The 288,358-nt window shown below is 40.4% G+C and overlaps 3 protein-coding genes across 4 annotated transcripts; 2 read left to right on the forward strand and 1 right to left on the reverse strand.

Annotated features, from left to right (window-relative positions):
• The first annotated feature begins 43,350 nt into the window (after positions 1-43,350).
• Positions 43,351-43,971, forward strand: LOC148097865 (uncharacterized). The gene has a single exon (XM_087830606.1). The coding sequence runs from the start codon at positions 43,351-43,353 to the stop codon at positions 43,969-43,971; it is 621 nt and encodes a 206-aa protein (XP_087686732.1).
• Positions 43,972-75,922: 31,951 nt separating this feature from the next.
• dock4b (dedicator of cytokinesis 4b) lies at positions 75,923-218,445 on the reverse strand. Its single transcript, XM_087830308.1, has 54 exons — positions 218,238-218,445; positions 179,193-179,276; positions 175,632-175,672; positions 173,916-173,971; positions 173,707-173,803; positions 172,979-173,127; positions 169,694-169,778; positions 161,526-161,677; positions 153,362-153,443; positions 153,121-153,181; positions 152,879-153,011; positions 150,500-150,588; positions 142,809-142,934; positions 139,810-139,934; positions 139,131-139,293; positions 136,681-136,787; positions 133,735-133,888; positions 132,746-132,843; positions 132,427-132,510; positions 131,635-131,735; positions 130,764-130,845; positions 128,791-128,961; positions 125,748-125,940; positions 125,191-125,327; positions 122,589-122,723; positions 122,132-122,230; positions 120,881-120,975; positions 120,272-120,347; positions 119,078-119,178; positions 118,773-118,831; positions 117,335-117,483; positions 116,418-116,503; positions 115,048-115,074; positions 114,544-114,639; positions 114,397-114,457; positions 112,999-113,092; positions 110,645-110,793; positions 109,153-109,239; positions 108,898-109,002; positions 108,470-108,611; positions 105,382-105,548; positions 102,413-102,499; positions 100,850-101,026; positions 97,479-97,562; positions 97,242-97,361; positions 96,714-96,835; positions 96,054-96,071; positions 95,693-95,804; positions 94,006-94,087; positions 92,660-92,769; positions 88,292-88,364; positions 84,833-84,949; positions 84,005-84,066; positions 75,923-78,361 (listed from the first exon to the last, which is right to left on the reverse strand). Exons 1-54 carry the CDS (start codon positions 218,272-218,274, stop codon positions 77,906-77,908), a joined length of 5,955 nt encoding a protein of 1,984 aa, XP_087686434.1. The 5' UTR covers positions 218,275-218,445; the 3' UTR covers positions 75,923-77,905.
• Positions 218,446-257,431: 38,986 nt separating this feature from the next.
• ifrd1 (interferon-related developmental regulator 1) lies at positions 257,432-263,867 on the forward strand. 2 transcript variants are annotated; one of them, XM_006780611.2, is made up of 12 exons: positions 257,432-257,632; positions 259,293-259,397; positions 259,511-259,592; positions 260,642-260,766; positions 260,890-261,047; positions 261,182-261,232; positions 261,455-261,633; positions 261,746-261,854; positions 262,469-262,603; positions 262,776-262,904; positions 263,012-263,107; positions 263,229-263,867. In XM_006780611.2, the coding sequence occupies exons 1-12, from the start codon at positions 257,602-257,604 to the stop codon at positions 263,313-263,315; spliced, it is 1,287 nt and encodes a 428-aa protein (XP_006780674.1). In that variant the 5' UTR covers positions 257,432-257,601; the 3' UTR covers positions 263,316-263,867. The 2 variants fall into 2 exon arrangements, with proteins under 2 accessions (XP_006780674.1, XP_087686847.1); XM_087830721.1 differs by lacking the exon at positions 257,432-257,632 and having other exon boundaries at positions 257,657-259,397.
• The last annotated feature ends 24,491 nt before the right edge of the window (positions 263,868-288,358 follow it).

Raw genomic sequence — 288,358 nt, forward strand, 5'->3', positions numbered from 1 at the left:
TTATGTGCTAAGTATCTAGCATTCATAGACATTCACACTCCGATGGATGCATCGGAGAGCAACATGGGGTTATAGTGTCTTGCCCAAAGATATTTGGCATGCAGCAGCCTGGGATCGAACCACCAACCTTTTGGCTGATCTGCTCTGCCACCTGAGCTACAGCCACCCCAGTGAAAAATGTGGGGCGGCTCAAAACTTTTGCACACTGCTGTATATATATATAACACTGCTAGACTAAGCTGACTGTGACTATCACATCTGGAACCTTCTTGCTGTGAGGCGATAGTCCTTACCACTACACTACCATGCCATCCAAGTAAATAACCCACCAGCGTAAATTCACATTTCTTATATCTTGAAGGGAAAGATGGTCAATGGTTTGATGCAATTACTGTAAATGTCAGTGAAAATTAAAACCCATAAAGAGTAACTGGGCTATTCTTTTTTGCATATTTTTGCATGTTGCCTTTTCAAAATAACAGTTTGGCTGTGCTATGGTGGTACAGATGTCCATGAAGTGGAACCTCAAGCCTAAAGAAGAAGTTACTCTGTTTGTGATGCCCTCAAAAACATCACAGTAGGTTGCTGCTAAAGGGTTGAACTCAAGCAGACTAACAAATATTCCTGCCATTTTAAAAGTGCCTGTGCACCTGACAGCTCTCAGGGTGGAAAATGTAAAATAAGGGGAGAAATGGGAAAGGCAGAGGGACTTGCAGAAAGATGCAAAAATGAAGTGGGAAATAGCAAAACAGATTCTGATAAACATTCTGACACATAACTTTGCCAGGATTGTTTTCCCACTAACCATTTGTGCCTGTGAATGCACTAGAAACAGAATGTGCCAAAGGCTTTTCAGCCAACCTCTCCAGGCTGGCAGGGATGAATGTAGCTGGTAGTATGAAATTGTCTTCATGCTAAATTGCACATGGTTTCTCAAACCTCCCAACTCATACTGCCTTTGAGAATGACATTCTCAGGGCTTAAGCAACCACATTCTTTAACAATTTCTCTGTTGTTTTGAGTTCATGTTTGGAATTCTTTGGATCATATTGAGATAACTTCTCAATATCAATAGCACACCAAAATTAAATTATATTGCTAAATAATAGAAAATAACTTAAAACCTAGGGCTTGACACGTCAAATAATGGCTTTTAGTAACACTGACCTCACCTTTGCACTTTAATAAAGTAGGAAATGCTCCAAATATTTTGTGCAGTTCCATTTTATATGAGTGAAGTTGAAGGAGCTTGTGTCCTACAGCAGCCAATAAAGCACTCAAGCAATTTATGGGATCATTCTCTGTGACCTCTGGAGGCAAAATACAAAACATGGGATAACTGACCTTGACAGTGACCTTCTTCGGCAGCTGATTTTTAGATGTAATATTTCAATGATACACACCAGTGGTGTTATGTTACCGCTTGCTAAAATTTCCCAGCCAACTTTATTTATTCAGAAGAAGAGATTAGATGACCTTGGCCAGCAGTAACACATGATTCTCATGATGTGCAAAATTACCAACTGAGAGAAACACTTACTATCTGTGGGTGTTGGTTTAGGTTGCTTTTTGTTGTTTTTGTCCTGTTTTTGTTTTGTTTTTAGCTAGTACATCTAATGTTATGAGTGTTATACTCAGGTATGAGTGTGCTACAATACCAGCAAAGGAAACTGCTGGGTTGTTTCCATCAGCTCAAACATTTCGGTTACTTTTCACTATTTCCACCTTGTTTTCAGTAGCAAATAAAATAACAAAATAGTGAATAACTGGAGATCTAAATTATCATTTATTTGGGGATAAATAGTCAGAGTGGGTGGAGGGTGGAAGGTGGACCCGGACATCCACTGAAATAATGAAAAGAGTTCAATCTTCTAAAATTTTTCCTCACTGCTTGACAGCTCATCTTGCCTCTGGAGGCATATAATTTATGTAACTGATGAACAACGGGTATGAATACCTATGCAATCATCACGCAAGGATTACCAAAGTAAAACAGGAAACCGAGACTAACACCATGACAACACTAAAATGTGGAACATGGGAACATGAAGCATAGAAATGGTATGACACAGAAACCATAATCCAACTACTAAGAATGTAACATAAGCAAAAAAAATCACAAATCATAATAATACTTAGAACTATCAGTTTAACGATAAACCCAAGTTCTCTGGGTCCATGACCCAGTACCATGACAATATAACCCTATTTGGAGTTAAGGCTGACTATTTTTTTTCTTTTACAATAACTGTTCAAATATAAATTTCAAAAGGAGTGTACTTGAAAAACTTAGCTTGATATGAATAAACAAAGACTTTAATACACTACACAATAGGCTGAAATTCCATTTAATTACAGGGGAATTACACCCATAGACACAGGCTGTATTATAAAGTATTACTGAAATCCCAAGAAGGTTTTTGATGCAGCACCCTGTTTATAATGGATTTCACCTAGCAACGTCAGCATCTACTTGCCAACCAATTGGGGAACGCACATTTTTCCTGTCTAATCTCTAGGCATGTGTGACTGAGGTCTTAGACACTGAAGTTAAAAAACCAAAAAAATCCAAACTTATTTTTCATACATGGAAACATAATTACATTACATTTATTTCCTTCTCCCTCTGTCACTGCTGCTGATTTAACAACATTAGTGAAGCAAGGCAAATGGACCTCTAGTTGACCTCAGTCTTACTGTTTAACACATTATTCACACTATTCAGAGATTTAACCATATAGTCTCTGAAACGTAAGTTGACATGTTTTAAATGGGGGTTGATGTAAACTAGAGGTTTTATTTTAAAGGACTAGGACACTACCACCTTATGTGGTGGACTAAACCCTGAATAATCTTCTTTGTCGTGTGAGAACTACGAGTGGGAAAATTCTTTTAAATCTTATTTGCCATAGTCCTGTGTTCTTGAAGCATAATATTGAGTACTTGGCGAAAAGTCAGCATGGGTGGGAAGAACATATTGTAATGATGTGTGCTCACAGCTCACCCACTCTGGGGAGTTGTGCATTTAAAGGAGGAGCAGGCCGAGACTTTGTTTTTGTTGTTCTTTTTGATCTTGCCCACTGTGATGCATGGTACCCCCAACAGACTTGGCTTTCACTTGTAGTCCTCTGTAAACTTCTACACTTGGCACGATGTTCACTAATTAAATAGATAAGCACAAACACTGGCTTGAAAACCGATGCTGAAAAGGAGCCCTCGGCACAGGAGTGCCCCTGATGCTCGTTTCAGTGTGTCTTCTGGGAGTTGCGTGAGAAACTCATACCAGTTAAGTAAACAACATTTGGAGTCAGAAGTGGTTGTCTTTGACATTAAGATATGGCTTATACTATAGTATGCCCCCTTAATCTTTAGGATATGACTCCTGTGTGCATGCTGCTGCTGAATGATATTTTAAAAAGAATTCATAGTATACCAACACGCTTGGGAAACAGATTCAGCATTACATGATTTACAGCACATAACAGCAAAAATAATTCCAGACACAACATGCAATGCTTGTCTTACTTTTATTTAAGCCAAACAAAACAGCTCTGAAACACTGAGGTGTGGACTTGACAAGACTTCTAAAGGTGTCATGGCATCAAGCACTAAGATGTTAGAAGCTGATCCTTCTGGGTATTTTTGTTTTTTAATACATCAACATAAGTCTCCGTCATCCTTTTGTTTCTGTTGTAGAGTGGCAGAGCACACCGTCTTGCTACGATCATGAGGAAATACCATGCAGTGGGAATGACCGTGGCAAGCGATTGCTGTTTCTTGGACCACTTTTGGTACCTATACCAGCCGCTGCATATACGTCCCACAAAAGTCAGTCATATTTTAGCTGAGACACCTGGAGAGTAGATTTACTGAAACAAATAATGGTTTTGTTAAAACCCCTCTTTGAAAAACATCAATCTTTTTTATATATTTTTAAATGTTTTTTGTATTTGGGGGCCTTTTTAGCCTTTGGTACTTTAGGGAGAAAAGATAAAAATGCTGGGAGAAAGTGGGAGAATATGCAATAAAAACTTGGGTCTCTTTATTAGCCTTTCAGCAACTGGGTTGCTACTCTTCCTGGTGAGCTAAATCAATGCCCCAACAGTTGGTTAATCTGATGGGTCAATTTTATCAGGCAGCGCAGTGGTGCAATGGACTTCCCAAAGCAAGACGTTCCTGGGTTTGAATCCAAAGTCTGACTGGGGTCTTTTTGTGATATCGAGTTTACATGTGCTCCCTGTTCCCTTGTGGTTCTCTCCAACTACTCCAACTTCCTCCTACATTATGAAGATATGCTTTTTAGGTTAATCTGTGATTCTAAAATTTTTATGTGATCATGAATATTTATCTCTTTTTGTTTTAGGGTTGTGAAAGACTGGCAGCGTATCCAGGGTATGTACACCATCTCTGATGAGTGTCCTATGACACTAGGATAGACATCCCAAGTTGGATAAGTGGAAGAACATGGATAAATAGTTGGATTGTTCTGTGGTCATGTTCCTATAAAAAGCACTTCACACTTTCTCCAGACAGGAGATTTTAGGATAGATAGATGGCTAGGATAAGACCTGAACATTGGAGCTTTTCCAACACGTCTGGACAAACTTCAGAGAAGGCACAAAATATACAGTTCGTGTGCCCTCAGATGCCAAAAGCACGTATTCAAACCATGCCAAAATCAAACTCCTCTCATGTATGTTTTCCTCCCATTTGTGTCAAGTTTCTTTCTTACCGATTGCAATTATTATTCAGTACAATTCCATCGATCTTCTTCTTCTATCCAACTTGCTGTGCCTTTTATCCGCCTCACTACCATGGGAAGCAGAGCTTTCAGCTGCTGTGCTCCCAGGCTGTGGAACTCTCTACCCCCAGATATAAGAAACATTGGTTCTCTCCCCCAGTTTAAATTTGAACTCAAAACCCATTCGTTCAAATCTGCATATTCACTGTGATCCCACTGTTTGTTAATTTTATCTTGTGCTTTTGTTTTTATTGTTATCCATTTTGTCATCTCTATTATGTGTTTTCTTCTATTGTTCAGTGTCCTTGAGTGTGTTGAAAGGCGCTTTTTAAATAAAATGTATTTATTATTATATATAGCTATTAGAAAAATTGCCCTCTGTAAAATCATACTAAATAACACTGACTGTAATTTTAAATATGCAAACCTGTAGTTATATTGACATATAACATTTATTGTTGAAATTATTACATTTATGAGTACATTACAAATATATATTCATAGAATATGCATTTCTGTTATCCATCATTCTATTATTACTAATCTAAGATACAGAAATACTGTGATATAGACCATGTGTGATCCTTTCATATTTGTAGCTGTCAATGTTGAAAAACTATATTTCGATTATTTTCTTATTTGCTTTGATTTAGATGTTACATACTTTTAAAAAAAAAACACAGTATTTAACCATTTTGTGATAAAAACTTTTATAATTAAACAACATATCTTTTTAAAAACAAACAAATCAATGTAAAATGATAGAAATTATACTTTTACTGATCAGTTGCACTCCTTGCATCAAGCTGTATGTACAGATTTAAACTATGACTCTACGTATTATCACTCAATATACTGTTAAATCTGATACAGTACAATGTTGGAATGTGGCTCATCCTGTCTATGTTATAGGAACATTTAATGTAAATTAAAAAAAAAAAAAGAGCCCTTGTCTGAATGGCATAATTTTAAAAAGAATGAAACCCGGTAGGTAGATTAGGCTTGTCCTGTTTTCTCCTCTACAGCGAGTTCTAAAAAAGTGACTTGCTACCTAATATATCACACAGTAGCTGACCTCAAACACATACACACACCTTCCCTGTTTTGCACACAACGCCATGCGCTAAACCCCATGGAAAATCATGACCTTAGGGGTCTTACCATTTATAGTTGATTCTCTAACCCTTCACTAACCCCCCTGCCATTTTTGGAAAGCACTGCTCCATGTTTGGCCCACTACTCTCCTCTCTCTTCCTCTAACGTTCCTCTCCCTCTATCTGCATGATGGAAACATATTTCTGGCAGTGAGCTCCTGAAACACAATTCCTCCCCTGTCGCTATCCTGCTGCCTCCTTCATACTCCATCCATCTGTCCCTTTGCTTCTCCCTGTCTATCTCCCTGCCTGCATCTTTTACCCATCTCCCCGTGCTACCTCTTGTGTCCTGTCCAACCTCTGTCCTCCTGACTGACTGTTCTGGGGCCAAGGTATTGTGCAGAGTGTAGTCCCTTCCCCATTCCTTTCCCTTAAGACCACTGTCACCACCTTAACCTTCTGCTCCATCTTCATTCTGGGCAATTTCCTTCACCCTCTGCTGGGAATGTCTCCTAATGCCGTTTGTAGTGTGAATTGTTCTCACCACACACTGCCCCCCCTCCCTCTCCTTGTTACCCATGTCCCAGTATGACCAAGCGTTCTTCCACTGTGCCTCTTGTCTTGCTTTTTGCCTCTGCATTCTGTGAGACAGGGACAATGCCTTCAAATCTCTTACAATGATGTTGTTTCCATTAGGTGTTAACACAGAACTCTAAACACAGTCACTCGTCCACACACATTCACTCACACGCGCCGTAAACTCTTGGGTGACACCACACAACACGCACCCAAAAGCTATTGACTGGTGACAATGACAATAATCACCTACACTAATCCATTTAGAGCCTTTGTCATTGGTGCTAGCATGGAAGGGGGATTGAGTGGGATTGCGCTGGCTCTCCTCAATGTGATAAATTCTCTGCAGAGCAGGCGAGATGTGTTAGAGTCAGCCTCAGAAACCTTGTTAAACAAAGATAATCTGGCTACGGATTGATCTGAAGCAAAGGAACACAAACCAAGATATAAACACAAACACCCTCTAAAACAGTAGCATGGCCCGATGATTTACTGCTAAACCAGCTGGATGTCAAGTATGACCTTCAGTTTTTCAGAAAATAAAATTGCCTAGCTTAACTGTTCAGGCTGATTTGAACAATACTGCAAGCTTCCAGGTAAATATATAGTAAATTGCAACAGTCTGCAAGAACATAATATGAATGTGGTTATTATGCAAAATTTGATGAGACCACAGTCGACCTTGTGCAGAAACAACTGTTCAGGAGATACCCGTGAATAACATGAAGCAGATATTCAAGTGTCATTAGTAAATCACTAATACTAATGATAAGACATGCTGTATGGTGACCTTGAGGACCTTAGCAGAGCCATCTCACAAACTACTGAAACCTCAGCAATCAGAGCCCAAAAAGTCCATTGCAGTGATCATGCAAAGATCCATTAAACTTGACTGTTTCGCCATGCAACTGTTAATCAGGTATAGTCACAATTCACTTGTTTTTGCAATTACTTTCTTTGAGGCTCAATTGAATTTTGAGGAGGGAAAAACTGCACATTCATGTTTCTTATCTATGTGTTTTATTTATGCTAGACACTGGAATCAGTCAGGGCCTTAATACAAGAGTGATTCTTACAGGAATAGCCTAGTATTTCGGGAAATATGCTTTGTTGTTTTTTTGTCAAATTTTAGGTGAAGAGCTCCAAACCAAATTCAGGTCCCGGTAAATACATAACTAGGGCGATCAAGAGTTGTGAGTTTACCTTGTAATCGGAAGGTTGCCGGTTTGAGCCCCGGCTTGGACAGTTTCGGTCGTTGTGTCCTTGTGCAACACACTTCACAAGTTGCCTACTGGTGGTGGTCAGAGGGCCCAGTGGCGCCAGTGTCCGGCAGCCTCCCCTCTGTCAGTGCGCCCCAGGGTGGCTGTGGCTACATGTAGCTTGCCATCACCAGTGTGAATGTGTGTGTGTGTGAATGGGTGGATGACTGGATGTGTAAAGCACTTTGGGGTCCTTAGGGACTAGTAAAGCGCTATACAAATACAGGCCATTTACCATTTTAGTTCCAGCACAAGACTCAAATACGACAGGTACAATATAATATATAATATATACAGGTAACCAGATATGTCTGTCAACACCTGTAAAGGTTGGTTAAAACGTCTTGATGCATTCTCAATCATCCAGGAAAGTAAATCTCCAAAAAGTTGATTCTGTTCATCTGGACGTAGCACAATTCACGGATCACATTAACTCGGTGGACCGACACATCAAATTCACCAGGGAGGATATGAAAAGTGGTAGGTTAGCCTTCTTAGACTGTGAGATTTCCATCAGGAATGGGGGACATCTAAAAGCTGATGTGTACCGTAAACCTACGCATACGGATCAGTATCTAAGGTTTAACTCTCATCATCCACTGGAGCACAAACTGGGTGTCATTAGGACGCTACAACACAGAGCGAACACCATTCCCACTGACACAGCGGCCAGGGAGGCAGAAGAACGGCACATCAAGAAGGCCCTGAGTAAATGTGGTTATCCCAGCTGGACTTTTGTCAAAGCTGGAAAGACACCTAAAGAAAGCTCCAGCCGATCAAGGAGAGAAGAACAACCGCTGCCCAAGCAAAAACCTGTAGTGATCCCATATGTGTCAGGAGTATCGGAGCAGTTGAGACGCATTTTTCTAAACACCGGGTCTCTGTGGCTTTTAAACCCCAAAACATGCTGCGCCAAAAACTGGTCCACCCCAAGGATCGGGTCCACCGACACAAACAGAATGACATAGTGTACGCTGTTAAGTGCCAGGAGGATTGCCAGGATTTATACATCGGGGAAACCATCAACCTCTGGCGAAGCGGATGGTACAACACAGAAGAGTTACCTCGTCAGGCCAGGACTCTGCAGTCTATTCACACCTACAGGCCAGTGGACACTCTTTCAAGGATGAGGATGTACACATCTTGGACAGGGAGGAACGCTGGTTTGAACATGGAGTTCAAGGAAGCCATTTACATGAAAAGGGAAAGACCATCTCTGAATCAAGGAGGGGGCCTAAGGGTACATCTTTCGCCATCTTACAATGCTAGCCATTCCCCAACTCTCTGTGAATGGTACTAATGGGCATTGATCAGTGGTCTTTGATCAGTGGTTGTTGATCAATGGTCATGAGAATTTGCATAATTAAGATTAAGGAACTGACCTCCCAGCCCATTGTCCCTTCAGTGGGCTGGTTTCAGTCATTATGCAAATGTACTGTTTTATAAGATTTGGGGGAACCTGCAGTCAGCTGAGGCTGAAGAAGTCACTTGGATGAGTGACAAAACGTTTCTCCCACAAAATGCTACGTCCAGATGAACAGAATCTACTTTTTGGAGACCTGTAAAGGTTGTTTTAACTCAATAGTTAAGATGATCAATCGTTCACAAATAAAGCTTCTGTGTAGGCTCAGTAAGGAACATCTGTATTCACTCATCTGTTTGCTTTCCCATGTGTTTAGCTGCTAGTCTAGTCATTACATCACTTCCAATTCACCTTCATGCAACCCACCTCCTCCCCAGCTCTATATCATACAAGTCACTACATCCAAGCCTCCATCTTATCTTCACCACCACCACCACCACCAGCTAGACTTCAGAGGGTCCTTCCCCAATTCCTATCATTGCTGGGATTTGATTCTGCGGTGATGGGTCATCAGAGTCAAACTTCCAAATAGCATAAGTGAAATCTGTATATCAGTAAATCATGTTCCTTCTAATGATCTCTCCTTACTGAAATGCTTGTCACTAGGCAACCAATCATTTTCTTTGTTTTGAAATGGAGTTTTTTTACTTATTTTTTTCTTATTTTGTTGTATTGTATTCTATTTTTATCTCTAATGTCAAGCACGTTGGTCACTTCTTGTTTTAAAGCACTTTATAAATAAAGTTGACTTGGCTTGGCAATCACTGCCACTTGCTGATTAAAGGTCCCACCTAAAACATTCCCTAAATCAACTTAATTTCAAAGTTATATTTATTTATTTATTTATTTATTTAAACAAGGAAGCAGAGGCAGAGCTGTCATTTCTATTTTTGGACAGAACCAGGTTAACTATTTTCCTGTGTTTCGAGTCTTTGTGCTCCGTTAGGCAATCTGGCTACTTGCTCTATTCACAGATATAATACACAGATTGCACTGGATCTTCTCAGCACTATGTGAAGCTATTCTTTTATGTAGCCAGTCTCTTTTTTAAAAAACAAAACAAAAAAAACATAACCATCAAATGTGCCCATTGTAAAAAATCTCTGCGCTCACAGCGTGCTTTCAGAAAAAGAAAGAAAAAAAAACACAAACAAACATACTTTTGAACTGACCTAAAATGAGATTTTGCAAAACACAATCCCATTTCACCGCTCTCGACAAGATAATGGTGAATGTTAACATAACCCAGAGCTACAAATATGATTATTATTCACTCACTTTCAGATAAGAAAATAAACAAAATGTATATAAATGACCGACTTCCTTTCATCCCATCCTTAACACCTTATGTATTACTAATGTGGATTTGTTGCAGTCTACATTTTGTATACAATAAATGTATTATGTATACAACACAAAGCCAACAGGCTTAAGACTGCATTAATATTGGTCTGCAACTTTAATTTTAGAGATTAATCCCCAACTTTCCTTTTGCCCATCTCTTCGCTATGCTGCCTCTGTAAGCTTGATCAATAGACTGCCACCGGCTTTGTATCCATCATCAAATAACTATGCAAATAAAAATCAATGGTCCAACAGCAGAGAATCACTGGCTCACCAATTAAAGCCTACCATGGCCCACAGGCAGCTTTGAAAGGATGCCATGGACTGCACTGAGAAGGGTGCCAAGTCCTGAGGAAATGATAGGTTTTGTCTTTTTGTTAGGCATATGATGACCTTTTTTTTGTATGTCAGTGTGTTAATCATAAGATCATGTTGGTTTCAAGAGATAACATATACCTGAGTAGCATGCATAAAGAAAAAAAAATCAAGCATGATTGTCCTCTGCAGGTAATTGTGAGGCAGACAGGCATCTTCGCTTCTTTCAGGAAGCTCTTATCTGTCAGCATGATCATTATCCTTATAATCCAAACACACACAGTGATCGACCTTCTTATTCAGTGGGTTTACTGTTTGAACAAATTATACTGCTCGTACCCTTTCAAGAGGTTTTGGGCCATAGGGAAACCCTCAAATAATCATGCAGTTACAGTCGTGAAGACAGGCAGTGGACAGCACTCACACACATGCACACACACAGACCGAGCACGTCTTTGATTCAACCAGTTACCCTAGCAACCACATGAAAAATGGCCACCAAGGCCTGTCATTTACAAAGCCCAGGGAAAGGTGTTATGACTGAAAGACTGTGGTGACAAGCAGTTGCTCAGATCTACAGAAGAATCCCAGAGACAAAATGCTGTGGGAAAATAAAAGTTCATACTTGGCCTCCATTCACGTATTTCAAAAACACAGACTATCTTTCCTCAGGCATGTTAAAATACATTAATATAATATACATGCCAAAGGATCCAAGTGACAAAATTAGGTAAATGGAGCACTGAACAAAGCAGTAAGAGAATTTACACCCTGCAAATTATTCACATATCTCATCATGCTTTTATTACCACTGAAAGCGCATCATAAATGAGCGCTTTGCAAGGTGGTATTTCAGTGAAGTTTTCCTGTCAAGGTATCATGGCATGCTTGCAGCTGTAGATTACTGCAACCCAGATGCAAAAAATAACAATAAAAAGACACCGAAATAGGAGATCCTTCCCTGAAGTTGAGCCCCACAGCAGGCTAGAGATTTAAAATGGCTCTCAATATGGGCTGGCAGCAGGGTCTCCTCCTCCCTCCTGCATTAATCACTGGAAGGATCGTCTCAGACAGGAGACCACAGGTTGAGACTGGGGATTGGGGGCTGAAGGTGAGGGCTGAAGGCCAAGATGATGGCAAAGAAGGTAGAATTTAGTCCCAGAAGTACCTGCTGATAAATAATGGGAAACGGGAGGATTTTTTTAAAGGGTTTGATGTGTTACCCAGAGTAGTTTTTAGGCATGGTTACAAGAAAAAAGGGAATGAAATGTGGATTTTTCTTGAAATACTTTCTCTGTGACCAACACACTGAAATGTTAGAATGTTAAATGCAAGTTTTTAATGGTCATTACTGTGTAAAAACCTAAAGTTTGTAAAATATATATATATATATATATATATATATATATATATATATATATATATATATATATATATATATATATATATATATATATATATATATATATATATTTGGGTAAATAGTGGCTCAGTGGGGGAAATGCATGCACTGGCACTTCATTCAGTACATCTGTTCAACTGCTGATTTGCGTAATATCAAATGAGCCAATTGTGTCATAGCAAGTCCATGCATTTAGACATGTTGACATGGTTAAGATGACCTGTTGAAGTCTAAAAGGTGAGCATCAGAATAGAGAAGAATAATAATTTGATTGGCTTTGACCGTGGCATGGTTGTTGGTGCTAAATGCGTTGGTCTATTTCAGAAACTGCTCATCTCCTGGAATTGGCACCACCCAAGCTTAGAATACACTGAAAACAGAATTAAAAAGAGACAGAATACCAGACTTCCATGTGCTATGTGTACAAGTCAGTACTAATTTTGCTTTGTGTCTACATGCTGCAAAAAAGAAATTCAAATGTTTGCCGAGTCCACCTTGATCCACTTTATATGGTGATAACACAGCAATGCTGTGATCACAGCTATGCTTCTGCTGCCTCTATTATTTATAGATAAAACAATTACACAGATGGTAACTTTTATCTGTTGTTTGAAAGTCTTGGTGCCATCAGGCTTAATTTATAACAGCACCATGTGGGATAATGCATATCTAATACAGCATCGTAGTGCGTAGAGCATAAGAAGACCAGGGAGAATCTACAGGGAGAAACATGATGAGCAAAACCCAAATCAAAGCTACAGGCAGTCAGAAGGAAACATATCCTGAAGGTATATATTTTTTTTTTCTTCCATATAACTTTATTTAATGCTTCCCCAAGATGATATGTTTGGGAATAGAAGCCTTCAGTTTCTGTTATTCCATTATGACCATTAAAAAGTAATGGCATGGAAATTTAACAGTTTTTTGAGCGCTTTCTTTTCATGTGAATTTTAGAAAACAAGCGGCACAGACAAGCAGGAAGAAATGCGCATAAACATGTCCGGCAAGTCTCAAAACTGATTATGAGTTCTCATTACTTCAAAAGCTCCGATGCAGATCTGCTGGGTTAGCCCTGTGGGCAAAACACACACACACAAACGCAAGCTTAGACACATGCCATGGGCCAGGTCGTATTTTATGGCATTAATGAATAGTCGCGACCGCTACTAACAATCCCCTCAGTGCAGGAAGAGAATAATAAGTTCTGCATAATAACTGTCCCTCATCAACGTTCACTCATCACAGCGCTGTATAGCACACTTGCTCCTTTCGCACGAGGTGGTTAGTAAAGCAGAGCGAGCCGAGCGCGACGAGGCTCCCGTGGGAGCTCGCTACATGGTAGAGCCATTATGAGGAAATAGGCTCGCACATTTCAGGGCCAAAAGGGGGCATGGTTAAGTAAAGAACTGCCACTATTCACTTTCAAAGTAGAGGTGCATTCATGAAGAGCCACAAAGCCTTAAACAATGTCTAGCAGCAAAAACAAAAAAAAAAACACACACTCATACGGTGAACCCACTGCTGTCATACTCTGCACAAATGTGGAAATTTACATGCACATCCACACGCGAACAGGACAAAATAGGACCGAAGTGCAAGTCTGTGTTTTACGGCTACCTTTATTCAAGGGCACATTTAAATTACCGTTAGGTATTCTACTACCGCCACACATTTCCCTGCTGTTTAAGGAATGAATGCATCTATTTGGTAACGGCATTTTTCATCATTTGATGCTGTTGCAGGTTTTGAAAGTGCTCCTGTGAGAATATTATAATGGCATCAGTGCCGCATTCTTGCTCACAAACTGCATCACTCTCAAGGCCTGTTGCCAACATGTAAGGTTTGTTGTATTTCAAAATGAGGATCAAGACTGAATAATTTATACAAATGCCTCAACAGCTCTTTACAACAAGCTCATATACAAGCCGCTGCAACACAGTCTCTCTATCTGGCTTTACTGTTCCACTCACTGGCTGCAATATGTGACACAAAATGAACCAAATTAATGCTCCTTTACAGTTCACTATGTTATATTGGAACCGCATATATCACGCATTTATTCTGACACGATGATCTGCAATAATAAAGTCATGATCTACTGTGAGTAATGAGGCGGTCTGAGGGTAGCAACAGTTCGCTGAGTTCATTACTAAATAACCTGATGATATGCATGCTACATTATAGTTGAAAACATGCAGAGTATTTAATGTGATTTTGTGTTGTGAATATTGTACACGGCACACATTACAGATTAGAATTGCCCTGCTCCATATCTGAGCCACTGTAGACCTTTTAATTGGTCCACTATATAAATAATTTACAGCCTGGTATGGTAGACCGGCAATGCCATAATCACAAATAAGTAAAGAGATAATCTAAGGCTACGTCAGACTTTTCTAAGCGTTTGCACCTTTCGTCCACACGTAAACAGCGTTTTTGGTCACTGAAAACTGAGATTTTTAACAACTCCGGCCAGGGTGGATATTTTCGAAAACTCCGTTTTTGCATTTATGTGTGGACTAGAAAAACGGAGAAAACGCAGAAAACGCAGCGTCAAAGGTGTGCGCGTTTATTTGACGTCACATTGTGCGCCACGTTATTGTTTTGGTGAAATGAATTTCTACAATACTATTACTGTTAATTGTACTCTCTGCAGTGTTTAAATGCTTACATATACACACAGAGTTACTGTCCCTCCACACATACAACTCGGTTCTGCTTCTATGCCCCAGCTTTGTTTACTTTTTCCCACTGAGGCTTCTAGACTTCTGATTGGCCAACATTTCTACACGGATAGGAATATAGCGCCACCAGCTGCTTTGGCATGTTCCTAGCAGCGTTTTCCTTCATTTTATGTGTGGACGGGATTATTTTTTAAAACGAAAACGGAAAATCTCTTCAAAAATACCCGTGTACGTGTGGACGTAGCCTAAATATATATGAAAGATTCCAGCATTGTAACACTCAGTGAAGAATATTGTATGAAAAAGAAATGCATGCATTTACTTTACTGTTTCATTTTCCATTTGATTTGTGAATTTTTAAAAGCCTATGCATTGATTTTTGTATTATTTTCTGTCACGGCCCTGGAGCTATGACACAGCATTTTCTAGTTTTGAATTTTCATTTTTGTTATTTAATGTTTCTGGTTCTTAGTTTCTGGTGTTCAGAAGTTCTCTGACATTATAGTTTTTTTAATATATTTCCTTGTTGGTTTCTTTTATTTTCTCAGACCATGTGTAAAGTTTAAAGTGGTTAGAGTTATTTCGGTTCGATTCACGGTCACAGGTTATTTCCATTCTATTTCTTCTTTTATTTTATTTTACATTTCCTGTGTTCTCCGTTTTGAGTCTGCACTTCTGTGTCCAGCGTTCAGTTACTTTGTGTTTTATTTTGTTAACCTATGATTAGTGTTTAATTTTACTTCTGCTATATCTCGTTATCAGATTCAGTTCAGCTGTATGTTTCTCCCCAGGTGTCTCCACTCTGCCCTAATCACCTCTGGTGATTTAAACCCTCAGTTTGCATCTGTTCTTGTGTCCTCTATCATGCGGTGTGCTTCCTCACATTCATTTCTTAATTTGTTTTTAATGTGACATTTGGTGCATTCAGTGGGTTTTAATATATTTATTGAGTTGTCTATTTTCTTTAAAAATCGTTTTCAATTACAACAGTAGATGTCCCCCATATTTTGAATCCTTTACAAAAATATTAACGAACAGCAAACTGTTGATTGCACAAACACCAGAATTAATAGAATTTCGAGCAGTCACAATTGGTACATAATACATTTTATGTTGGACAGCAGCAAAAAGAAAGAGCCTGTGGCATTCCCCCTCTTTGTAATACAAAGGTTTGTTGCAGTAGCAGCATAAACACCTGTACAGTGATAAGCCTTATCCCCCTTCCAAACCTCTTACATTTACATCCACGTGTATATCAAGCACAGTCTGTATACATAAAAGTGAGAGTGACATCTCACTGTCACACTCGACAAAATCTAGTACTGATCCGGCTGTAACCTATAGTGGTTTGGGGTGTACATTCATGCACATGGCATCGTGTGACCTAGACACAGACTTAGGCCATATTAATGCATGCTAGTATAGAAACAAGTTTTGAAGGACTAAATGCTCCCATCTACATAGAGTTTCTCATTTTCAGAGAAGGGCTTGTTTATTCTAACATTATCTCACTGGAATAACCAGGCCACAATCCACAGTCTGCATCTATTCCAACAACATAATTCTGCAGTAAAAACGTCTGTGTTAATTTGGCTTCCCTGCAGTCCGCAGTTGCCACCTATAAGCAATATTTGATCCTTTATGAAATCAAAAGCTCAATAAATGAAGCCCTGAACTATTGAGCAGCACAAATCCTATATGATTTAATTTATCAAATGTACTGCATGACAAATAAGGACTATTAAAAGAAGAGGTGATGGGAAAATGGTGATAAGCATTATTGGTTCAGTTTTATTTTTAATGTTTCAGGCGTTGCGTTCAAAGTAAATGGGACACTCTCGTGAGGTTTCCTTAGTTTTACTTGGAAAAATTACTACTGTATGCTGCAGAATAGCTGAATGGAGATCATAGCAAGAAAAAATGAGTTTTTATTAGCGTAATCCCCGTAGCTCGGATCATATTGATTTATAAGACAGAATTGTGCTCAGTTTCTCATGAGATTCAGGGTGTATAACAATAAATCCTCTGAGGTGCATATATGTATATAATGCTGCTTAAAATTTCAGTAGCTGGAATGTTTCGTTGAGGGCGTGAATGCATGTCTGCACTTCCACACTTGCCCCACAGTACTCAGAAACACCATCATTTTAACTGACCACAAATGGAGGTTGTTTTTTTTTTTTTTTTTTATGGGGTTTTTTTTCCCCAACCTGTATGATGGATTGTTTCCCTTATCCTCGAGTGGTTTTAGACCTTTATTTTTGGATCTGCTCTACAAAAGGGAATAGCCACCAGGGACAAAACTGCCTTCTCTAATCCACCAAGTTCTAAATCTCCAGTATGATTCCAGTCTTGAAGAACAATACACCCTGGAGCTTAGGGAAAACCAAGAGAGATATAGTAGGATGGGGATACGAGAAATGGGAATAGAGAACTACTGAAGGGAGTTGAGAAAGTGAACTAAATCCTCTGTGAGTGCAGAATACACTGTTAACAGATGGCATATTAGGGTTCAGTGGATGGGCCCTGCCCAGAAGAAGTATTTGACTATTGCAGTACTTGTATAAAACCCTTTTTATATTCTTGATGATCAGTTGCATCAGTCCTTTTTCTTCCAGCATATCTGGAGGCTTTAAGGTCCCTATCAATAAGGATCACAGCCTGGCGTTTGGGGGTTTGAAAATATTGCTTAATTCACCAAAGTTAAGTATTCTTCAAAAAGAAGACTAAATTGCACCCTTGTGCAAGGAAACCATAGATGGAGACACGAGAGCTGGAGAACAACAACAAAAAAGAAAGTAAAAGAGACGGAGCTTGAAGAAATAATTGGACAGAGTAGGGAAAAATGTGAGAGATGAGTATTTAGAGAACACATGGAGTTGGCATTTGGCTCCTCTGGAAAAGTACAGGAATCCCTTTAAACCCACCATCCTGCCTGGATCAGGGAAGAACTGTTAAACTCCCCTTGGGTTAATTGAGCAAGAAGGAAAGCTAAAAATAGGCTTCCTTTCTTCTGACATGGAAAAATGTCCTGGGTTCAGATGAACCTTCACTGAAAAGTCCTCCCTCCGGGCGAGATTGCTAGTGGGAAACTTGCTGGCTAAAAAATATGTCCTTGATTTTTTATTTATATCTATTCTTATCTCTGTCTCTGCCTCATTTGGAGAAATATAACCATTACATAGTATCATTTTATTGTTACTAGCTGACTTAAACTAGTTATATTAAGCACAATATCACACATATAAATCTGATTTAGTTTATATTTTCCTGCTAAACCATAATTGAGGGTACACGATTCGGATCTCATTTTACCACAGTGTAAAAATATGTGAAAAGTAGTATCTCACAGAGGATTAGCTCCAAAATCTGACATCCATCCTTCTCATCATCCTTGTTTCCAGCCTCATGAAGCAGCTGTTCTAGCTAAAAGTTCTGACAGGCCCACTGTATGCTAAATGGTCAGCATCAAAGAGAGAAAATTAACAGTCCTCTGAACATAATGGAGCATTTAGCAACTAAAGAGCCAGGGGCTATATTCACAAAGTGAGAATACATGGAGCTCTGAACTCAGTCGAAGAATTTGTAACAGGCTTCTGTCAAAGGAGTGATGTAGGAAAAATTCTCAGAGCAACTATGAACAAAGAATGGAAACTTTAACCTTAATAAGGAGGTAAGGTTAAACATATTGCTGGTTGTTGCTTAATCGAGAAATGCACGGTGATAATAGGAATATGATGATAACGGGAACCATAATAATTAATCTTGTCTCGCAAGGTCTATTCACATGCTGTTATTTTTACATAGTTGTCATATTTCTGTTGGCTTTTATGTTGCTATGCTGGTGATTTTAGTACTTAGTTTGATACTGATAGCAGGCAAATGGCTCAGTTCAGTCTCGAAACTGCCTTACAATGCAAGTCAGTGAAAACACTAATTGTTTGTGTGATCACTTTGCTAAAGCGAGGTTGTGACAGACCGTGTCATCTGCTCCACTCTTGGATTTGGAAAATATCTTCGCGCTGTGATCACTTTAATTTCTGGCATTATTCTTTTTGGTGGGAGAAGTGAGACCGTCTCCACTGAGAGCGACCACCAACAATATTGCTTTGTGATCTAATCTGAAGCATTTCATTAACTTACTGTAGTGTCATTCAAGCCTTTGGAGAATACGTCTTTGTCTTTGCTAGTGGGCTTAAAAACCTACCCATCGATTTTCTTCCACTTATCCAGTTGCTCCTGTCATAGGATACACCCTGAACACTCCTAGTGACAGTTCAGGACCACCATGCTTGTTTTTGGACTGTGGGAGGAAGCCGGAGTACATGGAGTAATCTCAGGGGAAGAACATGCAGATCTCACACCTCAGAAACCCTTATCCTTCTATAAAGTTATCCTCCTTATTCCAAACAGTTTTCGGGAATTCTCCTAAGGTCCATAGTGCTTTGTGAATATCTTTTATTTTACAAGTATTTCGTCAGTTATATTTCTAGGAATTTTCTTAGAATTTCATCACTAGGAACAAGTCTTTATACCAAGAAGCTTTATGAATTTGGCACTAGCTATTATTCTTAGAGGCAGAGCATCCGGCAGAGCTTAAAAGAATGAATGGATACTGGACATTGCCTGTTTTATTAATATTAGTTGTAGTAAGCACGTTTAGCAGAATGTTCACAAAGTCAACTTTAAACCTAAAGACAGAAAGGGTGATGGACGTAACTCTGACCTATCTTTGTGTAAACATAATCTATTCCTGGATTGAGTTATATTCAAAGCTTCAAGTTTTGCACTCAACAAAAAACAACCAAATTTAACAAAAAAAAAAAAAACTGCTTTAAAGTTGTTGTGTTGTGTTTTGTTTTTGTTTACTGGTACTTTTTAGTATAAATTGTTATAGATATGCTACATATAATGCTAGATTTATATTCAAATAAATGTTGTTTATGTAAATTTGTTTTCTGACAATTTTTAAAATCAGTTCGAAGTGACTTCTCTACTGTGATTCTACTGTAAGAATGGGCTTAGGTAGAAATGAAGGCTACAATGCTACAAGCCTGAGTGCTCATCACTGCTTCAGTTAGCTGCTAAACATCAGGCTCTGGCTGCTGGGCTGGGGTTTGCATACACTTCCTGAGAATCCTTTGTTACAAAGAGTCTACGTTTCTGCGCTGGTGCAGTTTGCACTTTACTATTGCACTCTTGTCCTTTAATCCAATAAAAATAAAATGAATATTCACATTACCACTCCTCAGAAGTTGTAGACTCCTCCTTTCGACCATTTCCCTCCTCCCTGAACACCAACCAAAATCAGCTGATTTTAGTGCACAGAAAGAAGACAGGTTAGATGGGTTTTGTTTTTGTTTTGTTTTTTAATTTCTATTCTCTGATCGTGCAGATAACTGGAGTACTTTTATAATGCAAGTAGCAACATAATTGTACATGTAAATATGATTTAAAAACTTGTTTTTGTATTACTGACATGCATCACTTACTGTAACACAGTAAGTAACCCTTTACAGTAAGAAGAAAACGCTACGTCCAGATGAACAGAATTGGGTTTTTAGGATTTACAGTAAGAACTTATTTACTGCAGCCCAACCAACCAGTGTCGGCATAACCAACTCAGTTTATAACGAGCTTTTTCTCACTGAGACATCATTTTCAAGTACTCGATCAAGTTTCGATCGGTGAGACTACACACCACTTTCTATCTTAAATGAACTTATGCCTAGAGAGAGACAAGCTCTGTTAGAAAATGGGTTATGTATGTTTTTATTGTTTATTTTGTATTTCTTGTGTTACAGTTTCTACATGCATTGTTGGATGTACCAACAGTTTCTTATGACATCCAATAATTTATTATTGTTGCCTACTTATGTTTGCTAGCAGCGTGTTAGTATTATTCACTAAAGAACTGTTTAAATTTTGAACACAGGGTGGCCTCGGGTTTTACACAATATTGCTACTTGGGTTATTTTCCTGTGTTTTGTTGCATTTTATTGTTTGAGACTGCATAAGCAAGGGAATTAAATAAAATCAAAATGTTATGGTTTGTTCTTTTCATAAAGTAATACTCTGCTGCTTGACTAAGTCACATTAGTTCCATAGATCGTGAAGACTTTGCAGATATAAAATGCTATTGTAACAATACAGAAAAATATACAGCACAGACTGAGAGTACAAGGGAGACATAAGGAGTCTGAAAATGGTTGCTAACTAATCAGTCTCTTCATAAAAAGTCTCTTAAGCATCAAATTTATGAATAAATATTTGTCATGACATACCACCATTTTTTTTTTCCATTTAGCACAACCAACAATCACCTTACATATGATTCATCATCACTTCATTTTTAAGTTTTTTTATTTAGGACTTCTGCTAAATACCCCAGGCTCTTTTCAACTCTGCTCAGCTGCAAATATTTAAACAGTTGCACACATCGCACCGCAAGGCTGCTTAGAGAAACCAGAGTCATCTCCTGTCTCCTGCAACTAAGCAGCTTTTCTGTAGCAGTCAGGGATTAAGCACCTTGCTTAAGGCCATTTCGACATATGATTTCTTTAGTTATTACTCAGTGAGCAGGGAGCGCATTAGTCATTTACTTTACTGACTGGTCTGAGAATTTGAACTGGCAACATTCCAGTCTCCTGCTAATTCCTCTAGGCTGTTGCCACTGAACAGCGTACACACTGGACAAGGGAGCTGTAGTGTAGGGTGTGAAAACTCAATTTTAGCCACGCTTTGGGTAACAGATGTTGGACCAGCACTGTCGGTCTGTCAGTTGATCAGTGAGACTGTCCCAACACTTAAGTCACTATTTGACTAACCTGACATGAGGCAGAATTGTCAGGTCGTTACAATTCATTTCCATCTCCAACCTAAAATTGCTTCCACTGTAACTCGGATTTGATTGTTCTCTAACCAGTGTGGCTTAATGTGTCATTTTAGATGTCTTTACATTCTGATTGGTTGGTGTGTGTGTGTGCGTGTGTGTGTATAAAAAGCTGATATTCCTCCATTTGCAGTTCAGTAGCCATCCCTCGGGAGTGCTAAAAACAAGCCAGCGCTGGCCGTTTAAAAGAAAAATATCACACTAGTAATACACATTTTGATGTGGTCTGCCGTGATGATTTTCTAATTGTTAGTGCCCCTAATGTGCTCAGTGGATTTTTAAACATGAAACTGCTGTTTCATGTTTAGCCAGATGAATTCATCAACTAATTGGAGCCAAAACAACAGGAGTCATTCGACTGTTGGACTGAACGGAGTCTCAGGTGGACTAAAATACATGGACTTTGGTAATTCCCTAATCCTTCCTCTCGTGGCTCCATGGCGTTGATTTAGACTACAGTGAAATATTTTGACGGCACACAAACAGACTGTAATGACATTTGATACAAGGTGCTCAAAGGATGAGTCTGATTCAGCCTTGGCGCCTGTTTGACAATCACGATACATTTACATGATGCTATTAGTAGGAGTTTGGGTACATTTCATGGTGCCACGACAGTGCTAGTTTTTAGCAGAAATCTATTAAACTATCATTGATCGAAACCACTGTACTAGCAGAAAAGAGGTATGAAACTTTAATTACAGGTTGCCGTCATCATGTCAAAATATCAATTTCTCCTTTTAATTTATCTTACTTTTTATTTTATTCAAACCTCAGTTACATAGGCCAAGATACCGGTTGCCAAACCCCTGCCAACCTCCAGTCACTAGGAAAAAATGCTCCATCACCTATAATCATGCAAGCATGAAAGATGGCGACATGTCTGCAAACACTCACCATTGACTCACTGAGCTGTAGTAAAAAAAAAGTAAAAACCTTACACTCGTTTGCGACCAGTTTCACGCTATAGACTAACAGCAACCTCCAGCAACCAGTCATAACTGTTTGGGACGCCTAACATCACTTAAGTAAATCAGATGGTAAGATAAATTAAAATATTAGAGAAATTGAAATTTTGTTTCCACACATGTAAAACTGTAACCCAACACGTAACCATACCCCTGTTCTACCAGTACACTGCAAGTGATGGATGTAAAACCAGATTATTGCATTTCTGCTAAAAGTTTTGTGACACAAGTCCACAAAACTGCAAGGTCCAAAGTTAGAACCACTGACATCAGTGGCTGTGGGAGGTTCTATTATGCTGTGTTATCTGATAGTAATACTACACAAATGTACCAAAAAGGGGCTTGATCCTTAAGCAGGCATCAAGGCCGACCTGGCTCTGCAACTTTTCATTTGAAGAAAGCCACTGGCAACCGTTCAGGGAGCACACATTTTTCCCTCGCTATCGGCGGTTGCCAGATGGTCACCGACAGGTGTCTAGGTCTGTGTGACTATTAGGCCTCAACAAAAGCTGCAGCCTCACACAGCCACAACCTTAGCTGTAGCTTCTTGTTTAGACATATTGCGAGAGAATAATTCTGCTGGGATTATTTGATGTCTAAGCACAAAAAAAAAGGGAAAGGCTGAATGGCCCATTTATGACACTCATTTTTAATGAACGAAGAAACACATGTCTCACACATTAAAATGCATTTTTTTTCCTGTTCGCCTCTTTTTATGTGCAGTAAATCCAACCTTTCTCTTAAAGTAAATATTCCAGTAAAACCACACAAACAAACACTCTCAGACATCATCGCAAACTGAGAGGAGCGCACAAACATGCAAACAAACACAGGCGAAAACCAACTCGAGGTGGCACGCACCGCACCACAGGAAACGCAAGCACCGTACGCAGGGGACAGTGTCATTCAAAACGGCATAAAGGAAACACAAATTCAAAGCGAACAAAGCTGCACCTCTGAAGATTCAAGCTACTCCACAGACATCCCCACACCCATGATTCTTGCCGACGCACACCCACGAGCACACAAGAAAATAACCAGCGGAAGGCAGCTGACAATTTGGTTTGTAGCAGCATGGGAATGAGTAATGCATGTTGAAGGCTGTCTTTGGAAGCCCTTGGAAGGATGGATATGTGGCATCTGGAGGCCCGGTGATCCGTCTTCCACTGCTGAAATTTATAAATACCTGAAACGTGACAAGGAGGGACAGCTACTGGATGTAGACAGTGGCCATGTATGACAGAACACGCATCTGAGCTCAGCAAAGAATGAATACACCTGTGCTCACACACGCACAAAAGCCCCCCAAAAACAGCAGAAGAAGTTTAAAAAGCACACAAAAGCACCTGCGCTCAAAGCCAGAGAGAGACAGACAGACACTGTGCTCGGGGGCTATTTTTATTTTAAGACCACATGCTTTGAGCCAATTTTTCAGAGGAGATAAGGTTCAGTCATTGCAAACTGACTGATCAATCTTCATAACTGCCCTTGGTACAAAAACAAATGTCCCCCCCCTCCCTCCTTTCCTCTTCACAAGGCAGCTTTTAAATGAGTTTTTCATTCTCTACACGGCACATTTAGAAAAATAAAACGTACAAAAAAAAAAAAAAAAAAAAAAACAGCACGTCCTCATTTCTGAATACAAGTTTAGGTCAGAACAGTCAAAGTCACCATAGTCTTTTCTAATGATACAAATGCGAATTTGTCAACCACCTAAACTAATGATAACTAATGATGTGGCACAAATTAAGAGAAATAATTACCCCCTCCCCCCCTCGTTCTTGCTCTCAATGTGTCAGAGCAGGGGCCTGGTGGTCTCATCAGTGTCGTTGTCAATGTCAGTGTGATGGAAGTTGTCCTTTAGAATTTAAGCGTGTACGTATGAGGAGGTTAGAGGGTAAGGATGTAAAAATAAGCCTTGAAAGTTTTATTTTATTTTTTTCTTTTCTTGTCAGCCCCTGGACAAATTTTTCCTCCCTAATATTCAGGATATGATTGAGCTGCTCTCAGGCTCCAGCTATGCAGAGAGCGATCAACATAATTGGCAGATACACTGGGGATTGACTGGGTTAGTGGTCAGATGAATGCTTTGAAAGCAAGCGAAAAGTGCTACGAAATTTATGGGGATCGACAGAACCCTTGATCGTTGTTTGTTTGTTTTTAAATATTGGCAATAAAACACAATAGACAACTAAACCTGGCCAGAATTTACAGAGGTTAATGATGGCACAGAATGCATCATTAACATGCACCTCTGTTTTGTCGCCACACATTTCCACAGGCAAGTGTTTATGGTGCTTCTGCCTCCCTCTTTGTAATATTTCTGCTAAAAGCTCTTTAAATTCAAGTTGCCACGCCGTCTCCGCTTGTACTGTTGTGTACATGTTTGTTCCTGTGTCCCCGAGCTGACCTCTATACTTCTGCTGGGGAAAAAAAGTTTAAAAAATGGAAAGGAAAATAAAGAAAAGGTCTTACCAGGCTGCCTCAACAAATTATCTTTTCATGCAATTAGCTTTGAAATGTGGACTACAGAAAGGTCAAGCTTCAGGTTACGTACCTGGAGGAAAGAAGAGTTGTTTTGTAAGCAGAAGATTAGAATGCATACCGCAAAAGAGGCAAATGTATTATTGGTTTACACCACCAACCCTCTTCTTCTTTTTTTTTGGCTAATTTGTTTACTAAAGCAGCACAGTGACTATTTTTAGTGATGAAAAGTTATCTTTTGCAGCTGGCCCTGTCGCATAGGAGCAATTACTGTAAATGTTTAATATATAATTAATTTTCTAAACATTTGTGGGAGGCAATAAACGTCCAAAAACCTAATTTCCACTTAACATTGTCATCACAGTTTCTGCTAGGGTAAGAGTTTCAAACAAACTGACAAAAACTAATATTGAGGTACTAATCGATACTAAAATTGCTATTGGATTAGATATTCATTTGCAACAGTATCAATAGCAGAGGTGCTGTCTTTGCCTATTGCCTCATTACCAGCTGAAAACATGAACAGCAGTTCATGCTCATGACAATGAACAACATTATTTTAGCAACATGACATAATAATAGGTTGATGGTGTTTCTCCAATCTCTTAAAAAAAGCAAAGTTAATTTAAAAATGCACGTATCACCCATTATAAATAGCATTAGCGATATATCATCAAATACCTAACATCAATATATCAATCAGGTCTAGTGCATCATTGATGTTGTTGTTTGTATTATTCTAAGCATTGAAATTACCTTAATTGTCGGGCTATAAGCCGCTACTTTTTGCACAAGCTTTGAACCCTGCGGCTTTTAGTCAGGTGCGGCTTTTCTATGGATTGTCCATGATTTTTGTGATATCGTAAGACGATTTGTTTTGTTTGTTCCGCTGTTGTACGGCACTACGTTGCCTGGCGGAAGGGCATGTGATCAGACACACAGTATCGGGGTTCAAGAGTGGTATGTTGGTCACATGTCCATCCGCCAGGCAACGTAGTGCCGTACAAGTAGCGCGAAAAACAAACTTCAAAGTAGCGCTACGTGTTCAGCGGGAGGCCTGGATGACGAGCGGCGATAAACTTGCGAAAAGCAAGTTATGCTCAACTCCACCGGTGGAATCTGACAGCGTGAAAAAGTGTGAAAACATCCATGATCACCAACGGATTTCGAAGGGCTGGACTGCTGCATGATGGAGACACCGCCACGGCCCTTCTGATGGTGTTCGACTCTGACACTGACAACGAGGATTTGTTTGGTTTTGAAAGTGACAACGAAGGAAAGAAGCGGAGAGTGGATGACGTAGCCATCCTGAGCCTGTTCATATCTGACACTGGAGAAGAGGACTTTGGTGGTTTTAGTGCGCAGGAAGATGGTGGTGAATGACTGACTTTTCTTCTTGTTAAAGCCGTGTCACTGCACCTGAGACTAAAAGGTAGTCCGAATCTATTTTTCTGGTGTGCTGTAGGTTATTATGTACTACATTTGTTACTCATTTATGAAGCACAGTACATGTTTCGTACTTGTAATTACCGCTGCTTGTACATATACCTAAAAAGTTATGCAAATACGTACCCATAACTTGTTTTTCAAAATATTAATAAAAGGGGTGTGTCTCCAAACAGCCATCTCTTTCCTGACAATTCCCTTTGTGCATATTCTCTTACATATGATAAGTCAACATTGAAACACCTGCGGCTTTTAGTCAGGTGCGGCTAATGTATGTACAAAACAGGATTTTCCCCTGATTTTAGCTTGTGCGGCTAATATTCAGGTGCGCTTTGTAGTCCTGGAAATACGGTAATGAATTTTCTGTCATTATTTTCCCTCTTGATGTCATTCACCTTGTTAAATATCAAGACGTAATTTTTCTAAACATCTGCATCAAGTTTGAAATTCTTTTTTTTCCATCTCAAGAATAGCTGTTAATGTGACTCTGACTGAGTTTGCTATATTAATGTTTAAAATGTCCAATTAAATCTAACTATTATGGTATTCTTGTGCTTATTAAAAGACATTTTGAATTTTTCTGTTTGTTCTCCCTTTCTGCTGTGTCAGATTCTTCTGTCTGATTTTAATAATACCTGCAACAACAAGTAATACGAGAAGAAAACTAATAGAGAAGTCCACTTTTGTGCACATTTGGCACTGCAACAGTAACTTTATTAACAAGACATCTCTGTGGATCTGATAAATAATGTTCCATGGTCTCCTAAACATCCTTCAGATCTCGGGATTTGTTTTTAATTAAGCGGCCCTACTCTGTATTAATCCTCAGCTCTCACTCACGGCTCCCACCACCTCCCAGTCCATTTGCAGTACCCGAGTCCCAGTCACACTGACCGTTTTTCCTGCCTCTATTTGGTCTGAATTGCTGCGCATATGAAAAACCTTCACCAAAACTGCACCATTTTTGGCAGATTCTCTGTATGCTAGCTTTTGTTGCTACATTAGATACTCCCACAGCAGTTCTGCTTGCTAAAGGTGAACTGTTTTTGCTTAATAGCGCTTGGCATTAGAGGTGGAGGTATCGATCCAAATATCCATAGTATTGATACCAATACTGGCTTTGGTATTAATACTATCAATATTCAACATTTGAAAAACACTAGAGAGATCAGACTGACATGTTGCTTCTATCCTGTAAGTTCTGTATGTAGCCCACTGAATTACATTAAATAAACGATTTCACTCGTTTGTGTTTTTATTAAAACATTTTTTAAATGCACACTAAGAAAAATGTCTATTTGTCTTGAAATGGTGATGAACTTTTGTTTAGAATTTGCAAACTGATGATTATTCATCTCATAAAAGATGACACACTGATCTCCTCTACAAAGTCTACCTTTGTAGGCTATAAGTAATAACCTAATATCAATTCAAAGTATGGGTCCAACACAGCATGCAGTATTGTGTTCAAATATCCAGCCAGAATCACACCACCAGCCTTGCTCAGCCTTCAATATTTTGGAGCTACAACTATAACACTGTGTTATTAGTTTTGTGCTGCAGCATCCTGGAGTTGTAAAGCAAGACAACAAACAGGGAAAAGTTCAATTTTATTATTTTCTTGCAAGTCTGGGGACATGGTCCAAACTTGTACTTCCACCGCTGATAGAGTAAATGCCTTTTGTCTGCAACAACCTGCCAGAGCTGTGAGTTTTGTGGCAAACCTGTTTAAAAAAAACAGTTTGGCTTATTCACCCTGTCCCCTCCACCATTTCGCTGGCTTGTAAGTGATCTTTCTCCTCCCACTCCAAATCTCTCCATATCACACTGTCCCCTGCAGTTTATTTTCCATTCCAGCTTAGTAGGTGGTCTTTCTGTCCATTATCATTTTCTTCAGCTTCTTTATAGACAGACTTGGCTTCCTAAAATGCCCGAGTTGCCCTATTTTCTGTTGAAGAAGCATTAAATGCTCTTTTTTTTTTCCATCCAGAGTTTAAGAGCATCTAAGGTGCAGAAATAATAATATATCCTAACAGTGCTGGCATCAGTCCATAACCTCAGAGATGGGTTGAAGAACCTCTTCAGGTTCCTTAAACAACACCACTACAACAATCAGGATAATTGGCTTTTTATACACCTCTATCCACCAGAAACAACTGTGGTGTGCAGTAAATTATAGTACTAAAAATGTAAAAGGTGCAGTATTCCAGATTTACAGTACACTATGATAAAATACTAAATGACTATAATTTTGTATATTTGAGGGCAGTGGTCCCCAACCCCCAGCCTCGGACCGGTACCGGTCCGTGAGTCGTTTGGTACCGGGCCGCGAGAGTTGAGGCTCAGGTGTGAAATGTATAGTTTTCAGGGTTTTTATCGGTTTTCAGCGTTATTTTGTTATCGTTTTTATAGTTTACTCAGTTTTCCTTGGTCTTTTCACGTGTGTTATGAATAAATTTTCTTTTTTTCGGTACCGGTACTAGTTTTATTTTGTTGTATTTATCCACGACACCTTAAAGGCCGGGCCATGAAAATATTGTCGGGCATAAACCGGTCCGTGGCGCAAAAAAGGTTGGGGACCGCTGTTTGAGGGTGTTTACTGAGGTTATTTTGATTGCTTCCGATTCCCTTATTATCCATTTTTCATCTTTCCTATCGTCTACTATTCAGACAGATCTGTGCAGTTATCATTCTGTTTTCTGCATTTTAGGCTTATCAGTCACTTTGGGGAAAAAAATTGTAGTCACTTTGTATAAAAATCATACAATCCACTCTATTTTTAGCTCAGGCACACACACATATAAGTTTGTATCCACAATTAACCTTTTATTTTAAGTTTAAAACTCTTGCCTTTGTAACCACTCAGACTGCAGTGCAACAGCACTTTAATTAAACTTGGCTACTAAATTGCTTTCTGTCTCCCTAGCCGTGCGTTCTCGTTATCCCTTGAATACTCTCCAATTTTTAATATGAAGCCTTGGTTACTCCCAAAGTATCAGATGCCGTCTCCTCAATTGAATGCTCATTTTTTCTCGAAGTTATCTAAAGTTCACATAATCCACAAGGGATAGGTGGATATATATGAATGGGTGCACAGATAAACAAACAAAAAATACAATCTACCATCAGTCTATACACGAACGAACATTTCTAACTTTACTGTGCCATACAAAAAAATAAAATAAAATAAAAAAAGAATGTGTTGTACAGCTCTCTCCATGCCCTTTAATTAGACATATTACTCTATATGTTGGTGCATTTTTTCCAAGGTCAACTTTGACCTTGGGTGCTAACAGTGAAAGTGAAGGTCAGACGCTTAGCCAAAGTAGGTTCTCATGTCCCCCAAGGTTTATACTGTTGTGAAGTTTGAAGATCCTTTAACATTTGCGAGTAATAAGTCTTTACTGATTTTCAGATGGTATGGCCTTGACCTTGACGTGATTTTCAGCAAAATTAAATTCTGGGTTTAACTGATTGTGCAAGATATATTTTTACTGATTTTAAAAAAAAACTGAACTTGGTGAACATGTTTGAATTTCTTTTGGCGTTTCTCTGATTCATGCAGGGTCAAAAGTATACATACAAGCTGAAATATATACATTCAACCCCATTATCTGGTCAAATATTGCTTTCCAAGTTGCACCTCAATAAGAGGCCATCAACAATTCCTGCCCTTAAGAACTACGAAAGAGATACAGCAAAGACCTAAGATTTCAACCAGTGGTGTTCGGGATTTTGTCAAAATTGATGGAATTATAAACAGAGAAAAAGTATCGTCAGACACCTGCGGGTGTGTTATTTACATGCAGACAGGGAGGAAAAGCGAACCACAGATAAACCTTGAGATGTAAGATGTTAACAGAATCATGGCAATGTCTTGGTTTTCAGCGTCCGTCATCTAAATCAGCATTGGCACACAGACACAACAGGGGCACACATATCATGCATTGTTTCAGGGTAAGAGGAAATCTGCAATCTGTGCACACAGGCCCTCGTGTACTAAATATTTAATTGACAATAAACAATGCTGTGAGTGATGTGAAGCTGGGTCAGCTGAAAAAGATGTGTGGAGGGGTGGGGGGGTGAATAAAAGTAAAGGGGTAAAGAGGTCAAGGAATAGAAAGACATGTACTGTAAACAAAGAGCAGCTCAAGTCAAGGAGCTGGATTCTCCTCATGTTGCTACAATAATAGAGGATAAGAGGTCAACGCATGCTTGAAGTACGAACACTTCTTTAATTTTACACATTAGGATCTGGCCTTGTTTGTAATGAGGGTCTATAATTCATAGCGCTTGTAGTGCTAAAGAGGGGGCGGACATGACTGTGCTGAAAGTAAAGCCGGCACTCTCACTCCTCCATAGGGCAATTTAATTTGCACAATCAGATCAAGAATTACTGAAAACGACTTCAGTTGCTCCAGAACACCACTCCACACATTAAGAAACATGACTCTGCAAAGCTTCAAGGATTCTTCTCCCCCAGTTATCATCTTAAAGCTTTTTTATATATATATTTTTGTGTCTTCGTCTTCATTTGCTCCAAAAATGCCAAGAGATCACAACTCCTCTGAGACTAAATGGCTCAGAGATGTGGGTTTTATCCCTTTCCTGTCATCATTCTCAATCCCCTCTCACTCAGCAGTACAGTAGGAGTCATGAAAAAAAAACACAAGGACCAACAAGAATGATAACACAAGAGGCACAGCTTATTAGCAGAACCTTCACATTCATCTGTAGCTCAGAGTTGTCCTCTTAAGATTGGCCCCAATTAAAGTTTAAATGAGTTCTTTCTGGAATAACCTCGTAGAAAACAGCCTCGGGGAAGAAACAAAAACTGGTATTAAAAAAAAAAAAAAAAAAAAAAAAACCCACCTAGCATGACAGATTAATATTTACTATATGTCAGAGAGAAGCACAATAAATGGTGCGAGAAAATAACTGGCTAGAGTTTGTACAAATTTGCTATGCCCTGAAGTTACTGGTACACAAAGACAGACAAATGAATGATGGATTTGGCCACCGTATTTGTGCAGGCCTATTTTGAAACCTTCATCATTACACCCGTTTTAAAGTGCAGCCTTTTCTGCTACATTAAGGTTTTTGTTCATGTGCATATGAAATTTAAAGCAATAACTGTTGAAGGTTATAGCAATTGTTAAATCAGTCAGTCACTGCCATGTGTAGCTAGCTAACACGTATCAGTGCTTACACTGTTTTGCAGAGTGGTACTGGTTAGTTCCTGTGTTTTAGTCCAGTTTTTTTTAATAAGATAACCTCTTGATTGTCAAGATACTTAGTCAGGCAACATCAAGTAACAGGCAACAAGTAATGTAATAGTTTCAATTGCTAAAGTAGTTTCCCAAAACCAAATAAAGAGCATGCAACTAACATGTTACTCTAAACTCTCTACTAGAATCTTTGCACTGATAGGGTAGATGTTAAATGTTGCTGCCATAACAGGTAGCCCCTCAAAATAATTTAGTTAGGTAATGATAGTCCCCTGGATGTTGGAAACGCTAGCTAATGCTACAGTCACACTACTGAAGACAGTAGACAACCAACTTGCAGTTACACTGAATTTCAAATGGTTGCTTTAAAAATGAGGACCGAGTCTGCAACTATCGATTGCTAATAGAATCATACCAACTATCTGTAGTCAGTCATCTGCCTTATGTAAACTTACTCCATTGCATTGAGGGGGGAAAAAAAGGGCAGTAGAACGCGTTACTGTAATCCGATTACTTTTTTCAATTAACGAGTATAGTAAGGGATTACTATTGCAAAAACGGTAATTAGATTACCGTTATTTTCCCGTAGGAACGCTGCGTTACTGCGTTACTAAAACCGCGATTTCTTTGCGAGAATGTCTCATGACAGTGACGTAAGCAAGTGCAACGTTTGTGACAACAGCTGTGTGCAGATCAACAATGGATAACATATTGAGTGCGGGAGAGAGTATGAGTGTGCAGCGTTTAAAGCGTGGAAGTACTGACCTTACTTTGAGTTTGATTCCATAAAAAGTGACAAAAACATTAGTGTCCGTTGTGCGTGGGAAGAAAACTTCTTTTTACAGCGAAAAAAACCCCCAAAACTCCAAAACTTCCAAGCAAGCACCGAGTGCGCAACGAGGTAATGGGAAACTCACAGAGAAACTCGCGGATTCTTCCACTGACTGCTGCGGCACATCTGCACCAAGGTAAACCTCCGCCCATCCTACTCCTGCTTTACAGGTGAAAATAGAGCAAAAGGACCGCTAGTCTTTGACTTTATTTATTTTCTGCTGTGTTTTACTTGCATCTATTTGAAAGAGTGAGTGTAAACACAAAAAAAATTATTTTATGTGCTGGAATGTGCAGAAAATAGGTTTAAATATTAAACAAATTTCTTCCAGTCAGAGAATGTTGCATATAATTACATTTTTGCTTGATGCATAAAGTTAAAAGGTTAAAACTAATAAAACAAGTTTTAAAAAGAGACTTTTACATTTGATTACATTTTGTATGATGGATTATGTAGAAAAAGTAGAATTGGGCTGAAAGATCTATCGCTTTATTACCTATTCAGGTTGTAAATCGTGTTTTTAAAAAGTAACTAAGTAACTAAGTAATTAATTACTTTTGAAAATAAGTTATCAGTAAAGGAATGGGATTACTTTTGGGGGGAAGTAATCAGTAATTAGTTACTGATTACTTCTTTCAAGTAACTTGACCAACACTGAGTAGAACAAAGTGAGATTGCAGTTGAGTAAGGTAAAGTTGGCCCTTACTCACTGTGATAAACTGGCTCAAACCTGTTGCTGTCCACATACACCGAAATTAATGTCAAACAGAATTTCACATCAACTACCTGCATTCAGAATCCAGCCAGAACCTCACAGATTTGGAACAGAAATTCCTTCACAAATAGGCATACAACTACTGCAGGACAGCAGTTTAACTCCATAAAATAACACAACATAGATACAATACAACATAGAATACAACCAATTGGCAACCAGCTGATTGAGTCCACTATTGGGGGAAAAAAAACATGCTGACCAACTGGGCTTACTAGTGCATACTGACTCATTTTAATACTTTGATAATTTGTCTGCATTTCTAAATTAAATGGCAATTGTTTGCTGATGATGATGACGCGATTGCTTAGAGACAGGTTGTCAGCAACCAGGTGGCCTGTGCAATTGCCTTGCAATTGGTTGGTATTGTAGAGCAACCACCAATTTTCCCTATTCTTAAGGAACTGAAGACCTTATTTTTATTTTAGTGTAACTGAGGCATTACATTCTCAAATAATAAACTATATAGACAGATATTTTAAATTTCTGTTTGGAGCAGATAGTGTCATGAGATGCAGGAGGGACTCCAAGGCAGTCGGGAGCTTCGGGAGGGAACCAAAATGCGCGGCCTTGGTAAAATGGTCAACAATTGTTAATATTACGGAGTTACATGAGAAGGGTGGTAGACCCTTGTGACACTCGACCCACAGACAGACACTTTGGCGTTGTCAGTTCAAGAGTGCTTTTATTTACAAGTGTGATTTCTCTGCTGTTTCTGGCTCCTGTCCCAGATGCCGCCACTCCGTCACTCCAGTTGTCTCTCGCTCCTTCTCACTGTAAGACATAAGAAGTCTCTCCTCATCAAACCAGTTCCATGCACCTGTTCCTCCCTGCCTCTGCGCCACCCTGTGAGCTCACTGCGTCACCCCTCCTCTGCAGCAGGCCCAAGACCACACCTCTACCACAACCTGTAATAAAGTCCAGGGCGATGTGAGACCATGGTCGGCCAGGCATTGGCAGCGTGGCTGACATGGGACGTGGTGCAGACAGTTACATACGCCCTAGAGCCCTTCTCCAAAGACGGCCACCAGAAGTAATGCTGCAAAAAGTAGATGGTGCAATGTACTCCTCGGTGGCAGGTGAACCGAGCGGTGTGTCCCCACTGAAGAACTTGAGCTCAGACGGACGAAGGAGAAACTGCTGGCCGGGTTGGCCTGTTCCGGGATCAGGATCCGTATCCTGCACCTTGCGGATTAAAGTTTCAATCTCCCATGTGACTGATCCAACCACACAGGTGGCGGGAGGACAGGTTTAGGGTCAGAGCTCCCCTCAGTGATGGTGAATTGTCGGCAGAGCATGTCAGGTTTGACAATGCGCGATCCTGGCCTGTAGTTAATAGAGAAATGGAATCTGGTGAAAAATAGAGCCCACATGGCTTGTCCGGAGTTTAGGCGCTTCCCAGACCAGATGTACTCCAGGTTTTTATGGTACGTCCAAACAATGAAGGGATGCTCTGCGCCCTCCAGCCAGTGCCTTCATTCCTCAAGGGCGAGCTTAACGGCCAGCAGCTCCCAATCCCTGATTTCATAATTCCATTCTGCCGGAGAGAGACGGCGGGAAAAGAAGGCACATGGATGAAGTTTACCTTCAAACTGCTGAGACAGGATTACCCAGACCCCGGTTTCTGATGCATCTACTTCCACCATAAATGGCTGGTTGAGGTTTGGTTGGCAGAGAATGGGACCTGAGGCAAATTTCTCCTTCAGCTGGGAAAATGCCTCCTGGGCAAGTGGGTCCCACTGAAAAGAAACTTAAGGAGAGGTGAGTCTCGTGAGCGGTAGTGCAATCCTGCTGAAATCTTTAACAAAGTGTCGGTAAAAGTTAGCAAAACCTAAAAAACACTGGAGTTGTTGACGATGGGGAGGCTGGCGCCAATCCAGGACTGCTTAAACCCTCTCCAGCTCAGGTTCCAAATCCCCTTGAGAAATAATGTAACGCAGAAAAGCCACTGAGTCTACATGGAACTCGCATTTCTACCCCTTTCACGAACAGCTTATTCTCCAGAAGGCGCTGAAGAATCTGTCTCATATGAGTCTCATGCTCTGCTTGGGACTTGGAAAAAATAATCTGAAAGGCATCACCAGATATTTGAAATGACCGAGGTGGGTTTTGAATGCGGTTTTCCACTCGTCCCCCTCCCGAATCCTCACTAAATGATAGGTGTTTCGTAGGTCGAGTTTACTGAACACTGTAGCCCCCTGAAGCAGTTCAAAAGCAGAGGTTAGGAGGGGTAGAGATGTTGGCCGGACAGGGCAGATACTCGGAGCGGGTGAGGAAGAGCCCTTTGGCTTAGCAAGTAGCGAAGCGTCAATAAAGTCTTGCTCTGCCCCTGAATATATCAGCACTGAAAGCGAATGAGGCTGGTCTGGATAGTGAGCTTGGCGGCCAACAGAAGGTGTGGAAGGGCGAGAGTCGCGAGTGTCCCGGCTGAGTGGGTGCCATGGGGGGTGAGTTCTCTGTCAACGGGGTCCATTGAGCAATGGCCTGGGTCAGCGTAGCCACCTCTCCACTGAGTCACACTAACATTTGGTGGCTTACTGGACTTAAGCCCGAGTTGTTGTTTCAGAAGCCTGGGGTCTGTAACTATTTGTTTCATAGTTAGATGCCTGACTGACAACTGTATTAAAAAAAAAAAACACACACACACAATATTCGAAGTATATAGCGCACAGTCGTAAATTCACCTTAATTTTGGTATGATCTGAGCTCAGGCACTAGGCGACTGAGCACAGCACTTACGCATGTGAGCGAGGGGGGAGAAGCTGCTGCCTGCGAATTTGCTGTAGGAGAAGCGCAGACAGGCAGACAAAGAAGAGCTTAAGTTTGACCACGTACCAAAGCAAATCATTTGTACTGTACAAATAATGTAAATATGACGGTGTATCACAAAAGATAGATATCAAACTGATCACTTGACCCATATTACGTTACTTGCACTTTGAGTGAATCAACAAATGGCAACATGAAAAGCCGAACAACAATGCTGTTGTTTTTTTTTTTTGAGAATCTATATGTGTGTTTATTTTGTATTTTCACTTGTTATCCTCCACGGCTAAATAAAGCACTCTAAATCGGTTTCAGTTATGTATCGATGTACACAGCAATGGACATAACGGGCTTCTTTCAAAGAAAAACTCGGGTAAATGTTATTTTATATATTATGCTTTGTATGTTGTTCAATATATTTCTATGCAAAACAAGAGGAATTTCATTACACAGCAGTATATTCACAGATGAAGCCAGATATTTACATACACTTTAGGGAGAAAACAAAAAAAAAATTTTACTGTTAAACATCAATTTAGAGTAAACTTTTTTGTTCTAGATAAATAAATATTGAAATTCTTTTGAATTAGTTAAATGTCAGAATAAAGAGAGCGAGAGCTGTCTATTTATTATCACTTTGATCAAATTTAGGAGTATATATACTAAGTTTATTCTGTCTTTAATTAATAAGAGAACTCCAGACGATTCCATTCTGAGCTTAAGAAGCTTCTGATAGGTTAGTAGAGTCCATTTGAGTAAATTGGTGGCACACCTTTGGATGCATATAAGTGTAGCCCTCATTTACTCAATACCATTAAATAAATGGGCTTTGGGTTCTTTTTCTAGTGTACTCTCGTACGATATTTTTAAATTACCTTCTCTTTTGTTTCTGGGATCAATGAAGCTTATTCCTTAACAGTAGCACTACACGCAAAAATGAACACTAGTGTCTATAGTGCAGTAAATCATGTCATATACCATATAAAGTAGAGCATTGCAACCCTCCTTTAATTTACCAAACAATGAAAACAAAATAATAAAATGGCAGATTTCAGTATTCAGGCAAACCAAAAAAAACACACACAGCAATTTACCCACTGTACACAGAATCTCCACATATACAGTGTAAACCACCAGTGATAAAACAATTATAGTCCCAAACTAAACCTAAAGCCGGCAGAGATAAACCCTACGTTGCAGGCCTGTATTGTTCCAGTATAAATCCAAAACGATCTCCCAACCGGAAGTTCTTCACTCAACGAGTGATAAATAAATAAATAAACTCAGTACCTTGTGAAACGTGCACTTCCCACCAGATTAATCCAGGCAACAAGTTGTCTTCAGCTCCTTCAGAAACACTCCGCTCTGAATGCAGTAGCACAAAGATGGGGAAGGTCTGTGATCTCCACGTGCTCCACAAGCTACCTGTTTTAGCTTCCCACGTTGCCAGAGGTACTCTGAGTGACGCGGGCACTCAGAATGACTATCTGGGGTCTGTCCGTTGTTATCCAGTTCGGTAACGATTCTCTGCAGCTTGTTACGTTCCACAACTTTAGCGAAACGGCAGTCTACAGTAGTCCTTATTAGCAAACGGCTGGGTTAGCCTCACTTTAACTTAATGCTTGCATGTCCGCAGTAAACAAAACACACAAACTTTACGTGTCATGTCACTAACCTACCGACACTGTGACTTATCTTTCCGAAAAGTCAAAACACACTTACTACTAGTACATAAAAACAAGCTAACTTCTCCGGATGCTCCTGTAACTCACGCACCACCGCCCTCTCTCCTCGCGCTCTCTTTTTTTTCTTTTTCCTTCTCCACCCTGTGTTACCTTCACAGACCATATCCCCGTAGGAAATTACACTTCTCACAAACAATTCACAATAAAAGAAAGATAACTTATTTTAAACAATGCAAACATGTTTTTAATCATTTTACATGAACTTTTACCTTTTTAATATACAAGAAAATTTAAATAAATGAACTCTTTGATATTTATATTCTTAGACTTTACTTATCTTTTACTATTTATGCATCTTTTTAACCCGGGTTACATAAGCCTTATGTAAATGCAACAAAATAAAACCAATACCCGTACCCAAAAAAGAAGATTTATTCATAACACAGGGGGAAAGACCCAGGGAAAACGATTAAAAAAAAATAACGGAAAAAAAAAACGATGAAAACCATAAATTTCACACCCCAGCCCCAACTCTAGCGGCCCGGTACCAAACGACTCACGCATCCAGTACCGGTCCGTGGCCCGGGGATTGGGGACAGCTGATATAAGGCACCCCCAAAACACAGAGCCTGTTTCTTTGACATGGGGAAAATCAAGAGATATCAACCAAGACACCAGGAAAAGAATTGAGGACCTCCATAAGTGTGGATCAATTTTGAAAAAATTTGGGTGCCATTTGCAATTAAGAAATACATAGAATTTCTCTCTTTACTCTTAAATTTAACAAATGTGTTTTTTATATTTATCAATCTAAAAAAAATAAACGTTTAATCTGATTTGATGTTTTACCATTAAAAAAGTGTGTGTGTTTTTATCTGAAGAGTATGTAAGTATCTGGTTTCAACTGTATATTTGATGATGTTGGTGTTTGGCTTGATTCGCAGCACAAAGAGGGAGAGAGAGGAACAGAGAGGGCGATGGAGAGGAGAATGAGGACAGAACAGAGATGGAACAAGAGGCAGGTGAGACAGACATGTTAGTCAAATGGTTGTTTGCCAAAACTCATTAGAACATGTATCTAGTGCCTAGTGTATCCTTTTAGGTTTGTTAACCCCCCCCCCCCCAAATCCCATATGCATACTACCCTTTAGGGCTAAGCCCCGGGTGTATAAAATGTCCGGCTCCACCTCTGATAGACTTCATGAACTTATGCTCTTAAGTTTTGAGGTTTTCCAAGTTACGTTATATGAAAGTGGTTCACAAGAAATACATGAAAATATCTTATTTTTTAATGGCTTTCTTAATGCAATGGCCATGAAATCCATACAAACATAATAATCTGTTTTTACTTGCTGTAACTATTTCTTAACTTGCTTTTATGGAAATGATGCAAGACAAAATCGTCAGTCCTCAGTCTTTGTCAGAATACATTCGTAGGTTTATCCACAGCTAATGAGGCTTCAGCTGCCTGAGGTTTCTCTTTTTTTTTTTCTTTTTTTTTTTTTTAAGTTTCTGTGTTTTCGAGACAAAATTTCCTCCTTTTGTTCCTGCACTCATTCTGCAGCTCAGCACATAAACACTGTTTGGGGAAAAGGGGAATTTTGTTTTAAAGTGGTCCTAAAGTTGGTGGAAATCCACTTGATCTGATTAATTCAGACACCCGGAGCCTCATTAAATTCAGATAAATCTGGGAAGTAGTTTTACACAGGAGTACTGTGATTTTTCTTTTTCTTTCTGTCTTTCTTTCTGTCTTTCTGTCTTTCTTTCTTTCTTTCTTTCTTTAATGAGTGTAAAGCGAAGGAACGATTACACTAAGGGAAAAAAACTGTTGCTTTAATTTAGACTTTAACAAGCATGAATCTAACTAAACAGTGGAAAGCTTCAAAGCTTTTTGCCACCAAGTAATGATGGGCCATTTTATAGTATCTTCAACTATGTTCAAGGTTAGCTGTGTCATCGGATCAAACAGCGTTTTAACCTTTCATTGAGCTAGTGCAGCACAGGAACGTACAAGCGCCTCCAGTTGAAACATATCGACTGTTCACTGCTCCCTAATGAAACCCGGTGTGGAACAGACTCCTCAAACCTTGAGGAGTGGGACTTGAATTTGGTAAAAGCTAGGAGCATCAAGTAAGCATAAAACATATTTAATACTATGACTGCATAATATATATTTGAGAAGGCTTGTCATGAATATTTTATGTTCCGCTTCAGCACAAATAAACAGATAAAACCGACGGGGATTTAACATAGCATTAGTTATTCATAAACTCATTTTGCCCACTTAAATCAAAGCCCTTTTCAAATAAGAACATATACCTGTTTTTATAAGGTTAGGTATGCAGACTTCATTGATGCTAGTCATGGATGAAGGTTAAGCAAATTATTCCAAGTACAGAAAGAAGCTGTGGTAGTTCACAAGAGCCAAGCGTATGATGGAAGATTAGGCTTGAATGTAAAGCCTAATAGTGGATCTTCTGCACCAGCATCCACCTCCATCTGTAGGAAAAATGACAAAACTAGTACAGGAGCAAAACTGGATGCGGCAATGGACTGCAGAGTACACAGATACCTTTGCTAAGCACAGTGTGTCACAGTTTGACGCTTTTTATGTTCGAGTGTATACCAGCGTGTGCAGGCAATCTTGATTTGTCCACAGGTAAGCCTGTGTTTTTCAGTGCGCGGCAAACACACACCTGACAGATGAGAAAGGCTCAGGGCCCACCGGGGACCAATTTCCCCAGTCTGTTCCGAAGGCCTGTTCATTACTGCGAGCAGGGGGGGAACAATACTCCGCAGCCCGCCAACTTCATTTGCTGCCATTTTCCCTCATTCTCTCCCTCTCTCCCCTCCCGAAACACAGCGCGCCGCCCGACTTCCCACAGTGCACCACCGCGCGCCTGTGAAGCCGAGATTGGTTGCAGCGGGCTCTCCAAGGTTTCAAAGCTGTCGCCACTGCCTAGAATGTTTTCTCTCTCCCTCTATTTTTCATCTGTCATGTTTCTGAGAGTGAAAATAAACCAGACATCTTGGTCTTAGTTTTTTTTTTTCTTTCTCCTTCTTCCTCGGTATTACATGTGGGCTGTGAGCTGGCACCGGGGGAGGAAAGATGGGGAGAGACAGAAGACAAAAGCCGAGATACAGCCTGCATTTGAAGGATGCTAATACACTAAGATAGCAGCGAATGGGACTTGAATGAAGAATCCTGTCTTAGTCTGGTCCTTTAAAGCTTGTTTGCTTGGTTCTCCGCTGCTCATGCATAGATATCTCCTCATACAACACGATGAATATTTTATTACAAAAGATGACACTAAACAAATAAAAAAGTATTGAAAATAGGTCTGCGGTTGGAAGTGAGACACCGACGCAATGAAGCAGAAGATGCAATTTGTATTTCGGTAGCGAGACGTAGCTAAAATTAGACGGCTGATGTACAATAACGATACTATATCATGCCAAGGCATGTAGCATATGATGGATCCATGAGGAAAATGAGATCTCATTTCACATTTCTTGCAACACTTATTCTTAGCGTGCAGGAATACAGACAAATAGAACCATCAAAAGGAAATTGATCCTTTGCATGAATCAGTTTTACAGTCAGCTCACAGATGGGTGTGCTCACAGCAGCATGCCGAATAAATCAGGTTTATAATGGCCCCTACTGCAGGCATGACAAAAAGTCTAGGGGAGGTGCTGAATCCCGTAAGAGGCGCACGGAGCAACCAGTGACAGGGTGTTTTTCTGAGTCATGATGCCGCCTCTTGGAATGAAGGGTATTCAGTAAGTAAGCCATTTCTCAGAGGGCCCAAACGTTTCCTTGAACTATTTGCTTTCAAGGGTGAATATCAATGATGTGTGGGAATTGGACTCTGCACTAGAAACAAACATGTTTGAGACTGAAACCTGAATAAGACACTTCTGCAGAGAGAAACGGGAAGAAAGAAAGATTCTCTTGTCTCAAGATTTTTGCATCTGTTTTTGTGACGAGACGATCAAATCCTCGAAGCTGTAGGTGCCGATACTCACTGTAAAACAAGTTGCAGGTTCATTTCATTAACTGCAAGCTGACGTTCAAGTATCTGGCAGCCTAAAACAAAGAGACAAGTTAGAAGCTACAACTAAGCACCAGGTGTTAAAGCTTTCCGATGTTTCTTTCTGTTTCGGTGTCTTGTTCTGATTACATACATGCTGCTTATGCTGCAGAGGTTTGGTTCTGGTCCCAAATCTCACCTAGCACAGAACCTGAGTTAAATATCAGTTTCTGTGCCGACTTGGTGTCAGCAATCAGGCTCAGACTTGTTTTCACCTTTCTCCCGAATTACTGTCATTGTGTTGAATGGCAGACACGGGGAGCTAATACACATCAGGCGAATTAGTATGCCCCTGAAGCGCTCGGTGCACTTTGTCAGGAGAGGTGATGTAAGAGGGGATAAATATTGCAGTTTCCCCTCCTGACCTGGTGCTCAACTTCCCCCCCGCACAGCGACACACTGCCCCCTCTGGGCTGGTAATGGAGATTATATACTTTCAGCTATTCAAACAACATGTTTCAAAGTGATTTATCTACTTTGCAAAGATGTGGGAGCATCAAAGCTCCTCGGGTCGTTTAATGAAGTGAACGCACCTTCCATACATTATCTTTTGTATGGATTTCTATGCTTGAGGCAAGAAAATGCAAATGAAAGAAATGAGAATTATACAGTTGTACTTTTAACTGCTGTAAGGATTAGTTAATCAATAAACGACAGAAAAATAAAACAGAAGAAATTGTCTTGAATTTGGGTTTGTGCAGTTTTAAGATTTCATGTTTTAGAGACTCAACGATTTAGCAGAAATAACTGCATCATTAATTGAACTATTTCTAGTTGTTCACTACATATCGGATCAGTGTTTGATGGTGTGCATCAGCAAAGTCCGCTTGGCAGTTAAACACAATTGGATTCTAAATATTTTAAATTAGCTTGGACACGGTAGGGTTTTATCAACATTCAGTACCAGAAATAAAGCTGAGCAGCCTGGTTACAACTGATAAAACTAATATGAAATATTTCACATTATCGGTATGTCAGTGCCGAGGGGTTAGGGGATTTATGCTTTTGTTAGTGGCAAGTACTTAGAAGGATCATTGTGGTCACATCCATTTTTTTTTAAATTAACAGTTTATCGTAAGGTTATACAAATGAAGTTCCGAATAAGTGCCCTAGATAACCTTAGACTCCATGAGGGGGAAAAAAACAAACCTAATATTACTTTCAAATTGTGCTAAATAAAACAAGGCAACATAACAGTTAAAAATGTTGGATGCGCTTCTCACGATCAGAATAAAAGATATTTATCCCCAAAATTCTTCTTCTTTGGCTCTCGGAGGAGGCGGATGCACTTTTTCTCCTCTCCCTTATCTTCTCTGCTTATGTCCTTGTCTAGTCTCGTGTTTTTTTGTATTACTTTCCCTGGAACACACTCTCAGTCTGTTTCTAAAACCTAAAGAGAATTATGGATTTGATCAACTGGTCTCTGAATGCTATTGACACCCTTTTCTCAACGAGAAGTCTGGGCTCGGGAGAGCCCGAGTGCCCTGGAGGGACTTTCCCTGCCGGATACACGATGGACGGGTGGCAGAAATGGAGGGTCGTGTGCCTGGCGGGACTGTCGATCGAGGACGCTGAAGATATCTACCTATTCAGAACCATGATAACAGGGATCTTGCTGATCGGAGCTGGCTTGGCCCTGGCTTATCGGAGAATTAAGACTGCGGAACCGGCTGTTCAAACACCTCCAAGGCTGCCCGCTGGGATTGAAACGATGGGACAAGGCGTGACTTCTCAGAACGGGCTCAAAAGCAGAATGGTTAAGACCTTGGAGATGCTTACAGCTGCCGTAAATACTAAGAATAACACCTCTGAACGTATATTGGGATGCATCAAGGAGAGGCTTGCTCAAAATAACACCCTTGAGCGAAAGTTGGATTGCATCGCGGACCAGCTAACTGCAGTCGTGAGTTCTCAGAATCGGCTGTTTGGGCAAAAGAATGAAAACACCAGCAAGTTTGATACCATCATCGGGAAGCTCGCGGTTCTCCAACGGGAGATTGAGAGACCAGTGTCGGAGTGTTAAAGAACAGCTTTGAAATTCTCATGAGTTGTCGCAAAGAAAAATTACCATCATAATCCGGCTACCCCTTCGGCGCCAGCTGTGGGCTCAAGGCTGGAGCTGAACAAAAACTCCCTGATAACGACTGTGTTGAGTCTGTTCCTTCCCATTCCATGCAAGGCCACCTGGGTTGGCTGGAAGCTGAACTATGGACACACACACACATACATATACTGATACTGATAAGCACTCACTGACGCATCACCCTCCCTACCCCGGATCCAACACCACCTCCAACATTTACCTCCCCTCTGATGTGGACATCGGGTCAGTTGGAGGCGCAGTCAAAGATTGCAGCGCTCCCAGATCAGATGTACACACTGGAACACTTTCCCGTGTTGCTTGTCTGTGTTTATTGTGTTATGGTGTGTTGATATCTGTGCATTCCTGTATTATCCTTTTGTGTTACACATTTCGATGTTTTTTTCCTCGCTACCTAGCCTGACCTGTCTCCCCAATGTGATGTTTGTGTATTGTATGTACGGTCGGCAAGGTCTGTCATCTCGGTTGTGGGCAAAAGACCTGCAACTGACAAATAAAGGCTATCTCATCTCATCTCTCTCATCAAAATGCTGACTTTATTTAATTTGACAAGTAAATTTTCCATGAAATTTATATTAAATTCAATGAAATCTGGTCAAATGAAATATACCTGATTGGAACAATTTAATTTACGCCAAACACATTTTCCTTAATGATTTAATTATTTGAATAAATACACATGTGATTTTATATATTTTTGTTTATAATGGGTATGAGGGCAAAAAATCAGTTTTTAGGAACAGATGCATTTTTTAAGCTTTTTTTTTTATAATTCAAAGGGTGTTATAATGGCAAAATGTCCTCTGTGTAGTCCATAAAACAGTGGGTGAAGATTATTCATTTTAACAGTTGGTAGTGTAAAGCCACTCAGGACTGCAACTGGATAATGTGCCAAAAAAATCAAATACCTGTCTAGCTTCAGGACATTTCTTACGCTCCTCACATTACGTGCCAAACACACTCTCCGCATTTGGTGGTCTGTTTAATAAGTTTCACAGTTTCCCACCTGTCCCTGCTGCTGTCCTACATCAGATATTGAACTTTCATATGTGCAGGGATTCATGAGCTCAGCGCCTCTATGCCAAACTCTATTATATATTAACTTAAGATAAAGAGATAAATTAATAATTTGTGATGTTTGATTAGCTTGGTCTTTAGGTTTTAAGGGATTTGTAAACCAGTATTAACCTAGTAGTTGCTAGCTAGTAGATCCCTATATATTACTCAGCACAGGTTCTTATAAATTACTGTTAATGTTTACTGATGATGTAATTAAAACATGTGCATGCATTTTGTCTAATAAAGATCAAATACCATCAATGATTCTGCGTTCTCTCCTCAAAAGACTAAAGAAAAACAGGACTCGGTGCTGAAGGATCAGTGTTGAGGGTAACTGATGAGACATCTTCCTTGCATTACTTTTGGATTCTTGCCAGAGCCTTTCTAACAGATATATGCAAGCAGGGAGACCAGAAAAACAGAAGGTTATAAAGACTAGAAGCATGTATTAGCTACACTTAAATGTATTCATAGATTGTTCTTAAGACATGAACTTTTTTTTGCCACTAAGTGCTTCTCAAAGAACAGAGGTCATGAATAAAGATGAACAGAATACTGAAAACAAGAAGAAAAAAAACAAGCATTTCACAAATGTTGTGATCTCGCTCAAAGCCTGCAATTGTGTACTCCAGTTTCTTAACATAACCTAATGTCAGTACATTTCCTAGTTTCTTTAACTTGCCAGATAATTACAGAAATGGAACAACAATACCCTTTAGTCTATATTGTAAACGTGAGAATTCGGGGCCATTCAGTGTATCAGCAGCTAATAAAGATTTCATTATTTGCCACATCAACAACTACTGGCTGTTGTGTTGAAACGCAAACTGTTCTAAATTATACAAATGAGTTTGTTCTCACACTACGTAGCAGCACAGTGGTTCGAAAGAAAATCCCGGGTTCTTCAGTCTCTTGCAATCCACCAGCGAGCTGTGTGGGCTTTCTGTGGAAGTATGGATTCTCTCCGGGTACTCAGGCTTCCTCCCACAGTCCAGACACATGCATGTTAGGTTAATTGGTAGGAGGAGTGGCAAAATCTAGAATCTCATACATTTTGAAAATGAAGTCATGCACTCTCAGCAACACCAAAATGTCTGAAAAGGCCCACGAACATGCAGTAACTGAAGGTGCCTGTTGTAAAGGCCGAGGAAAGCATCTCAAGGGTAGAAAACACAGTAGTAGTGATGCCAATTAGTTCTAGGCTTCAGCCAATCACAAATGATTTTCCTCCAAGAATTAAAAAAACAAAAACTTTGTATTTAGAACTGGTAGTTTGCCATGTTTGAGCCTTTGAAAATGGAAGTGTAATTGTTTTAAATGACTAAAAAAATTAAATAAAGTTAATCCAATAATTTGGTTCAATTAAAGTCACATTTAGATTTTTGCTTTGATCCACTGTTGTAGTGTACAGAGATAAAATTATAAAAACTTATGTATATGTAAGTTTCCGAACTAAAGTTACCCATCTTTTTATATAATAATGTACATGTGCTTACTTTTTTACTTACTAACTGTCAAATACTATCACCATCATGTTTCAGTTCTTGGGGCCAGTGGACCATTTTCGAACACTTCATTACTGTGAAAAGGCCAGGAATGTTTCAGCTTCAGGCGTATTCTCAGTTTCATACAGAAATAAGTTTTCTTTACCTTTTTTTCCCCTCGAGACTCCAGCACTCCGTTCAACACCTAATAGTTCCCACTGGTTTAAGAGTCAAGATTTGGAAATGTTGTGCCAGGTGAGGTTAGATTAACCATGGACTGCTGGTTTTAGCGAGCTTGGAGGTGAAGCAGGTCTCTGTGGTGCTGCAAAAAAAGGTGAAAACCCAATTTTTCAAGCACCTTAAAGAAATATAAAAAAATAAAATCACTTGGCCTGTGCACTGATGCATGATATGGTTTGGACAGTTTGACAGAGAGCGCTTAAGGTAATTCAACACCTTCTTGCATTCTGGCATCCATGGTATGTTAGGAACAGGTATTGGGAGTTTAGAGATGTGCCCTATATGAACATGCCCTGGGTTAACCTCATCTATAAATATATGGGAATTCTGAAAGTATCGGGTTGTGTGGACATTTTATGCTTGGAACAAGAAGAAAAAGGCTCATTGGATGGATGCTCCAGGGAGAGATTAAGCCTGTTGGATGGCATTCATTTGAACAGGGAAGAAAGGACAACCACTGGCTCCGTCTTGTCTGGATAGTGAAGTCCACCAGATACCTGGATAGACTGAATATCAACAGCTTTGATTCATTATTTAAATCTAGTTGGATTACAATCAGTCACTTTGTGTTTAGATGAAAGCCAAGTACGCATACGTACTGTACACTTGATGGAATGTTCAGCAGACATATGGAGTATCTCATAACTTAAATGAGAAAATGCATAATTCAAAGACTTCCTCTGTTATATTGAAATGTGTAAACTCTTAAGTAGTTGAAGCCAGTTGAAATGTATTAATTTAATGGATGAGTGAAAATAGTTTTTAATTTAATAACATACTCTACGCATCGTTGCATGTGAGTCTTTCATAAATACCAATGAATTTACACACCTTAACTTTACTGTTTCTTTTTTTCCCTCCTTCCTAAAAACTTAGTTTGGCAGCCTGCTCTCTCTGCATCTGTGTGTCCTTGTATTTCTTGGAACAGCTCACTCTACACTCGTCCCCCATTTGAACTAGTCCTAGCTCCATATATGTATGTCAGCCTAAGGGGGCTGTTTGTGAATATGCATGCAAGTGCACATGCACAAACTGTGTGCTTGTCCTACCTGGCACGGTGCTTCCAATCCCCGAGGACTATTGTTTGTGTAAGTGTGTGTATGTGTGTGTGCGTGCTTGAATCACTGCAGCTGTCTCATCATATCTATCTGTTCTGATGACTGAACATCAGTGCATCTCTCGGAGCTCCTACCCTTTAGGGCTCCACCCTGACAGACACATGTCAAACAATGCTTGACTGGAGTCTAATAACACAATGAAAAGCCGAACTTGCACACTATTGTGAGAAACACACTGGGGACGCCGTCTTAATTGAAACCAGAACTGGATGGACAGAGTTTATCACATTATCAAGCATAACTATCAAGTATGACTGGGAACTCGTTTTACCATCACGCTCTACGAATGAGGCCTCTGCCATGAGTTTGAAATAGACGACCCTCTCAGTCCTGTTTTTGAATGTTCAGTCTCTGCTAACAACTTAGCCCCATCCTTTCTCTTTTTACGTTTTGATGGGCTTCAGTAACATTCGGCAGCTTCCCCAGAGAGTTTTTCACTTTGTGGTTAGAAAGACAGTAACTCCACCGTGCTGTTTTAATTTTTTAATTTTTATTTTTTAGTCTTTATTTTTCTCTGGAGAGTTAGAACTAACTGGAGAGCCACTCTAAACGAAACCAAGCAAAGCTGCTGAGGAGAATAAAGACTTAAAGTTTATCCAGAGGATGAGAGACTCACTAGACAGTAGGGGGGGGGGGGGGAAATCGATACTGTGTAGTATCGTGATATTTTGTTTGCTAATAATGTATCGATACAGGGACAGCAGAAATCGATATTTTGTTACAAAAAAGGTTTTTGTGCTCTGACTTCAGAGCATGTTGATCCTTTATCTGAGCAAGAATCCTGACATTCCTTCACTGTCCAAACGTGACAGTTTACTTATTTTAATTTAAGACATGTTTTATTTTAATTAAGTTTAAAACTTTTTTATTTAATGTAAAATTATATTTTGTTTTAATTTACTTTCAAATTCTTCAGTTGCTGAAGGGGCTGCATAGTTTTCATAAATTGCATAGTTCAGAATAGCTATAATTGTACCAGATGGTTGCATTCAGTTAAGTTGGACTAGACTGTAATACAAACGTTCAGTTTGTCAACAATAAAACTGAAATGAGAGAAAGACTGAGTGTGAGACTTTGATATTAGATAAAATGAATATTGATAAAGTTTACCTTTATGTACAGAATCTGAATATCGCAAAATATTTTTAAAAATTGCAATAATATTGTATCGTGCGTTAAGTATTGTGATAATATCGTATCGTGGGATGTATGGTGATTCCCACCTCTACTAGACAGGCAGGTGATCATATTGCTCTTTTTCTTAAAGTATTAAAAACAGATCGTGTATGTGTCTTTGTTCGGGTGTGCATACATATCCATCACAAGTTCAGTCCAAAATCTGTGAGAAGGAGGAAAGACTGCAGTTAACAAGAGACAACAGTTTCTTATGTGCCATTGTTTCTCTTGTGCAGCATTTCTTGGCTTTTTCCAGAAGTGGTAGCTCCTTTTAATATCTGAAATGCTGTTCCCTACAGGTACAGACAGCACATATAGGCATAATTTATTTATAGACTTTCAACGGTCACACCGCTCCCACATATAAAAGCTCTTTGGCCATTATTAATTCCACCTTCCCCCACAAAGAACCAACATGCATTCTGGCTTGCACAAACTGAAGACACATGCTTTACTTTGCACAAACACAACTTAAAAAAATAAATAAAAATAAACTAAATAATTAACTAAAGAGATTAAAAAATATATATATATTTGCTGTCTATTGCACAATAAACATATTTACATTTAATGATATATATAAGCTGAATCTTCAAAACTTCAATATATTATTGTGAGTATGAGACAGTAATGCTTTTTGTTCCAAAAGAAAAATCTTGGGTGCTTAAAACATTCCCATTCAAGCGGGGATCGATCACAGAGTGAGAAGCAACAGCATGCAGGCTGAAGCAGCTTAAAATGCATGCCGCATATGACATTCACCCACAGGACAGAAAGGAGCATCAGCTGATCTGTCAGCTGATGTGGGCTGGCATCGAGATCAGCTGATCTGCCAGGACTGCTGAGCCTGATTTTGTGGCCTGCAAGAGCAATCACTGGGATCGGTTTCTGCTATCAAATCCTAATACCGATTTTAAAACTTAGAAATGCAACATTTGTAATGTATGCCCTGAAAGTTCTAACTCACCGTGCGTTCTGGTAGTGGGATTCCAACGTGACATCTTAAAAATGATAACTGAGCCATGAAATACAATCTTGTAGAAGATTGTCCACGTCAGCTACTGTATGAAAAATCTACTAATCGGCTGGTTTGTGTTGCGATCTTGGCTACTCCAGTCTGCAGGGCAAAGTATCGTGGAGCAAGATCCTGAGCTCCAATTTGCTCCTGATGCATTCATTGGAGTGTAAATGTTAGAAAGCACTTAGAAATTAAATGTAAAAGAAGTACAAAAAAACCCAAACTACTGCTCATTTTGAGGATAAGTTGAAATGTGGAGATTAAAGTTGTTGTTTCAAGCCAAACATTTGCTATGCATGCTATAAATTAGCGGTCCCCAACCTTTTTTGCGGCACGGACCGGTTTAATGTCAGACAATATTGTCATGGACCAGCCAAGACAAAAACTGTGGTATTTTGTAAATATAATAATAAACGCAAATTGACTGTGTAATTGTGTAACTTTATTAGCAGAATAAATGCGCCAACAATATTGGGAGTTGGCACATTTCAGGAGGAGCACTTCCTCTCTGCCCCTTAATGCTCTCTGGTCGCTATGATATCTCATAAACGGTATTCCTATTTATCTCTATTATATATTCTGTATTTATATATGTGTATATTTATGCTTATATCCTTACTCTCATTCCCCTTTATCTGTAACATGCAATATCTGTCGGTGCTGTGCTACTGGAAACGGAATTTCCCAGGGGAACCCACCCGAGGAATTAATAGTCTCATCTAATCTAAACATCTTTCAAAATAAGACACACAACTACAATACGGGAAAAGACCCAGGGAAACAGAGTTAATGATAAAAACCCTGAAAACCATAATTTTCACACCCAAGCCTCAACTCTCGCGGCCTGGTATCAAACAACTCACGGACCGGTACCAGTCCGTGACCCGGGGATTGGGGACCGCTGGTCTACATAATGCGTGTTTAAAAGTTAGTGTTTCCACTTGATCAACTTTATCTTATTGTGTCTAGTTGTATTAGGTGATACAACATCCAGTCTCTTTACTATACGAGGGTGTAATCATGGATGTTCTTGCATTCTCTACCAGGCATTTCACTTTGGACAAATCCAGCCAACTCTTCCAAGTTTGTGTGATTGTTTTTTTTCTTCTGACCAGATGCACCACCTCTTAAACATCCTAATACTTACTTAATACTTAAAATAGTATTTCGTGTTTAATCTTGAAATTATTTTTGACTTTATTCTTAATAGAACGCTAATATGCTGTATTATTCTTAATGTAAACCACTATAAGCGCTCATGAAGAGTAGAAAAGACTTATATATGAAGCAGTCCGTTTACCATTCAGCCACTAGAAGTCAAAGCCAACAGGATGCACACAAACGCCAATCAACTAAAGAATCCAGCGTGATTTCTGATTCTAAAGCAGGACCACAGTCACTTCTATCTTGTGCTCATGTAGCTGAGCAGGTGTGTTGGTGAAAAGGCGTTAAGTACAGTTGTTCCACTCACACACAAGTATGCATCTGCTCTACACACGAACACAAACGTGTGAACTCGCGACTTCCCAGACCGTTTAGATTATTCCTGTAAAGGAAGTGTTGACAGGGAGCTACAAGTGGGGGATCAGAAGCGAGTTAATTAGCAGCCACATTTTCAGCTTCCCAAAGGGAGGAAAAAAAATCTGCAGAGAGAAGATGGGGTGTGTGAATTTGACCTAACACTTTCCAAACTGGGGAAAGCTAACTGATAATGAGTATGAATCACAGTACAATGCATTGCAAATACCACTGACTGTCAACTAGTTCGCACATGTAGAACTTTCTTATGTAAAAAAAAATGCACATCACTTTCACATCACTTTTAATTTTTAACATATCTGGATCAGCGTTTGCCACAAGCATGCACTAAGGCACTTATTAACACTTAGTGTATTATATTTTGATGCCGTCACTGATTAATTAATTTCCTACAGTTTAACCAATTGTTGCAAAACTAACTTATTACAATGCAAATGACAAGCCCCACAATAAACAGCTGCTTCGGCAGCATCTTCGCCCTTAGACACAACCTATATTTATTTATCAAACAGCACCAGAAAGCAGTTCAAAGTCTGAGGGGTTTTTAGCAGATGCAAATAAATCTTTCCAGACATTTCTTTTCCCCATATTTAACTATTTACACGTTCACTGAAACTGTATTAGTATTAATGAATCTCACGGCGCGTAAGATACTGTGTGTTGCGTCTGATTAGAACAAACAATCTGTTTCTCTGATGGGGTCAGTGTGCTGTGGCCCTGCTAGCCTGATGTCTGAGCCAAGAAAAAAAACAAGTCTTTGGATGTGTGTTATGAACAAGAACAAGAACCGTTTCTATTTAATTGTGTTTCTCCTCAAGGCGTCAAATAATTTGACACCTAGAGGGGAGATGTGTGTTTGTATGAATATGAATTTTCTTTGACGCTGTTGCATTCTCTGTCTGAATGTGGACAATTTGTTTGAAAGCTTTCCACAGGCTGCATATAAATATATTTATTTAATATATTTATAGCCTTCCAGTCTGTTGAATTCATGTTTTGGAGGAATGGGGCAATACTAGCTCCCTCTGAAATTTGATCAGACCCCCTGGTGCACACCTACCAATGCGATTGGACTGCAGTGATGTTAACCTTACCCAACACCATCACTTATACACCATATGAGAACACTGACAAGACCAATGGTATATCAACTAAAGTGGTTTAATATTAACATATTTAAGCTGCATATTTATATAAAGTATAAATATGCAGCAATATTATACATTTATACATGTTTGTACATATTTTATATATTTATACCTAATCCATATTTATAAACATATAAATACTTGATTATAACATACTTAGACTTAATGTATAAATACAATAAAATATCATTCACGGTGAAGAAGCAGCAACTTTAAAGACTTGAATGTCTGGAGGTCTAGACAGCTGATTAATACTTGTGAGGAATTAGAGATATATTTTGCTGCTATTGTTAATCATAATCATCATTACCATTGCATTAATAATACAATCTGCAGTATTGATATTGTATTCAGATGTTTAAACATATTGGTACCCAATTAGCCTTTATTACGGGTGCAGTTATAACCACTCTAAACTGTTGAGTTGAATCTATAATCTTAAATGCTTTTGAATGCTTGTTATAATCTGAAATGTGTATGTGCTGGCCTTCTGTCTGGTGGAAAAGGTACTTTGTTTACCAGATAGTTGCTTTAGCTTGACTCTTACCAAAGCTTTGGTTCGGTGAGTATGTGACGATAACTAAAAACCATTTACATCCCATGCAGACATTGAATCAATCTTTATACTGAAACACAGTGATTAGTACAACTCAAGTCCACAGAACTCTGAGCGCTGATCTTCTTATAGTCTAAACCCTTTCATATATGTCATTTGTACAAGCTGTAAAAATCTTAACTATCTTGCTTGAAACAAGTGAAACAAGATATCTGCATGAAATGGGTGAAACAATCGTACTTGCCTGAGAGCTTTTAGGAAGGCATTTAGGACCCAATTATAGACAAAATCAATTTGATAAGACTGTAATTTTGTGTAGTGAATAGAACAGCGGCCAGAGTAGAATGGAGTGACTCACAGACTTGGATTTTACTGCGAGGAATATTGTCTCCCTTTGCCAACAAAGAGGGTTTATGAATGGGACGCGGTACAGGACGCTACATTCAAAGCAATCAGGCGCTTTTGATGCAGCCACCATGCTAAATGATTAAGTTTCATTCTTTCAGATTTCTGCTCTTCTGCCCAGAAAACGTGACTGGGGCAATGGCTTAAACAACAAAACCAGCACTGTAATTTATTTTCAATTTCTCTGTGATTTTGTCATTCATTCAAATCAAATAGAACATAACAAAACAAAGTATCACAATTCATCACACATGAGTGGTGTTTAAGCAGGGCGCACTGGCAAGTCTGCAGCTTCGAGAAATTACCCTGCTCCTCGTGAAGTCTGGCATACTGTGAAATCAACATCATTGACGTTAACTGCTCGCTGCATGACCCGGATACAAAGACAGATTTCATCTGATATTACCTCTAGATTGCAGCTCGCAGGTCTTTAAAAGGCACGATGAGAAAGACTGTGAATAAACCAAGGGAAATATTCATTTCTGAACCCCATGTGGAGTGTGGTATGGCTTTCATTTCTCTGCTGCAATCAAATTTGAGAGTGGAAATGGCAACAAGCATCCAAAGGCCTGCTGGTAGCAGTGTGGCTCAAAGACAAAGGCGCCACTGGTGGCCTGCAAACGGCAAGCCGCCTTCAGCGGTGCTATGATGCCTTCGCTGAGTAACAGGCATAATAAATCAACTGCCAGAGGAGAGATGAAGAAACAAAGTGTTGGGAGGAGCGCTGACGGCAGATGTGAGCATTTAGAGCAAGCCTGAAATAGGATTGAGAGGCGGAAGTGTAAAAATAAAAAGATTGAGAAGCTAAAGGTGTTTTTTTTTAACATTCATTTATTCTTTCTTCTAAGGGTTCATGCCCAATTTCAGACCTAAATGTTGCACTCTACAACTCTAAGGGCAGCAACTGAAAAACGGGTAACATACTTAATAAAGCCATCCACATCCTGTGGAGAAAACAAATAAATAATCATCTTTTTAAGATTATTTTTGTTACTAGTGAGCATTTCCACCAGTGTCTCTCTGCAACTTTTTTTGTTTAACACAAAGAAATAACAAAAACGAAACACTTGAGCCACCCCTTCATTGTGCCAAAGGCTTCCATTTGCAGTTCTATGGAAGGTCACAAGCGAAAACCAAGACTTGTTTGCTTTGTTGCACACTACACTATTGAGCTCTTCCTGGACAATTTTTACAACATCGCTGCCCTGAAAGTGTGCGTAGCATATTGGTGTTAGGACCCTGTGGGAAGCTGTCTTTCATGTCATCTTTATGCAACATATATTAGCCGTGTTTCACGTGAGTGAGCATGGACAGGAAGCATGGCTATATTTAGGAGTCTGGTTCTCTCCCATGATTAAACATGGAGCACAACAATTAACATTTTAAAGGTTAGCATCTTCGCAGAGAAAAATGCATGTTGTTCCTGCTGCGGTTCATGTGGCACAGTGTTTCTTCCACACTGCTGTCTGATGCCAGTGTTGTTTACTGCATATCATAAGAGTTTGACACAGTTAGGATGGAACCCAAGCTTAAGGTTCAGGCATAATCCGTCAGAGAGAGGGGGAGAGAGTAAGATTATGAGAAAATGATGAAAAACCGAGTAACATGGTGGAGGAAGACAGTGTTTCAACTCTGTTTCAACATAGGTAAAGGAGCTGACTTCAATCAAGATATGACTAGAGTGGGTCCAATAATGAGGTGGGGGAGTCGGTGCCTGATCCAGCTCTGATTGTGTGTAATTGCCCTCAAACAACGAGAAATAAAAATGGCTATCCAAACATTTAAAATGATATATTTTTAAAGGCAGAAAAATGGGGGGACCATGGAAATTCCTTGTCTGGATAGATTAACATAATTAGCCACTGTTGCTCACAGAAACGGAATGGAAACGGAGGTGGATTGAAGGGAAGTGAGTGAGAAAGAGACCCGAGGTAGAACTGTTCTTTTGTTCCATTGTAGGCAGAAAGCCAGCTATTCCCACATGACATCACCTCTCCATTGCTGTACACATTGCAGAATCTGCACAGATGATTGCACAGCCCAGTTTTCCCCCGCAGTTTTTCTTTACATCCCAAACATTGTTTTTTATTTGCATGTTCATGTGCCGATATAGACCAAGCTTGTCTAACAGTCAGAACAAATCCTACTTAAATATGCTGTTCACATATGTATATTTGTAAGACTTGACATTTAAGTATAGATGATGTGTCTAAAACATAAACATAGATTTAGCTTTGAAAATCCACAAGTGCCTCATGGACAGTGTAATGCTGAACACACACACACACACACACGTGCACACAATTTCTATGAGTCACAGAAGTCCCAGCAAATATATACAAATCAGCATGAGAATGCTAGGAATATTTCAATCACATTATGCTGTACCGCATAAGCTCCCACTCAGCCCAGCTCCTGGGATCATGTTGCCTCGCTACAGCATGAGCAGTGCCTGAGATGGTGGGCAGGACATTTTCTTTTATAAGCCTGCCAGGAGATGTCATTGTACTATCAGTATAAATTGGACCTCTGATGTTGTCACACATCGTGGTTTATTGTAGCACAACAATCAGCCCTTGAGTGCTTTACCCTAACCCATTGCTGCTGAAAACTGGAGTACAAGAGTAGAACAACAGAGTAGAAATTGAATGAATTCTGGCAGGTATATATATTTTTTTCACTTTAGCACCAAATCCATAGGTACTTGAAGTATCTCCATCTTTGCCAGGTAACTTAAAAAGTAAAATATTACATGTGAAGTAGTAATGACAGTATCCAGCTCACCAGAAGAGTGCATTGCAGTTGCTTTTACATAAAATTCCCCACGGGATTGCTAACCTTGATGACTTTTAGCACTTGTAATTGCTAACTATTGTGTTAGCATACAGGGCGCCGTTTGTAAAGTGAAACATGCTGAAATTAATGGCAACATTTTTCCAAATTTAGCTCAAAACCTTAATAAAACATGTTTTTTGAGTCATTTTTTACAACATTTAGTAAAATATTTGTAACTTTTCATATTTAAAAAAAACACAATTTCAAATGTTAAATCTAAATGTTACAGGAAACGAAATATTTAGCTAACATGCAAATTTATTGCTCAACGGAAATACCAAAATAAAAGCTTTAGCAAGCAAGCAAGCAATTTATTTATATAGCACTTTCAGATCATCCCCCAGCTGAACACAAAGTGCTGTACACTTGACATGCCAGAAATGATACATTGAACATGTTAAAAAATAAGAAATAAAATAATAATAATAATAATAATAATAATAATAATAATATAAAATAAATACAAAATATTTAAAAAATAAAAAATAAGATGATTATTAAAATGACATTTAAAATAATAAAATTAGCACAAATAGCAAAAACAATAATAAAATAGTATAAAAATGATGATGGGAATGACATTTAAAACAATAAAATCAGGGTCAGACTGTGTCATAAGCCAAGGAGTAAAAATGGGTTTTAAGACGTGTTTTAAAAGTGGACAGTGAAGGGACCTCTCTAATGTGCTGGGAAAGATTGTTCCACAGATTAGGAGCAGCAACAGAGAAGGCCCTGTCCCCTCTGAGCTTTCTCTTGGACCTGGGTACCTCCAGGAGCAGCTTGTCAGCTGACCTGAGAGACCTGGGAGGTGAGTAAGGATGCAGAAGCTCAGAGAGGTAAGTGGGGCAAGACCGTTTAAACATTTAAAAACAAACATGAGAATTTTAAAATGAACTCTAAGATATACAGGCAGCCAATGGAGTGATGGCAGGAAGGGAGTTATGTGCTCTCTTTTACGAGTTCTGATTAAAAGTCGTGCAGCAGGATTTTGGACCAGCTGCAGACGAGAGAGAAGATGCTGACGAACTCCAAAATAAAGTGCATTACAGTAATCTAAACGAGATGAAATAAAAGCATGGATTACCGTTTCAAGATGCGGCCTGGATAAAATAGGTTTTATCTTTGCCAAGTGCCTTAAATTTGCAATGCAATGCATTAAAATGTTTTGCTGTTTTTCACTTTGGATTAGAATAGTAGGCATGCTGAAGAACAGACCAGCACCGCTAACCCCCAAACCCCTGCTTGTGTAAAACAATAAAAAAAAAAAAAAAAAAGCTACCACGCTTTCAAGATAGATTATCACTAGATGACACATGGCAATACTGGAGGGTATCTAAATTGGAAAAGGGAGCTTGTATTTAGGTAGAAAGGAAATCAAAGAGTCAGATCAGTACTGTGCTAATCTCATTGCCATTTAGACCCAAATTGATTTCCATAGGAAGGACCAATGGCCCAGTGTTTCCCTAAAGCAGTCTCCTTGTTCAGAGCCCATGGCCTTATTCAATAGGAGCTAAAGGCCACCCTGGTGTTTATAAACAAGATAATTTGCTTAGTGTCTTACCATGTTTAGTAACAGCCCCATCAAAACATCCTTACAAGGTCACTCACCTCTGAGCTTTGCATTATTTCTATAAGCAAATAGTTATGTGGTTCTTGAAACTATTAGCAGTACTTTTAGTTCATTAATCCTGGCAGGCATTCGGATCTTGTATGGCTAGGTTCTTGAGTTTTTCTGTCTTATTCAGGCAACACTGCCAGAATTACCTTATTAAAACCTTTGAAAAGGGCTAAAAGGGCACATCATCAAATCAAATCAAAATGTATTTATATAGCACATATTAAAAACAACAAAGTTGACCATAGTGTTTCACAGTCAGTAAAAGCATGAGACAATTAAAACAAAACAATAAAAACAGGACAGGAAACAATAGGTGACAACACAACAAGCCAGATTACAGCCAACTAGTTAGAATCAAAAGCCAAAGTAAAAAGACGTGATTTAAAAGACCGGATAGATATGAACGTTTTCTGTTTTCATTTTAGACTGTGGGTGCTGAGAATTTGTCATCAAAATTCTGCAATTATGTGAAAGATCAAGTACCCTTTTAATAATGGAAAGAAAAATCAATTTTATACCAGGAAAATAGTGCAGTAGACTTTGGAGTCCTACATGTGTAAAACTGGCATACATTTTTTGTTCTTTTCCTGTAGTAACCTTTATCTATAATAATAATTTAGATGTACTGTTGGGAATACATTATGGAACCATATAATAGATGCTGCACAAGGCAGACTGACCCAAATAAATTTATATCTCACTAAAGCTATCGCAACAGAGATAATGGCTGGGGCGAGAACTGGAAATGAGCATCTGTTAGATATGTTAGATAAAATAAAATACCCAAACTACAGTATTAAAGGTTTGTGTCTTTGTTTAGGACAGACAATAAACTGACTTCCATCCTTTCATATCTACACATATGAGAGATGTGGATAGATGTAAATGGGCATGACAGATGAATTTAAAAGGTAGAGAAAGCACTGGCTGTGGAGACGTGGAAAATCTAAGAGCATAATAGGTAACCAGAATAAAGCCACATGAGAAAAAAATAATAATCCAGGCGCTAACAGCTGAAAGGTCCTCCAATCTTACCAGGCAGCTAGCTGTACTGTAAATATGTCCCACTTGGTGGGAATCAGTGTAAAAGGCAGCTAGCAGCTGGTGCTTAGCGGGGTCCTGCTGGCCCAAGCCCACAGCCGCCCCAGCTCACTGATGAAGACAGATGGATTGGGCCACAGCCCCGATGCAGGAAACACACCCCTGAGTCGGCAGATTAGAGCCAAGCTTCTGATGGAGGCCTGATAGACCACTGAGGGAGAGACAGCAGACTGGGAAGAGGAGAAATGCTAGGTACACAGGCGGCTCTTCACATGAACTTTTGAACCAAGGAATGATGCGGAATAAGGTCGGCTGAATGTTAATGTTTGAGTGAAACGGTGCACCGAGGAACTACAAAGGGTCAAATTTTCAGAAGCACTGCGAATAAATGACCAGAATAAAGTGTATTCAGCTCATTAACAAATGACATCAGTGGCAAGGTAAGTTTAAAAAAGAGCTCCATTACATTGATCGAGTGGGCCGGTAAGCTTTGTACTATTTTTATACCTGTATGGTAACAGACCCGCCAGGTAGTCCGCTGCTGTACAGCCATATGTGCCGTGCCCATAAATGCATCACTGAATAACCAGGAAAATGGCAATGCCCTTTATTTTATTTTATTTTTAATCTGAACACCTCTTCTTATTTAGGGATGCTATCCAAAAAATGCTAACTTCATGCTCCTAAAGGTGAGAAGAGGATTACAGTTGGGATAAAGAAACCATCACCTTTGCTTGTTATTTCTTTGCAGATAAGAATGGAAAGATGCATATATAAAAAGGTGTAAAACAATTAAAAAACTGTTTTTCCTTGTAAGATTTTGTCCCATTTGAGTTGCAGCTCAGAAACAGCATGCTCAAAAAATACAGTTTGTTTTGCCTGCAGTCTTATGGATATTAATGTTGAACTAAACCTTCACCTTTCTGAAATAACCTCGGGTTCATCTTTGTTAAATTTCACAATATAAGTAGCTTATTTTGCTGAAATAGACATCCCACATAGGTCACTGGATTTACTAACTTTTTTATGCCTACTAAGTTCACTCCTACCACTGCTCACTGTCAACATCTGTCTCCTCTGCCTTTCAGCAATGTTCAACATTGCTGTTATCAAACTAAAGGCCTCGGAAATTTCTCAACCACTTATACAAAACTGCACGAGAAGACCAGACTACATAGCACATCGCATTATGAAACTCCTGAACAAGCAGAGTATTCAAGGAAAAATTGCTTGCATGCATTTAGGGAGTGCGGTACACTGAGTAGTGGATCACTGACCACAAACCACTGAACTATCAGACGGCTTTACTGATCTGCATGAAAGGCTTGGAAGTAAGGCGTCAACATGCAGCAACACACAAAGTGCACATTTGGCTTTCAGATACAATGTGTACAAACATGCCTTTTAAAGCACCTCCAGCAAAAACATGGCAAGATTCCCAACCAATCTGCTGAGACTGACTGACTGAGACCCCCTGAGGTGGGAGCTACAGCAGTCCCGCGAGGATAGTTTATTGATTGGTAAAGGCCGTGCTAGGTGTGTTACAGTTGGCTCAGGCACACCTCTGATTGACTTAGTGTGATGAGGGCATAATTAAGACTGCAGCACATTAACAGATGGCTGAACTATCACACAGAGCAAGCGAGAGACTAGAAGCATGCCGTGCATATTATAGTGTGCTGAACTTCTCTATCAACATGTACGGCACCCGCAGATGGTAGTTGAAGTGGCTTGAGAAAAAGCAATGTCCACAACTTTTTGAAGATGGAGGTGCTATAATTATTTATGATATTTGACTCAAAGGGGTGTGGATATGGATGACTATGGAAAGTTTTACTTTATACTTCTAAAAACGTATTTTAAATCATATTTCCTTGTGTTTAAGTAATACTGGCTTGTCTATACAAATGTAAGAAAGAGTTTGATCCATGACATGCTATAATGCAACACAGTAATGGTAAATAAAGTTTATCTCTAGTTTCCAGCATAAAATTTTCAATTTGCTTGCATTAATGAATATTCATGCTGACTGTATAAAATTTGTGTACAATGGATGTGCATACAAAGGGTAGAGTATAGAAACTGAAGACTGGTCTATTTTTACATTAGGAGACCAGCTCTCCGTGCACATATTTTATTTATATATATATATATATATATATATATATATATATATATATATATATATATATATATATATATATATATATATATATATATATATATATATATATATATATATATATATATATATATATATATATATATATATACACACACACACACACATACCGCCTACACATTGCTCTCTCGTCTGGAGTAGCCAGTTTCATTGTTTAGAGTGGAGGCGTAGTGTTGAAGCAGCTGCACTGCAAACACCTAGCCCCCTGAGCAACAGTTTTTATTTTACATTGAATTTGGAAGCAATAAAGCAAACTGTGTGGTGTTTTGAACAGAGACCTGACTTTCTGAATACAGGTGAGACTTTCAGTAAGGCTTGTAATGGATAAAAAAAGAAATGCACAATCCATAATAACCAGTTCTTGAAAGGCCACTTGACACTTTCTACATAAGCAAGCAAATCTCCATAAATTCACTGGTTATACAGCAGAAATTAATCTTTAAAGCCCGATACTTCATGGTCCAGGGGTATTATGTATTGTTATCATTGTGTTCTTAGGGTTTTCTCCTTGAATAAATATATAAATAATTTCTTTGGGATTAATAAAGTATTCTGATTTAATGTTTTGTGCTGCAATATCTGGATTTGTATGCCATTGCATGGATTTCGGATCATCTGCAATTATATTGCTCACCTTTAGCATTAGCTGCTGTTAACCAGCATTAATTAAACTTTCTTTGAAATGGATCTAGCCACATACAGAGCCAATGCACCTATAAAATTTATAGTTACACCTTCTTAACCAAACTTACCACCCATCCATTTTCTTCCATTTATCCAATTCAGAGTCACAATGGGATTGGAGCCTATCTCAGCTGCCGTGAGCTGAGAGGTGCCATTCTGGCTAACGCACAGAGACAATCACTGACACCCGTAGCAATATATAGAATCATCAGTTAAGCTAATATGCATCTTGTAGACTGTGGGAGGAAGCCAAAGTACCAAGACCCTACATTGAAACACCACACAAAGGCCCAAATGACCAGTGGAATTGAACCCAGGCCCATTTTGCTATGAGACAATGGTGCTAACCACTGCATCACCAGGTAAACTGGTGATAACTTCCAAATTCAACCTTTATGGTCTGTGATAGTGTAATTTAAGAGGCCTGAAATGAATCTAGAATATTTTGCTTTGGGTTTAAAAGTAACTAGCTCATAATGACAGACTTTAGCTAATTACAGGTCTGCTCAGACCTTATCAGTAGGTTGGTATTAAATAATATAAATAACAAAAGAAAAAGTCTATAGAAAGTCAAAGGCAAAAGATTTTGACATGGAGGAGAGGTTTTCAATTTCTTTATGTGACCAAAACTCAACATTTATCTTTAATTGGCCCGCTACCATCAGGTGGGAGGAGTTTAGAAAGAGGGGAAGATACAAGAGAGGGAGATTTCTGTTCTAACTCTGGAATATTCTCATATTTTCTGCTTACTGTATCTTCAAAGAGTACAAAATAATTTCACTATTATACTTTTCATTTAGCATCCACTCACTTACACTAACTTGCATGTGCATGCAGAAAACTGCATCTCTTAAACAGCTACACCGAAGAGCCGCCATGCGGTGATTTTCTAGTCTAATGTTCACAACAATGGAAAAAAGAGGTTGAGGATCAACATTCACTGAATTTCCTGGAAGTTCATTTGCCAGTGACTTACACAGGAGGTCTGCTCATTATGTTTACTTCCATTTCCCAGTTTCAGCCCGGTGTTCACTCTGCTTGTCTTTTGTGTAGTTTTCCCCCAACCAAATAGGATAAAAAGTTAATAGAGGAGAAGAACCTCAGGGAGCAGATGAGAAAACGGTAGTCACGATTCAAGCCGCACACAGTTTGATGACATGACCAGAAAAAATCAATAGGAATTCATTGTGAGAAACCCCTCAGAGCTCCACTGACAGAACAAAAAGAACAACTCAGTGCTGCCGAGCTGACGTGGTAATAGTCCAGTAAAGTCATTCTCCCAGAGGAATCAAACCATGCCTGCTCAAGCAGTGCATTATCCTTTCCATGGTTTACCCCCTGCTGCCAGCCCGTGTTCATCACCAGGGGCACCAGATTTTGACAGTGTCGTTTTCTGAAACACCTCTGACAATTTTGGGGCAGTTGAAAACAAACAGCAGAATGAATAATTTGCAGAAAGATGCAGAAAAAAATCTGTCTGTGCTTTTCTTTGTGGCAGTCAAGTAGCTTTTTTTGTTGAAATTGCAAAGCAGTTGGAGCCACTTTGTAAATTTGAGAGCGCTTTAGCTATTGTTAGCGGATGATGCAAAACATTGATTCAAGTGTGTGCATGTTGGTGATGCAAGTTCATATAAAAGTTGAATGTTACTTTTACATGAAGACTGTATTTTAAACTACTGTTCTAATGGTTTATTAACGGTCTAGAGGCTTCTACAAAATGTGACTTGTGCTCTTAGGTCTCCTAATACTTTACAACACCTGAAATTACTGTGGCCCTGCTATCTTCCCCTTCTTTTAAAGCTCCACTTTGCTTATACGGACATAGTTTATATTAACACCATTCAAATATTCCTCTAATATGTAGGTTTAAGGGTTCTGTTGGCTTTTCCAAATATGACATGTGGTTTAGCTGCCATGGATGTAAAAGATGTTCTGTTTTTTATCCTTATTAGAAACAAATATTTTGTCAGCAACTAAAAACACTTCTCTGAAAGAAAAGTGTCTCCGTAACAGACACTTTAAAGACTTTTACCTCTGTACACCACCCCAGTGGATTTTTCATGAAATAATAAAGATGTGGCTGAAGTGCAGGCTTTCAGCATTAATTCAGGGGATGTAACCAAAATATTTCATTGACTATTTAGGAATTATACATTATTTTAATGGTTTCAGCATCAAAATCAATTGCAGTCAATGACTGCCTGAAGTCTAGATAATTATTTCTATGGAAATAATTCTGTCATCATGCATTTTAGTTGTCGTCTTTTGCGGTGTTGCTGAGCCTGTTCACTGGTGGTGTAAGCCAAAAGGCCATTACACAGGGCCATTGGGCTCTTGTTGGAAGAGGTAGGACCACATCTGAGGAAACAGGGAAACAATTTCAGTTAGCCGATGTGTGTTTGTGATAAAATAGTATTATTTTACAATTTTCATATGGTTGTGTATTCAGTACGGGTGCATGTTCGGAGCTAAAAGTGCTCTTGTTGCCAAATGCAGTTATCTGATTGGTCAGATCGGTTTATCGGGATCTAAAAATCGAGCTTTGATTGCCAAAAATGAATGCCACACATTTGTCCAGTGGAATTATGGTTGGTGTGAATAGCTGGATTAACAAGAGGTGAGTTTGAAATATTTGCACAGATTTTATGCGTCATGTGTGTAAAGGCCTTAACTGTAACGATGGATGGAGCCATCACTAATCGATTCTTGCACGACTGTTTTAATGGCTTAATGAGCATTTTTGCACTGCTGAATTGTTTTTTTTTGTTGTTGTTTTTTTAACTGAAAAATGAATGCGACTGTATATTGACAAGATTTCAGTGTTGATCAGCTAATACTAGCACTAGATTGGGTAGCAAGGTAGCATACTCTTCTATATTTTGTACAATACTGTAAATAGGACCTCATCGTGCTGTATAAAATAAAATGTCAAACTAGCAGCTAAGAAGAAAAAAATCATTAGAAAAATAGTGAGCTTGTAAATAAGTAGGATGATTTGACAAAAGCAAATTCAAGGCACTTGCATGGGAGAGTTAGTTCTGAGGCCCACGAGCTCTGTCAAACTTGAATAAATTAATCTCAGGGGCTACATGTTGCAGGTACAGTTATGTTTCTGTCTTCAGTATTACCAGCCTGCTCAGTGAACTCTGATTTTATTTCCGTATAGCTATGTAAAGAAGTGTCAGTTTGTGGTAAACAAAGCAGTGAAAGTAACTGAATACTGTTAAAAATGATTTTAACATAAATATAGGCAAAATGATTTGCCATTAAAGGAGTGGTTAGGTAGCTGTACAACAAGCAGCAGTAGCGGTGTGTGAGTTCTTTAGAGGCTTCAGCTTTGTTAGGGCCTGAAGCCTTGTTCCTATTACAAAACTTGTTCAATTAAGTATCTCTTCACTGGATTAACACAAGCAATCTTAATTAAGACATAATAAACCAATATGAAGAATCATCACCAGTAATCACTGGCAGGTATTTATTGTGCAATAAATCATGTAGATATTTTCATGATTAGGTCAACCTCAAGTCATGTTTCAAAACTGCATCCTAGACTTGAGCAGGGAGACTTACTTCTCACCTGTGTGCCATCCTTCCTGCCCTGATGTTAACCCCTGCGCTGGTTTTCAACTCCACAGCAAACCCTTGAGGAGTCGATGCTTCAAAATCTCACCTGACCTCATGTTTATTCATGTTTGTCAGAGAAACAAGAAAGGCCGCTTCACGGCCAAACTAGCCAGGCAGAACTAAGGCGATCACCCAAGAGATGGGAGAAGGAAAGAGCCTAACATTTAATTTAATATACGCCCCATGGAGAATGAGTGCAGGTGACAGTGAGAGGTTGGATAAGGGCAAAAGACTACCTTTTAAACATGGCTGGCCTGATGCTAGCTTTGATGCAGCTGCCCTCTGAACCCTCTTGACTACTGAACCGCGTGGGCTGGAGTGGAAGCAAGGATCGAGAACCCTTGGCACACACAAAAGCTCAGTAAACAGGGTCGCTATTTGCTCACCTTTGGAGGATGACTCATTGGAAAGGATTCAGCCGTATGCTAATGAGAAGAGTGGAGTTGTCTGGATAAAAGAGTCTCTAGAACTAGCAAGCATAGGGGTAAGGCGAGTTAAAAAAGCTGAATAATTTCAAATATTTTGGGATTAAATACTTTCACATCTCTCTCCCTTTAAACTTGAAATTTAAGGATTGCAGCTCTGCTTCTTTGTAAGGAGCAAAGGCTTCTGCTGGATCAAATACCTTTTTTTAGTGATTCATGTTTTCAAGTAGGTTTTAACCTCCGAACTTGGAAGGCCCTGCACTCTCGTTTTTCAAGCATCCTAAAGATTCCTGTGTTCATTTAACAGGAGCTGTTTCAACACACAACAACACAAATGCTGATTTAAGGCTTAAATAAACCACAGATACAATAAGCTTGCTGCATCAGATAGGGTAGTCACTTAAAAAATAAAATATGATGATGGCAGTGGGGGGCTAGATCACCATGGAAACTTATGCTGAAGACACAACCTGATATAAAGCACGTGTTCTGGGAGTGCCACTTTTTCACAAATTCTTCCATTTATAGTGTCCCGTAAGTATGATATAAATTTGCACCATAACATAAATATACTTATTTTAATGCTCAGTGTGCTTGTACTGACCAAATTAATTATTTTCTTCAGCATCTGGCCTACTTATTTGCAGCACACTGTTACACTTTTATGTTCTTTATAGATCTGCATCACCTGTTCCTCTGAAAAGTTCTCTGAATGAAGAAAGCAATGCTCAATTGATTCATTTTGTGCAGAAGAAGACTTGTCAGATGCCCCTTTTTATGTGAGCATGCACAGACCCTGAAGCAGAAAGGCCACGCTAACAAAGAAAGTAGAGATGGACCGATCCGATATTACGTATCGGTATCGGTCCGATACTGACCCAAATTACTGGATCGGATATCGGCGAGAAATAAAAAATGTAATCCGATCCATTAAATATCAAAAAAGCACCTCACAAAACTTGCTACATGGCGTAACTCGGCTCATAACCGTAGCACGTAGCAGCAGTATGCATCGTGATAGAGCGGCTGTGTGTATTTGTAGCCTAGCTAGCAAACCAGCATTTCATCTCCGAGGAAGTTTTCCCAGAGAGAAGTAAAGCAAGTGTGTAAGTTCATCTCTGAATGTTTGTAAAACATTCCCGCGTTAAGCTTAACAACAGATATATGGAGCGACTGCCTCTCTCTCTCTCTCCTGCTGCTACTTCAATCGTGAAACTGCTTAATGATCAGCTGATCGGCTTTTCTGTCGCAAGTCTGTCTCTCTTCTTTGTTTTTGCCCCACTTTGCACCAGAAAGAGGAAACCAGCGGCTGAACAACAGCAGCACTATTAAGCTTGATAAGCTGTTGTTAGAATTTATTTAATATTACTTTCTAGACCAGGATTGTTTTCTACGTAGCTGACGGCTGTAACTGTGCAGGGGCGGATCTAGCAAAGTTTAGCCAGGGGGGCCGATAGGGCATGAACAGGGAAAAGGGGGAACAAAGACATACTTTTCTTTCTTGTTCTCATTTAAAATGTCTAGCTTTTAATAAATAATTATCTGAATCTTACACCCAAAGTTTTAATCTGATGTAAAATACATAGAAGTCCATTACTGTATATAGTAACTGTTAAGTCTAATATACCCTAGTAAGCTAGTACTTTTTCCTTTGGGAAGGTACCATCTGTGCAGTCTGCAATTCTGTTGAAGAAAGATGTTGAATCTATTTAATTATTCTTGAAAAATAATTTATTTCTGTGCATTTTTCCCCCTGCATCAAATTAAATTTGATTACATCGATTAACCATCATGAGCTGGAGGGTGGTTCCCTGTTTTTTTTTTTGCTGGGAGTTTGCAACCCTATTAGTTAGGTTGCTTGATATTTCTGCTAAGTACTCTTTAAAATACCAGAATAGGGAGGATGGAGCAGGTTTATGTTTATTAGATTGATCAGTGTTGCTGAACTATGAAATATTTTGGGCGCAGTGTATTTTTTACATACAGGTATAACAGAATAGCTTTAGTGTTGTTATTTATTTAAACTTGAGTATAAACTTATACAAAATGCAGCAAGATATTAAAAAAACGTTTTATTGATTAAAAAACACACTATATCGGATTCATATCGGTATCGGCAGATATCCAAATTTATGATATCGGTATCGGTATCGGACATAAAAAAGTGGTATCGTGCCATCTCTAAAAGAAAGTTGTCACCAGCTGCTGTGATACCAGTTCCAGTACTGTGCAATGGTCTCGAGCCTCCCCTTGTTTCTCCATGTTTTACTGAGATAAAGATGCAGAGGTTTCTTGAAACATGTGCAAACATACATGGAAAACATTATATCAGGTAAAACATTTTATAATCTTTTTAAACAGTCTGCAGGAATTGTTCTCCTTCTTGAATGATATTCAAATATGATATTCCTTCATCAAAATTACACACAAAAACGTATAGAATATACTAAATTAAATCATGTAATGTGACCACATATTATGATGTGATAAGTAATTTCACCTTAAACCCATTTTAGCAAAGGCACTACACCACAGCGTTTGTTATGTTAGTTGCCAGATAATGATAAAATGCACCAAAAGGCAACCCTTATACATCCAGTATGTGTTTTATACCTGTGAGTTGCAGGCCAAAACCAACACGTTCTCGCTCCCAAAGCGTAAAATTTTACCAGGGTGACAAATCGTTAGTATATTATGCTTTCGGCCACCCAACACATCCTTATATTACGAGTTTGGAAAAATAAGGAAACATAAGAACCGTTTGGAATGAATCTACACATGTACATTTATTTTACTTAAATCGCTTTGGAAAACACTGTCTAACACAATTAAGGTGATGATTAAGGTGGTGGTTAATGTTAGGGATAAGGTTATGTTAGGGGTAAGGTTATGCTAGGGGTAAGGTTAGAGTTAGGGCTGGAATACACAGCTGGAACGTCTGTTACGAGAGTGTCATTCTGTTCAATTTCGTCCACAATCCGGCAGGTAGCATAGGAATGCAGAAGGTCACCTTTTGCGTTCCCGTGGAACGCCTTGGAATGTGACAAATCGTTGGTATATTACGCGTCGGGAGTGAGAACAGGCTCGCCAAAACATTTTTAGTGCTTTAAACAGGGTTCTCAGTGTTGATTTATGGGGTAATGACTCGCCATTAGAGCCAGCCCCAAGTGGCCGTGAGAGGAACTGCAGTTTATGGCATTTGCACATTAGCTTAAGTTTTCAATCCTGGAAGTTGCTTGTTGATACAACCAGACTTCTTTTTCCGACCACAGGTAATGCCCCCTTCTGTCCGTTAGGAATAATGCACATTTCTTTTCAGATCATTTTCTTTATACAGTCTGTGGTCTTTTTCTTTTTCATTTTCCCATCCTTTTATTTATTCAGTAGTGATTTATTTTAGATGTCACTGTGGCGGGGCATGGCCTGCGGTCCCGTGCAGAGGAGGTGGACGCACCAATCACGCCCCGCCGAATTAAATATTATTTAACCAAATAACCGGTGGTTGGGTTGTTGTTGTGATAATGTTGAGCGGGCAGCGGGAGAGCTGCAGCTCTGTGAGTATTGTGGACAGCAACCGTCAAAGCATTAATAAAAAGTATCAAAAGGCCACTGGGTCTGCCGTGTATGTTTACAGTCACCTTCAGATGTTAATTCATTGCTACTCACTAGAACTACTCGTATAAAGGTTTATGGAGTGGAATACTTCAATCAAGCTAAGTCATCTATTAAGTATCATAACTGAAGAGTATTTTGGCCATGTCCCTCTTTTATCACACATTTGAAACTCTGCACCAAACCTTCCTGCAGTAGTTTCAGAAAACCAATGCACAAATCTACTGAATATACTGTATACAGTGTGTCTTTTACAATAATACACAATCTCTCTTTCACATACACACACCTGCATTTCCCTGATCTCTTTTTTTTTGTCTCGCGCTACACTATAGTATTCAAAGCATTTGAAACTACCAGTCAACTCCCCCTTCAACTGAGGCAATAGTCTTCCGAGGAGGACAGCACAAGTTAAAAAAAAATTAACTTCACTCATCTTGCCATTAAAAACAACCTGGAGTATTTGAATCTGTCAGGTGAAAATCCCCCGTAAGCTGCCGAACACAACAGAGCAGATATAGGAGTGGAGCTGAAAGATAAAACACCCCATCTTTTCTTGCGAGCTTCTCTTTGAAACTTCCCTTCAGTGTTGCCTCTGAGATGGAGGTTCTTTGCTCCCTGCAGAGCTCCTCCAGCTTCCCCCCCTCTCCCTGGAGAGATTTGCAGAGCGAGACAAATACCTTGGCTTTCTCTGCGGCTGTGTGTTCTCCAAAACTCGCTCCAGGCAATTTTAAATTAATACCTAGCACTGCCTTTCCCCTGATAATTATGTATCATCACCCATGAATGCTATAAACGGAGGATGCTTAGTGCTTGTATAATAGGGCTAAACTGCAGCAAAAACCTCATTCTGGATATAATGAACGCTGCATCTCTTAGAAATGTGTTGAACATCTTTACAATTACAAGGAGCTCTGCGAGTTCACAATATTTACATGCTATTACAGCCCCGTGCCTTCCAGCTATGCTTCCTTTTGTTGTAAGGAAGATATCTATGCCCATGCAAAATGTCAGTGTCTTGGATCAGCAGAAATTTGTCGCCTACTTAACTCTCTCCTGTCCTTTAAGCCGGTATAGGCTTTGTTTGCCTCTTCTACAAGCAAAAGGCAGCTCTTTTCTCAATAATGAGCAGATCGACAAGCCTGCTGAGGTTTCTAACCGACTACAATTGTCCCAGGCTCGCTGAATGGCGAAGGCACATCTCTTCCAGTTTCTGTAATACTACCCGTGCTGCGATGAGACTCCGCGATTAGCTGGAAATTCACTCCTGACATAATAATTGTCAAATTAGAGCGAACCACCAACAATTATGATGAGTGTTGACAAGGTGAAAGTGTGAACATTTCCCAGTCACCACGCTGCACGCACAGTATCTTTATAGGCAAAAGAGAGAGGGGGTTTGCAAGTGTTCAAGGCCCCTCAGTCGGTTCTGTCAAGCAGCAACTGCTGTGCTGATTATTGGGTGAGAGCATTCCTCAACACCCTCTGAATGTGTCCCATGGCGGTGGGGGTCGTGTGGAGGGTCTCTATGTCAGTCTGAACCTCACATTTTAGAGGTCTAAAAAAAGGAATTTGTTCATCTCATCAAACCACAATTCTTAATCCAGTAATATTGGCTAATGTGGCACTGGTGCAAGAAACACCATATCTATGCAGACATCAGCAGTGTGCAGGAACTTTTCCATTCCATTCCATGGTCACAGATTCACACCTTCAACTAATTTAGAATCACCAATTAAACTAACATACATGTGTTTGGACTTTGGGAAAAGGGCAGACTGCCCCAGAAACAACCCTCCTCCACATAGAGGAAGCAGATTCGTGCCCAGGACCTTTTTGCTATAAGGCAATTATGCTAACCATGTCAAGACCACGTAAGAAGCAGACAAGTGTTAAGAATCTCTTGCACCCAACGGAAGGTAACATAGGTACATCTGATACCTCCTGGCTGTCATTGAAATCTATCAGTCAGTCCATTTGTATACATAGGATAGTTTACTGACTGTGTGGTCTGCTAGACTGCAGATAGTGTCTTCTGCCTTCTTCTTTCTTCTTGAAAAGTGAGCCAGAGTGTAGCAGTACAACTCCTTGGGGTATATATGGTTTTTGGACCTGTCATAGTGAATTCCACGTAGCTGCTTTGACTTAAGGGTGATGGTATTGCACATGCTGAGCAACACCTGTGCTGTTCAATGATGAGCCAAAGGGTTTGCTGAAAAAAAGGCCTGTTAAGTAATCATCAGGAACCTGCTTGTAACAACTAGTGAATTCCTTGTTCAAATAAAGCCTCATCATTTTGCGTTGAGCAACCCTAATCTGCTTTATTTTGTCCGCTTTGTCCTTTCATTTTAAATACCTCAAAATTCCATGCTACATGTTGCTGTAGTAAGGTTATTGAAAATAAAAGGCAAAGATACAAAATATTACTTCACAGCAGACTTACTCCTGTAGCATTATATAACGTGGAACTGACTCCAACCTCTTTTGGCAGCTGTCTTTCCTCACGGTTTCCCCTTTTGGGTTGCTATCCACTTCTTCTATTTACAGTTTGCGATTTCACACAAAAAGTGCACTGATGTGAACTGTTTACACTATCTGCCCAAAACCAAAGCTGTGTCCAGCGAATAGACTCTCCTAACCAGAAGCAACAACATGCTCCTAGGCTTGCCTCCCATCCACAACCACTGAAGAGGCAGATTAATCACTCACGGTAAATCAACTCAGTTCTTTGCAGAAGCAGAAGTGTTCTGCCTTGTGAATGTCCTGCACCCAACAAAATGAAACAGGCTTATAATACTGTGACTCAAGTCAAACCTTATTTCTTCATATTTTTCTTCCAAGAAGCCAGACTTTCTTAAAATTTTTAAAGTGGTCTTGAGTATCAATTCTCCTGGCTTTCTGAAGGTCTCTGAAAGTTTCTCTTTGGACATTGGCTGATTTCTCTTTCTTTTTCAGTCTACTCCTTGTACCGGACCATGTTCTCAGTTTGTTTAACACTGACCTTTGAATCATTCTGGCATTTAAAAGATGGCATCTAACTCAAAAGACGAATCAATTTTGTGTCTACACATGACAGACAGCTTTGCAAAGAACCAATATTAAATGGTATATTTAGACACTTTAATGTTCCCATTTCTTTAGTTAACTATACAAAAAATACTAAAGATAATAGAGTCTGACAGACATAAGATAATATTTTGCAGCGTAAAGTAGCAGGCCTAAAAACCTGAAAAGTATTGAAACTCTGTAATCTAATAAAGACCTTCCACAGGACCTGAGTGATGTGTCCTGACAGTTGATCCATTTGCAGTTTGCCAAAGCGTCATCAGAAAATAGTCTCAGTGGAAGCGTGGCTGTCAAGAAGCTATTCTTAACCCTTTATAGCCAAGTGTATCATATTTGGTACATGAGCTTTTGAGACTTCTACATCATCAGTGTGATTCCCAGATTAGACATTTCTGGTTTAAATAGTTTTGTTAAGTGTGTCAGGAGAGATATACAACAGTATATGTCTACAGCTATCTGTAAAACACAGTGGAGGTTTTGTCATAGTTTGTATTTCAGCCAGTGGTGTGGTTGATCCACCATGAAACACCATCTGTAAAGCATTTGATTGACAACGGTTTCATTTTTCAGACTAATGATGTTTCCAAACATACTGGCAATGTAATAAAAACATACCTAGATAGTGTTCTGTTGTTCTGTTGTGTTGGCTGGACCTATAAGGCAGGAGAATAAACCAGCTGTTCTCCACAGAACCAGCAAAGGTATACTCTCAGTGGCAAGGGAACAATAAGAGAACAGCACTACCAAGGCTGGAGACGGAGCAATACTGGAAGAGCATATGGGAGAAGGACGCAACACATAACGGCAATGCTCAGTGGCTAGTGGATCTGAGGGCAGACCATAGCAACCTCCCTGAACAGGGTCCAGTAACCATCATGGTGGCAGACATCCAAGCAAGGGTCTCTAGTATGAAGAGTTGGACAGCACCAGGCCCCGACATGGTTCACGCCTACTGGCTGAAGAAGCTGACTGCACTCCACGAGCGCCTGGCAGCACAAATGAACCAGCTGCTAGTTGACGAGAGACACCCGGAATGGCTAACCGAAGGGTGGACGGTCCTGATCCCCAAGGACCCCAAGAAGGGACCGGTCCCATCCAACTACCGACCAATAACCTGCCTCAGTACTACATGGAAGCTCCTGTCAGGCATCATATCGGCTAAGATGAACAGGCACATGGGTCAATACATGAGCGGGGCACAGAAAGGGATTGGCAAGAATACCAGAGGTGCAAAACACCAGCTACTGGTAGACAGAACAGTCAGCTGAGACTGCAAGACCAAGCTGACCAACCTGTGCACTGCCTGGATTGATTACAAGAAGGCCTATGACTCAATGCCCCACAGCTGGATACTGGAATGCCTAAAATTGTACAAGATCAACAGGACCCTAAGAGCCTTCATCAGGAACTCAATGGGGATGTGGCGTACAACACTAGAGGCCAACTCCAAGCCCATAGCACAAGTTACCATCAAGTGCGGGATCTACCAAGGAGATGCTCTGTCCCCACTGCTGTTCTGCATAGGCCTGAACCCCCTCAGTGAGATCATTGACAAGACTGGCTACGGATACCGACTACGGAACAGAGCAGTTGTCAGCCACCTCCTGTACATGGATGACATCAAGCTGTATGCCAAGAGTGAACGAGACATCGATTCACTGATCCACACTGCCAGGATATACAGCAATGACATCGGGATGTCATTCGGGCTGGAGAAGTGTAGTCGGATGGTAACAAAGAGAGGGAAGGTAGTCAGAACTGAGGGGATCGAGCTACCAGAAGGCAACACTGCAGACATAGAGGACAGTTACAAGTACCTGGGGATCCTGCAGGCGAATGGGAACCATGAAGAGGCAGCTAGGAAAGCTGCAACCACCTTACCATGCATGGAGGGTTTCACCCCAAGTCCAGCACCCTGAGGCTGTACGCTAAGCGGAAGGAAGGGGGCCGGGGACTGGTGAGTGTCAGCACCACAGTCCAGGATGAGACAACGAACATCCAAGAATACATTGGGAAGATAGCCCCAACCGACCGAGTGCTCAGTGAATACCTCTGGCAGCAGAAACCCAAGAAAGAGGAGGGAGACGAGGAACCATCATGGAAGGACAGGCCCCTGCACGGTATGTACCACCAGCAGATAGAGGAGGTGGCTGATATCCAGAAATCCTACCAGTGGCTGGACAAAGCTGGACTGAAAGACAGCACAGAGGCACTAATCATGGCAGCACAAGAACAAGCTCTGAGTACAAGATCCATAGAGGTTGGGGTCTATCACACCAGGCAAGACCCCAGGTGCAGGCTGTGTAAAGATGCCCCTGAGACAATCCAGCACATAACAGCAGGGTGCAAGATGCTAGCAGGCAGGGCATACATGGAACGCCATAACCAAGTGGCCGGCATAGTGTACAGGAACATCTGTGCCGAATATGGCCTGGAAGTTCTGAGGTCAAAATGGGAGACGCCCCCAAGGGTGATGGAGAATGACCGACCTAAGATCCTGTGGGACTTCCAGATACAGACGGACAAAATGGTGGTGGCTAACTAACCAGACATAGTGGTGGTAGACAAACAGAAGAAGACGGCCATAGTGATCGATGTAGCGGTTCCGAATGACAGCAACATCAGAAAGAAGGAACACGAGAAACTGGAGAAATACCAAGGGCTCAGAGAAGAGCTCGAGAGGATGTGGAGGGTGAAGGTAACGGTGGTCCCCGTGGTAATCGGAGCACTAGGTGCAGTGACTCCCAAGCTAGGCGAGTGGCTCCAGCAGATCCCGGGAACAACATTGGAGATCTCTGTCCAGAACAGCTAAGATACCGCGCAGGACCCTCAAGCTCCCAGGCCTCTGGTAGAGGACCCGAGCCTGAAGGATAAACTGCCCGCAGGGACGAGCTGGGTGTTATATGCATTTTTATATATGTACATGTTTTAGTAAACCCCTGCACCCATTTCCCATTTTGCTTGCAAAATATACAGAAATGATTGGTAGCTTTTGCACAGTGTTGTACACCCACAAGGTTTCATAATGTAGAAAACACTCAAATATATGACATAGGGCAGTTTATTGAACTTGTAAATGAGTTAGGAGTCATTATGCATGACCTCAGTTTTTCTACACTCACAAAACCATAAAAGTTTGAACATTTATAATAATAATTTGCTGCTTCAACATTACATTCAAAGCTGTAAATTGTTATAGCTACATTTTGTTAAAAACACAATATTTACATTAATTGTAATACACAAATTTTATATTTGGCATACTTACATTAATCTCATTTAATTTACAGGTTCTCAAGTGCTGATTAATGTGAATATTTAATCTCAAATAATTCACAACAAATCAAAAAGTAAATCAACCGTACAAAAAATGAAACATATCCAAACAATACCAAAGCTACCCACTCCCGCCCCCCAGCCAAAAACATTTTGCACAGGATTGAATTTATTAATATATTATGCCAAAAAAAATGTCTCCATTTTACAAAACAGTGTGAGATTTGCCTGCCACAGAACATTTACTTCACTGCAGCAATGCGATGTGGTTGTGCTGAGAAGTTAACTCACGTCCTCTTTTTAATTAAACAGAAAGTAGACGTCAACTGTACAAATATTTGTCAGTGATTAGCTTGTAAATATTTTCCCAACACAACATCATTCTTCATGTGTTTTAAGGTCACTGCTGACTGTGAAAATCTGCTCCAATTACTGCTTTGTCAAATAAAGACTTTAGAATAACAGTACAGGTCATAATGCGGACGACAAGCTATTGTTTGTGCTTTTCGAAAGTTTCGTCTTATCAGTAGGTTAAAGATTAATTTAGATTTTGGGGTAAATTTGATTATTTATTAGGAAAACAGGGAAAAAGAGACCCTTTTGCAGCTGAGCTTCTCCTATTTTCTTGATTCCAGGTCCCAGTTTAAAAAAAAGAAAAAAGAAAAAGGTTCTTGACAGCACATTGTTCAGTTTCCTTTGGCACATTACTCGATCCCCTCCCCCCCTCCCTGTTGTCATATACATCATGCAGGAGGAATAGGATGTGTTCACGTTAACGGCAATAGGCATTGTAAAAATTCCAGTTTGAGTTAGAAACTGCACCTACCTTTACCTATGTGTTTGGTCCAGACTCTTCTTGTCACTATGGGTAATTTTAGCAAGTCGCTGATTTAAAAATGTTCAAATTTCAGAAGAAAGAATGGCAGCAGAGGGGTTTCTTTAGATTTCAAATCACACTTAAAGTCTGCTGAGGTTTCAAATTGAATGTGACCACATGAAGTAAAACTGCTCTCATTATTGTGTCAAAGTTGCATTTGCCAGAGTTTCTGTATTACTGCATATTAATAACGAATATAAGGTCACAACTGTGGTCAAATTTGTAAAATCAACAACACAGGTATTAGATCTTTTAAATTCCATACATTTTTGTTAGTATCAGTTCAAAGTTTGAGGTTTTTGTACCATTGCTTATGTGGATATGAAAATAAGAACACACCGTTGTCTACTACACTTCAATGAAATGCATACTCGAGGTCTCTAGCACCTTTTTTTTTAGCCGTACAGTATACAAATATACTGAGCTGTTAAGGGGAAAAAAAACGTGCAAGACTCACAGATAAAAGACTCTGTTTCCAATACTTAAGGCAAAACAATTCTCATATATACCAATATACATATATTTGAGATTATTACATCTATCAAAACTGTGTTTTTCTAGAGTGTTCGGTAAACGTGTGGTGTTACAACTGACTGTGGTGAGCTATTGTATGTACTAGAGCTAAAAGTGCAGAACGACCAAGTCAAAGTCAATGCAATGTCCTCTAGTAAATACAAAAGAAACTTTATCTGCCAGCTTTTCAGTTTCTAGACTGCCTGTTAATGTGTAGGCTTGTGTCTTTTATTGGAGTGTAGGTCAGGAATGCCAAATTGAATGTCTCTAAAAAAAAGTGAGTGCCATGTAGAAAAGTGCAAAATATGCCAGTTTTTTTTTCTTCCCACCATCTCCTTTTGTGTGCTCTGTAACCAGCACCTATAGCTGAGACACCTTCCTGGGCAGAGGCCTCGGTCTGGGGACTCGAGGGTCGGCGGTTCCATCCAACTTCATGCTGCCTGTGCGGAGCTGGTGAGGTTTGGGCGGCAGGGCCGGGGGGTCCGTCTGTGGGGGAATGGAGAGACTGTGGGGAAGCGGCACGGGCCTGCGGGGGTTGTTCCTCTCGTACACGCTGTAGGGTGGCGGTGTCTTGTTCTCTCTGCGGATGGGCTCGTCCGAGCTACTGGAGACAGAGTTTGGCAAGGTGGTAGGTGGAGGCAGTTGGTGGGGCGGATGGTCACCTGTGGGGAGCTCGGTTCCTGAAGCTTCGGACACACTACAGCGACTGAGGGAGGATATGCCGCTGCTGTAGCTGCCGGACAGGACTGGGGAGTTGGAGACCAGACTGGCAGATTGGCACTCAGTGGGCGAAGGGGTGAAAGGTGGCACTGTGGTCTAGATTGAAGAATAGGAGACTTTATTTAAAAATACTGTAGTTCACTGCACAGAGAAAGAGCTTTTCCAGTACGGGACATGGATATCATCAACAACAGTGATACGACTACCAAATCAAATCAATCTTTAGTATCTGTGTTTTTGTACAAAAATAAAAATTGAAGTGGTGTAGAGATTATAGGGAAAATAGTATTACGAAAAATGCAATATGTCATTTGTTGCTATTCATCAAAAGTTTGCATTTGCCTGTCTTGATGCATACTCAATCATCCAAGTCCCAAAAAGTTCATTCTGTTCACCTGAAAACACTACACCCACATGCAAAGAATCAACTTTTTGGGATTTGTATGTACCTATTTTTAAGACCTTCTAAGGCCCAGAAGAGTTTTGAATTCTGACCCGACACATAAAACACAACTTCAGTAAGGCATACTTTCTTCTCCACATGACTGTATAAGCCCTATAATGGATCCTTGAGGTACACCATAGGCAATCTGGGGAGCAGATGGGAAGTTCCCATTCCTATAACTCCTAATAAACAGAAAATAATCTTAAATGTTTGCGTACACTAAACCCACAATGACTGACGTCAGAATAGCTACAGACAGAATAAGAGGTGAAGCTGTTGTGAAACTTGTAATCAGAGTGAAAACAAGCATTATTTTACTTTTACTAGACTTTTTTAATAAAGATATCAAAATATTAGCTGTTCGCCAGATTATTAATTACAAAGATTCGCTCTGTTTCTTTGTCTGGTGTGAAAGAACTTGGCATTTAAGCGGTTCCTAATTAAAAAACAAAACAAAAAAACAAACAAAAAACATCCCTTTGAAAGGAAAGTCACCTCTGGAAGAAAAAAGTCACACAAGAAAACTGATAAGATTTTGTGATATTGTGTGAAATTTCTTTTGGTAAACAATTAACGCGGCAACTAAAATATAATAACAGACAAACAGAAGATTTGTTTTTTATAAATAAAAAAACAAAAAACAAAAAACAAAACTGACCACCTTCAAGTTTTTTTTCTTTCTTCTTCTTTTTTTTAATTTCATTTGAATTACGGAGCCTGGAAGCAGAGTATTACTGAAGAGGAAATTAAAAAGTATAACAATAAAAAAAACAAAAAAGAATATATATAGTGATATTTTTGAGGATCTTCATCCCAAGTATAACTGATAATTCATCTAGTAACACTTTCTAATAACCAATATTAAATAACACAAAATAAGCACACTCAATGCTTTTTTTCCCCCCATGTCAATTACCATCACCGTGAAATAACCTCCATGCTGGGGTTATGTTTCCCTCCCAAATGAACAAAACCTTAAGTGCATGACAAAAATATTTTGTAAATTACATATGTCATATAAATTTTGTCTTAATTATCATGAGTCGCTTGTGATAACCACTTGACGACGGTTGACGCCCCCCCCTCCCCCTCCCAATTACGCTGGCTAAAACACGTGTGCTAACACAGCAGTGTGGCAACAATGAATAACCTTAAAAATGTAGTCAGTGAACAGAATGAGAGGACCAGGTTTTCTTCACTCCATCAACTGGGCCTGTGCACCGAGACGAAAAAACACAATATGCTGCACTTCCCTCCAACAAAAATCCGATCACTCATCAAAATGTTTTTCTAAGCAATTACACCACGCTGCCATTATATCTGCTGAAAATAATTGGATCTAGTGGAGTATACAGTTGATCAGTAAGGTTGCATTGTTCCTGCCACAGGGGCATGCACAAAGAGATGTATTTGACATGCACGACTGCACAAGCCTTTTCACATTTGTCCGAGCATGATAAAATCTGTATATTTAATACAATCCTGACAAGTACTTTAAACTCCTGACCCAGTTTTCCACCTCTGGAGATGAGTAAGTGCAGCCCTGTCAGACTTGCACCATGTGTTTTCTGCAGGTTCACTGCAGTCCTGGGGTTTGTGGTCTGGTAATAAGCCTCTGGCTGCACTGACTGATGTGTGCGTTTGGCATGGGTGCGCTCATGTGCCAGATAATGGGACCCGCTGGAGGTCCACAGAGGATCCATCTCAGGCTGTGCTGTGATGGGCACTCGGTACTTCGCTACAGGCTTCCTCTATCGCCACATCGAGCACGCACGCAAACAAACGTGCCAACACACTTTGACACACACAAATCTGATTGACAGAGCATGCTGAGCGCCAAGCTGTCACTCACACTTCGGTATCCAGTGTCTCGCTCTCTCTCTTTCTGTTTCATACACAAGTGGTGGGAAACGCACACAAACAGCCACATGCGTGGCAGTTGTCACATGTGAGGAGACATCACACCTGTGACGACGCTGGGAGCTCAGCACTCCCGCTTGTGACAAATAAGATAGCAGCTAGCAGAAGACTAGACAGCTTTTCAAAACAACTTTTTACCCTCATTAAGAGCTCCCTCACTGCTTAGTTAAACTTTCCCAGATTTCTTCTGCATTTGCAGACTGGTATTAAGATGATCATCAATAAATCCAAGCTTAAAAACAAAGAGAGGTTTATCTTTCTTTCAAAACATTCCAGTCAAGATGTTGAGGGGAACATTCACTGCAGCACAAAGAGGTCTCGTCACTTTAATAGTAAAGGAAAAACAGACACAACAAATAGGGTTCAGGCTTTGAAATTTAAAAGGAATCCCGGCTATTAAGACATGTTTGCGCTGAAATATGTACTGTGCTTTCAATAATAATGTGGTATTAAAATACGCCAAATGTTTTACTTTTAAGCACATTTTGAAAATAGTCAAGCAGTACTTAGTTTAGATTAGGATGAAAACAATCAGTCACACAAGGACGCGAAAGTGGGGGAAAACTACTGGTGTCTATGTGGCAACTGCTTGCCAGTGGCAACGGCGACGGTGACTGAGAGCGCTTGTTGTAAAGAGCTCAATTTTATAGCAGCAGCTATCCATGGTATCACATAACTGCATGCTAAAGACATTAATATAATTTTAATTTTTATTATGCAGTGAAATTACGATATCGTTATTTTTACATTCTCCATGATTCGCAGTGCACCAAAACTTTGAAGCTGTAGGTCTTAATCCAGATGTTCTTTGGTCCCTTGTTAGCCTCCATGAGCAGTATAGTTCGAGTTAATTAATACTATTGCTACACTGCACTAAAAACAAAACAGGTTAGCTGAACGAAAGCGCCAATACTGCTGACAACCAATACATGTCATCTTCCCAGAATGCATTGTGTGCGCAAAAACATGGCCGCTCCCACAGCTCCAAAATAGTTTTAAACAACAAAGATTTAATGAACAACGAAAAAATTGTAGTTATTCTCAAATATGTAGTATTTTTTATGTAGTGGAGATAATTTGATAATTTTAGAGTAACCTGTCATAATAGTCGGTGTTCCTTTTAAATTCACTGACAGATCACTCCATCTGGTTTTGCATATTTTTGACGAGCACGCAGAGTGACATCGTCCTAGAGCTTAAATTCTAACTCAGAGTATAACAGTTGGTTTCTACCAGGTGTAGAGTTACTTAATACACTGTATGCCCTCAAGCCAGTCCCATTTTTTTGGACACTTTGGGACATGTGTGACATGAAAGCTACAAAAACTTACATGAAACTACATGAAAACCATTAACAGTGCTGGAGCGGTTAATGGTTTCACTGAACAGTAATGCAAAGCTCCCCCAGTCTCATGGCTGACACAGAGTAGAATAAAGACCCTGCAGCTGGTTAGCTAGAGGATACCAGTACAGGAAAAAGATCCCGAGGCTGCTGCTAAACGTCTGTCAGGCTGATTATGAATAGGATTTCAACTTGCCGACAGATGAAGCTCAGTCGGACCGGGTCTTTCCCAGTTGGGCTCAGTCGGTGTTTACAGTGAGCAGATTAAGGGACAGCTTTACAAACAGTCTGTGCCAGCGGGGAAAAAATAATTTTTTAAAAAAACCTCTTGGTGTTAAAAAGCTACTGTTGGGATTTACTAAGTGTAAGCCTTGGGACTGAAAGGCATGGACACAGGTATTTTTGCAGCTAATGTTACTGCAATCGTACAGTTATGCCCCAAATGATCCGTCCACCTAAAAAAACAAAACAAAAACAGAACTAGTCTTTTTAAATTCTCTTGTATATAAAAACTCAGTTGGTGAGATTTTGCTTATGATAAAAGAATTATAGCTGAGATGGAACAATCCAGATACATTTTTATTTCACATCATTAGCATAACAATAAAAATACCAATACTTTCATTTTTACTTTTTTCTGTCCAAAATTATTCATGCCTCTCATTTCCTCAGTATCAAGGAAATTGTCGTTGACAGCACAGATATTTCCGCACACCCAGACTGTGCTCCGGATTTCTCTACAGGCAAAAAAACAAAGCTGTGTCGATTTCTAGAGCATTTCTGGGAGCTATAAACTGAAGGGAGTTGGTAGAAACACTGTCAGTTCATGGTCCCGTGGTTTTTCAACAAATGGGCCTGGAAACCTTGCAAAAGTGAGTAGAATCGTGAAACAGGACCAGTATATAAAGCTTCTCAACAAAAATACGAAGGAGTTTTCAGAAAAACCTGCTCTAGGGCAGCAAGAACGAACAACCAACAAACTCAAAAAAAACATTAAAGACCTGGAGAAGGTGGTTAAAGAGAAGCTGGCTAAAACCCCTGTGGTGACAGGAACAATGTGATCATCTACGAGAAGTATTTGGAGGAATAATCAGAACTGTATACTAAGGGTATGAATAATTCTGGAGTATCAAATACTAAAAGTTATTAAGTACAATGGTTAACAAATTTCTTAGACCTTCCCTGTGATAAAAACAAAACACAAATATTTTCAAAATCTGTCAAAAACATGTTTAAAATTAAAAATGACATTTTTATTTATTGGGCAAATAACAAACTGAATTCCTGTTTTTACAAATTTGAGCTATCCCACTCAAGTTCTCCGAGGAGTCAGATATTAATCAAGCGTAACATTCAACCATTAAACGTTTTTTTTTTTGGTTAAGGAATCTAAGTAAATAACTGAAATTTGGTATTCTAATCAAAAATTAATGCGCTTTCCTATTTTTTCTGCTTTTTGTTTTGGTAAAACGCTCCATTTAAAATTTGATGGATAAAAAATGTCATATTTTAGCATTCAAAGTATCATTTTGATTAAAAATGTGAATAGTGGTGGATTTAAAAAACATAAACTGGGGGTTGGTCTAATAAATTTGTTAAGCACTGAAAATTGATAATTCATTTGACTGCACTTCCTAAAACCTTATGTCACCTTCTTGTATTATTGTGCAAGAAAACATTCGTCAAAAAAATAAAAAATAGGAAGAAATAAAATCTAAAAAAAAAAAAACAAGATTGGTCTTTGTGGAAATTTCCCTTTCAGAGCATTTTTTCTTAAACCCTGGACAGGCATTAAGTGTTTTAGTCTGAATGGGTTGTTAAGTTTGTTGTTGTATAGCGGACTGCCTCTGTTAGGTTTGTGCTCCTCTCTGACCGTCGAATACTGTAATCCGGTGTTTAGGTGTGTCTTATCCTGCCCTATTGAGTTTAAGCTACAGTAGTTGTTAACACTATGACCAGCTTAAGCAGGGTCAGGCTGTCTCAGCAAAGTAAGTAGAAACGTAAAACAGAAAAGGAAAAAAAAGGAACTAACCTTTTGCGGTGATCTGGATGTGGGAACAGGAGACTGTGACCTCATGTTTTTAGCCGAGGAGCCTGGCAGATGAGAGAGAGAGAGAGGAAAGAGAGGTAAAATAAAAATTAGAGAAATGTTTTCTTCCATTCACAAGGATGACACAGCATGAGTCACGCAAACATACACACTTGGAGCAAAGAGGGGGCAGTGGCTTAAAGCGTCAATGAGTCAAAATAAGTGCTGATGTGCTGCAGGTCCTTTGGACTGCCTTAAGCTGTTTTTACATCCAACAGCTGTTACTGCACTATGCAGAGAGGGCAGAAAAAGAAAAACACTCCATCTGCTTATTATGCTGCTGGGCAGTGCAATACATCAGGAAACACCAGGGAATAAGTCAACACGGGTGCATCTTTAAATAAGTAAATAACTAAAAGAGAGTTTGAGCTGTTGGTGGGGGGAAAACTGTTGTTGAAATGTAATGACATGCATTTGTCAAGGGGATTGAAAGAAAAAAAACAACAAAAAAACAAAAACAAGAAACTCGGAATTGACTGGAATTTTAATTGGCATTAACTTCAGCCATCTAGAAATTCCACAGAGAGTTCCACACTTGTTCACACGTGAACCAAACATCTTACAGAGGCAAATATCAGCAACTGAAGACTGTTAGTGAAGAAAATGCTGCTGCCACTGTAAGAGCAGAAGGACAGGAAACAGTGCCTCAGATGGGAAATGCTTTAGTAAGAAAAAGCGGTGTAAGCACCGGGTGTCAAAAGTCAGACTGGAAAATTAGTACCATTCGTCACTGGAGCACTTTCTTGGATCAGCTTTTTTTTTTCCTTTTACCTGAGTACGGTGGCCTAGGAGGTACAGGAGGGCATAGCATTCTGCCACCAGAGTCAGAGGAGTGTGGCATACCCTCTTTGACACTGTCTAGGCTCCAACTACTGGGAGCGGGCCTCACTTTAGAGTACACAAAAACACGACATATCACATGACAAGGTATGGGTTACAAAGGATAACATGAGAACACAGTGAAATGTTGCACATTTTAAATGGATGGTATGATTGTTGACAACATATTGACTGCGATCTGATGGCTACCACAAGTTAAACTGCAAAGTGTTTGCTGAGTTTAGAGCACAGAGACAATTTCAACCATTTAAAGATCCTAAAAGAAGAAATTATCAGCTGCTTGTGATGAGCGATCAGATGCAACATGACTTCCATCTGCCAAAATAGAACAGTTTGGATTATTACACATGACAGAATTCACTCCTCATCATTTCTACGGGGGATGGAAAAATGTGATGCCACATACTTCAGGATTTAGCAAATCCTCCATGAGAGACTCGTGACATTTGCAAGGGTTGTTGCTCATAACAAGTCATGATTAGGCAATTTTTTTTCAGAGTTTTTGATTGGTCTAAAATTATCCAAAAATCTGTGTTTTGAGCTCTGATTGTTGTTTTTCTAGTGTTCTGTTTTAAGGAGCTTGTGGCCAACCAGCTTCAAAATGGCATTGCCACTTTTTTTGGGGTCTGGCCTTCTTTTGTTGCCACACTGAATTACCTCCAGCCTTTTGAAAGCTTCACTGTATTCAATTGACCAAATGCAATCTAGTGATAATTTCTGGTGCGTCCTGTACAATTGTGATTGTGCTGATTGCACAAGTTGGCATCAAAAATGTTTGAAATCTTATCCTAAAAAGCAAAAACCTTATCAGAATGAAATCTGCTTCAGTCACATCTTGACCGCTTGCAGGGCTCCTGTTATTTTTAGATCCTCTCCTGACCACTTGCACATGTCCATCTGTGATTTCACCATGCACCTCTAACTTGATACTTGCTGTATCAAACTGACTCAAACTTCATGTTGAAAAATCATGTCTTCAACCCAGACACCAAAGAGAACTCTTCTATGAAAGACAGACATAGCCCTAGTCTGAAAGCAGCTTGGGCAATGTTTAGAAACACAACTAGGAGCATGCTTGCTCAACATTTACTGAGTTGTGCACTCTGAATTTGTTATCTGGGGTCAGAATGCAAACAGAGAGTTCTTCTTTAATGTCTGGAGGCATTTGAGTTAGATCATTCACTAACTTTGCATTAAAGGGTAATCTTGGGGCAGATGTATTAAGGCATTTTGCCAGTACAAACTGTGTTTTTGCTGTCGGTATTGACAGCGCAGTGAGTGAGTACTTAGGTCACAGTTTCGAAAGTTGTGGTAGGCTTCAACTCAACTCTGGACTCAACTACTGAGCAGCCCTTTAACAAAAAAATAAAGCAAAACAATATTCGTCTATCATGTTTTACAGCGAATGTTATATTATAAACAACACTTTCCAGAGTCAGAAATAAAGGTTCATCGCAGATAATGCCACTTGTTCACTCGCAGGTTTCGTGTTAATTCTAACACCTTTTGCTAAGTTATGTGCCTGTAGGTGTCTCGACACCATATTGTGCATCTCTCGCTGCCTTATTTACAGATCACAGCTGAATCACATGGAAAGGTGTGCGTTTGTGTGCGAGTCACAAGGAAGCTACCGCATCCACGCTCTTTACTCTTTTTTTAAGGTGTCTTTTCCACAAATCCTCAATAATTATATAAACTGAGAGTTGTTCTTTTTTGTTTTGCTGCAAGAAACGGCAATAACTGTTTAAGTATTTTGAAATTATAATTGAGGCTGTTAACATTCTGCCTCAGATGGAAGGTATACAAAGAAAATACAAGACATGTGCATCTCCCTTTATCTGTGCTGAGCTAAATCACAACGGGTGGGCCGAACTAATCCATATGCACTCGTACAGGAATGTCACATTTGTCCATCAGTACTGTAGGGATAGTACCTGCTCTTTTTTTCCCCACTCTTTCAGAATGATGGATTAGAAAAAGCTATAATCTAGTCTGTGTGTATGTGAGTGTTTATGTGTGCGTTTGTATCCCGAGGCCAGAAGCAGTTGTGTGGAAACAAATAAAAATGCCTTCAGTCAATCTGTGGCCAAACTGTGACACACACATACCGCATGTCTGGACAGATAAAATGCTACTCTGTACAGTAGCATAAGCATCGATGAAGAGAGCTTTGTGTGTGTGTGTGTGTGTGTGTGTGTGTGTGTGTGTGTGTGTGTGTGTGTGTGTGTGTGTGTGTGTGTGTGATTGGGGTTTGTGCTTAATGGGCAAGCGCTGGGAACTGGATGTGGGAAATGTACGGTTGCGCTGGGGTGCAAACACAACAAGAACAAAAAAACACAACATTTTGTAAAATACAAGCACGATTTTTGAAATCACTAAATTTCAGACAGCACAGAGATGTTTCCAAAAATAAAAGGCGCGGAAACAGCGGGATCGTTTTTTGTTACCTCCGCCAAGATTTTCTGTTTGCTATTGTTTGTCTGTGTGCGATTCTGTCTGTCAACAAAATAGCACAAAAACTTTTTGAATAAATCCCGATAAAACTTTGTAGTGGGGAAGAGCGAGGTCACATTAACGATCCATTAAAATTTGGTTTACATCCACTGAGGTCTCTGAGGTCAATTTAATGGTTAATTGGTTGAAAATTGACAAAAATCTTATCAATTACATCACATTTGACCTCTGCCCTCTCCTTATATTATTATATATGACCTCCCATATTATTGATCTGAAGGTCAAAGTGATAATAATGCTATATAGAGCTATTTAAAGCTATGTTTCATACTGCCATTGTTTGTATTGACAGCATACAGGCGTATAGGGAATGATATATAGGGATTCTAAATATTACATTAGTTTGGAACTCTGACCTCGTCTTCGAGGTTAAATGATAGCGGTATATGAGAATTCTAAATGTCACATTATAGTTTGCATCCAAATATCATGTCACCTTTGACCTCTGACCTCACTTTCATATTTCATATCTGCCTTTCTTTCAAGTTGCCCCTAAAATCTGTCTCTTTAAAGAAGGTTTTGTTAAGAGAAAGAATGAGCTGCCTAGTTAGTTAGTTAATGGGTACATTACCCATTACCTGTTCCTGCATTATAATAAAGCTTAGTTTGAAAGGACAGAATCATAAAGTGAAGAACATTAAGCTCTTTTCAGCTGTCGTTGTGTTTTCTAAAATGCCCTGTTTTAATTTTTGTTGCGTTGCATCTCAGGGCCACCATAGCATCAGAAATAAACCATTTCTGAATCGACAATAAGAAACAGAGCGTCAAAAAATGTGTTTAATGCAAAAGAGCGACTACGTGAGATAGCATCGTTTCCCTGGAAGCAGAGGGAACACTTGAAGGACATAAGAAATATGTTAAACAAAGTGATTTTACCTTTATCTGGCGCTGAGAGGTTGGGGTCACTCCTCGGTAAAGTGGTATCACCTATCTGATGAGCAGGGGCTCTCTGCACAAGGAAGAAGTTGTCCAAATTATTGTCTAGCACATACTGCACAAAATTGTATTTGTAACAGAATCACTGACCTGAAAAGCAAAAAGCATTGAGACAAATTTAACAGAACGAGATAAAAGAAGAAGAGTAACAAAGAAAGGCTGCTGTGCGTGACCTTCATAGCAGAGATTTGGATTTTGCAGAAGTAGGTGATGCCTCTCCCCCCCAAAAAAGAAAACGTATAAATAAGGTACCTTATTCTTAGTCTCTTGCTCTAATTACAGTAAATGATACAAGCGATCAATGTCTCTAATAATCAATATTCCATTAGCAGCTAATAGCGAGTCTTTCATTGCTGTCAGGTTGGAAATAATTGTTCGCCTCCCTAACATCAATACCTCCAAACTTCAAATGACTCAACACAAACAGGGGGAAGAAAAACAGGTGAACAGTGACAGGCACTGACCGCAAGAGATGAATGGCCTTGAAAGGCAAACATTATTTTTCTCTTATCGTGGCTTTGTCACTGCAGATAGAGTGTGTGATTGTGTTACAGTCTGTCCTTCATCGAGAAAAGAAGCTGCAATATCATAGCGCTCGTGTCGGCTCTTGTTGTTGTTGTAGCATTAGTTGGCTGTAAAGGATTTTTATTTATTTCATCTTTCTTGCTAACAGGAAAAAAGTGAGCTGGACTGTTTGACTTTAATAAAACATGAGTAACATCAGCAGCTCTTGAAAAACTGCACTTCTATGCTACGAATAGCCTCACGGCGTGTGCCCTCATCCGGAAGCCTTTTTTTTTTTGACAGTCACTCATTGAAATATATTGTACATTGCAAAGGTGACCTTGTTTTCTGCCCCAGTATGCACCTTACGTGTGGCTGCAGAGCTGGACAAATATAGACCCTGCTTCTTCTTTGCCTTTTTTGTTAAAATCAGGCAGCCACACACTTGGATGACAGGTTGTGCCATGAGCAGGCCTAATAGCAAAAGAACCATCTGTAAGGGCCACAACTGAGAGAAAAATGACTATTCCTCCATTCATTACCCTCTTAAGAAAAAATAAATAAGTAGCACACTCCCTTCAGCCAAAACCACCAGTTTTGAGTGTGGCGTCTATTAAGTTAGGTAGCAGTGGTCGACCCTGCAGTGCTTCAGTGTTCGGGAATGAAAAACAGCACCATAGCTGCTGAATTCAACCAAAAAACTGGCCCAGAATTCAAGAGTGGAGTGATATAAGCTCCAGTAGATTATGTTATCGGTTTTCTCACCGCTGTAATCCTCAGCTTTTGCCCGCTGTTAGTGGCGCATGAAACGGGATTTCAAGCTCGGTGGCTGGATGCCTCTTGCCGAAACATTCCCCCATCGGCACTGCAGCCTAGTTGTCATGTAAGTACACAGTGGCGCCGTTGACTTTATGAACCTAAACTTATTTTTTCAGATAGTTCATGCTGGATGTTCATGTTTTTCAAGTTCACACTGTGAGGTTGGGAACCTTCACTTTCAGACACAAGCCTTAATCTCCTCCCCTGTAACTCTGTAGCTATCTCTCGCTTACTTTTATAAATATGCCAACCTCATTACTTGATACCTACTCCAAGTTTAATATAAGTATCTACCACTGTAATAGTATATACAACAATCTGGGATAACACTGTGATCACCTGCTCAATATTATGTTGGTCCCTGCCTTTGCCCTTACCTATTAAGGCATGGACTCCACTATACCCCTGAAGGTATGCTGTGGTATCTGCACCGAGATGTTACAAACAGATCTTTTAAGTCAGGGGTAGGCAACTCCAGGCCTCGAGGGCCAGTGTCCCTGCAGGTTTTAGATCGCACCCTGGGTTAACACACCTGAATCAAACGATTAGTTCATTACCAGGCCTCTGGAGAACTTCAAGAAATGCTAAGGAGTCATTTAGCCCTTTAAATCAGCTGTGATGGATCATGGACACATCTAAAACCTCCAGGACACCGGCACTCGAGGCCTGGAGTTGCCTACCCCTGTTTTAAGTAGTAAGTTGTGAGGTGGAGCCTCCATGGAACTGAATTGTTTGTCCAGCACATCACACAGATGCTTGATTGGACAACAAACTCGTTGTGCTCCTCAAACCAGCCCTCGAACATTTTTGCTTTGTGGCAATGTGCCTGAAAGAGGCCACAGCAATCAGGGAATACTGCTTCCATAAAATGATCTACAGCAGGGGTGGGCAATTCCAGGCCTCGAGGGCCGGTGTCCTGCGGGTTTTAGATCTCACCTTGGGCCAACACACCTGAATCACATGATTAGTTCGTTACCAGGCCTCTGGAGAACTTCAGGACGTTTAAATCAGCTGTGTTGGTTCAAGGACACATTTAAAACCTGCAGGGACACCGGCCCTCGAGGCCTGGAGTTGCCCACCCCTGATCTACACGGTCTGTGGCAATGCTTATGGAGGTGGTACATGTCAAAGTAACATCCCCATGGATGGCAGGACCCAAAGTTTCCCAGCAGAACGTTGACCAAAGCATCACACAGCCTCCACCACCTTGTCTTTTTCTCATAGTGCATCCTGGTGCCAGGTGTTCCCAAGATAAGTGACACACATGCAGGCAGCCATCCAACCAGACCACCTTCTTCCATTGTTCCGTGGTCCAGTTCTAATGCTCATGTGCGCCCACTGTTGTGTATTCTGACACCCTTCTATCAGCTTGTCTTTTAGATCAGACCACACAGGTTAGCCTTCACTCCCCATGTGCATCAGTGAAACTTGAGCACCCACGACCCTGTCGTGGGTTACCCACTGTTCTTTCCTTTACCATTTTTAATAGACACTCACCACTGCAGATCAGGAACACCCAACAAGAGCTACAGTTTAGGAGATGCTCTGACCCACTCATCTAACATCACAACATGGCCTCTGTTAACCCTTTAAGACCTACCATAGAACCAAGGCCGCCAGAGCTTACTTTATATTTTTACATGCTGTAGTGCCGTTTTTGGGAGCACTTCAAGTTGCTATACATCAATGCAACTGTTATAGCCCATATTTTGATAATATGTATGCATTAAGTCCATAGTAACTACATAAATTGCAAAAAAGTGCAATAAACTACAAAAAAATTGAAAATCGTTTTTGTTTTTCTTTTTTACATATATTTGTACTTGGAGAAATTTAAGAGGTTTATCCCTCAAAACTTTAAATACAAAAAAGTTGCAAAAAATAGTTTACAACAACAGGAAATTTATTTTGAGTGTCTTCATAGTTTTATTTTTGAGATACACCAATTTTTATATACTGCAGGAAAAACGAAAAACAATCCTATGATGCAAATTTGCAAAGAAAACAGCATGTGCATCAAAATTAACTATTTTAAGCAGTGCAATTTGAGTTCTAAGCATCCCAGCAACTATTCAGAAAAGCATAAAGTCAAACATGACTTATAAAAACACCAGTATAGGCTTTTAAGGACTACAAGTAAAAAAAACCTAAATTTTCCGCGAAAATGACGTCACTTGCGGTTTCGGGCAGGTAATGGCGGACATGGATCGTTCGTGCTGACGTCTATTTCAATGTGGGAAGTGTTACGAACAGCTGATCGGATCGGCAAAGCCTGTTTCTGGAATATTATGTTTTTGTTCCTGCAAGCGCTTTTTATGCAATTTTTGCAAAGCTATACGTGGAAGGAAACCGTGACCTAGGACAAGCTGATGGCATAAGATGTAAGTACAACTCCTCCGATTTCATATGCAAAAAAAATTATTGCGCTAGCTCACGTGGTTCCGGTTCTACAAGGATTTAAAAATAGTTACGCAAAACGGAGAGTACCCGCTCCGACCGGCTTTAAAGGGTTAAACTCACTCAAACTCCCTTACACTTGCCTATTTTCCTAACAGGTGCCATGATGAAGAGATAATCAGTGTTATTCACTTCACCTGCCAGTGATCAGAGCGTAACGCCCTATCAGTTGATACAAAGAAGTATGGAAAAGGATACAAAAGGCACTAAATACAAAACAATGCTTAGTTATGTACAAAGTTATGTAATGTATCTTCTTGTGTTACCATTTCTTTTTCTCTAAAACAACCTAATACACTGCTTATGAGAGCCAGACCCTTTGCAAAAAGGGATGGGATTAGTCATTTATTATTTTGTGCAAACAGGCTGAACTGACAAGTAGACACCTTCATGCAATACAAAGCAGAAAACATAACACTTGAAACGCATTCTAACAGGGAACACGAGGTATTATGACATATGCACTATAGCTATAAAAGGCATATTTGAATGCCGTCTTTATAAGTGCAAATAATTGTGTGTGCTGACCTGTGCAGGATCGAGGGGGTTGGGGAAGATGGCACTGACCGGTCTCTCTCGTGGAGACAGACAGGCATTTTCTCTGGAATGCTTGTGTTTCTCTGCCATCTGAGGGGATCCTGGAATGGATGGTATGAGACATTAGAGCGGTAACAGACACACAGACGCACACACACACAAGTAAATACACAAACGCATAAGGGACCAAACGACAGCAAGGTGTTAGGCTATTACCCGCAAACACTGGCAATCAGGAAAGGCCAATCTCTCTTTCTCCCCCCAAGCCTCTCCACCGTTCTTTCAGCCTCACTACTTCCACAACATGATAAATGGCTTGGCCACTCCTACACACACACTAACACATACACACCCTCCTCACTTCCTCACCTCCTCTGTTACACTGGACAATCACAACAGAGACATGTGCTAGAGTTTGACACTATAACATATGTAACACGCCAACGGAGACGAACACAAAAGCCCGCCCCCACACACATGTTGGTACGTTTCTGGGTTTTTTTCCGCAGCACTTCTCCTCAGCTGCTGGAGCCATTGTGTGGATGCTGATCCATTAGTGAATGTTACAGCACTTGGAAGGCTATCATATGAGCATGAAATGCCCATCGTTGGCTCTTATTCAGATAACACCACAGCAGCAATAATTCTCAACATGCGTTATGGGTAGACAGAGGGCACTTTTATAAGGGCGTCGGCCGCTGTCAGCACCTTGCCAAAGGGGAGTGTGTACGCTTCCATAAACGTCTTCATATATTCTTACTTTTTATGACGGGGATCAAGCAGGACACATTGAGATGAGAGCAAGGGAAGGCATTAGACATTCAAAATGCACCGCAGAGGAGGCTTGGATGACATCGGCCTGGACAGGAGATTGTGCTGAAGTCCAAGAGGGATACTCAGCTATAATGATCTCTTACTCTCTCTTGCATTTTCACTAGCTCCATGTTTCTTTCAACAGCATTTCTCTCAGCTCTTTTTTTTCTCTTTTCTTTCTTTCTTTCTCTCTTTCCTTTTTTTTTCTGGACTCATTTTGTATTCCTTCTATGTTTCAGTCTCGCACTATCCAATGCTCCCTCCTCATTGTTCTCTTTTCTTCCCCCTGTCAACCTCCTCCGCATTTATCCCTAGCCGTCATCTAACCTCTCGAACCTCACCAGACAGGATGCTGCGGTGGATTGAGAGAACATTGTGTCAGTGAAAGGTCAAAGGTTCAGACTGTCCAGCTGAACCTCTGTCTCCTTCCTCTGTGTGGATTGAAATATCAGCTAAAAGCCTATTGTGTATCGTTTTTATACAATAAGTGTTGTACAAAAGGTGTTGCTGAGTGCCAGACTCACCTCTGGCACTGGATGGGGCTGAGCTGGTGACGTTGGGCGAGGCAGAATGGTTGGAGCTGAGGCTCGAGGTAGATGGGCTGGGCTGCAGGTGGAAAAAACAAAAATAAAGAGTACATCAATACCACCATCAAACTGCAGAATAATTGAAAATGAAAATCATGAAAATTTATAATTAATACAATATACATCTACCAAAACAAAATCCCAGTTTGGTTGGCTTGTCCTGGACATGCTTGGTTTCTAATCTAGTTTGTGGCAAAAAAAAAAATTCTGGCACAACTTCACCTGCTTCCAAGGTGCATGGAGAGGATAAAAGAATTCACAAAGCAGGAACTCCAGCAACACTTGAGGAAGAAGAACAACTTTAATAATAGACCAACGCGTTTCGGCTTGTGGCCTTCATCAGGGTCTATTATTAAAGTTGTTCTTCTTCCTCAAGTGTTGCTGGAGTTCCTGCTTTGTGTAATCTAGTTTGTGCAAAGCTGAGCATCTATTATAAGTTTTGTCTGTAACATTTACCTTTTTCTCAGAAAGTAAAAAAAACAAAAAAAAAAAAACAGTACTAAGTAACAGCGGAATAAAGAAGTTATCATTAAAATGCACTTCCTCAACTGCCCACTTGAGGTGGCTTTCAAAAGACACTCAGTCCCATAGATGGCGATGTTAAAATGCCCAACTTCACTTGAAAAATGTGTATAGTTGCTGTCTAGCACAGAAAAGGCTGTGGCAGTTTTCCTAACTCATCTGTTTAAATTTTATTAAGGCTTAAAAGTATGCATTACTGAAGATGTGGCCACTTTGTTTACTCAGTATGTGATGACACAGGCTGCTTTACTGCTAGTTGTTTGCTTATCAGTAGGAAAAGCTGTAAAACTTATGAAGTCTAAAGTTTATGCCCTTTTTCCCCTTTTTCAAAGATGTCCAGTCGGTTGGATTGGAATCTCTGGCAGGTCAGCTCTGGCCCTTGGGCCTTATGTTTGAAAACCGTGCTCTAAGAACCTGTTCTTTTATTATTTATTGGTTTGTTACATAGCATTAATTTGCATTTACATGTGTGATGCTCTTTTGCAGTGTGTGGATACACCTTGCTAACTAAATATAGTAACATCTGACTGAAACAAGATAGTGATGGCCATTTTCAATCAATTAAAAAACTAAAACCATATATTTCTAAATTATGATTCGTCCAACTTTTACTAAATTCTACCTGCTCTGTAAACTTAAGAAAAAAAGAAGCACAAACTAACTCTTTGTAATAGCTTCAGTCACATCCCTGACAACCTTTTTTTTCCTCCCATGTTTTCCCCTCTTCCTGTTATTCCAAGCCTGCCAGGTGCGGGAGACAGCCTGCCAGGAGTTGTCGGCAGCTTTCTGAATTGGCCAAATCTAGTTTAGATTAGACTCCAGCGGGGCTCCCTGGACGGGCCCACACAAAGCACTATGTCCTTATTTGATATAATCATGACAATTTGCACGGACAGACTGCGTTTCACACGAGCAAGAGTGGAAGATAGAGAGAAAAAAGGGTCAGAGGAGAAATAGCAGTGAAATAGAGTGAGAGTGGATTAAAAAGCATTGCAAGTGAAATCTGAAGGGAGGAGGAGGGCAAATGCTGGGATATAGACTCAATCTACTAGGTTAAGTGCCTTTGCGTGGGCGTGTAGGCGTAGGCACAAAGGGAGACTACCTGCATGTTGAAGACTTCATCCGAGCTCTCCGATTGCCCTGTGATGTTACTGACTTCGTTGGAGGCTTGAGATGACAGAGAGGACGAGGAGTAACGGTTCACCGCAGGGTAGCTGAAGAGGCTAAAGGCGAAAGAGAGAGGGTTATGATGGTTTACAATATAAAGGGTGAAGTTTCATACTATTATACATGATTAGATTTAAAAGTGGTTCACTCACCAAAGATTCAGCAGCAGTAAGGCCAATAAAAGGAAAAAAAAAATAGACAAACAGAGAAACAGAAAATACCAGATTAGAAGGCAACTGATTCATCAATCACAGCATTCCATCATGCTGCCAAAAGGCACAAGAAAGAGATGTGACCTGGTTCTTCGTTGGAAACTGGAAAATAGAAAAAAAAGGAAAAAAGAAATCAGAACTCAACAAGCAAAAATACGAAATGTCACACGGAGATTGAGGTGATGTGTGCGTCTCCATCTTTCTTGTGTGTGGCTGTGCCCCGCGGGATCAGACTCTGGAGGCAGAATGTCGCAGGTAGACGAAGTGGCAGGGTCACTGAACACATCAAAACACACACGCATGCACGCACACACACAGAGTCTGCCTGCTGGCCCGACAGCAGCCACACAGAAAACATCCCTGTGGGTGCCAGCCAGCCACCCACACCTATTGTACTGAGCTGTGCCAGTAAAGAACTGAAAAAGGAAGAGAGAAAAGGCAGAGAGTGTGACGTTCGAGGTGAGATGGAGACACAAAAAGAAAAAGAAAGTAAGATGCGAACAAAGGTCTGCACTGAAGGGCAACACTTATAGACCGAGTAAAGGAAGGTGAGAGAATACGAAGGAGAAATTTTATGCACTCCAGAGATGGAAGTTAAAGATCTTTTTGGGTGACTTGGCATAATAAACCAGAGAAGTAATTGGCATTGAAAAGCAATACGTTTTCCTCACTTGTTAATTTAATTAGCTGAGAAAGACAGAGACATACGCGTAAAGCTACGGAAATTAAGAAAAGAGCCGTCACCTCCGCCTGGCAACTCCTCTGCCGCCATCTGGGCTAATGATGCTGGGCACGGAGTTCCTGCACGTCCGCGGGCTTCCGTTGGTGAAGTGCACCGGGCTCGCGCGCACATACGCTGGAAACTCCTGGGGGTTTTTTAAATTGGGAGGGGGAGAAAGTGCACATGATTAAATGCTTCTTTGTGCCAGCGTGAGGTATGTAAATAAAACACACAACATGTAGATGAGGGAAGTTTGTTTAATGAGGGGTGGTTTTCCCCTTTAGAAGAATAAAGGGATCATTTACTCAGAATTCTTAGCACAGCAGTCAGTTTCTATTGTCACATTCACTGTTTGTTTCCATTAAGGCTTAAAGACTCTGATAAGTAATTTGAAGAAAATAAAGGAACACATGTTAGACAGCTTTAATCATCCTTACACATGAATGACATTCATTAGGTAAATGAACCTCTGTTTAGCATGAAATCTGAATCTATCATTGAGTTACACATGTACAGCATTTTAAAAAGCTTTCTTTAAAGTCGATGCCTACCTGTATGCCTAGACTGGACTTCATGAGATGAAACTGGTCCACTAACTTCTTGTGCAGGGGTCTCATATCTTGAGGAACAAACTTCTCGTGCACCGCGAGGCCATACTCCAATATATGTGCCTGCAGGACAAACAGAAAAAAGTGCACAATAACTGAAAGTCAAATTTAGGTGATAAAAATGATTCATCTTGTCTTTGCATTTAAAAAGACATCATGAGCTCAAGTGATGTTTCCAACCTGTTCGAACATGAGCTCTCTCAGTCGCCCGATCTTCTCTCCGTCCTCGGGGTGATTCATAACGTAGTCCTTCACGAAAAAGGCCTGCACAGAGGCAAAAATGCAGAACATCTGTTATGTATGCCCTGGGAGCTGAAGCAGCGGGCTTTTTTTTTCTCTCCACAGCAGTGCTACCTGAATTGCAGCCTGTCTGACACAGCGAATTAGTGTCCACACAGCTATTTGTTGAGTTCTTTCCATTTAAAATGTTCACAAAAACTGAGAAAAATTTGAGTTAAAAAAAAAAAAATCTACATCCTACTAAAATGCAGGGTTGAAAAGTCCTGTCTGGCAAATTTGTGTTGCAATATTAATATCAGGTTCAGTGGGCAGAATTAAAGTACATAGTGGCTAAAAATAGAAGGCGAAAAATGCAGTGCCAAATGGATGTTAGTGAAATCAAAGCATTGATTTTGCTTTGATTTAAGAGCCAATTTGGTCTGCGATTTTAAAAGCCCCTTTTATATCACTTTCATTCGTGTCATTGTGCTCTGCTAGAGATCATGTCTCTTTAGAAACATCATCCTTCTTGATTTTGGCTTGCAGACTGTGCTTTCTATTCACTTTCCCAGACACTGCCTGAAAAAAAGAAAAAGAAAAAAAGACTCAAAGGAGAAACTGATAAGATGAAAATGTCCCGGTCCGCTTTGAATGATGAATACTGTTTTTTTTTTGGGTTTTTTTTGCTTTTTTCTTTGGAGGGGGGGGGGGTTGTCACTTTCATACATTAAATGCAAGATCTTTCCTGTTTACAATGCCATCAACACTTGCAGTCTCTCTACAGATTATGTTAAATCCCTTTCAATCTGCATTAGAGTACACAAAGCGAGGGAGAACCGATGAAAAGACCCACCTCACAATCTGCTTATGAATCTGCCGCACACACTCACACACACAAAAAAAAAACGAGACTGAAAGGTAAGGAGGAGTTCACTAAAAAGATCAGCACAGCTCCTCTCTCAAGGACACAGCTGTCTATCTCCAACGAGACACTTAAGAGAAGAGAAGCTGAAGGCTGCTTCAGACATATGCACTCCCAAACACACACATAGATGTCTATCAAAGGATGCACGCGGCTTGCAGACTATGAAACTTCAATAAAATAAGGAACCTTATTATTCCAGACAGGCATCCTCAGATCTTTATCAAGATGGCATAAATTAGTATGTGGTGGATATAATAATATATAATAAACTGTGAAACAGAAAAAAAAATCTTATTGCATAAACATTATTACTCTATGGTGAGGTGGGACGCTCAAAGAGAGAAGTACTGAGTTTCACCAGGAAATTCTATACAAGACCCCCAAAAACGGCATCAAAAAATAATCAATCATTTTCTACAAATGATGGAAATTTCTCGTCGGGCTGCAGGGAGTGAGACCTCACCGTGGAGTGGCTCAGTTAATCATTAGAAAAGTCCAATTAGAGACGGAATGCTGAGGGGAGGGGGGAATAAATCAGACAGCATTCCCCCTCAAGGGTTTCAACTCAAACTGCAGCAATAAATCTGAATATTAATAACGACAATTTCTCCTTCATTTGGAGCCGAGCAAACCTCCACAGCTGTCAATCGGCATTACGCGGGTAAATTAATAGATTTATAGATGCAGTCTGTGGAGCATCGCATGATATATTCTGCCAAGAAAAATGAGCTGCTGATATTGGTGCCAATGTGTCTGCTGCAGAAAAATTTTTTTTAAAAACAAAACAAAAAAGGTCAAATCTGTGTCAGGCTCATGTGGTATGATCACATTCTGTTATTTATGTGAAAATATAAATTACAAAAGATTTAAAGGAGACGCTGGTCAGTGTTTACCCAGAGAAACAACATCTCTATGCATGTCAATATTTACCTAACCTTGTAAACAATGTGTAAAACGGAGGAAATATTTTGGAAGTTGCAACATTTTATACAGATTTTTTTTGTTTTCAGCAAAATAGTGGCAGCAAAGATAAAAAGCACTTCTAAAATGCTTATTTTTGGGCTCTTATCGGCGTCCTACAACCCTTAATAGGGTACTTGTACCGAGGACATGCGCTTCACTCACAAGCACACACATACAGTGTATGAACACACATGCATTGTCACAGCGGTTGCTATGCGACACAGAGAAGGCAGCCGAGTCCACTCAATTTGTGGAGAACAAAAAAACCCCTTTATTTCTTCTTTTCTAGTCTTCTTTCTTTTGAATTGAGCTCCTAATGGTTAAAGTGTCTCCACTCAAGGAGCATTTAAAAAAGCAGCAGTAAATGGAGCTCTCGATGAGATTGCCCATATTTCAACTTTCCATACCAATCTGTTACCACTTCATCATATAAATACTATAAGTTTGTGTGATTGGAAGATATGACTAGGAAGATTTTTGCACTTTATTAATCTGGCGCTCTGCCTCCTTAAGAATTCGGCTTGCTATATAATTAGCTAAACTTGGTGGATGTCACCAAAAGGGTTAGGTACTAAGGTAAAGTTGCGAGTTGTACACCCACACTGATTGAGATTCTTATAATCTTTACTAATGACTGTAGCACTATAAAGAACTGGCATTATGTCTCTGCCAAATAAAGCATTGGTGCTGTAATCTCCATGGATTAGCTAATAAGCTGTTCCGGAGCCTATGCTAGCTAAACTAGCTGTGGTTGTTACTCATTTTTTTCACAGATATAGTGAATATAGTGGCAAAAATGCTAACATTAAGCTAAGTACACCACCAATTTGGTCCTCTGTTTGGTATTACATTGACAATGTTCCCATCTAGTTTTACTTAAACACATTTTAGCATTTGTTCTCTCTGGAACACATACTTGCTTCAAAATACACAAGCGGCATATTTATATATAATTTGTTAGAGAACATTGTGGAAATTATTTTTAGGGCATTAAAATTCAGTAATTTGTAAACATGGCAACTTCTTTCCAAGTTTTAAGACTACATTAGTCATCTAATCCCTGAAACTCCTTCCATTCTTCTATCTGACATTATTTGACCTCCCGTCTCTTTTCCCCCCACATCCACCTTATCATTCTATCTGACCAAAAAAATCTCCCCCACCGACCTATTCCTACACTACCCATCCATCTTGTTTTCCCACTTCCGCCCCCTCCAGCTCTCCACTCATCGATCTACTTGGTCAAGCCATCATCCAGCCATCAATGCATCCATCCATCCATCTGTTCATCCGCTCCACCTCTCCACAAAACACTTTCTGTCCATACATCTCTCCATTTTAAGCCACCTTCATGCATCATTAGGCAATCCATATGTCACTGCCTCTCATTCCTGCTTAGGTCTCTAAAATCCTCCAACCTTATCCTCCAGCAAGCCATTCATACCTCTTGGTAGCGGGCCAGTCCCCCGTTGACCGCGGCGTCGATGACCCCGTTGAGGCACATGGTGAGAGGGTTGATGTTCTGCATCTGCCGGCTCTGACACTGGGTGATCAATGTGCGCAACTGCAAGTTCTTGTTCTCGATCACCTCAATCGCATTCTCCAGTGGGCTTACCTCCACCTGTACACATGAAGGATGAAGAAACATTTTGTAGCTTTTTATATGAAGCTCTAAAGGGAGCTTTACAAATAATATCTGGAAGCTAAAATATCTATAAGGTATTTGAGTAATGTGGGAATTTTAGAGGGTCTGCTAAATAATAAATGCTACTGAGGTCCTTTATAGTGAAAGGTGCAGCAGTTTAAAACATATTAGGTTCTACAAATCAGAATATTTCAGCTTGTAATACTTTAGTTTTGACCACTTCTGTCCCAGAACAGAGCTGTTTTTTCTTCTTCTATAATACAGCAAGTTGAAAAGCAGCTTAAAATACAATATTGCCAAAATCATTAGGACCTTTTAAGTTGATATGGTAAAGGTTTTAGCGCAACTTATTTACACATTATGTGGTATACTTGACATCCAAAATGAGTATTTTTAGAGGTAAACACTCGATACCAGCTTGTTGCTAAATTTGTTGGAAATGCTTTAAAGAGCCTTTTTCAGTGAAAACTGTGCTCTGACTGAGGCAGCTGCAAAGTTGGGTCAGTATCTTTAATTATATTTGTGCTATTTACCAAAAACACCTACGTGTATCAATTTATTAACCATTATTATAAATAATTATTGTAGCAGCTTCATTTAAAACTAAGTACTATTTTTTTTTAAATATACATTAACATATGGACACTTAGTCACATACTCGTGAAGGCACAGTGAAATATTTTTTCCTTCATCCTGATTTCTTTTTCTGTATTTTTTCCTTCTCACACAAAGCTTAATCCTTTTGCTAATTGAGCTTTTGCCAGTCTCCATTTTAAATGCTACTGCACTCCACAGCCATCATAGAGTAACACTGGCTTTACAATCCATATTTCACACCACGCTCAGCAGCTGTGAAGTAAAGAATATGCGCTTAGACCATCACAGACAGACACTGTGTTGGACTGCACAGAGCAACATTTCAAAATCCGTGTAAATCTGACCCTTAGAAATCTGATTGAGAAGACAAAGCATTTACATGTAACAGTGTAGCAATTGTCCCGTGTCAAATTTGACAAGAATTTGCCAATTACAGGGGAAAGAAATCCCAATACAAAAATCAATTCTAAAAATTGGACACGTTGGCAATCAAAGTAAAGCAGTTTGGGTTTTAGCGTGACATCCAATCAAACCAATTGCGGAAACTGAGCATCCAATAGCCCCAAACCTATGACTTAGGTCATGATTGCTGCTCAGTCTAATGACTTGGATCAATACTTGTGTATTGGCTGTCATTACTCTAAATTCCAACCTGCAGAATAATAATAATAAAAAAAAGAAAGTATCACTGTGTCCCTTGTGTGAAATGGCTGTGTGTTGTGTTTATGCCTTCACTGCTATTTCATCAGACTGGGTCACACTCACCAGTTCTCTCTTTTCAACTTCAAACCAGCGGGAGATGCCTGGAAGACTCTGGATCAGAGTCAGAGTTGTCCTCTCCACCCACAGACTCTGCATTCACACAATACATTCATGAGCATTAGCTGATTGCTAAACATACAGAAAAAAAAATCCATAAATACTTAGGCTTGCTGTACACATATCTTAGTGGCAGCACTGTTCAGGATTTAATTGTTGATCCACAGTTAGAGGAAAATATAAAAATGCCTACTACCCAAAAACACACTTTTACTCATATGTCATATGTCTAATATCCTCTCCAAGAGTTATGCTCTCAGCCAGCATGCTTGTTATATTTCCAGCCTCTCAAAAGGTCATTAAGACAGCACGCAAGCTATGAAATTTTAATATTAACAGCAGGCTCTAAATATAATAGATTTATAATACAAGTGAAACAACACTATTTTATAGACATGTTACATATAGACGGCAAACAGTTGTTGTTGTTTTTTTTTTTTTTTGGGGGGGGGGGGGGGGGGGGTGTACTGTACTTAGCACTAGAAACTTCCCTCCTTGTCAAGATCTACAGGCTTGCTATTACTTAATAAGAACAACAGCATGTTTAAGCATCTACAGCCATGCTAGTTTTTAAAAGCAGCTAGCATGCTAGTTTTTCTCGTGAACTGTAACCTCAATGCCACAGTGATGTGTCATGCCAAATGCTAGTGTTCTAATTTAATCACAATGACAATCTGATGTGTAGTGGGCATGCTACCATGTTAGTTTAACATCTTGTTATGCTAATTGGGGCTAAAGGGCAATTGCAAAGAGTTATGGATATGTGATCCATGCATTTTTACTTTGGGCGACACGGTGGTTAGCACTGTTGCCCACAGCAAGAAGGTCCTGAGTTCAATTGTGGTTAACTGGTAACTCTAAATTTCCCATAGTTGTGAATGCAGGTGTGAATGGTTGTCTGTGTCTATGTGTTAGCCCTGGCAACCTGTCCAGGGTGTTCCCTGCCTCTTGCCCTAAGATAGCTGGGATCGGCTCCAGAACCCCCCCCCCAAAAAAAAAAAAATAGGATAGAAGGATAAAAGAGAATAGATGGATGGATGGTATTTTTACTTTATATTTTTGTGTCATTTGCGTATTTTTACCTTTAAACCTAAGTATTGGATATATCTGTTACCTTAACCCCCACATCTTCATTTTATCCTAATTTCTTTCAAAAATCTGTAATCCTTTCACAACTTTGGGGGTGTTTTTGTTCGGCTGATCCTTCTAAAGGCCTTCTAATGATCAAGATGCTAACACAGTATAGCATCATTTATTTAGAGACAGTATCTTGCTCAAGGACACTCCAGCAGAGCAGATGAGCGCTGACATGCACTATTGATCCAGTGTCCTCAGGTTGAAGAAAGGTCTTCCGACGCACTACACAACATTGCTGCCCTTTTATTGATTTTATGTTTTTTAAGGCCAAGAAATCCTCCTAAACATGTCTTGAGAAAAAAAAAACAAGATAGAAAAAAAACATGCACTGCAGTTTAAGAGCAGGAAGTTGAAAGCAGAATCTCACATAAAAAAGCAATTTCTGTCATGCAGATAGTGTAGAAATGTTTAGCTGATTTAGAGTTTAGAAATGTGTTAACATAGAATCTAGAATTATTGTAGAGACATTGACACTGCCCTCAATGTAATAAAGGCCTGATGGTGTCCTGAATTTAGGAGCAGAGTATAGGAGACCCTCCCCAGTTGAACTGTGAAACTAAAACAGAGAGGAGTTAATCCTGAGAGAAAATTCCCCAGAGAATGTTTGGGTGGGGGTCTCAACATTTGACCTGGATAACTGTGGTCTGGAAGGGAAATGGGTTTTTTATGACCTCTAGGGAGTCACCTACACCCACAGTGTTTTAACTGTCACGCACACTCACTTACGTGCACACACATACATACAGGTATGTGTACACAGTCACACACGAGCACTCACATAGACACAGACACAGAGTTTGCAGCACACCGTAGGGGGGTTTTATGATGGGGACACCTCTATAAAGCTGGCTGTAACTAACAAAGGGGTGAAGATTTTGCAGAGGGACACACCGGCCTCGTCTTCCCTTCTAGAAGTGCATGCTTAAATGAAGATGAATAAAGATGAATAAAAGTTTTGTGAAAATGACTACTGAGTTCCGGTGCCGTCTCTGGATGCCTCGACGAATAAAAGAACAGGGGTAAAACTGATTTCGCAACAATAGAAACTTCAAGAAAAGCTTTCTTTCCTACTTCCGTTTATTACCATATCCTTTCTGCGGCATACTCTTGTCACTATGTGAAAGTTTATTATAGATATTATTTCCATCTAAGGACCAGAAATATCCAGTCCTGATGGAAATATGATATCACGATTAAATTTGGCCAAATAGCCTTGATGGAAGTGAGATGAGAAGGCTGCATGAAGCGTGTGCATTAAAGCAGAATATTTATGACAATAATATCCGCGTCTGTGTGTCGGGTGTGCATATCTGTTTAGAGTGTGTGCATCTGCGTGACTGTTTGAGTGTGTGTAACTGCCTCACGCTGTACAGGCTTCATTTGCACCAAGCAGTACACTGCTCTGACTAGTATCCGAGTTCCTGTGTATAATTACTGATACCGGAGTCACAATGAATAAAACATGCACTATACACAAAGTAATACCTGAGCACTGGTTCAAACTATCACTCCCTACATGGCCCATGATGGATGAACCGGGCAGAGAAGGAAGTAAATGAAGCCGTTTCGTATCAGTGAAAAATGTTAATGTTCAGAAATGTATGATTTTAACTTTTGAAATATTCATTAAAAAAAGACCTGTTTTCATGGCACATAACATTTTGCAGTGACTCCACATCCAGACTCATTTTTTCCCCTTTTTTCCACTCAGCACTAATCCACAATCGATGGTTTGAAGAGAAGATAACCTTAGATAAATGCAGAGAAATTTTCTTTACCTTAAACTCATTCTCCTTGTCTTTGGTGCCCTTGTGAAAGGGCCGGTCATATCTGAACCTCCAGATGTGATTAAACTTGTAGAAGCTTTTGATGTTGTCAGGCACTCCATCTCTCTGTAGCACATCCTGACTGTCGGGGATGGGGGTTACAGCATAGATCTGCAGGTCTGAAAGCCCCTGAAGTTAAGGAAAGTGCAAGAGAGAGTGACAAGGGAAAGCACTGCAGACTTAAATGGAAAGAAATCTTCAATGACCCAAATGCATATCGGAACGTCAAACAGGACAAAGACACACATAGGCAAGAGCTTATGTGCATCTTTAATCAAGATATTGGCCACACATTTGCTTGCATAGACTAATGTAGGGGTAGGGAACGTTAGTCCTAGAGAGCCAGTGTCCTGCAGGTTTTAGATCTCATCCTGGGACACCATATCTGACTCAAATGATTAGGTCATTATCAGGCCTTTGGAGAACTTCAAGAAATGTTGAGGAGGTAATTTAGCCATTTAAAGCAGCTGTGTTGGATCAAGGACACACCTAAAACCTGCAGGACACCGGCTCTCGAGGCCTGGAGTTCCCTACCCCTTGACTAATGTATAGTCAAGCCAGACCAACGTATCAGCTAGTTAATATCATTGGACAATATCAGCGATTTGCTGATATGTGTATCAGCATTTGTAGCTGCTGATAAAGGAAATTTTTAAAAGATGAGACAGAAGAAACACCTTTCGACCATGTTGTAAGCGATGATGTTGCGTAGTTTGTCCACCAGAGGGCACTCTGCAACTTCCATGTTGACAACACGTTTTTGAAACCATAAAGTTTAGTTTTAAACTGCATTGTCAAATTATTTCTAGAACAGACTCACTAATATCTTCCCAAAATAACTGTGAGGAAAATCTTTTTATGTTTCAAAATCTGATATATATCGGTCTATATATGAGTATGAGAAATTACCAAATGTCGGTACGGCCTTAAAAATCCTATGTTAGTCAGGTTCTAATGCACAGCACATATCAAATTTTGCTCAAATTGTGTGTAATGCGTGTAATATATGTGTAAAACATGGTGAAGGTTCTGTCATTGTTTGGTAAACGTTTCAAAATTGATGTAATAAATGCAGAAAAGTACTGGGAGATTTTGAATCATCAATAACATAACAACACCTGCATGGCAATAATGTTTCAGCATGACAATGATCCCAAATACCCTGAAAATGCATTAAATGGATATCTGGATGGAAAAGTGCACAGTGGAGCACTATCAGTCATGGACTGGCCTCCCCAGATCAACATTATTAAAGCAGTGTGGGATCATCCTGACAGAATATGCAACAAAAAGCATCAAACATCCAAAGAAGATCTTTATATGTCCTTCGAGAAGCCTGGTGAACTATTCCTGAAGACTACTTAAAGAAATGACACTAAAATGTGCCTAAGGGAGTTGAGGCTATGTTGAAGAATAAACGTGATCATACCACATATTGACTTCCAAGCTTGTTAGGATTATACAAGCTGTTTTTTTGCTTAATATGTTGTATTGTCATGTATGTTTCCCCATGTTTCAATAAATTGCAGCACCTACTTCCCATTTTCCTGGCAGAATTAAAGGAAATGATGGGTGACTCAAAACTTTTGCCCAACACTGTAAAGCAAGAGGGAAAAATAAGTTTTTCTTTTGACTAGTATGAGAAAACATACAGTGAGACTTGACAACTTGAGCAGTGTAAAAAGGCAAGGAGTGAAAAGTGAGTTAAGTGTCTTTCAAAAATGCCCAGCCTCTCCTTTATTATGAGAAACCCTGCACTGATGAACAACTATATCAGAGACAGGGAGGAGAGCTGATGCACAGGAATTCATATGCATGAGTGTTTGTATCAAGGATTTACAGATGGGTGAGCAATCAGAGAGACTATTGATTGGCCTAATGTGAGAACAACACAGCCGCTACTTCATTCAGACGTCACTTTGAGTGGGGCATCTGTATAAAAGGCAGGCACATCGCACATAAACTATTCAAAAATGAAAAGTACATCTTAACTTGAGGCTATTTTCTAATCAGTTTACATTTTGATGTCACCCGCACACCGGGAATATTTCCTAACGGCAACTTTGAGGGCTGCAACACTACTGTGTTGACAAACTCTGCCAACCTCCAGACAGGAAGACATACGAACACCTGCCAAAATACTTTAAACCTTTTTGCGATTGTTCCTGCTACACTAAGACTGCAATTTGCCGCAGTGACAAACACACACACAGAAAGACAGACACCAGCCTCACTTTCATAGCTGGTAAACACGTCTCTCCATCTTCAGCCCTGTTCTCTCTTTTACTGTTGTTTCCTTCAGTCTTTGTGTCACTATGTCATCGAGTCTGCCTGTTTTCTTCCCTCTTCTATCTAGGCCAACAGTTGTCCCTTACATTGGTGTGAATAATTAAAAAGTCCCACATACTGTAGGAGTGAATCTGAACACTGCATGGAAATGAGAAAAATGAAGGGAGCTTGAGCTTAAGTTAGTTGATTTGTACCTGGTCCCTGGTAGGAACATGGCTTAGTTGTTGTGTTTAAGGAAATGCAACACCTTAGTGCAGGGGTCCCCAATCCCAGTCCACAAGGGCTGGTGTCCCTGCAGGTTTTAGATGTGTCCTTGATCCATCACAGCTGATTTACATGGATAAATTACCTTCTCAACATGTCTTGAAGTTCTCCAGAGGCCTGGTAATGAACTAATCATGTGATTCAGGTGTGTTGACCCAGGGTGAGATCTAAAACCTGCAGGGACACCGGCCCTCGTAAACTGGGATTGGGGACCCCTGCCTTAGTGTGTCTGATTGTGATTTGTATTACATTTTGCATACTGCATGCAATTTGCAGCACTGTATGTTTGTGTGATAGCATGTGCCTCATGTCGCCTGCAGGGCAATTGTGTACATGTATACACGAGGCTAGCTGAGCCTCCCTGGCAGCACAGTACACATGCATATGCAGTCGGTTTAGTCCCCACGTCCAAGACTGTATCTGCTTAGTTGGGGTTTCATGTTTGACCACAACTTTATTTCATGCCTCCATGTACACTGAAGGATACACTGTGCGTCTGCCTGGTATATGGTCTGGTCGGGCTGGTTTACGTGCTGCATGGCGATGGCGTGGGGGAACTCGTTGAGCATCCGCTGCTGGAACGCCTCCAGCCTCTCGTAGTCGTGGCCTCGGCACACAAACTCCTTATTCTGCAGTGGAGGGGGGTTAGGAAAGAAGCAGCGTGAGGTTAGCTTGACATCTAGTGGGCACAGACTGAAACTGCAGCACCATCTGCAAACTCCACCAAGGACAGGGCCTGTTACATCATTAAATGGCACAGAATAAGACTTGCTGAATGTCACCTTCCACTGGAAGAGTCTTATATAAGAAAAGTTAATTCTTTCAGAAGCGCCGTCTCTTTTTTGAAGAGGGTGAAAGTATTATTCCCTTCAACTAGCTGTTCAAGACAAAGAGGGAATATGGTGATTTACATACCCGTAAGAAGAAAGGAAACTTCTTCCCATAGAATCCGACTCTGAAGAATTCAGGTTCTAATCTTTGCTGATCCATGATCTTGTCATAGAGAGATGCTTCCATCATCTGACAATAAAAGACAAAACTGCTTATAAACCAACAGTGTCTAATCTGTTAGTTATATTGTGCATTTTTCTGACTAACCAGGGCATCATCAGGTTACAAAAAACAAAGGACTCCTCAAGCAGCATCCCCACAGCTTCTGGAACAACTTACCCTCATTTTACTCAAGTTCCTGTAGTCGTAGTACGACTCGTACTGGTCAGCAAGCTCTCTGCAAAGGATGATGCCATTCTCCCAACACTGAGGACACAAAAACACACACTTATTCCCTGTCACTTTCATCGTGCCCAGTCTGACAGTTACAGACTGACCCGAAACCTACTTAACGCTAAGACACTTGTTCTGCAGTGCTCACACAATCGGTCTCCACTGGATGGCACTGGCGAGTCAACAACGCCAGCAGACACAAACAACCTCTCGATGCAGGTACGTGCACCACCGACCATCTCACTAATTAAATGAAAAGCTTTCCTTTCCTGCTGCGTTCCACTCTGTGATCGGGAGCACTGGAAGATGGCATAATTCGTGAATGTAAAGGATATTTGCACTACGAGTAACGAGGGGTGGCATTTTTAACGATTCAAAGAGATCCCCCCCCCCCCAAACATCCGAGGTAGTGATGCGTTATTTTGAGAGGGTGAGCGTTGTTTTGTTTTGCCATTTCCCCCCTTCCCTTGAGAGTACAGAGAAACAGCAAAGGTAGTTAGGATAACGAGATAAAAGTGGAAAAGAGAAGTGAAGTTGGGATGATGAAAGAAAGCAGCCCCTGAGAGACGAAAACAAAACTACAGCCTGGGAACCGTTTATCAAGTGAGAAACGCTGCGTCCTGAATTAGCTGAGCTCTGTTTGCGCTCACATTTCTCACTGATGAGATTATTTTAGCTAAATGTGGCACCATCAGAGCGAATCATGCTTTAACAGTCGGCGTGGCCATCATCGCCATCTGAGAGGAATGGTGTGGAATACTGCGGGACAATATGGATCCCGCTCTAATTACAGCTACCTGCAATTTCCCTGATTAAGTGGAAGAGGTGCTGCTACCTCTAGTCAACGTCACAGTTCATAACAGAGAGAAATATCTGTGTACAAGGCTTTTGGCCTTTCTCTTTATTTAACGTGAATGATGTCGTATCTACTAAACAAGCAGGAAAAGAAGTTCTCTCATCTTTCACCCCGATGCGTCTGAGCCGACTATTAATGTTTCATGAAACTGTTGGTGCTTATTATTTTGAAATATACGTATTAATGGCCAGCATATATTTACTCTAGGAGAGCCATCATGTCTGCGCCTCTATTTCGTTGCCAGGTATGAAATAGAAATGCATTTAAATTCGAAGGCTCTTGAATATGCATGAGAAGCTGACGTGCTGCTGGGTATTAGCTTGGCACAAATTCCTCTGAATAAAACTAAACATGCTGTTGCTTTACACTGGCACAGTACATTCACTGGCATTTAGCGGTGATATAGGGAACCAGTTGTCCTGCTGGTGTTTGGGCTCAGCTTACTTCCTTCATTCTACCTTGCCAGTGTGCTAGAAATGTCACAGATTACATCACATGACAAATGTTCTGGTTTCTGTAAAGTCAAATGCAAATGCATTGGACGGATGACTGTGGAGGAAAAACTGGCGCTTTCCAGCTTACCTTCCCCCTGTCGAAGTTCTGGATGATAGTGAGATGCAAATATTCTTTCCTTTGCCACTCGCTCTGCATGGGGTAGTTGAGAAACTCTCTGAGCGGCCTGTCTGACCATTCCAGTAACTCGTCATAGAGCAGCAGGGTGTATGACGCCTCTGTGAGCATACACAGAGAAAAACAGCATATTAATTTACATTTAACAGCTTGTTTTTTTTCTTGTTTAAAGAACTTGTGAATGATTCAGTGTCTCAAATACTGATGAATACACTGAAGCAGAAGAACATGAACAGATGACAACATGAAAGCACATTTCAATAATCATCATACAGTATGTGTTCAGACCAGGGGTTAAAGTGGGACGGATCTATGTGGAACCGCAATCCCACACCTTTGATTAATGACCAATTAAATCTAATAGGCAGTGAGGTTGATTTTCATATGCTGCAGTCTGGCGATGCTTCCAACTGATGCCACAGAAACCATTAAATCACCCCGTGGTCACACCTGCATGCAGCATTTTTTACCCTCCTTCTCTCCCCTGTTGCAGCTGTGGTTAATGCTTACATGTCATATCCTGATTCACATGATTTATTTTTACATTTTTAATCCAAATGTGTGTAAAATCTATGATCTTCATCAGTCTAAATAATGCATATTATGCATGGGTTTTTCTTTTTTTAAACATCTGCGGATATTCTGGCCTATCTCATAAGAGAAACATAACACTTTTTTGTGTCTATCCCTTTCTTTATTGGGTGACCACACTGCTAAAAATGTAAAACATTAACATGGCCTCCAACACATTACCCATTTCTTCTTTTTATACTTTTTAGCCAATGTCTTTTTATTGAGTGTTTCTTTCATACATATAAACAAAAAGACGCTAAAAAAGAAAGAAAAGAAAAGAAGAAAGGGAAATAAAGAAAAAAAGAGAAGAATAAACATATGTTTAATATTTTCCCATATAACATAATCCCTGCAAAATAATTCATTCCCACCCAGGTCACTGCCCTAGACCTGTACACTGTATTTCCACACCTGACATAAGAGAGTTTGCTGAAAAATTGTTATAGATTTTGAAATGCATCAAGGAAAGGACCCTACATGCTTTGAAATTTCCCAGTGGAGTTCTGAGTGAATGTCTTATTTTCTCTTTTCTACACACAACATGAGGTCATATAACTACTGTTTGTGAGTGGGAGGGGCAGCGTTCCGCCACCTCAGTAGGATTGACCTCCTAGCCCACAGGGAACAGAATGGAGAGGAGAGTTGGTAGGAGGGAGAGGAAGACAAGGCTACTCTTCAGAATCAAGTGAGGAAAGCTTTGCCCTGTGCATGTCTGCATTTCTCTGTTGCACTTTGTTGCACGTGCCTTCTAACTCCTTATTTCTCCTCTGCGTTTCCTGAAGCGCACACTGCAGGTCTTCATGTCTTTTCTCTTGTTCTTGATTTTGCGCCTGCACTTCAGTATAAACTTCTCTGTATTTTTATCAGCATTTCATTGAACCTACACTCCATCTTTGAACATCTTTTTTCATTCTAGTTCAATGGTTTTATCCTTCATTTTTTAACATATACCTGCCGTTCTAGATTTCTCCTCTCAAAGTCATAGAGAGTAGAGAATCTGGAGAAATTCAGCTTCTTTCTGATTTTCTTGCACTTTATCTTGAAGTATTTGTGTGTAATTCTATTTCAAGCGACACTTGCAAGCCTTCATTGTATTTCTCGATGCTCTGTTCTGTTTAAACTGTTAAAATTTTAATTGGTGCCCAAGGCGGGTAAATTGTGTCCAAAATGTTGCCACCAGATGGTGCATCTTTGTGGAGAAAAGCCATGAATCTGTTCATCTAAACCTGATCTATTTGTTAACATTATTGGAATGAGATCACTGATACAAGATGTGGGTAAGGTGTTCCGGTCTAGCATGTCCTAACATGCGTAGACCCCAACATGTTGACAAGATTACATCTATTGGCTGGCCTAGGAAAGACTCCCCGGATAAGCTGGAGGAGGTGGCCAGAGGGAGGTCTGGGCTTCCCTGCTGGCCGACTAAGAAATTAGTGATGGCTCATGTAATATCTTCTTATTAATCGTAGAATGTAGTGGCTAAATCCACAAAGTTTAGTAAACCTCAGAACCAGCAGCAGCAAAAGCTGCACAAAGAAAAAAAATTTAAACCTACTGGACCTCACAATGGGAATTACGTAATGACTTATTTCTGTCCCCTTACAGCAGACCTTATGATTCCCTGCCAAATCCCAACTTAAAGCCCTGGTTATGACAAACAGTAAAACAGCAATAATGCATCACCCACGCTCAGTCACACTGTACTACAAGGCAGTATATTCCTTTCAATGTACCTGTGTAGTTTTGTGCTTTCAAATGCAGATCATACAGTTTGTGAATGTAGCGGATGTACATCTCCTCTTTGTTCAACTCTGTTTTGTAGAAGTTCTGGCAGGAGCCGATGATTCAATGAAAAAACATGAGAGAAAGACGGAAAACATTAGCAGAGAGACCATCATAACCATTAGAGAGGGAATTTAAACAAGTAATGAAGGCATTTAAAAGTGGTGCAACAATATAGTTCAGCTGCTGATTTGCAGGGGCCTTTTGATCCCTCTGCCTACACACTAGGGCTGCCACAAACAATTATTTTGATAGTCGACTAGTCACCGATTATTTTTGCGATTAGTCGACTAATCAGATCATGCATCCATTGGACGTACAGCGTACACCAGCATACATCTGCTCTTATATAACTATCATTAACTTACAGCTTTAAGTGTTTAAGGTATGTGCTAACTAAAAATAAAGACAAGATTATAGTTTATTAAATTTTAATGAAATTTGCAGATTGTTTCGGTGAAGTTTAATAAACTCCTTGCTATCTAAAATATAACGGGACACCGGAGTATATTCTCGAGCATCTCACACTTCTGATAATCAGTTGTCTGCTTGACGTTTATTCAGCTGTGTAAAAACTATAACTTTAATCTCAGCCAAACCGAAATACTAAAAAAAAGGCCAAACAATAACATTGTTAAGCTATCTAAGTGACTTATATATGTTTAACCTGAGTAGTGAAAGACGGCGGTGGGTGTTCTCACGGGCTCTAGTGAGCCTTGCCCCCGGCTAGCTATCGAGCTGGTGGGTAACAGACGTCTCCGAAAACGTCGGAGCACTTTTGAAAATATGTGGTGTCTTGATAAACTGAGCAGATATTTGAGGTTTACACAGCTACATTCTCGCCTGAAAATATGTTAAACGTTTATTTTGTGACCCAGAAAGAATAATAAGAGTAACATTAAAACTAACTAGCTGCCGCCATTGTTGGAAACTGAGCTGGGCTGCGCTATGAATTCTGGGACAGAGATACTTCTTCTTCGGAGTTTAACGGCAGCTGGCATCCTTGTACATGCAGTGCTGCCATCTTCTGTTTCAGTCCGTTATTACACTCTTAAACCCTACTACTTATTCCTGCGTCTTTTGTGATCTTACAAAGCTTCAAACGGCGCGACGATTTTGATAGTCGACGTAATCGTGACTAGTCGACTAATCGTGGCAGCCCTACTACACACTGAGGTCATCTTGCGCATAACTCCATTTAGATTAAAAAAAACCCCACAAGAATACTCAATTATCAACTATATATAACATATGTTTTACTTTTTTCATCATTTTGAAATAAAAAGGTAATAACTTCAGAGTGGAATAGCAACAGAAGATAAACATTGACATATTTGCCTGACACTCACCAGTAAACTGACAGTACATCCGATCTTTTTGCCATCCACTTCTCCCAACTTCATACAATCCCTGCAATAGAAACATTGAGAATTTGACTAAAAAGACCAAGCACGTGTGTCTCCGGAAGTATTTTGTGAACGTGTGCGCGCGCTCACCTGTAGTCTAGCAGTCTTTCCATTAAACGAGTGACGGTAGCGATCAGAGAGATCCCGCTCTCCCTCCAGGTCTCTCTCTCGATCTTCTTCAGCAGGCTGAAGGACAAATGAAGAGAGACAGAACAAGACAAAAATGTAAAGACCAAAAGAGACGGGGAGGGCAAATGAAGGGGGGGGGAGTAGATACGAAAGCATCGGCGATGGAAGAAACAACTAAGAAAGGAAAGGAGGCGAAGCAAAATTAATAGCAGTCATACTGGTGTCACCTATGCTTGTTGGCCTGCCTACAGGAGCTCAAGAAAGAAAAAACATAAAGGTGGCTAAAAATTTTTTTACAACACCTTATTTACTGTTATGCCACCAAAACAGGTTTTTATAGAATTAAGGGCAAACACACAACAGCCAAAATACTGAAGCTGTTTATTCTTCTTTTTTTTTGTGTAATTGCTCCACATTTCCCCTCACACAAACGACACTGAGAGAACAAAGAGGAGGGTGTCTTACCTAGGGTACGGACCAAACAGAGGAATTCTACTCCAGGCGGGAAGCATAGGCGGAATAAATTAATATTAATATTAGCACACACTCACACAGGTTAGTTTAGGGATTAGTGGAGTTAGTAGGAAAAAAAAAAAATTAGGAACTTAAAGTAGGCTTAAATCATGAAAAACAAAAGAAAATTGCAATTAAACATAAAAACTGTTAATAATAACTTATTATGCATGATTACAATATAGCGCACACTATAAGTACTGAACTTTAATAAAATGCAGAGGCACTGCGGTTCATATTTTGTAATGTTTCACGCGTACAAATGGTGGGAAAGAGAATGATCGACTATGGAAGACAAAGGGATATTAGAAGTGGATCCATACTCATAAAATAGATCACACTTTAATTTGCGGCTGTGTGACAGCAGAAGAGTGAATCGGAAATACGACTTCATTTAATGCAACGTGGTTTTCTTTTCCTTCTTCTTTTAAAGTTGAAATGCAAGATTTTTGCTTTGAAAGCTTCAAACACTAGCAGCCCAGGGAGAAGGGCGACATAAAAATATGAACAGAAAAGAAGCAGGGACCAACATACGCACACACTCAGGTGAACACACACACACATATATGAAAAGGTGTGCACAAACACTAAGCATGCAGGGGTACAAACCTGGAAACTCAAGGACAGACAAAAGGAGCTGACCAAAGAGGAGGTGTGAGTGAAGATGAAGGCGATTAAATGCCCATCACTTACCTCTCACTGCTTGAAAAATATGCTTTACATAAGCAATTTCAAATACAAAACTACCTATTGTATGTTTGTATAATAATGACATGTTTGTTAGTTTGAAAGTAAGCCTGCAGCTTTCTGTGTTGCTTCCCTCATTAGCTACATGCTCTGAAAGCAACCTAACCCATTTAATGGCTTTCTTTATTGTAGTAAAAGAGGCCTTTTCAGAGCTTTAATGCTGCTATCTGTGCTCTGGGTTTTCAGGGTTAAAGGCTAATTCTCAAAAGCAGAATACTTAGACACATCCACTTCCCGATAAAATGCCCATTTAGTGAGGCAAATGACCTGCAGATTGCAGCCCACGCAGATAATTTACCTGCCTTGTGTGGGTTGCATCATTTAGGTAATTAGACCTCCATAAACAGCTATTTTCACTGGAAGTGCCCAGGTCTCCTAAACTAGCCTTCATACACTTTCAAGTAGGTTTTTGCTGGGATTTTACTGTTTATTGTAAAAATTAATTAATTTTTAAAAATTGATTTAGCGGCCAAATTATTTAACAAATTTGCAGAAACCTTTCCTTCAAAAGTCTTTCTGGAAAATGTCTACTTTATTAGATTTTGTAACATTTTTTGATTCTTTTACCAACTCACATGCTGTTGAAGAGCTCCCTGTATGTCTCATCGCCTTTGCCTTCAGACATCAGGCTGTCCAGCTTGTCAATCAACTTGGCCTCCACCTGTGAGGAAAAGCATTTAAAGCTCAGAGGCTCGCAGTCTGAACAACACTGACATAACAAAGAAGAACGCAGAGCTTGATCTTAAAGTGTACAACATCAAAAAAGTAGCCTAAATTATCGGAATGAGAATGCATAATTCTCTTAAACTTGCAGTATTTGCAATGACCAGCAGAGGGACTCTGACTCTGACTGAGAAATATCTGACTGCTTATTGATCACTTGTTTTATTACCTGAATAGACATTTTACTAATGAGTTTTGAGTACTAGTTTATACAACGTGATACTTTTAGAGAATTGTTGATAATAAAGCAGGATATGCTTTAAAGAGTAAGTTTTGTGATTGACAAGACACCAATCGATCTCACCCCTCTGTCAATTTCTTTACAGTTAAATTGTTAGAATTTACAGTTATGTGAAAAACTAAAGACATGCCATGACCAAGTAGCCTGTAGAACCACCTTTAGCAACAAAAACGTAAGTAGTTGTTTTCTGTAATGCTCTGTCTGTCTCTCACGTTCACATGCTTCAGTTCACCCTAATTATTGTGGTTTCAGAAGTTTCAGAAAATGTAAATAATATTATTATTTAGCAATGAGAAACATAACCAGCTATAAATGAATGTAAATGTTTTGGAAGAAAATTAAACATCACACACACTGCAATTATTACAAGTTATATTTCCAATTATCCAGTTATATAGATGTGGCTTATTTTTGATTATGACAAGGATGAATTTAGCTTTCATTAACCTTTGCAACTAACAGTTAAAGCCAAGATTAAATAGTTCTGAGTTGGTGAATTGATTTCAGTGAAACAGCAGCATGCAATACCTGCTTAAAATTGCCACTGCGTCTTTGCTCCCAGTCCATCATGTCATGGAAAATGGGGATCATGACATTTCTCAGATCAGGTTGAGGCACCAGCGTCACCTCCAGGAACGGCCCAATCATTGCTGGGATGAAGTTCAACTTATGTTCACCTGGAGGAAAGATACAGATCGGCACAGAGGTCAGGCTTTCACTTTATCCCTGCACACAGCATATTGTTTATGTCAGAGACAATTTACCCCAACTCTGGAAAGGTGTCTTCCTTCAAAACCTTTGCAATAAATCCTGCTCTAGCAGTTCATGAAGTTCCCAAAAGCCCCAAAACTTTCTGTTTTGATTGTTTTCTGCTACTCCCCCATTCTAATCATTTAAACAAACATTACACCTTTAAAAAATAATGCCTCAGAAGTTTTGTTGTCTTTGGCTAACACAGCTCTGAAATCAAAAGGTCAAGTGGATTTCTCTCTGTCCTCCCTTTTAGACAGATTCTGATAAAGTGCACTTCACAAATTCCTTCCAATTTGGCTGAAGTGCTAAAACGAAACAACTTAGAGTGCACAGTTTATTCCATCATTTTCAGCAGAAAGATGTAATGTTATTATTATTATCAAATAAAAAAAAGAAAGGAGGGAGGGGGGTTCCAAAGTGTACTTGAAAATGAGAAAAACCACACTTGAACAGTACGTTGGAAATTACCATAAAACAAAATTGCATCCATCCATCACAGAGTCAGAACAAAAGCATCCAAATAAAGGAGACCAAGGCATCCAGTCGGTTGCCATGGTGACAAATGGTATAAAGAAGAAAAAAAGGGTTGTTTTTTTTTTTTTTTTTTAGATCCCATCAGCTCAAGTACAGAGAGTTGTTTGCTTTGTTGCATCACACAGATTCCAAGAGCTTTACTTTTGCACCAGAGGAGCAATAAATATGAATAAATAAAAACAGGATTTAGATAGTTTCAATATAACCACAGGACTTTAAGAGATCCAGCTATTGCTGAAATGGAAGACAGACAGTAGCACTTATAAGTACCTGCAAATATGCCATGTACGTCATTAGGTTAAAATCCCTTTCCAAACATTTAGGTGCTGCATCAGCAAATCTTTTACTTTTTTTTTTCTTTCTGCACACTCTCCAGCCTTTTTTTTTGGCCTCTTTTCCTTTATGAGCACTATGGAGGCTGTAGTGCCATTTATAAATGAAGATTTGGTCCGCATGATGGCCCACGTTGTTACACATCATGCAGATCCATCCATATAATGATCGAGACGGATCCCGTGCATGGAAACATTGAGTAAGTACTCAGTAAGTATCTCTTGTGAATATGCCACATGAAGGACGATGAGCTTAACAACTTTCTCCGTCATGGCTCTAGCCCATGTTGAGGAATAAGATGTGCACAGTGATGGGCACTGACACATTTTTCCCTCTATCACCTTACCTAAATTCTGCCACATGCTGAAGATCTCACAGCCCATCATCACCCTCATGTCTCCATATCTGCATGATAAAAAAAACAACAAGATGCAGTTAAAAATGTGTGCACATACTGATGGAAGCTGTAGAAGAGCATGTTAAGCAGTCATTAGAGTGAGTGTACACTGTGTGTGTCCAGCTGTGTTGAGGTTCTTGACAGACAGGAGGAGCAAGATAGAGCGGCTTGTTGAGTAGGCGTGTGGCTCATTACAGACTGCTCTAACGCATCCAGCAAAGAATACCAAGCATTTGCAAATAATCAGCACTTACTTTTCCAGTATTTTCTTTCTCTTGGAGGGAGAGAAGGATTCAAGTTGAAGACAGGGCTGGTTGATAAATATTACAGACAGGTAGAAATACGAATCCCACACCTGCAATAAAAAAACATCACTTTGTTAACGTGCACAACCTCCTGACTTTAACCTACAAAAGTGTCTACCTGCACGTGGGTACACAGTAACTTACTATGAGACATAATACTGATAGGACAAACAGCCTCGCAAATCTTCAGATTACATCATTTTCATTAAGCCAATAGCAGCAGCAATCCTACAAAATTCCGCTATTAAAGGAATTCAAACTGAAAAAACAGACCATAGGATAAGCCTATATGCTGATGATGTGTTACTTTACCTTGAGAACTCACATACCTCTCTTCTTAAGATGATCACACTTATAGATCACTTGTCTATATTAGACTATTCCATCAACTAGAGTAAATCAACAGTTTCGCCTCTGAATTGAATCTTTAAGAACATCTCCACCACTGCACTACAGTCAGGTAACATCAGATATTCGGGTGTAAAAATTTTCAGACTGAATCACATTCCGCTACTAATGTAGAGGGGATTATCTCAGAGTGCAATACTTCACCTATATCACTCATGGGGAGAGGTGCGACAATTAAAACGATGGCCTAAAATCAGCCATCAGTCTATTGATTGGTTTAAGACACTAGACTCAAACATCTCAAAATGTTTATGAAAACAACAAACCATCACAAATCAGTTTAAAAACGCTACAAAAGCCAAAATGCACTGGTGGTCTAGAATTACCCTTTTTTTTCTATATGTTTCCAAATGGATCAAATCAAGCCTGTTAGATAGTCCATGACTGTACCTGGTCAAGCACCATATAGAAAAAATACTAAAACCAGATTAAGTATTTGATGTTGGCGTAAAGTATATTTATTGTTCTTTCTTCTGTTTTTTAGCTTTCAGCTCACTACTGCACAGTCTGCCTTAAGCATCTAAATAATAGTATTAGCTTGATTTTATATCCATGTCTCAGTTTTTGTGATGTGTGATGAACTTCCATATTATATATGTGCCTGCCTGTGTGTCAGTAGTAAAGTAATGCAGCAGACTTTTTGAAGCTATTTTGACATTCAGACTTCTGAAGCACTGCAGCACTGTTCAGACAACATGCACACACACACACACAAAGCCTGCCAACTTTCCTTACCTTGTAGTCAAACTTGTCATTGAGGAAGTTTTTCCTCAGAGCGTCAGAAAGGTAGAGGACAGTTGTGATGATGACACTAAAAGAACAAAAAGGGACGGAGAAAGCAAGAGGTGGAGAAGATTACTACTGTGTCACCTTGGAGGGGAATCTGTCATTTCCATTCTGCACTGCTAAAGGAAAATACGAGCAGAGAGGCAAAACCATAAACAGCTAAGGCATAACATTTTTAAGTTACACTTTTCTGCCTGACAAAACTTTTTATTATGAAACTGTTACTTGTTTTTCCTGTATGATATCATCTCTGTGTCACTTGATAGTGACCTCCAGACAATAATATGGATGGATAAGCACTGCATTTACTCTCATATTAAATGAGCACACTACATTCAAATCTCTCCATCTTCTGAAGCTTTTTGTGCGATCAAACTCAAGTGTTAACCGAGAGAACCGAGGTTGAATATTTTAGCAGATGAAAGGACACAAACAGAATAAACGACCAGTTGTGAGTGAGATGCATACTGCATATCTGCATGAGCCTCTGATTTCCTGTCTGTCCTCATTCGTGTCCTCTTCCTGCTTTCCTTGATTTGTTTGCGTGTGTGTTCTTACTTGTTCGTGACCAGTCTCATGACAGTCCAGTCTTTAGGGAACATTTCTGGTCGGATTAGGATCCTGAAGACTGTGAAGATATGAAGGAGGAAATCCTGCAACACAAACACATGCAAAACAACACCAAGGCACATTAAGTTTGTTACTCAGTAAAGAGTTATTGCCGAAGAAAGATTCGGGATGGAGCTTATTTTTGACAACCATTTACTATCCTATTATATATTAGGTATAATTAAAAATATATAAAAGAAATGTCTGTGTTTCTGTTGGCCATTTTAATATTTTCTAGCTATAAGCTGCTTCTTGACTTCTCTTTATGTCTGCACGCTCTGTGGGAAAACAAACAACCTAAAACTTCACTGCAGGTCCTTTTTCCATTTGTACCTCCTCTGATAGACTTGGATCGACCGATTTTCCATTAACAAACAAGATGCTCTTATGACTCATCGAGTGACACCACTGACCAGCCAATTGGTGGCATGCAGTCTGACAACATCACATTTTAGAACCTGCGTGGATCGCTTTGGAACCCTGGCCGTACAGGTACTATGACCTAATGAAAAACCCTGAAACCTGTGGTGAGCTGTGGCGAGTTGATCCAAGTAGGTACTAATGGAAAAGGGGCTCTTTTCCAGTGTGAACCACATTAAATCTGCTCAGAGTTAGTATGAAGGTAGAACAACTTCCTCTGCATCTGTCCATGGTGCTGAATTGTTAATATCAGCTCTATTTAAGGACACTACACTGTACACAAATATCTGATCCTAACACTTCTCAAGTGTTAAGGCAAATGCAGATCTACTATGTAACTATGTAGTCTGTACATAGGATAGGATGTGCTGTGTTATCAACTGTAATAATATTATACACTCAAAGTCTGAGCCTCTAGAAAGATGTGCTGCACATGTGAAAGCAATAAATCTGGTTTCATCTGCATGTTTCACTTAGGTTTTACCACCAAACCCAGCATCAGGGTTCACTTAGTAAACTCTTTTGATTACACTTTAGATGCATGTATCAAAAATAGAACTCACAAAAAGTACATTACTTCAGTTAACATTAATTCCCAATAGAGTAAACCCATGAACTTAATATCTTTCTGTCTGTTATTTTTCTTGCTGCCCTATTCAAAACAATTTGTAGAAATTGTAGTAATGCCATCAACAGGCATTAATTATAATCTTTTACTTTTAGACTTGCAGACAGACAGATATGGATGGAGGGAAAGAGAGAAAGATCGAGTGCTCTTACCCTCAGGTCGTCTTTGCTGCTGAACGCCTGCAGCAGCTTCTGATAGTGCTTGTCACTCATCTGTCGCAGAAGTGCCAACAAACATGCCACAAATTCTCCCTGACAACACAACACATAATGAGAGGGAGAAGATGGAGCTTCAATGTTGTTGCATACTCAGAGCAAACTTTTCTTTTTCTATCCTTTTGGAGGAGAAATTAGTTCAAAAAATAAGATCTATTGTGCTTTGAAAATAATAGTGGAACTAGTAAGAATTGTACTTATGTTAACAGGATTTTTAAAAGAGTTTCCACCTTGACATTCCTTCATCAGACAACGATGATCTCATTGTCATCCACCTCACCATTTCCGTCATTCCAGAAACTCTGTTTATTAGTCTAATTACGCTTCTACATATTGTCAAGTCCTGGCATTTATAGCAGTAAGCTAGCTTACAAACACAGTAAAACACACATACAGTGACATCCTGGAACTGTAGTCTCATGGAGGTTCCAGCAGGCTGGGGCCGGTTGCTAATTTCCAAGATGGTCCTCAGTAAAACTCCCAGCAGACTTTCCACAATTAGCTCCACTTCCTCAGACACCACAAGCTCCTGGAGAGGGAAAAGAAAACACACCCATGTGAGAATGAATCACAGGTCAAAGTACCACATTACCTTGAGAGAGAGAATATTAGCATTTAGAATAGAAAGAAAAAAAATGTGAATCTTGAATGTAAGAGTCACTAAAATTCAAACAGACTCCATCTGTGCACTTATGTCCTCTTAACGTTACCTGGCATTGTTCTGCTAGCACAACACTCAACCGGATTCAACAACTGACACTTTTCTGCCTCCGAGCCAACGTCTACACCCCTCACCGCCCCGCCACCGCTACCCTGTAATTCTATTTTCATCAGTTTTAATGAGTCTTGCACCAGAATGTGGACTAATAAGAAGTTTCAGGGCCATGCAGAACATTTTGAGACTACAACTTAAAAAAGAACGAGGAGAATGGAAACGAATAGGAGAAGGTAGAATACAAAAGATGTAGAGGCAGTTAAAGATGAAAAGAAACTCAAATAGAGCGGTGAATAAACTGGTGGGTGTGTGTGTGTGTGTGTGTGTGTGTGTGTGTGTGTGTGTGTGTTTCTCTCTAGTCTCTACCCCTGACAAGACAGACAGGTCTTGGAAAGAGTGATAATGAGAAGGAGCCTCACTGGCACATTGACTGCCACTGCTGTCACTTCCCTTTAGATATGGTGCCAGTGGGTGCTCATGTGTGCACGCATTTGTGTATGTGTTTTTCTGGCTGCCTCTTCCACTAACTGCCTCCTTGGCAGTGACCGGTACAAGCCCGGCAACCTGAGCAGGTACACACAGACAGGCAAATCACACAAATACACACGCACAGCTCAAAGTGACTGCCGCTTTGACAGTGTCCATTGCTGAATTGATGGCTCTCATTACTGGATTACACTGCTGCCAGTGTCCCGGTTACCAAGACTAATTGACCATAAACACGCAACAAAGCAATCTGCTATTGCAGTGTACTGGCAACAAAACTGGTGTAGGACTGATTCCTGTGGTGTTGACTTTCTTTAATTATTTTGGGAGATATAATGGGAGGGATACTGCCATGCAGATTCTTGACAAACATCAGGAATTGATTGCAACTGCACAAGTTTCTATGAAGCGATTACACCATATTGTTTATGATTTCAAAAAGTTATTATTCTATGACTTGGAGGAGCCAGGGATAATTGCTAATACTTTATAATAAGACATGCAACTAAGGCAGTAATTCCCGAGTGATTAAATGGTGTATTTTATTGAAATTACAATGTCTTTAAATTTACCTACAAGCACTTAACAGTGTATGCACTAGAATAAGGGGGTGACAAGTCAGATGTTTACAGGAAACAAAAAACTTGGTATACTGCAAGAACATTTCGGTAGTCTGTAAGTCATTTTAAGTAACGCATAACTTCAGGTATTTTACACGAGAGGAAATAAAAGTTATACTGCAAGTAATTTTAAGCGCTGTATAAATAATCGTCATTATTACGTAACTTCTTCATAATTTTCATGGAAAAGCACAGGTCTGCAAATTTTGATGGTATTTTATTTTTTCTTGTTTGTCTTCAAAATGACCATGAAATTGTTATTATTTGCAGGTAAATATAATTTCATTGTAATTTCAAGTAATTAAAATTCCCTTTAATTTCCAATGAATCAGCCCTTAGTTGTAGGAATTACGCCTTTAGTTGTACACCACATTGTAAAGCGTAACCAGATCTTTATGCAACAGCACAATGATTTGATGAATGACTGCAATGACTGGTGAGTCAGGTGAGAAGAATAAGACTGTTGTGCGTCTTTGAGGTGTGACACAATCCATCAAAAGCAACAAATTGGCAGATATCACCTTTAAGTTCCTCCCCCTGAGCTCATGGGATCTCCTTCCCTCTAAGAGAAAGGCAACCTTTCATCTTGAATTTAAATTTGAGAAAGAGGATGAAATCACAAGGATCCCAATGTGGCAAACGGTGCCATCATTAGGCTCGGAAGGAGCGATCTTACACAGAGAGCCACTGTTCGATCTTTGAGTTTAATTGGACGTTTGCTCTCTGCATTACTGAAATCTACTGAAATAGTGGGATGCAGACAGGCGCAAATGGCCAGTGGGACCTCCAGCATCCAGGGATGTAAGTGCAAGGAGTTGACTGGCCAAATTTAAAAAACTAAAAGCAAAGGCTCTAGTCAGGCCAGGCCAGGGATTTTTTTAATAACATTTAATAAAAACCTGAAACTGTTTTTTTATTAATCAATAAAACAAAAAGAAAGAAATTCTAAAGACAGCCATAAGCTTTTAAGAGATTACACAAATTTGGGTTTTGAGCTTGAAATATGCTGTAGATGGATTTAATTACCTGAGCTTTCTAGTCTAAGCTCAGTTAACCAGCTGTCTCAGTTTCCTCATCAGTAAGAAAGCCAGTGTATTTCCCAAAACACTGCAGTGTTTCTTTAAGGAAGCAGGGGGGCCTGACTAATGGCTCTCAGTTATGAGCGTAATACTCACCGCAGTGCCATTTTCCTCCTTCTTGATTAGAGAAAGCATGCTGGAGAGGATCTGGGCACACATGACCAGGTCTCTCTGCTCCTGCATGTGGGCCTGTAGCACTCGAAGCACCACCGGCAACAGGATGCATCGTGAATCTACAGCACAAACACATCAAAGACTTAATGAAGTAGAAATAACAGAACGGGAACAACTAAGAAAAATTTCTACACTCATTTCTCCGCGGGGCCATAATGTCTTGCTCTGCTTTCATGCTCAGTTGAAACATTATTGACTGGAACTAATGAAAATCTTGTATGACATTCATATGATTTGCATGAGGGATGTTTTTTCCCTGCTACATGCAGCCTTTGGGAGCGTGTTGCAAATGAAAAACTGACACAGTAATTCGCTTCAGTGTAAACCCTTTATTAAGAACAGTTTAATAACTTGGAATTTGGCTCACTGCAGGGTAACAATTAGCTAAGGTGTGTTCTCAAATGGGACTGCAGAGCTAAAGAGTTGTGATCACGTTCCAAATGCTGTGAATAAATGCTTTTTGTCCTACTAGTATTTACCTGGGTTTATGTAAAGCTGGCTTTCCACAGTCTTGGCAATGCACTGCAGTTTGACGGCCTCCAGGGGGCAGTCAGGATGGACGGTGGTAGGCAGGCTGCCCAGAGTCTCCCTGACGAAACCGGCCACCTCGCGCACCGTGAAGATCTTCAACAGCTCGCCGTAAATTGCCGGAAATGTTCGGAGGAACACGGCCTGCGCATAAAGAGGGAATGTTCAATAACAGGTGCAGGTGCAACAGGTGGAGCTCATTCTTGTTTAAATGCTTTCTCCAGGCATGAAATCACTCTGCTGAAAACCATGATGAGAGTGTTCCTATATATGTATATGCAGTTAATATTTTACCATCCATCTTTCACTAACTTTAATGATGTAAGTAGCATAATAAAGAAGCTACATCCTAATGACACTGTGAAGATGCCCTGCAGCTCAGCTCAGCCGATAAGAACTGACTCAAGAAGAAGCGACTGTACTGCTCCATACTCTTCTTAATATTCATACTATGTTTCTAGACAGCTGTTTTATTTAGTAAACAGAGGTAAATATTTACTATTCTGCCCTGAATCACTGGCCCCACTTGGATTTAGTCAGAACTCTGGCAGGCACGGATTACGTGGATTAAGCTGAAGGACAGCTAGGATTGCTGCCCATCACTTGTTTGTAGCTGGCTGTCAGATTCTCCTTCTTCCTGTCAGGTTCTGTCAGTTTCTCATTGAATAGTTGAAAAAAAAAGACTAAATATCTCCCCTTTGAGTCTCTCTCTTTTTTTTTTAACACTAACGTTCTTCTTCTCTGGGACATTCTGGCAGAAGACAAATGCTGTTTTGTTTTCCAGCAACTGTCAAAGATGTTTTCTTTTTAAAAAAAAATCCATTTAAATAAGGCAACAGGGGCCGTAACTGCCCAACTGAAGTAGCTTTTCTGAGTAATCACAGTGTGTTTACTAATTTTAGAATGCAGCATATCTAATTTTTGCATTAAATAAGCATAATTATATCAAAAAATATGTTCAAATCATGTTTTGTTTTTTTGCATTTTTATTTAACAGTATAAAATCTAAAACAGGAGTGACAGTTAAATACCAAATTGCCAATCTCAAGTTGTTCGGCACATTACAAATTCCATATGTGCAGGAAACAGTTTGCCTATCTGTATATGGGTTTGCTGCTTATGTTTTTGAGTGTGTATGTATTTGTGTATGCTGGCGTGTGTGTGCTAGATGTTACAGATTAAGAGGGATTAGTATTAGCGCGACCTGCATTCTCCCACTGCTATTGTTGTGTTGAGAATACAGATCAGAAGTCAGTGGGGGACTAAAACAGAGGTTTTCAGACAGAGCATGGACAGAGCGCAGCTGGAATAGTTAAAGTTGCAACAGTACCGTAATTGTTGGGCTATAAGCCGCTACTTTTTGCACAAGCTTTGAACCCTGCGGCTTTTAGTCAGGTGCGGCTTTTCTAAGGATTGTCCATGATTTTTGTGATATCGTAAGACGATTTGTTTTGTTTGTTCCGCTGTTCTCCGGCACTACGTTGCCTGGCGGAAGGATCAGGGTTCAAGAGTGGTATGTTGGTCACATGTCCGTCCGCCAGGCAACGTAGTGCCGTACGAAGTAGCGCGAAAAACAAAATTCAAAGTAGCGCTACGTGTTCAGCGGGAGGCGTGGATGATGAGCAGCGATAAACTTGCGAAAAGCAAGTTATGCCTAACTCCACCAGTGGATTCTGACAGCGTGGAAAAGTGTGAAAACATCCATGATCACCAACGGATTTCGAAGGGCTGGACTGCTGCATGATGGAGACACCGCCACGGCCCTTCAGAGGGTGTTCGACTCTGACACTGACAACGAGGATTTGTTTGGTTTTGAAAGTGACAACGAAGGAGAGAAGTGGAGAGTGGATGACGTAGCCATCCTGAGCCTGTTCGTTTCCGACACTGGAGAAGAGGACTTTGGTGGTTTTAGTGCGCAGGAAGAAGAGAAAGATGGTGGTGAATGACTGACTTTTCTTCTTGTTAAAGCCGTGTCACTGCACCTGAGACTAAAAGGTAGTCCGAATCTATTTTTCTGGTGTGCTGTAGGTTATTGTTATGTGCTACATTTGTTACTCATTTATGAAGCACAGTACATGTTTCGTACTTGTAATTACCGCTGCTTGTACATATACCTAAAAAGTTATGCAAATATGTACCCATAACTTGTTTTTCAAAATATTAATAAAAGGGGTGTGTCTCCAAACAGCCATCTCTTTCCTGACAATTCCCTTTGTGCATATTCTCTTACATATGATAAGTCAACATTGAAACACCTGCGGCTTTTAGTCAGGTGCGGCTAATGTATGTACAAAACAGGATTTTCCCCTGATTTTAGCTTGTGCGGCAAATATTCAGGTGCGCTTTGTAGTCCGGGAAATACGGTAATCTGATTCTTGAAGATTCAAAGTGAGGTTTTTGCAAACATGTGTAGTTCGTTATGGCTGCTAAAAGAAAAGACATGTTTAGATTTTGTGTGGGTGAGGTGAACGCTAAAAAATATAGGAAAATATGAGAAATTTAAATGGATTATCCCGGATAAAGAAGACATAAGATCAGATGGACACCACAGCACCAACACATGTACCACAGGAAAGAAAACTGTTTTTTTTCTCCACAAAAAACCAAAAGAGTGCACAAACACACCTCTGCACAAACATCTGTTTCTGGTGTGTAATTAGGATTATCTTTGGGGTCTTTAGCTTGTTTTGTTTTGGTCTTCTTTGAAATCAGTGAAGGCAGCTGCCCTTCTGTGCAGACCTCCCACTGATTAAGGAAAACCTGCCACAGAAATCCCTGTTCTGCCTCCAAACCCTCTGGCAGCCTGAAATTCAATTACAGCCAATTTCTCACCTTTCACAACTGCATCAACAGGAGCCCCTGAGAAAGACAACATCAAGTGGCGCACATTTTCACATTCAGATTCACACAATCAGGCGCACGTATGACAAAGCTGCAAAGATCTCAAGATACGCTCATGCCTGTCACTGATTTTTCACACAAGCCCATACACACCTGTGTCTGTGCGACGGGCGTGGTGCCTTTGTTCTCCTGCGAGAGGAAGAAGCGGATGGACATGAACAACTCGTGAATGCAGACTCTGAACTCTTCCTCATTCTGGCCTCCTGTAGCGAGCGAAAAGAGCCGACGGGACTGGATGATGTACTTAAAAATGTACTCGCTGGCCTGAGAGGAAAGAGGAAAACAGGAAAAAAGAATTTGTCCTCTGCCGCCTGATGGAAAAAAGCACAAAAGTTCCTTCCATGGAAAGTTGTCAGATAATAGAGAATTCGTACATTTTGTCCTGATAAATTATATCCAATCTCTTATTATTTTATTTATCTCAAAGTCAAAAGTACCAGACTATTCAAATAAAATTGCCAGCAATTCTGATAATGGATTCATCATTTTGAGTTTTTGAGTCAAGCATGAAGAAATTAATTGAAACAAAACAAATAAGTCACTCTGGCATTGTGATCTCAAGGGCCACTTGAGGCTGTCCAGTACTCACAGATGTTAATGTGAGGGTGCCCAATTTAAAAACAGTAGTAGACAGATTTACAGTCAGGGTGGAGATTTATGCTTCAGTGGGAGATCTACACCATAACCACAAACCCCTCTGAAACCAAATGCCATAACATACGGTGCAAGCTAACGTGCACCTCCTTAGATATAACCGATGCAATAAAGTAACGTGGCTAACTGCGCATCGCATCGAACTATCGCCTACTTATTAAAAGCAATAATAATGATAGCATCAATATAGGGCTCACATATGTCAACAAATTCATGGAGGGAGATCACTAAAGCTACTTTGGATGCCAATTTGTTCTTTAATGGCACGTAGGAGCAAATTTTCACACACCTCAGCAGTTTAAATTGTATCTTTTGTATTGTATCCAACTGTAACTGTAAGAGCTTAAAGCTCTGGATAATTAATAGAGCGGCTGCTTTGAATAACAAGTTGGTGCCTTTAGCCATCTGCTCGGAGATCCCCTCAATTAATGTAAGTCACTGAACTGGATCTCTCCGACTGTATGTCTCGTGGAAGAGGTTTAATGCAATTACCTGACAAATAACATGGCTGCTTATTTAATTGTACCAACATACTGTCAAAGACGCCCATGCTCCAGTTTCTAAAGTGAGTGAAAGTTCTATTTTATTTATAAGTTGACTTACATGGCAGCAGGTATCTGTGTCTCTCTGGCAGCATAAATCATGCTAGCAGTTACATGATTTATTTTTCCAAATTAGGTCATTTGTGGGTACGAAACAAAAAACAACAACACTGAGTAAAATGCCCATCTTGAAGCTTCAAAACCAATAGCTGGCATTGATGTGACTACCAACGTCTTTAATATACAGTCTATGGCAAAGTCTTGAAATACATGAATTTAAATAAATAAAACAATTTTATTCATGATAACCTTTAATTTTATTTTTATTGAGCTCATTTATAATATAGCAGTTTTTTGACAGTGATCCGCTTTGCTTTTTATTAAAAAGGAATGTGCCTAAAGATAAGCACCTCGACATGTTAGATACGCAATTAAACCCGTCTAAAGAGATTCTCTTATCTGCTTCTACGTGGAAAAGCCTGCAAGCACATCTGCACTATACCGCTTATTCATTATTTACTGCACTACAGATTACCATTTTACTTCTGGTGCAGAATCTATTCTGTGAATGTTAAACGAGGAGCCACAGTTTGGCTGCCGCAATGTGCTCCACTGACAGTGTGTCTGCATGAGTCATTAGAAAAATGTGATGAGGATTCCCAACACTAGAGGCACCGTGCTTCTGCTCATTAAAATTGCATGCAGTGTAATAGACACAGGTGGGGGATAACGAACGGTAGAAGAACGTATGAATTAGCAGGAGTGGCAGTGGATGGTGTCATTGTGTGCACGGGTGTATTTGTGTATCGATAAAGGCAGCTGCATTTACAGTTTGAAATACTGGCCTGGCTGTCTTTGTGCGTGCCTCACCTTGAGCACCTGCTGTATGTGATCCTGATGCTCTGCATCAACAATGCGGTCCACGTACCACTTCAGCACTTTGATCAGGTCCCTGGAGGAGACACACACACACACACAGTACAACTAGTTACCACTAGCTGCATGCTTCTCTCACTGGATTTGGCAAATATAGATGAGACAGTGTCATGTTTTAAAATGTAACGCTCTATCATCCATTATTTAAATGAACTCTGGTCACATTAATTCATCAATACAATACTACAGCTGTCTGTAATAATCATGAAACTGCGGGCTGACAAGAGTAATAAAAGCTCCTTGCCACACACCCACTTGTAATCTGTTTCAGTTTTTTTACTGCTGCTTTAAATGGTCGAACTTAATTAAACTCTTCAACTCAAGAGATCATCTTCATCCAGCGGTGCGCTTCTGACACATATGGCATTGAGTACTTATGAGAGTACTCTTTAAGTATCTTGGTTTCCTGTTTAGAGCTTCTAGAAATGTGGCAGTGGTGTGTGCGCTTACGAAAGAAAGTTTAACAAAAATATCAGAAGACAGAAATGGGTACAGACTGAAAGAAACAACTGGTGAGGTGAGAACAGCAGGTGTGTGATGGAGGAGAAATGAAATCCAGGGAGGCAAAAGTGAGCACAATTTTCTAATTCACCTTTCATCCACCAGGGGGCACCATAAGCATTTCATTCAATCTTCTATCAAAGCACAGGACTGAGCAAAGCTGCCTCTCAGCATTGACGTAGGTTGGACTCTCTTGTCCTGCCTACCTCTTGTGATATCTTATTAGAATACAATGTGTGGTTCTGTGATGTAGCCTTGAAAATCTGCAGCATTTGTTACAAGTGAATGCTGGAGCATCACATACCTGTAGGACAAAGCTCCAGCAAAGTGGCTTTCGATGTAGGTGTCCATGACAGGTTTAAAGTGCTGGAATTTGCTGTCCTGGAGAAGGTTGATGATATGGACCTAGAGTAAACAGAGAAGACAACTTAAAAAAAAATCATGTTGGCATATCGCTTAAAAAACCCTAAAGAATTCTGTGTATTTTGATAAAGTTTTATCTAAGATGCATGAATTTAAAATTGCGCTTTTCTATGAGGCTACGAGACCAAAAAGAAACTAAAGGTAATTACATGCTGCACACAAATCTCTAGAAATATTTTTAAAAACCCATCACTTCATGTCTGCAGCTTGTTGTATAATCTGAGCTTGTCCAGCCACAGAGCACGAGTCCATTCGTCCAACCTGTTTGATTGATCTCGAGCAACATAAAGAAAACCTGATGGCTACAGCGGCCCACTAGACCTTTGCATCGCTGATAAGGCCACAGTGAGAGGAGAAAGTGTGCTTGTGTGTCAGTGTGAAACTGATTTGGAGAGAGAGAGAGACATGAGGAGACAGAGACAGAATGAAAGAGAGAAAGAGATCGATCTCCGGGCTCACACTATCAGCTCAGTGCAGCATGACCAGGTTGAGATTGCTTCAGCGAGCTCTGAAGCGTTACATCACTAGATCTTTCTCTTGGAGTTTGTGTATCTGCTCTTACTGTTGACTCAAACACTATCAGATGGCTCCTGATGTGAAGAAAAACTGAGAATGCGCACACACACACAAAAAAATCTGCGACACGACTGGGCCATTTGGACAACTGACTCACCAGTGAATCAAACACCTTAAGTCCATATCTCTGGGAGCTTTCATCCAAAATCCCGAAGAGGGTGTCCAAGGTGTCCTGGAGAAACTGTTAGAGAAATACAAAACAGGCTTTCATTTTCTCAACCTGAACTTTAAATACATTTTGATTGAAACAAAACAGTGACACTTCATTCTGAACAGTGAGCTTTACTGTACAATATAAAGCGCCTTGAGGCGACTGTTGTTGTGATTTGGCGCTATATAAATAAAACTGAATTGAATTGAACAAGGCAAGAAAAAGCAGGGCCAAATCATGGACGAGAGTCTGTCTGCTGGCCTACTTTGACAATCTCCGAGCCATCGATCTCCTTCAGCTTTGATAAGCTGTCGTTGATCCTCTCAGGGTGGGCTCGCCACTTCAACAGGTCCAGCATATCACCTGAAGGAAGACAACAAGGAGGGGTAAGATGCAAAAAGACACATGACTTACAAACAGTGACAAGATCAAGATGCTTCCCTTGGTTGCTTGGAAAAAAACAAAACAATAAACAACAACACAGGATTATGAGGATTATGAGAGCTGCGTGCACCTCACATCACAGGGCATCATCAGGCCCTTCAATTATAACCCCAAAGCCCCCAACGTATCCAAACAAATGATGACATTTTCAAGTGCAGCAGGATGAGGGAGATAAAAAGTCATTTTCCTGTGCAGGAATCCCCAGACATACGCATGAATAAAACATAAGCTTCAAGAAGAAAGTCTTTTAGCTGTCTCTGTTGAACCTGAAATGTCTTTTTGCAATTTTATACTCAATATTCTGTTTGTGTTGTTACATTACTAATTTTGGTTGTCTTAAAATGCATCTCAAAGGATAAATAAACAAAGAGTGTTGCAAGTGAATTATGCTTGTAATTTTAAAGTTTCTATTCAAACATTGACTTAGCCTTCTAGCCATGCTGAAATCCCAAACCCAAAAGCATAAGGACTTATTAGTTCATTAGTTAGTTTTGCAGATCGGAAGCCGTTCCTACCACCTTGCATATTCACTGGTTTGTTCGCGCACTAGGGAGGGGAACATCAGTTCAACACTTGCACAGAACCCATCTCTTTGACTTCCCTTAACATATGGCATTTCTACATTTTCTTCAGCCTCTTTTGAAGCCCTGATTGCATTCTTTGTAACACTCGCTGATCTATAGAAGCACACAGAACCAGCTAGTGAAGTGCTGCACAACTAAACTCCCAATTAAAATCTGTAAAAGTGTGGCGGCCAAAAACAGTTCAGCAGGCAAGCGACCCAAATGTCGAAGCCTGAGTCTTGTTTACCGTTCTGCGTGAGCTTGGTGGAGCAGAGGAAGCTGGTGATCCAGAAAGATTCCTTGGTGCCTTTCAGCGTCTGATTGTTAGACGGCAGGTTGGGCTTGGAGAACGGCTGCTTCAGGTAGCGTGAACAGTCAGCCAAGCTGGTGTTCTCCTCGCACTGCAAGGAAACAAAGCAAAAAAATAAATAAAGCTCAACTTTTTTGAGCTGCCACTGACATATGTTTTGGACAAGAGCAGAAGAATGCAAATGCCAGTTTGAACCCTCAGTGTGTCCGATTAAAAACAGAGAACGAGGGGAGATACAAGAAAAGGTGGATGATTTTTCTAATTACTTTTCAAAAAGGTAATATGTGGGCATACCACATCAAAGATCTTGTGTGGAATCTACATTAGTCATATTTAGCCTGAAAGGATGATTAAGGAGGATTCACACAGGCATCTTTTCAGGCTTTAATACTCCTTCTTTGCATTCATTTTGAATTAAGTAATGACCTGTATTGCCCAATAACTGACCAGCAGATCCATCGCTTTGCTTTACTTGCAATAGTAAATAGTTTACATTTTTGTCTATTCAAAAGCTTCAGTGCTCGTTTCTGCTAGCTAGCCTAATCATGTCTGTAAATATTTTGTGAGAGGTAGGTGGTTGCTCTGTAACTTGTCATCCAACTTCAAAATAAAGGAGAAGTTGATCCTCATGGTGGCTAATCATCCCGTCATATATTGAAGTTAGAAATAGGCTTGTTTCTGAACAAAGTGTTCTTAGCTTTCCTTGTAAATCTCTGAACCATCAGAAACCCCCAACTGTTGAAGCAATATGTGTGACTTCACCAACTGCCTCTGTAAGCTCCTTTGCAACCAACCTCTGAATCAGACCCTTCTTTTCATGTTGTGTCTAATTCCACTGTTATATCTGTTGTCATTAAGGCCTGGTCTGCTTGATACCAAGAATCTTGTTGCTGCTCTCCTTCCTCACCCTCTTATGTGGGGAAATTGCTTAAACAGAGGCATAGATAAATTACTGTTTATGAAGGTAAAAAAAAAACAAAAGAGTCTTCTTTTTACTGAAGAGGTCTTGACTGAAATTAGGCTACGTTCACACTGCAGGCGAAAGCGCATCAAATCCAATTTTTTTGACCCTATGCGATCCATATCCGATCATGGTATGACAGTGTGAACGGCACAAATCCGATATTTTCAAATCCAAACTGGGTCACTTTCTATGTGGTACTGAATCCGATACATATCCAATGTTTTAGAAAGCGACTGCTGTTTGAACGGTCATGTCGCAATAAATCCGTCTTTTACGTCACTGACACGAGACAAACGTTAATTATCAGCGCCGGAGAAGCGCCTGCGAAGACATCGTGAACGCTTCCTGGCCATCCAGTGTAGATGTCAGTGAAACTGTTGGCAAGACAACGTGAACATTTTATTTGTTCGGTATAATCTGCAGATTCTGACAGAAATCTGCAACTATCCTTTGAAGCACCGCTCCTCTAAAACAGCAATAGGGATAATTATTAGGTTATTTACATTATTATGTAAATAACAAAATAACTTAAAGCAAAAATTGGGAAACGTAAAGTCTGAAGTCTTTATATTAAGGGCCATCAGTCAAACAATATTGTTTGCTCTGAGTCTAAACAGAGCGCGTTGCGCGTGACGTCTTCTTTTGCGCATGCGGGCTGCTTTGAGGGTTCACACTAGAGCGCGTTTGCTGTCACATTTTATTTGTAGTGTGAACAAGCAGACAAAAAAAATCGGACTTGATCAAAATATCGGAATTGAGCATTAAGACCTGCAGTGTGAACGTAGCCTTAGATTGTCTTGTGTTATGGATTTAACACGCAGTCCTACATCTGAAGCTGTTTGAGCTCCAAAGCTACCAAAGAGTTTGGACTGCTCCTGTGTGTCTATTTTAGGCCCGAGGAGAAACTAGGCCATGCAGTTTCATTGAGCTTTTCAGCAACTTTCATCTGGCATTACAATGGGCCTTTACCCCCCCTCTATGGTGGAGACACACAGGAAAAAGAAAGCAGTCCACTAAAACCAGCAGGCTCAAAATTTGGGCTTTGGTAAGAGTAAATCTTGCAACCTGACATGAAAAAGTACAAAGAAAATAGCATTTTTCTTTGTGTTTATATACTGTTGAACTAAACCATAGATAATCATAGAATAAATACATCATATTTTTGGACCCCTTACTGCCAATAAAATGCATGAATGCACTCATGTTTCTTTTCCTTCCACAGAACTGGACACACCCTTCGCCTGCAGCTGAGGAAAAGCATCTAGTCTGCAATTATTCCGAATTACACCCAAGACAGCATTGCAGCAGCTTTTAACTGGGGATACTGGTCATTTTACTTGTTTCAGACCATTGATACGACAAAGCTGTGAGTCGCTTAAAACGTAGGGAGAAAAGGTGATTCTAAATAAAGAGATGCAGACTAACAAACAGAAATACAGCAACACTTACGCCTGGATAAATTCAACCTCACAGCTTGGCAATGTTATGTAAGCGGACTCACTGGCGTGCAACCCTGTAATTGAGTGATGCAAGCTGTTTGGTGGCCGGTGGCTCTTAACTGTATCATAAAAGACTCTCACAATTTGCCATTTAGAGACAATGATTCACGTAATCATATACAGGGCACAATCCCATCCAAATTATCCTTGACAGCACCTGTGAGATGCAAAACAATCAACAGGTTCAGTTAAGATCACGGCTAAGCTACAATCTACTGATGGACATGAGATGTTATCTTTTTTTAAAGCTATCACAATCTTAGATGAACCTACACAACACTGTGAAGGTTTCTGCAGTAAAAACTATATACACTATATATAAGCCAAAAATGAATATCCTGCCAAGAAGAGGTTAAAATTGATTTGGTACTCCCCCCCAGTCAAAGCCTACAGTAGATGGTGAGGGTATGCAGGTCTTACCTTATGGATAATGAGCTCATGGGTGCCATCTGGCAGAGTCCTTCCGTCCTCTTGCATCAGAGGAACAAAGGAGTAGCCAAACAGTTTCTTCTCTCCCTTGTCTTTAGCTGTCAAACAACAACACATGGACATGATATTGAGTCCAAAAATAGAACCGCCCAGACTGCGTCAAAACAAAAATGCTTTCTTTTTTAGACTTAACAGCAGCAAATTAATATGCTGAATTATTTGTATGTTTCCAGGGAGAAGAAAAGTATTTATTCAAAGGCTCTGTGAGTAACCTTTGACTGCTGAAGGTGCCAATCAGTGGGTATACAAGTGCAAAGATGTGCAAACGAAGTGCGTGCTCCTGCTCATTTTAGCAAAATCAAACATCAAGAGCATTGGTTGATATAGGGTAAACAACAGAGGTTTAAATATATAAAACCTGTAAGGCAATTAATTTTAATTTTGAAACATGATGTAATTTTTTTTTTTATTAACAGGAAAATCTAAAGGACACCTCTAATCTTTCCATCTGTACTCGGAAATTCACTACCCCTTTAATCACACTTGCATAACAGTAGGATGTGAGGTAACTAAGCAAAAAGTTGTTGTTGTTTTTGGGAGTTTTTTAAGTTGATTTACTCTTTTGAGGATTTGATTAATGTGGGAAGCTTTATCTGAAAGTTCTGGGCATAATTTGCAGTATGAACACATGTAATCTGATTTATCTGAAATGTTAATGCGTGCACAGCGGGAAGCAAAAGCAGAGCATGGAAAGTTTCTATTTCCTTTTATTGCAACACCAGTGATTTATTTAACAGTGTCTACTAGTCTTTTGTGAGTTTGTATGTTTGTGTGTGTTGTCTTTCCCAAGAGAAATACGTTTTTAATGCATCAAACTAGAAACTGTTGTCTCATTTCTCTGTGGCTTGTTATTCAGAATTTCTACTCACAAAGACCACTAATTACCATTGCAATCAAAATAACATTTTTAGTTCTATCTGCAGTTTGGATCATGGATAAGGGGAGTACAACAACAAAATTTAACAGATAGGCCATCAGTCCAGTCATATATGCCATGACAATGAGAAGTTAAAGTGGAGACGGGTTGTAAAGTGGCTTGCAGCTGTGCAGCAGTAATGGAGGCAGGCTAAACCACTGCCCAGGTACCCTATGCTAGGTGTAAGGGCATCAGCATCAGCTGATGTTGGACCTGAGCCTAACTTTGCATCCTGAATGATTGCTGGTACCATTATGCCACTGCAGTGCCACTTCATTGGGGCAATCAAGGCAAGTAAAGCAAAGTTAAAGCAGTCACTCTTGTTATATATAAAACAGTATTTATCCACTATAAGTTACTGCTTGTTTGCAACATCCTTTAAATTACAGCCTTCTTGTGGACGCAGTTTGTAATTATCTCAGGTTGCCTTTTTGTAAAGAGTCCAAACATGGCAGTTTTGAGGCTCTATAATGGAAGGAACTGCTTAATAATTCATATTATTAATAGAAAAATAAGCGCAAGACCCACACGCAGTAACATGCCGTTTTACTCATAAAGGTACAGCTTCTCTTGTAAATTGATTCAACTGGTTCAGAATCGTACTGTATAAACAACCAGTTAATAAAGCATTGCACAGCTTATACTGGCAGGTTCTTATTGTTCCTATTAGCCCCATTTAGAAGCAACACTGGATAATAATGAGTTCAAAAACAAATTAGCAGTTAAAGGCATAGTCAGAAAACCAAACCTTCCATTAAGCCTTAACTGAAAATGAGAGTGTGTGCTAATCAGAGTTTTGCAGGCAGGTTGCCCCCGAATTTGGAAGCCCTTATAACATGTGTAATATGGCCTCCTCAGTTTGGTGTCACCACAGGCTTAAATTGGGATCTTAATAGGGAGCCTTTAGGTGGGAATACTAGCACTGCCAGCAGTAATAAGGCTACTATATCTGCTGCACACAGCCACACAGCCTCACAGCTTGGCATAATAATATCGACTTGTTATGAGAGAAGAGACCCGGCCTTCTCCCCAAAGCACAGAAAGAATGTGAGAGGGAGTGAGGCATACTTTGATTATAATTAAAGTTTTGTCTCATTAGGAAATGAGAAGTTGGACAAACTAGTATCAGTACCAAAGTCGAAAAAAAGAGCTTAAACACTTGGACACCGTCTATGTGGAGTGGGCACAAGGCTGGAGGGCTGGTAGGTTGAAGCAAGCGAGGAAAATGAATACTTCTTTCAAAGGTTTATCAGTGATGTGCCTGGAATTGCAGGGCACAGTGGAGTCAGTGCAGAATGTCTGGTCTTTATCTTCAACTTCCCAAGGTATTCAGCTGTGAAGAATGCAACTCCTCACGCATTCACACCACAAGCCGACGGTGTATTAAAATGCGCGAAAACTTGCCAAAAATGTGTTCGCTTAACCTTTCCTGAATAAATAAACCGACAAACCTATTTTCACTTACTGGAGCAATGTCGAAACTCAAAGCGGACGTGCGACCCCCGAAACATGTCGACCGGAATAGGGAGCTTGATCTGGTCGCCCCAGCGGGGACTGTTGTTGTGATACAACACCAAGGAATGGTACTCATCCACACTTGGTTCACCTGAGCCAGCTGCCACATAACCCTGAAAGATATAAAGAATATTATATTATATTAACGTTTCCCAAACAACAACAAAACAGTCAGAAAAGAGAATGGCCTCAAGGGCGAGGCAGACCGAAAAGGACACTGTGAATTAATATGTCAGCTAGAAATGTGTTGTAAACCTTCCAGAGCCAACAAAAGGCAATAAAGTGAGGAAGACAAGGTTTACATTTGTGTTTATGTGTTTTGGATGGGGGTTGCGTGCCATGTAGTGGCAGCAGCAGTGACAGCAGGGTTATATTTGACTCTATTTTCTGTCCAAGGCCTAGGCTGTGCAGGAAACCACAGAGGCAGACTGTCACAGTGCTGCACCAGAAATGGGCAACACACTAGAGAGACACTTAGCCCTCATCTGGGTCAGCAATGTCCAAAAAAGACACTTTTTTTTCTTAATAGTGTGCAACTGGTTAGGGATTTAAATCTATCAGCCTTAGTTGTTGTGTCTAGCAACAAAACTGTTTATATTTGCCAAGTAAGACACAAAAGCAGTGTTCACCTTTAGGATCTGTCCATCAATATCCAGCACATACACGGTGATCTCTACATTCCTCGCCACGCTCTTCCCCCCCTTCTCAAACTCTCCTTTCTCCAGTGTGACGTAAAGGTCGTTTCTCATCTCTCCTGCAGGAAAGAGGCAACAAAGCATTGATTATGCACATGAGCTAGCATTATTAATGAGCGCGCTGCAGATTCTCTGCGTAATTCCTCCTGGCAGGGGTGGACAGCATTTACATTAGGTGGCATTTGATGATATATTTTCTGCTGACATGAAATATGACATCTGGCTGCCAGAATGTTCAACAATTAAAGACTGCTCTTTGTGTGGTGTGTGTGTGTGTGTGTGTGTGTGTGTGTGTGTGTGTGTGTGTGTGTGTGTGTGTGTGTGTGTGTGTGTGAGAGAGAGAGAGAGAGAGAGATGGGGGACACTGGCATTTTTAAGTAATCAAGAAAAGAAAATAGTAATTGTTATAACATTTTAACATGTCGAGTCAAACTGTCAGTGTAGTTGAGCCTGACAAAGGTCAAATCAGGGGGTAAAAGGGGGAGAATGTGGATTTTGTTTGTTAAAGCAAAGAAGTATCGACTCGTGAGGTTGAATACATGTACTGGGCTTTCAACCAGTTACACCATTTTCTTATTACTCTTATACGTCTGAACAGGTGAGCAGTATTTAATATTTTACTTGGGGGGGGAAGCCTGAAGGGGGGTTTTGTTCTTTTTTTAAAAGATATTTAATAATTGCTATTCTGTTTGCTTTTTAATGACTTCTGAGTTTTATTTATTTATTTTTTATCCTTCATGGGGGCCACAACCCCCAGGGCTCAGAAGCAAGGACAGCACATGAAGCGATTCACGAACACAAACCGCACAAATGAATAAATAATGTACGTGTATTCAAATTGCAACAGAACCCTCACTCTTTCCTATTAATCAATCTATCCCAGGACATAGGCTTACGGTAACTGTGCATATTCATACTGTTTGAGAGCATAATCATTGTTCAGTATCACTTCAAGCTAAAACATCTGACTTATAAACAACCCTGCAACAAATGCAGCCTTTTCTGGGCTTCTCATGTGCTGCAATCTGGGAAAATAATCTGAGGAAGAAATAATCTTTGTCTTTGTTATAACTGCAGCTGTTCAATGACTGCAGCCATTCATATACGGTTTCCTGTGGTGGGGGGGAGTATAAATGCAAAGTGTGCTGGGTAAGTAAGAAAAAAAAAAGTATGTGGTTTGACAAATAACTTCGGCAGGTTTCAGTGGTCGTGTCTATCGTTAGAGTTAGCACTTATTATCTACTCTTAATCAGACAGCTACACTCTTCTTCATGATGATTTCGACTATATACATTCACCCCAACTTTATACATACAAGTACATGTACACACTCATACACACAAAGAGCACAGGAAGGTCGACAGGGACACTTTTTTTTAATGTACAATGGGAAAAGGGGAAGTGGAGACGGTGGGGGGAGCAGCTGGACGGAGAAAAGAGTGTGTTTGTGTGTGACAAAGAAAATGAGAGGAAAGATCGCACACAATAGTGGAATGAGAAATAAGAGGAAAAAGGAGGAAAGGCAGTCTCCTTTGCTCCTTTGCCCATGGGCAGACTTACACAAGCAGAAAGGGTGAGAGCACTCAGCGTTAAGGGTTTGAAGCCAGAAAAAGACAAAGGAGATGGTGTACATAAATCTTTGTTAGTGAGGCGCTGGGGGGGCCCACAGTATGTGGTTCCTCTATATCTGTGTGACCAGACAGCATATCTAGCTTTTTTAAGACATCAGCTTTTCTGTTGAAAAAGTCCCCTTATGTTCAGCTGCCTCAGAGAGCTAATTCAGCCAGTAGTTTCCTTCCCTACTTTTCCCCGGGCGTGTGTACATATAAACATGTGGCTGTGTATTTGGTACCCAGGCGATAAGACCCAATTCAGCTAAGCCCGAGGTGCATTTACAGAAGCAGCCAAGTGTCATCTCTCTACCTTTAACAGCATGATTCATCTTTGTGAGGGTGGAATTCAAATATCTCTCGATTCATGCAGTAGGCAGAGATGTTGGGTGTAAACACGACAACTATAATAAGAATAACTATAATAATTTTGAGACAGGCCAACAAATACAATACAAAACAGAGTACCAAAACAAAAAAAAAATATACTGTTAACAGCCTCGAGTCTGTCAGCTAAAACTTTATGTAACAAACACTGACGTATGATAGGACGCATTAGGTCTACCCACACCTGCTGGCTGTGCAATAGTTATTGAAACCCCGTATTTACAGGCAATAAATGTGTTTTTACCAATAGCAGCAGCAGTTTATGGGTGACAGAAAAAAGCATTAGGAGGCGCAGGTGCTCAGTAAACACCCCTCTGTCATAATCAGGTGGGGGCACTGTTCAAATCATCCAGCTATGGCCTGGCTGTCTGCTAAACAGCCTAATACTGTCTCATGAATCGGACATTGGTGTGTATATGACAGTCTACATATGTGTGAGCTCTGCTCTCGCTGTAATAAACTCTCGACCCCTTGCTCAATGGTAGCTTTGAGGGATTACAGCCACTTGACGCAAAAATAAAGAGTGTATGAATGGAACGACAGACGGCACCTCTATCACCCATGATCAGAAACACCGCAATGAAATGAAAGAAGAATAAAAACACAATTCTAAGTTAGTTTTGACTCAGCCGATAAGCAAAGCTACACAACAAATGGTTCATTGCACCCTGAGGGAAATGAGCGATTAGATGAGAGACTGATGTGATGTGTCACATCACATAAGCGCTTCTACTGACCCAAAGACAACGTGAAGTGAGTAATGGACAGAGTTAGCTTGCTTTATTGAGGTAAATTGCCCCCAACTGTAGATGTGCACTTTTTAAATGACACAGCGCACTTATTTTTCCACAACACCATGACTATTAGTCCCCCGGCCCCACTTTGACAACAACTGCTTTGAGACCTACAAGGTAATGTTGGTTTGTGGTATCCTACCTGGCATGATGACATCAGAGAAGCCCAGTTTCCTGGTGATTGACACACCACGGGTGAAAAGGACCATGTACTCCCGTCTTAGTTGATCTATATCCCCATGGAGGAGCTGCAGAGCCACTGCCAGACCTAAAAATCAGAGTGATAACATTCATTAATGAAATATCATGTTCTCATCAATTTATCATCTCTTACCCCTCACCAAAGCTCAAAATATATAACAACCATATTCCAAACCATATACAGTTAGCAACTTTAAGGCTGGATGAAAATGTTCACAAGAGCACATCTCAAGTTTTATTCCAGCAGACTGGATTTGCAAACCATTACACCTGCCAGTGATGACACTTGCATGTATAGAAAGCAAGCAGACACCCACACATATATATAAACAAGTAATGCAAACAGTCTGCGAGTCACCCCGCAGCTCTTTTTTTATTAAGAGGAAATCCTACATGATGGCTGTCGTCTCAGTTCAATATCCTTATGCAATAACTCCAAATGTCAGCAGAGCTAAATTAAAGCGTCAGCTTGTATTTAGAGCTCAAAACGCATCGCCTTGATGTCTCTGCCTGTCCAGAGAAGCAGCTACATAAACAGCCTCACAGCAAGGGAATATGCAGGAGACGAGACGACAACGACAATTATTATTGTTGTGCGTGTTTCGGGGAAAGTTGGGAGGCAGTGGTGAAATGGTTCATTAGCTGTAAGAGGTTTCAGTCAATGAGAGTCAACAAAGAGACGTGACTTGTTTGCAAACTGGGTAGAGACACACTGGACTACACTACCTTACAGAAGCAGAGAAGAAGAAGGACAAGTACAAGAGATGAATAGCACATTGAAAGCATAAAATATGTATGTTGCGTCTGCGATAATGTTACCTGTAGAAAGTGCCTACGTGAAGCCTATTTAAACAGGTTCTAAAACAGTGTCTTCCGGGTAATTTTCAAAGGCCATATATGACAGTACAGCAAAAGCTTTTAGCGTGTAGCTGTTCTTTTGATATGTCAGTTCATCGTGCATTCTATTTTAACACAATTAAATTACTTACTATTTTCAAGTACTTTCAGCTCACTCTTACCTGAACAAACTTTAAATATTAGTGTTCACCAGATTAGCATGCCTAATGGTTCAGTCACGCTAGCGTAAAAATTGGATGATAACTTCCTTGTAACTAAGAACAATCAGCGGTTGCACCACAACTGCACTGAACTCTTTTTTTGCATTGGTAAACTGACTGTAGAGGCTGAGCATGCAACTCCTCTAACCTCCGTTGACCACTTTCAATCACAAGGTAAGTGTACAGGTCGCCTGGTGGGAAGCAACCTGCCTCCAAACAATTGCAGTCTGACGCAGATTGAGTGCAATCACTCTCAGACACACTGGAAATTACTGCCCTATAAATCATACATGCAGACAGGTTGTTCACACATTGCAATCAATCAGAGTCCCGGTGGATCTATGCTTTGGTGTTAAATCTGTGCTGCAGGTACACTATAACCACAAACCATTCTGAAACCCTCCAATGTAACATGCACGTGACACGCACCCTCCTAGAAATGTATCCAAATGTCACCATCAGTGCAGTCACAAGTGGTGTTTGCCACTTGCACAGGCTACGTCGCAGGATCTATGCAGATTCTCCTCAAAAGGTTAATTCAGGTGTCGGACTGTGTCGACGATTGCAACTCACTGCAATGTGTCTCTTTCCAACCTTGTACTTAGCTGGTTATATTCTGGTTATACTCATAGATAAAAAGCAAACTTGTCAAGCGACATTTTTATGTTAAACTGCCGCGCTGCTGCAACTACGTCACTATTTGTGGAGAAATTTCTCACTTTGTGTTTCAAATCTCAGAAGTTTGGGTTATATCTCAGATCTGAGTTTGGTTTTTAAACCCTTAGTTAAGCATCTGCATCTCACTTTTGCTCTATGTCACTGTGGACAAGCTGCAGAGCCGCTGTCAGGCCTATAAATAAGCTAATGATAGCATTCAATACAGGATTTCAGCATATTATAATATCATTGCATCATAATCCTGTTCCAAACAGTAAACAGTGAGCAATGTTGTATCGCTGAGATAACAGCGTAATCAAAAAGTGACAACCCATTTTATTACAGTAGACGAAACTTGTAAACCACATAACCAAAATGATACCAGAGATAAGTGACAGTTGCCTGTATGAAAACCAAACAGTCACATACACACACACACACACACACACACACACACACACACTTAAACAGGTCATCACTTGCATCCATTACTGTATCTTACTTTTGCTTTAGCTGTCTACCAAGTGTAACAGTGAGTTGGTGAATTTGTAGACAAAACCAGTCAGTGCTGTTACTACAGACGGGTATCAATACAAATATAGATTGCAGGAGTAATGCAACTTTTTCCCTTAAAATTCACAGCTAAGCTGTTTCACACATGAACTTCACACAACCTTATTCAAAGTTGTGTGAAGTTCATCTGTGGCGCACATCACGAAGAGTCTACTTCCGATGCATTCATGCGAGTGGAAATACGGGGTACGTTACAGGTGAAAGCACCAGAATATTAGCTGTGCTTTTTGCCCATCAGTGCAATCTACTGACTTTGTATCAGGAAGCAGTGAAATAGATAAATACTGCCTACTATTTCTGTTCCCACATGTTCCTCTGTTGACTGGCTTACTCGGGGCTGCAGAGCACATGTGAAAGGGGCTTTAGATTTTTCATTACAACTGAAAATTACTGTAATTGCTTTATTATTGTAAAACTGAACTGAAGTCAGTCTTAATTTCAATTCGACCAAGCATATTGTATTTTCCGCTTTGTATGTAACAACAACCCCCCCCCCCAAAAAAAAAAAAAAACATAGACCTATGCATAAATGCACAGCCTAGGGCACAATACAAAAGTTTGACGTAGACAGACCTTTTCATTTGCTGAATGGACAAATCCTAAAACCCCAGTCAGAGGTAACCACATATGGTCAGTCAGCTTTCTTTGTTAACCTGGGCTTTTATATTCAGGCATGTTCATAAAAAAGAGGTTGTTTGACTCTTCTTCAGCACAAAAAGAACCTACTCATTTCAAACAGAGGGAACAGGTTGGGGAGACATATGAAGGTTCTGGCAAATTACAGCACAGGTCCTGAGCAAATGTGATGAATGTAGTTCAAATATGAATCTATTGCTAATCTCTCACATTATAGCTGCACATTAGAGCTTCAAACTCGACATGTTTAAAAATTATGCTAAACAAGACCAATCAGTTTTCATAATGAAGTTAAAAAAAAAACAACAACAACAAAAATACTTGGCCAAGTGAAATTAACCAATCCATTAAAGATTTTTTGATATAAATATATATATACCAATCTGTATTAACTTGCTGTAGTGTCAGCGATGTGCAGTAAGTTCATTTTACTTAGTGCATGGAAATTCCTGACAGCATGTTATTGCAACTGCACAGCCTCATTCATGATCTTACTTACAACATAGTTATGGATACAGTCTGTGTTTATACACCACTTTCCATTATATCATTACTTATTGTTAATCTCTGGCTCTCTTCCACAGTGTATCTTTTGTCCTGTCGCCCTCCCCTCATTCACAATGGTCCTGCAGATGGCTGCCCCTGCGGCCATCTGAGGGACCGGTATTCTTCCTGTTAAAAGGGAGTTTTTCCTCCCCGCTGTCACCAAGTGCTCACTCATCGGTGGCTGTCTGATTGTTGGGGTTTTCTCTATATTATTGTAGTGTCTACGAGGACCTATGAGGCAACTGTTTTTGTGATTTGGCACTATATAAATAAAACCAGTTTGGTTTGAGAGGTCCGTATGCATAAACACACTACCCCAGAAAAGATTCTTTATAGCTAGTATATAGCTAGCTATTTTAGTTCCCATATTGTTACCGTGGTGATCTAGCCAGGTTGAAAGAGAGTGCCCTTCGTGACTTTGAATGCGCTGGCTTTAGGTTGTAAACCTCCCTGACCCATCAATCTCACTGCATAATACATTACTTTGTCTTCTAGTCAAAATACTAATAATACAGTCCATCAATAGTGTGTTCATTGGGGCACAATGGCTTAGTCAGAAATGAAAAGGAGAGTCCTCTTTAGTTCAGGGGAGACTTTTTTTTAATCTTTTTCTTTTTTATACCCTATTCTGCCAAATCTGATTCAGCCTTTCACACTTGGGCTCATATAAACGAACACACACAGTCAGGCTTTAAAGGCTATTGCGGGGCCACAATTAGGCAAACCGAGCCAAATTACTATTCCTGAATGGTACACGTTGCTGAGTATAACAAAAACACTCTCAACCTTTGCTGCCCTCAGCCCACCGGACCTGCCTCTTCACAAACTCGACAAAAAATTAAAAAATAAATAAATAAATAAATATAAAAAAGCTGCAAAAACAAAAACAGTTGAGTTGTCGCAGCCTCTTCTGTCGCTGCCTACGCTCGCAGTGTGGAGGTGGGAGCTGAATTATCTACCTGACCTGACTCACACAGAGCCAGATTCTTATGAAATCCCTCTTACAGGTTACTGGGTACACGCAAACAAAATCTTTGTTCATCAGTACCCTCTCTTGTCTTTTGAATTCAATTACCCAAAAAGCACGGCCGACCTTGAAACACACAGGTAAAAAAAATACTCATTAGGCTCTAGGAGAACAAAATAAGTCTCCAAGTCTTCCCGTCTCTCTTCCACTTTACTGCCTGGTGTTCTTTTTATTTTTCGGGGCAGTGTATTCATCTTCCCCCTTGCTAATTGGCTGCTAATAAGAGACTTCTGGCATACTGCCAGTTCAGTTTTAAAGGAGTAAAACACAGTGAGACACAAATCATGATCCACACACACACACAAGCAAGCAAACATGGAATCGTGCACAAACATATAAACATGCACACAAATCCACATTATGTGTATCTCACTCTGCAGCACACTTGTTTTAATTGCCCTCCTGACACTAAGTGTAATAAACTGTAGTTCTTAAAGGGGATCTATTATGCTCATTTTCAACTCCGTGTTTTTACTGTCGTGCTTTCTAGAACAGTAGCTTCGCATGATCCTTACACCTTAACTTACACAAGGTTCATCCTCAGTTCATCCACTGTCAGAAAAAAAGCTGTTTTCCATCCTCTGCCTTTATTAAATCCTTCTTTTGATTGGTTGCCCCACATAAACAAAGTGATTTTTACAGTATTAAAGGGATAAATGCTACTTGTAATAATGAGATTGTATTACTATTACTTTAAACGTTGAGCATGTTTGATATAGGCATTCATCAATGTAGCAGTATACATTTGACAGAAAATATTGAAAAGAACAACGGGTCCATGATAAATACAGCGTGACATCCCATAGCTCGTGTATGGATGCTTTTACAGGGACACACTAAGAAGATGAAACATTCCCTCCAGTTTTCACATTTGTTGACGCAGCCTGGCACGCAACTCTGTTCTGTTATCTATTCTGCAATGTCGCTCCGCGGCAGAATAATTGCCTTCTGGGAGGAATTGACTTTTTAGATGAGGATATGCCCCAGTGAAATCTGTTGTGAGTGATGCTCTGTATAATTCTTTGAATGTAGAAGGAGCCCAGAAAGAAAGAAATCACTGCAACTGGACTGCTTCCTGGAATATGTTGTGTTACATTCAAAGTTGTTGCTCCACACATTGATATACTAAGTATACACTCGCTGGCTACTTTATTAGGTATATCTTTTTAACTGCTGTTAAAACCTGTCACCAGAGCCATTAGTCTTAAGGGCAGGTGTGTGAGTGAAAGACATGCAATTACAGAGATAGTAGTTAAAAAGAGCACCATCTAAGTAAAGTAAATTAATAAATGACACTTAATATCCAGAGCTCATTATCTTTAATACTTTAATACTTAAATTATTACCTCTATGTTGTGATTAAAGGGTTTTTTTCCCCTCTTCTGTTTCATAAGATCAATGTCACAGTGAGTTAAGTGGCAGAAATGTAATTTTGGAACAAACAGACTTTAATTATGCATGCCAGCATTAAAAAAAAGGAAAAAAAACCCTGCAGCCCTCCTCTAATACCCTTTGAAAGAAAAAACACTGAGGCTAATCAGCCATTCAGCTCCATCAGTGTCTTCATCTGACAGCAATTCAACAGCTAATACTCAAGCATTTGTGATAAACTTTGCACTGCAGCCAAAACAGGCGACTGAACTCTAAAATCATTCACTTGCACGTGCTTGTGTGAGTGCGTCTGTGTGCTTTGCATATTGCTGTCAAAAGAAAGCCTCGAGCAAACACTTACATGACGGATATGTTTTGAGAGAACCCTGCAAAGTCAGGCAACACGCTGTCTTCTGCCAGTAACAATGTGTTTACCAATGAGTGCGAATAATTGCCTCTGATTACAGAAAAAAAGCGAAACGTAAAGATGAAAATGTCACATTTATCCAGCAGGCATCAAGAAGCTTGTGCCGCATCTGCAGCGATAACTGCCAAAAGGTTGTGGAAGTTGAACAGCAACAATACAGAACATTATCAGTGCGCATAATCTGTTATTAAATCTGATCTCTGTGCGTGGCTGGGAGTTATCTGTGATAATATGACCAGTCAGGAGAAGCAGAAGTAGTGAGTAGAAAATAAAAGCTGTTATAGAGATCAATATGAGATTAGAAAAGTAAGTAGCTAAAAGAATGAAATGCTTGCTCAATATTCATATTTTTGTACTAAGAGAAATTAAACAGTACTCGTTTTAGACGGACAACTTTTGTTGTTGGTGTTAAAAAATAAATAAAATTAAATAAAAACACGGCTCGGATCATGCAGAAGGTGTTAAGTGATTTCGTGTCACAGCATCCTCTTCTCGCCTGTACGGGATTATTCTCACCTCGAGCAATTATTGGTTCTCCGAGGGCAGGTGGAATGGGGTGCTGACTCAGCAGATCGGATCTCGTTTCCATATTTCCATATATAACGTATAAGCAGGCGTTAGGAGATGGAAACACGCATAGTGTTTATTTTCACTGAGAAAGTAGCGGCCTCCTGCAGCTTCTCGGCTACATAACGGAAACTTCTGATGAGCGGTCCGTGACTGCCAAGAGCTGTTTGTACACGCTGATGCAAGCAGCTGCAAATTAGCCAGCTCTGTTTAATTTGTGCTTATGCCCTCTTGCTTCACAGTTTGCACCCCTTTTCACGCTCCCCTCACTGTAATCATTCAACAAGTTTCTTCTTCAAACAAAATGTAACTAGCACCTTAATGACTGCATCAGTATTAATCTAGAGTCTACCAAAGTATTGATCTCATTGCAGAGCGATCATGTTTTTGAAAGACTCAACATTCTCATTCTCCACCAACTTGTTGCTATGGGAGACCGCTGATGCTGCTGATCAGCATGATGAAATTTGAGCTATTAATACAAACTATCTGAACACATAGATTCCCTGCAGACACAGAAATGTAACGACTAATCCACTCCCACAGAAAAGAACTTAACTCCCACATGATAGCTACTGAGAATAACCGGAAACTGAGTAATACACGGCAAGATGTGCAACTGCGCTGCTCATTTTGTCATCGGAACATGGTGAACTTCACATGCAGTGCTGAACCCCTCCCACCCCCGTTGTCTGATGGCTTAAACCACCTACATGATTGTGTAGGTGTGAGAAATTAAAAGCAATGATTTAAGCAAATGGGGTTCTCACCAGTGTTTGATCCAGACAAGTTGTACCTAGAATTGGCCTTTTTGATGATGTTCTCATGGATCTGGGACCATTCGCTCTCAGTGTTACACCTGGGACACACACACACACACAAAGAAAATTACTGCAGATTTGCACAAATGCTCCAGAAAGAGTCCGGTAAATATCCTTGAAAGTGAGTCAGGATTGATGGTGCTTAGGCCGAGCAAAACCAAAACTGCTGAATCCAGTTTTTGCATTAATTCTTCATTTGTGAAAAAGGCACACCTCTTTGAAACTCCATGAACCCACTCTGTAGAAAAAGCTTGCTGTTGGAAATTGAAAGCATCGTCGCTGCTCTTCCCATCCAAGCTACAATGTTTGAAGTAACAAGTGCTTTTACCTTTGAAAAGCAGCTGAGTTTCTGTTACGCTGACCAACCACTTTCTTGAAATTCACTGTATATGTGACATGTGACCAAAAGCTGCTTTTTGTTGAGTGTATTTAACACTTAACGGTGGCATGACAGAAAAAAAAAAATCAGCTTTTCAATGACGTCTTGTCTGGATTCAACTCACAAAACAATTAGGTCACAACTTTCATGCTAGTCCAACTAAAACCTGTTGTTGCCTCAGGTGTGAAGAAAGTGGCTGCATGTTCTTGTGAGCAAAGTACATTTGGCCGGTTACTCTGATGCTGCTATAATTTAGGTCAAACTACTGTGTCAACAGATGCCTTTTCATCCCTGAGAGAATCACAGACTTGACTCCAGTCAAGTGTAAAAGGAAAGGTGCATAATTTTGTTGGTCCAGATTAATGTTCGTGTACTCAGACTACTACTTACCTAAAGGATTACTTGAATACGTTTCCCTTTTGCATTTATGTCTCATATTACATAAAAAGAAAATATTTTCTTAAATCCAAAATTATATGAATACTCTCAAGTACAGTCATAGTTAAATAAAATAGGACAAATATGCAATCTAAACTCAGACATAAAAAAATGAATCTTTACTCTGTCTTCTTGGAAGGCTTTATGGGTTTTTGTTTTTGTTCTTTTGTGTTTTAAGTGTGCGCTTTCAATCTGAAAGTTGAACCTTAAAATAAATCTGGTCTAGTACGCCCCATGCCCCCCTTTAGTCTCACCCTTGTTCACCTGTATGTAAAACATGTCGGCTGCCGTCAGCCTTCATTAACCCCTATCATGTAAACATGCTATCAAACTAAGTTAACAGTTCATCTGAATATTTTAATACAACTTCTGGGGGCTTCAGCCTTGTTGATAAGGTGCTTTGATAAAGGACTCCCACTCGCTTTTTCCCAGTAAAGCTTTTAATCCCTTAGCTTAATAAATTACCCTTAAACACCACAGCTGGAGCTTCAGTGTTGCTGATTTTTTAAAAGGCTGAATGGCAACTTTGAGACTTCCATGTTGTTCATCTGCTATGGATTGATTTTCAGCCCTGCCACTCTTTATTTTGTCCTACACTTGTCCAGTTTCCATAAATTTCTTGAGGACACGGTGCATATCATGCAAAACCTTCAACTAATAGCTCTTAGGCAATCAACTTGTTGGAGCAAAAATACCTTTTTATGCTTTTCAAATTGTGTCATCTTTAGATTTTTTTGATTTAATTAAAGAAATGGGAGGAATTTTGTGTTTCTTTTTTTCTTTTAAAGTAACAGTGAATAACGATCTAATTTAAAATGTGCTAAATTTGTCTTCTATGCGTAGACAATACACTGATTCATCACTTGAATCAAGTGTTTGTTTTGTTTTTTAATGCCTGAATGATTCACAGGTAAGTATTATGTAGATTAACATACAAAAAAAACTTTGCTCTGAAAATGGTTAGGTAGAAGGACTGGACTAAAAATATGAAAAAGCAGCCAATGTCCAAAGAAAAACTTTGGAAGCCCCTCAGAAAGCCTCTCTAACAAACACTAAATTCAGTTCACTTAACTGGAAGTCTGAACCCTCTATGTAGTATTATGTGTTATTCTTTTGGAGATATTTTAAGCAGTTACCTGACAGACTACATGTCCTGCAGTTTTAACTAAAGTTAGTTCCAGAAGTCTGTGTTCCAGTTTTTCCTGTGACTGAAATGCTCGTGTTATTTAATTATATGCTAGCACTAATAAACAGCCATGTGGTGGTGTCTGTGCAATGCATCCATTCAGTCTATACATGTAGCTTGCTAACCAGTCTTGTGAGCAGTAAGTGAGAAATTAGCACTCCATCCTCACCTGCATATGTTATCACTTCTGCTTTCCAAAAACAAAAAAGTTTTGGAAAGAAAACGAATAAGGAAACGACACATCATGCTGAACAAAACTTTAGCACTGGTTCATTGTTTAGAAGAAAGAAGAATTCCTAAATAATAGTTCTTTACAGTCACTTACGTATAAACCTTTAGCAGGTGGTCATCCTTAGAGTCAGCAGTAAGTAGATCGGCAATGCTGACAACAGCACAGCCAAACGGCCGCCTGTACTGTACGTTGCACTGGTTCTTCTTCTCTCCTGCTCCCATCCTCCCTGCGCAGACACACAAAGGTATCCACGGTAAGAACAGTATGAAAATGAAAGATTTTTAAGAACGTGAGTAGTACTCAGGAGAATAAAGAAGAAACATCACAACTCCTACCTATTCTTATGATGTGCACAACGATGTAGACATCTTTTCGTAGATCACTGCTTCCCAAATCCTGACAAACGATGCAGGAAAACATATTTAAGCGTCCGATCCAATTACTGCGAACAAGCTGAAGAGCACTGACACTGCTTTTATTTTTCAGCATAACAGTGCACGAGTTAAGTTAGCTTTATATAGCCTTAAATTGCTCCCAGTGAATCTTTTTTAACAAAATTCTGTGTTAACTACTCACCACAAATAGCGTGCATTGTCTTTCTGTCTTCTCTGGTGACTTGGGCAGCCCACTCTTATTCAGCCTTACAAAGAACCTTTCACTGTACAAGTAAGTGGACAGACAGAGACAGGGAACACACACGGAGATAAATGTGGTCAGGAGTGATGGCTGAGTGTCACAGTAAACAACAGCATCCAAGTTTTTGCTAACATGAACAGACTAAAGATTAGACACTATGTCAAAAAATGTCAAGTGCAGAACAGTGGGCACTGGAGAAATCACTTCAAAGTTCAAACTTCACACTGAAGCTGCGTGAAACAGAATATGAGGCGGGAAAAGGGAAAAGAAAAACAGGCTTCAGAGGCAGAGGGATAGAGGTTTAGGAGAAAGATGCTGAAGAAAATCCCCAAAACAGAATGCCTGTAAAATATCTAACAAGAACATTCACATGTGGCTGAATGAAAGCGCTTTGCTGCATATTATGGATTATCTCTGACACATTTAAAGACAGTTACTAGGCTTTCATCAGAAAAATCATAACTCAATCATAACTGCCAGACTAGATGGCATAAAACTTCTGGCTGTCACAGGGCTGTGCTGAGGACCAAGAGAGAAAAAGAAAACTTTAGAATTTATACTATTTCAGGTTAAAAGACTCCTGCAATGCCCTTATCTCTTATGTGCATTTGTGGTGAGGAGCTCAGTCTTTTGTACAGGGCTCAGAGTAGAGACCTATTGAAAGGAGCCAGTTGATGTGGTTGGGACGCCTGAGCAGAATGCCTCCTATGTGCCTTATAGGTGAGGAGTCCAAGTCATGGCCCAGGATATGTTGGCGAGACAACCCCTCTAAGTGGGCTTGGGAGAGGGCAGCTCTGCTAGTCTGTTCCCATAACCTGATAGATAGAAGGATGATGTTGAAATCTGGCATACAGCCATGAACTAAGAGGTAAAAAAAGTGAAATTTGAAGGTCACTACGACCTTTCACGGAATTCTCATCACTGCCAAGTCTTGGGAACACCCACGGGGGATTTCATTACATCTGGCCACAAACTCAAACTCAAACTCAAGAATGAACTTTTTTGCGGTCAAATGTTTCTTGGTGACCTTATGTCTATGGACATTTATACGCCATTCATGATTAAATCAAACTTTCCCAACATCTTATCATTTCAACTTTTAATCAGAGCGAACCCTTGGGCCAAAGCTGAAGAAATCCCCTCAAGGAATCCGTGAGATATCTCTCACAGTGGAACACGAACTCTGCATAACCAAAAAATTGCCTCATAATCTGGAATGAACCGTCTCCGAGTCTTGCCTCAAATGCCCCTCACGCCCGTTTCTGTTCAGGCGGGAAATTAAGTGAATGTCGCGCAAAAAGACAGAAAGGACAGACACTGATCGCCTTTTCGTTCTCTTTGTACTTTGTCCTTTATATCTCGCATGCACTGTGTAAAAGAGGCAGCGGAGGCATCCTACTGGGCCCCTCTCATCCTGGCAGGCGAGCTGAGGGCTAATCCAGTTAGGTGACTTTCACAGTCCTCCGATAAGCAGAGAGAAAACCTTGTAATGCACCCACGCCTGACAATGAGCCAAGTCATTGGCACGGCTAGCAGAGCACGCTACAGTAGGCTCATTCAAACGAGAGCAGAACACACCACAAAAGATCACATATAGCTTGACCGCAGTGCATACAAATACGATCGATTGGGATGTTTTGTAACTGTCAGAGGTATTAAAAGCTCCTGCTACAAGCTCAAAATTGTTTGGGCTCTGCAGTGATGTAAATAAGAGGCAGCTTCTCTTACTGTGACTCTGTGTTTTGTATATGTAGGGCAGTGGGTGCTCATGTTTGAGTTAATTAGGCTTCTGATTATTAATTATACAAATGCTTATGATTTTTTATAAATGTATTCCTTCAGTAAAGTTCTTTTCTCAGCCATACTGGAAGGAACCAGTTGAGGCCCAATTTGATTTGCAGTTGTTCCTCATTAGCTGCCCTCTGTAACTTTCCAGGCCATTTATCCGGCCATATGGAGACAGATTCCTATGCATTAGACATGAGACTTTGCGCCCGCTTTTCCTAATTAGTGCTCTATTGTTGAAACCCCAAATGCCAATTAACAGCTACTCCTGCAAACACAGACTCAAACAAGGTCTCCCTTCTTTTCAACACCCTTCCCTCGCCACCAGCTCACAGCCTCGCAGCTGCAGCGTGTTGATCGCCCGAGCCGAGGGGACCAACATCCCCCAGTGGGACCTTATCTCCCTCTATCACCACTCGCATTAACATAACGTAAATGGCCGATTTCCCGCCCCTCTGGGCTCTTGCTGTTCCCCCTCCTAATATCGATGATGGCATTAGGAGCTGTGCGCTCTTCCAATGAGCGGACGGCTGGAGGGGGAGGGGGGTGTTCCAACTGAGGTGTTAACTGCTAAATAAATGAACTGTCACCACCTTGTAAGTTGGTACTAAATAAATAAATACATCAAAATATACATCTAAAAAGGCCCACAACAAAGCAGAAGAGGAAAGCTTAGACCTTAAGTAATCTAAACACTGAATAGCCAATGGCGCTGAGAGATCATGAAAGGGGGCATGGAGAACACTCAAGAGCAAATAATATTATTGCAATTTTTAGCATTTTGCGACATGCCGAATTAAAAAAATTGTGATTTATCGCGGATTAAACTTTGTCAGTATATGTTTTATCCAAAAGGATAAACCTATCTCACTTGATCATACCAGCACTGTCCCTAAAACCTGACATAAATGTTGCCATAAGACAGAGTCAGTCTGATATCAGTCTGCGATTAAATGAAGTCAACTTGGCAGTTGCATGCAGTCTGTTTCAGGCAATTAATTGTTGCCGCAAATAACTGTGAGAAATCTAAAAATCACATATCTGTTGCTTTTACATTACATTTGCATTCAACAACATCCTGTTCTATAGGAATATAACCAGAGTACAACCGGCCAGCTGAGTCAAGTCCCCTCATGATCATCCACAAAGAATCGTTCAGACTGATGGCAACATGTTGGCGATCTGTCATTTCTAAATTAGAGAGGAATCTCTCTGAGAGTGATTGCAATCAGACCAGGTCCAGATGACTGCTTACAGAAAGGCTGCCTCCGATCAGCTGACCTTTGCAACTGCTTTGTAATCAAAAGTGGTTGTAAGTGTGCAACATCCTCAAGCTCTGGGCAACCATTTAATCACCACAATTTAGAATTGGCCCTATTTTTACAGCAACTGAGCCACCAGCTTGCTCTGAATTAGGGGGTAGCGTTGTCAAGCTAAGTGTGTCCAGTGTCGGATGTTTTCAGCTGAGCTGATTTAATAAATTTTGTTCTGCTAACGTTGTCTCAGGCCGGGAACAACAACGGAGATCTCTGTCCAGAAGAGCGCAGTCCTAGGAACAGCTAAGATACTGCACAGGACCCTCAAGCTCCCAGACCTCTGGTAGAGGACCTGAGCTTGAAGGATTAGCGGGGAATTTTTATATATATATATATATATATATATATATATATTAGGGGTGCAACGATACACAAAATTCACGGTTCGGTTTGATACTTTGGTGTCACGGTTCGATATTTTTTCGATACAAAAAAAAAAATTAAAATTATAAATATATATTTTAACTCAAAAGTACAGTTTTTAAATTTAATGTTGCTGAAACAACAAAGTAATAAAAGAAATTAATATCTGATTGAGGAATCACTCATCTTTGGAAAAGAGAGTTTATTACAGAGAAATGGCTCTTTCCAAAATAAAAGCTATACTATACGCTTCTTCTGGGCTATATTCTCAGCAGCATATTAAACATATCAGGTCCCCATAAGGAGAATCATGTGCTAACGGCTGTCTAAATGACTCGGGTAAAGCTTGTAGCATGCGTGCTTGTTGTTTTTGTCTGCTTCCACTTGTCTTTGCACTATGATGATGTCGGTGTAAATGTGCAGTCATATTCGTTGTGTTCCCACTAGTGCTGTCAGCGTTAATCTGAAATGACGTTAACGCCACAACACGGCAAATCTCTGTTAACGAGCTACCGCGGATCGCCCTGTGCATGGGGCTGGACGGCCAACACGTTAATGAGCTAACTGCGCTAACGCACTAGTTCCCACCAATGTAATTGAGCATTGCCTGGCACATCCAACATACTGTTTTACTTTAATCCACGACGCGCTTACCTTCAGGGTCACACGTCACATGAAAACCAAAATAGTTCCAAACGCCACATCTGAATGAGCGTGGGGGAGGTTCAATTTGCCATGTTGCAACAAGCTTAACTTCTGTCTCGCTAGCTTGCCCTGCGCTCAGTGAATCTGCGTTCGACTACTCCGCCTAGGCTGCACTGTCGAGCGCAGATCCACTGAGCGCTCAACAGAGACAGCATCGTCAGAAGGAAAGTTGATAAAAATAAATTAAAAATTTTGTATTGTTCGATACATATGCGTACCGAACCGAAAGTACTGTATCGAACGGTTCAATATCCACACAAGTCAAGGACCTTTGCAAGAAGTAAAATTAAACCTCTGAGGAGGGAAATATGAGCGTGTAAGTCGGTTTGTGATGTGCGATCTTGGTGTCGAACAGCATCAGAACCCACAGCATGGGCCATGAGCGCAGTACAGCAGTGTGTGTGTGTGTGTGTGTCCTTCTGGAAAGCCTGACAAGGAGTCTGTACTGAACACAAAGAAGCTGCCATGGTGCACAGGGGATGATGGTGTTGGCGTGGTATTGAGACAACGGGTCAGACCCCCCATCTGGTCTCGCGTGCACACACACACACAGATAAACCACCAGCACAGAGGGAAGCAGCAAAATGGCTCTCTGCCAGCCAGATTGTGTAAATGAGTGCGTCTCTGTTTATGCATGTGACCAGACAGTGAGAGACACGTTGGCGAGCTGCCACTGCGAGATTTTCCTAAAAGACAACTGATGCAAGCAAACGCACTTGCAGACGCAGAAAATTAGAAGCATAAAGGCACTGTGGTTGAAGCCTCTGACTGCCTTTATCCCTCAAAATTGCAAGAAAACCCAAATTGTTGATTTAGGCAACAACATAAGTGGTTATGAGAAAAATATAGCTTTGTCTGTGTTCTCTCTTGCTGAATTGTGTTTGGATAAATTCACATTTCATTTGTGATGCATCATGAATTCCGAAGCTGCTGTTAAGTATATAATTTCAGCATTACTGAAGTGGACTTTACTCTACTCCAGAAAATGGATTTTTAATCCACTTCAAATATATATTTAAGCTTAGTGAGTATAATTACTCATGCTCAGCTAAGGCACTCAATCTTTCAAAGAAGCAAGAAGACTAAAAGAAAAGAGGGAAAAAATGATGACATAAAAAGAGTGACAGTTTAAAAGAAAGAACAAAAGGGCTTCAAGTGGAACATGATACGATGGCGCTGAAGACTAATTACCCACTTCACGACAAAAAAGTACCCACTTTCACTCTGAAAAAAAACCCCTTAATTATTACTAAGCCATATATTTTACAGGGACACTAAATTTTTAAGAAATACAAGCGGTAGTAAAGTAAAATTAATTTAAAGCTATATTTTACCTAGATACAGATTTTAAGCTGGACCCTTCCTGAACCAACCCTCACATTTATCCAGGCCCAGGACCAGCACTAGGAATGCGCTACCTTGTGAAACCCTGAGGGGGAATCGAACCAGGGATCTTTCACATGTAAGCTTAACATGTTAACCAGTACCAAAGCTTATATTTTGCAATAGTGAATTTTGATGTCCAGCAACCTGGAAAGAGGAGAACAAGAATGTGTTCTTCCATATTCATTTGAGGAACATTTCTTGGTAGTAATGGTCCTTATGCTTTCAGTGAGTAACATGTCTGGACTGCAGGCAGCCCACTTTAGCACACAGAGACATTTACCTTCTGTTGTAATACACAAGTGCAGAACGTGTCTTAGCATTATCTTACTGAAATAAGCAAGGGTTCACCCCTGAAAAACATGCCAACTGGAGCATATACACTGCTCCAAAACATGAATGTGTTTTTCAGCATTAATGTTGCCTTCACAGATGCACGCGTTACTTTGTTAAATCCCCCCTCATCTTGCTAAAATTGTTGACTTTAAAAGTGTGTGCTGATAACAAACCACATGACATTACAGCTGTTTAGCCCACTGGTCAGACCACAGCACAGGTTTTCACTTGTGCTGTGGCGAGGCTGCCGGACACTGGCACCACCGGGCCCTCTGACCACCACCAGTAGGCAACAGGTGAAGTGTCTTGCACAAGGACACAATGACCGAGACTGTCGGAGTCGGGGCTCAAACCGGCAACCTTCCGATTACAAGACAAACGCCCAACTCTTGAGCCACGATCGCCCCAATGGCTCTTCCCGATCTGATATTGGGTTTTGGCCTTGTCCCTTGCACACCGATTTCTCTGGATACTCTCTGGATACTGAACTGATGCAAGCTTGGTTTGTCCTTACCCAGTTATTATGAATCAAAGTTTCAGCCAGTATTTTTTTTTAAGAATTTAATTTGTCCATCCTTTTGTTGCTCCTGTCCACAACTTAGAAACTAGTTGAAAATGTGTATTCTCTATACAAACACAACAACATCTTTCAGTTCAAAATTTCAATGGTTTACTCAGCATCCCAGCCTGTGACAGACTGATGATCTGTCCAGGGTGTACCACGCGCTGTAACTCTATGACAGTTATAGCCCTATTTTTCTCTCAGATTAATAACATCATTGCAACCAAACAAAATGGCAAACTTGTAAAAAAGAAAAGATAGCGCCTTCCTTCTTTTGTGCTATAATTCTTCAGGAACGGTGGAAACCGCAGCTATTTTCATGTAAAGTTTAAAGAAAGTTGCCAGCAATATGGATGAATCATAAATTGGATTACAATAGAAACTGAAGTAGGGCTACTGGATAATAATAGAGAGTAATAATTTTTTTTTTTTAAAAAGAGTCCCATCAACACCATTCTAATTCCTCTGATGTGACCCTGTGGGGCGGAGAGTATTCTCACACAAGCACGTCTTATCAAAAGAAGTTTCAGTGCTGCTGTGCTCATTTTTCAACCCACTCGCTTTTCTTTTGCCTGACAAATTCGCTCCTTTGTGACATGAAACAAAATTTCTTCACTTTGAACTTTGAAACCAGGGAGTTTCAACACAGTCTTCCATTTGGGCAACACCCTGTCAGGAGAACAGTGTGGTATCTGCTGGTGTGTAAGCATGTATGCAAGTAACACATGCAACCTCCCAGGGCACCAGTACCAGCTTTCACATGGACATTTTTTTCCTAAAAATAAATAAAGAAATAAAATAACATGGCCTTGTCCAATTTTGTGTGTTCAAGTGCACTTTAATAACCTGCTTCATTTAATAAATCTTCATGAATATAATTAAGAGCAGTCTAAGGGGAGCCGTTTGGCACAGGGCGTTCACAATCAACAGAGCAGCTCATTTGCATTTCACTCTCCCACAGGATTTAATGCCATAAACCATACAACCTTATGAACAAGCAAGGAACTGTTTTCCTGCGGCCTACAATCCAAGAAAACAACATACAAGCTGATAAATCAAGCTGCTTGGTCTAAAAACACACTGTAAGGACCAAAAATAAATAAATCATAACATGTCACAGTGATGGAAACCATCACTTCATCACATCACTCAGAAAGTTTTGGTTTGAGTTCAAATGTACAAGTATCCAATTTCCACCGATACAATGGCGTTAAATGAAACTGCTATTCTAGTTCTCAACATGCTAAAACAACAAAAAAGAGAAAGAAAAAATGTTAAATAAATAAATTAAAATTAAATAATGTCTCTTTGTAGACTTGTGGTTAGGCAACAACCTAAATTTAGCTAATGAGCTAACAGTTTGGCTAATGGCAAGACGTACATCCTGTAATGCTGATGCTAGTATGGGCCTCTCATCATGGTAAGAATGACACTTTTCCCTTTACACTTAGTTCAGCCACTAAACAAGTGCCATTCAGTTCCACTATATTAAAGATAATGCAACCATCTCTGAACTTCATTGTTCCAAAACTGGGCAACTTGTACCAAAACAATCTAGCTACACAAACAGCACTACAGGCTAGATGGAAAAATATTTGATTTTTGAAAAGGCCCAATTAGAATCATAAAGGCATGTTGCCTATAAAGTCTCTACCTGAGTGGCCGGTTCTCCCGTCCATCATAAATGTGAAAGAAGACTTCCAGCTCCTCCCCCAGATTAGCGCTCATTAGACTCTTCACGTGGACAAACAGATGATGGGTGCTAGCAGGGGTGGATGTCTCCTTCTTACGATGTCGGTGTTCCATCTGCGGGCGAGAGAAGAAAATCAGCACAAGCAGATTTCTCTATATAAAGGAAAACGTTATATATTACGGTTTAGCTGTAATTATGCAAACTGGGAAAAAATCTAATAAACAAGAAAACAACTTGAAACAAGAACAGCCGCAATTGAAATACAGAGTTATAGAGGTGGATTCAAAGAAGGTTAAAAACTCATAACCTCTCAAATCGAAGCTGCTGTATTAGTGATGAATTCAATAACAGGTAAAATTCCCCTGAGGCTTCTCACTGTAGGCAGAAGGACTGATTTGAATTTGCATATATGTGAAGAGCAGAACGATATAGATGTTGATATACATCAGGCTAATATAAGATGTAATACTGCCGGCTGGCAGCTCAGAGGCTAAAATGTGGGAGTTGAAGCTGCACTGTCTGGCTCTTTCTTTGTTGCAGCCTTTCTGCCAATACATCAACTCAGACTGGTGTTTAAGCAGCACACTTGCCGAGCATTTAGAGTGATGTGCAAGACTTTTGAGCCACCCCTCATTACGTTACATTTTTCTTTTAAAGAACCACACTCATTTCTTGTGATGTTGTACTTTAGTTGATTCCTCTACTGTTCGCTGAAGCTTCATCAGGAATGACCTCTTGGCTTCTCAGTGGAAGGCTGGCTGTCAAGAAGCCATTCTTAAAGAAGGCAATATGTATGGAAAAGGTCAGGAGGGAGCCTCTACAGGCATCTGTAAAACACGGTAGAAGCTATGTCAAGGTTTGGGGCTGATTTTCAGCCAGTGCTGTTAGGTTTTTGTCAAAATTGATGGAATTATGATTGCAAAAAAGTACTCTCAGATTTAGTTCCACCATGCTGTATCATCTGGAAGGCATTTGAACTTTGTAATGTCCTCTCCAGGTAAGAAATCTTGAGAACTATACCTGAAGACTACTTTAATTACAAAAGCAGACTGAGAATTCAAAATATTGACTTTCAAGCTTGTTAAAGTCTATAAATTTGGATTTTCCCTTATATGTTGTGTTTCTATGCATGTCTGCCTGTTTCAATAAATGGCAACAACATGGGCAAGACATCCGCACAGGCATCTTTAAGGAGGCCAAATCGGGGGGTTTTGACCGAAAGAAGCAGAAAACAACATCTTAAACATTGCAATTCACACAAACGTTTAAAAAAATAAAAAGTCAAATAGTTCAGCACAATTACAGATCTCAGTGCTTTAGTGGTGGATGATATTACTTGCCCTATTACATCACTCTGTACCAAAAAGATCAATAAGGCCTCATACAGGATGGTGTGGTGTGTGTACACACATTAGAGCTCTGTTTATAAAAGGTTCATCATGATCTGCTGTCAACAGCCAAAAATACACACACGCACAACACACACATACACACAACTATACACAAAGCACCAGATGGCCACTAGAGCCACTGCCAAATTTGGCCTCGCATCCACTTCTGTTGTAAAACATGAGAAAATCGGAAGGAGGGGAGCAAGAGACGGGGATCAGGACAGAAGAAAGGGAAACGGATAAAGACAATGCAAGAACTGAGTGTAGTAAAGCTTCACCACAAAACAACACACACACACAGTATATTAATAGTGGATATAATATGTTTTACAGGATTATAATGATGGTTTGGTTGTAAAATTTGAATAGTGTTGCATTGTACAGCATAGGTGACTGAAATGCACTTGTCGGAAGCAGAGATGGGCAGTAACGCGTTACTTGTAACGCGTTACTGTAATCTGATTACTTTTTTCAAGTAACGAGTAAAGTAAGGGATTACTATTGCAAAAACGGTAATTAGATTACCGTTACTTTCCTATAGGAACGCTGCGTTACTGCGTTACTAAAACCGTGATTTTTTGCGAGAATGTCTCATGATAGTGACGTAAGCAAGTGCGATGTTCGTGACAACAGCTGTGTGCAGATCAACAACGGACTATATATCGAGTGCGGGAGAGAATGTGAGCGTGCAGCGTTTAAAGCGTGGAAGTACTGACCTTACTTTGAGTTTGATTCCATAAAAAGTGACAAAAACATTAGTGTCCGTTGTGCGTGGGAAGAAAACTTCTTTTTACAGTGAAAAAAAACCCTAAACTTCCAAGCAAGCACCGAGTGCGCTACCACGTAATGGGAAACTCACAGAGAAACTTGCGGATTCTTCCACTGACCGCTGCAGCACACCTGCACCAGGGTAAACCTCTGCCCACCCTACTCCTGCTTTACAGGTGAAAATAGAGCAAAAGGACCGCTAGTCTTTGATTTTATTTATTTTCTGCTGTGTTTCACTTGCATCTATTTGAAAGAGTGAGTGTAAACACACAAAAATAATTATTTTATGTGCTGGAATGTGCAGAAAATAGGTTTAAATATTAAACAAATTTCTTCCAGTCAGAGAATGTTGCATATAATTAAATTTTTGCTTGATGCATAAAGTTAAAAGATTAAAACTAATAAAACAAGTTTTAAAAAGGGACTTTTCCATTTGATTACATTTTGTATGATGGATTATGGATGGAGGCAGCACGGTGGCACGGTGGTTAGCACTGTTGCCGCACAGCAAGAAGGTCCTGAGTTCAATTCCAACATCAGGCCGGGGTCTTTCTGTGTGGAGTTTGGAAAAGGATAAGCGGAACCGAATGGATGGATGGATGATGGATTATGTAGAAAAAGTAGAATTGGGCTGAAAGATCTATCGCTTTATCACCTATTCAGGTTGTAAATCGTGTTTTTAAAAAGTAACTAAGTAATTAATTACTTTTGAAAATAAGTAATCAGTAAAGTAACTAGATTACTTTTTGGGAGAAGTAATCAGTAATTAGTTACTGATTACTTTTTTCAAGTAACTTGACCAACACTGGTCGGAAGCAACATTTCAAGCTCAAGGAATTATGAAGCTGCGTACCAGGCAACAAATAATCTTACTAAAACTAAAACACACTTGTCATGTCTTAATTCAAAGTATTAACGGATACTGTCACATTCACAGTTAGTTACCCTATGTGCAAATGTAGTCAGAAGTTCCATTTAAGGCTTCAGTCACCCACCCACACGAGTAATCATGCTCTCTCTGACCGAGAGACAGGTCAGTGACCTCCTGGCAACTCTGGTTGCTAGGGTAAAACGTGTGTTGCTCACAGTTGCTAGAGTGGGTGAGATTGGTCACAAAGAGGATGCTGTACCAAAAACCTCCTCATGATTGCTTCAGTTGCTAGCAGATTGCTAAAGTAGCCTTTAGTTTGCATGGAAGACACTGACTCGTCAGAACACCCTCCTCAGCTATTAGCAAAGCGGCTATGAAACTGAAAAAGTTCAAAAGCTAACAAACCAAAGTTAAAAAGAGAACGTGTCACTCCAGCCACCACGTGTCAAGATTCACTCAAGTTTCGCTACCACTTCGCATTACAGGTCACAAGACCTGTAATGTTTTTCCCTGCAGCCAGACAGATTAGCTCAACTTTACAAATCTGTCTGCGGAGATGATGATTTGCATACTAAAGTGAAAATTTGTGAGATTAAGAAACAAGTTCTTTAAATGTGCTCAAAAACCATGCTACAAATCCTTTTACCTTTGCAGTTTCTGTCAAAACTATAAAAACATGTTGTTTTTGTGTGAGATCCCCGAAAAGAATCAGAGAAACAGAATTATCTAACAGCAAGACTAACTACTCCCAGCAGGGCTGAACTCCTGGTTCTGACGTAAAATTACTAGGTCTGAGGAAGGCCTAATTTATACTGTGGGATTTTATTACGAGGTTATTTTCAGTGTGTCATTTCAGCCAGCAGCCCGGCGGGAACAATGTGTGGTTTTGTGACAGCTTCAGCATGACTAGACACAAAGCATAGACATGAGAGGCTGGCAGCCTGACTGGCAACACACAATGGTGTGGTCAACAAGGAGAGGCCGAGAGGTAGCTGAACAGAGAACGAGAACATGACCGTGTGTGTGCCAGCCAAACTGCCCCACAGACTGTCAAACGACAAGGAAATTCTAGAGGAGACAGGTCAAACTGAGGCCACAAATTTGTAGCTGTTCTTTCTGTCCCTTTCTACATTAATGTTTAAGCCTCCTTTCGTCCCTCTTTTAAACTTGAGGATTAAAGTCATGCAGGAAGTTAAAGATCTGTATGAGGGCTTGTCTCTCTTTAGTGATAAGCTGAACCATAAGAAGAAATATTACAGCCACATGTCCAGGGCAAAGAGCTGAGCTATGATCTATTACTACAGAGTGAGCTTCCACTGTTAATGAAGTCATCACTGGGGGATCTAAACCCGGGTCTTCTCTGCTCACGCTCTGAGCTCAGTCCCAGAGGAAAACAATGGAAAGCCTAAAGCTGATTAGTCTTTGCTCTACACATGACTCGCATGAGCTAATTAGACATAAAGGCTTTTTTCTCACTTTAAAGCTACAACCAAATATAATGCTTCAACAAGTGTCTGTTTAAAGGATTTAAGTCCAATAAAAATCTGGTCCTCCATCTCCACAAATATTTAGTTTTAATGCATTTTTGTCGTATGGTATTACAAAGTAGGGTTTTTTCTTTCCCCTAATCTGACAAAAAGAGAAAATTGTTGATTCACTATGCTGTTCTTCACTAATTCTTCAGGGAAGCATATGTTTTCAGGCTGCTTTTCCAGACAGTCACTAATACAGGGTTTCTCCTGGCACACACTAAAGTAGCTGTGAATGTACCCCAGAGGAAAATCATCGGGAAATTATTTAGTCAAGGATATAACGCTTTTGAATACTTTTTCAAATGGCCAGCAATAAGAAGAAAATGTATGTATTTCTGTTATGTGCAGTAACACAGACTGAAGTATCAAATAATGCTTATAGGCACAGCTACCCAACCCCAAAAGGCCCATTCTGAGCCAGGAAAACTACTACCTGAGGTACTGCTGCCTGTGAATAATCACTATTACCATATGTAGATGTTGTACCTTCTTTGTTCAAGGGAAAAATGGGAAAAAAGAATATTACATTTGGGGGTTTTTCCTTGTAGATGTATTATTTTATTATCAGAAAATACAGAGCTGGGGTTTTTCTCATAAATCCACAAGCTTGGAATTTTTGCTAGGAATACCACCACCTTCTATGACCCTGTAATTACTTTTCCTTTCTTTTCTTAAATAGACTTAAATTGGCATGCATATACCATGTTTACATTTACAGTGTTGTTTCTCATTATATAGAATGAGAAGGGTTTATGAGATAGCATTAAGGCATTTACAAGCGTACATAAAATCTCTTTTTAATCCAGTGTTGTTGCTTGTTTTCATTCTCACTCAGCAGATATCACACAATTCCTTGAAACAATGCAGCAGTTAAGCCACATTTTCCTACAGTAATACCGCACTGGCACTTCAGCACACACACACAGGCAAACACACACACAAGTACACACAGAGACACCGCATAATCCCCATGTCAATTTAATTAAGCCACGCCGCAGAAGCACCGACAGAAACAAAGACGCGGTTCTCACACACAAAGATCTCATGGGGAAATATTGATGTAATTTGGGCTCATTGAGATATTGCATCTTGGTGTGAGGGTTCCTTGCGTATTTTCGTAAGTGGATGGCGGCGGTGAATGCCTGCCCCTTTATCTCGACCCAGTATGGAGAAATGGTAGTCGCTTGTTTATTTTATACACCGTTTAATAGAGGTGGAGAAAGCTTTCTTTGTGCTTTTCCTGCTTTTGTTTTGACAACAACAAAAAAAATAACAGATGGATTAAGAGCTTCAATTACCCTTGCGAAGAAAGAGCCGACACAGAGTGTGTGCGTGTGTGTGTGATACAATTCCCCCCACACCATATGAGGGCAGAGAAGTGGTTGCCATGGTAGCAGCGATTGGGGCTTGGAGAAAGTGGGAAGGAGAGGCAGGGAGCAAACAGTAGGGAAAGGAAGGAGAGAAATACAGAAGCAGATGGATGAGGGGGAAAAGAAAAAAAAATCGGTCCATCAAGTGTACCTCATGCAAGGATGAGAGTGGTATCAGTAACTCGCTGAGCTTACTCTAAATTTGTTTTGCCAAATGCTGGTTCTAAGGGTCAAGCATGGACTTCCAATCCCAAAGCTTTAGCCAACACCGAGACGTGTTCAAGGTTCTGGGAGAAAGCGGATATGTTAACAGCTCAGTAAAATGCAGAGAAACATGTGGAAAAAAGCTCAAAAATGCTATGAGCGAAATCCTTCAGCATCCTTTACAGCAGTCCTATAACCGTTAGGGATCAGTGCCATAGATTTTTATATAAGCTGCTCTTCAATTTCAAACTGGACCATGGCCCTGTTGTGCCTTTCCTTCTTCTCTCTCACACACATACACTTTCCCAGCGGTGTATGCTCATATTAACTGTGCTAAAGTCAAAGAAATGTTGCTCTACTTCCAACCATTTATAACCTGCAGCATAGACATGATGGAGAGATCCAGCTCTGTGACTCCAATTAGCATCAATCTGCCTTTGTTGGGACACCTCTCAGTCAAAGCAGACATGAACCTAACTCCAGTACTCAGATGGAGTTATTAAGAGTGTTTAAAAAAAAAAAAAAAAAACTTCAGTAGAGCTGTTACAAAGGAAGAACTTACCCAGGGAGATAATTGCTGTTTTCTGTACCAGACTAAAAACATGTTTTTCAGTGTTGTAACATCACCCATTTTAACTCTCTAGTCGATGCTGACTGACTCGCTTATGGTGCAAACCTTGAGTGGCCACTGGGGGAATTGCAGACTTGTCACTTAAGCGTTTACTTAATTATTCAGCTCCGGATGTTGCCACTTAGTACCAGCTTGAGACTCCATAATCAGCTCCAGCAGTTGTATCATAGTCAGATGGTAATGCAGCCAACCCTGATGAGACTCTCCCTGTGCTACCTTTGGTATTTTATAGCAGCCAGAGTTTTCTACTTTTATCAATTTCTAGCACATTCCCGTCATGTATTTTGTACAGGTACAAATACGGGTTCACACAGACTGAAACACTAGTCCACTGTTGGGTCCCACGATGGTACTTTTAACAGATCATCCTGCATCTTCATCATTTTCTGCCAATTTCTGTCCCAAAAACTCAGACTCGGGCATCTACATGTACAAGGAGTGGTAGATTATGCTTCTCAGCCTGGTGTTTTCAGAAACTGCACATAAGTGAAGTGAGAAGCAGTACCCACGAGCACCAATTTCTGTTTGAGGAAGCTAGGCGAGCCAATCAGAACCCCATCATCCTTTTTTTTGAAGCGGGGGCTTAAAGAGACGGATGCGAAAGCAGCTACTTTTACACAATGAACTGAAAAGTTCCACAGAAAATTGAGGTGTCAATTTTGTAAAGTCAAAGAGTAAAAAAATATGAAACTGGAAGTGAGTATAGCAGGTCCATAATGTCTGCTGTGCCAAGGCAGCAAGGTATTATGCGGGCAGCTAGTTCATACACGGCCTCTGCTATCTATCTGACAACATCTGTCAGCTTTGAGAAAGAAGCTGACAGATGTTGTCAGTGATAGACAGTTCCTTAAATCCACTTAGAGGTTGGCAAGATCAAACCAAGTACAATATATTGAGAGGTCAGACATGTTTTGGTTGTTTGCCATCTGTTGTATAAAGTTACCCTTGGCATCAAATGACAGTTCCTATTAGAAAGTGGATAGATTGTGTACAATACAACAGTAACCCTAAATAGATCTGTATCATGGTCTACATCCTGTATCCAGCCTAAGCCACTGGCTCTAAATTGTAAATACACTGGACATTAAAAAGGAAAATAACACAGGAACTCTAAGGCCACCAATCCAAACTCCTGCCATCGATGTCACTGTCATTCAGTATCACTGTCCACTCTGCAGGGCAACAACCTCCCAGCAGAGCATTGCTTTCTTTACTTTGTGTGTGTCTTGTGAGCTGTGTTGAATATAGAGATTTTATTGTACTCTTTCCAAGATGAATCTAGAAGAGACCAGCTCCTTTACGCATCTGCACCCTGGATGGGATCTTAATCTGAGAACAGAGAAGAACTGTGAGGACGCTTACCAGTCTGTAAAGCTCTGTGACACTGATTTCATCGGGGTCCACCATACTAAACTCTCGCCTCGGGACCAGGTCCAAGCCAAGCTGTCTGAAACACAAAGTCACAGAGAGTATTAATACACTGAAGCTGCAAAATACATACAGATAACACAGCACATGGATTGCAATTGAGTGTTAATTAAGATGCTACTTTATAGCTGCACTGAGCATCAACAACAAAGCGAACAGACCCACAAACACTCAAAGCACAGCTGTCACATCACCCGTCAGTCGCCTAAATACATTTGACAGCTCCTCTGTGGAGCAGATGAGAGAAAGAATCCTCTCTCTTTAGCCCCCTGCTATGCCTACTGTCCTCTTTATCCTCTTTCCTGTCCTCCATCATTTAACCTTGCCTGTTCCTCTACATTCTTGTTGTACCATAAACACCAACTCTTACATGCTCCCATCCTCCTGGTCGGTGGTATTAGTGGACCAAAACAGCACACTTGAGTGTGTCTCCTTTTCGGCAATAAGAGAGACAGGCCAGGTCAACCATACAGCAGTGAGGGATGCTCATCGCTGGGGAGGGATGTGAAGCATGTGTGTGTGTTTGAAGAAGGCCCACAGCAGGGAAATGAAGGGGAGCGAAGGGTAAAGGACAGACAGAAAGAGAGAGGGACACGAGTTGTGAGGATTTCTTTTTTTGTCCCTCTCTCTCTCTCTCTCTCTCTCTCTCTCTATTGCACCCCCACAGCACAGAGAGGATGGAAAGAAGAAAGCAAAGTGAAAGGAAGGATGGAGAGAGTGCTGTCTGTGTGCGGGAAAGAGTACTGAGTGAAGAGTATGCCTACGGGGAGGGTAGGTGACAACAAAAGGCAGAAGAGAAAGGAAAGTTGAAAAGAAGAGTGAGAGGCTGAGGAAGAAGGAGGGACATTAGAAAGCTGCAAGAAGCTCCAGGAAAGAAGCAAAGAAAGAAATGAGAGATGAAACTCTTATTTCCAAATGCAGTTTCCTTCAAGTGTTAGATGAGTAGCACTGCTTATAATGGAAGAGCCAGCTTGTCATGGTGGCTTCACAGATTTTACTGTGTGTCAGTAACTAAAAATACTCCTCATAATTCTCAAAGTATAGTGAGGGTTTTTTTTAGACTGATTACACAACCTTGCCTGCAGTAAAAAAACAAAACAAAACAACAAAAAAACTGTCTTTAAAACTTTAAACTCTGCAGGTTCTCCCTCACAGTCCACATAAAGTTTGATTTATCTCATTCATTTATTTTGTGGAAGACTGTCATACTGCACTGCAGTTACGCAACCGAGAGCAGAGGTTGGAAAGAATTATATTCAAAGAAGTGCCAAGCTTTTCAAGTCATCTGCTAAAAAGGATTTCTGTGCTGATGGAACATCAAGCAAACTGAACTACGAATGCACTGACTGGATTTGCCAGATCTGTCTCATTACAATATTAAGTACTAGAATATTGGCCACTGCAAGAGCAATCCTCGTTAAAGTTAAAATTCAGTGTTTTTTCTATCAGTCTGAAAACTAACAGTTTTCGGCATCACAAGAATCAGTGGCAAGCTCAAAAAGAGAGAGAAAAAAAAATCATCTTCACTCTTGATAGGTGATTTACAGGAAATCTACGCTGCAACCTCTCATTTAACCTTTCTTCCTTTTGCTTTCCTGGGTCCCCACTCTTTGTTGTCATCAGTTTTGGATCTATTTTCTTTTATGTTTATTTCCATTTAAATATTCAATTATATGTCACTCAGGCTTTTCCACTTCTTCGTACATTCCCTCTGCCCATTTTGGTAGTTTCAGCCATCTCCCTTCAGGAATCGCTGACATTTGGGAATCCTTATATTTATCATATTGAAACAGGGATTGTTTATTGATTATTTAGAAACTGGCAAAAAAAAAAATTGCCAGAAAGGCACAGAAGTAGCAGTACTGAACTGGCCTGTGACAACAGTTGCAGTCCTTTTTTTTGCTTTTTACTACAGGATGGTATTGCATATGAAACATCAGGACACGACCACATGGTAATTAATGCCTCAATTACGCTAAGTATAATTATAATAATTATGCAGCTGGAAACACTGTAACCTTTCACATAACCTGACGTGCACCTCCAGTGAAACATATCTACACGCCAGGTCGACACAACACGACGCAACGGCTTGATTGGTGTGGAGGTTTGTGGTGTGGGATTCCTATTAAGTCGTAAGTTAGGATGTTAATTTCCCGTCTAACTCCGGTTTAAAACGTAACCAAACACAAGCATAAATGCGGGCTACGACCTAGGTTACGCCGTAGACTTCTAAGCTACCCTCAGAAGTTCAAATCAGGCACAAGGAGACAGCTGTTCATTCTTTATAGCAAGTTCATATAGTTTTTAGCCTGTTAAATCCAGTTTAAATGGGTGTCATATTTGATCTTTAATATCCTCACTTCATTGATGCACTTTGCTATCCAAGCTAACAGGCATTAGCTGAGTTTAAATATGGTCACATCCACCTTCAAGATAAGATAACAGCCAAAATGTCAAACTTAAGGCTTAAACTTAACTTAATTATTTTCTACTGTGGATCTAGTCATTTTACAAATGGGAAAAAGAACGCCCACTAATGCTGGATTTATATCAGTATTGAAATATATCCAGTGAGTTACTCATATCTGTATTGGATTAGGGCATCCTTACCAGAAAGTATGCCCAACAACCTCATTTAGGCCAAAAAAAACACCTTGCCATTTTTTTTGCTTCACATCCTTAACACAGATAAGGCTGCTGAGTTAATAAAATAAGCTCCCTGTTCCCTCTGTGGAAATTTGTACTTTGAACTATTAGAGAGGAGCTTTTTTCCTTTAATTCTGCTGATGCTTCTATTAAATGTGACCTATGCTATAGATAATGAGGTCATCATATGTATAAGTAACCCTGTAAACCAAAAAAATTCACTCTTGAATGTCAGAAGCCCCATCCATTTGCTCTCCAAACCTTCTGTTTGTGAGAGGCAGCCAATCAGGAGAAAGCTGGGTTTCAGGAAGGGCTAAAGGAGCTAAACTGGATTGTTTCAGACACAGAGTGACCCAGGGAGCAAAAGCCCACTATAAGATGAATAAGGATACAATAAGGTAAGTTGGAAATGAGCATAGCAAGCCCCTTTAAATCACCTAAAATCAAAATCATCAGTGGTAGAAGCAGTTTAAATAATAAATTACTGGTTCTTGAAAAGGAACAACGCAAACATGTCTAAAAGCCACATGTGGACATTGTAAACCTTCTCACTGCCCTTATTCTACTCACTCGTTGCCCCAATCCAATCTTGCTGTGATGTGCTGCTTGACGTCCCTCAAACGGTCATGAGTGAGGTGGCCAACCAGCACCTGCCTCCTCAGGTCCAAGATTTCATTCATCACATGCCAAAGCCGGTGGAACAAATCCCCCTCATTTTTCTGTAGGTTTGGAAAAGGGGAGAAAAGAAGAGGGGGGTGGAAAAGAAATGAGAAGAATAGCAGTCAAAGGCAACGAATAAAAGGAAAAATTCATAATCAGCTGAAGACAGAATGAGGATGACAGCAGGAAAGGCACAGATAAGGAGATCAAAATATACAGTTGTGCCAACGCTGCCACCCAAAAACATAAGTGAAAACATGAAAAGTGACGGAATGCACATTAGAGAACCAAATTGACACTGAGAAGAAGACAGCGACCCAGAGAGAGAAGACAAGAAGAGCTTAAAATGGATTTGTGCAAATTAGCTTCAGTGTCCTGCTGCTTTTTGCTGCAAATGCATGCACTTTGATCTAGACGTATTCATCAGCTCAATTTAATCAGCACCCCAGATAGTTTAATAGGCCACAAACACAATCAATCCGACTAATGAATGCATATAAAAAAAAAAGCTTTGACTGTTTGTGGCTTTCTGAATTACCCAGGGCCAAATGAACTCAAAAATTGCAGTTTCAGTTAAGCAGCAGTGACGACAAATCGATGCAAAGTGTGCACGTGCGGTTATGTGTAAGAGTTCTTACCACATAGAGCTGCTTCCACATGGCACCCCAGTCTCGCAGAGTTGATGTCATCTCTGTGATGACAGAGTCTTCATCAGGGATGACTGTCTCGAATTGCCTACAAACAAACATCAGCACAGGAACGAGAATTAAATAACGTAACCTTAAATATAAAACCACAATATGAACAAACAGGGAAAGAAAACCAAAGGAAAGACATGTAACATTACCCTTTGTTCTTGACGTGGGCATTCTTTAAGTGGATGTAGCTGGATGGAAAAATCCCCTTTAGTCAAGAAGATAAACAGGTTAATGAGAATGCTCCGAGAGTCATTTGCTTCCCGTTGTAATTAGCATTTAACGGCGGCGGATGGGAAAACGATGCACATAATCAATACAGGGTTAAGAGTGTTTGTGAAAACAGAGGAAAATGGAGGGAACAGAAGGATAAAGGCAAGCAGCAATGACATTTAGTAGACAAGCAAAGGTTTTAAAAAGCTGTTTGTGTGTGTGTTTGACGCTAATAAACTGCAAGATGTCCCCACTGACTTGGGGAAGATCAAAGTAGTATTGCAGTAAATGCAAAACACAAACACAGTTGGCTCTTATTATAATATATTATTCTGCACATGAGTTTTTAAAAGTTGTAAAAATATCAGACTGACTGCACGCACTACTCTTTTTTTGTTGGGAAGTTGGGATGTCATCGCCCCCAGTGATATAGTTTGAGTATATCTCAAGTTGGGTTTTGACTTTTTGGGAAGTGGTGGTAATAAAAAAATTAATCATTATGACTTATGAATCTAATTTCCACAATCTGCGCACAGGTGGTTTTATGGTAGATCATTCATGCGATTGGTGGTGGCTGAAAGTTATTTAACATCTTGTCAGATTTGGATTCATTTATATTCAATTGCACTTAATAATTTTAAAAAGTAGATTAAATTAAAATAGAGAAACAAAGTTCTGGGTTATCTTGATATCATCTCTTGGCATGTATTAAAAAAACTGACTTTCAGTTCTGTTCATCTGCTGTAGCCTTTTTTAGGCCTGTTACTTCTTCTTTTTTCCAGTTTCCTCAAATTCTTTAAGAACACCTGACCATGTCAAGAAATGCCAAGTATGCAGGTAACAGTTCTATAGTAATCACTTGGGCTTTTTCTTCAACTAAAGAAACAGCAACAACCTAGACAGGCTGTGTTTTTACTACAGCCTGTTAGCAACCAAGTGACTAAAGATAGTTTTGTTGCTAAGTTGTTTGTTATTTGCAGACTCAACACTGATTCATCCCTTGGGTTAGGTGCCTTTTTTATGTTTCAGTGATTCATAGATTAGTGACGAGTGGCTCAACAAAAAAACGATTCCTCTGAAAATGGTTAGGTACAAGGACTGGAAGGTGAAAATCAGTGAAAAAGCAGCACCTTCAGAAATCCTGGAGAACTATTGCTTAAGACGACCTTTAAAATTATTTTTATAGCTCAAGACTTTTGAACACTTCTAGACATTTCCTGGCTAACATCAGTGTGTACTTCTGTATCAGCAGCATGTCTGTTCATAGTGAAAGAGAAACCTCTCCTCCGCTGTTGTTTAAGTGTGCACACAAACAGGTGTTTCCACTTGTCTGAGTAGATCTGGCTGATTATAACTCTGACGTTGGGTGGAGCACTAGAGAAAATCACACAGTGTCACCAAACTATATGCAGGGCTGCTAAGAGCAATTTTCAAAGTAGGGAACCTGACAAGTCATACGACGAAAAGACAGGTGTTCCTGCTAACATCTGTCAACTCAGCTAGTGAACGTGCTAGTTTTCGCTAACAATGACAGTTCCAAGAGAGTCTTTCAATTCAATGCATGACACCAGCTAATACAGCGAGAGGGAATCAGGTTTACTGAGAGCATAAGTAGGCAAGATGAGAAAAAAAATATCATGGAAAGGTTTGTTCACCTTCACATTTGGGTTCTTCAGGATGAATCCTCTGTACCATCCTGTAGAGAGAGAGAGAGAGAGAGAGAGAGCGAGAGAGAGAGAGAGAGAGAGAGAGAGAGAGAGAGAGAGAGAGAGAGAGAGAGAGAGAGAGAGAGAGAGAGAGAGAGAAACACTACTTTAATTTTACAGCCGTTACTGTGAATATTACACATTTATATTTTTATGTCTTTCCTGGAGTGCAGCGTGAAAGTGGAAAAGAAAATGAATTACTGTATATCTATTAAGAGCAGAGCAAAGAGATGTATGTGCAAGAAGGAAGTTGTATAGTCCCCTTCCCTTTTACAATATCTCACAACAAAGCCATTAAGCCTGTGGTTTACTAAGTTTCATGTGAAAATGCATGCTTGGGTTATCAGTATAGTTCTGACAATATTATTGTCAATGGAACGACTTCCTCATAAACTTGTTATTATAGGCAAAGCAACAAAACTTCTCTTCTTCCTATTCTGTGACTGGAATCTAAAGCAACCAGAGCACCATTTGGTAAAATGTTTTGAATTCTCACACAGTGACTGGGGACAGAGCCCTGAATATTGAAACCATTTTTCTGTATCACTCCAGTACAAATAATGGGCTGAAGGTGAACTAGCATTTTCCATATACTTTGTTGGGCGCTGGATTCTTTGGTTCTATCTGGGCTCAAAGAGCTCTGCAACACCGCTTTTTCAATACTTATCAGACGCCCTCTTTTCTAATCTTTACCAAAACTGGCATGCATGATATTCATGTCTTATAAAAGCCAAATAAGCCCTTTAAAAGCCAGTCACCATCACTGCCAGTCAAAATTGAGAGTGACCACATTCTTAAGAAATTTCATCTATATTTCGCCACACAAAAAGCAAACATGTTTTTCCTATCAGCGCTTACGCTCGTGGTTTTGACGTTTCTGACTATGATCTGACACACTGCTCGGCTTCCTTGTTACTTTGCAGGTATAGATTTTGAGATTTTATGTGTTAAAGCACACCACTCAAAAGCAATGAGGTACAGAGGAATGTATTTCTTAGCAACCCGTGTTTGCAGTGACCACAGGTTAATGCACAGCCGAATACAGGAGGAAACCTGCAACACACAAAGCCGCTGAAAAGCACTATAAATATCAGTTTGCCTTGTCATAACAAAGGTTGAAGAAAAAAAAAAATACAAAGCAAAGACAGGAAAAAAAAAACTGTGGTTTAGCATTTACTCACACTCTTCTCTCAGCTCAAGCCAAATTAGTACATACTTGATGCTTTTGCAAATCCCAACACTGACAGAAACAATCTAATACATTCAAATTTGCAGAGGCTTTGAGCTGATGGTCTTTTCCAGACTGACAATTTAAGCTCATTCCAACCATTGTAAGTCCTGCCAGATAAGAGCATTAACTAAATAGTTCAAATGTAAATGTATTAGATTATTATAATCATATTATATTATTTGGTTTTGCCAAAGCATCTGTAACCTAGGCAGTATTTTCTACCTCATTTGTTACAGGAATTCATAGAGTTGTATTTATCTTTTTTTTATTAGCAAAGGTTAGGCTATGTTCTTTGCAAGGCTTAATATCAACAAATCAGGAAATACATCTGCAACAGATTAGTATGTATTAAGTGGTTAATGTTTTTAATCTGTAATACTAACATACAACATAGCATTATTTCAGGGTGGACACATAAAGACTAGGATTTAACCAAGCTAACATTTTTTTAAAAATTACAAATGCTACCACTCAGTAATTTTAGTAATTGCTTGTATCACAACAATTAATACTATAAGCAGACTGTACAGTGCTAATTCTGTAGCAGTGTTAAAACCACAACAACCATGTGTTGTTAACATCAGTGTTCCAGTCACCTATTTTGCTAAGTTAGCAAAAAGCTAAAAGAGTAAAAAGCTAAAAACAGCAGAGATTCAAGCAGGGGTGATTAAAATAATAGCTTAACATAAAGGTTAACCCTTTAAATAGATTGTCATAATAGCTATAGAAAAATGATATGTCTGAAGATAGAGGATAATGTTTACTGCACTTTAAAATAGTTTGTAATTAACAGTTAGCGCAAGAAAAAAATAGGATGAAAAATATAGCTAATGATAGCCCAACTAAAGCTAACCGAAATCTTATGCTAAACGGTTTCTATTTCCTATCTAAAAGTAACATTAAAAGCGGTAAAATAGACAAAAAAAGAAATTAACGACATTTCACATCAAGATTCACTTTTATTTGAACAGAGTAACAAAAAAATGTTCAAACTGAGCTGAAATGAAAAGCTAGGGACATGCTAAGTAGCAAAGTCTAGGAAGGTGCACTTGAGCTTATCTGACAAGGTTGTGGGGGAACGTCTGAAAGAGCAGTGTGGAAAACCATCATTTAAAATCATAGTTTATATAGTGTGCGCTCACTGCTGTCAGTAACTTACAAAATAAAGAACCATCGAAGGACAAAGTCAAAAATCAATTTACTGAGGCGGAGAATTTTCAGACAGGAGCCACATTTCAGTAAAGACACGTCCAGCGTGTAAGCTCCTGTGTTTTGAAGTGTCAACAGTATCACCATGAGGCAGGGCCATTAGTCTGCCTCCTCTGCTGTCAGCAGTCTGCCTCTCAGCCTCTGTGCTGCTGGCTGGATTTTGATTTAGTTCTTCCCTTCTGGGCCAAGCATTCCACTGGCTGTGCTATTGTCTACTTCCTTTGGGTCTCTTACCACAATATCACATCCCTCTGGCTGGCAAGTTTCAAGACAGACTGACTTGCTGTCTCTCAGTATGTGTGTGTGTGTTTGCGTGTGTGTCCACCAAACAGGAAGTGTGACAGTTTGTGTCAAGTGCACGCTCCGGAAGAAACATATTTGTGTACGGTTGCTTATTGGTGTTAATGAAAGCGTAGCATTGCTGTGAAATGACTCGACATTGTTCTGAGATTTGAAACGGGGATAGGACAGAAAGGAACGTGCTGAAAGAAAAAAAACCCCAACTAAAAACATATTAGCATCCACAGAAAGAGAGAGAGAGTACAAAAAAAATCATGTAGAGGAGAAAAGCAGACAGTGTGGGCAGGAAGGCAGGAAGAGCAGCCAGCTTGTGGTGCAGGAAACAGCAGCAAACATGAATTTCCACAGGTCCTCTTCACAGACAACTTGGTGCTCATTTTGTGCACATACCACATCACAACACCCCTCAAGAGGACATGCAACAAGTGTAATGTTGCCCCCATGGGAGCTTTCAGTGTAGGCACATACTGAAACACCCACATGCATGTAGGTTTTTATGCCAAACAATGTGCATGTATCTGGACAGCTTTGTGGTTGCATTTATAAATATTTTCGGATGACAGTCTGTGCGTGACTCTACTAACTGTTTCTGGTTGATTTGGTAAAGGGCTGCTTTTATTTATCTGTTGAATGAAAAAACAGAAGTGTTCCTAACGACTCAAGTTTCAAATTCAGGAAAGGAAATCCGTTTCCTTTCTAAATTTTCTCAGAGCGAGCAGCTAATTTGAATGTAGCCTCCACATAGGAAGTGTATAAAACGAGCACCATACCTTCACATTTCTCCAGGATTTGCACCGTGTCTCCAATTTCCAGCGGGAGGCCATGCTGGACGGTCCCTCTGAAACTGGCCAGCACTGCAGCAAAAGAGGCACAAACATCCACTTTAGTGTTTTTACATTTTTTTTTCCAATACTTAACTCTATTATGTAGAGTTAGAAAGAGAGTGTAGGAAACAAACAGACAAAAAAATAATGGGACAACTAAAAAAAAAATAAAAATGAAAATAACAGAGAGAGAGAAAGAAGATACGATCAATAATCTGTGTAGGTGAAATAAAATCAAAGCTTATGAAATACCTCTCCATTTCTGCACAAACTCATAACACAAACACTCAAAACAGAGTTACATAAATCCATTCTGTTCCACAGAGGACATCAGGCTGTTTTTTTATTTTTATTTTCAATGACTCGAATTTTAAGGAAAAAAACTTTCCACACACAATAGCAGAAACCGAAAAGACTTTTGTACAGAAATGCACCGTTCTTTCTAAGTGCATTTACACTTTTAGCACTTTAAATGGCGACGCCTTTGAGGAGAAAAGCCTTACTCTGTTTCTGCCAGTAGCTCATAAGATGAATGGAATGTCAACTAGACAAAGTGTTTTGGTGTTTTTCAAGTGGTTTCTGGATATTAACAATGATAACAGGCATTATACTGTAAAGCTTGCATTCTATGAAGCAATGTAATTTTTCAATAAGAAGCTGCTGTTGTATAATACTGTAGCTGTACTTGCCTTGTTTGGTATCATTATTTTCAGCACAACCTCATATCTGAAATTGGAGTTGTGTTTTTTCCTTTTGACATACTATATTAGCCCAGTTGATCTAAATTCAGACAAAAAACTTAAAATCTGAGTAGAAAAAAGTTAAATTTTTTTCTGTAAAAACCACAAACATGTTTAACGAATCATTTTCATGACTTGAAATGCAAACAGAAATTGTACATTTCTAAAAAAAAAATTATGCACGTTTTGCAAACAATAAAGTTATATGGTACTATTTACCTAAAAATACAGCCAAGGCCTCAGGTGTCTTTTTTATATAACCATTTAAAACTATTTACAAAACAATCCAGTATGTTTGCTAGCGCTGTCCGTAGAAAACACAGTTTTTACCGTTTCTTCCCGCTGTAACACGGTTTTGTTCAGAAAAAAAACGTTGCGTGTATTTTTTTTTTTCGTAACTCTGGTTTTACGTGGCCTATCCACACAATTTAAAAACTGGTATATAGCTTGAAGTCCGCACTTTCGACCCAAGTTGAAATGGAGACTCTGGGCTGCTGCATCTTGTTTCTGTGTCATTTTAAATTGGTCATGTGATTTTGATGGGTCCGTCGTCCCCAGAGACTTAACAAGGAAATGCTTCGTAAGAACAGGCAGAAGAATGTACAGACTGCGTCTTATTATTTAATCCTAAACAGTCGTGATTAATCCAACCTCTTGCCTTCCTTTTCAATCGGCACTGACTGCTAGCCAGCACACATACAGCACAGGTGCTAAAATAACCTACATTCAGGGTGACAGATGGCACTTTTCACCTTCTTTGGTATGTTTCTCTAGCAACTATATTCCATTTTTTGGGTGTTCTCACTAGCCCAAATTAGCATCACAACTGACAGTAAATGATGACAGCACCTTGCTAACCTAATAACATAGCAGGCACGAGCATTAGCTGATCTCTGCCTTTTCTAAATATGGTCTTGATAAAAATTTAACACATTATCTGCCAAAATGCCAAACTTGAGGGTTTAAACCCCCATGGCTCTGTCATGGGGGTTTAGATACAGTCTATGACAGACATGTCACCAGAACTGATGCTTACAATACCATTCGAGACCAAAATTCTAAAAATGCCACAGTACTTGGCCTCGTCTGTGCCAAAGCTACAATCCTTCTGGACCTGACTATAATTATTCTAGTCTATGCTTACATGCTGAAAAAGAAAGATCCCCACAAGCACAGTGAAAACTACAGATGGAAGGTGGTAACTAGTGCAGCTGCAGAATAGCTTCACCCTCTCTTGTTGACTGAACAGCAGGTTTCAGGCTTTTTCCCTCCCTTTTCTTTTGGTAAACGGTAGTATCAAACTACGCATCAACGATTGCATAATTCTGCTGTTTTTGGTACCAATAACTTAACTTCTGGTATGATGACATCCCTAGTCAATCATAGTTGAAGTAAAGTCAATTTAAGAGCCATATGACAAATTTTACACATGAAAGGCACAATCTGTCTACGCCCGTGTGCCTGCATGTAGGAAATAGGAATTACCCTTAAATTGGCAGCGTGTGGAAAATGACATTTCAACATCAAACACTGGAGAGATGTCTGATAGAGAGTGGATACAGCTTTGAGATTAATACAGGTTTTGAGAAAATGTCATGAGAAAGCCTGCCATCTAAAAGGATAGCAGGTTAAGTAGGTACGGACAGAGTGATGCTGAAGGTCTATTAGCACTAAGCGCTGCTTTGTAACTGTGAGTGTTTCAGCAAAATGTCTCAGCTGACAATACTGCAATCATCTCTTAAAAATAGCACAGAGTCCTGCTGACTCGCTCACTGAAACCAAACACACACACACACACGCACAATGAATTAACCCGCACTCTTAAACCTGCATGTACCCAAAACTATGTCAGCCGCTTCACACTGATATTCATGCAAACACAGACTTGCAAATGTTGCCAGATCCACCAGGGTGCAAGCTTAATGCTGCAAAGTCACAGCCAGCAAATTTACACAAGCGGCCTATTCAAACAGCAATGTATGCATGTAGACATAGGCTCACAGAGACGCCCATTCATACAAGGTCACGCACATGTAAAACTGGGATATCCAATGGAAACATAACAAGAGTCCTTGCCATGTAGAAAGGCTTCCGCCTTGAGCTCAAGCGAGGACGAGAATTTCATTTCTTCTGGCTGCAGGGCTCATTCGGTATACCTGAACGCAGCATCCAAACAGCGCAGAGAGAATTCCCTTAGTTGCAGAGGGATTATATTTAATCCAAGACAATTTAAAGAAACAAGCACTTGTACAGGAGTAAAAAGACGCAGTGGTCACAGTTCATGGACTGCAAACCACACAGGGATGCTGCAGCTAAGGATAAATTCAATTGCCGTTCAGTAAAATTCAAGCTGGCTTCCCGCTGGTTATGGCCCAATAATTTCATTTTACTTTTTCCCCCCAAGTAGTGCATTAATAAGCATGCAAAGCAAACCGACTGTGGTGTAACCGTTTATGATATTCTGATTTTTCTTTTTGAAAAGATGCACTAATAGCCCTCTTGCAGTTGGAGACAAAAATCTATTAAAGCCTCCTTATTCCTTGCAGCTGTAAGAATATTTTCATGATCAGAAAAAATGCATCATGAACTTTACTAATAATTAAGCTACAAATCAGAGGCTGACTGTCAGAGGTGTTATAATGTTTTGTTTTTTTTTCCTTTTTATGGGTGGAGTGTTTTTTTCCTCCTCTTTCTCTAGGAGAATAGCCCACTGCTGAAGAGAGGATTCAGCAGAATTACTCATCCACCCACTCTCTCACGTTGACACTGAAACCAAGTCTGCAGTCGAAATTAAAATTCTGGGCCGTCTGTAACTCTGTTCACGTGTGTGCTTCTGCGTGTCCTTCGTATTTTATGTTGAAGCATCGCCAACTCTTTGTTATTCCCCAAGCCGCAGAAAGGCTCTTTACATGGGATTTGTCACAAGTGCACATCTGACTTTGTTATTCGTTCAAAGCACACGAACACACACGCATGCACACACACACGTGAAGAGATGCCTGATAGTTTCTACTTTTTGTAATTCATTCAAAGCCCAATCACTCAGGCGCACACACACAAGCACACACAGACGAATCACAGCAAACACACTTACACTCACAAAGTGTGCCCAATGCATGAATTATCCAAGTGAATTTCCCAGCTGCATTAAGCTAAATTATTCAGTTTCAAGTCACCACTTTTTCTTTTTTTTCCGCTGTGAAATGAAAGCTTCCCACCTGCCGATCCACAAGCCAGCTGCTTGTCTGTCCGCAGTGTTGGGGAGTAACGGAATACATGTACCGCCGTTACGTATTTAAAATACAAAATATGAGTAACTGTATTCCGTTACAGTTACCGTTTAAAAAGGTGGTATTTAGAATACAGTTACTTTGTTGAAATAAATTGATTACACGGCGGTACTTCCCTGTTTCATATTGTCGCGGGTCAGGACTGTTTGGGTTTTGTTTGACAGCTACGTTCTGTTGTTCCAGGCGGCGTTACGATTGCCATGGTTACAGGGTGCCGCTCTCTCTCTGCGTGTTTCCTGGGTGAGAGAGCGCCTTTTGTTGTTGTTGTGCTAAGCTAATAGGCAGAATGCTACAGGTATAGCTCTAAAGAATGTAGCATCATAGGCAGTGTAGTCCGTGCTGCAGGGAGAATGGACTGCCATACCTGTTATGTGTCTGTGAGCGAGGGAGGGAGAAAGAGGAAAAGTACGAGCTGTCATCGAGCAGAAACGGGAGCTGGAAGCATGTAAATATAATAATAACCACTGCAGCCAAGAAGAGTGCCTGACGACCCCAGTTGTAAGTAAGCTATTAAAACTCGACTGTACACTGTGTTCGTGTTTTCCTCCGAAAACAATAAGTTCCGTTGGAGCAGCCTTTCAACGCCTCTCTCTGTCTGTCGCAAGCAAAGTTGACCCAGACAACCGACGTATTAGCCAGAGGTCCCTTTACTACGGTTCGGAGCCGCGGACCTTTAGTAATAATAATAAATCACAGCAATAGTACATTCACGTAGTTGTAAACAGCATGATAATATATTAAGTAATCCAAAGTATTCAGAATACGTTACTCTCATTGAGTAACGTAACGGAATACGTTACAGAATACATTTTGGGGCATGTATTCTGTAATCTGTAATGGAATACATTTTAAAAGTAACCTTCCCAACACTGTCTGTCCGTTCATCTCTAACTGCCTGCCATCAGTCCGACTACCTGTCTGTCAGCCGTCCAGGCTGGCTAACTGCCAAATGATGAGATGAGACAGGGAAGGTGTTCACTCTGGAGGGAATTGATTTTGTTGTTGTTTTTATCCCATGTGCTGGGATTGTGGGACATGTTCCGTTACGCCAGAGGAAGAGACAGTAAGTACAAATGGGGGAAAGATGCCATTCATGGCTGTTCCACCACACTGCTGCCACAAAGCACAAAAACACTCAAAGCAAGGGGAAAACTCTATAAACTGTCCAATGTACGCACACGCCACACAGGCGTCCAAGCGGATGCCACTGGTCCACGAATATCCTATTGCATAAACTGAACAAAAAACAGACCTGCAGATGCTCAGATTTGGCATCAACACACACACACACACACACACACACACACACACACACACTTTCTGTTAACTGAACCTGTTAGATCCAGTTTCCAGATGGCCTGCAATGACTAGCTTTTCAGCCACAAAAAGGCAAAGTCTTAAACTTTCTGACACACGCACACATACTCTGTTTGATTCTCTGTGACACCGGTCCACCAGGTCATGGTGGGGACACTGCTATTTTTGCAAAGACTGTCTTTCTTAAACCAGACATTACAATAGGATGGTAAGAGCCATTTACCCATGAAAAACAAGTTTATTGTCAGTTTACACCAGAGACAGAAAAAGACTGGCTGACAGACAGGTAGTCGTACTGATGGAGACACACAAGGGGAAAGAGAGCAGATATCGAAACTGAAGTAAGAGCAGCCAGTGTGTTATTTGGTCCTAACAGAGCTAGCATACAGCTAACAGTAATACTGTGTTAGCCTTCCTTTTGCTGCTAAAACAGCCCTGATCTGTTGAGGTGTAGACTCCACTAGACCCCTGTGGCCACTTTGATTGACAGGTGCACTAACATGAAAAACTATTGCCAGCAGCTGTCAACTATATCGCGCCCCTACGCCCCCAGTCACACAGGCCTAAAGAACAGTCGGCGACCTTGGCGGAGAGCAACTTTCAGCATTTTGCCCAAGGATGCTTTCCTATGCAGACTGGAGCAGCCAAGGATTGAAGCACCAATCACAAGGAAATTTTTGGTGCAGCACCGTGTAATCCTTTGGAATCAGTTTCACCTAGAGACAATAAGCCTCTAGGAACCACTCAGAGAATACTCTGACCAGTTAGAGTATTTTCCTTTGTGACTGACTGGTGGTTTCCAGGTCATTTGGATATAACCTTGGAACAAGGTCAAAGTCCAAGTTTGCTAAAGTCAAAACTTAGAAAGTGCTTTATAAAAGCAGAGTTTAAACAGGGGCAGCATGATGCTCAGCACCATCACCTTATATAACTGGTGGCCCTCTGCATGCTCTCCCTCTAGCTGCGTGGGTCCTCTCAGGCTACTCCGGCTTCCTCCCACAGTCCAAAACCATGTGTATGGTGATTCTAGATGTGTGAATGTGAGCATGAACAGCTGCTGTTTGTCTCTCGGTTAGCCCTAGTCAGAAAAAGGTGTAACCCACCTCCAACCGACCAAAGTCAAAACCTCATCTTTGATTTATTGAAATACCTTTGAGCCTTTTTAACTCTCCAAGTAATGTTTTTTTTTATTGTACGCTAATACAAGTTATCCTAGGGTGACAGTGATCCTGTCCATAGGGCAACAAGACTCACTAATAGATTTGAAGAGTAAGAAAATGAAGTGAGCTTTCGGACCAGGAAGGCAACGCTCTCCAACATCATCAAAATCCTAAATGAAGGAACTTCTGGTAGAATGATGCTTAATCCTGCAGGGACCAGCTGGATTCAGTGCCAGTGCACTTTGCAGCTGTTCTTGTCACACCTTTGTGAACTGTCACCTTGCCCTTTCATATCCGTTTCCATTTCTAGTTTGCAAGTGCATTCTGCTGAGTAAGTTGAGATCCCTGGAAAGCCTACTGACTTGGATTAAGCTTACACGTGTTTCAGGCTGCCACTTGGAGTCGAGGCCTGTCAAAGCACATTACATTTGGTTCTCCTGTCGCTCTGTTTAAGCTCCTTAGAAGAACAAATACCACCACGGGCCTCAAGCAGAAACTCCAGCACTCAAGTTACAAGTTACACAAGTTACAAGTTTGTTTGTTTTTTTAAAAAGCAACACTTTAATTAAAATGTATTCTGCCTGCAATAAAGTGTGATGCTCCATTACAGAGATTTTACCATTAAAGTAGAAAAACAGTTATTTCCTGTCTCGGAGCCCACAGCTTTTACGGGCTGTTTACACTAAATCTCATGGCAAATTTCACTCAAAGCACCCGTTAATGTGCTTTTTAACCTAATTAGCCTGACCCTTTCTTCTCTCTGACTGATCCGACAACGATTCACATGCATAATCCACTCCCACATGTTAATTATACAGCATTTATATCATTAATATGCTAATTTGACAACACACAAACTGGTGGCAGTCAATCGGTCTCCACCACTGCCAAATGTAATGTCATGAATATTTAATTTTTCGTGTGGGAATATATGTGAGTGTTGTGAATCCCGCACAGACACACATGCAACGGCATATTTGTGAGGAAATACTATGATTCTTTTTTTTTGTTTTGTTAATTAGGTTAATGGGTTGATGCTGAAGAAGGGGAGAAAAGCCTTATCACAAATGGGGAAGCGTTGCTTGTTTTCATCCTGTTCCTTACACGTCAAATACGTTTAGAAAAGCACAGAACTGAAAGCCAGCTGCATCAATAAACGCCTATAGTTCCTCATGATGCAAGCTCGCCATTTTGCATGTCCACTCTCCAACAATTTAAGACATCCAGAAGTGCGTTTGCCAAACCAAAAGTAATCTTTATTTCCAGCAATGTGACTAAAACATTCCAATTCAGACCAGAACCAGCTCAGCTATGTTTCGCCTTCGCCAAATCCTTGCACACTGCGTTCCAACTCATAGACCTCATGCATTTATCTTTCTATGTGGTCAATTAAAAAAACATCATTTTTCAAAAGCTACAAATGCATCCCCTTCTTGCTGTGCTTGTCCAACACATCAAGGATTAAAAGCAGCGTAAGAGAAACCATGGTTTGCAACGCTCAAGGAGACTCCAACACACGGCGACGGGATTATACGAAGTGTAGTCGCAGTCACAACTCGCACCGGTGTGACACTAAAAGTGGTGCCAGACAGGTTTAGTGGGAGACAGGGAGAAAAGGCAGTGGATGTGCACAGTCTGCAAAAAAAAAAAAAGATGTCTTCAAATTCTGAGAAGTGGCACTGTGCATTTTAAAGGAGGGGGAATCAACAACAGAAAGTATCAGCATTGAGAAGACCTTGAATGGGATTCAACTTGGCAGCTGTGCACCCACGGACAACACACACACACACACACACACACACACACACACACACACACACACACACACACACACACACACACACACGAATGCACGCAGACGTAGAGGTCTGATAGGCAGCACAGACAAAAACCAGGGCAGCAGAATCACCCAGGAGGAACGGCTTTCATTCAGCCTCACCTCATTGCCGGACGCCAGTTTCCTTTCGCTGCCATTGTGCATTTGGAGATAGCGACCTAACCGCTGTCACAATACTGCTCACTAGCAACAATAACCCTTTGCTCAGATCACGCTGCTGGAGCCAGAGCTTTCAAAGCGCACTCGTTTGAGGAATGCTATTACTTTTTGTGTTTTTTGTTGGGGTTTTTTAAAAGCCGGTGCAGCTCGGAGCTCGATGACGTGGAATAAATGCACAATGTTGCATTTACAGTATCTGATGCATGCAGGAAAGAACTCAAAAATAAAGCTGAGCAGAAAAGAGATACAGCCATTTCTTAAAAATAGAAGGTGTCTGTAAACTTGTAAGAGCTCCTGCTGCTTTGCTTCTGCATTGCTTCAAGCATGATTAGCAAAGAACAGCCTCGTGTAAACACACCATCACAGAGACACGCACACACATCGTTTGGCAATTTACACATATTAAACAGGCATATTTAACAAGGAAAAAGCTGAAAACACTTTTTTTGTGTGTTTTTCCCCCCATCAGTGTGATCATCACCTTAGGTAATGCCAGTTTTTGCCCCACACATGAAAGCAGGGAGCAACCATAGTGACATTCAATCTCTCCTAAGCAGGAGAAATCACAAATGACTCAGATTAAAATGAAATGGGTCAGTACGCTAAAACCTCACCTCATTCCCAGGCATTAATCTGACTCTGTGTGTGTGTCTGTGTCTCTGCATCTGTGTGTGAGGCTTCAAAGCTGGCTAAGAGCATGCATTGGATAGCCCACTGATGCCAAAGTGGAAATGAGATGATCATTAAAATCCTTTAGGAAAGCTTTATCTCAGCTGCACAAATGTGTGATTTCCCCTCATTTTTCTACCATTTACCATTGGATGATGACATAATTAGTCTTGTTTCTAGTCACTCTGATGCCTAAATATCACTTCTCTGTATACAGAACTGTGCAAAAAAATGCAATTTTGCTTGGAAGATGTGAAATAGAAACAGCAATTTATTGAAACATCCAAAAATACATAGAAATGCTAGATTTTTCTGAATACCAGTGAATATCACATCCTGCCTAATATTGTGTTGGTCTCCTTTTTGCTGCTAAAACAGCCCTGAGCCATCATGAACATCATTAGGCCAGTGAAGGTGTGCTGTGGCATCTGCACCGAGACATTAGCAACAGATCCATCAAATCCTGTAAGTTACAAGTTGGAGCCTTCATAGACTGGACATGTTTGTCCAGCACATCCCACAGATTCTCGACTAAACTGAGGTCTGGGGAATTTGGCGGTCAAGTCAACACCTCAAACTCGCTGTGATCCCGAAACCATCCTATACGATTTTTACTGTGTGGCATCCTGCTAATAGGGGCCACAGCCATCAGGGGATACAGATTCCATTAAAGGGTGTACAGGGTTTACAGCAGAGTGGGGGAACTCCAGGCCTCAAGGACTGGTGTCCTGCAGGTTTTAGATGTGTCCTTGAGCAAACACAGCTGATTTAAATGGCTAAATTACCTCCTTAACATGTCTTCACGTCCTCCAGAGGCCTGGTAATGAACTAATCATTTGATTCAAGTGTGTTGAACCAGGGTGATATTAAAACCTGCAGGACACCGGCCCTAGAGACCTAGAGTTCCCCACCCGTGGTCTATTGCAATGCTTAGGTATGTGGTACGTGTTATAGTATCATGCACATACAGTGGGGCAAAAAAGTATTTAGTCAGCCACCGATTGTGCAAGTTCCTCCACTTAAAATGATGACAGAGGTCAGTAATTTGCACCAGAGGTACACTTCAACTGTGAGAAACAGAATGTGAAAAAAAAATCCATGAATTCACATGGTAGGATTTGTAAAGAATTTATTCGTAAATCAGGGTGGAAAATAAGTATTTGGTCAATAACAAAAATACAACTCAATACTTTGTAACATAACCTTTGTTGGCAATAACAGAGGTCAAACGTTTACTATAGGTCTTTACCAGGTTTGCACACACAGTAGCTGGTATTTTGGCCCATTCCTCCATGCAGATCTTCTCAAGAGCAGTGATGTTTTGGGGCTGTCGCCGAGCAACACGGACTTTCAACTCCCGCCACAGATTTTCTATGGGGTTGAGGTCTGGAGACTGGCTAGGCCACTCCAGGACTTTCAAATGCTTCTTACGGAGCCACTCCTTTGTTGCCCGGGCGGTGTGTTTTGGATCATTGTCATGTTGGAAGACCCAGCCTCGTTTCATCTTCAAAGTTCTCACTGATGGAAGGAGGTTTTGGCTCAAAATCTCACGATACTTGGCCCCATTCATTCTGTCCTTAACACGGATCAGTCGTCCTGTCCCCTTGGCAGAAAAACAGCCCCATAGCATGATGTTTCCACCCCCATGCTTCACAGTAGGTATGGTGTTCTTGGGATGCAACTCAGTATTCTTCTTCCTCCAAACACGACGAGTTGAGTTTATACCAAAAAGTTCTACTTTGGTTTCATCTGACCACATGACATTCTCCCAATCCTCTGCTGTATCATCCATGTGCTCTCTGGCAAACTTCAGACGGGCCTGGACATGCACTGGCTTCAGCAGCGGAACACGTCTGGCACTGCGGGATTTGATTCCCTGCCGTTGTAGTGTGTTACTGATGGTGACCTTTGTTACTTTGGTCCCAGCTCTCTGCAGGTCATTCACCAGGTCCCCCCGTGTGGTTCTGGGATCTTTGCTCACCGTTCTCATGATCATTTTGACCCCACGGGATGAGATCTTGCGTGGAGCCCCAGATCGAGGGAGATTATCAGTGGTCTTGTATGTCTTCCATTTTCTGATGATTGCTCCCACAGTTGATTTTTTCACACCAAGCTGCTTGCCTATTGTAGATTCACTCTTCCCAGTCTGGTGCAGGTCTACAATTCTTTTCCTGGTGTCCTTCGAAAGCTCTTTGGTCTTGGCCATGGCGGAGTTTGGAGTCTGACTGGTTGAGGCTGTGGACAGGTGTCTTTTATACAGATGATGAGGTCAAACAGGTGCCATTCATACAGGTAACGAGTGGGGGACAGAAAAGCTTCTTACAGAAGACGTTACAGGTCTGTGAGAGCCAGGGATTTTCCTTGTTTGAGGTGACCAAATACTTATTTTCCACCCTGATTTACGAATAAATTCTTTACAAATCCTACCATGTGAATCCATGGATTTTTTTTTCACATTCTGTCTCTCACAGTTGAAGTGTACCTCTGGTGCAAATTACTGACCTCTGTCATCATTTTAAGTGGGGGAACTTGCACAATCGGTGGCTGACTAAATACTTTTTTGCCCCACTGTAGATGGCAGGACCCATGGTTTTCCAGTAGAGCATTGCTCAAAGCATCCCACTGCCTCACCTTTCTCCCCATATTCCATCCTGGTGCCATGTGTTCCCCAGATTGGCAACACAACACACCCGATCATCCATGATCCCCTTCTTCCATTGTTCCATGGTCCAGTTCTAATACTCAGCATGGGCACTGTGACTGGTCTGCGGCTATGCAACCCCAAATACAGACAAACTGTGATGCCCTGTGTTTTCTGACACCTTTGTATCAGAAGCAGCATTACATTTTTCAGCCCTTTGAGCTACAGAGGCTCATCTGTTAAATCGGAGGCCAGCTTTCGCTCCTCCAAGTCTACCAGCCTTGGCTGCCCACGAGCCTGTTGCTGGTTCACCATTGTTCCTTTCTTGGACCCTTTTGATAGATCCTGACCACTTCAGACCAGGAACACCCCACAAAAGCTGCAGCTTTGGAGATTCTCTGACCCAGTCGTCTAACATCACAATTTAGTCCTTGTCAAATGTAAGCTTGCCCACTTTTCTAGCTTTTCTAGGAGGACAAAATGTTCACTGCTATATCATATCCACTACAGGTGCCAAGATGAAGACATAATCAGCGTTATTTACTTCACCTTTCAGTGATCATAATACCATGCCTGATCAGTGTATATATAAGAGAGCTTTCCAGTTACTGCTGAGCAGCACACCAAAACCAAACCAGGTTATCACAAGGATATCTTGCTGCCACACTACAGTACTATACAACCAACATTTACTTTTGCTGTAGCGTCATACTATAGAATGAGCTTTCCAATTGGTCGACTAGCTAGTTGCTCACTTGGTCTGCAGCACATCAATGGCAGAAGATATTTTCTAGATTTCTTTAAGAACTTTTTCTGCTGCAGGGCTGTTAAAAATATTTAAAATATCTCCTTAAAGCTCAGAGGAAAAGTGTAGTTTGGCCATAATTATATGTGTACAAGCAACAGTCCTCGCAATATGCAGAGTAATTTCTTCCACTGTTAAAATAAATTTACTGAGCGTCACGACTTCGAAGAATTAGTCCGCTTAATTGCAACTTGGGTCACGGATTTGGCTACAGTTGGTGCCACTTAACATAACAAGTCCACAATTCAGCCTTATTATTTTAACCACACTGGGGAGCAGAATATTAGTTATCCCAAAGGAAAACTGGCAACGCAGCTCAGACGAGGACAGCGGGTTCAAAGCTTAACGACAAAGTTGTAAAATGTGATTCTTTACAACAGGCAGTAAAGTCATAACCTCTCTTTTCATTTGTCTTCAAGCTGTCTTTGTCACTAAATTGAAATAAAAAAAAACACCCTCTACAAATATAGAATTGCTAAATTATCAGTTAACCCACATGAAACCACACATGCAAATAAAAGCATCTACTCTCTCCAAACAGCCCGCGTGTAAATATGCATGAAGCCACAGCTTTAGAGGAGAATTTTCAGCAGCAGGTGAAGCCTCCCGACGCCACAGCCTACACGTCGATTCGCCCCGCAGAGAGAAAGATGGAAAAGGGGAAAGAAGAGCTAAAATGTGCTCGGGGATCACAGGGAAATTAAGTTTGTGCGGAAAGGCTGATGGGAGAAGTAAGATAAAAACGATGAAGCAAGACAAAGACACTGCGGGGGAACGACAGAGAGGAGGGATTGTGCGAGGAACAGAGATAGATGGGTGAAGTCTCTGCTGCAGCTACCACTAACAAAATTCAATTCAGCTTTATTTATATAGCCCCAATTCACAACAACATTACTAAAAGAGAGTCTGGACGGGGGCACTTCACATTGTAAGGTAATGCAGGGAGAACCCCAACAATTACCCGTGAGCAAGCACTCAGCAAGCAGACAGGGTAGGAAAAAGGAAGAGAGCAGCATCCGCTTTCTTTCTTCAGGTGTGACCGTTAAAAGTGGGAGTGCCAAATGAAACCTACTGCGTCAACCACCCTCTCCCTTTTTGACTCAACTGCAACCTCTCCACTTCCTTTCTGCCTCTCCCCACCTTCACTGCTCTCTTTCAAGGAAGAGGAGGCGTGGCTGACCTCTATCTGCATTTCAGGCTCTCTTGAATCAAATTACAGCAAATTATGCACTCCTGATGCAGTGGCAAACGCATGTTTAAACACACGTACACACACACACACACACACACACACACACACACACACACACACACACACACACAGGAAGGCAACGTGAGCATAAGAGTTGGCAGACCCTGCACAGCACGTGGCAGTTTTTGACCTTAACAGACAATCTTCACACAGGTACAAATGTAACATATTTGGCATGTTATGGGTTTAGCATCTGACATCACATCTTGATGACATGACATCAGCAAAAATACCCTCAGCCCACGCTCAGAAAATAAAATTTAAATTACAATAAAAATAAAAAACACACCGAACAGCCTGCTTTCGTTTGCTCTGGGCCATGGCAACCCAGAGAGCAGTCAGGTCCACACTGAGGATGATGAAACGATGATGAAAACGTGATGAAACAAAATCCATCCAAAACAGCATCTGTGGTGTTATCCTGCCGTGTGAGTGAGTTGTCCGCCCCCAAAAAACATCAACCAAAAAAACAAAAATGAAGGTGTGGCTTTTATAAAAAAAAAAAAAAAAAAGGAAAGTGCTGCCTCAAGGTGATTTGAAATCAAATTGATGTGAGAAGCGGAGCTGCTACAACCACCAGCTTGGCTTAGTTTAGATTTTTTGTGTGTGTGTGTTATCTGTCTGTCAAGAGATTTAAAATGAGAGAGAGTTGCCTGAAGCCACAGCCCTCAAGCCCGATGATGTGCAGACACTGGTGGGATTTGTGCTGACTGGGAAGCAAAAAAATAAAAAATAAAGATGCAGTTTCTGCAAAAGCAGACAGAAAGGGAGAGAAGGTGAAGGACGGCGAGGCTGACGAACAGAACGGCTTAAAGAGAAACAAAACAATGAAGAGACTGGATGAGAAGGAGAAACTAAAAGAGGGAGGGTGAGTGAATCGAAGAGGGAGGCTGAGGAGATAAGAAGCCAGTTAGACTTTATAGTGGATCTCACTTAGCATTGTTTGCCCGTGTGTCCGCTTGAGGGGAAAGGAGACCTTCCTGTCGCTTCTCAAACACTTACACGCTGACCATGGAGCCCGGGGAGGAAAGAAGGGGGAACTAAAGCAAGGTTAAATCAATCACAGAGAGGCAGAAAAAGAAAAAAAAGCACTTGAGAACTTTTAAGAATGTTTTCAGATTATATCTCACTACTATGCACATTTCTGCATTTGAGTGTGAAAACCAAATTAGCACAAAGAACCTGTCATAATGAATGAAACACACTAACAAAAAATGGATTCCAACATTATATATAATATTAGCCGTAATACGGAGATGGCGAGGACCCATACAGGTAGTGACTCTAAACTGACTGTAGAGTAGAAGAGTGAGGTTCTTTATATGTTACTCCTGTGATGGCCTGGTAACCCACTCCCTCATATCTCAGTTTCTTAATAAGACGCCTCTATGTTCTCTCCAAGCTTGATAAACCGATTGTGCAAATCCATTTAAAGGCAACTGTCACTTTTGTGGTCATTTTAAATATACCGTCAGGTAAGACGGGCATTTCTAGCACCTTCCCAGTCTTAAAGGGTTTTACTCTACAAACCACATTCATCCACTGGCACACAGATATTCATCCACAGATTCTTTATATGCAACACTTTGTTTATCAAATGCTGACAGATGTATTGAGAGCAGCTTAGGATTCAGTGTCTTGCTCAAGGACACATCAACATGCAGACTTAGCCACAGCTTAAGAACATGGAAAGCAAGGAGATCGTCAGACTGTAAAGTCAAAGTCAACTTTATAGTTAATTCCGCAATATGTACAGGAAAGACAGAATCGCAGTTCCCCCAACAGACAGTGTGCAACTGAAACAAAAACAGACCAAAGAAATGTAATAAAGTAAAAATAAAACAGAACAATATGGAAATATGAATATGAAAATAAACAACAGGCAACTGTAGAGATACAAATTATACAAGGTATATTAAAGCCTATATACAATTATTGGTGTGTATAAAAGTTGTGACTTATAACAAGGTTATTATCTTCCACAACTAGAACTTATGAACAAACGTAACTGTAGATAATTAATCATCCAGCACCTTGTTGCTAATTTGACCAAAAAGAAAAATTTGCCCTGCACACTAATGTACATCCATTTTTTCGTGAAGTTAGTGATTAAGGCTTTGACTATACTCCACTGCAGTCATGCACACCTGGAAACCTGTCAGGTCTCCAGGTGTGCACCGTTTTTTGTACATATCACACATCTTCTACAAACTTGTGAGGCACGGTTTGACTAATGCCTCCCATTTGTAGACTCAGCATGCATCAAAGTGTTAAAGTGCTGGTATCATACCATTTGATACTGCCTTTTCATAGTGGACAGCTGGTGCTTGTCACCTCATTAGAAAATATTTCCCCACACTGCCCTGATGAAAAGCATGTTGTTCTTAATACGCGTAACATCTCAGCATGTACACATGCATGAGATTGCACAGATAGGACTGGTGATAAGCACAACAATATGAGCATACGTATCCGCAAAGGCATGTTGTTAGCTTGGTGAGAGGGGATAACCCGGAGTCTTTGAATCTTTAGTGAGCCATGAGCAACCATATGGAGGTTTTCTTCTTAGTTAAACCTGCTGGTTTGTTTCACGACAGTAGCCCGGGAACAACTTTTTATTGCACGCAGATGCGTCTTGTTTTGAACTGCGATTTGTTGTTAAGGAAGCATGCCGCCACAACATCGCCACCAGCAAGACAAAATTGTAGGTTGAAAGCCATGACACAAAAGCTCTCAGACAACGAATGAACTTCCAGCTGCTCGACAACGCACACAAACACCACCTCTGAGCTAAAATTAAAGTTACTGTTATTGCTATTCCTCCCGGTAGTATGGCTCTATCCCTACGTCCCGGCACTAAATAGTGGCAGATTCCCACCAAATGACCTGATAACCTTTTCAAAGAATCACTGACCCAAAAACCCACTGCACTCTTGGAGTCACAGCTCTAATATTCAAAATGAAGATAAATAAAGCACTTTGTGAAGTGCATTCAGAACCACTCCAAGACAGTAACATTTTTCCTGCCACACCCATTCTAGACACTAAAATAACTCAAATCTAACACATGTACAGTATTGTGCAAAAGTCTTGAGCCACAGCTTTTCTTTATATTTTGATAGGAAAATGGGAAATACATGGAGCAATATTTAAACATGCAAACATACAGAGATATACAGTATATAAGGGGAAAACAGAGCAGTCTTCAGAAGTAGTTCTTCAGGCTTCTTGACGGCTGAGTTTAGTTCTGTTCTCTGTCAAGATTATCCCATACTACTTCAATAATGTGTGCCAGATGGCTGATAGTGTTCCATTGCGTTTTCCCATACAGGTATATTTTTACTCTATTTATGATCATGTTATAAAATGAAGCTGTTGCTAATCAGGTGTTTTCCAGATGGTGTTGCATGGTGAGTGTCTGTCAAACTGTTTGACAGACAGTATGTTCTGTGCTAGTAGCAAAGTGACTAAAAATACCTTTCGAAATTACCAGAAAGTCTGTGTCCTTGGTAGCTACCACTGTATATATAAGAGAGGCTGTAATCAATACTGTAATCACTGATAAATGTACTAAAAATGTGGGAAGAATATGAGCAAGTAATGTTCTCAAGTTCACTAGAGCTATAACAACAAGGGCAGCCAGGAACTAAAAACAGATTTCACTGTTTCATTTCTGTGAAAAACCACAGCCTGACCTTTTCACAGACATATACCCTTGTATATGTGTGGCATCTGAAATGCACCTAAAATGTGTATCTGTACAGATGGAGGCAGGTGTTAAAGTACGCTTAAGGTCAACAGAATCAAGAAATTACTATGGACAGGAAGGGTTCTCCTTCATCTGATTAACAAAGCTCAGCTCACACACACACAAACACGCACACACACACACATGCAGAGAAATCAAAGATTGAGAAGACTAGAATCAAAGGAAGGAGGACCCTGAAGACAAATGTCGGTGGGGTTAACTTTTGAAGCTATTTTTTTTATCTCATTACCGTTCGTAAGTTTCCCATTAGTGTTCAGGCTGGCCATGCACATCCTTTGGAAGCAGGATATCAGTCAGTCATGGAGAAATTACCCCATGCTGCTACCACTGAATGCTAAGCCTTCTAGAAGATGCACTAACTGGCATGCAAAAAAAAAGAGACAGACAAACGATGTTAGACGGAGGGAAAGATGAGAATGTTGATGATAGGGCTGCAGCTAATCATAGAGTTGGAGACAATTCAAGCAATTATGGTACTTGTTTCCATGTCTACCCAACCGCCAAGAGTTTTATTTAGTCTAGTTCACTGCAAACATGATTTTAAAAATGCGCACACACAAATAAAACAAAAAGAAAAACATAGAACAGAAATTTAGAGACAGACTAGCATTTCAATTCTGTGTAGTCATTACTCTATACGTTCACTTCACATCCTGGCCCAGCAGTCCTCATCCAGCTCTCCTCACGAGACATAAAACAAAGAGCTCAGTGACAAGTAGACACAGAGAAACTGTATAAGAGGGGGGAGAGAGGACTGAAGCATCAGTGAGAGATCTGAGTCAGTGGGGAGTGTGTGAAAAGCACGGGAGTGGATGAAAAGACCACAGTGTCGGTCTCATGCGTTAAAGTGATGGGGCCACAGGGTGCAGGTTTTGAAAGACGTGTGCTCAGATTCACTGCGTGCGGTCAAGACATGGGAAGAAGTGCTGACTGCGCGGTCACACGGGCAAAATGCGTGCGTGCGTGCATACGGCGTGCTGGCTCAAACGCACCCATGCAGTGACAGACGGTCATAGCCTCAGAACACAGCCAGGGCATTTGAAGACACTTCACAGGAAGTGGCAGCGTGGTATAACTCTGAAACACACACACACACGCGCGCTTGGAGGATCCACTCAAGGACACACAGATGGCAGGTGCTACACAAATACAAGCCACTGGAGCATGCCTTATTATCAGCTAAGCCAGCCAGCCAGCTATCCAGTCACTGCTTCTCAATAAGAGCTCTGAATATGTCAGCTTCCCTTAATACGGGCAAAAGAGGAGCTAAGCTAACAACTTTAAGGAAATCCTGTGAAGCAGGACGTGCAGCCAAATCAAATGGAGACGAGGGAAATGAAGGAAAAGCAGGGGATGCGTGAAGGATGGGTGGTTTAATGATAGGGGTGGTAGAAAGCAGGTATGAGCATGAACAATCAGTGTTCAGACTAGTGTGACACTGGACAGACAGCATGTCTCTGCCTTATGCCATTAAAAATATTGAGTTTTAGACTCTTACTTTGAATTTTAATTTTGAAGACGTGAACTACGATCACTAAAATTGTAATGTGAATTATATTACCCACCAAAACTATGCCTATGCAAATAGTGATTCCAGTGCTATAAAAAATGTGCTAATATCAAGTGTTTTTCCAACAAAAACGATGCTGCAGGTGAAGTAAGATGAAACCCACCCCCGTGATGTGTCATACCAATCCAGGCTTATCCCAGGATTAAAAAAAAAATGAGGAAGTGATGCTTATAAATAAACTTCTGATGCCTTCAACATAGTTGATCATATCCTTTATGCATACATCTAGACACAAAATTTTTTTTTTTTTTATTCAGCAGTGCAGCAATGTCAGATTCTTCGAAAAGATGGAAGTCAGGAAACATGATGGATGGATTTATTCTTTCTGGCTTCGATGTTGCACATTATTTACCAAGAAGTAAGAAAGAAAATAAAAAGGCTGAAAATGAAATATCCTATATATGCTTTAGGCCAGGTTGGGATTGCTTCTGTTTCTAAGGTGGGCAGGGTTGGAAAGGTTTAGACTTCTCTGCTTAGACTGCTGGCCCCATGACCTGGACTCAGATGAATGAATGGATGAAATGGATTAAAAATTGTGAAATCAAAAACCTTTCAAAAGGGGAGGGAAAAAATCCAATATGAAACTGGAAATCTCTTTAGATCTCTTTATAGAAACCACTTTGAACTAGCTGCTCCTCCCCCTAGACTTAAATTTTTCACGGGTTCACTGCTTCTTAAACTTTTCTTTTAACATATTTTACACAATAATTATGTATTTTTATGCAAATATTCATACAACCAAAACAAATCATCTGTGGCATTAGTTCATATATCAAACAAAAAGGATCAATCCAAAAGTTCATGTGACTGTAAGAGAACATACCATTTAACAGAGCAAAGCATGGCGATGTTTTGCCAACTACCTACACAGTAAGGGGAATACGCAACCTACGTTACTAATGGCTATCAAGTGTGCACGGGTCATGCTGGTAAAATGTGGACGAGACGAGGAAGGTTTATTAATGGCTAATGGTGGATTAGAAAGGGAGTGTGATCAGTCATAAGTAGAAAATGTCTCAGACTCAAGGCCACAGTAAATGGTGTGAGATTTGTGTAGTTCTTTTACTTCCTTTGGTTAACATCCTTCTCACTCACAGCACACAGTAATCACACTGTTTACACAATTATTCAAAATTTAGGAACTCTGTGGCTGGATTTAGACACTTTTAGAGCCTTTCAACACCCACTCCCCCAAAATAGAAACAACTACAGCTGCTAATTTGTGACCAGAACTCACATTTGTCCCTCTCGTTCCACCTGTACCATAGGCCAAGTTAGCGCCCAGGATATGTGTTGTGCGAAACCTAATTTCCTCCATCTGATCATTTTAATCATAAATATGGCCCAAAAAAAATCGCAACAGCCAGATGCCAGTGACCGAAGCCTTGAATATTCATTGCTGAAGGAGCTCCGGAGCACAAACCCTAATACACTTATTAATGTCAAAATATATCACATCCATGGACTCGCAGCAACACAGCACAAGCAATTTAAAACGATCAACAAATATTTCATTCGAAAGGGAACCACGAGGAACAATAGGGATTATGGGGAAGTCATAACTGCTGATCAAATAAAACAATATCTAATCTGCTGTATGGGAAGTATGTTACTGCCAAAAGTTGAGAACTATTTCTCTGACAGAGTAACAGTCTCCAAAAAGCTGTTACAGTTTACAACCCCAAAGGCCTCTACACAAAGAGGCATTCAACAGTTGCACTTGTAAGTACAGTGCGCTCTACGGGGAACTGCCAATTCCTAGCAGCAGCGAAAGTTTAGAAGCTTTGCCACAAGACCCCGTAAAGCTCAGCGGGGTAGAAAAAGAGCCGAGGCAGCCATTTGAGGTGGTGAGACTACAATGGAGCTGAACTAACAATGACAAGATAGCGACAGCGGTGAGGAGCAACTGAACCAAGAAATATGACGAGTGAGGAATCTGTCATCCAGCCCCGCGCATCAGAGTAAAAATAAAGCGTTTTCATGTGATGTGCATTCTGCTTTTCCGTGAGCCACACAATGCGGGGAATGAATGACTTGACTCTGTCCATTTCTATATTAGCCCCGACTGTCATTTTTTCCAACGAAGAGAGGCTCACGCTGAAAACTGCGAGATGAGGGCTGGATTCTGCAGCTTGCTGGGACGCCAGTCCTGACATCTGCAACAACTTAGATCGATAACACGCACGCACAAACGCGCGCACAAGCAAATAGACACGCCAGCAAAAAGAAATATGGGGCAGAGCGATAAATAGAAGATCTTATATGTTTACTATAACACTTTCTTGTGAGGAGAGTTTATAAAATTACAGAAGGGAACCTGTATGTATGTCAAATGGCCTTTTATAGGAAATGGGTTTCCTTCCCTTTTTTTTCTGCTTTAGTCGCCTCACATGGTGCTTTCAGGAAGTATAGACCTCATGAAAAACAAAAAAACAAAAAAACTCTAAGAGTAGTAACTAGTTCCTCAAATTTGTCTTCACCTTCATTCAGAGCTGAGAACCGAAAAAACAAAATTGCTATTAAAGATGGAGAGACGCTCTGTTTGGCTCTGCACTGTGATTCAACGTTGAATGTATGGCCTATGTGTATGGTGAGCTTATGTGTGTGTCTGTGTGGCCGCACGTGGTCAAACATTCCTGCGGGGCTAAGAGGTTCAGCTGTCGTCAGGACTATTTTCCTGTGCGCTGCATGCCAATGGTGGATCAAGGAGGATTATTCCTGGAGGTTGGGAAACTTTGGCCTCGGTTAGATTGGAAAGAAAGAAAGAAAGAAAAACACAGAGAAAAGGGACAAAACCGCCACAGTATGGAGTGATTTCTTTAATGAATCCAACTTGCAGTAATGAGACTGAATCGGTGCTGTTGTTTGTCAAAGCAAGCCACGTAGGAAATCACACAAGCCGAGAGCTACGGCGACTGAGAGGCACAGGAGGAGGGCTGCGGAGAGAGTCTCGAGCCACCTTGCGCTGTTCGAAATAATTAACCAATACTCAACTGTCACACAAGAAAATCCCTTGTGCCTGCTTTGAATTTTTTCGCTTTAACTCGAGGAGCCGCTTCACACTTTGCCCTAATCTTGTCCATTACTGCGACGACATCGGCGCGAACAAAAGAGGCCGCTCTCCAATTTCTCTCATCCTGTCAGGGACCCCAAAAATGGATGAGAATCCCAATTCCCCTACACATCCTCCAGAATAAATTGGTAGTAGAGGGAAGTCTGACCATGGAAGCCAGCTAATTCAGAAGCAGCGGTAAAGACAGAGACAAGCTGAGGGACAGAGAGAGTGAGGGTGTCAAACTGATGGCTGTGCTCAGCCAATTTGCTTGTGCATGCGGTCCACGCAGGCAAAAAAATCAATAGAGTAGAGTAAGAAAGTTGGAGGGGGCAATGGGGGAAAAATATGTCCCACTTTTCTGATTTAGGTCAACAGCAGTCGTGTGTGCCCTCCAAAGCTGTCGGTAATTAAATGAAACTAGTTAAAAAGTCGGCAGGAGCCCTGAAATGGAAGGCAGATGAGGGATGAGAGAACGGGGAGGGACGAGGCTACAGTGATTAATCTCATCTTTGTTTTTCTCCTCCCACAGTTGTGGTTGAACACAATTATACAAAGTAGAAAGGTAGCCTCATTTGTGCGCCCATTCGGCGCCTGGCACTCCTCAGGGGGAGAAAGTATAAAGATTCTAATGAGCTACAGAGAGAGTTCCTTAAACACAAAGGGGCAGATAGGGACACACTGGGACCGTGCTCCGCCAGCCTTGGCAGCTCAACTCTGAGGAAGAACTCCATGCGGACCGAAAACTGACAGCCCATCAACCATCGCATTCTCCGTCTTATTTTCTGTGCCTCACTCTCCACAGTTTACCCGTATCTGCCTTTCGCCTCGCATTCTCCTGGTGCCTGGTAAAGCCTGGCAGATCATACATGGGACATATAAAAAAAACAAACAGTTTAGCGCAGTAGTTTCCAAAACACGGATCATTCCCCATAGCCAAGAGTTATGCAAAGCAACTTACTATAAATTGTAAAACTGAGCTCTAATATCAAAAAGTACATGCACACAGACTTTTTTTTTTTTTTACAAGCTGCCTACTATCTGATCTACTGGACATTTACATTCTCACAAGCATATTTGTCTATGACATCTAGAAAAGTTCAGAGTTGTGGGCTGCATTTGAATATGTGGTTTATGATTTCCAACTCCACCCACTGCTGCATGCTCAAGCATGAAGAGCACCTGGTGTAAGGCCCGGGTGAGACTCAAGTGGTTATACGTAGTGTGATCAATGACAAAAGCTGACTAATCAATCTACAGTATAATCACATTACCACAGCTGAATTCCCATATGCATTACTTGCTTGCTCCTAGGCTTTGTCAAATTCCCCCTTTGCATTTGTCTTGGTTGCTTCGCTAGCAGATTACTGCAGTTTGCATGAAAGACACTGACTTATCTGCAAAAACCTGCCAACTACTTGCTAATAGCTAGTCACACTAGAGACCACTTGCCTTCAAAAATAAAGGTTGTCCCTTTTGAAACACGTAGGTTTCAGCATTGAGGCCCAGCTTTTACTTTCAAGGTGAATGGTTTCCATTTATGTGTCATGCTTTTTCATGGTTCACAACCACTAAGTGGTTAGTTAGCAAGTATTTTCAGACAAATGAGCATCTTTCATGCAAATTGTCTGCTAATCTTACGAAGAACGCAATCGGTACATCACCTTCCTTTTGACTGATCTCACATGGTGACAGCCAGCAACCCTTCAGCACCTACTCACCAAATAGATAAGGAAAACACATTTTTCCCCAAGTGACCGGAGGTTTCCAGGGGGGTGCCAACTGGTCTGTGGCCCATATGACTGAGGCCTGAGGATTTATATGGGATTAAAACATTGACTGTTTTTTTAATCTCCATATTCCATCTCTACTGTAAGCAAACACGAAATCACAGATACCAGCAAAACAAATTTAATATTTTTAAAGCCTAAAGCCTAAATTTGGGAATTACATCTCCAAAGAGAAACTAAATTATCCAACAAATTGATTTATTGTTATATGCCTACATTATTTTTACATCTATGGCTGCTGTTGTGCATCTACTGTTTCGACCACAGTCACAGCCAGCCACTGCTGCCCAGCTCCTAGTACTAGGAGGTAGGGATGGTAAGGTTGCTGCTACATTAGGACAGCCTGTGCAAAGAGGATTATGGCTGCAGTCCAGATGAGGTTCTGGGGCGGGGATGTGACACATCACCACTGATGATGCCTGGAAACATTCCCCTACAAATCAATGGCTTGGCCTCAGCCCATTCAGTCAGCACCATTAGCAGAGTAACCTCTGGACTGAAAACAAGCTGAAGTAGATGCAGCTGCACTGTGTTGCAAAATATCCAATTGGGTGCACTCCTGTACCTGTAAACACTGGAGCTTAACCTGAGCTGAATTTTGAATGGGTTATGATTTATTTATGCGTGTCTCGCAGGTTGCCGTCCACTGATCAAAAGCCTGTTCAAAAGGAAACAGCTGAACATTTGATCACAATCACACGCCACAAGCTTCAGGAGACGGCATCGGCAGCCATACTACAACATATGTTGTGTGCAGCGCAACACGCTCCATTTGTGCGGCGGTATTTTTAGCATACCTATACTCATTATGTCAGCAGCAAAAGCACAGCAGAATGCCCAGGCCGGTATGAGTGAAGTGAGAAAGGCAGGAAGACAATGCTCAGTCCTGCTTCGGGCATCTGCTCAGCTACGCACATGTATTGTGGCTGTGAAGAATGTGCTTTGGTCCGCACTGCTCCGATTAAGTTTATTTTTTGATGCCGTTGGAAAACAAATACACCTCGCTCCTCTGCTGTAGCCGTGCATCAGCGAGCTCCTGAGGTGCTGAGAGGTGTGTAAACAAAGAGGATAGGATTCATGTTTCAAAGACAAGAGACATAACTCACTGATGTCAAGATTATCCTTCTTTTTTTTACTACTCTTTCAAGTTTGACTAATGAAACAACATGAAAGCATCTTTCTTCAAAATAAGCTCAAAGCTCTCAAAGAGTGGAAGATGATACTGAGTCCTGTGATGACCATTCTGCTCAAATTTGGACCACTGACAGCTCATTCAGGTCTGGATAAATAAGGTAGGGATGCATAGCCCAAAAGACACCTCCATTATTGAGCCATTAGGAGCAGAGGGGTAAGGACTACAGGAGTAAGAGAACACCACAACTGACATAACCAGCAATAAAGACACCAGCAAAACAATTTATAATAATTATGATTTTTACCAATAAATACCTGCGTAAATATCACATCTATCTGCACCATTTCCATGGCTTCAATGCCTGCTTTTAACAAAAACTGCTTGCCAGCAAGAACACCCAGGGGCTTCACGAAAGGAGGTGCTGTAGGGTCACAATTTGTGCTCGTGTTGTGTACATTGCCAGTGTACATACAAACAATTACTCTTTCTGTCATGTCACCTCCTGTGCTCCGCACTGAGCCAGCTGCCTGAGGTGTCCATCCGGCGCCGTCATCCTTTCTGAGTCCGACTCACAAAGGCTCCCACAGTGGGGGGGGTTTCCTTTGCGCCCCCCACCCACCCCCGCATCACACCCACACAATAGGGGATCCATTTCAACCGCTTTTAGCAGGGTCACTTGCTACTTTTAGTTCTCAGCCCTCCCTTCCCTGAGGGTGCAAGTGGTGGAAGGAGGAAAATAAAGACGCCAGGTGGATGCTTGGGAGTGAGGTCAGGCTTGTGGCGCACAGGGGCCCTTCGAGCCAGCCCCGCCGTGGCTGGATGTCTTTTTTTGGTAAAGCTTTGCGGGAGGAAAAGAAGCTGATACCACAGCCTGGAGCGACCATGATGCCTGGTTTCAGTGCTATATTGCAGAGAGGTTTGGCTTGTGACCTTAATCAAGGTAAAACACATTACAAAGGATATTCTACTCTGGGCCTGTTGGGAACCAATCATATACATCTTAATACACTTAATGGGCAAAAACACTCGGCCACACCTTTTAATCTCTGAATTAATGTGTTTTCAGTCCCATGGCTGCAATGAATAAAAATGAAACACCTAGCGCCTCTACAAGCATTTATGAAAGAATGGGACATAGTGCATTAAAGTCGCCAAGCCTCTGACATTAACATCAGCACTAAAACTGTGCTCCAGGAGCTTCATGGCATGGGTTTCCATGGCTGGGTAGCTCCTGTAGGTGTGAGGTGTAGGTCGCCCAGCACTTCTACTCATACAGTGTATGCAGGGGTTGGCGATTCGGTCACAAGATCATATGAACAATCTTTTGGGGATGAATCACGACTTACAATCTGAATCACAAACACTTCTCTAACCCAAGCCCATATAAGCTAATCTTGTTACTCAGCAGTAACTACTTCCTTATTTTATTTTGCGATAACCCAGACAAGTCCCTATTGAAATGAATTAGGACAGCACAACAGCTGCAAGTTCAGTGTCCTTTGGGATGTTGAAAACAAAATGTTAAAAAAAAAAAAATCACCAGTTAAATCTGTTGAAAACAATTGTTTAGAAAGGTGTTTTTTGAGTGTTTTGCCTAACCTAGCATACACATTGTGTCATGACACAAAAAGCTTACATCACGCAGGTGCAAAATGCGATTGTGTAAGTCGAACAAGACCACAGGCCTAAAGTTTCCCAGTGTTACAGTTACGACCATTAGAAAACAGAAGATTGGATTCTGTGTGCTGGGAACATGGATATTCAGGATTCTTTCAGTTCACAGATCTCTGCATGCTGTTTTTACCAGAGGGGCTCTAACTGAACGTGGAGGTGTGTTACTTTAGGAAATTACAAAAGAGGAATTTATCAACTTACGAAAAACAAGGCTTTAAGAAGGGAATTCACATGATTGCGTCTTTGGCTAGACTTAATCTCACAATAATGATTGAGAGCAAGAGGAAACAACATGCGAGCTATTCCTTACAGAGCTTTAGATTTGCTGGTGGGCAGAGTTTGGTACCTTTCCTGTCTTTATGCCAAGCTAAGTCAATATATTAGAATGGCATCAATCCTATTAACCGACTAAATGATTACCAACACGTCACACTTTCTTCTTTAATATGGCTCAAAATGCATACACTATTAGACCAATTAGTCTGTATCCATCTTCTCTGCTTCCAGCAAGCCAATTTCAAAACTACTAACTTAACATAAAAAAGGACATCAAATGCCCCCTTCAGGTCTTTATAGAATTCGCTTAAATAACGGGAGAAGAAAAACTCAGCCGAATGAATCAAGAGAAGGAATCCTCTATGTAACTTCCAGAAAAGGAACACAAGGAAAGCAGATCGATCCTACAATGCACCGCAATGCCAATCTTCAGTGTTGCTGGAGGAATACTGAAAAGGCCTCATTCAATCAATGATGAGAGGCAGGAAGAATGAAGACTCTTGGTCTTCTCCCCCCGGACTGAAAAAAAAAAAACTTCAAATGATCCAGTAGTTCTGATGTTTTTGGGGGTTTGTTTGTTTTTGGTTTTTTGGTTGTTTGGTTTTTTTTAGGGGGAGGGGTTTATTAATTCAAGACGAGTGTTTAACCGAAAACACAGTTTCTCCTTCAGCGTGGTTTGAAGGCTTTCCTCTTAGCTGGATAAACACTCCAAATAGTATCAGTCCCTGAAGAGGACTGAAAAGAAGAGACAGAAAAGAAAAGTGAACTGGGTCGCAGTCGGTAGTTTAGTCAACCTGATGAATTAAACAAACCCTCTGAGGCAATAACACTCTACAACACCCACACAATTCATTTTGGAATTCAGAAGAACTAGTCACTTCTGAAATAATCCTGTTTTTTGGTAGCTTTGTCACCGAGGGCTGGAGTTTATCTCATTTCAAACTCGCAACCCCTCGGAGAGTAAGGAGTTTTCTTCTTTGACATCTTTCTGGCTGAAAAACCATTCCCGAAATACAATATCCACCTTCTGCTTTGATAGAATGAAGTTATTTCAATCAGCTAAGCTGAACTGTGCTGGAAAATGAAGAAAAAAATCAATTGCAATCAACTCAAACACTTGAGTCTTCAAACTGACAAAAAAAAAAAAGTGGGTAAATGAGCAGCAATGGGCTGCAATGAAAAGCCCTTTAGAAAGTTAACCTGACATTAAAAGTGGCTTTTCTGTGTGCGAGCAGAGGGAGAGGAAGTGAGCTGACAGAGTAGAGGTGATGAGGACGGGCGGCCAGCCAGCGCGTCGCATGCAGCAGGTTGACATGCATAGGCGAGCCGGGCCGTCATCTTGACGGCGCACCCAAAGCAAGAAACAGACTGCTTGCACGAACACACACACACACACACACACACCACCTTCAAAGGGGACAAAGAGCAAACGTAGAATCTGTACATGCACTCATTCAACCTAAGAAGGGTGTGCACATACACCCAACACCAGCACAAACAGATACATTGAGCAGGTTAATGAGACATCTAACAGAAAGTGAAGTCGGAGAGGGCTGGCCAGAAATCAGTGTCGGCAGCAGCTGATCCTCCCAGTGAGATCTTTACAAAGATAGAGGAGGGAACGGCGATGAGGGGAAAGCAGTTCAATCTCACAGAGGACACAGAGGGCTCTACACCGATCAATGCCACTGCCACAGCTCTTGACCCCACAGCCAATATGCACTGCTGGTATGACATTACTTGGGAGTAGGTGTACATTTTCATGGCCAACCATGAAACTGAAGCATGTAGACTAAATATACAGTGGGGCAAAAAAGTATTTAGTCAGCCACCGATTGTGCAAGTTCCCCCACTTAAAATGATGACAGAGGTCAGTAATTTGCACCAGAGGTACACTTCAACTGTGAGAGACAGAATGTGAAAAAAAAATCCATGAATTCACATGGTAGGATTTGTAAAGAATTTATTCGTAAATCAGGGTGGAAAATAAGTATTTGGTCAATAACAAAAATACAACTCAATACTTTGTAACATAACCTTTGTTGGCAATAACAGAGGTCAAACGTTTACTATAGGTCTTTACCAGGTTTGCACACACAGTAGCTGGTATTTTGGCCCATTCCTCCATGCAGATCTTCTCAAGAGCAGTGATGTTTTGGGGCTGTCGCCGAGCAACACGGACTTTCAACTCCCGCCACAGATTTTCTATGGGGTTGAGGTCTGGAGACTGGCTAGGCCACTCCAGGACTTTCAAATGCTTCTTACAGAGCCACTCCTTTGTTGCCCGGGCGGTGTGTTTTGGATCATTGTCATGTTGGAAGACCCAGCCTCGTTTCATCTTCAAAGTTCTCACTGATGGAAGGAGGTTTTGGCTCAAAATCTCACGATGCTTGGCCCCATTCATTCTGTCCTTAACACGGATCAGTCGTCCTGTCCCCTTGGCAGAAAAACAGCCCCATAGCATGATGTTTCCACCCCCATGCTTCACAGTAGGTATGGTGTTCTTGGGATGCAACTCAGTATTCTTCTTCCTCCAAACACGACGAGTTGAGTTTATACCAAAAAGTTCTACTTTGGTTTCATCTGACCACATGACATTCTCCCAATCCTGTGCTGTATCATCCATGTGCTCTCTGGCAAACTTCAGACGGGCCTGGACATGCACTGGCTTCAGCAGCGGAACACGTCTGGCACTGCGGGATTTGATTCCCTGCCGTTGTAGTGTGTTACTGATGGTGACCTTTGTTACTTTGGTCCCAGCTCTCTGCAGGTCATTCACCAGGTCCCCCCGTGTGGTTCTGGGATCTTTGCTCACCGTTCTCATGATCATTTTGACCCCACGGGATGAGATCTTGCGTGGAGCCCCAGATCGAGGGAGATTATCAGTGGTCTTGTATGTCTTCCATTTTCTGATGATTGCTCCCACAGTTGATTTTTTCACACCAAGCTGCTTGCCTATTGTAGATTCACTCTTCCCAGTCTGGTGCAGGTCTACAATTCTTTTCCTGGTGTCCTTCGAAAGCTCTTTGGTCTTGGCCATGGCGGAGTTTGGAGTCTGACTGGTTGAGGCTGTGGACAGGTGTCTTTTATACAGATGATGAGGTCAAACAGGTGCCATTCATACAGGTAACGAGTGGGGGACAGAAAAGCTTCTTACAGAAGACGTTACAGGTCTGTGAGAGCCAGGGATTTTCCTTGTTTGAGGTGACCAAATACTTATTTTCCACCCTGATTTACGAATAAATTCTTTACAAATCCTACCATGTGAATTCATGGATTTTTTTTTCACATTCTGTCTCTCACAGTTGAAGTGTACCTCTGGTGCAAATTACTGACCTCTGTCATCATTTTAAGTGGGGGAACTTGCACAATCGGTGGCTGACTAAATACTTTTTTGCCCCACTGTAAGTCCCCCCCCCCCCCCCCCCCCCAAAAAAAACCCCCAAACAAACAAAAAAAACAAAAACAGGAACAGGTAGCAAGGACATAAAGAGAACAGGCTTAATGGGACAGAAACCAAAGCCAGGGAAACATGAATTTACCATCTGTCTACCTGCTACTGTAAATACATTACACTCAGAATGAACTCGGGCAGAGATTCATCCTGAATCTGGTGGGTATGCAACATGCGTATTTTTTTTTTTTTTTGCTACGTCCTCTGAGAAAAGCTCATGTCACATGTTTATTAATGTCTGTATATTTGTGCTACCAAAATAAAAGGTCTACAGAAGAAGTTCGGGTTAGAGTTTCATTACACATGAATGTGACTTCCTGTGTGTCTAGAATCGGGCCTCTTTGATTAGCACTTTCATACTGAACTGTGAATTCTGTAACACATTTAGATGGAGCTGCTGAACTATAAAGTTCCCCGAGATCCATTGCCTACATATTATTTTTTTAAACTGTTGCCCTTTTGTAAAGACAAGACATAAAAAAAAAGCCACCCACTGAACTATTAAGTTACATGTTAAAGCAATCCAAAGATTGACAGGTCTGCTGTGCCTAGCTACAGTTGCTATGTTAGGGCAACCGCTGATGAGGTGAGGGATTTAGCGAGCAGTCACCTGATAAGTTTATATGCACAGCAGCAGCCATCAATCGGGGTAATGTCCTTTGATCTCTCTACAAGTGCATAAAGATTTATACATTTTGCCTTGACAACTTCAAAAAGAGCAGTTTGCAGCCTTTTCAATGCTTTTCTTTTTACGCTTCCATGAACGGGGAACATGTTTAAGAGGATTTGATGGAGAGACAAGCATGTAGCACCACAAAAGATGTGTAGCATCCACCGTAGCACCCGCTCTGCTGCAAAGCCGGAGGGACACTCATACCGATTTATCATATTCAGAGTTCCAGTCCACAGAGGCGGCTGCTGCAACCATGCACCAACAAACACAAAGCTCCATACAAAAAATTACACACATAAGCCCACAAATATGTATGTAACACCAAATGTACAAGACACAGAGGAGCACAGAGGAGCACACAGTAGCTGGCGATATCTGGGACAGGCGAGAGCGGATTCATATGAAAGAGAGATAAAGGTGGAATAGACATAGGGAAGTGAGAAAAAAAGGAAGCCAGACTGCAAAGGAATGAGTGAGCAAGTTAAAGAAAAAAAAAAAGAAGCAGAAAATGAGATAAGGGTCATCGCGGCGCAATCTGCTGTCTCTGAAAACAACTCACTCTGCAGGAATGAGCAGGAGACTGCAGGGATGGCAACAGAGAAATAGATACAAAGAGGGAAAATGGGGATTGAAACGACTTCAATTCAATACAGACAGACACCCAGAAGCACTTCCATTTAATTAAGGCAATACAAGAAAATGGTAAGAGGAGCGAGAGAGGGGACAGATAAACCCAGCGAGGTTTGGGAAGTGTGCATGAACGCCCAGTCAAGGTCATGTAATGACGCTCAACAGCTTTCAGTCTGAAGACCTTTCACCTCCCCGTCACTGTCTCACTCCACGACACTAATCCTGACGGACGCTCTGCTGATAAACTCCTAATAGTGTCCTTGACAACCTGAACTGGACGGTTCATCAGTCCTTGTGTTATTCCATCTGTAATATACTGTAGCTCAATAGTAATACAAAATAGCTCTTTTTAAACCATTTAATTTCGTTATTTTATCCAAGTGATGACAGCAACTCGCAGGTCCAAAAACAACTCTGCCAGACGCCATTCCAAAGTAAAGCAAATAGAGAAAAGAGGGGCAGACTTGGGAAAATGAGTACTGGACCAAAACACTCTGTGTGACCCTCCTGTGGCTGTACACCTACGACACACACCCACCCACTGGATAATTAACAGGGTATAACTAAAGACACCAACCCACACTCATTAGCTCTGTTTTTCTAAAGTCCTTTAAGCATACCATGACACTTTACTAGCGATCAATAACACATTTAAAGATATGAGATTTAACCCGGGCAGACCGCGACTGCAATTTTATTAACGCATTAATAATAAAGCGAGTGGTTTTTAGTAACTTAAGGGGCAGCACAAGCAGCTACCAGTTACCCAAGGTTTATTTGGAAACGGAAGCCTTGTGGGCATTATAATGCGTCGGGGCGGCCACGCAAACACTCACAAATCAATGTACGCTTCCTTTACAGTCAATACATGCAAGCCTGGATTACAGCCACAGGACACAGATTGCTCATGCTAGTCAAGTCCAGGCGATGCTTTTTCTGCAGCAAATGAGCATAAAAAACCCCCCAAAAAAACACAAGTGTCTTTTGATGCATAAACAGCTCTTCTCACCTGCCAATCACGATGATTGTCACAAGCCGACACCCTTCGTTTATGAAAATGGTATGTCAGTCTTTTTTTTTTTCCGCCTCCAGCCCACACAGATGATACAAACACACACACCCTCCCCATGTTGCCTCTCCTGCAGGAGGGCTGCTGATCAGTTAGGCTGCTGAATTTCTAATAGGACATATCCTATTAACCTCACTCACACAGGGATCACGGATTAATATCAAGGAAGGAGAACTGCATCAGGCCAGCTGGAAAGGCTCAGAGTATTTCCTAGCCAACTGTGATGCTTTTATCTTAATACAATAATAATAATAATAATAATAATAATAATAATAATAATAATAATAATAATAATAGCTTCTTCTAAAACAAAGAAAAACTATTAGCAGATGTTGTTTTTACTTGACAGCTGTCTGATTTTTTGCATTTCAAATATCACACAAATAGTCAAAGACAAGCCCTGTTACCATATATCTAAATGGGGTGAAGAAAACAGTCAACATAAATCAATTGTAAGAGAAAGATGTAGACAATTTTACATTATTATTACATTATTTGGACTGTATAAAGAATATTAGTCCACAGACAAGTTGATGAATTAAGTGCCAGTATAAGTAATAGCCATTATGATGACCATGTGTGCTCTGGTTAAAAAGAAATCGCTTGACCACCTCTAAGCAAAAGCATCATCTCTTTAGAAGCATCATCTCTTTAAGTATCCCAGACTGTCAGTGGAGTGGAAATCCATGAGAGCTACCCCCCACCTCCTTCAGCTACCTCTCTCATCACTGTACATGGATATGGACAATTACAGCACACTGGTTTGTCACCCACACCAGTGGAATTCGCAAGAGTATCTCCCCCACTCTGTGTGTATGATGAAGAAAAGCCAAAAGGAGGTAAAATCTTGTCACTTCTACAACACAGAACAGAGATCAAAGAAACGTCTCTGTTTCCTGTGTTCGGCGTTGCAGAGTAGAAACAAAAAGACTGCTTTGTGGTTTAATGGGGACTCCATTACAAATACAGCGAGGTTTAATTGAAAAATACACAGGAAGAATCAGTGGTGGCATCTCTCACATCCTGGTCTATGTTTGTGTTACAGTGGCTATTATCTAGGTAAATAGGTGAGGATTTTTTTTCCGTCTCTGTATGCATAAATCTGCATTCAAATATGTGCAATCTGCTGGTATAGGAGATGATTTTGTTACCGGAAGCTGTCTGGTTTCTGTCTGCAGTGTGAACAGTACTGATCAGTCACATTTTAGCAACTTCTGACCACAGTATGGTGAAAGTCATGGCCTAGATATCTGTTAACCGTAAATGTCCTCGCTACACTGGAAGCCCTGAAACGCTGGCGGTTGTCCCCAGAGGCTAACTCATTAGACGATAGCCGATGGGCTCCCAGATTGGTGATGAATAAAAAGCTCAATGATTCCGTCATGCGTCACATGTCCATGTAGATTTATTTACCCTTTGCATCGTGCACACCAGGGAACAGATTGTGCCTGGATTTTTAACTCTTTTTGTTTTATTTTGTACATATGTTCAAATCACTAGGGAGCCTCCCATGGTCTCCTCGTGTGCTAAATGATTGTCTTGGACGAGTACGTGTGCAAATTTGTGTGTTTACAGGGGAAGGGGTGCTATCTCTGCAGATGGAGGCGAGGCAGCGGGCAAGCAAGCAATTACAAGCTGGTCGGCTTACACCTCCCCCCACCGTCGCCCATACATCGCCCTGGGGCTTGCTTGCATTAAGAAATCATGGGTATAATGGTGGAATGGGCCTCAGGGCCCCCTCCAAAACAACCTGCTAATCCCCTTGTGGTGATGGGAGGGTGTTGAATCTGGGGGTAACAGGGCATCCCGGCCGCTCCGACAATGAGTCCACCCCTGACACGCGCCAGCGCCCTCAACCACCCATCGCTTCACACCGCACCTCCTCCAACCACCCCAATCAACTACAGCAACATCCTCCCGAGGGAGGAAACGAGCGATGTCAGCCACGGGAGAGGAAAACCCCCCAGGCCCAGCGTCACCCCTCCATCTCAGCCGGGCCTCGAGCAGAAACATTCAATCAGATCGCTGCGCCTTTCTCTCTGCATCTCCTGGCTGTTTTTGTGCCACAGCACTCAAACAAAGGATGCACGCTAAATCGAGCTTCGCCAATCAACCTCTGGTAGAGAATTCAACTCGCGCAAACAGATCCGAAGCAGCTCGTTAAAATGGTTTAATTATGTATCCAAATTGTGATGAGCAATGACACGCTTGATTGGTTGTATCAGAGGGCCTTAATGAGGAGAAAGGCCTCACTCTGTCTGAGAATTAACGTGACGTCTGCTCTCGCTAAACATGACACAATGCAGCCTCCAGTGCTCTCTCTTTCCCTCGCTCTGTCTATTCAGCGACTGAGTCAAAGTGTGTTTGTCCTGGGCGGCATTCGTGACAGATTACTCTTCATCTGCTTATGGAGCGTCGGACAGACTTCCTCGGGTATGTCTGTCATCAAATATTCGGTTTAGCTTAAATCAACGCTATAATGTCACACCACCTCTTATTTCTTTCAACCGCAATCTCATCCTGTTTACCAGGAACCTGTGCCATCTCTGTGCTGAGATCTATGACTTCCATATATAAAGAGATTTTTCCTCTTTGTTCAGCTTAGTGTTTCCCCATCCCAGCCCCAGCAAGTCCATTTAGAAATCATACATTAACATCGTCTCATCAATCTTCCAACCTTCCAACCTTCTAGCTTCAGGTTAAAAACCAGTAATCATCCCGCTGGTGGGCTAATGGGCACCTTAACATCAACTCGCCGAGAGTCCATTCATATTTCATGAACGGCAGTGCCCCCCCCCCATCTTCCCCGGGCCCCGCTCAGCTCGTAAGGCAAATCGACATCAAAAGCGGCAACCTTCCAATTAGATGGCGAGACATTCTGATCTCATCTCAATTTGGCCCGAGATCAAATCTTCCCGCAAAGATCCAAGGAATTCCGAGCCCTTTTAGTTAGCCAGCCTACCCTGTCAAATGGGGAGAAAATGTTCACTGAAAGCACCTGGAGGAGGAGGTCGCATTTAAAAATGCCTAACGCGGGGACTTTCCTGTTCCAATATTTAGATATCGAGATATCGCAGCAATTCCAACAGCAACAGCGTTCAAGAAAGGTGCTAGGGGAGTGTGGTTGAAAACAAAGACCAGATGTGAAAACATGACGTTAATCCTAGTGAGGTACGACTTAGAGCAATGGCACTTCAGGCAGTGTTTTGGGAAGACCTGTGTAAAACACCAGATGTTCCTCCTGGCATGAATAATTTAGACAGTGAGTCCAGGTGGGCATCAATGGCCACTTCACAAGTGAGGCTATTTTGCCGAAAGATAAGCATTAAATTATCCTTTTGCCCCACAAAATAAGTGATCGATGTGAAGACCAGCTGATTTCATATATTCTCTGTTATTTGTAAAAACAATGCAGCAAAGACACTAAGCTACAAGAAGTATATATAGTCTAAAAGCCTTAGAAATGCCTCATTTCCTCAGCTCCTCAGACAGTTTTTTTCAACTCTTTTCTCTATATGAGGTCAACGAGAGAGGATTTCCCTAATATGGTCGCGTCACCCACGCAGCTCTGTTAGCACAAAAGCCCCACCCACCTGTTGTTAAAACACTTGTTTTTACAGAAGGAAACCAATCAGAAGAATGCTGGTTTAACAGGAGGGAGAAGGGAGATTGTTTACCCAGGCAATGGATTCACTGCAGCAAGGCCCAGAGGAAAGTAAATAAGAATTACTCTGAATTGTCAGTCACAAAAGGCTTCTCCAGTAGACTCCAAGAATAAAAATACGGAGCTGGAAATAAAAGAAAAAAGCCGCCCTTCTTCTTTCACTCCTCTAAGGGTCACTATATGTTACAGAAAGTGAAATTCTCATAGTGTGGCAACCCTATCTAACACCCCCAACATTCACACCCAGTATGCGCCTGTAAGCAAGGTTCTTTCTTCTATACCTTTCTCTTTTGTTACACAGCTATTCCTGTCACCACCTATAAAAGGTCAGCCTTCCATCCCACCTTTGACTGTGACAGTTGTGAACCAATATAAACACATATTTCCTTCCAACAATGCAAGGAAAAAACCTCTTTTAAACCCCCTCTTTGTTGCTCAATAGTTTCTCTGTCAGTGTCTGGAGGGGATATCACTCATTCTGTTGGTTCGAGCGGATCAATAGAGAGACTAAAAACAAATCAACCCGCCCGAATCTCCGACTGCGACCGCTCAACCTGCTGAAGCTGCAATTATCATAACTAAAAGCAATCTGTGTCAACCTTTCTTGTGTGCGTGTGTGTCTGGCTCTTCAAACCTGAATTTCACAACAGGAAATCAGCACAGTTCCTTCCTTGAAAAGGATCAGGCCACACAGAAGAGTGCCTCTGCCAAAACAAGTCTTAAAAAATAAATCTCAGCCAATTAATGGGGTCTTATTGGGAGTTATCGAGAAAGAGGGTGTGTGTGTGGGGTAGGGTGGGGGGGAATCAAAAACCTTAATCCAATTAACAGGATGCCCTCTAGCAGCGGAGGGACAATACAATAGTGAGTATTTAGCTTTCAAAATAAATGCCCTCCATTTATCCAGCCAAGTGAACTTTGACAGCATGGAATGGGTTTAAGTAGCTAAATGGAATAAATCTATTATGTTGTATAAAAAAAATTAAAAAAATAAATTGATGCAGGCTAATGGTTCTGGACGCTACCCTGCACTGATTAAACACATTACAATATAACTGCAGAGTGAGGAAGGTCGGATATTTATCACTTATGAGGGCAGGGAAGGGAAACTAGTAGAGCACTCAGGTGACCAGATCACAAACGTGTGACATGGAGAGGTCAAAGGCCAGTTTCTGGTTCGCTGTGCTTCACTGATTTCAAGTCAAGGTGGCAAAAAGCACCCATAGCACCCACAGTGGGATTTCTGGACACCTCGGACAACATTGAGAACCAACGAAAGAAGGCATGATACGAACACACTGAGTACCTGTGCTTAACAGATCGCAGTTTTATTACTTTGAATGGGTTGGCTGGCTTTAGTTGCACAAAAAAAAAGCTCAAATGATCGTTGGCTCGTTTTTACACAGACTCAACCAGAGCAACACACACACAGAGGACAGTACAATATCTCTAGGGAATATTATTATGAGACATTTAAGCCGCCTCTCAGCGGCCGCATCTCAATAAGATGCCCCACCACCACCCTCACCCTGTGGATTTTTTTTCTTTTTGCGTTTGAATCCAGGCACAAGACGAAAATTCCTGCCACACCAACAGGGAAAAGTCTGTGTGGGGTTTTCTTTCCTTTGCCACATTTGGCTTCGTTTGCGTTGCTGTCGCTTGTTTGTCTCACTTCACTGTGTTTGATCCAAGAGCCCCCCCTCCGACAGTCTGAACAATGCGCACTGTACGACAGGCTGCACACATTTCCAGGACTTCTCAAGGTCTGGGACAATCTCCGTTGTAGAAAAAGCAACAACAATAATAATAACAATAATTTTAACCCCCCGTTCGGCTTTCTTTCGAAGAATTTCTAGATGCTGGGCAAAGCACACACAGACAGACATATAGCGACTGGCTGTGAAGCAGCTGATTCCCCCCCACCACCACCACTGAAACAGACAGAGCCTGAGCGAACACACAGCAGTAGTGAAGTCAAAATAGCTCGCCAGTTCACATCCTCATAATGAAAATGGGAAAATAGGGCAAAGCGCGAGCAAGACTTAAAAATATCAAAAATGTGGCATTTGGCAAATCAGGAGGAGAAGGAGGAGGAGGGAGACGAGGAGGGGGTGAAGCGGGCAACCTTATGCTTTGCAATGTGGCAGTGAGATGAAATCCAAGCTCCCATCACTGGGTTGTTTGAAAGAGAGCGCTTGCCTCGTGATAAAAACACAGTCACTTGGTCTCTAACTGCGCCGGGAATCAGCATCCAAGTACAGCCACTTCACCACCTCCCGTGCGCACATTAACACATGCCCTTACAGCTGAACGCGAGTGAAAGCAGTTTATTTTTTAGAGGAATATGAAGGTAAATTAAACTTACCGACGCCGTATTTCTCGTGTTCTGTAGGTATCCACATGTTTACTGTCGGTAAGTTTAAGTGAGTGGTCGGAATAGCAGCGAAAAGCAAGGTTTGGGCTCCGTGTAACGCATTCTACTGGCGTGCTTTCCTCCGCTCTGTAGTAGGAGTCATTGTTTAGGTTACAGCAAGAGAAAGCGCCTCAGCCGCCGCTGCTGCTGCTGCCGCTGCTGCTCGTAGTGGTACGGAGACGCGTTGCCTTTACGTTCTGTGGGAAATGTGACACCCGGAGAGGTCAGAGCACTTTGGAGCCCCTTGCGAAATTATTGTTTGTTATGGTCGGAAAATTTGGAGAATTTCGCTGTTCGTATTTAAATACCAGCATTTTCCTACTTTTTAGATTAAGCTTTAGCAGGCTGTATTTGTAGCCCAATGCCCTGTTCAAAACTGTCACGGGAATGGGTTCAATCGGGGTTGGAGCTAGTCAATCCTACTAACAGAGCAATAACACATCCATTGCTAAGTATGTGACACTGTTAACTTGTTTCAACATTAGTTTGTTTTATAGTTAAAAAATGACGACCCAACGAGCTACGGTTACCAACTAGCATAAAACGCAGTAGGAGTGATGTTAGCTTATTTTTCATAGACAATACAAACTGTTAGTTTTTTTTTTTACTTCAGGGCTATTAGCCTACACATAATATCATTTAAATATGTTAGCCTGAGCCCCCACTACACACACAGACACACACACACACACACTAAGTTGAGGATTTATTCCATCTACTAGTTATTGTGTGGGGACTGAGATTTATATGTCTAACGAGAAAACCCCCGAGTAGTACCTGAACGCAACAACATCGCCAGCAAAGCGAAAAAGCCGAGTGACGCATTGTGGGACTTGTAGTAGGTACCCAGCGACGTCAGTGAAGGTCCCTTTATCTACAGCATCTTCGACACATGACGGTATTGTTCTGTTTTTGGGACTTTCTGGTGAGTATTCCCTGGCAAGATGTAGGTTTAGTTTTATGTCTAAACACCCAAAACATGTAAGCACTGATTTACAGTCATCCTTACATCCATACATTACAGACCAATAATATCAGGATATTGGTGTAGAACATGACCTTGCAACAGTGGAGAGCCCTCCCGGACACACAAGGCTTCTACTGCATGAAAAATACATGAAACTCTTTGAGGAGGAAGCGCAAAACTGGAGGGAGTTCCACTGCCAAAAAGAAAGTGTTCAACATGCATGAGAGAGAAAGGGAGTGTGTGTATGTGTCAGTCAGTGTGAGTGTCTGTTTTTATGAGACCCATGCTCATCTCACACACTGCTTTCCCTTTTCTTTTATTCTGGACTAATCACCTGCCTGTGTTGTGTCAGCTTGCGTTGTGTTCGAGTACAAAGGACTTTTTTTAAAAGCCATTCTAATGCACGTTCATTTCTCATGCTGCAAATGGTGCATTAACATGCTTTGAAGTGTCAAATGTGCTTCTCTCCCCTCCTTGTCTCACCACTACTTTGCACGTCCACGTACAAATCCACCTTTGTAGCTTATATGGTGAATTATGAATGGATGTGCCATGGAAGCGCAAGCAACCTGAGGCTCGGTGCTGGCTTTGGAGGTGAAATTCAGCTACTGTTATTACCATGATCCTGTGCACTCCCTTTTTTTGCTTGGCCTTTTGCTCTCACATACAGCATCTAACATAAATGTCAATAAACCTGGATTAATTTTCGATATTGCAGTGCTTTATGCCTATACTCTAGTATATTTCTGAATGGAGAGGTGGGGGGCTGTGGGTATAAGAAAGGTTTTGTAGGGAGACTGTTGGAATGTTATTCCATATATGAATAAATCATAAGCCGTGGGGGACCCCATGGATTCACCCCCCTGAGAGGACAGGACACTGGAGCTAGTGTGTGCTTTTTGGAAAATGGACTATATTCTACATCACTGAAGCAATACTCAAACTCATGCACCTTTGCCAATGTTGTGATAACAGTTAAAAATATGACAAGACAACAAGGAAAACATAACGTGGACAACAAGCAACCAAATAGGAACTGATTGAAATCTTTAAAAAAAGAAAAAAGACTTTTATTAGTCAGTGTTTCTGTAAAACATACCTTTCTCTTTTTGCCAACCATTTGCAACGTTAATAGGATTGAAGCCCCCCTTCATTCCTCAATATTTTACTTCCAAGCAGCCAGACTTTTAATTTTTAAAGCGGTTTTGACCAATTGGTATCCAGGATTTGTGGATGTGTTCCAAGGTTTTCTTTGGACATTGGCTGCTTTTTCACTCATTTTCAGTCCTTCCTTGACAATTTTCAGAGTAATGAGGGTTTTTGGTAACTTAAAAGGATAAGCAGAAGAAAATGGGTGGATGGAAAGGCATTAACCAGTGTTGTTTTACACATAACGGACTACATAACGGACTACATAACAAACATAACAAAGAGGCAATTTTAAATTGTAACTTTAAAATCACAAAAAAAATATATATATTTTTTTCTAATTTCTATAGCTGAAGCTATAAAATGCCAAAGACAACGCAGTTATATGCTGTTATACAGGCATGATATAGCATTTTTGTACCAACAAGGAAATTCCCAAAGAGCTATAAGCTGGAAATGTATGTCTTGACATGGTGTGCAGCGCTGAGGAAAAAAAATGGAGGAAAACTGGACAAAAAGAGAACAAAAGAAGAAGTGGCAGGTCTAAAAAAAACCCTATCTATCTGAAAGTCACGTCTTTAAGAAATAGAGAGAAAAAAAAATCAAGCAAAGGCCTGAAAGAGGAACTGAAAGATGGCTCTGGCCCTTCAGCTTACACATCAACTGTTCAGTGAAACCTCATCAGAATGTCCTCAGTAGTAGGGTGGCTGCCAAGAAGTCATTCTTAAGGAAGGTAAACAAGAAGTGATAGAATGATGAATCCAAATTTGAAATCTTTGGCTCAGATTGTAGGGGCACACGGTGTGTGTCTACAGCCAAGTTTAAAACATGGTGGAGACGCTGTCATTGTTTAGGGCTCATTTCAGCCAATAATGTTGGAGATCTTGTCAAAATGGATGGAACAGAATAGATTTTGATCCACCATGCAATACCATCTGAAAAGCATTTGATTTCCAATAATAATAACAATAATCTTTGGTTTTTTAGCTTGTTGTTGGGTGTTGTTAGTGATTATGATGACATCATAATATATCATGGACAAATATGTAATTCACGTTTTATTGATATAAATTAAATATTACTGCCATGAAGTGAAAATGATATGATGTTGTACTAAGGTGTTATAGGTGTGAAAACCAAACAAATTGGTCATTTTATTAGATTTGTATTGGGTTGTTAGGCAACATGATCACTTCATAGCATATGATATGGATAAGAACCTTCAGGGGCCTTTGATGCACCTGTGTGATTTTGTGTATTATTATAATGAAAATGAATTTGCTGTGCCTTTAATGTCTGCAGTGTCAACCCATATGACACTGTGAGCCCACAGACAAAGGTAACAGCTGGAGGAAGATGGCAAAACATGGAGAGAAGGATTACAAGTAGAATATCTGTTCAATGACCGAACTCTAAAAGGATTATTTCGGTGGACTGAGGACAGGTCGAGTCACCCGAGCAGTCTGCTCAGGTGCTCGTTTTGCCTCCTCTCCTCTTCCCGATCCACTTTCCCCATGTTTCTTCCTAAGATAATGACATTTCTTCCTGTTTTCTCTGACTTTCATCTCATTGGGACCCACATGTTCTGTGCAGAGCACGGGACTGGAGATGACAGATGGAAGACCAAGTCAGCCATTGCCACAGACAGTTCTACAAGCCCAGATGGGTTCTGAAAATTGCTCAGCATTTCCGCCACTCAACCACCATCACTTTCATCTCTGGCCCATGACCCCAAATAAACTTAGCATCTGTGACACATAAATCAAAGTAAATGCTTGAAGAGAAGAGAAGAGAAGAGAAGAGAAGAGAAGAGAAGAGAAGAGAAGAGAAGAGAAGAGAAGAGAAGAGAAGAGAAGAGAAGAGAAGAGAAGAGAGATCAGCCAAGACTTCTTTGCTTTTGGAACACAAACAAGTTGTAGTAAACAAAGGGGATAAAAGATGATGTGCTCAGCAATGCATTTTAAAACTATACTATAGAGCTTCTATGTTTCATTTGGGGACAGCCCTGGATTATTTAAGTTTCCACTTATTTTTTCCCTTCTAACCCCCTTTGTGCCTCAGACCACCGGGTAACTACAACTGCTTTATATCAAAAAGTGACACTACACAAGGCCAGTTTTCTTTGCAGGACAGCTGAAGCAAAAATGACACCAGCTTATCTCAAGAGACCACTGCCTATCAAGTTTTCTCAGCACTCCTTAGCTTTGATTTAATTCACACCAGGAAGTGTAGGTCAGGTGGTGGTGTTCATTTTGGGGAGGGGTGGAGGGGGTGACATATGCCTCCTTCAGCTTGTGAACAGCGGGCAATATCCTCATCTCCAATAGAAACAGGCCTCTAAATATAGCAACGAAAATAGGCTAGAAAAATCCCCCTCTTTGTACATTGTACCATATGAAGACTGGATTTCACAACCCAGTACTTCTGACGAAGGATCTATATATAGAAATGTTGGCCTTAATTCATTTGCTTACACAGCACATTTGCTGTATGGGAACATTTACATTAGCTCTCATTTGCTCTTCTCATACTGTCTGTGCAATAATGTCTTAAGTTATAATTTGTCCATAACAGCTCAGTAATATTGACTTAAATACATAAACATCTGATGCATATGTACATGCATGTACACACAGATATGCACTGTCTGAAACACTGTACGCACCCCACATATGAAACCCATTTCACCCTTGAGATATAACATAAACCTTTGGCGTTAAATGTTAATAACCAGAAGTGTCGGTGGTGAGAAAAAATGCTGTAGAAGCAGAAGAAGAAGATTAGCCTTCTTCTGTGGCAGAATAAAACATAAATAGTAGACAGCAGGAATAAATAGCCTTCATTATAACACAAACCATGATTTTTTTTTCCTGATTATTGCCAAGTTGTTTAGGTACCTAAACCAACGAATCATTGAAAATAAAGTAAAAAACCCCACAAAGTTCCTTAATTGGGCATGAAGAGCCCATTGCTAGTGAACACTTTGTGATTTAGGACTTATCTATATGGCGTCAACTCACAACAGCAGTCGTCTCAAAGTACTTTATGCTATAAGGTAAAGGCACCACTGTAATACAAAGAAGACCCCCAACAATCAAACTGCCCCCTTTGAGCAAGCACTTGGCGACAGTGGAATAAAAAAACTTTCCTGTTTCCTGTTAACTTTCATAAACGTTTCCTGTTAAACCTCTAGCAGAACCAGGCTTAGGAAGGGGCAGCTGTCTGCAATGACCAGATGTGGGCGATAGGAGGAAGACAGGACTCAAGCCACAGTAGCAATTTTGTGATGAACATTAGCATGCTAACGTGATACTGGTGATATAATAAACGCAAACAATGCTAACATGCTAACATTTAGCTGATATATTTGGTCTTCAGCTTAAATAAATTAAAACCTGATGATTGGATTTGGTGGAAAGCTTTGGGCACATGTCTGCAAAATAATTAAATAACTAAATTAATCCAATTGCTAATTTCAATCAGTAGTTGGGCCATTTAATTAAATTTCATAAACATTAGCCGTATAGTGATAGTAGATGAAGCATCAGTAAAACTGAGTATTACTAAAGATAGTGGTATTCCTGCTCTCAAGACCATGGCAGTCTATAAAAAAATGCCATGACAAACTATCCAGTAGTTGCTGACAAGTGGTGGAACAGCCTCATTTGAGCCAAGACCCTCACTGAAAGAAGAGTTTTCCATATAACTGACACCATTCTTGAGTCTCAATCTGAACAACATGAGTGATAAAATAACATCTCCAGCCCCACATGTCTTTGGATGACAGCAGCACATCAGTGCAGCTTTTTTACCACTCCTCTCCGCTGGGCCTTCACTTCAAATCGTGTTTTGGCTGGATGTAAAAATAGACCTCCTCCGTCTTTCTCCTTAGCATCAACAGGGAAAGCACCATAGACGATTTGTCATGGGTTTGATATGCAAAACCGCACTCAAAGGCGATGAAACATAATCTGTTAAACAGGATAGGATCCTGTCACCTGCAAGTGTTCACCGTGGGAATCAAAAGACTCAGAAGTGCAGTGCTTCCCTCCACGTCTCGCTTATCAACTTTAACTGCTTCTCTGATACACCCAACACATTTACTATCAAAAAGCTCATGAAGCACTACAGAAGAGCACAATCCAATTATTTTTTATATTCCACTAATGCCTGATTTCACCCTTGAAAGGAAATCTTTGCTTTCTTACTCACCAAAGTGCTTCTGTTTTCAACTTATTCTCAAAGCAGAGAGATCTTTCATGCCTTTGGGATCTGATCTTGTTTCAAGAAAGCAACAAGTGGAGTTAAAAAGGAGCAACTCAGACCTCCTTAACCAAACGTCATCTGTTATCTTCTTTAGCCTTCAGTATATGATCTTTTTAGTCACTGCCTGCGAAACCCACTGAAAAGACAAGTCATTTCAGCCACCCACAAAATGTATCATGTGATAGCTGCCAACAAACAAAGCAGGCTTATATAAAAGCTTGTAAATATTTTAAATATCTGTAGTGATAGCTAAATGTTCTAAAGTTCAATCAGATATGTATTTGTTTTAATTATGATATATTTTACAAGGTTATATTTTAAACAGTTTATAGGTTATAACCCTAAAAGATTGTATATCACATTTCCTTAGGTTACAGTTAGCAGCAGGGCATCAGTGCCTGTGTTTTTATGACTAATGCTGTGCTGGGCTCCAACATCCCCCATGCTGTTGCACACTGTGAGCACAATATTACAGTATACAGCCACCTGGACCCCAAACACCCACCAGCGAAAACATAATTGTGCCTGGAAGTGCACACGCACACATCCACACACACACACAGACACGCATAGTTTCATGTTGGACAGATGGCTGTCATAAATGGCTGTATCTTTTAGCAAGTTGAAAGCAATCCTTGGCAATGTGTCCCCTTCCCACACCCACCGACCCACATACATCATGCATTTCATCTCACTGGCTGATGGCATATTTGCACACGTGTATGCACTTCACTGAGTGAGAGAAAAATGTATTTCATTACAGATCCAGAAATGACTAGATAAAGAACACAAGAAAAAAGAGAAAAGAATCAGCTAAAGTGCTATCACTACACAAAGCTGTAGTGTTCTCAGAAGACTTGTGGTCTCTAAGTCATTTATCACGAAGAAATGGTTCAGTGCTAAGATGGGCTAACAGCATTTCAGAGTGGACAGCATCAACATTATGTATTATTGGCACATGAACAGTCACTAAACACTAAACACAGCCTAGAGATTTCTTTGCATCCACGAGAGTCTGGAGAGCAGTATAGCTTTGTTAGTCGTTCATTTCAACTGTATCTGTCTGCTTCAAAGAAGGTGCAAATGTTAGCATTAAATAGCCGCATAGCTTACTAAATACAATGATAAGGGGTATACCCATGTTGTAGGGGCAGTGTTGGGAAGGTTACTTTTAAAATGTATTCCATTACAGAATACAGAATACATGCCCCAAAATGTATTCTGTAACGTATTCCGTTACGTTACTCAATGAGAGTAACATATTCTGAATACTTTGGATTACTTAATATATTATCATGCTGTTTACAACTACATGAATGTACTATTGCTGTGATTTATTACTGTTACTGAAGGTCCGCGGCTCCGAACCGTAGTAAAGGGACCTCTGGCTAATATGTCAGGTTCGTGGCGGGTTGGTAGCCGAAAACCAGCTTTACTTTGTTGTCTGGGTCAACTTTGCTAGCGAGAGACAGAGAGAGGCGTTGAAAGGCTGCTCCAACGGAACTTATTGTTTCGGAGGAAAACACGAACACGGTGTACAGTCGAGTCTTAATAGCTTACTTACAACTGGGCTCGTCAGGCACTCTTCTTGGCTGCAGTGGTTATTATTATATTTACATGCTTCCAGCTCCCGTTTTTGCTCGATGACAGCTCGTACTTTTCCTTTTTCTCCCTCCCTCGCTCACAGACACATAACAGGTATGGCAGTCCATTCTCCCTGCAGCACGGACTACACTGCCCATGATGCTACATTCTTTAGAGGTATACTGGTAGCATTCTGCCTATTAGCTTAGCACAACAACAACAAAAAGGCCTCTCTCACCCAGGAAACACACAGAGAGAGAGAGAGACCCTGTAACCATGGCAACCGTAACGCTGCCGCCTGGAACAACAGAACGTAGCTGTCAAACAAAACCCAAACAGTCCTGACCCGCCACAATATGAAACAGGGAAGTACCACCGTGTAATCCATTTATTTCAACAAAGTAACTGTATTCTAAATACCACCTTTTTAAACCGTAACTGTAACGGAATACAGTTACTCATATTTTGTATTTTAAATACGTAACGGCGGTACATGTATTCCGTTACTCCCCAACACTGTGTAGGGGTATATTTTTTAGAAACTAGATGTTAGGCTAATGCTAGCACCTCTGCCCTGTTCTTTATTGATTTTGAGAAAGTAGAAATTCAAGGCAAAATTTGCTGGCTAAAACAGCAAAATTTCACCAAATGCATTTTAGAACTGACACTTTACTCTTGTATCATTAAAATTAAAAGACATTTTAATGGATGAACAACAGGATTATAGGGCAGTGCAGTGGTTAGCACTGTTGCCTCACAGCACAAAGGTCCAGAGCTCGACTCCACCATCTGGCTGAGGACTTTCTGCGCAGTCTGCATGTTCTCCCAGTATTTGTGTGGGTTCTCTCTGGCTTGCTCCCGCAGTCCAGAGACATGTAGTTAGTGGGGTTAGGTTAACTTATGATTCTAAATTTTCAATAGATGGGAGTGCAGATGATTGTCTCTGTTAGCTGTGAGATAGACTGGCTATCACACTGCCTCTTGTCTTATGACAGCTGGAATAGGCTTCTACGATCCTGGTAAGAATAAGCAGAAGAGAATGCATGGATGGACAATAAAACAGATGTATACCAGTGTCAAGGCAAAGATTGCAGATGAGGGCAAAACGAAAAATAAATAAAATGTATGCAAAGGATATCACAGAGTGCATAAAAAAGCATGACTTCATAGAGTTCAAATGCAATCTGACTGGGCAGTGCTTTACAGGAGGTATATATAGAGGAGAAGCTAATTGAGAGAGATTTTGGAGAAAATTGGAAGGAAGAGAATAAAGGCAGAAGTAAAACTAGGCTACATGACAACTAAGGATTACAAAATAAAACTTCAAAATGAAAATTCTGCATTACCATCCACAACTTTTTTTTTTTTGTGTGTGTTTGTTATTCAGGAAAGAGCAGCGGACTTTCCAATGAAATGTGAACTGCTACACAGATGACATTATAGCTACTAAAATTGGATTATTAGGAATATAGAAAGCAGAAGTGAATAGTTAACACCCAATTAAAGCAATGACAGCATAAAAAAACCCTAAAACAGACAGCTAAACTACTGACAGAAAATCACGCTGTGAGAAATCGAAACTGTTTTCATTCGCTTGTTTTCACAGTTGTTCAAATTAAAGATTTGTCACGATATTTAAAAAAAAAAAACATGTTAAAACTACTTATTTCGTAAGGCAAATACTTTTTAATCTTTTGTTTCTTTGCTTAGTCATCAATCTTAGTCATATCTAAAACAACAGGCTGGCGACAGACTGAGCATCTTCTGGGCTAAGTGCTGTTTGCTCTTTTGTGGTTGGTGTTAAGCTGTTCTAACAGCCGGTTGGTCCGTGGGTGTTGGTGTGAGGAGCAGTCCGTGCTGTACTGAGCGTAACCGCAAAACACCTACATCCTATGATCTGCATAAAGAGACGGTGTATAAGATTCACTCGCGTGTGAGCTGATAATTCCTGCTTTTCTCGTGCACTTGGCCCTCAGGGCATAAAAATGTCACGAGAGGTGTGATTACTAAGAGCTGCTTATTTACAAGGATTAATAACATAAAAGTCTGCTGACACATTTAAATGTAGCCCCTGACACCTACATTTAGTGCGTTCAGCCCTATGGCCGGGAATTATACAGTGGAACTGCCAGTGCTTAAATGGAGTTAAAAATAAGCAGTCAGATCATCACTGGCTAAAAAACAAAACAAAACAAAACAAACCCCAAATCATTGCTACACGAAGAACGAGCTGGGGTCCATAAATAAATAAAGTGGAAGTTGAAAATTGCTTTGCATATCACTCTGCGTACATTTTGGAGATTATCAAACCACATGTGATCACAGTGAATATGTAGAGCGCAAAGGGTGTCAAAAGCAATGTGAGATCATGGCTGAATATGTCCATGTGGGAGAAAAAGGAGCGAAGATTATGCGTGATAAATATCGAGCTGATTTATCTATCTAAATAACATGCATATATATATATATATATATATATATATATATATATGATTTTTCATTTGGTGGCAAGAGAATATGAGGTCAAGGGATCAGTTAATTATATTATGGTGGCAAGAAAGATCTGTGATTTCCGTTGCTATATGATTATCTTATTAGAATTGTGAGCTCATGTGGCAGACTGTGGAGACTGGCTGCTTCATAGGGCACTAAAGATAACAGGGTAGAGCCTCACACACTGACAATTTGTAAAGAGCAATACTTGTAGTGTTTTGTTTTTGAATCCAAGGGTTAAATTGCCTCAGCGACTTAACATTTAGGTCATCCTGATGCTTCGGTGTGTGAGCATGAGTCAGTATTACAGAGCGGCTTTGGGCTCATCACCAAAACCAGAAGCAGGAAGACTGATCTGGAAAGATAAGTCAACAGAATTACAAATGACAGCAGGACATGATACAGCAAAGATTTAATGCCTTTGGGAAGCATTATCAGGCACATGCTGTATGCATAAGTCATCATTTGCAGGTCCATGGAGATAATGAAATTAACACAGCATAAAGCATGCTCTTATCTTGGTTTTAATTCATGCAGAATTTTGCACATGTTACACACATGTGGATTTTTTTTGCTTTGTTCTCATTTTGCTGTACCATTTTACATTAAATAAGGGGAAAACCACTAAAACTATAAAACAAAATCAACAATGTATGATCACCATTATTTCTGCATCATAAAAGAGTTTTCTTTGTATAATCCACACTGTGGAATGAAGAATCTCAAGGCGCCCCTCATTTTGCATCTTTCATGCATTATTATAAAGTATTCTCTAGCAATAGTTCTCCAGGCTTTCTGAAGGTCTTTTAAAAGCTTTGCCTTGGATGTTTGCTAATTTTTCACTCATATTCAGTCCAGCAATTGGTTTGAAAGGACTGGAAACTCTTTTTAAAAAAAACTATTATTTTTGTGTGTTAAGTGACTTGAAATGAATCCATGAATCATTTAAGCGTACAAGAGGCACCTAACTCAGCCAGTGCTGTACATATAGCAGAAAACAGCTAACACTGCTTTAACACCCATAATAGCCAAATGCTTTGAGAAACTTATCATGTTACACATCAAAGCTGTCATTCCTGCAGACCTTGATCCATAGATGTTTGCATACAAGGCAAACAGGCCAGCAGAGGATGTCATAATAACAGCTCTTCACACAACCCTCACCAGTGTTGGTCAAGGTACTTGAAAAAAGTAATCAGTAACTAATTACTGATTACTTCCCCAAAAAGTAATCCTGTTACTTTGCTGATTACTTATTTTCAAAAGTAATTAATTACTTAGTTACTTTTTAAAAACACGATTTACAACCTGAATAGGTAATAAAGCGATAGATCTTTCAGCCCAATTCTACTTTTTCTGCATAATCCATCATACAAAATGTATTTAAATGGAAACGTCTCTTTTTAAAACTTGTTTTATCAGTTTAGTCTTTTAACTTCATGCATCAAGTAAAAATTAAATTATATGCACCATTCTCTGACTTGAAGAAATTTGTTTAACATTTAAACCTATTTTCTGCACATTCCAGCACATAAAATAAAATATTTTTTGTGTTTACACTCAATCTTTCAAATAGATGCAAGTAAAACACAGCAGAAAATAAATAAAATCAAAGACTAGCGGTCCTGTTGCTCTATTTTCACCTGTAAAGCAGGAGTGGCGTAGGCGGAGGTTTACCCTGGTGCAGGTGTGCCGCAGCGGTCAGTGGAAGAATCTGCGAGTTTCTCTGTGAATTTCCCATTACGTGGTAGCGCACTCGGTGTTTGTTTAGGGGTTTTTTTTCGCTGTAAAAAGAAGTTTTCTTCCCACGCACAAGGGACACTAATGTTTTTGTCACTTTTTATGGAATCAAACTCAAAGTAAGGTCAGTACTTCCACGCTTTAAACGCTGCACGCTCATACTCTCTCAGCACTCAATATATTATCCATTGTTGATCTGCATACAGCTGTTGTCACGAACGTAGCATTACGCTTACGGCATTGTCATTAGACATTCTCGCAAAAATCACGGTTTTAGTAACGCAGTAATGCAGCGTTCCTACAGGAAAGTAACGGTAATCTAATTACCGTTTTTGCAATAGCAATCCCTTACTTTACTCGTTGCCTGAAAAAAGTAATCAGATTACAGTAACGCGTTACTGCCCATCTCTGACCCTCACACATCTGGACAATATTAACACTTATGTGAGAATGCTGTTTGTGGACTTCAGCTCTATCTTTAACACAGTTCAACTCCACAAACTGGTTAAAAAACATAAGCGACTTAGCACTCAGCAGCTCATTGTGCACCTGGATATTAGACTTCCTGAGTGATAGACCCCAGAAAGTCAGGATGGGAGAGATCACCTCCTCCACCCTCATTCTGAACACAGGCGTTCCACAGGGGTGTGTCCTCAGTCCACTCTTATACTCACGTTTTACCCATGATTGTTCTCCAATTCACAACAGCAACCCCATTATAAAATTTGCTGACAACATTACCATCATAGGACTGATAGACAACAACAGTAATCTGAAGTGATGGTGTGACAACAACAACCTACATCTGAACACAGCCAAGACCAAGGAGATGGTAATCGAATTCAGGAGAACAAAGCAATCTGAGCACTCCACCCTCTACATTGATGGAGAGGAAGTAGAAATTAACTTCTACTGATCCACCATCGAGAGCCTTCTAACCTACTGCTGTACTGTGGAGGACAAGAGAAAACAGCAATAGGTGGTGAGGGCGGCAGAGCGGGCAACGGGCACTTCACTAACTGTGTAGGTACCTCTTAAACTTAAGTCTATTTTATCTTCTTCTCTTATCCTAAAATAATCTGAATATGAAAATCTACATGCTGCCAACGGAGAGATGCCAAACTGTGTTTCACTTTTCTTGTAACAGTGACAATAAAGATCTATTCTATTCTATTCTAAAAATCCCTTAAAAATGTCTTCTTCAGACACTTATCGATGGGCGATCGTGGCTCAAGAGTTGGGAGTTCGCCTTGTAATCGGAAGGTTGCCGGTTTGAGCCCCGGCTCGGACAGTCTCGGTCGTTGTGTCCTTGGGCAAGACACTTCACCTACCGCCTACTGGTGTTGGCCAGAAGGGCCGATGGCGCGATATGGCAGCCTCGCTTCTGTCAGTGCGCCCCAGGGCAGCTGTGGCTACAATTGTAGCTTGCCTCCACCAGTGTGTGAATGTGCGTGTGAATGGGTGGATGACTGGGTGTGTAAAGCGCTTTGAGGTCCCTAGGGGGGACTAGTAATAGCGCTATAGAAATACAGGCCATTTACCATTTACTTACTGGCAGTGTGCCCTTAAAAAAAGTTGAGGAAACTGGACAAGTGGAGAACAAAAGGAGAAGCATCAGAACCTAAAATAACATATTCAGCAGATGTACACCATCTGAAAGTCGTGGTCTTAACAAAAAAATCCACCAAAGACCTGACACAGGACCTGAAACATGCATCTGTACCTTCAGTTGATCCATCTACTGTTTGCCTCAGCAGAAATGGTCTCACTGGAAGGGTGACTGTCAAGAGAAATTTCTAAGGAAAGGAAAAAAGGAAAAAAAAAAAAGACTGAGGTAGGGCAAAAAAATAGGTCAGCAGAGACGTACAACGGTAAGTAAATTATGAACACAGAAAAGCCGTCAGATTTTGACCCACCATGCAATACCATCTGTAAAACATCTGAATGGCAACAACTTCCTTTTTCAGCATGACAATGATGCTAAACACTATGCCAATGTAGTAAAAGCATACCTAGAAAAAACACACACAGTGGAACACTATCAGTCTTGTTTTCTTAATAAAATATAAAGAAACGAGGCGTGCCACAACACTTTTGCACCATACTGTATATATTTTCCAGCATTCTGAGCAAATATCATCTGACTCAGGACTCGTTAATACCATAGAAGATTACTTAAATGTCAATATTCATTCAGATTTGCTGTTCATTCGTTTTCTTGACAACATTTTGAGCATCAAACAGGAAACCAAGGTTATAAGTAGAAGAGAGTAGGGATGCGCAATTAGGGTGGCACAGTCAAAGAACCTTGGCAAATGATATGTGTGTGCATGTGTGCGTCTCGGTGTGTGGATATCTGCTTTCAGTGCTGTTGCATTAAGGCACAGATGAAAGCTGGTGGTGGAAAGGTCTGCGCCTTCTGGCACAGTGGGAGACACACCAGGCTTTACTCTGATAACAGTCTGACAGTGAGGTGATGGTGGTGGTTTGGGAGGGGGGCTTGTGAACTGCTGCTCCATTCACTGCAAAGAGCCCTGCATTTCAGAGATATGCACATGCATGCAACTGCAACACAGAGCATTTCAAGCATTGAGAGGCATATGAAAAGCAAGGATAAGAAGGGTAAGTAAAACAAGAAAAAGGCAGAGAGAGAAAATGATGACAAAGTGAAGAGAGACGTGCAGTGAGAGGCAGTAAGAGAAAGAGCCCAATGAACAGATTTGCAGCAATGCAGAGGCAGAAAAACAACAAACATGGCTCAGCTCCGCATCCCACATCAAAAAGCCTTCCAAATGTCAGGGCAGCTGGATATCAGTTTTGCCCGGGCTTCAGACTCTGCGCCTGTGTGCTCTCGTGGTTTGATTTGCGGCCCTTTAACCTTGACTGTCAGATGTCTTCTGCAGCCAGAGCATGCACTGCAGTGTTTTACGCTTCACATGCTCACTGCTGCGCCTACTAGACAAGGTAAAACCAGGAACGATAGCAGTTTCTCGGTGGATCATTGATGTATTAGAGATTAGGTGAGTGACAGAAAGACAAGCTGGCAGTTTGAGAAGTGTACAGTGGGAAAGAAACAGCGGCTGTGTTCCCTTGGATATAATTTATCGCTTCCTGTAGTGTACATTTAATCCAAACCGAGCAATCATGTTCTGTTCTCGCCATTGCCCATCCCTCGGAGGGAGAAGGAAAGAGATTGTGTCCAACAAGCTCCACTACAGTGTTGTTTGGAGAGCAAGCTTTCGATTTATATCTCGGGTGTTTGTGTTATTTTTTTATTATTTATATAAAGCATAACATTTTTCCCCCCTGGACTTAAACTCACTTGTTCAAACACTGTTGACAGTCCAACCTTTATTCCAAGAGATAAAAAACAAAACAATAAACAAGTCCTTTTATGCTTGCAATCAATGCTTTTATTACACCTTATTTCACTCCAACACAGTCACCTCGCTTTCTTTGTGTCTCTCTATCTCCCTTCATCATCTCTGGCCTGTCAGACAGAGCTGAGTCCCTGTGGATATTCTTTTTCTTCTCCGACTGTCACAAATGATGGCATAACCTTTAAAAGCCCTTTGGCTTGGTCTCTCGGATCAGTCTGCTGCATGTCTCAACAGCACGCCTTAAATGATTGCCACAATTTCTCAGTGACTGGTCAGCTCACTTTATTATTAACCAAACAAGGCACGTAGAGCTGTAATGTGATCAATAAAAAGAGTGCGGTGTAACTGTGTCTCAGGTAATGGTACAGTGAGTCATAATGGGACCTTGGTATTAAACCATCAGCAGTAATAAGAGTTTGATTTAGGCAATCAAAGTAAAGCCATACATGCATTTGTATAACAATGTGCATACACTGACAATTACAGCTAAAAGGGGCTCAGAGTAGAGCTGCTATTCCTTCACGCTGAAAGCAGCCAAATGAGGTGGTTCGACCATCTAACTAGGATACCACTTGAATCCCTCCTAGGGGACGTTTTGGGCATACCCAGCTTGAAGCAAACCCTTCTCTCTTCTCAGACCTTTTAAGTTTTTCAAGCCACTAACTGTGTGCTAGGATTCAATTTAGCTAATTTGAATCACCAAAACTGATCCTTTCAACCATATTTGAGGTGGTGCTGCCTTGCAGAGCATGCTATGGTTTGCTGTGCAGTTAAACTGTGCTAACAGCCCTTCCAACCCATCCAGGAAGACTGTGCAGTGAAATGAGCTCATTGTACTTGTGAAATTAATTGGATTGCAAATAAATAGTCACTGTTAACCGAGCTTGCTAGTGTTAGCTTATAATTTGGCACAAACCCTCTCACCTAATTAGTTTTGGCTCCAAAAAAAGATATCATTTGCCATAAAGTTAAAAGTGCTTCAAAATGCAAACCCACACTCCAATTGATTGTCATCCATCTTTTATGGATTGCCTACAATATTCATTAAATACAGGACAGAGTACTAGTAGATTGAACCTAGTTTTCATATAATCTATAACATACAGTAACATTTTCATTGTGCAGACACGCCCTCCCCCCATGACAAAAATTTGACCCTGACAAACCAACAACCCCCCTTCACAGTGTGCTAACAGTACTATGCAGAATTGTATTTATTTAAGGTAAGAACTCACAAACTGACAGCTTTGAGGCATCACATTCAGCGATTCACCTTCATGCTATGCACCCATTATGTGAAGGCGGCACACACTGCGGAGGTATCTGACATCAGGACCTGTATTCCATGCCCTCAAGCCTCAGGTGCTTTTGAAGTTACATGCCTGTTAGCAGCTAACGCGCACTCGTATATATGAAACACACCAAAAGATGATCTATGCAACTTTGATCTCTTCGCTGGCTGCATATATTACTGGTGTGGAATTGTGGTAAAAGCTCCTTGGAGGAAGAGAAAGCTGGCAAATTATGAATTCCCTGGCAAATTCCCAGGAGAGTGTTAAGGCTTTATTATACATGAGGCAGGGCGAAGGGCGGATTGGACTGATCGCTTTCTGCAAAAGATGCATTTTTACAGTGAGCGCAAAATGTTACAATGTTAACATTTAGATTCAGTGTAATTTAAATGACAAATGTCTTTACTAAAATGATTTATCAACAGTTTATAGGGGGAATTCAATTGTATCTTTTTAGAATTCAGACTAGTTTACAATGTGCCACCTCACTATAATGTCAACAAGCTACAAGCATTGATATTTTGTCTTTTTCTATTGCATAAGTAGGGCCGCAGGGGGGCTTGCTGACAGATAAACAAACACCTAGCTGCCACACCAGGAAGCAACACTGAAATCAGAATCAATACTATAAGAACAGGAAGGAAAACACAACACAGACAGACAGATCGTGTGAGACCAAGACAGAAAAGCAGCACCTTGGATTTGAGCATGCAGATAAAGGCAGAAAAAGATTGCACAGTTCCAGGGGAGTCATGCTGACTCTGTGCCAGTGCTGTTTTATGGAGTTTCCTTTATCTGATAGCAGCCTGGCATCCAACAAAGTATCCAGGTGAGAAAAGACAGAGCCGCCTGTTTACTCCTAACAGAAACAAGTCTAAAGCCTAAAAGCACCCTGAGTATTAGCCTGTGGGCCACACAGAACGAGTCCATGAGCTGGTGTCTCTTTGAATCATGTTCCTGACTCAGAAGCAAGAGAAGAGCAATAATAAGTTTAACTGAATGCTAATTTTATCAACAGAATTGTACAACAATTGTGTTAGACAACCAACACAATCTGCAACCAGCACATTTAAGGAGGTGCAACTTGATGGGGTGATCGTGGCTCAAGAGTTGGGAGTTCGCCTTGTAATCGGAAGGTTTCCGGTTCGAGCCCTGGCTTGGACAGTCTTGGTCGTTGTGTCCTTGGGCAAGACACTTCACCTGTTGCCTACTGGTGGTGGTCAGAGGGCATGGTGGCGCCAGTGTCCGGCAGCCTCGCCTCTGTCAGTGCGCCCCAGGGTGGCTGTGGCTACAATGTAGCTTGCCATCACCAGTGTGTGAATGGGTGGATGACTGGTTGTGTAAAGCGCTTTGGAGTCCTTAGGGACTAGAAAAGAAAATACAGGCCATTTACCATAAAGGTGAATGGTCTCTGTTGCACTTTTCACAGTTTTACCACCACTTGGTTAGTAGTGTAAGAGTGTCTGCAGACAAGTCGGTGTCTTCTAAAAGGCAACCTTGCAATCACGATTAATTTTACACTAGCAACTGTTAGCAACCTCTAGCAATTGCTTGCCAACTGCTTGCATAATCCACAGACTTCCTTAGTGACCAGAGGTTGCCAAGGGGTCACTGATCGCTCTCTAGGTCAGAGTGAATGGTGCTTTAGTGATTGATTTCACAGTGACTCCCACCGACCTCCAGCAACTACAGACTAACTGGTCAGGGAATACAAACTTTTCTCTCACACCAGCGGTTGCCAGGTTAGCAACCAGTCTCTAGAGCTGTATAACTGAGGTCTTAGCTCTGTGACCTGTCCACAGTGGTGCTGCCTCTCAACCTATGACATAGGGCTCAAGAGGCTCCAGCCACTTCTGTCACCCTGAATTTGAATAAGCGGAAGAAAACTGATGGGTTAAAAAAAATATGTGCATATTTAATAAACAATGTCACATTTTTAGATACACCAGGCTTTACACTGATAACAGTAAACAAGTAGACACACTATTGGATGCTGTCTGAATTCTGAAAGTGTGTTTGTAGCTGAGGGCAGCGACGCTGGTGATGGTGTTACGACACAAGAGGCCCTGTGCCCTGCTTCTGGCCACAGCCTTACTCATCTGCTCTGCTAGAGATCTAAACCACACGTACACACACACAGGAAAAACACAACATCTCTCTGTGTGGCTTAGGAAGCCGTTCTGAAAGAGAGAGGCAGTTCTGTAAGAAGTGCTGCAAAGTAAAAGCGATGGATAATGACACGCTTAGATATTTTCATTAGCTTTATTCGGTTACTGTTAAAATAATCTCTTTTAGTTTGCAGCCTTTGTAGTCTCGCCCATTGAGACACTACATGATTCTCTGCTATTAAATGTGACTACATAGTGTCTATCAAAGGAGTAGTAAGTTACAATTCATTAACTTTACAAAAATGATAATATATCATTTAAAGTCATACTTCTGCACCTTTTAGTGTTTTCTCCCTTCTTTCTTTGTTTCTGTCTCTCTCAATTACAGAGTGCCCATTGGCCTATCAGCTTCAGTGAGCACAGAGTGGTAATAATTCAGAGTCAATCCGTGCATTGAACCGCCGCACAGACTCATTTAAATTCTGCACACAACCATTACTATATTTCTATATTTCTATCATTATCCAAATCCCCACCCACAGCTTGACTCACTTGACCCCCAAATCCTTCCCCCATGACTGTTCTTTTGGCTCCGTCTCTCATTTGTGTATTCAGTGCACTAGTCCTTCACCTTCGGATAAATACACTTTAACCCTCTTTATCTGTGCACCCAGTCCTCAGAGCGCAGGATGCCAGAAAGCTCTGATTTACTTATCTTTTTTTGGAGTGGAGGGGTGTTTACAATCTATCTGAACTTTAGAATTCAGATAGAGAGCCCAGCTATGTCAGCACACATCTGTGCTATGCCATCAAGATTTTTGGATAGACACACTCACCGAATACTGAATAAAGGAACAGAGAGTGACATGTATAATAAACGTGCAGCTTTTTCTATGCTTTGCAGCCCGGCAATGCGCTCTGCTGTTTTCACGCCGTCCGTCATATCATATTGAAATATTCTACACATATAGCATTAGAATCTATTCGTTTTGGTGTGTTTTTCACACTGGCTAAAATTCGCAAGTTATTTTCAGCATGCTCGCTGGGCATGATGTGGATCTTGCAACTTAAAAGGTTTTGCCTGAAAAAAACAAACAAACAAACACTTTTTTAAAAAAGATCCACTGCTGCTCATATTTTATTTCACCCCGGCTGATGAAAGTCGTGGATATTTATGCCTTTTTTTAGCCATCACCACCTAAAGAAGTTATGGCTAAGTTGTTAGGAAATAATGTCCATCACATAGAATCACTAGCAGACACTGAGGAGTATCAGTGCTGCCTTGTGCCTAACTATCATTCCTTTTTTAGGTCATTTTTCAGTTGACATGCAATCCTGAAGAACCACCTGACTCTTTCACAGCTCTAGGCTCGACTACTTTACACAGAATTTGGGGGTTCAGTATTGCTCAAGGACATTCGGAGATGCAGTCTAGCGAAGCCAGGGATCAAACAACCTTCTGATTATTGAACAACTTGCTCTAAACCTTCAGCATTAATTCTCCTAATGTTTTAGCAAGAAAAAATCTGCTTCTGCGTGTATAAACAATTGAAGATGACCACCCACACCCAACTAGAGCATATTTTATTGCTATACAACACACAATATTGAGGTGAAACCTGTGAATCAACAGATTTACAAACTACTTTAATTATTGGATTCAAGGCAGTTTAGTGCTTGTGTAGAAACTGTGGTGACCAACTTGACTGAGGAGGACGCTGAGTGGATGAGCATATACAGGTCAGACTTTGGGAAGTACCCCTCATGAAACCTCTCTGAAACCACCAAATATAGGTCATTCATCAGGTTGCGCAGCTATTTTAAAGCAGGCCCTTCTCGAAAATTGTAAAACAAATAGAAATGCGTTGAGTCTATTGTGCGCTCTCAGTCAGCTGCACTAGTGTGTGTGGTACTTCATTGTTCCACTTCTGCACCTGGAGAATGAATGAATGTCCTTCCTCTTTGTCCTTTTTGTCTTCTGCTTTCATTAGAATTTACTACTAAACAATGTCTGAATAGTTTAATTATTGTAGAAAAGGAATTAAGAAGAACATGACGATTGTTTTAATCTTTGTGACATGATGAAATATGATGATAGGGATTTAATTTAATAGACCTACGTGATTTTTGAAATACCAATTCTGGTTTTAGTGTCATTGCAGTTACCAGAGAAATCATATGACTTTCTATGTGGGAACAGCCCAAGAAGTCTGTGCATCAGTTTTAATGAAGGTAATATTCCAAAAGTAATTGATAGTTAGTTAGCTAGGTTCATTTGGATATGCCTTGCCAACCAAGTTCACCAGTTTTTGTCATGGCTGTGGCAGCAGTCGTGTGGTCTAAAGAAGGACCCGAGACTCAGACCCAGGCAGTGATGCGAGTGAGTTTTATTTACAGTGAATGATGAGAAACAGAAGTGGGGATGGCGAGAACGTAACTTAGAAATACACAAAATTGAGAAAACTAGAAACCAAACCTGAAACCACAGTAAACGGGGAAAAAGACGGACTGAGGATGTTGGGCAGAGAGACACGGAGATACACAGACGAACCGACGACGAGCAGAGGTAGACACACACTATAAATACACAAGGTAATCAGGAATAGACACACAGGAGGGACGCACAGCTGAACCTCATTAGACACGAGAGACACAGACCTTCAAAGTAAAACAGGAAATTCACAAACACAAACTCAGGGACACGAACAGAGCACTGGGGGAGGACACAGGTAGGTATAGAAAACATTAAATACAAAACCCTAAAAACAAAAATTAACCTGAAACATAAGATGATACCAATATTAAAAACAAAACGCTGGGTCTAACGACGTAGAACCATGACAGTATTAGCTGATAACTTAGCACTCTATCCTCTAGTCCAAACACTGTCTTGCCTTGTTCAAAAAAACAAAACAAAACATGACAGCAACAGCTAAAATGCTAAAACTGATGCTACAAAAAGGCATAGTCCACAACTGTAGAATATAGTCCAGAACATGACATCTTTTATGTACGTTTTTGGTATGCTACATTTAAGCTCTAGTAAAAACTAAGAAAAGGGGTAATTTATTATTATTATTATTATTATTATTCCTCCATTATTTTTTACAACTTACTTTCATCAGATAGCTTTTCTTAACTGACTTGTTTTGTAATTATTCCATTTGCACTCATGACATTGCAATCATAACACAGAGCTTGTGTGTTTAAGGCCATTGGAAGTTGAGCATGTTGTGAAAAAATCTTATTCAGATCCAAAGTTGTTGTGTAAAAAACAAACAAACAAACAAAAAAAAATGCAGACATCAAGTGAAGATGAGCTGGTCCTGATGTTTCTAAACAAGATGAGGAAGAAAGGGAGATTCTGGGTTCATGCAATTCTCAGGAGAAGGCAGCAGCAGGGAGAATTTCATGGTTTGCCCCAGACTCCACATATTTCAGGATGTTAGCAGGCCAGTTTGAGCTCTTGTTCTGGACCACATCTGAGGACACAGAGAAATAATTTAATAGAGACAATTAACCCTGGAGGATCATCTAGCTGTCCATCTGAGTTTATGTGGTATTATTTTACTATTTGTATATTCAGGACGGGTGCACGTTTTGAGCTACTGGGCAGTTGTTACCAAATGCAGTGATCTGATTGGTGAGCTCTGTTTATTCGAATCAGAAAAATCAGAAAAATCGAGATTGGTTTTAAAAAATAAATGCCTGCAAAATTAATCTGTGTGGACAGCCGCATTAAGAATAGGTGAGTCAGAAAAACATTTTTAACAGATTAAATATTTATACACAGGTTGTCTTAGGTCACAGGTGTTGAACTCCAGGCCTCGAGGGCCGGTGTCCTGCAGGTTTTAGATGTGTCCTTGATCCAACACAGCTGATTTAAATGGCTAAATGACCTCCTCAACATGTCTTGAAGTTCTCCAGAGGCCTGGTAATGAACTCTTGATTCAGGTGTGATGACCCAGGGTGAGATCTAAAACCTGCAGGACACCGGCCCTCGAGGCCTGGAGTTCGACACCCCTGTCTTAGGTTGTATTTTTTCAACAACAAAAAAAGTACTACCATACAGAACATAAATATCTCATAGTGCAACACGCTTAATATCTTTTCATTTCTGCTCAATCACTCACTATTTAGATATACGGAGCTATGCTAATTTCAGTACATCACAGGTGTCCATCTGCAGAGGTTAAAGTGAGTGAAGGAATTGGAGCACGGCTGAGGGATGTGACCTGGGAGCAGTAATCACCTCCAGCTGCTGCCCACCATCTCTTCCCATTCTCTCACTTTTCGCTCATCCTGCTAATATTCCCACACTTTTGTCTTTCTCTTCTACCCCATAGTTGTAATCTTTCACACAGCTGCCTGGAAATGTAGCTCAGATTATCCAGAGGCTGTGTTTACCCTAGGTTTCAGGCTCTTGACGCAGGTGTGTGGGGGAGAGAAGAATCTCCCGACCACAGGTTCACCGGAGGTTCTTGTGGCTTCGCTGCGTGTCGTCCTGCAGTGCACAGTTGGTCCTGACCTACAGAATAGAAAACATCAATAATAGTAAAGGATAGTTTACCCATATAGAGGATGTGAAGATATATCATTTGTGGAAACAGTGAGTGTATAAAGCAAGATCTATTATAGTTTTTGGTTAGCAGTGCTTCAGTAAATGGCAAATGCAGGCACAAAGCATACAATTCAGCATTTTTTAACAGGCTAAGTTTCTTAGCAGTATTTTCCGAGGTACTATAAGAAGAAGTTGTGGGAATGAATTCTTTCATTCTTTATCCTCAAACACTCATCCCTGTGGTTACATAAAGTGTCATAACCAGCACCACACTTCCCTCTTCTTTGTGGCTACAGGGTTGCCAGGCAACTCCGAGAACATCTGCCTGACTGCATCCTTGCAACCTTTTGTGGCTCACATACACACACAGTCACACAGCACAGGTTTTTTTTTCTTTTCTTCTTATCTGTAAGGGCCTCTGCCTCAGAAGTAGATGAGAATGCCCGGGACTATTATCTGTGTGTATCCAAGTTAATAACGCTGCCAAAAGGAGAAGTCTGAAATGAGAACAGAAACTTCGCTACTGGACACCAGATGACAGAGCGAAGTTTCCCAACCAACTTCCTGGACACAGAACAGCCAAAGGAACTTGGCCCCATACTGAGGCTGGGTCTCCGTCTGGTCCCTTTTTGAAGTGTTGTCTCTTTGTGTCCTTAACTCTGCCAACATTTTTGTATGCAGTTACTGATTAAAGTTAACTTCTGGCCCGACATACAATGTTTCTGTTTCAGGTTCCGTAGAAGAAGTATATATAGATTGTGATTTTTAATCCCTAACTTGTGCCAATCTTCAACAACCCTAAATTCTTCAAGGCAAGGCCTATCTGGCTTGCAGAAGACCACATCTTTGAAGCTCCATGCTTACAAGTACATCAAAGTGGATATATTGTGTAAAGTGACATCTGTTATTAACAAGAACATATAGTGTAGCTGAGGCAGGACTGGTACCGATATATGACTTCCCAAACCTTCATTTTGTGCAGCCATTTAGTCCTTGTTTTGTTGTGTTTGTGATATTCTAGGGAAGTTGTAGAGTGTCATTTAGTAGACAAATTATGTAACACTCATAACATGTTTGGAGGGTGTTTTTCCTTGTTTTTTACTTTTAAAATTTTCATTTATCTGCTATCGTTTATAAATACTGCAATCACTATATTAGGAAATTGCTAATATCGGCCAATATATTGGTCGAGCTTTCGACAGGACACTAAGATAAGTATTTAAGAGCTACAATATATCTTCATTATGTTATTTTATTGTTTTTTCATGACAAAAATCTTATATTGATATATCTCAGTGATACAAACATATGAACACACAAACATAAACTGTAGTTATATGTTTATATATATATATGATGAAATGGATGTGCTGGGTCTTTGTGCTGATTTAACAGAAAGGATTTCTTTCTGCCTACTTACAGTTTACCACTTTTTAAAATGTTTGCACAAAATATAGATCCAAGAGGGCTTTGAGAGCTTTGATATTTTCCAGCTCTAAAGGTGCAGAAAGTGCAATATGGGTCAATATCAGTCTAGATATTGCAGGGTCTTCGCAATCCCACAGGTGCATAGTTGGGAATACCAAAACGAAGACAGTGCAAATACAGAGAGAGAGGAAGTGAAGAGAGACGAGAGATGCGCATGGAAGATGTTTTTGTGTATGTATGAATATCAGAGTGAAAAGAATGGATGCACAAGATAGAGAGATACAGGAGGGAACTGTAACAATGCGACGGACTCACCCACTGTGGCAAGACAGAGAGAGAAATCCCCAAACAGATTTGCCAGCTTTGACAGCCCCTGGGTATAATGTCCTCTTGTTCCACTGTCTGGAAAGCTGCTCTCTGCCCAGACACATACAGAATCTAGCTGCCTGTAGTATATGTCTTATGAATAAATAATATATCTATTTAATTAATAGTTAATTTTTTTTTATCCCTTTGGCACTTAATTGCTGGCAGTCACAATTCAAGTGAGAATTAACACGAGACATATAGAATAGGTAGCTGGGGAAGATTTTTTATTTAAGCTTGTTATAGCAGCTTCCAGCTCATCACCGAACATTCTCCTGACACAGTGCTGAACGGAATCTCTAGAAAAGCCCAATCCTCCCAGCTTTTTCCATAATTGCTCTCACAGCTAAGGAAGAGAGAGAATAGTGGAAATTCCCAAAACAAGACTGGGGCTTTTCAGAGGAAATGGAATTGAACAAGTTGTCTATGGCTTTTTAGTTTGTGGAAACTGAAAATGGATCTCATATCCACTGGCTATTCTGTTTCATTCTAGCAATCTGATAATATAGCATAAATATAGGATTTATTCAAAAAACAGGGTTTACAACAGGTAAAAATATATCTGAATGTCCACGATTGAGGACACAACTGCAAGTGTTAAAACGGTATCTACAGCCACAGAAGGTTGCGTTTAGTGAGGACAAACCAAAGAGCGAGGGCGAGTCACAACCAGCCTAAATGTGTTTTTAATCTACTTAGTCAGATGGCCAGATGACAATGACATTACCTTATCAGCTTTGTGTACGTGTGCATGCTCAAACAAGTGCTTGTGCTGGGGGACCTTAATGGATTTCTTCCAGGACTCAGATAAGCCATATGTGAACTGCAAAATGCTTTCACTGCAGATTTTTATTCAGATTAAATAGCAAATTGAATATATCGTAGTTTCAGCAAGAAGTAACCTAAAGCTCAACACTTAGTTTGCAGTACACTGGGAACTTGAATGGATATCCTGGCTTTTGCATGGACTAAGGACCTCTAAGCATTGGTAGTGGAACTCTGTGGGCTGCAGAACGAGGCCTTGGTGTGAGGCTGAATCTGGCTGGGTTGGAGGCCTTTCTGCCTTGTTCTGACAGATACAATGTCTGGGACTGAAAAGGAAAGCTAATGTGGAAGTACTTGCAGAGGACATGCCTATGAAAAAAACATTTTCTTTGCTTTGACTTCAGTAAACATTGAAGTTTCAGTTGTGAGTTTCAAGTCTTACTGAATAAAATAAAATGAAATCATGATCACCTACAAAAAGGAAGAATAAAACAGGTTTTGCCTTTTGATTGACAAGTTACTTGTTAGCAATTGTCATCACTTTCTCAGTCAGATCTGACCCTTGCACGTCATATTTGGTTAGAAAACACAGAGATGGAGGCTTTGCAACAGAACTTGCCCATCATTTAGATACACTGATCAGGCATGACTCGTCGATGCATGGATGCCACTAGACCCCTGAAGGTGTGCTATAGTACTGAGATGTTTGTAACATATTCCTAAGTCCTTTAAGTTGTGAAGTGGGGTCGCCATGGATCCCACAGAAGCATGGAGTGGAATTTGGAGGCCAAGTCAACACCTTAAACCATTCCTAAACCATTCTTGCTCTGTGGCACAGCACATTATACTGCTCAAAGATACCGCAGCTATCAGGGAATATCGTTTCCATGAAAAGGTGTACATGTACATACATCGCCTTCTTACTGGAACTAGAAAATTTGACCCTATTACTCCGGCTCTTGTTGATCTACACTGGTTACCAATCAAATATCGCACTGAGTTTAAAATCGTGCTACTCACTTTTTCTTTTCTTTTTTTTGCCTGCCCCGTTTGGTTCTTTTGCCATCAGAATTATTGTCTAAAGGCGAAGAAAGATGCCCAACGGATTTACTTTACCAAATTGAACATCCCAGCCTTGCCGTAATGGTCTATTTATTCACCTTTTATTGTTTATTTTATTTCTTTTTTATTTTCACTTGCTAGATACGGGACAGACTTGAATGAGGAAAAGAAAAGGGAGAAAGGAAGAGGGGGAAAAACAGCGGAGAAGAGGGATGGGGATAAAGGGCAAAAAAACAAAACCCAACTAAATAAGCAGACAAAAAAAATACATATATCAATCACCTGGATCACCTGTTGAGAAAGAAAAAAGAAAACAAGCAGAAGAAAAAGAGAGCAATACAATAAACAACATCACGATGATCTATGGGAATATAACAGTAAATACTAAATATTAAACATTATTGTGCAGCACGTAATATCGACAGCGCACAGTGTGCTTTGAGGTAGGAGCCAAAAAGGGTGACGTTTGTGTGTGTGAGCACCCGCGTGTACACCTGTGAGCATGAACGCGCTTGTTTTTAAAAGGTTCCTTCATGTAATGATCTGCTAGAGGGTGTGGGGGGGCCACAGCCCCGTCCTCCAGGGCATGAAGCAGGTATGGAGGAGATCAAGACTCCAGACATCCAGAGGCCCCCCCGTGCTACTCACTTTTAAAATCCTGAATAACATTGCGCCCAGCTACCTCACTGACCTCCTCAATCTGTACACTCCTTGTCGTGCATTAAGATCATCAGGTCAATTACTCCTGGCCAAACCTAAGTTTAGACTGAAGACCAGAGGCGATCGTGCCTTTGCTTCAGCTGCACCCAACCTTTGGAACAGCCTCCCTGCTTCTATTCGAGCCTTGGACTCTATCCAATCCTTTAAATCAAGATTGAAAGCATATCTATTTGACTTGGCTTTCCTGACCACTTAACACCCTTTTAAATCTGTTATTGACTTATGCTGACTCTCCATATTACTGTGAAGCACTTTGGTGTGCCTTCGGGTTTTTAAATGTGCTATATAAATAAAACTGTATTGTATTGTATGTTCTGCAACAATGCTAAGGTTGGTCGTACATGTCAAAGTAACATCCACATGAATGGCGAGATGCAATGTTTCCGAGCACAATATTGCCCAAAGTATCACACTGCCTCCATAGTGCATCCTGGCGCCAGGCCTTCCCCAGGTAAGTGACACGACTCATCAGACCAAGTCATTTCCTTACATTGCCCCATATTCCAGTTCTGTTGCTGACGTCTCCATCGTTGGAGCTTTTTGGCAGTGGACATGGGTCAGCATGGGTGTCTTGACCGGTCTGCAGCTGTATAGCCCCACACACAACAAACTTTGATGCACTGTGTATTCTGACATCTTCCTATCAGAACCAAAATGAACTTTGGCAATTTGAACGACAGCAGCTCATCTGTTGAATCGGACCACGCGGACCAGGCTTCACTCCCCACATGTATGAATGATCCTTGATCGCCCATGACTCTGAGTATTAATTAGACTGTGGTACGTATCAATATACTTCTGCACAGGGTTTCCCATTAGAACTCTGTGCGGCAATAAGATGATCAGCGTTATTTATGTCACCTGTCAGTGACAGTGATGTTACATTGTGGATTTGTTTATCTATAAGGATTTCATGACTAGGCTAATGATTGAGCCATGTTACACATTTCTATTAAAAGACAGGCAGAGCAAAGTTTAGCATACAGGTGTTTCTGGCCGACCCTTGCCCCAACTGCTTCTGTTTTGCTCTCTTTGATCAATTAAAAATCCATGTTAGGGATTCTGCTGTGGGTGCGGCACACCTCAGCTTCAGAACAAAGACCCTGCCCACACCTCCTCTTTCTCTCTGCGTGTCTGTCTCTCTCTCTCTCTCCTTCCATATCTCTGGAGACCTCTTAAAAAGGTAATGGATTTAGATTGAAGCCGCCCAATACGAGCCAGTAACACACATGTGCACGGTTGGTGGGGTTAATCGCAATGACAGAAGCGTGGCCTTGCTGTCATAGTAAGCTGTCTGATAAGGTGGAAAATCCTCTTAAAATAAGAAAATGAGGGGAAATAATATAGGCTTGAGCCAATGACTAACATTCTGTAATTAGGAGTTGGATGCTCTACTTAGAGGATTCTCCGGCTCTCTGTCAACAAAGCAGCTGTTTTCACTCCCGAACGGGGGTTGGATATTTGATAACTCATAGGAATTTGAATCATGGCAAGTGGCGTCCAGTGCCATTTTTCACACAGGATACACCAAGTTACATCGCTTTATCATTTCAACCACTCAAACATGCAGTAAGTCGGTTATGGTAAATTAAATGTAGCACGATCCCTGCACAGAATAATGAAAAAAAATGCAAAGGAACACATGCAGAATTAACAAATGTATCTAAAATTCAATTAACAACTTCAATTCAGTAAAATATATATATTATTAGAGGTGGGGATCACCATACATCCCATGATGCGATATTATCACAATACTTAACGCACGATACGATATTATTGCAATTTTTAAAAATATTTTGCGATATTCAGATTCTGTACATAAAGGTAAACTTTATCAATATTCATTTTATCTAATATCAAAAGTCTCGCTCTCAGTCTTTCTCTCATTTCAGTTTTATTGTTGACAAACTGAACGGTTTGTATTACAGTCTAGTCCAACTTATCTGAATGCAACCATCTGGTACAATTATAGCTATTCTGAACTATGCAATTTATGAAAACTATGCAGCCCATTCAGCAACTGAAGAATTTGAAAGTAAATTAAAACAAAATATAATTTTACATTAAATAAAAAAAGTTTTAAACTTAATGAAAATAAAATATGTCTTAAATTAAAATAAGTAAACTGTCATGTTTATTGCTGCCAAAAAAAACAGTTAAACACATTTGGACAGTGAAGGAATGGATTCTTGGATGGAATGGAATTTGGAATGGATTCAGGATTCTTGCTCAGAAAAAGGAGCTGATCAACATGCTCTGAAGTCAGAGCATGTTCCAGTCCACAAAACCTTTTTTGTAACAAAATATCAATTTCTGCTGTCCCTGTATCGATACATTATTAGCAAACAAAATATCACGATACTACACAGTATCGATTTTTTCCCCCACCCCTATATATTAGTGTACACAATTAGAAATTCAAAATAAAGTAGTGTTTGACATTTTTCTGGCTTGGTAATAACTCACGTGTTGTCAGAGCTTGAGGAAGTATAACCACCAAGAGCCAATTTAACACAATGCCACTTGTTTCTGGTTATAGCACATTTTTTTACAATAAATGACCAGTACAGGAAGCGAAAGCACGCTGCTAAATTTCAAAGGAAATTGCTCGCAGTCTTTGAAACATCACCTCTGCTTAGCTTTTGACGGTGTGCTTTCATCAACTTAGAAAGCTGAGATCATTTCCCAACTTGCTTCTCTCCCCATCAGACTTTAACCCATGCGGCCTCAGCTCGACGCTCCAGGCTATAACTTTCATGAATTATTTAAAAAAAAAGAAAGATGGATTGCCATTGGAATTAATATTCAGACTTTTTTTTTCACTTCTATTATCTACATGAATTAGCTGTCTCCCTCTGCTGCTCCCTGCTATCTGTTATTTTGGTCAGGATTTGTATTCCTGTGGCATTAGCTTGGTCAGGGCTTGTGCCCATTGATGCTACATGCCAGGCATGCTGAGTGGGGTTGGACTGGGCTGCTCTGTTATTTTTCTCTCTCTCTCCCTTCCTGCTACACTTAGCTTCTGGCAGGTGATTTTTTTATCTCTTTCCTATATCCACTTCTTTGGCTTTCCTAAGCCATTTCCAACTTTCAAAACAACATCTGTTTTTTTCATTTCTCCCAACAGAGGACTAATGTGAGAGGCAAGTTTTTCCCCCCACTATAACTGGATATTTAACATTATCGTTGCACACTCCAGCATGTTAAGCATTTAAAGCAATACACAGCTCAGCAGCAAATGCTTTTTCAATGTCTATAAATTATGTATTTGAAACAACAACAACAACACTAACAACAACAACTCTGGGAATATCAGTTGCTAAGTTGGAGTGAGTAGCTTTTGAATTTCAAACAGTGTGGCTCCCCCTAGTGCCAAAGTCTGTTATCATTACAGGGAACCTTTACTTTCAATGCATCTGTTTTAACTGAGCGATGCAACTGTAATAATTCAAAACACTCATTTTTTATTTATTTGTTTTATTTTTTGCTTAATCAGAAAGAATACGCGAATTATATGTTATTACCAGTTTTCTCTGTCAATACTTTTGGCTTGAGAGGTTTAATGTATTTTTTTAAGAGGCAAGGAGCTTTTTTTTTTTTTTTTTTAAATTAAAAAAAGCATTTTCTACTAGCTTTTACTGAAATAACACAAATAGAAATGAATAAATAAACAGATAAAAGATTCACCTGAACAATAAGATGAGCTTATAGAGATTCTATATAGCTGTTCCTGCAAAAGCAGAATGTTTTTGGCACCACACTGATTTTAGATTCACAATTCTGATTGCAAAAGCTGCCAGAGAGGACAGAATTAAAAAAAAAAAAAAGGCAGATGGCCTGTGTTTCCTATTTAACTTTGCATTCTGTGTTACTGTGTCCACTTAGCACACCCCAGCAACACTCATCAATTATTCAAGCTTGATGCTGCAAACAGAAAAGCAGTGGTGTTTGTACACCAGGGCCTAAGGGCCACATGGAAGGGAGTGCATTTTATTCTGGGCCAGCTTAAGGATAAAAAGTGTCTGCCGCCTTAAATATTCAAGACCTCACTCACATTACTCCATGCATAAACTGACATATAAAGTAAGAGAGCATTTTATTGTACACACAGTGTCTTCAAAAGGCCCCTGCTTGGTCCCTCCGCAATACACTGTAAATGACCTGTCCTACTCAAACACATTATTAAAATCGAAAGACCAAATGTTTCATACAGATTATGATGTATGAACGCAGCCATTACCTTGTCTGAACTGTGCACTCTGGGTCACATCAGAGCCCTATCATTACAAAGTACTTGTATAGAAAGTGTGAAAAAATGCTTTAAAGTTGAAAGGAAAAAGGCAAGTGATATATGTCTCGAATTTTTTCCTGTTGTTAACAAACAACTTAGAAAATGCTTGTGGACAAACATAACTTCCAAATGACTGGGAGCTTTGTTCTTTTCTCTCTAATTGCATTTGATGCAGCTGCAAGCTGCAACCAATGACAAATGCTGTGCCAGACAAATTTTCTCCCACATATGGCATCATCAAAAGACTAAAAAACTGCTTTTAGGAAGATGTGGAAGATGAAATATATTAGGTGCACTCCTGCTAGGCAGTAAAACATCCATGACATTAGTTTAGTTGGCTCAGCAATCTGTGAGTGTTTAGTGTTGTCCATCTAAAATGCAGGTTCTCACACACACACATAGACATGTCAGATTCAGCCATACAATGTCCAGCTAATTAATAACCCACTTTACGACTGCGATTATGAAGCTTAAATGAATAAAAAGTATAGGAAAGTATACAAAGTATAGTATTATGGCAGTGGATGCTAATCTCTCTTATTACTCTTAGTGGAATAGATCCATATGCTTACAAAGAAGAGCTGATCACAGAGCAGTAGCTCTCAAACTGTGGGGTAAGCCCCACTGGAGGCATTGCATATGTAGGGGAAAAACATAAAATGAAGCTAAGTTGAATTAGTAATGATTTTTTTTTAAAGATTGTGAACTTTTTTTTGACTTCTGAAGTGGAGCATTAGCACACAGACATCAATGATATTGCCCTAGTCTCGCTTGCTTGCCTCTTTGATTGTGCTCATTTTGATATAAATTTTACATAATGTTTTCCTCCGTGTTTGCATTATGTTCAGACTCAAAATATATAAATATAAAGTTAGAATAGAAAACATGTTTACGTGGGTCGCATTGCAATGTAAACAGCAAAACCTGTAAAAATGCTAGAGTACAACCTGACTGTTTTCATAGTAAGTAAGAATGGGAAGCAGCAACCAAGTGCTGCTAATCAAATGCATATAAATAATAACTCGACAGCATTCAGTTAGCACGTCAAATGTAAAACTTCACGACAGTCCTATTTGAAATGTGGAATGGCTACCAGGAGATTTACAAAACTGCATCTGGGCAAACCACAAAACATCTGGAACAATGTCTTTTGGACAGATCAAAGTGAAGATGTTTGGCCATAATGTGCAGTGCTACATTTGGAGAAAACCAAACACAGCATATCAGCACAAACACATCATAACAACTGGTGAAGGGGTAATGGTTTGGGCTTGTTTGCTATCCACAGGACCTGGGAATCTTGCAGTCACTGAGTCATCCACAAGCTCCTCTGTATATAAAGGTACTCTAGTCAAATGTGAAGCTATGTGTCTGACAGATAAAGCATGACTGAAATTGGGTCGTGGAGCAGGACAATGATCCTAAGCACAGCAGCAAACCTATAACAGAATGCCTGAAAAAGAAAAGACAGAACTCTGACTGTTGCAATAGAGTCAACTGGATTGAAATGCTGTGGCAGGACCTTAAGAGAGCTGTGCCTGCAAACCTGCAAAAGAAGGGAAAGCCAAAATTCCTTCACAATGATGTTAGAGACTTGTAAGGTTATACAGAAAATGATTACTTGAAGTTGTTGCTGCTAAAGGTGTTTCTGCGAGATATGGACACAGCTGTATTCTATACATGTTTGTGTCATGGTCCTGGGTCATTTGACCCAGCGCCTTGAATTTGAATGGATTTTGATGGTTTATGATTTCTGTTTAAGATCATTTAGTTATCTTAAGCTCAATCTGGTTTGCCTAGATCACCCTGTTATAGTTCATTGTTTATTAGGTTCCCCTTGTGTCTTTACCCCTTCTATGTCATCAGGCTTGCGTTGCCATGTCTGAGTCCCGTTATGTTTCCTGTTTTATTTTGAAGAGGTCTGGTGTCCCATTGTGTTCAGTTTCACTTCCCCTGTGGCCAGTAGCGGTTTTAGATACGGGCGACATGGGCGGTTGCCCGGGGCGGCATCGTGGTGGGGGGCGGCATCACGGACATCGGCAAAAAAAAAAAAATTGCTCGTACTCATGCTGCCCCGACATCAGCCAGCGCATACTGAGAATGGCATAGGCACCGATCGGTTTTCTATCGCCCATTTGCTGGGAGTAAGGGCGCCCTCTCCTCCCCGTGCCTGCTGCTTGCTACACAGGGAGGAGAGCGCGGGGCGGCGGGGGATTCTCTGGCTGGCTGGAGCAGCATCTAATAACCAACTCGCAAAATAAAACAAAATAAAAACAAAACAACAAACACGAAAAGACCAGACATCATGATACAGACTTATAATTTGAAATTCGAAATTCTGTAGGCCTACACGAAAAGTGTGCGCGAGAGCTCTCGGTGCGCCTGCTTGCTGCTGTGCTGAAGTTAAAGTAAACTTTATTGTCATCTCTGCTACATACAGTCCAGTAGAGAGACGAGACGACGAGGCTTCAGTTACAGCAGTGCAAGTAAACAAACAATAAATATAAGAAGAGCAAGAAAATAAATATACACTTTAGGACTAGAGGTAAAGGGATCAATAACAATTTAAAATTTATAATTTACAGTTTGATGATTTAAAGTCTCACACACAGCCCGTCAAAAGGGGAGGGGGGGCTGCTACTTCCAAATAGAGCACATTTCATTCATAATGTTGTAAATCCAAGCCCATTATGTATTCATGATTTGAATCCTGGGTTGTGTGAAATCCCAGAAATAAACCCTAGACAAAGTGAATCTGTGAACTAAGGTGTAGGTCTATTAGGTTATGTTGTGGTGATCCTCGAGTTGGGGGATTTGTGTTCATACTGGAGTGCAAAATTAAAACCAAGATGGACAAGAAAAGTTCAAAGCCATCAGGTGCTCAGTTTAGAAAAAAGAGAAAAGAAGAAGAGAAACGAGCAAAAGATGCAGGTAAGCAGATGTGTGATTGGATAATGGCAGGTCATCCTGAAACAATCAGAAACTTTATTAATCCCTAAGGAAATAATGTGGATTACAGTTGATCCAAGAAGAAATGGTAAAAATAGTAACAGTAACAGACTAAGCTCCAAACAATACAATATGTTACAGATTTTAATATTAATTAGTCATTGTCAATTGTTGATTTGTCCTGTTCTCATTGTATGACGAATTATGATGGCTGTTTGGTAGCCGTTTGCATACAATGCATCAATGCATACTCTCTCTCTCTTCAAATGTGTGTGTCTGTGTGTGTTTCTCTGGCGAAATTCAGTATGGTTCCGACAACAGTTTTATGTTAATGTATAATCCTTAATATATTTTATGTGTGCGTGTGTGTGTGGGGGGTGCCAGAGGGAGTGTTCGCCCGGGGCACCAAACGGTCTAGGACCGCCACTGCCTGTGGCGTCATTATGTTCATTCGTATCAGTGTTTCCACTTCCCCTGATCACCTTCTGTGTGTATTTAGTCTCTGTGTTTTCATTCATTCCTTGTCTGGTCGTCTGTTTAGCCTGCTTGTCGCTGTGTTCATGTCATGTTTCCAGGGATTTCATATATTCATGTCAAGGCTTCACATTCCAGGTTTTCAATGCCAGGCTTCCATGTTCATGTTCCAGGTTTTATATGTTGGCGTTAGATCACCCAGTTTAGGTTATAGCTTAATTTCACCCTTGCCCTTTTGTTTTCTTACTGTTTCACTGGCCTTGAATAAACAGCTTGCTTTTTGTTAAGCTTAAGTTTTGTTCTTTTTTGTGTCAGCACGTGGGTCCTCCTCACTCCACACAGTCTGGTTCCACACACTGTGATAGTTTGTATGTTGTTTTTCTCATGTGTCTATTTGGAAGATGTTCAGAAAAGCAATTCAAATAGTTGTTTATTCATTAAAAGGTGTAAATGCCATAAAAACCCTTGGCACGAAGCTCCTGGGGCACAGTTTTTGTGCTGTCGGGGAAGCTACAAGTAAACCTCCAGGGAGGGGGTCGTCTCCTTTGCAGGTATTCTCAAAAGTTGTTAACCCACTATTGATCGTGTGAGTCATTGCATGAACTGAGGTGTGAAAACCTTTTGGATTGTGATGACTGTTTGGGAGGGGAGTAAAGGAGGCTATCCATGACCACTGTGAACGACCATTGTTAAACAGAGGTGCTGATTTACATCATCGCTTATCAGCCACCTACAGTGCAGTGTTGTGTTCCCTTCTTTGGAGTTTCAAGTCAAGCACACATGATAGTGAGGTATTGTCTCACAGAGGTTTCACCCGTTGGTCCCTGTGATGTTAATGACCAACACCTTTTTTTGACGAGTTCTTTAGAATTCATTTAGAACAGCCCATTCACATGCAACTGTTTGTAAAGGCAGACTACATGGCTAGGAATTTGTTACACACCTATGGGACTGAAAACAGGAGAATTCAAAGATTAAAAGACACCACAAGAGGTGTTCTTTCTTTTTTTAAAAGTCTTTCTATACATAATGTGCCTACCTTGCATGTACATATTTAAAGTTGTTCCATTTTAAGCACACTAAAAATATGTTAAATACACTTTAACTTCGACTTTTACACAAATGCTTATCACAACTACAAAATTAGAAAATGACAACATTCAACAGTAAACACGACAACACTACACACCCCAAACCTATCCCCATTCATCATCAGGCAGCAACATTATGAACAGTCAGCTTATTAATGAACTGAAAAAGGAAATAAATGAGGATTATGACCAGTGTGTAAGAGTGCATATGTTAGGGAAGCAGCTCTGGAAGCTTTCCAATAGTCAAACACCAGGCGCATGAAAACTCAAAGTCTGCAGGTTTGTATTCAAACATAACAAACATAAAAATGAAACGCTGCTAACAACAGCACGGTGGGAACAGCAAGAAGGGTGCAGCTGTGAGATTTTCCACTTGTGTAGGAAATATCTATTTCTGTCCTTTCAAGGTAAAGCTAGAGAATTCAATAATGAAAAGAAGGAAAGCTGCCAACCTAAGCTCACGGTTATGTAATTTGAAAGACATTTATTAAGATATTAGGCATTACAACACAACATGCCTAATAGCCTAACAGCCTAATATTATTAGGCTTTTAGGCATGTTGCAATTGCCTGTGGTTCTCAGTGTATTGGATACACTAAAAACCGCAGGCTATTACATTGTATCCAATACCCTGTGTACGGTTTTTGAAATTTGACTAGCTAAAAATACAACACAGTGCAAGTCTTGAGTCACCCTTCATTTCTTTATAATTTGCTGGGGAAATAAAAAAAAAAGGTTTAACGATTTATTGAACTGTGCAAACATACATGTAAATACATGCGTACAGTAGTTCTCCAGTCTTCTTGAAAGACATTCAAAGCTGCTTTTTAGATGTTGGCTGCCTTTGGTTCTGTTCTGGATTTGGGGAGGCCGATCCATGACTGATAGTGTTACAGGCATGCTTTTACTGCACTGTCAGTGTGTTTGGGACCATGTCCTCCTGAAAACTGAAGTTTTAATTTATTTCTTAAGAACATGACTTTCAAATACTCTTCATTGACTGAATGTGTTTTTTAGATCCTCGCACTTCTATTTTTTTTCCCTCCACTTGTTCAGTTTTCTCAGATTTTTGAAGGTCAGACTGGACACTGTGCCAAGATATGTTTTCAGCTAATAGCACTTTGGGTATCACCTTGTTGGTGCAAAGATACTATTTGCTATTTGGTTCAATAAACAAACTAAATACTGGAAGCACGATAAAAAGAAATAACGGGTGGTCAAGACTTTTGCACAGTGCTATAAAAGTACAAGCGGCACCTGTCTAAATAATTTGACAACTTCAGAAGGAGTCAATAGCAGGAACAACGAATAGCCCTACACTGTGATTTGACTAGAAGTAAAATGCTGAATGCTGGATTTGGAATGTAGTTACTGCATTATCATTGTATTTGTGCTTTTCGAGACAAAGATGTAAAATGAATAAAGTTAATGTTTGGCATGTTAGTGTGACATGAAACAAAATCCCAAGTTATATTTGTCAAAGAGGCAAGTGAGTGCAAGATTTAGGAATGGTTCATATTTGGCTGAATAAGCATTTTAACTTTCAACTGCAGAAAGTTGACAATGTGCAGTCTTTCTTTAGACATCTATTGCAACTGCCACTAAATGCAGTAGCCGTGTAAAACTAGCTGTAATTAACTGGCTCTAGCAGTGTTACTTCGTGCACTTTTAAAACGAATGCAACAATATTGAAACAGTGCTCGGTTTCTAGAAGTATCTCCGATGTCCCTGTCTACTAAAAGGGGAAAAGCCAAGATAGTCTCTTTCACATCCCTGTCAAGTAGACGATAACTGTTCAACTTTCTAGACAGACACAGTTTCAAATCCACTTTATATAAAAAACATGAATGCATCCGAGTGAAACATTTTGCATCACAATTCTCTAATGACAATATTTGTCTCATCACAGCTACATAACATGATCTCATCAACAGCACAGAGCTCTATAATAATGTGATCAACTGCAAGACAGGCATACTTGCAGTCTCACTGTGGAACATTATCACTGTCTTGTGTGATAACATGTTTTATGTCAGACAATAGTGTTTTTTCTTGCAGTGGAATTTATTCACTATTATTTAGCTTGTACGATGGGCTATTGTGGGTCCCAATCAACCAGAGCTGAAAGCCATCTCCACCTCCTCCTTCTCCCTTGCGACTTTAAAACTTACGTAACCAGTCTAATGTGGTGTTATCACACTTTGTGTAAACGTAAACGCCGTTTGATTTCGTGGTTTGTCTTGGAGAATGTATCAAATTTGTATACACAGACATTGTTTTCCCCCAAAATAACAGAACAGGACTCACAGTTCCCCTCTTTCTGTCACTGCATCACGCGCGAACACACGCGACAGTCTTTCCTCTTCCAGGATTGGCCAGCGAAGCCGGGAAAACTCCTCGTGACATGTCCGCCGGTATAAATACTGAGAACCGCGCTGTACTCGCGCAGCCCTGGTTTATGAGGGAAAATGTATCGTCTCGGCCCACAGTCTATCTCCAAGATCGCTTTCGATTTCTTTTTATCCACTGTGCCAAGGGAATATTTTCATTTTACAAGACAATACAATAAAGGCTGGTCGTGTATTGGCTGATTTTTGGTTAAATTTTTCTGGTTATCTGCACGAAAATGCCGAGGAACAAGAAAAAGAATAGCAGGGGTAAGTAAACTAGCGGCTGCTGTGCTACGGCCTTGTGTATTTGTTGACGGTAATTGTAGTTCTTTCCGTGTTCTTTGTTCATCGAATGGAGCTGAACGTGTTTACAGTACGGACTACAAAAGGTAGAGGCTGGCCTAGGTCAAAACACACAACGTAGCTAGCTGTACTCACACAAAGCAACACTGCTAATGAAAAAGTGTACTATCATAGTATTGATACTGTCATATGAAAGCTACTGTAAAGGGCTTTTAAAGCATAACATTATAGTATAACATGAGCTACTCAACAAAAGCCCTTAATAATTGTTATACTTCACAAGCTAACGAGGGCTAGCTTCATGCCCACTCCCTTTCAACACGAGACACATGTGGTTGCTTAGTAAAAATAAACGTTTGAAGGAGTAAAACACCTAAGCCTTTTCTTCCTTAAATTCGATTATTACCATCATAAATGTTATAAAGCAATACGTTGGATTTTTGTGAAAGTGTATGTAACGCAAACCACACGAAACTAGAATTCTTTGACCTCGATTAATCTTTAGCCGTATGTGGGACAAATGATATTGATACCCGATTAGGTAAGCAGTTTTGAAGCCTGAGTATCATATTGTGTCACTGAGGAAGGATCATTTTCTTTTTTAAAACATCTTGCATATATTTGTTTTTGAGGCACAAGTCCGACATTTTGGACTCGGAGGAAGGAGGCGGCACCCGGTTTTCAGAAATCAGCTGTCGTGTGGGGAAAACAGTCCACGTCAACACTTAAATAGCTATTTTTAATCAATTTAAAGACGGCTATTTTATTTTCAGCTAATATTTTTTTAGGGCCGCTTGTTATGAATGACGGAAGTATTTTTCACATTGTGTTCTAAAAGCGGCGGGTTCCTGCCGTCTTACGCTCACCTAAACATGTCTACCAGAGGTAAATTCAGGTCAAGGCAGAGAAGCCTGTTGAGTCTGGGTGGGGTTGGAAGTTTGTCCAGTTTTTGCAGTAGTAAAGTTAACCTTAGATGGGATTAAATTAAACCCTTGTTTGTTTATAAGGTTTTGTAAACATCTCACCCAAGATTTTAGCAGCCTCTTTTAGCTGTGAATTTTTTGCCCATCCCACCCTCTAGAGCTATTATAGTAACCAGAACATTTTCCAATACATCATTGTGTTTCGCTCTGTTCCGTTTCAGCCACGTTGTCCCTACTACGTGGATAATAAATTGTCTGATAGTAACTTGTCTGATGTGGACTTTGCTTAGTGAAACAATCTACTTCCTCCTATGCTTCAGTGACATAATACTAGACGTGATACTCCTGTATTTTGCGGCTGTACCCAAACTGTGTTTGTCTCTTGCTGGACAGTTGCTGGGACATACCGGTTACCCATACAATGTTGTTTCAGGTCATTTTTGATGTGCCTGTGCCCCTCCAACCTGAACATTTTGTTGACACAGGCAGCACACTTTGACAACGTGGTACATATTTGTTTTTGGATGAGATAATGAAAAGGCCAATAGCAATGGACAGGCAGCTGATTAGATAAGTACAGTGTATGCTGCCTTACCTGCCTGACGCTTGGATTACACAATTGACTCACAATGACCTACGGCTCTGTGTTAATGAATTACATTTGATTGCCCGTGCTTATGTGTCTTTGTTTTGTTTTTCAGGGGGCCAGCATGGGGCTGTGCAGCCTTTTAGTGATGAGGATGCCTCCATTGAGACCCTCAGTCATTGCAGCAGCTTCAGTGACGCCACCAGTGTAGCAGATGAAGGTAGGTTTGTGTGTACCCCTGACTGTACTCTGTTTGAACGTGTGTGTGTGTGTTCTTCAAACACATCAAACAAGTCTGTTTACGACCTCCTTAAATGCTTTTTTGTTTTTAAGGTGGCGAGACCAATGAGGATTCAGCCCAGGAGGATTTCCAGTATAAACTGAAGGGGTTCATAGATAGCACAGTAGATAAGAGGTAAAATTACCAAAATGTTATCTGATCTATATTGCCTCTGTCTTGGATCCAGTTTTACAAGAGATCTCAACAATGTAGTTACTTAATCCTGTCAGAGCAAGAGTTTTAGGTAACACTTGCACCATTTAGAAATGCTTTCCCCTTTTATGCAGCGTTGCGATGTTGTCTTGCCAGTTTAACAAATGTACAGGGTTGGTGTTTCAATTACACCCCAAAAAGTACTTCACTCTGAAGTGACAAAACATTTCTCCCACTGGAAATGCTATGTGGGACACTTGGGATTTCTTTACCTGGATGATGAGCACGTATCCAGAAATTTCAAATGTAGTTTTAAAAACGCTGGGTAACTTGAGTTGTATGCAACAGTGAGTCAAGTGCAGGAAGTTTTTATTGGAGTTTGCAGGCTTGTCATTTTTAAAAATAGACTTCATCCCAAAAAGGCCCTGTCACCATTGGCTTCCTCAATGGGGTGATTATTATAGAAGGGGTTCCCCAGAAGTGCCAGAAGCTACTAAATCTGTTATATCTATTCAGCTGATATTCTTTTCACTTGTCAAACATCACTTTTGTATAAAAGTAAATGGGTGAAGTCACATTCTTAACTTTTTGTATATATTTTTTTTACAAATATTTTTGTTATTACCTTAAGATTATATATTTAAACATGAATAAAAAAATTAAATCAACAAACTAATTGACCTCAACTTGTTTACCTGAAAGGGCAACGTCTTTGAGAAACTGCTGTGTGATGGCTGGTTGAATACATCTGCTGAAACTGACCGCATGCATCCTGAAAAAAACTGCTATAGACTTATAACTTATAGTTATTACCCTCAACTTTGATGTCAGAGTTTTCTGAAAATCTTGTAACACTGATAACCCTAGAACAGGGTTTTGCAGGACTTTGAAATTGATATCATAGTTGTGTCTACTAGGAGGCTGAGGGGTAGTACTGAGGGTTGCCAGTATTTTCTGATAAATGGCTTCATGGTATAGTGGTTATCACTTTTACGGGGATTGATTTATATATATATTTTTTTTTTCCTCAGTGCTAAGACGAGACAGGGGGCACTAGATGGGCTTAAGACTGCAATGGCTACACGCATCCTGTATGAGTTCATCTCAGAGAGAAGGATGACCATCACAGACAGTATTGAACGCTGCCTCAAGAAAGGTACTAAAAACGTGTTGCTGTCAATGAGATGGCAGGTGTTCCAGTGCTAAGCGCATGTTTGTATTTGTGCTCATAAATCATTTGGCTTTTTTTTTTTTTTTTTTTCCTTCTTCCTCATGTTAGGCAAAGGTGACGAGCAGCGAGCAGCAGCTTCTTTAGCCTGTTTGCTCTGCATCCAGCTGGGCTCAGGAATTGAGAGCGAGGAGGTGTTCAAGACGCTGAAACCGATCTTCAAAAACATCCTGGCAGATGGATCAGCCAACATACAAGCCAGACAGGCTGTGAGTGTCTTTTATTGTACTGATCTCCTTGAATAAATGCACCCCTCCTTAATAAAAAATAAAGATTACCACATTTTTGGATTTTTCCATGAAATATCAACTGATATGGTTTTGTTTATTTTGTTTCTTAATAGGTAGCAACAAGTCTGGGCCTCTGCACATTAGTTGCTGAGGATGACATTTTGGTAAGTTTCTGATCATGTCTTGGCTTGAGTGCAAACCAGTGGCATGTTTGACATCCAGTTGTCATATATTACTCATCAGTTCAAACAAAATGCTATATCGATGAGTGGCACTCATGCAAATATGTGCTGCTGAAATCAAACATGCCTCAAGTAATTTTTCAGTAAGTCGGAAACATGTTATTTGTGGTAATAAGTAGAACTTATTGATGCTTGCTTCTTTAGGATGTGCAAGCGACCATGGGGTGTTTTGAGAACCTGTTCACCCGGTCCTATGCAAAGGCGGATGGCACTTGTCCTTCGATCAGTCCTCAAATGAGCCAGCTCCACACAAACTCTCTGCGGTCCTGGGCACTGCTGCTGACAATCTGCAGTTCCAGCCAGCTCAAAGACATCCTGCAGAAGTAAGCTTCTTTATGCTGACCCTTAAGATTTTTAATTACAAGTTCTGCTGCTTCTAGTTTATTGCTCTCCAACCAAGTTAAGTGGAGTAAGAATTGCTTATGTGTTGTGCAGACACCTGCCTAAACTGCAGAGGTTGCTCGAGAGTGATGACGTGAACATGAGGATTGCAGCTGGAGAGACTATTGCTCTGCTTTTTGAGCTGGCCAGGGACATCGATTCTGTAAGTTTGCAATTGCTGTTTAATTTCCCCAACACCAGATTATTCTAAAGATCATTTCTTTTGTTAATTCAAATGTTAACATGTGGCACATGTCCTGTCTGTGCTTTTTTTTTTTTCCTTTTTTTTTTTCCTTTAAATATTTTTGTTAGGATTTTTTTTTTTTTCCATAGTAGCAGACAATGACTAAAGAAAAAGTACACAAGACCCAGAACTGAACTTAGCTCAGGCAATACAAGATTATGAGGCACATACAAGGCAGTTGAGGTAAACCACAACCCCACCAGGAATCAAAACAAGTCACGGTAAGATCAATAGTCAGGCAAATTAATTCAGTTTGGGAAAGCCCCGCAACAAGGAGGATGACAGTACAGGTCCAATGTATTTCAGATATGGGTCCCAGGTTCTGTGGAAAGAGTTCAAGGTGGAGTTGAGCATACAAGTTATATATTTATGGGAATACAGTCCATAACAATGCTATGCCAGGATTTCTTAGTTGAGATTGCTGGCCTGCCCCAGAGGAGCAGGATATTCTATCTGTGCTTTTTTTTTTTTTTAAATTTTTTAAACGGATAAGCTGCATATTTATTTATTTCCCCCCCACTGCATTTATTTAGGATTTTGAATTTGATGGCCGGGATGAACTTTGTGATAAACTGAACGCGTTGGCCACAGACTGCAACAAGCACAGAGCCAAGACTGACAAGAGGAAGCAGCGCTCGGTGTTCAGGGACGTTCTCAAAGCTGTTGAGGTAAGCGCTACGTGTCAGCTGAACCATGTTCCTTTTGCCAGTTGGATGTTAATTTCCTGCTTTTAAGCAACAGAATTGAACAGAGGCAAAACTTAACAGCAGCTCCTTGGAGGTAGAGACGGTGAATGATGGTGTCTGACCGTGGACTTATTTATATTGCTTTCTCTTCCAGGAGGGGGCCTTCCAATCTGAGACCATTCGCTTTGGCACAGAGCGAATGAACATTGACAGCTGGGTCAGAAAGAGGACATACGATGCCTTCAGAGAATTCGTGGGCTCTGGAATGAACTACCACCTACAGGTATCTTATTAGAAACACTTTATGTACAATAGGAGTTTGCGATAAACTAGTGTCTTTCTTTTGCGCTAGTGACTGGACTTGAAGTTTTGTTTACTTTTTCCAACTAGGCGAATGAATTCATCAGAGATGTGTTTGAACTGGGACCACCTATGCTGGTTGATTCAGCCACCATGAAGGCCATGAAAATCTCTCGCTTTGAAAGGGTAGGTGTGCAAGGAAGGCTCATTTAAACCCTTGTGGTGTTCTTGTAAGCTTAAAAGTATCAATGCTCTCAAAGTTTTGTGGCATTTTGTTAATGAACGCTTGAAATTCTTTGTGTTCCAGCATCTTCACAACTCTGCTGCATTCAAGGCTCGGACCAAGGCCAGAAGCAAGTTCAGAGACAAGAGGGTGGACGTGGGAGAGTTTTAATAATTTCTTTTGACTCTAATAAGCTATTTATCAAGCTTTCCTGCTTTTAGATGAATTGTCACAAGCCTAAGTTAATGCAGTTGTCCCAAGATCTCTTTGTGTATCAAATGCTCACTTTCTGTAGGCTTAAATATCTTTTTAATAACAGCTGTTGCTTTTTTTATTGGGGGAAAAACATCTTTCTGTCATCTACAGCAAGTGAGTATTTGATAATTAAACAGATTCTAGGTGGACTACAACTTGAATACAGTTTGTTCACAGAAAGGTGGTGTACATTTGTTAGGTATCATGCACATTTCCTTTTTTTTTTTTTTTTTTTTTTAAATTTTATTAAATGAAATACACAGGTATTAACATTTTTGATGGATCTGTCCCTTGTACCATTAAGTAGTAACATCAAGACATGTGACCGTCCCTAACTCTCAGATTTGTAATAAGTTTATCTAATTACTTCACACTTAGCGTTATTTATGTGCAAGCTAAAATAGTGTATTCAGTGTTGTGTATGTAATGTAAAGGTTGAGGATGGTGCAATAAATGCTGAAAAGCTGCAACAACTGTTCTTATATTTTTTCCAGCTCCTGTATTCAATATACAATACTATGAATTGGCTATAATTGGATTCATTGATCTGATACAGTATCTTGGGACAGTGCCAGCCGAGCTTGCAAAAGAAACGGCTGGAAAAGTTCCTTGAGTAGTAGCTTTGAGAACTGGAACTGTTGGCAGATATATGAAGGTCATTCTGATTGAAAGGGCAATAGAAATTTTACTCGGCACTACTTCCACATATCAAAGTGAAGGATCTTGCAGCCAAGGTAACAGTGGTGTTGCAGGGAAAGCGAGTAAGGCGGTGGAGCAGTTTGTCACAGGTGAAACTGTTGGAACACAAGACATTGATATAATGGAGGTCTAGCAGCCGCAAAGCTCACAACATATTAACTCTCCCCAAAGGTGAACCTCAGCGGACTGCTTCTTCTGGAGCCATAAAAATAGACTGTCACATGGTCAAGGCAGGCCTATCACCAGTCGGCATCCTCATATTTCAGGTGGAACAATATTACTGACAGTAGAAAGACGAAACAGAGCTGCTTCTTTTTGTGTCTACTCGGGGAAAACCGGTCCTTCAATTTGGGTGGAGTGGATGATGTAGCTGTAGGCTAAAACTAAGATAAGATAACCTTTAGTCCCATACGTGGGAAATTTGTTTCGTTACAGTGGAAAGTTACATAGCAAAAAATAAAACGCTGCTATCGGATAAGAATGGGATACTGTACATAAATGTACACAATCGAATAAAATACTATATACAATAGAATACAAATACTATATAACTGAGTAAGATACAATGTTGTCAGATCTAGTTTAAGAGGAAGGGAGCCTTTTTTCTCACTGACTTGGGACTTCATGCTTCTTTTGAAACATGCTATCATATGGGCCCACTCTAAAGACTAATTTGCTTTATTCTAATCAGAACCTTTTTATTTTATTATTATTATTTTTAATCTTTAAATAAATCACATTGTAATGAGGCTTGAAGCTGTAATTTGACACCATGAACTCACCAGGAAGGTGTTTACAGTAGATTAACCAGAGAAACTGGCCCTGCTGGCCAGAAGAATGCAGTTTAACATGATTTCTAGACTCTTTGTCCATCTGTTTTATACAGTATGTGGATCTAAGTAGTATTTCGTTTAGCAGACTTATTTTAGAATAGAATAGCATGCCTTTATTGTCACTATACAGTTTTACAATGAGATACAGAGCATCTCCAACTCAGTGCAAACATGAAGGGGGGGCTGCACAGTTCTGCAGCACTATATACATATGAACAGTATTAACAGAAAAAAATGTATAAAAATGTACAAATATACAATCCGATGTAAGAAGAAAAAAGTAAATGTGTAAATGAAAAGTGTTCAGATTATTGCACATAGTATTAGTTTTTGTTCATATCTTAAATTCACAGTATTGACTTGCATTTTCTATCACTTTAATCTATAGGCTGCCTGCTTTAGTTTTCTTCTTAAAAACCCGATTCATGCATCTAATTGGTTCATGCATATTCATTCTCTGTTTAAGAAAACTTTCTGACACATAGCAATCTGCATCATTCATATCCTGGCCCTTTAAAATCAACAGAGAAGCAGAGGCAGAGAAAATTTGCCTGTGTTAAGGGTGACTGAGCCAGTATTAAATCAAGAAGTCGTGGGCTACTTCATACTAGCATTAAGCTGCCCATCTTTATGTGGCATGCAAGGACGATTGAGGCATTGTCTCCTCAGCAAACATTTACGTCTCATTCTTGTACTGTTGTGACTTCAGGAAGGAAAGTTTCACTTATTTTCCAACAGCAGCTCAATAAGGGAGAGGTAATTGCTCATGTTACACAAATTTCCTCAAAATGTGCATCCCTGTGGGCTTGTTCTGTTCAAGAGGAAAATAAAAGAAAATTGAAGTTGCAGGTAATTAACTCACGAGCCCTTTGCCTCTTAAATATGTTAGTCAAATGCTTTGGGACTGAAAAAATAAGTATTTGAGTAGAAGCTGTGATTCCCCTTCAAACCTCCAATTATAATATAATCATTTAAATAACCTCTATTTTCATGGCATGTTTTACTCCTTGATAAAGCTTGATTCATAGCTCCACGCTATAAATTGCTACTGGTAAACACGATTATGCCATTAAAATAAAGATATTTAATTATTGTTTTTAATTTAGAAAACAGTGCTACTGAGGTTTCGTTTTTAAAATGCCGGAGAGTGATGTCTACAGTCACGGTAAAAGGAAAGTGCACCCTCCTTCAATTTTAAGGTTTCAAATAAAGACATCAAAATGATCTAGTTCTTACCATTTATTAAAATAAGGTCAATAAGCCTTAACTGAACAACAACATATGTTCATATAACAAAGGGTCATTGTTTCCCATGGAACCAGTAAGGATGCATTTAGTTTTTATTGCACTACTTGTGCAGTTTGGCTTAGTTTTTGTTAAATATTAACAATAACTAATGAATTTTAACCGTGTATCTACAACAGACTGTACATAAGTGATGGACATAACAAAATCATGTTGTCACCCACCGGGTTTTAAATGAGCGCTTTAAACTTCAGAGTTTATCATTTGAGTTGTGATCTGTTTTTTTTAAACTCATAGTAACCATATTTCGACAAGAGAGTTGATAGAGAAGGCCCCAGCCAGTGAAAAAAATACTTATTTTCAGGTAAGCTGTTGCCCTGGTGACCGCTGAAATCAAAGTTAATTTGGATAATGCTAAAAAGAAAAAGCCCTGACTTTCTAGCTAACTATCTTGGTTAGCAAGATGCATCTGTTGTTCATTAGGATATTAATTAGACTATTTTATTTTAAAAATACATCCCATATCAGAAAAATGACAAAATCTAAATAAAAAAAGGGTTAATAAAGAGAAACTGACACTGAACACTGAACAAACAAGGGCTCCATTGAGTAGTAGCTTGTCAACCATGATATAGCCAGGCCCTAAAGTATAGTAATTTATTGCCTGTTTTACTCTAAATGAGACCTTAACTTGTAAAATTAACATCATGCTGCAGTGTCAGAAGCCAGAATAATTTTTGCAACCAGACTAGCCATCTGCTGGTTACTGGAAAGTGTGTTAAAGTCTCTTCTGTCTTAGCCTCACTTTTAAGATTTGTGTCCATTTTTCTCTGTTACTCCATTCTGTTAGATCCTTCTGGTGCCACAAAATAAACTATATAACCTTTTAACACATGCAGCATTCGGTGTTGTTTTTATAATGTGAAATATTCTATTAATAGATGCTTTGCCTTGTGGGCGAAGAAGAAAGATTTTCTGTCGCTCTGTCTCTGGCCACCTGATAAAGTTTTTCTTCATATACACAGTGACAATCAATCAAATTTAATACATCTTTTACCTTTGACTATAGCATTTTAAAAATCTGATTAACAAACACATATTCTTTAAAACCATATTAGTTTCAGAGTTGATTATTTAAGATCAAAGCTTCTTTGCAGATAAACACAATCATTTGATTAGATCGTTTTCATCATGATAGCTACAGGCATTCAGGTGGAAAGGGAGTGTTAATGGACCATTGTTATTATACAGATTTCATCACAGTTGAGTTGCATAGAAAGGAATAAAAACATCAATATGTAATTAGGAGGGATAAATGAGGATCAGACGCGTAAGAGACTTGATAAGGTATCTTCAGTTCAATCAATAATTGGTTTCATTTATGTGTCATTATATCACTCGCCCCAATTTAAAAGACTGTTCCTCATACTCGATTAAGCACTTCTGTCTGTGTTGTTTTGCTGTGTGCGAGTTGAGAAAAAAATCTGTGGAAAGTGCAGAGAGACTGAGGAGGTGTGGAACAAAACAGAATATGTTACTGTGAGTGGGATTTGACCGTTGCGTGTTTGGAAGATCAAAACAACGAGCTCAAAGGTACATGTAAGAGGAAGATGTATTTTTTTATTTTTATTCCTCTTTTGCATCCTGCTGTTGCCGCAGCAGTGTGATACGGAAATGTGTATCCCACTCAAGCCAGCTGAACTTTCAGTGCAATTGGCTTAACTGCCTTGATGTAGCAGAAGTTAATGCGCACTAATGTGGCATTGTGCTCGATCAATTGCGACACACAGCCACCGCGTGCCAGTCGTTGCCATGGCTGGTTAAGCGCTTCTTCTTCAGCTTAGTTTTCCATTCATCGTGCCACACGTTGGCAGTACAAAAGGGCTCAAAGCCAAACTGTTGATCTCGTGTAGCAGCCTCGCTCACGCAGGCAGATACGGGCCTGCTTACACATACAAACACCCCTCCCTCCAGATGGATGCTTTTCAATAGTTAACCAGGTTAATGTATTTATTCCGCTTGTGAATCCCTGTCATATAAGCAGCTGTTACTGTGTCACCTCCTATAAATCAACCTGCTTCTTAGCAAATATTTTTTGTTGACAATAGTGCACCACCCACATGTACCTACTGTACTTACCTCTCTCCCTCCACCCCCTCTTTCTTTCCAGCATCTCCTTCTCCCTGGCCACGCTCCCTGAAGCGACGTGTGCGCAGTAGCTTTCACAATGAAAAATGAACAGAGAGATTAGCAGCACTTTGTTACTGAATGGAAGTTGTGTGTTCTTCATCCCGAGATGCTAAAGGCCTTGTTGGGACTGATAAAGCGGCTGCTGCCTCTGGTAACTACAGTTATCCTGCAATACATATCATCAGGAGGATGATTTATCCCATGCTCTGTCACCTTCTGGGGCGTCGGTGTACCACACGGTGACTGCGGTGCAAATGGAAATTCCTCAAAATGATTTGTGCCCTACAATTTAGACAGTGAAAACTCATTGGTTGGGTGACCTAACTCTTCAAGAAAACTCATCGAGCATCTCTCGCTCTCCTGCCCGCCAGCCTGGTCTCGAGGGTAAACATTATCCTGTGTTAGATCAGCTGTAATTAGGTAGCCGTGGAGGTTTAGGTGGCACACTTAAATGCATACTCTGAGGGCAACCACTGCCTTAGCAGGAACTCTGGAGACAGACGATGTATGTTTTTATTTAAACTTTCCCAATGCGCTTTATTTCAGCTGGAGTTTGTTAGTGCTGCATATTATTTATGACAGCACATGCATTGCAAAATCATCACGAGAAGCAATCACGGTATCAGTCACTCGTTTACATGTCTGCGCAAACATAAAGCGAATGATAGTGTATGTGCAAACTTCCAGGAAAAAAGATGTTTTTCAAAGTGCACCATATTAAGCATCAATCCTTGGGCACACAGTGAGTGTATATATATACCGTTTCTTATTTTCACTGCTTATATCAACATCTCTATTAAATGCAAACTGACTTGGGTTGCTCCAAATAGTCACAGTCGTGGCCTATAGGGCCTGGCTTCTTTCATCTAGATCATCCTAGATCATCTTGTGCATTCAGGCTGAGAAAAGGCAACAGAGGAAAGCACGCAAAGATTTTACTTTTTGCCTGTTGCCTGCAAGAGAATATTAAATCCTCTCCTGATAAGGAGTATATGTATATTACTGTGCAAAAGTCTTCAGACACCCTTCATTTCTTTATATTCTGCTAGGGAAATGGGTGCCGCGAACTACTAAAACATGCAAAGATACATAGAAATGCAGTATATAAGGCAAAAAGTGAGTTTGTACACTCCTAACAAGCCTTAAAGTCAATATTTGGTGTGACCACCTTTATTCTTCAACACAGCCTGAATTCGACACGTTGAACTTGTTTTATTGTCATTTTTTTTTAGGTCGTGTTCAGGAATAGTTCTCCAGGCTTCCTGAAGGACACTCAAAGATCTCTTTGGATATTGTTTTTCATTCTCTGTCCCGATGATCCCATGCTTATTTAATAATGTTGACATCCGGGTTCTTGGGAAGCCTATCCATGACCGTGAGTGAGTTTTTTAATCCAGTTATGCTTTTACTGCATTGGCAGTATGTTTGGAATCATTGTCACTGAATCACTGAATAGTTCAGAAATAGACTTATTTGGATTAGTGTGGTCTTTATAAAGAAATTGTTTTAACAAATCAGCGTTGGATTTTAAAGCACTTTGCATTTTTTTTTTTTTACTGTGAAAAGTGCTTTATAAATAAATTTTACTTACTTGTGTGATGGATCAAAATTTGACAGTACTTCTTTGCATTTATAATTGCATCACTTTTGACAAGATCCCCAACACCACTGGCTGAAAAGCAGCCCCAAACCATTACAGAGCCTCCACCATGTGTTAAAGATGGCTGTAGAAACTCTTTCTTGACCTCCTCATTTGAACCAAACATTTCAAATATGGATTCATCACTCCATCAGATTGATTTTCAGTCCACCTCTTGTGTAATTTTGTATTCCTCAGTTTTTTCTCCCTGTGTACCTTCTTTAAGAATGCCTTCATGACCATGATGAGGCAAACAGGAGATGGATAAACTGAAGGGCCAGAAGCATCTCTCAGGTTCTTAGTCAGGTCTTTGCTGGATCTTTTTCCTGTTTCATAAGGTCATGACTTTGAGATACTGTTCATCTGCTGGGAGAATTTATTTATTTATTTTTTAGACCTGCCACTTCTTCTTTTATCCACCACTTTATTCAGATTGTTTAAGCCCACACTGCATACCATGCAAACATAGGCCAAATTCTTGCGTGGAAGTTCTGTAAGTCAGCTTGTTGGTCCAAAAATATTATTTTTATGTGTGTCAAACTGTGATATCTTTGGCATTTTTCATAGATTCAGCCAAAGAAATTGAAATAAATTACATTTCCTGACAGGCTGCTAGTAACAAAGTGCCTAAAGAGAATATTTAAAATGGGTTCTTTGCTAACACTGATTCATCCCTTGCGTCAGGTGGCTTTTTTATGCTTGAATGATTCATAGGTCAGTGTTAAATGGTCAGTGTTAACACCCCCCCCCCCTCCCCCCAATACTAGACTGAAAATGAATGACAAAGCAGCCAATGTCCAAAGATAAACCTTAAAAGTCCCCCAGGAAGCCTGGAAAAGTGTTGCTGAAGACCACTTTTAAAATATTACAAGAAAGCGAGTCTGTCTGCTTGGAGGCAAAATATGAAGAAATGTGGGGTGTCTTGATACTTTTTCACAGCAACATATTTCTGGTGTTTCAACTAAGCTCATCTGCAATATAACACATTGTGGCATGAGGAAGTTTCAAAGCACACAGGTGCTAAAACAGCATTATTTCCACTTGACAAGCGGGAAACTAGCGAGAATTACAAATTGTGTTTACTCTACTGCAAGCGATTTGCCAAATATAATTACTATTTGATAGCACGATTTTAAAAATGTATTATGGGTCTCTGTTATGTTTAATTTAGAATCTCCTTGAAAGCAGAGCCTGAACAACAATAGCTAACTAGAAATTGTACCATGCTGTTAATAATATTATTAATAATAATTTAATTATATAAGTTTTGCCAAAGAAAAACACTTAAGGGTTAATGTTACCTTCACTGCTGCTGCACTGAAATTGTTTTCAGCTGAAGCCAGTGGAGTTTATTTACATCGCACCTCTCTGAAACATGAAAGAGAACAGACGAGCTGTGAATAGGCTCAACGGCAACACTGATGCAATTATGCTATGTGTTAATTTTGCTTACATTGCACTCGGTTGGCCCTCGACATCATTAAAAAAAACGTCCCCGCTGTCGGAGTAAAGATGCCAAGGCGTGCAATTTTAAACTTGGCCAGGTGGTGGCAGTTGTTCACCATCAACCTGTCCGCCATAGCAACACTTGAGTAGACAGTAATCACCTCTGCAACTTGCAACTGAGCATAACTGATGATACCGAGTATGAATTGTGAGGAATAAACTTGAAGGATTTCACTCAGGGAGATAATCAAATGAGTTCTTTTACATTTTTATATTTACACCCACCTGTTCTTAATATTGCATGCCTCCTGATTTACCGCAACCCCCCCCCCCCCCCCAACCCCCCCTCACCTCCACACAATCCCACCTCCACCCCCCACCCCCTTCTTTTGTAAGCTGAGTCATTTAGACAGCATTTTTTTTTGTTGTTGTTTTGTTTCCACTCTGGAATCATCTGAATGGTTTTCCGGATTCACCGGTCACACTAAGAGTAAAATATCCAGTGACTGGATTTCTAACGTCTCATTCATCATTCAGCAAAACAGTGCAAGCTCTATATCATACTGTGCCGCGCTGACACCATATGGAATGTGGTTGTAGACTTGAAAAAGAGTCAAGCGGTACACATTTGTCGTGCTGGGCGCAGATGCATTGTAGCCCCCACACTGTGTGACTCATAGCTACTGTACACTCACACACGCGCATGCATGAGTGCACGTGCGCTGACAAACGCTTTTACACTTTCCTCCTCCCTCATGGACACTCCTCTCCCTCCCCCCCTCTCTCTCTCCCCCCCTCTCTCTCACTAACTCCCTCTGCCTTTCTCTTGGTGAGGCCAGTGGCGAGCGCAGACCCCCGTCAGGGCTGACAACTGTTCGCCGGATGATGCCACAGAGAGGAGGCAAGAGGCCATAGTTAAGAGGACGACACCTTCCTCTGTGTGCTGCAGCATCAGTCCCACGAACACAGGCGCAGAAATGCAGAAGCCACTATATGAAAACAAATGGGAGGAAAACAACATGTTAGTTAATTTGTGCAGAGATTTTTGATTAGGTGGTAAGCTACCAGCTTCATCTACTCATTCACACAAGTCCTTTTTTTCTGGTAGATGCATCTGGGGGAACTCATAGCTCAGTATCTTGTTGAGGGTACTTCAACAAACAGACATTAGGCTAGGTGAGTCCAGTTTGCTTAACTGTCTATGAAACACAGACATGTGCACTGAAGGATACAGATCTCATTTTTTCTTCAGCTATAAAGTATCCTAAATCCATAACAGTACTCTCTGCTATTAGACTATTAGGCTAAGAAACAGTGAGCTGTAGCAGTTAATACTGTAGCTATGGCACTGTCCATGGTGCTGAAGTAGCACTGCTGCTGCCTAAAGTCCATCATTCATTCCTATATCTTTCATATCATTCAAGTCTATCTATCTATCTATCTATCTATCTATCTATCTATCTATCTATCTATCTATCTATCTATCTATCTATCTATCTATCTATCTATCTATCCCCCCAAAAAACAACAGGAAAACAGGTTAATACAGAAATGAACCTGAAGCAGGCAGCATGTTGTTCAGCAGAGGGGAAAGAGATTCTCGGTAAATATGAGGATGTGGTTAGCTTAGCATTAAGAAGTTTTGAATTTCACCCTTTTAAAAAAAAAACAAAAAAAACCAACTTTTTTTTTTGGCGTTAATCAAGCAAAATAGCATGGCAATCAGTGAGCTTAAGGAATTCTGATTTTGGTTATTTTGGACAAAGTAAGGTTAGAGAATGTGACATTACTACAAATCCATCCATCCATCAGCCTAACTTAGCAGACCCAAATCCTATAAGATCATTGCCTACATTTAAAATGTAAGTTAGTAGATTAGCTTACCTAGTAGTAGTTATTTTTTATTTTTTTTTGTAATTTATGGTGATTTTTTAGTTGGTGTAACTTCTATTTCTTGTAATTCTGTGATCCAAAGGTACATTTATGTTTATATTTCATATGCATGTTCCAGGCTGTGAGCATGATTTACAACTCACGATTAAAGTGCATTTAATTTCAATAAAGAGTCAACCAACTGACTCATGAAGTACTGAAAAGGATTTAAAACATGCATGATGCCTTAACCGCTGTGAGAACTGCAGCAGCTGCTCGCTTATCTTTGAAGCTGATTTGAGTATCCATCCTGATTTTGTGGTATTGCTTGCAGCATCTGTATCACAGCTTCTCTATCTGCTTTGTTCATGGCCACCATGTCTACAGTATATCTTCCAACTTACTCACACAGCAAAGCAGCTTTTTACTGCTGTCATCTCACAGACAGAGGAATGTCTGTCCTGGCTAGATAAAAACAAACAAACAAACAAACAAAAAAAAACAACTACCTCACATTGATCTTTCTCCACTCAGAAAAAGCCAAAGTTCCCTTTAGCCCTTTGCTGGATTTTATATTGGTTTCACTGTTGCCAGAGGGGGATCTCTATCTGCACATCAGCTGTTCTACAATCAATTTCTGCCTGATCCAACTTGGGCAAATTTTCTGCTGGATTGTATTTATGCAGACACACCTGTGTCTGTACTGTGCTGCGCGAGCAGCGTGTTTATAGAAGACTGTAATAATGCATTCATGAGGTCATCAATTAATCTGTCACTCATGGAATGAAAACAGCCAGCCGTAATGATCAGTGTACACAGCAGATCGGAACAGACACACCAGCTCCCACACGAGATCTGAATATAGAAGAGGCGAGGCAGGCTTTGTAGGTGATGTTATGAGCCACACACTCACACTTTTCACTCACACAGATGTTACGACAATCTTACACACACACACACGCACGCGCACGCTCTCACACTTCACACTACTGTTTCGCTTTTCCTGGGAGGTTGTTGCCAAGGCTCAGAATGAGCGTGTTGATTGGCCGCTCCTGCTCCTCACCGTAGGAATTCACCAGTTGGATTGGCTGGTTCCATAGAGGAAGCTTTTCTTGATGTTAAGTTGTCTCTTTCTTCACCATCTGCTGGATCTTTCATTACGCTCATTATCTCCATACACTGCCCCTCAGTTTGATTTGCTCAGCTTCACACTAGTTCGCCCCCCCCCCCCCCCCCTTCTCCCCTCAATCTGAATAGTTTTATTTGCAGCAGGTAGGGTATTCCAAGGCGAATAAAGGAAGCTGGCTAGCAGTTGCTTTTCTTTGTCCACATTATCATATGAATCATGAGTCTAGTAAGAAATGATCAGAGCAATTTCTTGATTCCCTCTAGTCTTTGACTGGCTGAGATGAGGAGCACACACAGTGCGCTGTGGTAATATACTGTATACACAACACAAGGACATAATCACGAACCAGATAGAAAAAAGAAATCCTCTGTAGACGTGCAGCCCACACAGACACTTTACCCGTCTGTGGTTTATATCTGTTGATGGGCACCAATGACAAAATATGTCCTCGGCCTCAGGGTTAGCGTGATTGTGTGTGTGTGTGTTTGCCTGTCCATGATGTGTGTCTGTTGCATGACTGCAAGCATGTGTGTGTGTGACTGTGTGTTTGCATGCCTCGTGCCTCTGGCTGTGTGTGGCTGTGTGAGTGCGCTGCGTTGGATGCACTGAATTAAACAAGGTCGCTCAGTGCAAGGCTGACTGCTCCCTCGAACACACATGCAGCTAGGAACCATCCGCATGTACAGAGACGGTATAGCTCTTTAAATCCCCGCCACTCCAACATGACCAAAGGGATGAAATGACATATCCTCAAAATGGCCAGTGTCTCTGTACACGGATGATCATTTTACATTTTTTTCCAACTTTTCTTTCGTCTGTCGCTCTTACTTACCCAGAGCTAGATAAGTGAATTCACCTCTCATGTCTGTGTGGTAAATATGAGGACAACAAAGACATGATCAGCTTAGTTTAGGATAAATATTAAAAAGATAACAGTTACACTTACCAACACCTCTGCAGTAAAGATATTCAACTTTTTTGGCAGCACTGTCACACCAGAGAGAGAGTTACTGAATATATCTTGCCATTTATAGATAGAGAGCTATCTTTTTTTTTAGAATATCTTAGTTTCGAATATAAAACGATAGTTGAAGCCATTTTTGTGGGATTTTGATTTAAAGGCCTGAATGCATCCAGTCTTAAGCCCCTGGATGCTGCTTATCATTTTGCCCTTATAGGCTTATTATTGGTGACATTTATAGTACTCATGATTGGATCCTAAATGAAAGATTTGGGTGATTTTCTGTGTCTAAAAGATGTGACAGGCATAATATCATTGTTTATCTGAGGCTCTCAGTGGGAAGCTGCCATTCTTACATCACTTCTATACTAGACTAGCACTCCAGGCCAGTTCATGTGTCAGTCCAATGTCAAATGACTGGCTATCACAGCAAGTTCAAGTCTGTACTGAGACTGAAAAAAAAGAAAAGCTTTTAGTTTGTATGCTCCAGTCATCTGAAACCCTTTTTAAATAAACCCTTCAAAAATAAATGCTCTGGTAACTTTGCTGAATTTCAATTTTGTATCTGGAGCATGTATTAATAACTGGCTGTATTTTATCCGTACCAGGCCCATTTCTTTAGTTGAATGCTATGTCAAAGATAACACAGTTGGTCAGGTATAAAATAGTAATTTCACACTAACAAGGTGATTCTCAAAGAGCTGTTAGTGGAAAACTTGGCACATCTTAGGATGGCATGTAGTGCGTCCTTAATAAAATCGAGGAAATTGGACAACTGGACATACATATAGCGAAACTCAACCTGGGAATGTCAACAAGAACACAGGAGTGGATTAATGAATGTGTGAAAATATATATTTTATGAAGAACTATGAAAGCTAAAATATAGACCACATTATACTTAAAAAAGTATGATGAAAAATGTCTAAATAAGAAATACATAAATAAAAATAAAGTTTAATTTATTTTTTAAAATTGGAACGATTTGCATCAATAACTGACCATGGTGATTACTGCTCCATGTACACAGCTATACAGGATTCAGGAATTGAACCATCAGCATTCTATACTAACCATGCCTCCAAGTAACAATTTTAACTGCCACCTTGAGCTGAAGTTGAACCCTGACCCACAGAGTTCAAAAGTAAATGGTCGACAAGGTGAGCTAATCAGCAAGCAGTGTTGGGAAGGTTACTTTTAAAATGTATTCCATTACAGAATACAGAATACATGTCTCAAAATGTATTCTGTAACGTATTCCGTTACGTTACTCAATGAGAGTAACGTATTCTGAATACTTTGGATTACTTATCATGCTGTTTACAACTACGTGAATGTACTATTGCTGTGATTTATTATTGTTACTGAAGGTCCGCGGCTCCGAACCGTAGTAAAGGGACCTCTGGCTAATACGGTGGGTTCTGTGTCGGGCTCGTAGCTGAAAACTAGCTTTACTTTGTTGTCTGGGTCAACTTTGCTAGCAGAGACAGAGAGAGCCGTTGAAAGGCTGCTCCAACAGAACTTATTGTTTTTGGAGTAAAACACGAACACGGTGTACAGTCGAGTCTTAATAGCTTACTTACAACTGGGCTCGTCAGGCACTCTTCTTGGCTGCAGTGGTTATTATTATATTTACATGCTTCCAGCTCCCGTTTTTGCTCGATGACAGCTCGTACTTTTCCTTTTTCTCCCTCCCTCGCTCACAGACACATAACGTGTATGGCAGTCCATTCTCCCTGCAGCACGGACTACACTGCCTATGATGCTACATTCTTTAGAGCTATACCTGTAGCATTCTGCCTATTAGCTTAGCACAACAACAACAGCCGCTCTCTCACCCAGGAAACACGCAGAGAGAGAGCGTCACCCTGTAACCATGGCAACCGTAACGCTGCCACCTGGAACAACAGAACGTAGCTGTCAAACAAAACCCAAACAGTCCTGACCCGCGACAATATGAAACTGGAAAGTACCGCCGTGTAATCCATTTATTTCAACAAAGTAACTGTATTCTAAATACCACCTTTTTAAACGGTAACTGTAACGGAATACAGTTACTCATATTTTGTATTTTAAATACGTAACGGCGGTACATGTATTCCGTTACTCCCCAACACTGTCAGCAAGTAAAGTTATAATACTTATATCACAGCTAAAAACAATCTGATTGGTTCTCTGCCACTGAAAGCATGGGAGGTCTAAAGAACTATCTACAGGGGATCAACAGTGTCTGAAAATTAAATCCTTAAGAAATGGGAAAGAAATCCAGCAAAGACCTGACATAGGCCCTGGCATCAGATTTGCATTCACCTGGAAAACAAGCGATTAGCAACAGGTTCTCCTTTAGCATGATAACGATTCCAAATGCACCGTCAATACAGTAAAAGCATAAATAGATAGAAATACACACTATCAGTCATGGATTGGCCTCCCCAGAGCCCGGACCTCAACATTGCTGAAGCAGCGTGGGCTCATCTTGACAGAGAACAGAACAAAAGGCAGCCAAAATCCAAAGAAGAGCTTTGAATGTTCTTCAGGAAGCCTGGAGAACTATTCCTGAAGACTACTTAAAGAACTTACAAGTAAACCTGTTTAAGAGAACTCAGGCTGTGTTGACGAATAATGGTGGTCACACCAAATACTGACTTTCAGCTATCTTAGAATTATATGAACTGTTTTGGTTTTTTGGGCTTTTTTTTTTTTTTTAGCCTTGTAAGCTTTTACATTTCCTGAGAATGAGCGTGCAGGAAATGTAATTAAACTTTCAAGCAGGATGTCTTTTCACCAAAACTACACAGACTGGCATACCGCCTGTGCAGAGTGCAGCTGTGAGATGCACGTGGCCGCCAACAACCATCATTTTCCGCCCCTCTCAAACAGGCAACCTTATCTTTATCACTCTTTCCCGTAAAAGACGAACTGTAGAGCACAACGTGAGAAGAAGCCAATTATTATCGGTTAGCGGTACGCCATATATCTGCCACTCCTTTTACTTGGCATTCAGGGTTCAAATCCATTCTATCATCATTTTTTACAAGGGCCGGTGAATCCGCTGATGTTATTTATAGGCAGCTGTTTTCCTTTCCATCAGTGCTGTCACCCTCCGCGTATTTGCTGCTCCTCCTCCTTCACCTCTCTGGTGACAGGAAGCTGGGTTTAATAATAGGAATGATTCCACTTATTTATTTATTTATTTATTAACTTTAAGTGCTTGTATTGTGGAGTATGTGTCTCTACCAGAATATGCAATGAAATGCTTTATGTTGCACCTATACATCTTAAAATGCTGTACAGGAAATAAAACTTTTAAGATGCTTGGTTTATGAATATAATGTCCTCATAAATCCTACACATATGGAAATAAATAGCCTAACATAAAAAAAACCCCCAGAAGCAACCTGTCTTCTGTCAGATATAGCACAGGATCAATGAACGTACATCTGACAGCTAAGATATTCAGTTAAACATGTTAATAAAGGATTGCGTTTCTTCTCATTTTTCACGCCTCCTTTCCTCCGTGTATGTGGAAATCTAAGCAGCATGTCACCTGAATTTTTTGCCTTGTTAGGAAAAGATACTTCTGATGTGAATTTGGCTCATGCTGCATCCTCGCTATGTACATTAATATCAAAGGATCTGATAACGTACATTATCTACTCATTATGGGTTTTTTTCTACGGGGGGTAGAGTCCTCCGTTAACACACTAATGATCTGCCAGAGTCAGAGCTTTCCCAGTAATATCACTGGAGAATGCTTTTTTATTTTTTTTGATGTATTTTTATCTGTTAATAGGTTTAAAGAGGCAGTAGCTTGCTGGGCCCTAACGGGCGACCATGGTTCAGGGGGTTGGGAAGAGCATCTGTAACCGGAAGGTCGCTGGTTCGATCCCCAGGCTCTCTGTCCTGGTCGTTGTGTCATTGGGCACTTTACCCTACTGGTGTTGGCCAGAAGGCCAATAGCGCCTCGATTCTGTCAGTCTGCCCCAGGGCAGCTGTGGCTACAACCGTAGCTTGCCTCCACCAGTGTGTGAATGCGAGAGTGAATGAATAGTGGCATTGTAAAGTGCTTTGGGTGCCTTGAAAAGCGCTATATAAATCCAATCCCTTATTATTATTATATGTGGCATATATATTTGTACCGATCAGGGTTTAGCAACGTTTTATAAGATTATATAAGTTAGATAAGAGCCAGACAGATTGATCTGCACTCACACATTCCTTCACAACGAGATTGTCTAGTTTTAGCTGAGATTAGTTTACAGTTTTAAGTAATAAATTCTGGCATGATAAAATACAGATAAAATATTAAAATGATCACAAAACCCTTTCATAGAAAGCTTGTCATACTACGGGGCTGTCATGAGTGGCTGTTAAAGCTACACTGGCCATGATGCCACAGCCCTGACACTACATACTGCCCTCTTGCACCTGGAGAAGAGAGACACGTATGTGAGAATGCTATTTGTAGATTACAGCTCAGCATTCAATACCATCGTTCCCTCGAAGCTGGACAGGAAACTGCAGGATCTAGGACTGAGCAGCTCCCTCTGCAGCTGGATCCTTAACTTCCTGTCTGACAGACGCCAAGTGGTCAGACTGGGCAGCATCACCTCATCCCCCATCACACTGAACACTGGTGCTCCACAGGGGTGTGTACTGAGCCCTCTCCTGTACTCACTCTACTCCTACGACTGCACGGCCACTAGCAACTCCAACATCATTGTGAAGTTTGTGGACGACACTACAGCGGTGGGTCTTATCACCAAAGGTGATGAGACGGCCTACAGGGAGGTGGTCAGCACCCTGACCCACTGGTGTCAAGACAACCATCTTACCCTCAACGTCGCAAAGACAAAGGAGTTGATAGTGGACTTCCGGAGGTGCAGAGAAGTACACACCCCCATCACCATCAACGGCGCTCCTGTGGAGCTTACGTGGTCAGGACACATAAACAAAACAGTAGCGCCTCTTCTTTCTCAGGAGACTGAAAAGATTCGGCATGAGCCCCCGCATCCTCAGGACCTTCTATTGCTGTGCCATTGAGAGCATCCTCACTGGATGCATCACCACCTGGTATGGCAACAGCACCGCTTACAACCGCAAAGCTCTCCAGAGGGTAGTGCGGTGCTCTGAACGGATAATTGGAGGTGAGCTTCCCTCCCTCCAGGACATCTACAGGAAGCGGTGCCTGAGGAAAGCGGGTAGGATCATCAAGGACTCCAGTCACCCCAGCCATTATACCCATTCTTATATTTTGCTTGTTCTTATGTTATTGTATTTTTACACACCTCTGTTGCTTGTGAAGCTCGCACACAAGAATTTCACTCGCATGTCCTGTACCAGTGTACCTGCACATTTGATGTGACAATATAAGTGATTTGACTTGATTTGGTGGTTGGTCAGCTAAGTAGGGTGTGGTATTGAAAATAACTTGCCTACCCAGGCTAAGGATTGGTGTTAATATATGCTCAACATCCCCTTGCTGTTATCAGGTTTGCTGGCCTTTAACTTCAGAACGACCTCCATTCTTCATGGCTTAGATCAGGGGTGTCAAAGTCAAATACACAGTGGGCCAAAATTCAAAATTGGAACAAAGTCGCGGGCTAACGTTAATATTTATTGAAAAAAAAATCTTCCTCCAGATATAAGAATGACTCTCTTCTTATGGACTCAAACAAGTTTTGCTGAAAAACTGAATATGGAACAAGCAAAGCTTAATACTAAACAATATATATATTAGCTGTATAATACCAGTAGGCCAGCTCTGATAGTAATTTGGTATGGCTTCGCGGGCCAAATGTAATTAGGCTGCGGGCCAAATTTGGCCCGCGGGCCAGAGTTTGACACCTATGGCTTAGATGCAGAAAGGTGCTGACATGATTTGAGCTTTGTGACTTGGCATCTTATGCTTGCATGCTGTTCACACCAAAATTCTTACCCTTACATCTGAACGTGCCAGAAGAAACGGTGACTCATCAGACTTGGGAATGTTTGCAGTCTTCTCCTGTCCAATTCTGGTGATCCTGTGTGAATTACAGTCTAATTTTCCCTTCTTCATTTTTTTTTAGCTTGCAGCAGCTGACAGGAGAGGCACCCAGTGTGGTCTTCTGCTGGTGGAGCCCATATGCTTCAAAGGTTTGACACCAACAACCATGCTACATTCAAAGTCACTTAAATCACATTTCTTCCCTTTAGATCACCTTTCTTGAACTTGAGCGGGTCGTCTACATGCCTAACCGCATTGGTTCCTGCCATGTGATTGGCTAATATAATATTTGTGTTAATGGGTAGTTGAACATGTGTACTTAGTATAGTATAGTGAATGTATGTGAATAAGGGCTAAAGTTTTCTTGGATAAGGATAGTAGTAACTTTTAGGGATACTCACTTACACAGTGTCATATAGGTGAAAATGACAATCAATCCAATTAGCCTGGCTAATGTAAGTCAATCCTAATCAGATAAAAAGTGAGTACATTCTCCATTTAATGCTGTGTATGAGAGGAAATACTAGCATAAACGTTTAATACTGTTCTGTGCAAAAAAAACAAAACAAAAACTTGCATTTTTTTGTTGCTACAGATCACTTCTATCAATGCTTTGTGACACATCTGAGCTGTGAGCAAAAATGCTGCACTAAGGATGACTGTGACAAGCAAAATCGATTGTTTCATAAGATGTTTAGAAGTTCTGTGCCTTGAAAAAAACAAGGCAGTTCTAACTTAGCTGATGAAACCACGGTCCTTCAGTGTTTGCCTTCAAAAAGAATAATCTGATTGGTATAACAGCTCAGGATAGAGGTGCTATTCTTGCCAAGAACAAACACAAATGTTGACACTTGTAGTTAAAGGGGATTTTCATGGAGGCATAGAGGTCACTGATTGTTCTGGGTTAACTCAGTTTTGCTGTCCATCACTTTCAATTTCTGGTAAAGCCAGTGAGCATGTCTCTTGGCTGTCTTAGTGTGGCTGAGCATCAGAGGACACTGTTTTCATCCTTAAGTATATACTTAAATTCATAATTTCCTCATTAGAAGAACAAAAGCAATTAAAATACCCCGAGGTGTACTCAAATCTTTGTCATGATAAAAGTTGGTAGCAATTCAATGAAAATGACTCATCCAGTTTTGTTTGTTTTTTTGTCCCTAGCCTTGTGTTTCATGTTTTTGTCCCCTTCGCATTCCCAAGAGAAGTTGTATTAAAAATAAATCTGGCTGTTTTTCCCTTTCAGCAGCACTACTTATTGCCAAAAGCAGAAACTGTCCAAATTACAAAATGTGGCACTTCATTTCCAGTCATGTTTGCTGTGGTAAGATGTGATGAGTTCACGTCAGGGCAAGCGATCCTCCTCCAGCATGGCTGCACAAAAGCATGACAACCAAAACGTGGTAACCAGGAATAATACTGTGCTGCAGACAAAAGTCACATGGCTATTAAAGCTATTTAGCCACTCAAAGAATAACAGACAAAAATGAAAACTATTTGTATTTCATGGCAACAAGTTTGCTTTGGCTGTCTACGGTGCCATTTTTCCCCTAACAGACATGAATCTGTGTTTTTGATACAAACCAATGAATGTGCCCCTCATGCAGGATTCATGCCTGGCTTATTGGGGACGGTTGCACGAGTCTGTATAAAATACTGCCACACAACACTATTCTATGACGCTTTTGAATTTTGCCCTTGCTTGTTTAAATAAAATGCCAGTGATGGATATGGACAGCACTTTAAGTGATCCAATCAGAGTGAAACAGGAACTGTGGCGATAGAACAGCAGAATCGACAAAACCTACTTGCTAACTGAAAGGTTTCGTCTCTTTGGGATCTTTCTTATCTTGCTTTACACGTACATGTAGATTTACAGCTTGAGGCACAGCACTCTGCCCGCAGATGGACCAGATAACCTCATATCAGACTTTACAGCTCCATAGTCATCTGTTTAGAGTCAGAGGAAACAAAACCTTGTTTGTACACTGTGGAAATATGCTCCACAGACACAGTAAAAGACTGAGGCAGTAAATACATGCATTTCTGTCTATTTCTTGTCTGTTCTAACTATTTACTCCTCAGCTTTACTCCTCTTTGTTTCTTTTTTTAAAGTAAGTGATGGGTAATTGGCTCAGCTGAAATGCCTCTTTGTTTAAACACACCATGATAATGTTCCAAGACTGGCATGTTTATATGGGCAGAATCATGTTTATGATTTGAGTAAACAATCTGCCATTATTAATGTCTAGTTAAATTGGTAAAAAAAAAAAGCTTTGCTAAAAGCCATAATGGCTCAGCTCAGATCAAATTACTTCACTACTATCTAAGTGAATTTATTCCTAATGTACATCTAGTTTTGATGTGTTTGTGTTGCTTCGCAGTCTCATCCATCATACAATCTACATTGTTTTAATATGTGTTTCCTAGATAGATGCTTTTGGTATCACTGAGTGCTGGGTTTCATATTTGTGATGGGATATTTTACTCAATCTGTTTTTCGATACTGATGCAGTGCATCAAGTAGTTTAAACAAAACTGCTCTCGTGCAGTAGTTCTCCAGGCTCACTCATTCACTCATATTTGGTAGTCTTTTTGCACCCGACCATTTTCAGAGGAATGGTTTTTTTGGGGGTTTGTTGAACCACTTAACAGCCAGACGCTTTGTTATTAGAAGCCTGTTGCAAAAACACAATTTCTTAAAAAGTCTGACATACATAAAATAATATTTTTGTACCAAAAAAGCACTCATCAGGGCTATAAGCCAAAAAGTCTGAAGCCATTGTAAAAGTTGAGGAAAAAGGAAGAAGTGGGAGGTCAGCAAAGACCTGACACAGAACCTGAGAGATTTATCTGGTCTTTCAGTTGATCCATTACTAATCAGAAATAGTCTTAATGGAAAGATGGCTATCAAGATGCCATTCTTAAGGAAGGGAAACAGAACCACACACTGTACTATAAATATTCTCCTTATTCAATATCATTATATAGCTTGGCAGTTATATGATAAAGTATCATGTATGTAACAAGCAGTTACTTTTTTATTGGGATTAAATAAGTAGTCACTAATGTGTTATATATTAAATCCTTAAGTAACAACCCCAACACAGATTTCTTTGGGAGAGGTGCTGAGCTCATTTATACCTTTATTCCCTTTAAAGAGGACCAGAATTATAAGTTTCCGCTGAATCTGATGTGAAGAAAAGCAGCCTGTTAATATCAGCTGGAGGTTCGGGCAGCAGGTAAACTAGCACTAATGCAAGAATAAACCTTGCATGTTCTCTTTTTGCCTTTTCTCTAAATGATGCAGCTGAAAGAAGTCAGACCTTCTCAGCTGTGTTCAGCCCCAACAATGTATAGCACAATGTATATTTAAAGGAAATGGCGATGTGTTTCATATCCCGTTATTTTATTCAAGCCATACATCTTCGGCAGCTGATCCAGTAGGCATACAGATATTTACCAGAAGTGAATTGCTTTTCTGTTTTAATTTGAAACAGTTTGTTTGCAGGCACGATTCCTAGAGAAAATGGTGTCTGGTGAACAATAACTTGTGCTTCAAAAACAGCTGGATGGAGAAATAAAAGATGCTAATAGACAACAGCTCACATTTGCCGTAGAAAGGAGGAAAATAATCATTATCACAACCCATTAGACAATGAAGTACGCAAATTCATAGGACACTTTCAACTAATGCCACTGCTAATAAGCAATGGAATAAGTATGACTTGAGCTTCAGTCTATTGGGTACTAACTACAACTATGAATCATATAATGATGGTCTAATGACTGGACCAAACATGCAGTGGGGTTATTTTTTGCAATGCTAATGACAACATTTAAATACAGCCAGGCTGAAAGAAAAAGAAAAATAGCAGATGAAGCATCTAGAGTATTTTTTTCTAAAAACATCATTTAGTCCAGTGCACTTTTATTGATGAGTTGGTGTAAAGTTCTCAAGGTGATGCATTAAAGGAAAAAGAAGACAAATATTAAAATATCAACAAACAAAAGGCTGTTTCAGCTAAAAGACATAAAATCATGGTGATAAAATTAGTATCAGTCCTGCAAAGTTTATTGTGTATCAGGTTCAATTGTCAGGAAAGGTGAAGAACAGACAGACAGATGGAGGCATTTGTCCAATCTGCACACAGAAAGCAAGGGAAGCTTTTCCAGAAGAACCGTGCAATAGGAAGACATACAATGAATAGAAAGTCTCTTGCCTGAAAGACTGGCAGTTTGAGGCTGGGCAGACAGTTTTTGCTTCATTACCACAGACACTGCAAATGTGGTCAGACCCATCAATCACTGACCACAGATGCAGGGTTTTGGTCTGTATCTGTGAAGACTTTCACAACAGCAGGGTCCTACACCTTGAAAACCTATAAATGGGAATAAACTGTTATTCATGCTATCAGTTACACCCGGTATAGCATATTTACATGTCTGCTTTAAAGAAACAAAAAAATAAACAGAAACAACTACGATGACTGTTTACCCATTTTAAACTTTGCTAACAAAAGAAAATATTTCAGAATCGACGAGGCATTACTTTTTCTTTGCCTGTCTCTGTCTGTACGGACGTATTAAAATGTTTGTGAAATGACTTCCAGATAGGGATGACCATGTGTATCGCTGGGTTTTTGAGCACCGCTTCATCATTTTCAGTCAAGGAATAGCTCCAGCAGCACCTTCCGACACGAGTGTACATGCACAATTCTCCATCTTAAAGTGAAATTTCTCCTTGTTCGGACAATTTTTGACACTGTGATAGGGATCAAACACTGGTATGTTTCTAATGAGCAAAATCATGCTCAAGATTTGAGTAAACAATCTGTCAAATTAATGTCAAATTAAGCTCTGCTGAAAGCGATAAATCTCTTCTCAGATCAAATTACTTCATTATTATCTGAGCCGATTTCCAATTTATTCCTAATGGAGTTCTATTTTTGTTGTTTGCCTCGACCGAGCGGCTCATCTGTTCTGAGATCTACACACGTTTAATATCTTCCTGGACAGATATACCTTGGTTATCACCAAATCCCCCATTTGATGTAAATGATGTCATCTCTGCTCACTGGGTATTCTATCCCTCATGCAACACATCAAGAAACATGATGAAGCTAACTTATTTTTTTTCACATTCAAATTCCTTCTCACTCTTCTGCGATTTTTCCACATCTTGAGAAGACAAGATGTGGAAGAAAAAAAAGACTACAAATGCCACAAAATACTTTTAAGACTTTAGAAAAGATGTGAATGATTTCACCAGTAGAGTACTGAGGCAAAATGCAAAACGCTAACCAGAATGCCAGGGCATGAATAATCTGCACCACAGAGACCAGGCATGTCAAAAGGTAAGGCTAGGTTTAAAAAAACAAAACAAAACTAAAATCTTGTCCTCACCATCACAAAGCCTGTTTGAAGAACCGCATTCAGAAAATATGCATTCAGAAACGCAAACAAAGGGAAAAAGCATTAAATGAATAAGTGATTGATCCACAGTGGGTTACAGCTAGCAGGAGAGGCTCTAGATTAGATGAGATCTAAGAGTAACCTGAATTTGTAGAGTTCACTTTCAGCCCATGTTTTAGAAATTATTAAATAGCGTAAAAATCCACGTGTTTTTCTTTTGAAGATCATATTACTTACCCCAGTCTGCTTAGTTGGAAGTTATAGGGCAGGGAAATAAACAACTTATAATAAGGATAAAACCATGCCGAATGTAATATAGATACGTCTCTGTCAGCACGCCCTAGGGTGGCTGTGGCTACAATGTAGCTTGCCATCACCAGTGTGTGAATGTGTGTGTGAATGGGTGGATGACTGAACGTGTAAAGCACTTTGGGGTCCTTAGGGACTAGTAAAGCGCTATACAAATACAGGCCATTTACCATTTACCATTTACGTCTGTTTCCTTGAATCTACACTTATACACAAGACTTGTATGCTAGTTAATATATATAATCATTTATAGTATAATAACATATGTCCTTTTCTGACAATTCAGTTTTTCAAGGGCAAACTGGAAGCGAAAAAACAAACAGTATGTCAAAACACTCAGCAAACAAAAGGTACCAGAGTCAGCACTGTGTCAGTCTTAAAGACGCAAAGCAAAGAGTTTCTGTAATGTACAGTTTGCAGGCAAGAAAATACCCAAGAAGGATTTTAGGTGTGCCCCCCCCCCCCCAAAAAAAACCCTAACTAAACAGATTAATGTAAGCTTAATGTTTCAAAAAACAATCCTATGTAAATATCTGAGTTTGCCTCCTTCGCAGTCGTTTGATAAAAGCCAGCTCTTCAAAAATGTCTCCTCTCCAGTGTTGAGATTTTAAACATTTGAGATAATTACAGATAAAAAAATGTCGTCTCAATTCGTGAGACTAACAGGAAGTTAAAATGCTGCACAGATCCAGATAAAGTAGGACTCCTGTCATCTCAGTTTACAGCTATTAAAGATTTAAAAAGTATAAACATGATGTGATGCATTAAACTCCCTTACAAGAGTCAAAGTCTAAGGATCAAGAAATCAGTAGCATACTTATAAAGAAAATGTTGTCTCAGACTTGACAAACTTAAACCAGTGGCAATGTAAAAAACCAGTGGCAATGTAAAAAACCAGTGGCAATGTAAAAAAGTTTACAATAACAATAGGTAAGACTGGACCTGCCTGAAGCCCTGATTATACTTTTCACATCTGTCTGCTGGGGTCAGCTCTGGTCCATGTGATGTAAATTTCATCATCAGACAAAAGTCTGTGTGAATGCCTGGAAGAGTGCCAATTTTTTGTGTCTGCGTGGATTCATCCGTAGAGAATTTACTTTACAATACACTAACTATGGATGCGCCCCAGGCGGCAGACTTCAAAGAAGCAGGAGTACTGAGCTGTCGTGTCTTCAGCCGTCTGTGTTCGTGTCCGCAAGAGTACAATCAAGGCTTAAGAAGCACCAACCTGACTTCAT

Source organism: Neolamprologus brichardi, chromosome 17 (assembly GCF_056152115.1).
Source record: "Neolamprologus brichardi isolate AB-2024 chromosome 17, ASM5615211v1, whole genome shotgun sequence".
NCBI classification, from domain to species: Eukaryota; Metazoa; Chordata; class Actinopteri; order Cichliformes; family Cichlidae; genus Neolamprologus; species Neolamprologus brichardi.

What these genes read in the sequence shown, in the direction of transcription:
- LOC148097865 (XM_087830606.1), top strand. Translation starts at nt 43,351, where the DNA reads ATGGATTTGATCAACTGGTCTCTGAATGCTATTGACACCCTTTTCTCA.
- dock4b (XM_087830308.1), bottom strand. Translation starts at nt 218,274, where the DNA reads ATGTGGATACCTACAGAACACGAGAAATACGGCGTCG. An exon ending in GACAATGCACGCTATTTGTG is followed by an intron (nt 153,182 to 153,361) that starts GTGAGTAGTTAA and finishes ATCGTTTGTCAG; the next exon opens with GATTTGGGAAGCAGTGATCT. An exon ending in AGGGAGCTCTTCAACAGCAT is followed by an intron (nt 115,075 to 116,417) that starts GTGAGTTGGTAA and finishes CGCCTGGAGTAG; the next exon opens with AATTCCTCTGTTTGGTCCGT.
- ifrd1 (XM_087830721.1), top strand. Translation starts at nt 259,175, where the DNA reads ATGCTGCCTTACCTGCCTGACGCTTGGATTACACAATTGACTCACAAT. An exon ending in CACCAGTGTAGCAGATGAAG is followed by an intron (nt 259,398 to 259,510) that starts GTAGGTTTGTGT and finishes TTTGTTTTTAAG; the next exon opens with GTGGCGAGACCAATGAGGAT. An exon ending in AAATCTCTCGCTTTGAAAGG is followed by an intron (nt 263,108 to 263,228) that starts GTAGGTGTGCAA and finishes TTTGTGTTCCAG; the next exon opens with CATCTTCACAACTCTGCTGC.